This window comes from Chamaea fasciata, unplaced genomic scaffold (genome assembly GCF_029207755.1).
Source record: "Chamaea fasciata isolate MVZ Bird 193981 ecotype frontalis unplaced genomic scaffold, bChaFas1.0.hap1 SCAF_25, whole genome shotgun sequence".
Lineage (NCBI taxonomy): Eukaryota > Metazoa > Chordata > Aves > Passeriformes > Sylviidae > Chamaea > Chamaea fasciata.
Window position 1 is genome coordinate 5,431,599 of NW_027094110.1, and position 253,869 is coordinate 5,685,467.

General features: G+C 50.8%; 4 protein-coding genes and 1 non-coding gene across 5 annotated transcripts; all 5 read left to right on the forward strand.

Annotated features, from left to right (window-relative positions):
* Nucleotides 1-13,580: 13,580 nt before the first annotated feature.
* Nucleotides 13,581-160,893, forward strand: LGR6 (leucine rich repeat containing G protein-coupled receptor 6). Its single transcript, XM_066203761.1, has 18 exons — nt 13,581-13,912; nt 68,013-68,084; nt 78,951-79,022; nt 89,462-89,533; nt 111,287-111,502; nt 120,201-120,272; nt 134,147-134,215; nt 135,628-135,699; nt 136,865-136,936; nt 137,972-138,040; nt 138,974-139,045; nt 142,175-142,240; nt 144,615-144,686; nt 146,177-146,248; nt 147,264-147,389; nt 151,046-151,206; nt 156,758-156,838; nt 158,383-160,893. The coding sequence occupies exons 1-18, from the start codon at nt 13,581-13,583 to the stop codon at nt 159,618-159,620; spliced, it is 3,006 nt and encodes a 1,001-aa protein (XP_066059858.1). The 3' UTR covers nt 159,621-160,893.
* On the forward strand, nt 150,682-150,785 carry LOC136301293 (U6 spliceosomal RNA). Its single transcript, XR_010723834.1, has one exon. It is a non-coding gene; the product is annotated as a U6 spliceosomal RNA (small nuclear RNA).
* Nucleotides 160,894-183,101: 22,208 nt separating the features above from the next.
* On the forward strand, nt 183,102-207,490 carry KLHL12 (kelch like family member 12). Its single transcript, XM_066203987.1, has 12 exons — nt 183,102-183,185; nt 183,425-183,622; nt 190,401-190,554; nt 191,325-191,542; nt 194,579-194,728; nt 196,798-196,912; nt 199,411-199,517; nt 200,413-200,608; nt 201,308-201,466; nt 202,679-202,777; nt 205,417-205,603; nt 205,918-207,490. Exons 1-12 carry the CDS (start codon nt 183,102-183,104, stop codon nt 206,042-206,044), a joined length of 1,794 nt encoding a protein of 597 aa, XP_066060084.1. The 3' UTR covers nt 206,045-207,490.
* Nucleotides 207,491-211,953: 4,463 nt separating this feature from the next.
* On the forward strand, nt 211,954-215,105 carry RABIF (RAB interacting factor). Its single transcript, XM_066203971.1, has 2 exons — nt 211,954-212,148; nt 212,215-215,105. Exons 1-2 carry the CDS (start codon nt 211,963-211,965, stop codon nt 212,458-212,460), a joined length of 432 nt encoding a protein of 143 aa, XP_066060068.1. The 5' UTR covers nt 211,954-211,962; the 3' UTR covers nt 212,461-215,105.
* A 14,455-nt stretch (nt 215,106-229,560) lies between these two features.
* On the forward strand, nt 229,561-240,070 carry LOC136301117 (tubulin alpha-1C chain-like). Its single transcript, XM_066203976.1, has 5 exons — nt 229,561-229,632; nt 234,355-234,577; nt 237,261-237,409; nt 238,755-239,435; nt 239,679-240,070. Exons 1-5 carry the CDS (start codon nt 229,630-229,632, stop codon nt 239,970-239,972), a joined length of 1,350 nt encoding a protein of 449 aa, XP_066060073.1. The 5' UTR covers nt 229,561-229,629; the 3' UTR covers nt 239,973-240,070.
* The last annotated feature ends 13,799 nt before the right edge of the window (nt 240,071-253,869 follow it).

Genomic DNA, 253,869 nt, shown 5'->3' on the forward strand with positions numbered 1-253,869 from the left:
GTCCAGAGAACTCGGAATGACATGACCGAGGCGAGACTGAAGGTGAGCTGGCCAGGCTCAGAGAACCCTGCGGCAAGAAGATGCCAACGGGATGACTAATCCCAAGAAATGCAGAGATGGATGCCCAAGAATCCTACGGTCAGAATCCTCCACCTGTCTTTGAATTCTTAAAAGACCTGACCCGCAGTAATGGATCACTGCGATGCACAGCTGGTGATACAGCTCAGAACAAGACCTGAAAAGGCATCAGACTGAATGCTTGTGAAGAGAGATGGATTCCCATGTGTGTCCAAGGACAAGGTTCAACGGCATCAGCACCTAGCCAAGGAATAGGGAGATGTTAAGAACGATGCCTGGCATTTCCAACAGGCCCCTCAAAGGGCTAAGGCAAAAGACACACCACACGAGACACCCAAAAGACACAGAGTGCACCACAGACGAGTGACACGATGTGCCCTGGGACTGCTCTGCCCTGTGCACCACAGCGCTGTGAGATCTTTCCTTTCTGTGGCCTCAAGGGTCACATCTTGGACATCCCCATCTCCAAATCTGACGGAAAAACCTCTCCCGGTGACCCCTGACCCCACACTCCACTTTCATCCCCTCTGAGGCTCCGAGCCCTTCACTTATCCTTGGGATGTTCAGGCATGAGGTGAATCCACATTGTGTGCCAAAGAAGGCCAGCTCTGCCTCTGGGAATTCCTTGCTGTCACCGGGCTGCTGTCTCTTAGTCAGGTACCATAGAGAAAACCAAATGCTGATGTACAATCTCAGCAGATCTGTTGGCCGGTCAGTGAGGGGGTCTCCCTGTAATACCAGTGGACCACCTAAAACACACAAACAATAACGGAGGCTTACAGCTGCACCAGAAACACCACTACCCTGACCACACAAATATGTGAATACTAGAAAAGAAAAGACAAAAAATAATGCAGCAAAAAAAGCCAACTCTTATTACTATAAATCCAACTACCAAATATAATAAAAATAATCCCCATGCCCAATCCCCTCAAAAAACCTTCAAAATATATACCCAGAACCCCCTCAATCCTAAAACTAAAAGATCCATTCAACTATAAACAGCATCTCCCAAATTTTCCATAATTATAGAACATATACTAAAACCAAACAAGTTAATAAATCCCTATAATACAATAAACAATAATTGAATTATAAATATTAGAAAACCCTAATAAATTAGCTACATCACACTACCCCAAACCCATCAAAACAAATACTACACACTCACCATAATAAGAACCACCACCAAATAAATAAAAACCTCCTTTACATCTCACACTACAGCCAATTACACCATTGTAAACCTTAGAAAACATACCCTCGAAAAACACTGTATCTCACCAAAAACAATTCAACAAAACTCAGTTCAAAAATACTCTGACCAACATGTAAACTACAAAACCTAACACGAAATAAAGAAACCATATCCCTCACCATACACCATCGACAAACAAAATAAAGCTACACAATAAATCATTAAAAATAAATCACTAAACAGAAAAAACTAGCCCTACCCAACCTGAATCCCTACATATCATACACAAAACCCCAATAACACGTATCAGAAGTCTAGCAAAAAAAGCTACTTAAATTAATCCTACCTCAAATACAAACAACCCCCCCAACAAAATTATCCTCACTCAAAAACCAAATTACATGTAACATCAAAAATCAAACAAAACACTACACACCACCCAAGAGCATAATACTTAATAAAAACCACACAGAAATACCACAAGTCATTAAAAGTCTAGGTGGAAAGAAGTTTTCTCCAGTTTGAACACTGACAACCACAGAAGAAGAGTTTCTTCACTGAATTTGAACTCCTTTTGTCTCCATAACTCCTTTTATTTCCTGGGAGCACCACAGAGAAATTAGTAAGACAAAGCTGCAAAGAAAAAAAAAATCTCCCCTACAAACCCATGCTGGCTTACCTGCTCCTGCTGTCCGGCACAAAGAAACCCCCCACACCCACGTGCTCCTGCAGGCACTGTAAGAAGCTTTCCCACCACCGCAGAAACCACGCTGAGCTCCTCACGGCCCGATGCCAAAGTGAACTCGGGCTCCTCTATTAAACCGCCCCCGGCTAGAACCGGCCCCTCATTATCCTTTACAGCTCACACTTGTGGCGGCTCTGCTGCCCTCCTCATCCTGACGGTCACACCTGGGGCTGCTCTGTCTCCTCACCATCCTGTGACAGCTCTCACCTGCAGCTGCTGCCAGTCCGAGTGTCGGGGCACGGGAAGAGGGGACTTGTGCTCATCCCCGGAGAATTCGTTGTCCGCACCTGACGCGCTGGGGCACCGGGCTTTCCTTGCTAGGGATAACGACCCCTCTTCTCCTGCACGTGCCCAAGGCTGAAACTGGGATTCTACCTCCTAAATTCCGTATGTGTGAGGGTCATAATCCCCAAGGAAATCCCCCTGCAATCGTTACCCTCCATTTACAATTTTTCCTTTGGAATCGTTGCTAACTTATCTTTCTGTGGAAGTGTTTCAAGCATTCATTGAGAGTTCAGGAGCCTGGTTGGCTTGTTTATGACTTAGCTGACAATCCCAGGCTAAATCCAAACACCCAGAGATACAGGGAAATATGGAGACAGTTTATAAATACTGCCCTCCCCTGACGCTGAATTCTTCATCGCACATCCCCGCAGCAGATTTACTCCATCCTTTCTTCCCAGCAGCACCTCTCCAGCAAAAATCTCACTTCTCACACCTGTTTCTTCCCTGTGGGAGCCCTGGGTGTCCCCTAGGTGTCCCAGGGGTTGCCCTGGCTGTCCCTGGTGGCGCCCTGGTTGTCCCCCAGCTGTCCCTGGCTGTCCCCTAAATGTCACTGGGGTGCCCTGGCTGTCCCCTTGGTGTCTCTGGCTGTCCCCTAGGTGTCCCTGTGGGTGCCCTGGCTGTCCCTGGGGGTGCCCTGGCTGTCCCCAAGGTGTCCCTGGGGGCGCCCTGGCTGTCCCCTGGGTGTCCCTGCGGGTGCCCTGGCTCTCCCCTCAGTGTCCCAGGGGGTGCCCTGGCTGTCCCCTAGGTGTCATTGGGGGTGCCCTGGCTGTCCCCTAGGTGGCCCTGGGGGTGCCCTAGGTGTCCCTGGGGGTGCCCTGGCTGTCGCCTACGTGTCCCTGGGGGTGCCCTGGCTGTCCCCTCGGTGTCCCAGGGAGTGCCCTGGCTCTTCCCTAAGTGTCCCTGGGGGTGCTAGGTGTCCTTGGGCACCCACTGGGATAGCCAGGGCACCCCCAGAGACACCTAGGGGAAAGCCGGGGCACACCCAGGGACTCCGAGGGGACAGCTACGGCACCCCAAGTGACAGGGCACCCCCAGGGACGCCTAGGGGACAGCCAGGGCACCCCCAGGGACACCAGCGGGACAGCCAGGGCACCCCCAGGGACACGTAGGGGACACCCACGGCACCCCCAGGGACACGTAGGAGACAGTGAGGACACCCCCAGGGACACCTAGGGGACACCCAGGGAAACGTAGGGCACAGTCAGGATATCCCCAGGGACAGCCAGGGCACCCCCAGGGACAGCCAGGGCACCCCCAGGCACAGCCAGGGGACAGCCAGGGCACCCCCAGGGACACCAAGGGGACAGCCAGGGCACCCCCAGGGACTGCCAGGACACCCCCAGGGACACCTAGGGGACAACCAGGGCACCCCCAGGGACACCTAGGGGACACCCAGGGAAACGTAAGGGACAGTCAGGATACCCCCAGGGACAGCCAGGGCACCCCCAGGGACATGTAGGGGACAGTCAGAACACCCCAGGGACAGCCAGGGCACCCCCAGAGACATGTAGGGGACAGCCAGGGCACCCCCAGGGACATCCAGGGGACTCCCAAGGACACCGAGGGGACAGCCAGGGCACCCCCAGGGACAGTCAGGGCACACCCTGGGACACCGAGGGGACAGCCAGGGCACCCCCACGGACACCAAGGGGACAGCCAGGGCCCCCCCAGGGAGAGCCAGGGCACCCCCAGGGACACCTAGGGGACAGCCAGGGCCCCCCCAGGGAGAGCCAGGGCACCCCCAGGGACACCTAGGGGACAGCCAGGGCCCCCCCAGGGACTGCCAGGGCACCCCCAGGGACACCGAGGGGACAGCCAGGGCACCCCCAGGACCCCTAGGGGACAACCAGGGCACCCCCAGGGACACCTAGGGGACGGCCAGGGCACCCCCAAGGACACCTAGGGAACAACCAGGGCACCTCCAGGGACAGCCAGGGCACCCCAGGGAGACGTAGGGGACAGTCAGGACACCCACAGGGACACCTATGGGACAGCCAGGGCACCCCCAGGGACACATAGGGGACAGTGAGGACACCCCCAGGGATAGCCAGGGCACCCCTAAGGACACCTTGGGGACAGCCAGGGCACCCCCAGGGACACGTAGGGGACAGTGAGGACACCCCAAGGGACAGCCTGGGCACCCCCAAGGACTCCTGGGGGACAGCCAGGGCACCCCCAGAGGATGGTTAATCTCCAAACTCTGTCTAGAGCTGGGGTTTAGCATCAGGCTCTTGTTCAAGGTGTGCAGTCTACACTGAACACTGACAAGCCTTTGCACCTGTATATCCCTACACAAGACAAAATACCTGATGCTCATTGTCTCAGAGGTTTTCAAGGTCTGTGGATTGCCCTACCTGCCAAGCAGGACCAGTCACAGTGACAGTGACCATGCCGTGGGCTAGCAGGAGCCTTGTGAGGGGCACAGAAGAAGGCTGACCAGGGGTTTTGCTCTCTGGGGCCTGGCAGCCTGGCAGTGTGTGGGACTTGTGCTGCTGGTTGTCCCCCTGCATGGGTGGGCAATGTCCCTCTTGGCTTTGCATCACCCCTCAGCAGCCCAGGGTTCTGCAGGGACAAGTCCTTCCTTGCTCCCAGGTGCATCTACCAGGGGGTCCCCACAGCCCAGCCAGGACTTCCTCCTCCAAAATGGGCAACTGCTAGGGATAAGGAGGGGCAGGAACCCCTCAGCATCTCTGTGCTGTTTTCCCACAATCAGAACTACCCTGTGGTGCTCAGAGTCATCACAGCTTGAGCTTTGCTCAAAGCCATGTTCTGTATGGAGGGGCTCTGGGTCTGGCTCACAGCTGATGGCAGAGGAGAGAGGCCTCAGAATGGGACAGAATTGCTTTCATGGAGAAGAGCAGAACGTCCTCCACATGGGACAACCTCATGGCCACAGCCCGGGCCACACTGATGCCTGTGACCAAGCTAGGGGTGGGGTGAGTTCTGCTGGCACCTGCCCCACACCAGCTCTCATCCTGGAGCTCAGCACAGCACATGACTGTCCATCCTCCTCAATGGATGGGCAGGGCACCAGGAACCTCCCACAGTCCCTTGGGAAAGTGCCCCTGGATCTCCTGTGTGACTGTGCACAGAGAAGCAGTCCCAGGACAAGGCCCAGGGCTGATGCCCTGTCACCCACAGCTGGTGGCACAGAGCTGCCCGGGGCACTGGCCCTGAGACAAAAGGAAGTTAAAGCCATGGTGGAAGGAAGTTAAAACCATGGTAGGGGAGGCCTGGTGCTGTCTGCAGAGCTTCCATGAGTCCAGGAGAGAGGGATCCCTCAACCCTCTGGCTAACACAGCAGCACGGTGTTCCCTGCAGCCAAGGTGAACCTGCTGACATCTGCAGCTAAAGCACAGCTTCCCCAGCAGCTATGGTGGGTGCTTCTCATCTCCAGGACAGGCAGAGGACAGGGATTTGTCACACAAACTGGCCAACAGGTTTTGCCCAGTGAGTATGCCCTGGCTGTGACAGCCACACTGTCTGTGACAGAGCCCTCTGCTCTGTGCTTCATGTCCTGCCTGACAGGAGGCCAAGCTGGTGACGATGATGAATTTATGACCTCCCACCCACTGCTGCAGCGGAATCTGGAGCCACAGATGCTTACAGAGGGTGTTGTGGGAGCTGCGGTTTGGATGAATAATTTTCCAGCCCTGCAGCTCAAGAGCCACGAAAGCCAGAGGGGGAGAGAAAGACAACAGAACACTAAAACAAAACAAGCCTCTGGCTTGGGCTGCCCAGTGAGTTCTGGGCCATGCCATGTTGTTCTTCATGTTTATCCTGTTCCAGATGAGCAGCATCCAGTCACTGCCCTCTTCCATCAGCCCTGGTGCAGAGGTCAAAACATGGGAGATGAGCAAGAGTTTGCCTGTTTGGACCCCTCCTTTCTACTCCCTGCTCCCCTTTCCATGGCTGCCACAGCAGGGGCAGACTGGGTTGCTATTGCCAAGTGACAGGAGACAGGGACCCCTCAGAGCTGGGGATGCACAGCCATGGGAGCCTGATGGTGGCTGCTGGAGCACCACAGCTCCTTGATCCCACAGTTTCTCCAGCACTGAACCTCTATCCCAGGTTCTTACCTGGTCCGTGCTCTCCACAGGGCACAGAGTCCAGCTGTTCCACATCTTTGCACAGCACAGTAATGGGCCCCTGCTCCCACCACAAGGAGTCCATTTCACCCAGCTGGACACCTCCATGAAATCAGGTGCTGGCACCAGTCATGGCATGGAATGCTCACAGCCCACCGTGTCCTCCACCTGAGCTGTACCAGACTAGGAGCAGCAGGACTGCAGCCAGATGCCCCCAGGATCTCCAGTAACCTCCATCATCAGCTTCTAATGTTGGCCACCTCCTGGTGAGCAGAAGTTCTGGGGCCAGCACAGATTGAGGGTAGGTCTGAAGTGGAAGGGGAATCCACAGAATTCACAGGGTTGGAAGCGACCTCTGGAGATCACTCAGTCTGACCCTTCTGCCAAGGCAGGATCACCTGGAGCAGTGACACAGGGATGCGTCCAGGTGGGTTTTGAATGTCTCCAAAGGGAGAATCTACAACCTCCCTGGGAAACTGTTCCAGTGCTCTGCCACCCTAAATGTGAACAAGTTCCTCCTCGTGTTGAGGTGGAATTTCTTGTGTTTTAGTTTATTCCTCCAGGGACAGGTGAGTAGTACTGAAGCTGAGGGTCCCTCCTCAACACCCTTCTTGCACGTGCAAGGCTTGCCATGGCTGTGGCTCCCTGACCCAGGTGAGGTGCAGGTGCTCCAAAAGAAGGCAAAGGTCTTCCAGCATGTAGGACACTGCACCAGGGCTCTGGTCCACCTAACAGGTCTCCTACCTGGCTCTGCACCTCTGTCCCTCTTCTATGCAGGGCATGGAGCCACAGGTCTGCCCCTTTTTGCAACCAGTGCCTCCCAGAGCAAGGGGATTGTGGAGTCCCTGCAGCCCCTCGATATAATACCCAGGGTCTGGCCTTGGCAGGACAGACCATAGTTCCCTGCCCAGCCTGGGAGAGGGGACTTCCCAATGGTGCTCTGCACACGATGGTTTACCCAGTTTCCCCCCTCCCTAATGCCCCTGGCCCTTGGTTTCTCCTTTCCTCTGCATCTCTGTTGGCTGTGGGACGCGGTGACCGGCCCTGTCTTCCCTGTGGGACACTGACCTTACCTGTCCCTTGCTCCACCCCAATACCTCAAGGTCTTTGGCTGCTGAACCTCATACTCAGGCCTGAGACCTGCACATGCTCAGCCCTTCTGGCTCTGGGTTTCCCTTCGGCTCCTGGTAATAAACCTGGCTGGAGCTGATCTAGTGCCAAGGCCTTCTGCCTCTCCTGGCTGAGCCGGCCATGAGGCGTGTGTGGGTGTGTGAGCTGACTGCTTTGCCTGAGTTTCCCCAAGTGGCCTTTCCACCCAAGAGGCTTATTGGGGTCTAGGCTCCAGCTCCACTCCCAAAGAGTACACTGCAACAGGGGTTAAATTGCATCTGAAGATTGTGCTGCTCTGTGCCCTGGGCATCAGGCTGGAACCATCCTTTCTCCATGTGACTTCACAGGCACTGTCAGGAGCATGGGCACCTGTCCCTCTCCTTCCCCTGCTGGAGCCACAGGCTGGGCACTGGGACCTTCTGATTGTTTGCAAGTGTTTGCTGTTTCATTTTGGAAAGCCTCTGGGAGTCCTTGCTGGGCCCAGACTCACGCAAAACCTGACAGTGCCACTCCAGCCTTTGGATGGCCCTGATGGTAGTGGGGTCACCAGGAACATTCCTCTGGCCTTTGCCTCTGCCCCTGACCTTGGATGTCTACACAGGGAATGGCTGGGCTCACAGACACATCTGAACTACCAGACTCCTGGATCCTGCTCCATCTCTGCTGGTTTGGATCACAACCTGCTCCACCTAGAACCTAAAGCATCAGCTACAAGAGGAGCCAGGTGGCTCAATTTGGAAAGATAGGTGTCTGCCAGGGAAAGCCAGAGCCTCCCTTGGAATGGAGAATGTAAACCCCCTCCCTCCTGAATTACTATAATTTTGAAATTAAGGGGCTTTCTGACAAAGATATGGGAATAGGAATAACAGAACTTTACTAGGAATATTAAAAATACAAAATGTAGTAGTACGAAAAAGCAAACAAACAAAAAAGAAAAACACTGACAGAGTCAGAATACAACCTGTTGGTCAGGGTGTTGGGAGCAGTCCAATCAAGTCCTCCTGCAGTGACAGATGTGGTTCTGTTGGAGCAGAGATGATCCTGTCGAAGGGTCCAGTGGTGCTGAGATGGGTCAGTTCTTCCTCTGGGAATCCAGCGCAAACAGGCTGCCCTGGTGTTCTGGATCTCAGGTTTTACCCAGGCAGGAATGCTGGGCTCCTCCCCCTGGGTGGAGCATCTCCCAATGGAATGATGTAATTTTATCAGCCATGCAGTGAGCCTCGATGGCCCATTAACAGCAGATATGCCCCTGAGGGAGGATGGGTCTTGGAGGAGATAAAGAAAAACACCTCCCCAGCTGGTTTTAACAGATTGCAATAGAATACACACTGCTGGTTACATCCTGCACTGCAACCCATGACACCAGGGATGGCAAGTCTGAGCCTTACTCACAAGAGAGACCGTGTCCCAGGAGTGAGTGTCCCCTCACAGAGATGTCAGATGAGGTGGATGAGTGAATGCCACAGCACATATGGCCCAGTCCTGGTGACGGTTATTTTTTCTCTGGTATCCCTGTGCCCTGTGATCCTGTCTAAGGCTCTCTGCATCCTCTCCTGTCCCTGCAAGCCCTTCTGGAGGGAGGGACTGGCAGCTGTCCTCCCCAGTGTGTGGCACAGCGTCAATCCCTCCTGGAACCTTGACAGGGAAACAGAGCCAGCACCATCCAGGCCTGCAGGATGGACTGGCTGTCCTTGAAGATCAGCAGTCAAACTGGGATCCTACTGGCTTGGTCCAGAACCCTATAAAATCTGGAAGGAAATAAAAAAAAGGCAAAAGCAGTTGCCCCATGGGAGCAGGGCAGGAGGGACCTTTGTGGTTTGTTCCGGGGGCCCCACGTCAGGCCCCTGCTGAGGACAGGCACTAACAGCCTCCAGCTCCTTGGCTCAGCTGGCATCGCCAGTTTCCCAGCTCAGGAAGGACCTCAGCTGGATGCCCAGGGCATTGGACCCACCTTTGGAGGAGCAACATCACCTCCCTCCACTCTGCAGGGAGAGCACTGCTGAGTGACAAAGCCAAGGCCCAGCAAAGTTGTTCCATCAGGGCCCACAGAGACCTTGTGACTCTGCAGGAGGGGACATCAGTGCTTGTCATCAGCGTGTTGCTGCAGCCCTGCCCCAGCTGGAGCTCCACAGCAATTCTGGCAGCCTTTGAATGCCACCAGCCCCAGAAAATCCTGCCAGGCACAATCCTCGGGCCACAGGCTGTTTGGAATCTCACTTCTGGCCCACAGAGAGGATCTGGCCAGTGCTGGTACACGAAGTCCTGGATCTCCTCAGGTGCAAGGCTGCAATCCAGGGTCAGACCTGCTTGGAGCATGTACTGGTGTGAGGAATGCAGCCCACTCCCACCACCCCTGGCCCCTCTGTGCCCCTGGCCAGCTGAGGCCATGGCTTTGCTTGCAGCTCACAAGAACTGGACCTTGTTCTCCACTTAGGCTATGTTCTAATTTTCCCCAAGGGGTGTTTTTTTGGGGATTTTTTGGGGTTTTTTTTTTGTTTGGTTTGGTTTGGTTTTTTGGGGTTTGTGGGGGTTTTTTGTGGGGGTTTTTTTGGGTTTTTTGGGGTTTTTTTTCAATTCTTGCTTTTAAGCAAGATGTAGGAAGACCTATTAGTGTGGAGGCAACAGAAGAAGCATCACCTGAGATGTCACCTGCCACTGAGAGGTGGCAGGTGACAAAAAAATAAAATTTATTTTAAAATATTTTAAAATTTTGCATGGATTAATCCATTAACAGGTTCACAATAACTACCCCGGAATTCCAGCGGTACTATTCAGCACTATTCAGCATTTTAAATTTTTTGCTATTTTTTTACAAGTTAACAATAAAAATGATGGTGTGTTAGTACTGTACCGAAGAGTATACTTTCAATCTTTTCTAAAATCAAATTGCAGCCGAATTGTAAGGCCTCGGGCTTGTGGCTGTTAAAGATGTATTGGTTCTCTGTAGGTGTTTTAGCAGTGCCTGGCTGTCTTTCATCAAAGTTTCCACACCTCTTGTGCTGTCTCAGTGTATTGTAGGCATTCCTCAGGCAAGTAGAGAGAAGACTATGGGAAAGCAAAACAGAAGCATCTTCACCCACACCATAAGATAATTCAGTAATTTGGGAAATGCTGCTAACTTGGAGAAGTTATCAGGAATCACACTCAGCCAAATCCCCCAGTGTTTGGCCCCGACAGTCTCAGCTCCATCCTTTAAAAGCAGAAGGAGGCTGCGGGAGCCCTGCAGGGAGCAGGGTGGCTGCGGAGCCGCGCTCCCCTCGCAGACCGCAGCCTGCCGCTAGAGGACAACACACAAACGCGGCTGAGCTGCCGGAGCATCCGCCGCCCTGCGCAGCGCCGCGCTGGACCCGGAGCTCCGGTGCCCGCAGCAATGGCACGGCTCACACTGCTCCCCCCGAGCTGCAGGTTCAGCCAGAGAGGGCTGAAAATGACACTCCCACCCCTGAGGGACTTAGTCAGAAATTCCAGGTTTACCACGGGGGCATCAAAGCTCTCTGATCCGAGCAACTTGGTGTCCAGACTCTTAGTTTTGCCAGGAGCCGGGTGACACGCTGGAGTATGTGACACTTTGATTGTTGGCAGCTGTTATACGTTCTCAATGAAATAAGACATGGATATGAACCACCACAGCCAGCCTGCGATAAAAAGCAAACAGAGAAGTCAAAGTGAGGCACATGGAGAAAAGCTCTCCAATGTCAGGACATGCTGATCCAAAAAAGTGTGAAAATTGCAGTCAGTACCTTCCTGAGGAAATACCCCCACGTCTGCTGAATGAGTTTTGAATAGGAACCTCTTCAGTGTGATTTTTTTTTTTTTTTGCAAGAATTGTATTGATACTGCAATCAGCCAGAGCCCTGTGTTCCTGAGGACCATTTGCTGAGCGAGGAATTGCCAAGAGGTGCTGATGTTGTTGGCATTGGCTGCTGAGGCTGAGGGAGAGGAACAGGAACCACAGATAAGAGCTGCTGCTGCAGCCAGGAGTGACAGGCCTGTCACTTTCCCCAGACTGACTTCAAATTCCTGGCTGCTGTCAGAGCATGTCCAGCCATTCCAGGCCCTGCTAACATCCCATGTCAGAGCTGGAGGGAAGCGTGCTGGGGAACCCCAGGGACTCACCCCTCTGAGGACGGCTCCCTGTCTCCCCACCAAGCAGTGTTTTACATTTAGAGCTGTCAAAAGACATTGAAAATGTTTAATTATTGACATCCCCAGCACTGGTCATGATGGAAGCGGCTTAATTCCAATTAAACCAGTTCCTGCTCCCAGACTGAAATCCTCTCACTCCTCTGCCCTCAGTGATTATGTTTCCAAAGACTGCAGCAATCACAGGGAGTCCTGAAACCGTGGGATCTGAATGCACTTTGAAAGGGCAGTAGTTTCAGACCCAGCATCACCCCAGCCAGGAGCCCTCAGCCAGAGTCTGTGCATCAGCCCCAAACCCTGAACTCCATCCTGAGCACCTTTTTGGGGACAAGATGCCTGCTCTGACTCACAGGTGTCAATGCACCCCAGCCCCAGTGAGCTGGAGCTGTTTAAGTCTCCCAGAACCAGAACTGGTTCTGGTTCACCTTCCTGACTCCAGGTAACACTTCCACCTCTTTTATCCTGTGGTAATGGGGATATCAATCAGGAAACTCTTATGCCAGAAGGAAAGGCCCATTCAGAGGAAGCAGGGCTGTGAAAGCATCTCTCAGACTGTGCCTTGGCCACGTGGCACATTGCCATAGCATGGTCACAGGGGGAGGGGTGACTTTTTGGGTGGACTTTGCAGCCACCCAAACCCGGGCACTTCTTTCTCTGCCTCATTCACTTCTTCCATTCATGGGTGTGAGGGAGGCAGAGGGAGGAACAAACCAGGAGTCCAAATCCACCCAAAGCCCCACGGAGAGCTGTCTGTCTCCAGTGTGAGACCATGTTCAGCTGCTGTCCTTGTTGCAGAGAAGATTCTTGGCTCTATACAGAGACTCAGTGTGGTTCAAGCTGTGGGGCCAGGCTCACCCCTATCCCTCAAAGCACTGCCATGGGATCACAGCAGTCACCCCATCTGAGGGCATCAGTGACACTGAGCAGCCAGTGGCTGTCATGAGAGAGGACACAGAGCTGTCCATTGCAGCCTTCTCCTTTCACAGGTCCAGCACCCTTTGCTAAGCAGGTGTTTCTGCTGCCCCAGAAGTCGGTAGCTGCTTGATACAGAATCCTGTTGTGATGCACATCCCACATGTTCCAGGACACTCTGAGGCCCTGGGCTAGGCAGTGTCCCCTGCTAAGCCAGACCATGACACAGTTCCAGTTGACAAGGATTCAAGCCCCCACTCAATGGACAATTCCTCTACTTTGGCACTCTACCCAGGGTTAGAAAGAGCTCTTGAAGCAACTCAGCCCCTGCTCCTGGCATCAGGGCTGGGCAGCTCCTCAAACAGAGCTTGCACATGCTCTTGATCTGGGCAAAACTAACAGGAGCACCATGTCCCACCATGGAGCCTGGCACTGCTGCTCCACCTCCCCCAGCCCCTGCCTGGTGCAAGGAGAGAGCAACAGGGCTGCTGGAGAGTGAGGGCTGGAGCTCAGGACGGACAGACAGCCAGCCTTGGGCATGGTCGCTCCCAGCAAAGGGCTTGTCCTGAGCTCCTCAGTCCCTTCTCCCCAGCTGCACCCTGACTTTCCAGTCCCAGCTGAGTTTAGCAGCCAGCACAGACACAGAGTCCTTTATCTGGGGTTATATTTCAGCGTCCCGAAGTCTGGAGCCCTTGAAGTGCCGGCTGGGTACTCCTGCCTCACTACTTGTACTCCTCTGCCCTGCTGGAGCCAACTCTGCCTTCCCCTGCCCTGCTATCTCACAGAAACACGGTTACAAAATAAGCCTGGGTCCTGGAGCTATGAACAGGTCTTTATTTGTTGAGGTTTCTTTCGGCTTTTTTTTTTTTTCCCCTTTCTTCCCTTTGAATGAAATTCCTGCCAGCTCTAAGAGAGAGAGAGAGAGAGAGAGAGGGAAAAAGCAGAAAGCTTAACTCCTCCCATTGGAGTGTCTCACGCCCCTGCCCAGCCCTTGAAACCCAATAACCAAGATCATTCAGCAATGCCTCCCCTTGCCAGGCTGCATCCTCACCACAGTGGGACCTGCCGGAGCTCCCGTGCCCGCTGCGTGCCCGGCGCCGGGACCGCTCCGCCGCGCCCCGCCGAGCCCCGCAGCCGGCCGGCGGCCAGGGCCAGGATGGGCACGCTCCTCTTCTGGGCCATCCTCCTGGCGTCCTGTGCCCGCTGCCGGGCGCTGCCCGTGGAGCCGGGTGCTGCGCCCTCCTGCCCGCCCCAGTGCCACTGCGAACAGGATGGCATCATGCTCTCGGTGGATTGCTCCGAGCTGGGGCTTTCGGAGGTCCCTGCCAACCTGAGCCCTCTCACCGCTTACCTGTAAGTACAGCCCTTGCTGCTTCTTTTGCGACGCTCTCCCCGGACCCCTTCAACAGCCGCAGCTTTCCTCCGGCTTGGAAGTTAGTGCCACATATTCCCGAAATTAAATTTCCTGTGGAAATTAGAAACCAAGCAAAACAACAACAACAACAAAAAGGCAGCTCTTCGGGCAGGACCTGCCAAGCTCCCCTCCTCCCGCGCCCCTCTGCAAGCGCTGTTTATACTGCGATGTTGTGCTCTGCTCCGTGATTGCAGCGGACCGGGGGAACTGACTTGCTGGGTCGATTTTGATTGTCTGAGCACATAATGGAGTATTTTTACACAGCAATTAGCGCAAACTGCTCTGGGATCCTTCTGTCAAGCATTTCAATAGCTGCAATAACACAGAGCTTTGCCACCAGCAGTGTCCGAGCTGTCTTTTTAAAATGAGTATTAAAGCCTTGTAAGAGGTCTGGGGGGCTGGTAAGTGTTGTGATTATTTATGTACTAATTTTATTTAAAAATTCTTTATTATCTGCCATACCCCTTCTGATGTTAATACCACATAGAGTTCATTGACAGACACTGCTGTGCTCATTTCTAGCCCCAGAGGTGGTCTCAGTGCCATCACACTGGTGATGACTGAGGATCCTGATAAACGGCTGTGGAAAAATCCCAGGGTTTAACCAGGAGAGGAAACATCCCTCTCAGGGAGAAAAGTTATCCCTGAGGAAGATGCTTCCTGGGTTTATAAGCAGCGCTGCAGCCACGAGCCGCAGCAGTTTGGCAGCCAGGCTGGGAAGGACTGTGGCATTCCCAGCTCGGAATGCCAGGGCACTGCCAAGGGAAGCCGTGTGTACTGGCAGCCTCAGACAGTGCTGGGGATGTTCGTGCTGTGCTCGCTGCTGAGAGGGGCTCGTGTCTGGGGGTGGCATACACAGACCACGGTGTTGGTTTTCCCACGTCCCTGGATTGTGCTGAGACGCAGGTGCTCAGCTGTCGGAGCAAAGCAGCCAGAGGGTGCCCCAGGAAGGGCTTTGCACAGCCAGGGGGAAGCTGCCACAGCTGGACGAGGGCTCCTCTGCTCCTCCCGCTCGCTTGAGCAGCACAGTCTTGTGGCAGCCACTGGATGGCCAGAGCTGCACTGGGTTAGGTGGGAGAGAAATGAGACAGGAAAGGACGATGCTCACTGGAGACCATGAAAGATGAGAGAAATGTGTAATGCAGGCTGTATTTCCTCTGGGAGATGGAACCACTTGGTACGCGAGGTGTGACTGCACAGAACTGTTCCTGGGGCCTGGTTTGGAGCCTGCTGCCCACGAGTGAAAAGTCACAGGACCATGTGGGAGAATGCAGAACACTGCAGCACTGAGGCTTCTTTGGGGACAGGGGGCAGCCCCCTCAGGCACCCGCTTCACCCTGAGGTATCACAGGATGGGGCACCCGTGGCTGCCACTCTGCAGAGAGGACTCTGCAGGTCAACCCCACGGAACTGTCCCCTGGGCTGGGAGCTGCAGAGCTGCCCGCATGAACCCAGGGACATTTCGGTGTTCCCGGAGCTCAGTGCAGCGTTTACTCTGGCCACGTTGGTTGGAGCAGGGCCGCAGAGCCCTGGGACACGGATCCCTGTGCAAGGACCCCAGTGGATGCTTGCCGGTGCTCCCGGCCCGGTGCGGGTGCGGCAGGTGACTGATACGGCTGCAGGCAGAGCCCTGGATTTCACCGGGACTGGATCCTCGGGCCAGCCCTGGGGCACCCAGCATTTCGGGATGGCGCTGGTGCGGTCCCTTGGCTGCGGCTCCGCTCCCCGTGTTTGTGCCAGCCCGCATCTCCCGTGTCTGTGCCGTCCCCGTTCCCTGTGTCGGTACCAGCCCCTGATGCCCCGTGTCTGCACCGTCCCCGCTCTCCCGTGGGCTCACACGGTGGCTCCAGTGACAGTGGCTCCCTTTGCACGGGCAGAGCCCTCCTCCCCAGCCCGGCTGGAGGGACCCTCGGGCTGCACCGTGCCTGGGGCGGGCCCGGGGGGTGTTGGAGGGGGCCTCAGTTTTCTTCCCTCCCTCTTTGGGGAAAACCAACCCGTTCGGTGCTTCTCCATTAAACCCGGCCAGTGAGAGGACCAAACAGATGCGACGGAGGTAGAAAAGTCAGGACGAACTGGGGATGACTGGAGGAGGACTGGAGAGTTGGGTTTTCTCCTTGCTCTTGTCAATGCTGTTAGCAAGTTATGTGTGGTTACCTTCCCCGGCACAAGTGTGCAGCCAGGGCTGGTTTGTCAAAGCAAACCAGCATAAATTTTGTAGGAAGTATGGATATTGGAGTGAGATTTAAGATCTTGAGATTTAAGATGGGAATACAGGCGTAAACTCCACATTAAAATATGTAAAGAAATGCTGGATCGCTTTGGAGAGCTCCAAGGGCTGAAGAGGGAGCCCTGGAATGGCAGCAGGAGCATGGAGCTGGAGGGCAGCAGCTTGCAAAACTTTCCAGCTTCTTTGCTCCGTGCCCTGTCTTCTCAACAAGTCACTGGCACTGTGGAGAGCAGGACTTCCTCCAGAGCAAAATAAAGGATCCTCGTAATCACCCTTGATTAGACACTGCCTGACCACTAATGAGCTGGTGTCCATGCCCCATCCTGAGGGCGCTGCGCCTCCACAGTGCCTGTCTCCCTGCAGGAATCCTGTCCTTGCTCACCCCTGCACCTCTCTGAACTTGACCCTGATCCCACCCTTCCAAAGCCAAGTGTTTTCAGTGGAGACATCGCTGCTGGAATTGCAGCTGTGCATAAGGAGACGGGAGAGATTTCCCGTTTAGCTGAGGTGCCAGTGCCAGTCCTGTGTCACATCTCTGTCCCTCCGTGTGTGTCAGAGAGTTGATCTGGGGCTGCAGCAGAGGTGGCTGGAGCTACTGGAGCTCCCTGGAAAGGACAGCAGCAAGCTGGGGGTCAAGGGAGTGGAGCTGCATAGGGGAAGATTCCTCTGCAGCAGAGAGGGGCTGTGCAGAGGGGTTCAGAGGAGGATGGGAAAATGGGAGAAGCTTCTTGGTGCTTAAAATATAATCTTAGCTGTGATCCCTGGCACCATTGCACACCCTGCAAGTGACCTGGTGGAGTAGCCCCACCTCAGACTCCCCAGGGCAAATGTTGCATCTCATGGGCTGGTGTAGTTCAGTCCCCAGCTGTCCCCGTGGCTGTCACCAGGAGGATGCCCACGGTTGGGTGCAGGTGCTCAGTGCAGCCCCTGCCCTAGGATAGCATCCTGAGCCCCCCAGCCCCATGGATCGGGCTACCAGCCCCTGCAAGGGGTCTAGGTGGCAGTGCTGAGGCTGAAGTAATGCTCTCAATTTGCCAAGGCTGCTCCTCTCACACCAAAAAGAAAATGACACCGTGTTTCTTGTGCCTGCCAGGTCCCTCCCAGGGACATGCTGGCTTGTCCAACTGTCACTTGCAGGAAAGAAATGGCAAGTCTGTCTCAGCAGAGGACACCTTGGGATGGAAAAGCAACAGCAGTAGTTCCAGGGCTAGAGCAGACATCAGCTGGCCAGGGAGCACACACACCCACACCCTGCACAGGTCTGGAGGGATGTGACACACCTTGCAGTGCCTTACCCCCAGCCTGGAATACAGGGACATGGGGAGGCACTGGAAGGATTGCCCAGATATCCTAGGCTGGAAGACACTTCTGGAGGTCTCTCATCCACATTCAAACAGGTCCATCATGTGAGGCTGGTCAGGATCTTGTCCAGCAGGTAAACCTACTGGATAATCTTAGGAGTGTCTCCAAGATTCCCTCACCTTTTTCCCAGTTTTTTACTATCCCGTTTTTCCTAATATCAAATTGCAAATTCCTATGGTTCATCTTGTGCCTATTACCTCTCATCCTTCCACTGCACAACTCCTAAGACGTTGGCTGCAGCTTCTCTACACCCTTCCAGTCAATAGTCAAAGAGAGCAGTAACACTCCTCCATTCCTCCTTTTTTTGGTGAAGACTGATCAAACCTACTGGTGTGAGCAGTGTGTGGGACACGGGCAGAGTGGGGGCACGGCTCTGTGGGAGATGGGGAATGGAGATACTGCAGGGGAAGAGATGAAGATGAAGGACACAAACCTGGAGGGCGCCAGACTCCAGTAGCTCCATGGCTCAAAGCTCAGCTGGAGGAGCCATCCCCCCCTTCCGAAGGGTCTCAGGTCACCCCAGCTTCACAGAGGGGTCAGGCAGTTCTGCTACTCTGTGCCCCATCCCCAGGAGCCCCAGTGCCTGCTGTGTTCCTGTCCCAGGCCCCTGCACACCTCGCTGTGGAGCCAGGCACAGCCTGCAGTGCTGTTCTCTGTCCTGGGAAACAGCAGAGACCTGGGGCAGGACGCAGCTGAGGAGGCTCTCAGGCTGTTGCTGTCCCAGCAGGAGCTGGGGAGAGAGAAAAGCAGCAGGTCCTGGCTGCTCCCAGATACCAGCAAGTATCTCGTGAGGCTTCCCAGACTGAAAGCTTCTCATTCCCCACACTGTTTCCTTTGAGGAGAATGGGAGCAGGAGCCTTCAGGGCTGTTCTCACCTTGCAGAGACATTTTGAGACACTGCCTGGAATTTAGCACCCCACTGGGAGTCTGGGGCCCTGTATCACCCACTCCTCTCCTCTGAGTTGCCCTCTGGAGCCAGGTGCCACAAGACCCCTGACAGGGATGTGCAGGAGACAGGGATGCTTTGAAGCTGAGCAGACACTTCCCAGGTCACACAGTGCTGGATCCAGCATCAGGCAGAGTGAGGGAAAGATGCCTTTTCCTCAATGTTTGCATTTTCTAAAGATCCACAGAGCTGCAGGTAGGTGAGGCAGCAGGTTTGGAGGTTCAGTGCATAGCTGGTGCCTGGGGCAACACGAGCAGTAGTGCTGAAGGCAGCCCCCCTCAGCCCAAATCCCTTTCCCATGTGCAACCTCTGCCCCTTGCAGCACCCTCAATGTAAGGACAGACACCACAACCCTCTGAGATGGGGAGCACCCCAAGGGCTGCCACAGGAGCTGGGACACCAGTGGGGGGGACAGGATGTGTGGCTGCTCTCTAGAAGCCTGGGCAGACAGGACAGCTCTGGGTGTTGGGGCTGAAGGGGTGAAATTAGGGCTTCCAAGGAGCTGGGGGTTCCTGCAGGGGTGACAGGGACCCCTGTGTGCCTTTGGGACTCTCACACAGCCTAGGGAGAAAGAGGGAGCAGCCAAAACTGCAGAGAGCACAAATTCCCAATGCAAAGTGTAAATTAACTCTTTCCTGGGGCCTCCCAATGCTACCTCCTGCTCCAGGTGATTTTGCACAGACCAGTGGGTCACCATCCTGTGCCTGATGCTTGCCCGGTGTCAGGGCCCATCTACAGCTTCTTCTTCATGCCATGGTCACCACAGGAGCCCACCCAAACACACCACAAAGGTTCAGACTCACCCCCAGACCCTTCCACTTCTCAGGCCACGATAGAGTCCAGGACTACCAAATGCTATTACTCTCAGCTGGCCAGCAGACACGGGGCTGTTCTCTGCTTGGCCTTCTTTCCTGCTGGCAGACTAATGGGAAGTGCCGTTCCTGCCCTGTACAGTCCAAAGTCCACAGTCTCATCCTCAGGAATGCCCAGAATGCCTGGGAGAAGGGCAAGCAAAGCAGGAGCAACAGGAAATGTTTTTATAGGCTTGGGGTTGTGGATGAGGGAGATAAAGTTGGTGAGGGGCACTTGAAAAGCTGGGCTCCGCACATTGCAGTGGATTCACAGGTTTATATTCACCATTTATCGACTTTGAGCAACTTTGTTTCCCCCCACATCTAAAATATCAGGGCTAACAAGGGTTTCCCACTTTCAGGGATTTGGGCTCCCTCAAAGGGACTCTACAAAGTCCATCTGCTGACCCCACACAGGCACTTCATAGAGTCACAGGTGATCTCTGCATCCTTAGTGAATCCTTGCCAGCAGGATCTCAAAGATTTTAAGAGCAGGCCACCTGGATTCCAGTCCAATTGCCCAGCACTGTGGGTTCGTTATCTTCTTTTTTCTCCTGTTGTTAGAGGTGGGATTAAAGCTTGGGAGACACAGTTTTCATGTTCAGGCTCGGATGTTTATTAATTCCTATCTATAGCACAGTCTCACAAGTTGTGAGTTCTATGTAACAAGGTGAAAAATGGCTGTCTCTAACTCTTTCCGAGGTCTTTTAAGCACAAATTGTCCAATTATGAGATGACACTTAAATTATTTTTACTTTTAACCCAATAACCAACCACCTGTGGTCCACAATGCAGATTTTTTCACCCAATTACAAAATACCACCCAAACCCATGAAGAAGAAGGTGAAAGAAGAAGGGCTTTGCCTACACCCTGAATCCTCCATCTTGCTTTATATATATTACTATATACTAAAATCTTAAACTGTAAGTTTTCTACCCTGTGATACTACACACCTCCATTCAAACTACACACCCACAATTCCAGTGCTATCACTCAGGTCTGGAACCCTGTTCCACAGCCTCAGGTCAAATGTAGTGTTTGCTTGAGGGTCAGTGTGTGTCAGAAGAGAAAACCCAAAATTCTCAGCTTCCAGGATTCCAACACAGCACCTCAGTTGCAATCTCAGGGTCTCCCGTGGGTGACAGTGGCTTTTTGCTGGCATGTTGCTGTGAAGGCTCCAGGGGGGAGCATCTCCCAGCACTCCTGCATGACAACACTTTGGGATACCCAAATGGGCTGGTCCAAACCAAGACCTGCCCGAGCCCCAGATTTCAGGGAGAGCTGTTGGCATTGAATCCAAGGCTCTGGCTGGTGTTTCCCTCTGGAGCAGGCAGATGAGCACTAAGCAGAAACAGTAATTCCTGTCCTGTGCTCCCCAGCCTGCAAGGAGGAGAAAACCAAACGGAGAAAATCTGGGATCAGCACAGCTTGCGAGAGAAACTGAACAGCAACAAGGAAACAGCTCAGCTCCGGAGCAAGTATTTCCAAATGGCCTTTTGTGTCCTCTGGGGAAGGTGGAACTCCTAGCCCAGCAAGAGCTGAAATGCCCTGGTCCCTTGGCCCACAGCAGTGTTCAGTGCCTTCATCCCTGCACTGAGGATGATGAGGATGATTCTGCAGATGCTTCACGGTTGTGTGTCTGGAATCGAGGCTCAGGGCAGAGCAGTGAAAAGACTCCACAGCAAGCAGACAAAATAGTGGTGAGGGAGCCCAGAGCAGGGGGTGGAGGGAGCAAGGGGTGGGTGGGAGTGCTCAGAGCAAAGCCAGAATTGCAGGACCATTAATCATAGAGCCACAGAATAGTTTGGGTTGGAAGGGACCTTAAAGATCATCTCATTCCACCTTCCACTACCCCAGGTTGCTCCAAACCCTGTGCAACCTGACCCCAAACACCTCCAGGGATCCAGGGGCAGCCACAGCTTCTCTGGGTACCCTGTGCCAGGGCCTCACCACCCTCACAGGGGAGCATTTCTTATGAACATACAATCTAAATCTGCCCTCTGTCTGTGAGAAGCCATTCTCCCTTATCCTCTCACTATCTGCCCATGTAAAAAGTTGCTCTCCCTCTTTTCTTTAAGCCTCTTTAGGCACTAGAAGAGGTTCTAAGGTCTACCCAGGCCTTCTCTTCTCCAGGCTGAGCCTCAGACCTCTCAGCCTGCCTTAATAGTGAAGTCAGTCCTAGAGCTGCCTGAAGAGCATGTTTGGTAGGATGGTCTTCCAAGCAATATCTCATTTAATTGAAAAAGAAAAGCTTAATGAAAATGGACAGTGTTCATGGGACTGCATAGAAATGTAGTAACAAGTTCAATTAGGAGAGATTATTTCAATGTTTTCACTTCATGATGTCCTTCTAAAAAAAATTTCCATTTACATATTTTCACCTGCTGGTGTTACATTTGCCCATAAGCCAATTAATATTCACAATGCAGGACTTCAGGGTTATCAAAGCAAAGCATTTTGCTGTTTTTAAAACACAGTTTATTAAATCTTTTTGTTCTATATTAAATACTGGCATGCTGGCTCTTTGTTCTATGTTCAAGGGAAAGGAAGTTCAGAAGTCTCTGAATTTCTAGTGTTTCGTGGCATCTCTTCCCATTTCCTCCTGCTGCTTCAGCTCCCTTTTCTGCCATAGGCTCTGCTCCCTTTCTGCTCTTGATGTCATGGGGTAGAAGCGCTTTGGGTCCAGCATTGTTCACTTTACTTGGCTGCTGTTTTCCCGGTGTGGGTACTGTTGGGATTTGTGGGATGCTGCGCTCTCTGGAGTGAACGGAGGGTTCCATCCCTCAAGCCCTTCCAGCCACAAGAGGCAGTGCTGCAGGTGACAATGCAGAGAGCTGTGCCTGCAGCGCCAGCACGGCGAAGACCTCCCCAGGATCTCAGTTCAAAAGGAGAGCGGCATCTCTTGCGGGGCTGGTGTGCTCACATCTGGCTGTGAGCAGATGTCTGATCCTTGGTGGGGCGCTTTCGGAGTGCCACAGAACCGTGGGATCTTCTGAGCTGGAAGGGAAGGGAACCCACGAGAATCGTTGAATTCGACTCCTGCACGAGGGGAGGTGCAGCGCGGGAGATGCAGGATCTGCCCCATCCCAAAGCCACCAGCCGGTGCCCAGGTCACTCTGCAGGAGAGGCAGCAGCCAAACCTTTGCTGCACTTGCTGCACTGCTGGCAGCAAGCTCTGCGCTCCCTGGCAGGACCGGAGCAGGTGTGCGGCCGGAGAGCGCACAGGGAAGGCAGCATGGGGCGGATAAAGCCAATGTGCACGGAGCTGCGGCTGTGCCTGGGCTGGACAGCCGTGTGCGACTGCCAGCACGCCTCCTTCCTCCCTCCTCCTCCGCCCTGCAAGCCGCTCCCAGGACACCCGGCTGGGACTGGGGGAGCGCGGTCGCTCCGCTCGGGCTTTGAGGGATGCCCCGCTGCCGTCCCCGCCGCCGAGGAGCGGGCGCTGCTCCCTCCCGGAGCCGGCCCGGGGGGATGGAGCGAGCTGCTACTGGTCGGCCACATGCCCCGGGCTCCAGCCGGCCCAGCCCCATCCCGCTTTTCCTCTCCTCTACCCCCGAGAGCCGCGGCGGAGCCCGGCTCTCTGCAGCGTCCTTCCACCGCCAAGGCTCGCTCCCCCCTCTGCTCCCTGCCCGCCCCCCAGGCTAAGCAATATGCCACAGCCTCCCCTCTCTCCCGCCCTTTCTTGAAGAATAAACTCATAAATCTGCCCGGGGCAACGAAAACACTGAGCTCATGGCCCTTAGATGTGTGTGGGAGGAGCTCTCGCTGGCGATTAAAGGAGTTTAAGGTTTGCTTTGAAAAGCTCTTTGATTCTGGTAGGGGCTCCGGTGCCAAAAGGCAGCGATGGGGCTGCAAACGCCGCTCCCCCTCTGCACCTGCCTGGGTCAGGGAGCGCAGCGGGGTGGGGGAGGGAAGGGCGAGCGCAGCGCTTCCCAGCGCTCTGCAGTGGGACCTGAGGGACCCCTGTCACCCTGTCACCCTGTCACCTTATCACCTTGTCACCCTGGCACCCTGTCGCCCCTCTGGGGAGCACCCTCTCCCCACAGCAGGGCAGAGGCTGCTGCTGCCTGAAAGACCAGACACAGCCGGGATGCCAAACGCCTCCACGCCTGTGGAACACGAGCTCCGAGCGGCTGGGTCGGGTCTCAGGCTGGGTTCGGTCTCAGGCTGGGTCAGGTCTCAGGCTGGGTTCGGTCTCAGGCTGGGCTCGGTCTCAGGCTGGGTCAGGTCTCAGGCTGGGTCAGGTCTCAGGCTGGGTTGGGTCTCAGGCTGGGCTCGGTCTCAGGCTGGGTCGGGTCTCAGGCTGGGTCGGGTCTCAGGCTGGGTCAGGTCTCAGGCTGGGTCAGGTCTCAGGCTGGGCTTGGTCTCAGGCTGGGTCGGGTCTCAGGCTGGGTCAGGTCTCAGGCTGGGTTCGGTCTCAGGCTGGGCTCGGTCTCAGGCTGGGCTCGGTCTCAGGCTGGGTCAGGTCTCAGGCTGGGTTCGGTCTCAGGCTGGGTCGGGTCTCAGCCTGGGCTCGGTCTCAGGCTGGGTCAGGTCTCAGGCTGGGTCGGGTCTCAGGCTGGGCTCGGTCTCAGGCTGGGTCAGGTCTCAGGCTGGGTCGGGTCTCAGGCTGGGTACGGTCTCAGGCTGGGTCAGGTCTCAGGCTGGGTCGGGTCTCAGGCTGGGTTCGGTCTCAGGCTGGGTCAGGTCTCAGGCTGGGTTCGGCCTCAGGCTGGGTCAGGTCTCAGGCTGGGCTCGGTCTCAGGCTGGGCTCGGTCTCAGGCTGGGTCAGGTCTCAGGCTGGGTCGGGTCTCAGGCTGGGCTCGGTCTCAGGCTGGGTCAGGTCTCAGGCTGGGCTCGGTCTCAGGCTGGGTCAGGTCTCAGGCTGGGTTGGGTCTCAGGCTGGGTCGGGTCTCAGGCTGGGTTCGGTCTCAGGCTGGGTCAGGTCTCAGGCTGGGTTCGGCCTCAGGCTGGGTCAGGTCTCAGGCTGGGCTCGGTCTCAGGCTGGGCTCGGTCTCAGGCTGGGTCAGGTCTCAGGCTGGGTCGGGTCTCAGGCTGGGTCAGGTCTCAGGCTGGGTCAGGTCTCAGGCTGGGCTCGGTCTCAGGCTGGGTCAGGTCTCAGGCTGGGTTGGGTCTCAGGCTGGGTCAGGTCTCAGGCTGGGTCAGGTCTCAGGCTGGGTTCGGCCTCAGGCTGGGTCAGGTCTCAGGCTGGGCTCGGTCTCAGGCTGGGTCAGGTCTCAGGCTGGGTTGGGTCTCAGGCTGGGTCAGGTCTCAGGCTGGGTCAGGTCTCAGGCTGGGTCGGGTCTCAGGCTGGGTTCGGTCTCAGGCTGGGCTCGGTCTCAGGCTGGGCTCGGTCTCAGGCTGGGTCAGGTCTCAGGCTGGGCTCGGTCTCAGGCTGGGTCAGATCTCAGGCTGGGTTCGGCCTCAGGCTGGGTCAGGTCTCAGGCTGGGTTCGGCCTCAGGCTGGGTCAGGTCTCAGGCTGGGTTTGGTCTCAGGCTGGGTCAGGTCTCAGGCTGGGTTGGGTCTCAGGCTGGGCTCGGTCTCAGGCTGGGTCAGGTCTCAGGCACGGGGGTCCTGCCGGTGGGACAAGAACCAAAGGAAGAGGAGCGGAGGTCAAGACAGGGATCACCAAGCAGCGCTCTGGAAAGTAGTAGGAAGGAATAGGGCAGGACTGTCAGGGCTGCGAGGAGTCTGGGGTCTTGGAGAATGACTGGAGTTCAGTAGGAGCAGAAAAGATCAGGAATGGTCTTTGCGAGGAGCAGCAGGAGCAGGCACAAGCATCGTGCTGCAGCCCAGTGGAAACAGAGCCAGACTCCAGGCCGTGTGGGGGCAGGAGCTGTGCCAGAATGGACAGCAGGGCGAGGATTCAAGGGAGCTCAGGTGGTGCCTCCAGTCCTGCAGGGATGCATCAAGGACCCAAAAAGGGCTCATGTAAAACCATTCCCAGATGCAGCAGCCCAGGCTTTGCTGGCCGTGATGGAGGGCAGCTCCCAGTCTCCTCCCCTCCATGGATGGACAGGTCTCTCAAGATATCCACAGCACTGTCTCCCTTTGCCTTGTTTGCGGGCCTTCCTGTAGTTGTTTCAACTCCTTTGAAGGATTTGCAAATGAAAAGCAGTCCCCATGGGAGTGGAGCGAGTAGAACACACCTGTAAGGGCAGGACGAGCTCAAGGGACATTCTGTCTCTTCTTGTGAGCAGCCACAGGTCCCACTACAAAGAGAGCCCGGGAGACAGGATGGTTTCCAGTGCTGAACATCCCCGTGGGGCACCAATTAGGAACATTCCCTTCGTTCAAAGGGAAGGTGAAGCCCAAGCACCACGTGTCATCCCATCAGATGTGCCACGGTGGGAACCACAGGGGCGGATGGGGAGCAGAAATGTGGCCTCCTCTGCCAAGAATGGGGCATGCAGGCATGGGGGCCGCCCTACACAGGCTGGAAGGCTTTGTAATGTGCCACTGAGCCCTCAAGGCCACCAGCCCCTGGGACAGTCCTCCCCCACCCCCAGCCGGTGCCACCTCGGGGTGCTGGCAATGCCACGGGCAGGAAGCAATGGGTGCTGCTGGCAGTGTGACGTGTGGCCAGCATCGGGGACCTCAGGGACCTGCAGGATCAGAAGGCACAGATCACCTTTCCCAAGGATGTTATCTGATGTGGGGATGGCTCTGGGTATAAATGCATCTTGAAACTTCAAGAGAATTCACAACTGTGGGCATTTCTCAACCTCAGTAAAGCAAATGTTCATCTTTGCATGAAACCTGCAGGAAAGACATTTGCACCTTTAGATAGAAATCCATCTTCAGTCTGTCCCAGAGAACAAGAGAAAAAAATCTGGTTGCAGGAAACAATCTCTGCAGTTCTGCTTTACCCCTGGTTCTGCATCCCTGAAAGTGTCCCCAGCAGCCCCTCAGTGCCTGGGGGCTGAGAAAGGAAATGTCCATGTGAGCATTTCATCTTAGAGTCACAGAACCCCGGAATGGTTTGGGTTGGAAAGAACCTGAAAGCTCATCTTGTTCCACCCCCTGCCATGGGCATGGACACCTTCCACTATCCCAGGTTGCTCCAAACCCCATCCAGCCTGGCCTTGGGCACTTCCAGGGATCCCGGGGCAGCCACAGCTTCTCTGGGCAACCTGTGCCAGGGGCTTGCCACCCTCACAGGGAAGAATTTTTTCCCAATATCCCAGTATCTCTGGCAGTGCAACCATTCCCCTTTGTCCTGTTGCTCCAGGCCCTTGTCCAAAGTCCCTTTCCATCTCCTTTAGGCACTGAAAGGGGCTCTGAGGTCTCCCTGGAGCTTTCTCCAGGTGAACACCCCCAGGTCTCCCACCCTGGCTCCAGAGAAGAGGGGTTCCAGCCCTTTGACCAGCTTTGAGGCCTCCTCTGGGCTCGTTCCACTCCCCAGGCAGCACTGAGTCATCCTGGCTAAGGACACAAACCAGGACTTCTGTGCTGCTCAGCTCACTGCTCCCAAGGGAAGAATGAGATGCAGATCCATACAGCTGCACTCTCCGACTCTCTTCTCCCCGGGCACAGGGGCATGGCAGTGTTCAGATATTGTCCCAGATGGTGTCCCAAGGCTCTGTCCCAAAACTGGAAGGTCCCCTCATATACCAAAGGACAGACATGTACCTTTAGGGTCAGGTGTGCGGTATTGGCAGAGCCAAAGGCACCACAACCAGGACAGGACCTTGATTATAGCTGCAGGTGAGGTTTGTGTGCTGTGGCAATGCGTTCCATGAATTAATGAGGTCCTGTTGCACAGAGTGGTTTTACATGTGCCCTGGAAACACCTTGTGGGGCTTCCTAGAGCATGGAGCAGCCTTCCTCTACACACTGCCTGTCAGTTCTCTTCAGCTCAGGGCCAAGCAGCAGGTTCCTGTGCTGCAGGTTGTGTTTGCAGCTGCGTCCTGTGCAGGGAAGTGCCTGCCAGTTTAGGTATTGTTGTGCTTTCATGTGGTGTAAGACAGCAGAAGATTTATTAGTGACAAAAGCATGAATGCTGGAAGCTGTGATTTATTGAAGAAGGGGGAGAGGAAATGTGTTGCAGCCCATGCTGGTTAGTGTGGTGTGTCTGAGGTGAGCTCGCACACGCTGTGGAAACCACCCTGCTCCTCCACTGAGAGCTGGGCTCACCTGGAGAGACCCTGAGGGAACCAAGTCCTCTTCCAGGAGTGACCTGACACTGACCATCTCACAGATGCTCTGAGGAAAGGAATTCTCCTGGGTGAAGGGACACAAGGACTCAGACTTTTGGGAACAGACAGGCATCCCACAAGCTTTGGCTCCCTTGTGTGGTATGAGACACAAAGGAGACACAAAGGGAGTGCAGCACCAGGAACAGATTTCTAGCTCTGTCCCAGCCTTATGGTTGACCCCAAAGCCCTTTTCTTTTCCTGTGCCTCAGTTTCCCTACCTTTAAAGCACTACTAATAAACCCTTCCCAATGTGCTTTGAGATCAATTGATCAAACTGGTGCTCCGGAAGAGCTGGAGACTCTGCACTTTCCAGCCACATGTCTGGACCTCTCAAGCTAAAATACCTTTTAAAAGTTTATTAAAAAGTCCTTGAGCTTTCCATTTGTTCACCCACCACATGAAGAAAAGCACCACTGAACTCTCAGATTTAGTGCCTGCCTTTCATGTCCGCTGACCTCACCCCTTCTCGCTCAGGGAGCAGTCACAAGTCAGAGCAGCTACTGAAACACTCCTCACAGCCACAGGCAGCAGCTGCTCAAAGCTCGTGGGCAGCACTGCAGGACTCCACGGAAGAAGTGAAGCCAGCTGGGAAATGTCACCTTGGCCAGAGATGCTGAAAACTCCAATTCTGTTTTCTGTAGGAAGCTTCGTTACTTTCAGCATAATTCTTCCCGAATGGATGGGGGTAAATTAGAGCTAGTTCAGGTCTTTGCTAAACCTGAAAAGGCTCAGCTTAAACAAACAGGGATGCTCTCTTCAGGTTTCCCAGGCAATTAAAACTAAACCAAACCAAAACACAACATGTTTTCTCTGACTATGCCCAAAACATTTTGCTTTGACCCAAAATACAGTACTTTCTTTTTTGAGTTACCTGAAAAATCTTTAAATCCTTAAAAAAGAAAAAAAAAGTTTTACAATGAAAAATTCTACCATTCTCCCCCAGCCCCACTGGTTTTTTAGTGGAACATAATTGTCCTGTGAACTTACTTTTAACCAAAACACGGCGGGTTCTACCTTGCCTGGAAGTTGCAGTCATCCAGATGAGCTTGTGCTGTCACTTGCTTTTCCTTTCAACACCATTTCTGTCTTTTCACCTCCCACTGCACAGACACAAAGATCTCATGGGAGCATCACCTTCATCTGAGGGCTGTGCTGAGTTCCCAGGGAGACTAAAGAGGGGCTGGGAGGGGGAAGGAAAGAATCCATGAAGGCTCTTTTTAGCTTCAGAGAGCTCCTCTGGCTCTCCTGACTACCTCTGGCTATGGCCAAGGCACCTTTGAAACACCTTTGAAACATCTCCAGCATGTTGGGCATCATGACTGGGCTGGAGGGGAAATCCACATTCCCTTTGAAGTCTGGATACTTGAACAGTCTTAGAATTATAGGGCTGTAATGTACAGGAATGTGTGGGGCTGTAATTGTGACTTAGATCCTTGGATGAAAGGTGCTATGTACATACAAAAGGTATTATCATTATTGCTACTATTATTACTATTATTATTACTATTATTATTGCTATTATTATTATTATAGGCCTGCAATATGTGGATTGGAGATGAAAGTAGCACCAAAAGATCCTGAAATACAAGATGTGTCTTAAGGAAATCTCAGCTTGGAATTGAGTTTTGTCTACACAGGAAAAGCGGAGCCGACTGGCTCCGCTGCACTGACAGCTCTGGGGTTTGATGGAAGAACTGCATGCAGGCATGATTCCCAAATCCAAGTTTCTCTGGCCTTTGGAAAGGTGTTTCCTGTAGGAGCAATTCCAGAGCCGTTTTAGTATAAAAAGAGAAATCAGACATTTTCACCATTCTTTATGAGACACCCGGATTACTCAGCTGACATCACAAAATAAATCCCTGCTGTTTGAGCCATTCGGTGTCACATCGTGCTGCTGCCTGTCCCTGAGGGGCCTTGGGGCCTGGAGCACTCTGCTAATAAAAGGTTGATGATAAAGGTGAGGAGATGGGGTCCCGTTTGGAAATCCCAGTGCTGTTTATTGCCTGCATTGTGGGTACAGCCTCGAATGTGTTCCAGGGATGAGAACCAAAATGCGGCCAAGGATCCAGGGTTATATAGCAGATAAAAGGCATGTTTCTGACAGTCATGGTCCAATAGGAATGGGGGAAAAATGGTGCAGAGGGGTGGCCAGGAACCGGAGGGACTAATGGAGTCACAGGGGTGGAACACTGGCGCAAAAATAACTCAATGGGGTCCAAGGGAAGGAGGAACATTCTAGGAGCATTGCATATATGGTGAACGGGGGCTGAATGGGATGACATGAGCTTAACAAACCAACAGAACAACGAAACCTAAGAAATATTAACATGTGGCTGCAAAGGTCCATGGGAGGAAGATTTTTCTCACCCTAATCTCAAAGGGTATCTCAGGCCCCTGGGCTTCCATAATTTGGTGTGAGGAGTTTGGGAAGTGGTGTCCTAGCAGGACTCAGAGGCTGGAGTAGAACCTGGAGCAAAATCCTGGTGTCACTGGGCATGGAGAGAGCTCGTGTGTGCTGATCCTCCTGCACACCGGCAGAGACGGGCTCAGATCCGGCACCCTGCCCTCCTCAGTCTCCTTCCAGCACAATCACCTCTCTCCCAGAGCGGCCTGAATGCACCGCATGGAGAAATCCGGGATCAGCTTCGATCCCGACACGCTGCGGATCTGCCCAGCCTTCACCATCAGCCTCTCTCGTCGGTCCTGCCTTGTTCTGCACCCACGTCCCGTTACCGGGCACTGGACTGGGGCTGCCCGGGACCATCCCGTGGGGATTTTCTCCTGTGTCACAGGCTCTGCAGAGCATCAGGTTTCACTTTCTACCTGAACCGCAGAGCAACACCTGACCCACGCTGTGGAGGAGGGGGGGAATGACTCAGGTCCATCCACAGCGGTTTTGCCATTGCTGAACTCCCACGAGAGCGATCTGGCTGCTCGCAGGAGGGTTCAGCTCCCCAGCTCTCCCCAGCTCTTTCCCAGCTGTACTGATAAGCGGAGCTTTTCCCCGCGGAGTCGGGAGGGCTGGTGCCTCCCCACCCGTGGCGCAGGAGCTCCGGCAGCAGCGAGTGCTGGAGACGGGGAGAGCTCGTCAGCCCCGTGACAGCACAAGAAAGGCTGTTCCCGGTGCGTGGGGACCACCCACCGGAGGATATGACAAAGCAAGGGCTCTGGTGGCACCGTAGAGTCTGCCAGCGCTGATGGAAACGCGCTCGTTCCTCGGGGTAGCAGACAGCACAGAGAGGAACCAGCTCTCAGCATCTCTGAAACACAGCCTGTCCCTGCCGAGGAGCTGCCAGCGCTGCCGGGCCATCGCTGGGCTTGGCTGCACAGCACCTCAGCCCAAATCCCTGCAGGCATCTCTTTGTCCTTAGAAGGCAGCGAGCACGGTGAGGAAGGCAGCTGGGATTCATCTGCTACCTTGGGCTCCGAGTCCCAGCCAAGCAGCCAAGCCTCAAACAGTGCGGAGCTGCTCTCCTCCTCTGCTGTCGCAAACGCTCCGAGACTCTGTGTCTGTAAACCCTGTCCTGTTTTGGGAGGCAGAGCTGGGATGCTGTGATGCTGGCTGGCCACAGAGAGCCAGGCTGTTCTGGTTTAGGTGCTGGCAGGAGCAGCAGCTCCCCGGGGAAGGGTTCAGAAATGCCTGGATTGTCAGCGCTGGTCCCGCAAGGGAAGCCTGCCCGCGAGGGCTGCGTCACGGGGGAGGAATGGCAGGGTCCTGTCTGCCATGCGTGCCCAGAACCAGGATGCATCCTTTGGGTTGCATCCTCAGTTCCTTCTGGCTGGGTTTCACAGCTGCTGCTTTTGAAATGTCCTCTTGAGAAGGCCAGAAGTCCAAAAGGCATTTTTCAAAAGTTTTCAGCCATACTGTTTCTTTTTGGGAAGTCTTTGGTCTGAACACAGATAATTATCAGCCAAAAATTACTGAAAACCACCAGTAATTTTCGGTTCTGATAAAAATGCTGTTCTCCATTTTACAGTGTCAACAACTGTTTTTTGCTCCCAGTTTCCTGCAAGAGGAGTCAAATATCTCTAGGCAGCTATTCCCTGGGATCCCAGCAGTTTATCCATCTCTGTCACAGTGTAGTCCCTTCTCCCAGGACTGTTTCTGTTCCCTCCAAAGAGAAGCAGAATGCTGCTCTGGCCCAGGGTCTGAGCTGTGTGTGGATGGCAATAATGTTTATGGAACTGGCTGGCTTATGCTTCTCTCCACACTAAGGTTCAGCTCAGAGAGGAAGGGTAAGCCACAGCTCAGAATGGTGTTGGCAGATAAAGTCATGGCAGCAGAGATTCGGTGGGAAAATCAAGTAATAAAGCTCCAGAATCTCAAGATTTCCTGAGGCTGTAGGAGCAGGAAATCTTGCCTGATTGAGCAGATGGGGAGCAGAGTCTCTCCCTCAGTGTCCTGGGCTCTTCTCTGCAGGCAGCCCAAGATTAAGGACTGAACTGCATGCTGATGGGGTTGCCCCAGGAGGAAGGCAGGCTGGGATGGTTGAGCGGCTCCTCAAAGGTCATTGTGCTACAGTCCAAGAAAAAGAAGAGATGGTGTGGGTTGGCACTTCTCAGAAGAGGTGATCGACAAACAGGACACCACAGTTCTCACTCTGGCTGCAGTGTTGCCATCCAGGGAAAAGCACAAGACACTCGATGAGCTGCGTCAAACCCAAGGCCGACTGCCTTGGCACAGAGAGCTCCCCTGCAAGGCAGCTTGTGGTGCTGCTCCTGACCAGCAGCTCAGATCCCACCCAAAACTGCCTGGCCGCTCTCCCCAGGGGGAGCAGGGGGAGGATCAGAAGTGGAACAAGGAGAACTCCCATGGGTCAAGACAAAGACAGTTCAGGAGGTAGAGCAAATCTGGGTGGGCAAGAAGAACAAAACAAAGGAATCATGCACTGCTTCCCACGCCAGTCAGGTGTTTCCAGGGAAGGAAGGCTTTGTCACATCTCATGGTTCCTTGGGAAGACAAATGTCACAAGCACAAATGTGGCCCCTTGCTGCCCTTTCCCCCACAGCTTTCAGTACTGAGCCTGATGTCATAGGATGTGGGACATCCCTTTGATCAGCTCAGATCACAGCTGCCCAAGCTGTGTTCCATCCCCACTTCTCACATGTGCCCAGACTACTCCTGGTGGGGACAGAGAGGGGGAAAGCTGCTGTGTAACCCCTCCTCAGCAGCAGCCAGGACACTGGTGTTTTATCAGCACAGTCACAGACCCAAACTACAGCACCCCATGGGCTGCTACGAGGAAAATTCTCTCCATCCCAGCCACAACCAGTTCATATCTCCATCAGCTTGCCCAGCTCCAGCTGCTTGCACTTCTCTCCCTGGCAGGTTTTTGCAGGCTGATGTGGAGATCAAGGCTCTCTTCCCAGATCCTGTTATCACCATGTCAATTCATGGTCACAACAGATTAGAATCATGCTTTAGCTACACTGATTGTTGGCCTTGATCTTCCAGAGCATGGTTAGATGTCTGTTTCTGTTGTGGGCAGGATTCTGCTCAATCTTGATAAATCAATCCAATCCTGATAAATCAATCCAATTTATTCACTTTATATCTCGTTCTTTCTGTAATGAAAATCATTACAATTACGTGACATACTCCCAATTATGTGACCATATTTCTGACAACAGTTTGGGGGTAGAGAGGTTATATTGATGCCCTGTAGCTGCAGTCCCACAGTCTTTCCCAGAGTCCCACACTACTGGTTACACAACAGCACGAGCCTTCTGGGGCAAGGCCCAGCCATACCATGTTTTTTCCAGAGGTCCAAATAAAAATTAATATTTACTTATGACATTCTTCTGCTTGGCAGATGTGAGGGAGTTTTGGATCCGTGCAATTTTGTGTCTGAGGTCTGACTGGGTGACATCAGAAGTTTTCCATGGTTCCTTGGCCTGTCCTTGCTGTTCCTGATAGAGATTGAACTTTCACCAGACCCTCCAGGTTCATTACTGGACATAAAAGGGCTTTTTGTTACCCTGAGACATCTTGGCTGGGGGTGACCTATCCCACCTGCATGACTGCAGTTCCTCTTAGCATGAGGGAGTCCTAGAGGAGCTGGAGGAGCTTTGTTACCCTTTTGTTACCCATTATTTGTCTCAAAATTCTTATTTTCAAGTTCCACCTTGGCTAGCCCAGGTCTTGGATATGTCATATGTCAGACTTCCAGGGCTGGGACTGATGTTCTCCACGTTCTGTGAAACAGAGTTCCAGGTGCTTTCTGGTGAGATCTTGAGATCTCCGGAAGGGAGAGCACAAGCAGAGATGTTGGTGTACACCCAATGCACCATCAAGGTGAAGGGTTTGGAGCAGCAGTCTGGTGAGGAGTGGCTGAGGGATCTGGGGGGACTCTGAGGGATCTGGAGGAAAGGAGGCTCAGGGGGGACCTTCTGGCTCTGCACAAGTCCCTGACAGGAAGGGACAGCCAGGGGAAGTTGGGCTCTGCTCCCAGGGACCAGGGACAGGACAAGAGGAAACGGCCTCAGGCTGGGCCAGGGGAGGTTTAGGCTGAATATTAGGGAAAAAAAACCCTCCCTAAAAGGGTCAAGCCCTAGCACAAGATGTCCAGGACAGTGCTGGAGTCACCATCCCTAGAACTATTCAAAAGATGTGTGGTTGTGGCACCTGGGGACATGGTTTCGTGGTGGCCTTGGCAGTGCTGGGTTAATGGCTGGACTTGATCTTAGAGGCTTTTTCCAGCCTCAATGATTCCATGATTCTGTGATCAAGCAGACCTTGGAGGAGACCTGGTTTTGCCCTGGCACAGCAGTGAGATTTCTATGAGGCACTGGAGGTGCCCAGATCCCGAGCAGACACAGACTGCATATGTTCAGAGCAGCTGGGGGGATGCAGGATCAGACTGTGACAGTCATACCTGACAGGTCACATTGAGAGCCATGACTGCCTGCCCGAAACCCTTCCCCAGAGCTGTTAGAGCAGCCAGAGGCAAACACTGCCTGCTCAGGGAGGAGGGAGCAGGCAAGCCACCTGCCCGGCATCCTCCTCAAATGCAGATCCCAAGCTGCTGGGAAAGGAGCCTCTGTGGAGGCCGGGGCTGAGCCACAGAAGTCTCTGCCCTGTGGCCAGTGCAGCAGGAGCTCGTGGGGACAGAAGGTGCAGGGAACAGCAGAGTGTCCTCCTTCCTCATCTCAGCCTGTTGGGTGGTATCTGCAGAGGTGGAGGAGGTGTGGGCCTGGCATTTCACCTTCTCTTGGCCAGATGCTACTGGGACTTCCCCACCTGGCATTCAGCAGATGTGAACAGAGCTGTTTGCCCTGTGGATTTTGGACTGGTGAGGCTGGAGAATGTGTAACCTTCATCAGCCAGGAGCCTGCCATGGTCTTTGATGGCTTTCTGTGTGCCAGGAAAGCTGTTTCACTGTTCGCATTCCTTAAATGGTGCCCACCAGATGTTCCCTGAGAACACCTGTGGGCTGTTTCCCACATGTGGATCCTGTCAGCTCCAGGCGCTCAGATATTGTCATTTTGGAATATTGCTGGCTTTTGCCGTTGCTTATGCTGGTGAAACTTGTCTGGACAGGACAGATGATCTTTTGGTGCATGGGCAGAGGGAATGCCAATGAATCACCCACAGGGCATCTGATTTCCAGACGTGGCCCACATGCTTCACTGCCTTTCTCCAGGAGACCAGGCCACAGGTTCTGGGCTCATTGCACCATCAATCTGTGTCGAAGGGAGGGAGCAGAACTGGCACCCAGGGCTTTCCACCAGAGCAGCACCCACTGCCAGCCAGCAAAGGTTCCCACATTCTGCAGCTGCCATGGAGCTGGGAGCAAAAGGGACCGGTGGGATGTCCTCTCTCATTCATGAGGAACATCTGGGTCAGCTCCTGGAACTGTGGGCGGAATGAACAGCAGGAGCAGCTGATGCTGCAGTAGGGAGGGTCCTTGGCAGCTCTTTCCACCTCAGAGCCCCTGCAGGTCACCTCTTGCTGGCAGTGTGTGGTGACAGTGTCCCTCAGGCACTATGAAGATGGCCAGGACCCTGGGGACCCAGAGCATGTGGCATCAGGCGCATTGGGACACAGCCCCAGCAGGGAGGTCCCGTTCCCCTCTCTGGGCCAGAGCACGGGTTAGGCACGGGCTGCCTCACCCCAGAGCCCTGCCTCCCACCCTGCTCTGCCCCCCTTGCTGTCCCACACAGTTTGTCCCACCTGCTGCTCACGCCACCAGCACCAGAAGGAGCTGGGTAAAACCAGAGCTGAGCTCTCAGGCATTGGTCCAGCCCATGGCAGCCAGAGGTGGGGAGTTTGCACAAGTTCTGCTCTTGATTTCCCAATCCAGGAGAGCACCAGGGAATATTGGGCCTGCCCACAGATCTTAGCCATTGCCAGGGTAACCCCCTGCAGTTTAAAAACTCCTTCTAATTAGTGAACCTCCCCATTACAAGTCACAATGGAGCAATTCATTATTAGTGATGTGTGCAGGCTCCGCATTCCTCTGGCTCTGCTGCTTCTGCAAGAATGTGGGGACTGATCTAAATAGATAACCTATCTCATCTGCGTTGTCTTTGGTGATTTAATAGTTCTGCTCTCTCAGTCTTTGGCAATTAACTGCTTCTTAATCCTCCACATCCACCAGCTTCCAGGTAATGCAGCCAAGTGGATTTGCACTGAATCATTTCTATCAAAAAATAGGAATTAGAAACACTCTGCTTGAGGGTCCCTTCACTGTTGACACCACAGCAACCAGCAGGGATGTCAAAACATGACCTTCCAAACTTTCTCCAAGTGTGAGCACTCAAACTGAGTCCTGCTGTCAAAAGCTTCTGCTTCCCCCTGGAATTCTCATTACTTGGTGCTGCCTGTGAATTTCCTCTGTTTGAATGAATTGTCTTTTGCACCTGTGAGGGAGCAGGTTCCCGGGAGGGTGGGGCGGAGGGGAGCACTGTCCCAGCGCCAGTGCTGGCAGACAGGGATGGGTAGCTCTGGGTGGGCTGGTGGATGCACAGCCCCGTGGGGCTGCAGAAGTTTTCCAGAAGGAATGTAGAACATCCTCTGATCGTAGCAGAGAGCTGTGTCCCAGGAATAACTTTTTTTTTTTTCTCTATGTGGAGGGTACTGTGCCTAGGACAGAGCAAGGTGACTGATGAGCAGTGTTAAAGGGAGTTCTGTTCTCATGCCATTTGCACTCCTCCCAGCAGGAAATTGCCTGTCTAGCTTCTCCTCAGGTGAGGGAGGTGCAAGCACTCCAGCATGGACACTTGGGGCCTGTCAGCCACAAGGTCTGTGGTCCTTTGGCAGCCTGAGATTGATTGGGTGGATCTGCTTTAGCCCCGTGTTCCCACCTCACAGCCCATCTCATCCAGAATTATCCTGGAGGCAACACAGTGAGTCACGGCCATGATTTCCTCAGTGAGCTGTGATTGTGTCAGGGCTATTCCTCAGGTGGGTTTTTATCTTTGGGGCAGGTTTGCTTCTGTTGCACTCCCTGTGCCCACAGCGCCTGGCTGCCTGGGGGATGCACGGGCTGGTGGCCACCCCTGATTTTATTCAGTCTGTCAGTGTGCAGGAGCTCGTGGCCCTCTCAAGGGCCTGCCCTCAGAAAGGCATGGCCAAGGACTGGCTTTGCTACAGACTGCTCGTGTAGGCAGCTGGCTCTTCATATTCATCCTTTCCAAGCGTTTTAGATGTCTCTAGTCTGCTTTCCGGACAAGAACCTGGAAAGGGAAAAAAGCCTTCAAGAACCCATCTGACACTCACATGCTGTGCTGTGGGTCTCCATTGGAGCAACTACTGAAACCAGAACAAAATAGAAACAGAGATGTTTTTCCAGACAGAAAGAAGGTCTGTGGGATAGGAAAATGCTGGATTAGAGCTCAAAGCAGGAATCACTCAGAGATGCAGAGGCAGAGCTTTGAGGAGCTGTTGGCAGCTGAGTGTAGGAAGCTTTTGGGATTATTTATTGGCCCATTATTTATCATGTAGGTACGGCATTGTTGGGGAGGGGACTTCCTGGACATGGAGCCTCTGTAGAAATTCCACCTACCACAGTGTGTCCTGGATTCCCCAGTGTCTGACGGATGGCAAATTTTCATGAGATTTTCAGTGGCTTTCCAGGAGTTCTCCAACGTGCATAACTCTCAAAGCAAAGAAATGCTGCCCTGTGAGTTCCCTCATCATCAGTATTTTTTGGGATTTGACACTCTGGAGGGTCACCAACGTAGATGAGAGGGAGGGGAGTGCTTTTTCAAACGTGTCTTCATGGGGATTCATGAAACAGAGGAAGAATTCAAAGCAGCAAAGATATAATTTATTGGGTGGATCTGGGCAGAAAATGTGAAAGGTTCCCCACAAAAACAACAGTTACATTTTTAGATGAGAGTGAAGTTTGTAGGTGTTTCGTCTAGACTGTCTCTTCTTTTGATGAAGTTGGAGACTCCCAACAATGAAAATCTGGCTGGGCTTTAAAGACTTCCTTTGATATTTTCAGAAGGGACTGTAAACCCTTCTGAAGACAGAAGGGTACAGAAGGCACAGTCTGGCCTAGGTGAGAAATCTGGCCTTTTGTAATTTAGAGTGAGAGAGAGTGAAATAATTGATAGACCTCAACCTGTCAGTCCCGACAATTGTACAGAGAAATGAAAGGACGAATGCTACGGGAAGCGGGATAAAATACACCCAGTCAATCAAACAGTACAAGCCAAGCCATCATCCCAGAGTTTAGTTCATTTTCTGTATTTACACATTACCTTAAAGTGGATACATAGCAGTGAATAACTCTTTTATTCCCAATACAATAAGAAGTTCTTTCCAAAGCATGGATTAAATCTGAGGCTTGCAGTGAGAAATCCCAGTAGGCAGCAAGTTTACAAGTTAAGAAAAGCTGAGCTGCTCCTTAATAGTAGGTGGATAGGTACACAGTAGAAGGTGTATTGTCTTAATTAAGCTGATTAATAAGGCAAAAAAAAAAAAGCCATTGTGATTCCCTGGAGGTAGGAAATGTAAGCTTACATCAAAACATAAGCTAAAGAGAGCTGGTGTGATTACAGATGCAGAGGCATCTCCAGTTCCTCAGCCTTGATCTATTTGCAGGTTTGGCCTATAAAATGCACTCGTGGCTGTCCCCAGGCGTGTTAGGCTGGTCAAAAAGGATATGGGGAGAGGCTTCTAATCTCTGAACAACCTCTTGTGTCAGAAATGGGGCTTGCTCATACCTTGAACCAAGCATTCCATGGCGGGCTCACAGCTCTCTCCCAGCCAGGGTAAGGAGGCTGATGTGTCCATAGTCATAGAATCTCCTGAGTTGGGAAAGACCCACAGGGATCATCCAGCCCAGCCCCTGCCCTGCACAGACACCCCAACAGCCCCACCCTGTGCATCCCTGAGAGCGTTGTCCAAACACTCCTGGAGCTCTGGCAGCCTTGGGGCTGTGCCCATTCCCTGGGGAGACTGGGCAGTGCCCAGCACCCTCTGGGGGAAAAACCTTTATCTAATATCCAACCTAAACCCCCCGACACAGCTCCAGCCCTTCCCTGGGTCCTGTCCCTGCTCACAGGGGAGCAGAGATGGAGCAGCCCCTCTGCTGCCCTTTGGGAGGGAACTGCAGACTGAGATGAGCTCTCTCCTCAGTCTCCTCCAGCTAAACAAGCTGAGTGACCCCAGCTGCTCTTCCTGTGACCCCTACAGGCCCTTCACCATCCCAGTGTCCCTCCTTTAGATGCTGTCTAACAGATTTAGATTTCTTTCATATTGTGGTGCTTGAAACTGCCCCCAGCACTTGAGCTGAGGCTGCCCCAGCGCAGAGCAGAGCAGGACAATTCCCTCCCTGGCAATGCTGGGCCTGGTGGCCCCCAGGACCTCATCTGTGAAGGTTCTGGCTTCTTTTTTTCCTTGCCAGGGTAGGGATTAATACATGAGAAACGTAGGTTTTGAGTTCAGACTTGGATGTTTATTATTTCTTATCTATTTACAGACACGCGAGCTGTGAGCTCTAACTAGCAAGTTAGAGAAATGAGGTAAAATGGAGCACTTCTAACTCTTTCCAAGGTTATTTAAGTGATAATTACCCAATAATGAGGTGACACCTATATTATTTATATTTCTGACCCAATAATGACCACCTAAGGCCCACAATATGGACCTTTTTCACCCAGTTACAGAAAACCACCTAAACCCATGAAGAAGAAGGAAGAAGAAGGTGAAGAAGAAGGACTTAGACGATGCCCAAAATCCTCCATCTTGACTCATATGTATTACTATATACTAAAACCCCAAAATCCAAGTTTTCAGAATTCCAACACGCATCGGCCCTTCTGGTTCCAGGGCACTGCTGACTCATTCAGCTTGCTATGGGCAGGACTTCCTCCCCGTGGGGCTGCTCTCCAGCCTCTCATTCCCAGTATGCTCACTTCCAAAGTGCTCCATCCTTGGGGCAGAATCCAGCACTTGCCCTGGTTAAACTTCATTCTTCAGCCTGGAGAAGGAAGGCTTTTGGGGGTGGCATAAATGGGGCCTTCCAGTACCTTAAGGGAGCCTGCAAGGATGATGGGAAAAGACTGTTTATGAGGGTCTGGAGTGACAGGATGAGGGGAAACTGCTCCAAACTGACAGAGATTAGGTTTAGATATGAGGAAGAAATTCTTCTCTGTGAGGGTGATGAGGCCCTGGCACAGGTTGCCCAGAGCAGCTGTGGCTGCCCCATCCATGGGAGTGTCCAAGGCCAGGTTGGAAGGGGCTTGGAGCAGCCTGGACTAGTGGAAGGTGTCCCTGCCCATGGCAGGAAGGTGGAATGAGATGAGGTTTAAAGACCCTTCCAAAACAAACCATTCTATGATTCTGTGAGTGTTCTGCTCTCTCATTTGTTGAGGTCTCTCTGCAGGCCCTCTGTGTCCTCCCAATTTAATGTGACCAACAAACTTACTTATTATACCTTCAGTTGTTGCATGTGAGTCCTTTATGAAGACACTGAAGGGTGTCTTGTATGGGTGCCTACCTGGCTTTGGCTGGAAACTGTGAGCCATGAGTCAGCAAAATCTTCTTTAGGGTGGCTAAACCGTTTACTCTGACAAACTCCAGGTGGTTTTAAATCTGACGTCCAGGACTGCAGACCAGAGCTGGTTTTAATCCAAGTCCACTTTCTGCATCTTTCCAACAGGCCAAAGGCAAGATGGTGAACAGAAAGAGGATAATCAGGAGACAGAGTGGGTTAATAGTGGCTGAGTTTTGTGATCATGGTGCTTTATGCCTCTAAGCATTCCCACCCTGGCTGGGCAGGAGTGGCTCTGCTGCAGGAGCTCATCAATTGCAGCTAATTCTCTTGAATTCAGCTACTGTCATCACTAAAAATATTTTGTGTAGGGAGGAAGCTGTGGTTGAAAGGTCTTTACCTGACTATAACTGCTCCTCCAGCACAGTGAGAAAGAGCTGCTTTCACAATGACCTGATGGGAAGGGTCTGTGGGCATTATGAATGGGACAATTATAAAAACCTGTTCAAAATTATCCCATATTTCCTCAGCAACCAGGGCGTGATTTATCTCCGCCTAAAATGCACATCTAAAACAGGCAGTATGAATCACACAGTAAAAGGACTGGTTTCTCCTCATGCCACTAGAAAGGAAATCCAAAGTCTAGCTCAGATGTAGGCATGTACATCGTAGGCTTCTAAACTGACGTCGTGAGATTCAAACGTCCCCCTCTTTAATAACTCCAGAAATGGGAAGATTATTTGGTGAAGTCTTTAATTAATTGGTGATAAAAGCAAATGAAGCTAAGAGAGCACCAAAACCTAGTAACTGTCTTTGGCGTGGCCACGTCTGTGATTTCTCAGAGCTCATTTCCATTGCCTCTGGGGAGCTGCAGCAGCCCAGGAATTCAATGGAAGACTTTTCAGAACCTTACGTCTCTAATTTGGCTTATGACTTTGTGACAACTCAAATACTCTGGGACTGATTTTACAAGCTGCTCAGGTTGGTTCATGTCCTGTGAAAAGAATAATGTTGTTTTCCAAGAACATTATTGTAAAGGAATCTAGTAAAGCTCTAAAAAGCATAATTAAAAATTTTCCAATGTAACTGCAGCATTACATAGGCCAAAGGGCATCACCAAATACTCAAGTTTCTGGTCCAAAAGATAATTTTTGTTTTATCTTCTGAGGATTCACTTGCCAAACTTCAGATGTCTCTGAGTTGCAGTTTTGTAAAGACATACCCTACAATCTAATTTCCAAGATCAAGAGTAATGCTCTCTTTTCTCATCACTCTTACCTGGTTTCCCAAACCTTGATGTGCAATGGAAATAAGCCGTCCTTCTTGCACAGAAAGAGAGCGTGGCGCTGCTGAGGGACACACAGCCCCTCTGGCTTTCAGGGCTGTTCTCCAGGTGCTTTCATGCTGCTCTGACAATGGATAAAGGAAGCCAAATCCGGCTCCCAGGGCAGTGTGGTCACCTGCCCAGAGGTGGGAGGAGCAGCGTTGTGTCTCCACAGCCAAGTCTTGTGTTGGCACAACCAGGACTTGTCTGACTCACACAGGCTGGGGCAATGCCAGAGACCTTCCTCCCAAGGTCCTGGCTGGGATGACATCACTTCTGATGGAGGCAAACATCAAACATGAATGTTATCCCCTTACTCCAGATGGCTATAGGAATTTTTGGATAGTGCAAATGGAGTCAGTACCCTGTACCCCTTCACACAATTGGGAAATGGGGAAAATGAGCCATAAAACTCATAATAAATAATTTCTTTTCTATGTAATTGCAGCCACTAATAATATTTCTAACACAGAAGACGCAGGCAATCCAACAGACCAAAAGGTGGCAGGAATGGGAAGAGCTGCTCAAACTCAAGGGAATCGCCATAAAATAAAATAATTTTCTTTGTTGTTCCCTGAGAACAGGCTGTGGGTGCTTCCCTCAAAGTCATTCTTAATGTGGACAAATCTGAAAACAAATGGGCAGGATGAATAACAAAAAATATCAGGTGGTACTCGCATGGCTCCTAAAGGCATCCACATTTGAGACTATTGACCTACATTGTGCTTAGCTCACTGCTGAAGCCAGTTCTGCTGCCAGAAAAACGCAAGGGGACAAATGCAACACCAGCTTTCAAAAAGTCTTCAGGGGCAACTCAAGCAATCACAGACCCTTGAGTCCATAAGTACGTGAGTGAAAGTAGAAGTAAGGAACAGGATTAGTAGACCAAATTATAAAGGGTAAATGTGGTAGGATATAAAAAAGAGGAGGATCTGAGGAAAGGAAACCATTCATTGAAGGTGCCAACAGGCATCTGGTCCAACAGAAATTAGTGATTGAATTTAGAGAGTCTCCAAAATGAGCCCACATCAAACTCTCGTAAAGAGATTCAGTTGGTGTGGGCTGATAACTGATAAAGAGAAAGGAAATTGAAAGAGAGTCTCTGGGCATTTTGAGAGCAGAAGGCAGGAGGAACCAAGAACTGGGAGAGCAACACAGAAATCTGTGCTTCTGCCAGATGCCGGAGCTCTGCCAGGAGAACAGATGAGGGAGAAATCAGTTTTGAGAAACCTAGAGACAAACAGGCACCTGTGTGCACAAGCAGTGGGCTGCAGAGGTGTTATGGCCAGCTGAGGAACAGCTCCTGGAGGCAGTGCAGGCAGATTGAGAAATGTGTCAGCTTGGCCCTCAGGGGGATCAAAAAGGCAGGTGTTGAGGGATGGGAGGAAGCCACACCAGACCCAGTCTATAGAAGTCCAGTCCATAGTCTTTGAAACTATGTGATAGGTCTGCTGAAGTCAAAAGGAATGACCAGAGGTGGTGCCTGGCCTGATTTTGATCCACATATGTCATAGGCTCAGGGTCCAGAGCTCACAAAGGAGATGGCAAAAGAAAGAGAATATGTGATTCTACATCATCCCCATGAATCAGTTCCTTGCTCTGGTCTCAAATCCCTGCTTCCCTTGCTGACTCCAGCAGGTCCTGCTTTACTGCCCCAGCCAGTTTCACATGCTTTTGACTCAGGAGCTTAGGAAAATGTTCATTTTGCCAGACCTTTCCTCCCTTTGCTGCTCAGAGAAAGTTCCCACGCTGTGAAGCACTTTTGTTGAAAAATTCAACTTCAGAACTTTTCAAGCCTGTTGTGGGTGCACAGTTCTCTCACTATGTGTGAACTGACAGTGGAATGATTATAAAAGTGAATATAACTGAAATACAGAATTGGTATAAATGAAATGACAAAAGCATGGGTTACAGATCCCATCATGGTAATGATACAGACTAATTCTGGTAACTTATACTACCACTTCTCTGACTCTTCTGCCTTTCCAAAATATCATTAACTTTACAGGAATCATATCTTCTGCTTACTTCCTCCTGCTCCATCCTGGGTCAGATAGATCCAGGTCCTTCTGAAGGATCTCTGTCTAGGTTGGTGTATTGGTTTTGCATGGCCTGGTTTTTGGTAGCAGGGGGGCCACAGAGGTGCCTTCTGTGAGAAGCTGCTGGAAGCCTCCACCATGTCTGGCAAAGCCAATCCCTGATGGCTCTGAAGATGGACATGCCAAAGCTGGGCCAATTAGAGAGGTTGGTAACGCCTCTGTGACGACAGATTTGGGGAGAAAGATAAACAAAAAGGCTGATTGTGCAGTTTTAACTTCAGCCAGAAAAGAGCCAAGTGAGCACATGCGAGAAGAAAACCCTGCAGACACCAAGGGCAGTGGAGAAGGAGGGGCAGGAGCTGCTCCAGGCGCCAGAGCTGAGATTCCTCTGCAGGCTGTGGTGATGACCACGGCGAGGCAGCTGTGCCCCTGCAGCCCACGGGGATCCACAGGGGATGCAGAGATCCACCCACAGCCCATTGGCATCCATGGGGATGCAGAGATCCACACACAGCCCCTGCAGGAGCCCGCACAGGAGTGGGTGGATGCCTGGAGGAGGCTGTGATCTGGTGGGAGACCTGTGGAGAGTCAGGCCCTGCTCCCAGGCTGGAGCAGCCTGTCCTTGGAGGACTGACCCTGTGGAAGAGTGTCCCATGCTGAAGCAGTTTGGGGAGGATTGTTGCATGTGGGATGCTGCAGCAGTTCCCAGGGAGCTGTTGCTCATGAGGTGGACTCACACTGGAGAAGTTCATGGAGGACTGTCTCCCCTGGGATGGACCCCAGGGTGCAGCAGGGGGGTGACTCCTCTCCCTGAGCAGCAGGAGAAGCTATGGGGCATGAACTGACCATAACACCCACTCCCTGTCTCCCTGCGCTGCTGGGGTAGGAGGTAGAGCTGGGAAGGAAGAGGGGTGGGAGGAAAGTGTTTCTAAAGGGCCTATTTCCTTCTCATTATCCTGCTCTGATTTGGTTTGCAATAAATTAATTTCATATCTCTAATTAGAGCCTGTTTTGCCCATGAGAGCTTTTGATGGGTGACCTCTCCTGGTCCTTATCTCAACCCATGAACCCTTCATTAAATTTTCTCTCCCCATCCAGCTGCAAAGGGGAGTGAGTGAGCAGCTTTGGTGGGTGCCTGGCATCCATCCAGGGTCAGCCCATGACAGCTGGGTTTTATGTGCTCAGTATATTTGGTGCTGGGGTGCTCAAAATTTGAGCATTTATGTCGACAGGTACTGCTGGTGCTACTTCTTTATGAAATCCAGACTGTAGTGAGGTGCCTACAGGGAAGCTGAACTCTTCTGAAAATCTGGCTCCAAAACAAGCAGATCCTGGCACTGTTTCTCCAGACAAGTTCTGTGCAGGAGCTGTTCAATGGGAGAGGGAAGTTTCAGGCTTAGGGGTTTTTTAAGTGGCAAAATGAACTTTTGTCCTCAAATTGAATATTTCCTCGTTGCCAGAACGTCTCAAGTTTCCATTGGGAAAGTTGAATCATGAAGAATTGACTGGCCTCCAATGCCCAGTCAAAACACCTGACTGGGTCAAACAAAACCATGTTTGACTTCACAAAGACACTGAACTGTATAATGGGAGGCACCTGCTTGGACCTGTATCTTAGATAATCCTGCTAACGGGTTTCCTAATTGGACCCCCAGAGTGTCTGTGATTTGACAAAGACATTACTGCTGGAGAACTGTTCTCTATGTAGAAAACAGAAAGCAAATATTGTATTTCAAGCTTTGCTGTTTTTCTAAAAAATACACTGGGAACATTTCGGTCAGCCTTGATCAGATTGGCTGGCCTTTCACCAGGGCCTTTCTGATTCTTGGCTGGTGGTCTTTGTAAATGGAGATGGACAAACTGTAGGAAACAGGAAAAAAGTCCTAGAACAATATCCTAGAACAATATATTCCAATTGTTCTCACAAGCTGAAAAGCAGGAGCATTTGTCCTCAGTTGAAGACAGTGTTTTGTCTGAACTGATTTCAAGCAGTTCAATCTATTTAACTATGCCAGTTTGCATGAAGAATAATGTATTCCAAGGGTCTTTGTAATAACAGAGCATTTTAGTATTTTCAGAGTTTTGCAGCCTTTGCTTCTACAAATTAGAAAACCTGATGCTGACTTGCCAAGTCTTGAATGGTCATTCTCCAAGCACATTTGCAAAGACAATATCAGTCAAAAACCTCAAAAACCTTTTCTCTGTCTCTGCATTGCTCCATTGCTTTGCTCCATCTTCTACTGGCTGCCAGCACAGCTCAGGGGGAAACAATGACTGCCCAGCACAGCCAGTGGCCAAAATATTCTCTGGTGAACACTGGTGTGGACATGTGGAGGTCCTGAACAGGGACTCTTCATTGGAAATTGTAGTGATAGGACAAGGAGCAATGGGTTCTAGCTGAAAATGGGGAGAAGAAAGAACCAAAGAAATTCTGCCCAGGGTGGTGAGACCCTGCCACAGGGTGCTCAGAGAAGCTGTGGCTGCCCCTGGATCTCTGGAAGTGTCCAAGGCCAGGTTGGACAGAGCTTGGAACAGCCTGGGATAGTGGAAGGTATCCCTGCCCATGGCAGGGGGTGGAATGGGATGGATTTAAGGTTGCTTGCAACCCAAACCATTCTGTGATTCTCATTCTAGGACAGAGTCAGTCTGGGTAACTCGACACAAATTTTCCTTGTCTTAAGATACCTGTCCAGATCTTTACACAGATCTCCTCAGCAGCAAGCCAAGGGTGACATTTTCATTTTGCTCCTCCTTTGACTTTTTTTTTGTCTATACCTAAAGCTGACTGTGCAACCCAACAGCAACAGCAGCTGTCTCTGGTGACCAGTGATGGATATCCAGGAGGGTTGTGGTCTGGGCAATGGCACATTTGAAGGGCCCTGTATGAGTGGGCATGGACAGAGCTGTAAGCTCAGCAACAAATGTGGGAAAAGCTGCACAAATTTTGTTTAGTGAGCGTGGTAGAAAAGAAAATGAAGGTTTTGTGGGGAGGGATGCAGTCTGTGAGCTGCCCAGCAGATGTTCCTCTCCAACCATGGAGAGAAGGGCAGCCAGCTGTGCACATGGGGGACACGGGGACAGTTTTGAAGAGGGAGACAAGGAGTTCTGAGACCCATTGGCTGGAGGCAGAGCAGAAATTGGGAACAGGACAGTGTGGGCTAAGAGCAGAAGCAGCGTGGGTGATGGTGCAGTGCCAGCTGTGGGGATGTGGGGCTGTCCTGTGAGCTGCTCTGTGCCTCTGCCCCATGGAGCCTCTCCCCTCAGAGTGCCCAGAGGGAACATTGCTCCCTGTGTGACGGAACTGGGCTGGGCTTCTCTGCCAGGAGGATTTACAGCCTGCGGCAGGAAGGCAGCAGCAGTATCAGTAGCGCACAGTAGAAAACACAAATGGAATGGAAGGATGGTCTGGCGTGGCTGGGCCTTGCACCCTGCAGGCAAATCCTCAGAGTCTTCCTCCAGCTGTGCCAGGACTCCAGTCCCAACCCCTGCAGCACCAGGGGCTGCTGCTTCCAGAGAAAAGGCAGTTTCTGCTGAAACTCCTGCACTGACTGCCCTGGCCAGAGGCCAGAGAACTTGTGGTCAGAGTGGAGAGTCTTCCCAGGTGATGTAAATGTGCTGGAGGTCATTGGACAGCACACAGTGACGTGCTCTCACTGTTTTACTACTTGCAGGAGTTTGCAATCCAGTTTTCAGGTCTTGGCAAGAGGTAAAGCTGTTTTTCCTTGTGTTTCAGGGATCTCAAGGGCCTAAACAAGGAAAAGGACTATTTGAGTGTCCCATGAAGAGACAGTGGCACAGCTGGAATCAGGGAGGTCACTCACTTGCAAGCTCCCCCCAGCACAGCTGCCTGTGAAGCACACGCTGTCACATGTGTCACAGGAGGTGTGGGCACACCCTGCCCACGGCAGGACATGGTCACTGGGCTCCTCATGCATCATCCCCAAGAGCTGCCTGAGTCCCAGCTGTGCTGCAGGCAGGGTAGAGGGGCTGTTTTAAGGGCCCTTCATTTAACAGGAAAAGCAGAGTGCAGATCCTGAGCACCAAGCACAGACTGTTTCATTTCTGTTGGCACCAGGGAGCTCCTTAGCTTTGGGACACACTGCTCAAAGCATGGCTGAGGGAGGGCAGGCTGCAGAAAGAGCAGGCAAGCTGTGCTGCATGTCACCCACTGGCCAAGCGGCCTCTGTGTGCTCTGGGGGTACCACAGGAGCAGCCCTGAGTGCTCACTTCCTATCTCCCCCTCTCACCAGGTGTTAGGGACAGGGATTGCCTCCTGGAAGCCAAATATCCACATCCCAGGTCACCTTTTGGAAGATGGCTTGGCAAGGAACTGGGCAGGTGTTGATCAGGGAGCAGAGAAGACAACACACACACGACTGGTGGTGATGTCAAACCTTCAAACATCATCTCCTGGAACCACGTGAAATGAGTGTCTTTTCTTTGAAAAAGACATTTCCTGGTCCTCTAAAGGTTCAAAATTCAAAGAAGGGAAACAATAGAAACCAAGTATTCTTCACTGTTAACCCTTTTCAGCAAGCAAGCTGGCAATACCAGAGTCATGAAGGCCTGGTTTTGTTGGGATGAAAATTAAATTACAGGAGTGGGGTGCTTGATGTAATCTATTTATTGACCAAGAACTCACGCTGGGGCCTGTTCCCCCGTTCGCTGCAGAACAAACACCAGCAGCCTTGCTCTGAAATCCCACACCTGCTCCTCCATGCCCAAAAAACCTGGGGCCATGTCCTGTCTTCTGTCACCAGGCAGTGTCTCCCAGGCCAAGCTCCGCCACTTGCAGCCTGACTCCAGGACTTGATTCTTCAAATCCTGCACCTCCACAGCTTTCAGTCTGAGGTTCCCCCGTGGGACTGGGCAGCAACCATCAGAATGGTGCTTCTTACAGTTAAAAGGGGCTTGACTTTTGGAGACTGGATGTGTTTGGAACCGAAACTGCAGCCATTGCTGGAAGGGGGTGGGAGTACACTGAGATGGCTGCCTTGAAAAGCTGATGTCTCTTTAAGATAAATTAATGTATGCATCATTCTGCACGCATATGGGGCATTTGAAGGCTGGAGATGGACATCTCTGGTGTCAAAAGCAAGACTGGAATTCCTTGCAGTATTGTGACAGGAATGCACTGATGCAGGTGGATATGGCAAGGAGGTAGGAATGCACTATCTGATGGAGCACAGAAAACTGGAGCACTGCCTGGAGTCCAAGTATTTTTGAGATATTAAGTTAGTAGACCTATTCCAGGTCTGAACAGGCAGACCTGCACCAGAATACTCACTCCTGTAGTCTCAGGGTCATTCAGTGCTCATAAAAACGTGTGTCTTGTGGTTTTCCTTTTCATTTCCAAACAGAAATCCACTTAAAAATGGTATCGGGTCACCAGGACCTCGGCAGCTGTGAGCAAAAGTTGTCACTCCCTGCAGCAGGCCAGGCTCCAGAGCCATTTTAAAGCCTTGTGCCTACTCCCAGCCCCAAGCTGTGAGCACAGCAGCTGTGTTTCCTCGCATCTGCCTTCCATGTGCTGGGCACCATTCCCTGTGCTCCAGTTGGAGTTTGGAGGTATCTGTAGCAGCCGGTGCAGAGTAACAGTGCTCATGATGTTCTTCATTCCTTCTTCCATGCTTTACTGTTTCTGTTTGAGATACGAATGAGGGTGTTGACCTTGTAAAAGTGCTTTGCAGCAGCATTCATCCATGGCTGGGGCCTGCACCTCCAGTCTTTTGTGCCTTTTCCCTTGGTTCCAGGACACCCATCAGATGTGTCCCACGGTGGCACAGCTCAGTTTCCAGGGGCAGGGGTTGGACTACAAGCAGTGACCAGAGCCAGCTGCAGCTCCCCCGGTTTCTGCTGACAGTGACAGTCCATGTCCCTGCCATCCTCTGGGCATGACAGTAGAAGCTCAGTCACTGCTCAGGGGTCAGGATGCTTGGAGTGCCTGACTCTGCTGCCAGAACCCCACCTCCAGCTCAGACTTCTCATGACAAGCAGTGAGAAGTTGTAGAGACACTCCTGGTGCTGTGAGCAGTGCCAGATGGGGCTGCCACCTCTTCTGCACAGCTCAGGAGGGACAGGGACCTGTTGGAGCAAGTCCCAAGGAGGTCACCAAGTTGATTAGGGAGAGGGAGCACAGCTCCTACAAGAAAAGGCAAAGGGAATTGGGATTGTTCAACCTGGAGAAGAGAAGCTCCAGGGTCCCAACTGCAGCCTTCCAGTGCCTGAACAGAGCTGAGAAGGAAGATGGAGAGAGACTGTTTAAAAGGGCCTGGAGTGACAGGACAAGAAGAAATGGATTCACACTGACAAAGAGTAGGTTCAGATTGAACATTAGGAAAAAATTCTGCCCTGTGAGGGTGGTGAGACCCTGGAACAGGGTGTTCAGAGAAGCTGTGGCTGCCCCTGGATCCCTGGAAGTGCCCCAGGCCAGGCTAGATGGAGCTCTGAGCAACCTGGGATAGTGGAAGGTGTCCCTGCCCATGGCAGGCAGGTGGAACAAGATGAGGTTTAAGGTCCTTCCCAACCCAAATCTCACCAAACTGGGATTCTGGGAGTCTGTGATTCTGGGACACTGACAGATGAAGAGGCTGTGGCACGCTCCCAGCCCCACTTCACAAAAACATCCATGAAAAGCAGCTTGATCCAGCCCTGCCAACTGCCAGGAGCAGTGTGGGGACCACTCCAAAGGCCCTTCAGGACACTGACCTTTGGTTTGTGGCTGTAAGAAACAGCTCAGCATGATGTGTGGGCACAGCTGGCTCACAAGTGGTCACCTGAGCAGCCTGCTAAGGAGACATCAGCCATCATCCATCCCTCACCAGAACAGCCTGGGTTCAAACGTCACCTTGGGACTGTGATTTCAGGTGGTTTCAGTTTCCCCTCACAATGTTCAGCAGTTGGGTGGGTCACGGTAGCTGTGTCAGCTCTAAGCACAGTGTAGAAGACTTTGTTGTTCTCTGTGCCTAGGTCTGCTGGGGCACTGAAGTGCTTCTGATCCCAAAACTGAGTCCAAAACATGGGGAAGAAATAATGCAATCACTGTTTTCCCCCAGAAACATTTTGCACAATTGAACTACATGAGATAAAAACAGCAAACTGGAGTTGGATGAGAGTGCTGGACCAGCCTAGAGTGATGTTATTCTAGTGATGTCCCATTGTCATCCAGAGTTGCCTCCTTCTACCCTAAAGAACCCCAGAGACCTGAAGCAAATCAAGCCATTGCTCTAGAGATGGTTTATACATGATCAGGCTGCCAGCAACTGCTCCAACCATGATAAGGTGTCTGCCCATATCCCAGGGTGTGTGGCCACATCCTGAGTGGGAAGGCAGTCAAACCCCAAAGTATTCCCTGGATTACCCACGCAAAGGCCTCAGTCTGTGTGTCCAAGGTCAGCTCCACTCAAACAGGGCAGAGGAGTCATCTGGAGCTGAGCATGCAGCCAGAGCCTTGCTGTGCCTCCACACTGCAGGATCCAACTCCTGTCTGCTGCCCCTTCCTCTGCTGCCTTCAGGTGAACCCCCTCCCGGCCTAGGCTGTACAGAAAGAACCTGCCAGCATCATTGGGTATTAATCTGTGTCCTGGAGAAAGCAGAGAGAAAGGTGACACAATGCTGCACTGGGGCTACGGAGGACAAGAGGTGGCCACTGCAGCTAATGCCTGTCCAAGCACTGAGCAGAGGAGAGTGCAGCAATGCTGGGAGACAAACGAGAAAAGCACCTGTGGTGTCCTGTACGTGCCTCATAGTCCTGTGTGCAGCCTCCACCTCCTGCACACAGCGAGGCTCTCCAGGGCACAGCACAGGGGACGTGCCCTGTCAAACATGCACCAGGCATGTGCCCTTCATCCCTGTCCAGAAGCTGCTCCTCTCCTGCACTCGGGCATCAAACACTTGGTACAGATCTGTGGTCAGCAGAACATGTCTGCTGGTGTAGCAGGGGCAGGAAGGGGTGGTCGTCAGGCACCACCCAGATGTCCAAGGATACAGCAAGCCTGATGTCTGCTCCTCACGTGGTTGTCCTCAGTCTCTCATGGTCTGCACAACTCTGGACTCATTCTGTTTCTCATCAGAAGTTTGCCTAAAGGAAATTCTTGGCTTGCATTAGGGCTTCTATCTCCTACTCCCAGTAATCTTGTCTGGCAAGACTGGCGTATGGAGTGTGGCCATAACTTGGCTTGAGAGAGAGGACTGCAGATGGAGGGACTCAGACTGTGGACGAGTCCAGCTCCATCAGTTCACAGGTGCAGCTCCTGGTTCTCCCAGACTGCAGAAAATGCCTCAGAATGCAGACACTGCTGCAGCTGCTTCTCCTCACTCCACAGATCCACGGCAGAGTACAGCAGGCACACCATGTCTGCCCAATGAAACATGGACTGGACGGATTTTTAATTCCCCCAGAACCTTGGTCTTTCCTGGGAAGAACCATGCCTTGAACTTTCCAAAGGAAAGCAAGCAAGCTTGGTTCCAGCAAGCCTCAAGGCTGGAGAGTGCACCTCCACTGACATCCTACCAAGCTGTAACCAAGCAGGGAATGTACAGGACCATCAGCTCTGATGGCCATAACAAAGAGGTGTGCTCTGCAAAAGTCTGGATCTTGTTAGCACAAAATGCTTTCTTCTTTCCATTTTCTTCTGATGCAGATCAGTGCCTGGCAGTGCAGTGGAGAACCACAGAGGGAACCGGAGGATGCCCACGATAATCCACCAGCCCTCAGGGGCTGTTTGCCACCTAGCTGCCGGAGGACTAGGCAGCTTGGCTCAGGGAAGACAGCTTTAGGGTGCATGGACAGGGTTTGGACAATGCTGTGGGCAGCAGTCCCCTTCCAGTCCAGCAGAACCCCTTCTCTGAAAACCCTGAGGGATCCCCAGTCCTCCCCAGCACATCCCTGACCAGCATCTAGCCTGAATGACACCTGCACCAACAGGCTGGGAGCCTCTACAAACCAGACACCCCAGCATCACAGCAGCCTCTTGGAGATCTCTTCCCCACCCAGCTCTCCTTGGCCCTTTCCCTGCTTTATTCTCCTGCATTTTAATACATTGGATGTTACACAAACCCACTGATTGTTCTCCCTTTTGTGCCGGGGCAGACAGACAGGCTCCCCAGACAATAGACAGGCTTCACCGTGACTGCGAAGGAGAGGTAGAAGATTTACTGCCATGAGGTAATTTGCTGGAGGAATTTGAACTTTCTTTGCTTCCGGAACTGCCTCCATTGTCCTGCCCTGTCAGCAAAGCAGAGACAGGGAAGGTCCCGAGCACAGGGTGCTTGCAACAGGCAAGGTTTGCCTTTTGAGAACCAGCTCCATTCACAGATGGCAGCCAGAACCTGAATCCTTGGGCTGGGAAGGTTTTCTGCCCCTGGGTGCAGCTTACCCCACCTGCTTTGACGCTTCTTTTGCCAGATTTCCCAACCATGACTGGTTGGTGACCCCCCTCTCCCTTATTCAGAACATAAAAATGTTCCAACCCTATTTCATTTACCTCATCAGTAAGAATTAAACTTCTCCCTGATGCCTTTGATAGTGCATTAGGACATGACAGGCAGCATCACACGCCAGATCACACAAGTGTGTGGGTGCATGGTGAAAGTTAGTGCAAGAGGTGAGGTCTTGTGGGCTGTGTGGGGTGAGGAGCGATCTGTTTTCAGCTAGGAAAAACACTTTTGCAACTTGCAACTGCCCGTGTGGTGCTTTTGAAATCCCTTCCTTTTGTGGTGTGGGTGCAGCAGGCACAGACCAGGAAATGCTACACCAGCAGCGCCAACACTTCATCATCCTTTCAGGTGCAAAAGGCCACTTTGTTGGGATCCAAAACTTCAGGCTGCCACATTGCTTAGGTTGACTGCTCCAGACACGTGCTATGTCTTTACTGAATGGCTGGTTTAACCCAATATGGGTTGCAGCTGCACAGCTTTACACAGCTCTGTCACAGCCTCTCCTGATTGTGTTGGCTCACTGAGATTTTCCAGTCCTGGAGGCTGTGGGCCTGGACACAGGTCACTGCCTAGGTGAGCTGGTGAGAACACGAACAGGAAGCTTCAGGATGATGCATTAGGGGGCCTTTAGCACAGCTCTGCACAGACATTGCCAACAGGTTATCAGGTGGAGACAGCCGGGCAGACAATCTGGGCAAAGGGTGGGAGCGTCAGGTGGGGATTTGCTGGGGACAGCTCAGACTATGCACCCCCAAAGTTCTGGTGCCTGGGTGATGGGGGAAGGCAAACAGATGAAATCTGTGTCCAGACTCATGCCATGGCCTCTGATACCCCTTCCAGATATCAGCTGGGGATGCCCAGTGATATCTCTCCATATAACACCAGTTTGGTGGTTTTCTACCCCAGGACCAGCAGGAAAGCCAGTGCTGCTCAGTTTCTGTGAAGCTCTAGATGCAGGACTTCAATGAGTCTTAAATAGCTCTTAAAAGAGCTATTATAAATTTTATTTAAGCTTCTGAATTGTGTTGAATTCTGGTTTTTATTTTTCCTTTTCCCGACTCCATCTCCATATGCAAGCTCACCCATTGGAATTCAGGCAAGGACTCCCCAGAGCCTGTTCTCCATCCCTGGGGCTTGTCCATCCCCACACCTCTGGCAGCAAAGCTTTGCCCAGTGGAGCCCAAAGTAGGCATCCAGGCTCCAGAGTGAAGTGGCCAAGCCAGCTGCCCCCAGGCTGTGAGCACAGGGCTGGGCTGCACCAGCCTCTCCATGCCCCCCCTGGCCTGCTGAGTGACCAGCACTGGCTCCAGGAGCATTAGCCTTGGCCACGGCCTCCAACGAGCTGACACTGCAGGGCTGATGCAAAACCCATCCTGGACACCCTTCCCATGGACATGTTGTCTGTCCTTCTGCCACAGTGCTGGGAAAACGTGGCCTCAACTGTGGCCTTTCAATTCTCAGTCCTCATGCCAGTGTGGCAGCATGGAGGGCTGGAGAGCAGGGAGAGGGCTGGGGCAGGCCAGGAGCCCAACTCTTCCTGGCCCCCAGGTCCAGATACTTGTGTGCAGGATGTTGAAGGTGCTCTGCCCTCTGATCAATGTGCCATGCCTCTGACAGCACCCAGCACCACCCAGCTCCCAGGAAACAGAAGAGGGCAGTTTTGTGCTCTTCTTTCCCAACTGACATAGTTAATAGTTGGCCATGCCACAAAGTGGAACGGTTTGAACTACTTTGGGGACAGGTTGAATACAATTGAAAACCAAACTTCTGTTCCATACAAGCACCTGCCAAGCCCCACTCTAAATATAAATCATCTGTTGTGCTAGACCATCCCAAGGCAGTCCTGCTCCAGAGTGAATTATTGCCTTCTGTTCCTGCTTGAGTGCATTAAATGTATTCAGCTCCGTAATACACAATTGTTCCTTCTCTGCCTTGTTTTGGCACAGAGAGCACCACCTCCAAGACAAGTGAGTGAAAGGCAAGCCCTGGACATTGCCTTGCTGCTCAGCAGGCGTTAGGTTCTGACAGGTTTTCTCCTCTCCAGGCAGCCATTCTGCAGATGTGGTGTTGCTGCTCTTGGCAATTTTCAGAGCCTTACTTGAATGTCTTTGAAAATCCCAGCCTGCACAGGTAGTCCTTTGTCTAAACAGCTGCCTCTCACAGTCGTGGCTAAAGTGGTGGCACAAACCAGACTGAAAAAGCAAAGTGCAAACCTTAAGAGAGGTCCTGCTGTCCCATCATTGCAATGGGCTGCTCCTCTCAGGGCAAAGCAGGGATTAGAACCATGGGACCATAGAATTACAGACTGATTTGGGTTGGAAGGGACCTTAAAGAACATCTGATTCCAACTCCCCTGCTGAGGGAGGGGACAGGGTTAGAGTTCCACCAGACCAGGCTGCTCAGAGCTGCATCCAGCCTGATCCATCCTGTATCCTTGTGATACACCTCCCTGCTGGTGGAGAGCACGACCTGAATCCAGGGCACCTGAATCCATGATAAGGTGCACAAGCACAAGGTTCTTACTCCCCCACAACTCTTCCCCACCTCTCCTGTGTCTCTCAGCTGTTCTGCTCAGAGGAGGACCCTGCTGACCTGGCTGCTGGGCTCCAAAGCACACGAAAGACAAGAGACACAACTGGGAGGTGTCTCTGCCAGCTCTGGGCAGGACACAACCATCCCTCTTTGCCCAAACTTTTGGCCAAGTCTTTTGGGACTGGAGGCAGTTTCCCACCCAGGGGCATTAAGGACTGTCTGGGATAGCCTGTGGTGTCCCAGACATCCCTGTGGATGCAGTGCAGGACCTCCAGCTCCTGTGCCTGAACACAGCTCAGAGTTGAGCCCAGGGTTCCCTCAGGGCCTTTCCTGCAGGGGCAATTCCTGGAGCCCACAGGGCCCCACGATGGAAACTTGCTTGTGAGCAGCAAAAGGATCCCCCTACAATGTCCAGGGAAACCCGGCTTCTCTCTGAGCAAGCTTCCTAGAGCAAAAAAATGGTCTTCATCAAATGCAAAAGTTTCCAGGCATCAGATGTGGTAGAATTTTTTGAATGAAAACATATTGGAGATGTTTGAGTCTGAAGTGAAGGATTTTGTTTCAATCGGGGTTTCATTTTACTTTTGATTTTTCCAAATTCAGCCTCAGGTTAGTTTGTGCAGGTGCTGCCTGTCATTAAATACTGCATTGTCATGGCTTGGCTTTTAGTGAATGAAATGTTTTGATGTGACCATAAAGCATTTCAATCAGCCATTCAGACATTTTCAAAATTTATCAGATTTGGTCCCCTTGAAGACATTTCCAAATTTTGCCTACTACCAAGTAATGACAGACACAAACTGCACTAAGATTCAGCAGTGCATCTACTCCCACCCTCCAGTTCATCTTTACTGCTTTGCTTGCCAGTCTCAGGACTTTGGGGCTTGTCCCCAGGGCCGTGGTGCAGATGTGGCGTTTTGCCATATGGTTCAGCTGATATGGTGGTATTTGGTCAAAAGTTGGATGTCGATTTCTTATTTTCTTTTCTTCGTGTTAGAGCCGGGATTAATACACAGGAGTCACAGTTTTTGTGTTCGGACTCAGTGTTTATTGTTTCTTATCTATGTTTCAGTCTCACAAGCCGTGAGTTCTGCTATACTCTAACTAACAAGGGTGCAAAATGGATGCCTCTGTATCTCTGCAAAGCCTTTTCAAGGACAAATTGTCCAACCGTGAACTAAAACCTAAATTATTTATACTTTTAACCCAATAACCAAAACCCAAAGGTCTGCAATGCAGGCCTTTTTCACCCAATTAGAAAAAACCACCCAAAACCAAGAAGAAGAAGGTGAAGAAGAAGGACTAAGACAATACCCAAAATCCTCCATCTTGCTTCATATATTACTATATACTAAAATCTTAAATCTAAGTTTTTCACCCTGTGAGATCATGCAATACTGTTCAAACTACACACCCACAACCCCAGAGCTATCAATTTCAGAAGCCTGCTCCACGGTCACGTAGTGCTTTCTTGAGGGTCAGTGCCTTTTAGAACAGAAAGCCTGAAATCCTCAGCTTCCAGAATTCCAACAGTTGGACTCAATGATCTTGGAGGACCTCGATGACTCTATGATTCTACATGTGATTTGGTGTTGCCCCACTGAAATGTGGCTTCCAAGGGGAGAGGCAGCCAGGCCCAGTGGTTTCCCAGTAGTGCCTTGTCCCAGTTCTTCCCCACCTCAGCAGCTTTTGCCCCCACTCCTGTAGCACTTCCCCACAGTGTCTATACAGCCTGTCAGAGCCTTCCTCTGATTTCCCACCAGCCAGAGAATTACAGGAACAGCTGTGTGGTGCCAGACCCTCTATGTGATAGAACTTTGTTGGATTATGCTTTTTATTGACTTAGAGGTGGGCTAAGTGAGAGACATTTTAAAAACTTCTATTTTATTTTTAGTTTTATGTGAAGGGTGAGACAATATAGATATTATAATTTACACTATTATAATCAGAAGTTAACTACTTTTTATTAAAATACATTATAAGTGTTTCCTGGCCTATCAACTTTTGCCACACAATGCTGTAAATGCCCTAAAGCCAATCACCTAAAATTACCCCTCGTGGGTCCTACTACAATGCATCTTTCATAGTTCTATTTCTCTGAAGGATCTAGTCTTATTTACAAAGCCATCCTTCAAAACTTATTTTTAGTGCCATTTCTCTCTCAACAGTGTCTATCCTATTCTATAACATTTCTAAATCAACATTTCTTATCTCAAAGTTTACATATAGACACATACTATATAAACCTTCTGTCAAACTTTAAAAATTCTTTACAAATCCATTTCCCACCTTACCCAGTGTGTGGACCTGCCCTTCTGGCCAGTTCCAGGCTATGGAGTTCCTGCCCACCAGCCACGGGGTGAGCCATCAGCTCTCTGTGGTCTGGGGGTCAGTGGAGCAGGGCTGGAGACCACAGGCACCAGGGATCCCTGCACAGCCCTGGGTGGGTCAGAGCTGGCAGGACAGGGGGGATGTGTGCAGTGAAAAGAAACTGGACAGAGGTGGCTGCTCTGGGCCAGATGTGCAAGGAGCTCTTGCACAAATTGAAGGTGGGCACCACGGAAGGAGTGCACGAGGGCTTTGAGCTCTCCAGTAGAGGTGGAACTGCCTAATTCAAATACTGCCTTTCCTCAGACTTCCAACTGATACTTTTCCAAAATATGTGGGGCCAAATCTACTTTGTGAAGACCTCATGCAATCAAAGAAGGGATGTGTGTGACAGAGTTACAGGAGCCCCCAGTCTGCAGCTGGAAGCATGTCCGTGGCAGTTATGTGCAACTCACACCATCTCCCCCTCAGCCTGCTCCTGGGAGGAGAACCAGAGCTCTCAGCAGATTCTCTGAACTGGGTATCAAGCTGGTGCTCTGAAAGCCAGGCCCAGCCAAATACACACTCAGGAAGCACTTGGGTCACACAAGATGTCCAGCACAGCCAGCCTGTCACCCTCAGGTGTTTGCTCACGGAAATTCACCAAGAGCCCCTGGGAGCCCCAAGGGGACAACTTTCAATAACCTCTGCTTCTGTGTTGCCCTCAGCCTGTCTGGACCCGCTGGTTGGTCCTGGGAATCAGTGATTCAGGCACCCTCGAGCCAGGAGTAGCACTGAACAATCACCCGCAATAGTCACAGAGAGACTCATTCTATGTTAACTTGACTTATATCTTTGGTTTGTGTCTGTACAGAGACACTATAAAATTCCTCACCAGCAATTTGTACATAAGAAGTGCACCCTCCTGCTGCACCAAAGCAGCATCATGCTCTCTGGTACACCCCTCCTCACTCATCTCCTGCAAGCAGAGGAGTCCTGCTATCTACACATATACACTGGCCCAGATCCTCACACCCTGTGATCTGTCTGCTTCATCGGTGTCACTTCAACAAGCCTTGTTCTCCAGGTGGATCAATTACTCTCCCAGGAATATTTCCATGGAAATTCATTGCTGTCCCCACCATGTGGGCTCCAAGAGTAGTTTGACCATCACGCAGGGGGCACAAGCTGGGCTGTAAATCCCTTTACTCTGCACATCGGTGTGAGCTGCCCACAGAGGTCTGGGAGGTGCTGGCAGGACACGGAGCAGGCAGGGCAGGCTGTAGTGGATAAGCTGCTTTCTGAGGTGCTGTGGGTACCAGCACAGCTCCAGTCTGCTGAGAGGAGCCTCTGCCAGGGAGTTTCTGGCTGCCTAGAACAGCCCTGTGGCTTACAACCATCCTTGACCTGCTGTTTACTGCTCATTACCTTGTTCAAAAGGCTTCGGCTGGGCAGCAAAGAGGAAGACGCTCCTGGGTTCACCTTTCCCTGGTGGCTATTCTGGGTTAAGAGAATAATTCCTCCCTCAGGAGGGATTTTGTCCCCAAAAAGCCTGGCAAGTGGGGACCTGAAACACAGCAGAGATCTGGAGGAGGACAGGGAACAACCCCACACTCTGGGCACAAGGGGATGTGAAGTTCTTTTCAGGGATCAGTGGAGATCTTTTAGCTGCCAAAAGTCAGGATGTTCCTGGGCTGTTGCTGGATGTTGCTTCCATGGTGGGAAGAAGGGATGTGTACTTGCAATCTCATTTAAAAAGGTGTTCCTTGCTCTCATTAATGCCCAAATATTTCTTTTTAGTTTAGAGGTTCCTTTAGATTTGATGTGCTCACACTAATGAAAGTGTTAAGGTTGACCCAGCTCCTCCACTTGCCATCTCTGAATCTTATTAAGTTAGGCTGACATGTAAAAAAGAGTTTTAAAGAGGCTGAGAAGTCCTGCTTTGACATTTTCTGGACAGAAAGTATTTTTCTTTTCAAACGACTGCTTGTTTAGAATGTCCTTTCTGGAATGATTTTTTTAATGTCAACACTGAAGGGTGGAGGAGGAAAACAACGTGGGTTTTATTATTTTGATCAACCCAAACCAATTCCTTCTGGACTTCTCTTTCATGAGAATCACCAAAAACGTGAACTTGCAGAATGGTACCAGGAAAGAAAAAGTGTGATTCTTGCCCAACATCCAACTCAAAGCAGGCTGCTGCACTGGCTGCTGTCTGGAAGGTGAAAGAGGGAATGGCACAGGAGACTCTGTCAGCCTCCCCCTCAGTTTGGTGTGTGGGATTCCCCATCTCCAGCTCTGTGTGATGGGCACAGAAACCACCACAGGACTCATACACCTGCAGGCCAGGAGAAGTCAGTGCCTGTGATGCTCCTCAGAGCTGTATCCAGCCAGAGAAGCCATCTGCTCCCTGCCTCCTCACAGCACAAGTGCTTTCCCCTGGGACTGTCATGTTCCTCCAGAGCCAGGACAACTACAGACAGGAGATAGAGCCCAGGAAAAAAAAACTTCCATGAGTTCAAGGAGCATTTGGACAACACTCTCAGGCTCATGGTGAGATTGTTGGGGCTGTCCTGTGCAGGGCCAGCAGCTGACTCAATCTTTGTGGGGCCCTTCCCAGGGATATTTTATGATTCTGTGATTCTATGACACACTACGCAAAATTCACAATTTTGCCTGTTTGGAAAGAGTGCCCTTTTGTTCTGATCCAAGTTTCATGCCTGCCCCCTGGCACAGGGGCTGCTGTTCCTCAGCCCTATTTCCTCCCTCTGGCTGCAGCCTGTTCTGCCAAGTGCCCTGACCTTCTACCTGCCCTGGGCTTGCACCCCACACCTTCCTGTCTCCTCTGCCCTTCCCCTGGCAGCCCCTGTGGGCCCCAGGGTGGGATGGGATCCCCTGACAGCCCTGACCTGGCAGAGGGTTTCTAGAAGTGATTTCTTGTGGCTCTCACATGAGCCATTCCAGGGGCAGAAAAGCATCAGTGCCCTGCTCAGCCCCGTCCTGCTCCCACACTGGAGGGCCCCTGACACGGGGAGAAGTCAGGGCAGCTAAAGGACAAGGTGCAGGAGCAGTAGCCAGAGTGTCATCAGAGTTTTGCCTGCCAAGGGTCACTGCTCTCACTGCACAGACCCAGGTTCTAGAGACCTTCTGGTGCAGGAATGGGCTTAATCTCACCCTGGCAAACTGGCCTCGGCTGAGACTTTACTATTGAAATATTGTGGAGATCTGGGGTAGGGCCTGCCCATGGGGGATGATCTAAGATGACTGATCTATTTTCAAACGTGGAGAGGTGGGAGTAGAAACACATTCTGCTCTTGCTCATTGCAGTGATATGGGATTGAAGCAGTGCTGGTGCCTCCAGATATGCTGTGATGCAAATAAGCTCTCACTGCTTTGATCTCTTTATCTTTCCTTTCTCCTTCTCTTTATGGAGACTACCTTTAGTGTAGTTTTCAACCTGCAGGCTTTTAGGAAGAATTTCAGCTGGTTCTGTGGCTCCAGGTACCATTCTGTCCTCAGCCCAGCTTTGCCCCAGGCAATTCAGGCGTTTTGTGGTGACCTTGGAGATTTCAAGATAAAGAGGAAAAGAGATAGTGAGAACCTTTGTGAATCACTCTAGTACAATCTGAAGTATTTCTGAAACCATCATTTATTGCCTTTGGGCTCCTTTTCTGGCGGTGTAACTGTGCGTTTTTACTGGATGCTAATGAGAGTGGCCAGGAGAGAGGCACAAACAGTGCTCAGCACCCAGAGGTTTCAGGGTGTTTCATGCCTTACAGGAACAGGCCTAGTGCCGGGCCCTTCCAGGATAAGGATGGGAATTTTGGTCGGCTTTGTTCAGTTCCCCTAGAAATCAGACTGCTGGACTGGGAGGCCTTGATGCTGTAATTGTGCAACTAATTCATCAAAAGGATACCAGGTCATCAGCTTCTCCTCAAAATCACAAGAATTTCTGCTCACCTGCCTGAGTGTAAGGAAGGAGTTTCGTATGGTCCAGGAAGGCACGTGTTCAGCACCAGAAGTGAGAGGAGCTAGGTTGGGCCTGGGCTGGGAAGAGAGCACATTAATATCCTGAGCATCTTGAAAAATACGGACATATTCATATAGCAGAGCAATTTAGAAGCTGATAAGAGTCACCAGTCAGGATTCTCAGCAGCTTCCTGTAGGCTCAAACCAGGATCTCAGTCAGATTTGTCCTTTGGAGTGCTTTTGCCTCCTTACAAACAGGGAGCAAGGGGTCCGTTTCACAAAATACTGGAAGTCTGGTCCAGTGACTGGGGCCATGTCTGACATCATTTCCAGCTGTAGCCACACACGTTGGATTTCACTGAGGCACCAGGAATCCCCAGGAGTACCCACTGTGAGCTCCCTGAAGGTCCAGCAACAGCAACCTGGGCTTGCAGAAACCTTGCAGAATAAAATTCTTGAAGGCAGCTGCAAGAGCAGGAGGACACAGGCTTCTTGGTCTGCTGAGTGACAGAGGGATCCAAGGAGAGCACCTCAGGGGGTTGAAGCTGAGGACCAGACTTTCTGCCCCTTTGGAGTAGACAGAGGTGACTGGGGAATGTCTTCTCCCAGCCACAGGCAGGAGCTGCTCTTTCTGTAGGACATCTGTCCTGCGATGAGAAGGGAGCATCTCTCTGCCAGCTGTGTGCAATTTTCTACAGCCAGATGCACATCTGGCTCTGGGATCTTTCTAACTGGCCTCAGCCAAACCCTACCCCTTCAAACCCTCCTGGTCCTGTTGTGTTACTCTAGGGGGAATTCAACCTGTGTTGCTTTAGGTCTGTTGGCTTCTGCTTGCATTAATTCCCATTGCAGCACATCTCTGGGGAAACATTTTGCTTTGTGCCTGGGAAGACACACATCAGGAGCTTTGGGACCCATGGGTAGGGCTCATTTTCCCCCCCAGTTTTGTGGGCAGCTTTTAGATGCCTTGAGTTCGTGAGAGACGCATTAGTCCTGCTGTCCCTGGAGGAACATCCTGGGGATGTTGCTTAGGCCTGTCTCGGGCAAGAGCTGCAGGATGTCCTTTGAGCAGCCCCCTCACAGCAGCATAAAATCCTGCCCCTTTGGCCCAGAGCCTGCACAAAGCCCACACAGCCCTGCAGGTGCCTTCTCTGCCTTCTCCCAGTGGGGCTGCACAGTGACAGCCACGGCTCCGTGGCTCAGAGCACACCACCACAGCCTGCCCCAGCAGGGATGCCAAGGATAAAAACCTCTTTCATCTTTAAAGCTCATCTCATCCCTGAGCTAAAACTCTGTGGTCACCATCTCGCAGCGCGGGTGGAGAGCGGGCAGGCAGTCCCACCAGGGAACCCAGAGCAGTGTGTGTGTGTGTGTGTCACCTCGTTTTTTGGTAAGGAAGATCAGCTAATCAGTGAATAATCAAAGGTTGTTCATGAAAGAAGGTGACATCAAAGCAAATAATTTAAGGAACCCCTCGAGGGCCAGAGGAGTTGTAAGGTCTGAGGCTGAATCACATGAGCTCAGTTTCCATGAACTGTGTCTCAGTTTTCCTGCAGGTACAAGTTAGAAATGCTTACGATAAATGTTTAGAATTAGTTGGGGAAGGGGGGAAAGTTAAATCACACTAATTATAGCCATGATGGCTTTGGTGCAGTGCCATTTGAAAGCAGAGGTATTTTCTACACCTAATTCGAGAGGCATTAAAAGGAATTGCTTCTTAGGTAAGCAGGGTGATACGAGAGCAGAGTTTCAGTTTTGGGAGTAGTAGACTACTTCACTCTACTGGCAGCATTCCAGACCACAGCCATGAAGGATGATTTGACAGCAAAAGAATTCCTGCTTTTATTTGATATTGTGTAGAGAGGGCAGACAGGCCAGTCACCGGGGAAGGAGGAACAGGGGAGGGATGGCTTGTCCCAGAGCACCACTGCTGAGTGGTATCGTGGACTCAAAGGCAAGAATCTGGACAGTTCCTCTGCAGGTCCTACACTGCAAGCCTGGGTGAAGCTGCAGCACCCCATTTCTTCCTCTACCTTTCTAATTTCCTTTAGAGTTTAAGGGACTTTGGGATTTGAATCATATTCTTTGTGCACTTCTGTACTGCCTGCTCTGGTACAGACCTCACTTTTGGAATGGTTTCTCCAGAGGAAATGCCAACAGCCATACACAGACATGAGTGCCCCAGCACTTGTTTGGCCTCCCTGGATGCTCAGGCATTCAGAAGAGAGCCCTAGCTTGGAAAGTCAAAGTCACTGACACAGCTGAGAAAGGTCAGAGGAGCCCCCAACCCATTTAGTCCACGGATCCCTATTTCTTTTGCTAGATGTTGCAGAAAAAAATAATGCAACAAGGTTCAAACACCGTGGGTTCCTTTTAAATTAACTAAATGTGGCTGACTGAAGTAACCGCCCCCAAACACTGAAGAGATAAACAGCTTCTCTGATTGCTTTGACAGGAAGCATTTCCACCCTTGCATGTGCTGGGGATGTACATAACATAAGAAACCTTACTAAGAGGAAAAGCACGAGCTTGGGAAAACACAGCAACAAGTCAACAACATCTTTAAATGAGTAATAAGTCAAATATTTACTCCCACAACACTTCAGGCAAGAATCCTGTGCCTCAGCTTTCACACAAGCATGGACAGCCTGTGGAGAAACATCTCGTACTCTTGTGGCTAGAAAAATCACCGGGTCCAGGGCTGTGCTTGGGAAGTTTATTTCCAGCCCTTGGAGGAATTTGTTCTTTTCCTTCACACCATTTGTCCTTGCACATTCCATGCTGGCCAGGTTGGGTGCGATGTCCCCTGCTCTGGAGGAGCTGGTGGGGGTCCCTGCAGGATGTCACACTGGAGAGTTAATGGCAAAACTGAGTCCCTGGAGCCTTTGCCTTGCTGTTCATTAGCTGGCAAACCACTGCCAGGATTTGCACTTTTGGGGTGCCCTTTTTCAGGGTTGTCAGTGTAGATGTATGACGCTTGAGTCCTGCAGGACTGCAAACCACCAGAGTGTTCAAACAGCCAAAACATCAGTGACTTTTAAATAAAATTACTCAAAATATTCTTTTCTATGTAACAACGTTGAAAATACAGGCTGGGCTTTTCTGCACTACCCAAAGAGATGGTGGGAGAGAGCCCCTTGTCTCAGACCTGCCCGTGGCCAGGAGCCCCAGGGCTGCAGGAGGGTGGGAGGGAGGGGAGGGGGCTGTTAAAGAAAAGCCACAAGCTGTGGAGCTGTGAGGCTGCCAGAGTGATGGGATAATGGGATCTCTCCTCTGCCTTTTGGAAGATTTTTTTCAGAAACCAACGTATTTTGTTCCTTTTAGTAATGGATCAGGGCAGGAGGAAAGAAGTGTCCAAGGCCAGGCTGGATGGGGCTTGGAGAAACCTGGGCTAGTGGAAGGTGTCCCAGCCATGGCAGGGGGTGGAACGAGATGAGCTTTGAGGTCCCTTCCAACCCAAACCATTCAGTGTTTCTAAAAGATATTTGACCTCCCATCTCCTCAGCCACCTCAGCCCTGCTGCAGTCTGGGACTGGTGCTGGGCTCTGCACATCCCTGCAGCCACCACCCACCCAGGTGTCCAAACTGTCCCCATCACACCTGGGGAGCACCTGGGCACACAAAAGGCACTTCCATGGGTCTTGGAAAGTGGCTCCTGCAGCAAGCAAGGGGTATTCTCTACACTGCCAACAGAAGGCAACTTAAGGACTATGCCTCACAGTTTCAAGGAGAGCGTGGATGTTTCAGGTCCGTGTTTTCTTTCACAGTCTTTCATTTTACATTATTTTTCGTTTTTTTCACATTGTTCCACAGCATGTCAAAACATCAGACAGATTCATTACAACACAAACAGGAGACACTTTGATGTAGGAAAAAAAGATGTTTTAATGGGTGCTAAATAGCAACTGCCCTTGGGGGTTTAAAAATAAAAATAGAAGCAGCGCAAAATTATATTTTAACCCTTGTATCCCAGGATCACCAAAATCTAGAATGCAGCATTGCACACAGAACAGTGCAGGCAATAATTTTCTTTTTGCACTCATTCTGAAAACAAAATTTTGAATCCTCATAGATTTTTGGTGAGTTTTCTACTACTTCTTTGGAGAGGAGAAAGTTATAAAGAAAAAAGGAAACTTCTCCAGGAGTATTTTCAAAAGGGCTCACGGAAGCGTGTGGTTTTGTCACAGGACACCTCTCCAGAGAACACACAAAGACAGCTTCCAACCTTCCTGATGTGCCACCTGCCTCCACCAATGCCAAAGAGAGCTGGTTAGAACATGGTGGTTTGGGGTTTTTTGTGGAAAATTATCAAAATGTAGAAACCAATGCCCCCTCAGGCATTTTTTTTTTACTGAGGAATACAAAGGGATGGATCTCAGTAAATTTTTCAATGAATTCATTTTTCAGCGAAGCAATTTCCTATCCAGAGCCCAAAGCCAGTTGAGATGCTCCAGATCATTTGATATGTGACCTATAGGATCTCAGATGCTCTGAGCAGATGGAACAACTCAGAGAGGTCCCTCTTGTGTTGTTGGGTTCTCCTGAGCATCTTTTCTCCTTCATGCTTCTGTCCTTGTCCCTGGCACCAGCCTCCTTCCAGTGCCAAGACATTCCCAGTGACACTGGGAGGACAGGGAATGTCCTTCCTTAGGCTCACAGGTCTGTGAGGTTTGCAGAAGGAAAGAGCAAATAAATTGCCTTTGTTTTGTTGTTGTTTGTCCTCATTTTCCCATCACACCCATCAGTCTCTGCTGTTCGGTCCAAGCTCCCAGGAGCTGAGCTGTGCCTTGTCTGTGCAGTGACAAAGAGCAGCCCCTTCTGCCTCACACAGAACTCTCCAGCACCCCAGATGACACTGCCCAGGGTTGCTTTGCTCAGTGGGGGCTATGCCCCGTCTATTCCCATTGGTTTTAACCACACCAGCTTTTAATTCCGCCTCATCTCACCTCTTAGCTTTAAAGGTCAATGCTGCCTTGCTCACCTGGACACAGCCTGGTCTAGGCCGGGGTAAGCAGCATGGGTTTCTCCATGTGCAGCTGCACAAGAGGGCAGGGTTACCGCTATCAGGTGTCAGACCCCAAGAAAAGCCTTGGAGCCTGGAAACATCCTTGTTTTTTCCAAACACCGGCTTGTGGATTGAATCGCTTGGGACAGACTCAGCTACTCCCGTGCCCTGGGATGAGGAGAGCTCTGCACGGGCAGCTCACGGTGACTCTGTAAAGTGCAAAGGGCTTCCGACTCACCCTGAACCCTCTGGGTACCAGCACAGCCTCCTCCAGAGGCTCTATTGGAGCCTGGGCAGAGGAGATGAGCCTCTAGCTGGAGATGGCAGAGTGGGACAAGCACAATCAGCCAGGTTCCTTCCACCTGCTAACCTCAGTTTGTCAGCCACAGGGCCAACCTCTGCCCCTCAGTGTGGTTCTCTTGTTTGTACAGCATAGAGAAAGCCAGTCCAGTGGGATGTACCCCTTCTCTCATGGGCTGCTGTCTCCTCAAAAGCAGATGTCTGTCCACACACTGGAAAAGCTCCCTGTGGGGGCTGGCGTGACCATGGTGACAGAGAGATCTCTTGGGCCCAAGGGCAAACTGTCCTATTCCAGTGTCACGGGGCTTCCTGTTCACTCTCCAAAAACTGTGAGACAGCAATACTGCTTGTGCAGTTGGGAAATGCCCTAACTCGCTCCATAACTTGGAGAATCCCAGGCAGACCACCCTGAAGGAGCCAGCTCTCTCTGGCCACTCCATCCCTCAGCGGGCAGAGCCTGGGCTGTGATCAGACATCAATGCTGAAATGCTGTTTGCAGAGACTTCTCACCCTCTCACTTAGCAGAGAGGGGACACAGAGCCTGGCACTGAGGTTTATTCCATGCAAACCACTGCATGACTGATCAGAAACCTCTGTCTTTCCTTCCTGCCAGAGACCTGAGCATGAACAACATCAGCCAGCTGCAGCCCGGCGCGCTCCGACACCTGCGCTTCCTGGAGGAGCTGTGAGTACGGGGCAGGGGATGGTCGGGGTGCTGCGGGGACGCTTCAGAGGGTCCTGTAGCGCTGCCCACAGCCTCCAGGGCTGTTCCTGCAGCTGCAGGCAGAGAGGGAAGCAGACTGCGTGCTGGGACAGGGTTTATTTGCTGCTCCAGCTTAGGGCTTTCACTGAGATCGTCACCTCCAGGCTGAGGTGATGCGTGTGCCAAAAGCCAAAATAAAAGAGGACCTAATCTCCCATTCAAAAATCAACACCGTACCCTGGAGCAGAGCCAGCAAACAGAGAGTTTCATTCACCCTTCAGCAGACAGGGTCCCCCTCACAGCCTCCTGCAACCCAGAGACACATTAACCCCGGGTGCTTCGGATGGAACCCACCCTGGAAAACTGAAGTCCAAAAAGTTTTCCCCAGAGGCTGAGGTGTCCCACCACGCACCAGTGGGCACTCAGGTCTAAGCAGACACACTCAGACACAGCAGCAATCTCAGTCCTGGGGATCAGCATGTGGCTGTGTGTCAGTGAAGGAGTGGCCCCACTTCTGAAAATGTGAAGATTAACCAGCAGCACAAGAAACCACTGGAATCCTTTGTGAGCCCCAAAAACGGGAGCCCAGGGGGCAGAATGTTGAGGTTGACCATTTCTGCATGAGTAAATTGCACCTGTATGGTCTTACTCCACTTGACCATGAGAAATACCTCCAGGTGTTATTCTCATGCTGTTGGCACTTTCAACACAACATTTCTGTTGGAAAACACAATTTCTTCAAAACACTGTTATTGCGTTCATGAAATACTAATATTAATGCTGCATTTGATGTGTGTTGTAAACTTACTGTGTGTATAACAGTTACTGCAACTTAATCTGCCTAAATGAAACACTTTCACTTCTCTGAATCAGATCTTGCTGCCGCCACGAGGCACAACACTGGCATTTCATAAACGGTATTTTCCAAAATGTCACAATTACAGACATCACCCTAACACCCTGCGAGGGTGCTGAGGCCTTGGCACAGGCTCCCCAGAGCAGCTGTGGCTGCCCCATCCCCGAAAGTGTCCAAGGCCAGGCTGGACAGGGCTTGGAGAAACCTGGGATAGTGGAAGGTGTCCCTGCCCATGGCAAGGGGTGGAATGAGCTGAGCTTTAAGGTCCCTCCAAATCCAAATCATTGCAGGATTCTGTGATTTTACATTATAGGATTTTTTTATCTCAAATGATCTTGTAACTGATCATCATCTGTCTGTATTTTGAATTCATTAGAGTTGTAAAGACCCCAGCCACCCAAGCCTCCCTCCCCAGCAGCAATGGACAGGCTGACATGGAGGAGTTTTTGATCCTGTTTTGGCTTTTTGATCTGTTTTTTGGTTTTTTTATCTGTTTGGAGCCAGAGCTGCCCACAGAAAGTGGGCTCTTCACCACTTTGCTCCCATCTTGAAGCCCCTCTCTTTTCATTTTATCAACATCCATGTTCGAGTGTGGACACCCAGCACCTTCACTGGGGGTGCTGAGGCTTTTCACACACACAGACCAGACTCTGCCGGGTACAATTAGCAGTTGTCTTGCTGCAAGCAACCATGTCTGGATTACATCATGTACAAACAGAGCAGTCTCAACCAGCAACGAATAAATATTCATAGGTTCCAAAAGAGCCAGCTTCCCACAGCCAAAAATAATTATGAATGAAACAGGCAAAGGGGAAAAACTTAAAGAGGAAAATCTGAAAAAAAATAATTGGAAGTTGCTCGATAAGATTTTGCTGGAGGTTCAGTGTGTCACGAGTCCCCCTTTGGAAAGGCCTAAAATCACAGTTAGGGGAAGAAATGCAAATTGCAGCATCATATATCTATGCATAGCAAAGTGCCTGCTTGAATTTGATAGCAGTAAGATAGTAATCCTATTTGTGGAAATCAAGTAGTTTATATGAAATCAAGCAAGGAAAGATTTTATATATTATGTCAAATTAAAAATTATTCTTTCAGCAAGAACAACAGCTAGACAGGGACAGTTTGTACAGCATTCATAGGGCTGTCATTGACCAATAATGCAACTTGCCTGGCATTTTCCCTGCTCTTTTCATTTGTATCTTCACCAAATTTTCATCCCATAACATTACATCAGCACCATGACATTCAGGCTGGGATCACCCTCTGTGCCAGGACACGCATAAGAGTCAAGCAAACAAACCCTGCTTGTTTAGACATCCTCAAGGGAAGTTTGTTCAGGTTTCACAGCTCAGATCTCGGCTGATTTCATCTACCTGGGACACATTCCCAGTGTCTGCCAGGGTGACACGAGACCGAGCCCTTTGTCTTCATCCCCATGGCAGAGCTGCCCATGCTGGGACATGCCAAGTGAGTGAAGTGCAGAAACCCCTGCTGAGCAGTGAGGGACAGCCCAGGTATCCCAAATCCAGGTATCCCAGTGTTATGTCTCCTGGGGAGGAGGAAGACCTGCCTGCCTGCCCTCCTGCCTGTCCCCCTGCAGGCGGGGAAGTACTGACAATGAACAGGACTCTGCTGCAGCTCATCCTTGCTGCAAGGGCCTGTCTTCAGTTAGATGGAAAGCCTTGGGCAGGTTCCCCACCCCCAGGGATTTTGGGTGGCATTATGGCCACAGCCTGCCTTCTACACAGAGTCACAAAGTCACAGAATAGTCTGAGTTGGAAGGGACCCACAAAGATCATCAAGTCCAACTCCCAGCCCTGGACAGCACCATCCCCAAGAGTCACACCTTGGTCCCAACCACGTTGTCCAAATGCTTTTTGAGCTCTGTCAGACTTGGGGCCATGGCCAATTCCATCCCCTGACACAATATCAGGCCAATCCCTTGGGTCCTGTCAGTGATCACAGATCAGTGCCTGCCACTCATCTCCCTCTCCAGGGGCTGAACAGAACAAGTGCCCTCAGCTGCTCCTCACACAGCTTCCCCTCAAGGCCCTTCACCATCTTCACTACCCTCCTTTGGATGCTCCCTAATAGTTTAATATCTACAGTCTTACATTCCCTATTACACGCTGGATAAACCAGGTGAGTAACAGGCTGGAGCAATCGAAGGCAAAATTTACAAAATTCAGTTCAAGGTGAACCAAAATGGATGTTCTGGGGCTTGGGTCAACCCCCAAAATTTCTTTTAACCTGAGAGAGAAAATAATTTCATCTTCAGGTTACTTCTTAACATTTAGTCTTTTACCCTGGATAAACCCCTAAAAGAAAATGGTATTTCAAATTATATTTGCTTAATTGCCAAAGATGCCTTAGGTGCTTGAGCCTTATGAAAAAAATCAGAGGTTCCTCAGCAAAAAAATTGCCAATTTAAACACAGATTTTCAAATCTCCTTTTCAAGAGTCTATGAAATTATCTAATGTTCAGAAACATCCCAAGAACTCTTGAGACCCCTTGTCCTTGATCCATATCCCTTATCTTCTTCAACAGTCAGAGAAAGCCCAGGTTCCTCTGGCTCCTCCTCACAGTTCTCCCCTCCTGCTCTCACCCATGATTCTCTGATTCAATCTTCTCTCTCATTAGATTTACCCCAGCAGCCCAGGGTCCCGTAGAGGAGAGCTGGTGTTTCACACCTTTCGCGATTCCTCCGCTTTCTGTTCCTCTACTTTAGCGTCACCCCAGGCTCCTCACCAAAATGAAGTTTCACAGAAGTCAGAGATCAGCTGGACTCATGGCTGAGCTTGTGCATGGAGCTGGGATTCAGCCGAGGAAAAGGAATAATGAGAAAGGGGAAGACAGCTGCAAAAATGGGTGGATGAAGCACATTTGTCCCATGGGCAACAAGGGCAAATGTGCCTGGTTCCACTGCTGTGGAGCCCTGCAAATCCAGGTTGCTGGGCCCACTTGAGCCCTGAGTAGATCAATCACACAAATCAATCAAACACACACCCACACGGGGTGGAGGCCTGTGAGGAAAATGCAGGGTGGCACCTGAGGGTCCTGAGGACAGCTGAGCAATCACCCAAGGCACCCATGACCCCCAGCCGGGTTGTGCCCCACAGGGCATTTCTGCACTGGACACCCAACGTGTCCCCAGGGGATCAGAGGGGATGCTGTGGTTAGGGCACACATGAGGGTGCAGGGACTGCTCCAGCTCACTCCCTGTGTGGTCTGGGTAAAGTTATTTTCGCTGCCGGTGCCTCATCTGTCCAGCAAGAACAGGCCCTCAGGTGTGCCCTGCTGGCCATTTGTTTTTACTGAGAGCTGCTCAGGAAGGTGCTGTGAGTGCAATTATTTCTCCTGCTCGGGGGATGCCCAGAGAGCAGATTCTCCAGGTGCAGCTGTCTTCAAAGAGGCAATGGCCGAGGGTCCCTCAGTGGCCGTGCCCCCTCTAGCCCCCCCAGCCTCCATCTCCAGACTCAGGAGAGGCTGTGTGAGCAGGCACAGCCCCAGCCCAGGCACTCACCAGACTTTCTCTCCAACGAAAACCTGCAGAAACAGAGGTGTTCAGAGCTGGGCCTCACACAGGCAGGGAGCAGCCCAGAGTTTCGTATGTCTCCTCTTTGTTTCTTTCCTTTTTTTCCTTCTTCTTTTCTTTCTCTCTTTTTGGCAGCAGGAAGATTGTTTAAAGTTGCTAATAAATTCCAGTTAATGAAGCCTGAAAAGCCAGAGCTGGGAGCCAAGAGAAACAAGAGCAATCAGTACAGAAGGAATAGAAAGAGATCTTGAAAGCCAGCCTGGGAATAATAACATGTTGAAATGTGTTCGCCGGCAAGGGCTTTGTTACCGTGCTTTGAATCCAAGTACGAGTGCTCGGTGCCAAGAAGAGAAACTGCAGCCAAAGGCAGGTGTTCATTGCCATTCACCTCCTGCTTCGGGGCACAGCGGCAAGATCAGACCCCTTCCCAGCCACTGGCTCTTTCACCTGCCTCTTCTCGGGCCCCGAGGGCAGAGGGACTCACCGTCACGGGGAGTGCCGTGGGGGCAGCGCAGCCGGCTCAGCACCGCGTGCTCAGCACCCGCTCTGGCCTCCTCTGCCAGGCTGGGGGACCAAGGAACAGCACAAAAGCACAATGAAATAAAATGCAGGCACGTGTGCTGGCAATGTGAATGCAGCAGCCCTTTTCTCCTTCCTTGCACCTGCGAGGGAACCCCCTTCTCACTCCTCTCCCCATGTGGGTCCAGAGGCCTGTGGTGTCATCTCAGCTTACGGGGCACCAGCGCTGTTCTGGGGTGCCCTTGGCTGCTGTTAGAGCACCCTGCCCCCATCATCAGCCCCCAGGTATCTGGAACATCCACTCTGGGAGGGTTGTCCAGCACAGGGTCTCACTCCAAGGCAATGTCACTCTTGCAGTGGTGCTGGCAGTGGGGCAAGCTTCCTTCGGGAGCCACAGCTCTTCCCTGGAAGGGGGGCTGGCATTTCTGGGCAATGCCCATGGGTGCTGGCACTGTGGCGAGAAGCTGTTTCTGGAGCAGAGTAGTAACGTCTGAAGTAGGGGATCCCTGAGACAGCAGCTTTGGTGGGTTTCCATGACACATCAGGCAGGAGAGGCTTCTTATGGAGACATAAACGTTTGTGGGGCCATGACCTTGCTTTGCCATGCTGAGATTTGGGGGTAGAATCACTGACTACTCCCTTGGTAGTCACCTTGCCTGGCACAGCCCTGCATTTCCAGGTGGCCGTAGCTAAAGAGCTGCAGCTCTGAATTCTTGGCCTCTGTGGTTCCCCCAGGGTTCTGCACAGCTCTCGTGCAGAGAAGGCACCAGGGTACAACTCGCTGGCAACAAGGAGACCAGCTCTGCTTCACCCAGGACTTTCTGTCCCCCTGACTGGCACCAGTCCTTGGCAGAGGATGATGCTGCTCATCAGTTCAGTGGGTGAGCAAAAGCTCAGAGAGAGTTAAAGGATAATTGCTCTGATGAAGCCTTCCAAAGGTCATCCCTGTGCACAGTGTGAGGACTGTCCTTAGCACTGGCTAAGGTGCAGCTGGGGACAGGAGAGAAGGGCTTCTAAGGGACTGTCTATCATGAACACTGACCAATGAGGCCAAGATATTGCAGCTGCCCAAATCGAATTCGAAATGTTTTGAAAATTTAGAGATTTCCATTCTATTTCCACTCCATTTAGACCAGGGGGAATGTTCAGCAACTGAAAAATCCTTGCTAGTTGCGATAGCTAGTCCCAGTTTTCCTGAAAACTGCTTTCCATGTGACTAACTCTGTTCTGGGGTACCCCAAATGGGCCACCAAAAGTAGAGTCAAAAGTCAAAACTGCTCTGAAGGTTTGGAGGGAAGAAACTGAACACCTTTGCAGTTTATGATACAGAGAGATGGAGTGAAGGGGTTCAGTGTCCTGTTCATGAAGGAGCTGTGTCTTACTAGTAATACTTGGCAAGTGAATCCAAACTGGCTTGCATTTGAACATTTGTGTGGGTTGAAAACTGGCTTGAGGACCATAAACAAAAGAACAAATGCGATCAATCTACCGAGTTGGAACAGGCATTCGAGGGGGGTACAGCAAGCAGAGCTAGAAACAGGCACAGTCTTCTCCTCAGGGATGCAGTGAGACAGCAAAGACCACATTAGAGGCATCTTCGGGAGATACCAGCCTAGGACCAGCTGCAGATTCCTGTGTGAGAAGGAAGAGTCCAGGCCTGGCCCTTTTCTCAAATGTACCATGTTTTCACTTGTTGACTTAATTGGCTTCATTCCTGCTTTGCACCAGCACAAGAACAAACTCAGGCATGACAGGAGGCCTGTGGTCCCCTGTGTGCCCCAGGGAAGGCCCAGGCTTGGCGTGATGACACTGTTTAGGCGGGAGCATGGAGTGTCTGGGCACACTGCCTCGAGAGTGTGAGTGCTTGAGAAACCAACCCGAGCAGGAGATCAAAGGGGCGGCCGACACGCTCAATAAAAGTTTGGCAAGGGGAGAATTTCACTGGGATATGGACACACATGTTTGTCCTGTCCTGCCAATGGGCAACGTTCCTGCCTCCTAATGTGAGTGATAAGAGCATCACCAAGCTGCCTGAGCACCTGACATGAGCGATCTTGCCCAGCACAGCCTTCGGGCATGCCATGGAAGTTGTAGCATGACCAAGAAGCCCAAGATACAGGAGGGTTGAGCCTGTGGTAACTGAACAGCAGCAACCATATGGTGGTAAACCATGAGTTTGTTCCAACTTGGAGTGTATTGGGAATGCAGATCAAAGCCTGGAGGAATGTTCCCAGAAATCACGGGAGTGGTGGAAGGGGGGGAGGGGGCAGAATCTCAAATCCACCATGAGCTTTCTGAAGCAAGCCAGCCATATCCAGCTGCCACCCTCCCCTTCTCCTTGCTCCTTCTCTCCTTCTTCTCTCAGTCACTTTAAATCCAGAGCTTTCTTTTTCTCCCAATCCTGTGTCACGGTGTAAACTTCAGGGCAGCAGGACATACCACTGAATCAAGTCTCTCCTAAAAAGAGCCCTGGGCAGGCGTAGAGCTGAGCTCATGTGCTGTGGACCACAAATTCAGCCCTGCAAGAATAGCTCCTTGTCCCTGTGCTCAGGGCAAAGGCAGTGCCTCCCTGTCCTTCTTGGTGGGGTTATTCACTCAAGTGTCCTCCACAGAAGGAGTAAATTAAGAGCTGTCTCAGGGGATGTCACACTGGCAGCATCACTTCAAATGTTATTGTTCCATTTTAAATGGAAAGGAAGGAACCATTTCACTGCATTTCCTGTGGCATCTGAATTCTGCAGATATATTCAATGGGTGCCTGTTTGCCAAGCAGGGGAATTTCTGGAGAGTTTGAGTGAGAGGCACAGAGGGAACCAAGCACTTGGAAGACTACCAAGTGGCCATGGACAGAGGAAGGGTCACACACAGGAAGACTTTTATGTCTCGGGTCTCTTACATGAACTGGCACTGGAGTTAATGGTATGAAAGCAAAGGACAGTCAGGAAGATGCTCCAAGAACTGGAGCCCCTCTGGTCTGAAGCCAGGCTGAGAGAGCTGGGAGTGTCCACCTGGAGAAGAGAAGGCTCCAGGGAGACCTCAGAGCCCCTGCCAGTGCCTAAAAGAGCTCCAAGAGAGGTGGGGTGGGACTTTGGACAAGGGCCTGGAGGGTCAGGACAAGGAGGAATGGCTTCCCTCTGCCAGAAGGCAGGGTGAGATGAGATATTGGGAAGGAATTGTTCCCTGGGAGGGTGGTGAGGCCCTGGCACAAGTTGTCCAGAGCAGCTGTGGCTGCCCCATCCCTAGAAGTGTCCAAGGCCAGGCTGGACAGCGCTTGGAGCAACCTGGTTTGGTGGAAGGTGTCTCTGCCCATGGCAGGGGCTGGAACTGGATGAGCTTTATGGTCCCTTCCAATTTAAACTGTTCTGTGGTTCTATGACACGTTTCCAGTGGTCACCCTTCCTGCTTGACAGGGCACCCCAAAAGGCTCACCCAATCCTGTGCTGCTCTTGGACAGGTGGGACAGCCGTGCTCCTTCTCCTGAAACACCAGGCTACACTCCCAGCATCCTGCAGCACCTGTCCTGGGAGGTCTAGCAAACCTGCAAACCCCACACCTCCAGGCCCTCTATGCATGTCCCAGTCACTCACCCCTCTAGGAAAGTGAAAACTCAGCCTGTGTGCACAAACACAGACATGTCCCACCTCCCAGACCCTGCATACAAGTGAGCAGAGCCCATCCTGGACCCCAGTGACACCATCAATTGCCTTGGGAGGTGAGTTCAGAGAAGTGGTTGTGGTTGGTGCCTCCTTTTGTGCCTGCTCCTGGCTTGGCACGGCTCTCTAACTCAGGGGAGAGGAGCTGGGCTGCCTCGGTGGCAGGGAGGAGGTAAAGGTATGGAGAGAAGAGCCAGAGGCCAGAGGTGAGCCAGGGACAAGGCAGAGTCTCAGTGCAAAACGGCCAAGGACAGAAACATTTGCAGCAACACTGAGGCGTGGGGCCTTATCTGGGGCTGGGGGTCGCTTTGGACCTCTAAATTCACCTGAGACAGGACCCGGTGAAACCAGGGCATCTACCACAGAGTTATTTTTCCCCTTATGTTCTGCGGTACCCACAGTGCTGAGGTGCCACAAGCTGGCTCTGCTGTGTCCCACCAGCATCTGGGGCTCCCCGCCACTGTTCTGAGGCCAGCAGCCCCAGCTTGGGCTCCATTTCAGCTTCACATTCCTCTCCTGCTAATCCTGGAGGTTCCAGATCCATGTAGGGACCTGGCAAACACTCAAACACACCCAGGAAAGTGAACAGAGAGGCACGGAGCTGCCAGAAAAGGAGCCGAGAGGCACATTTAGCCCGGAGTAGGTGTGAGCTGCCAGCAGTGGAGGCTGGGGCAGCCCGGAGCTCCGGGGAGGTGAGGACAGACAGCCAGGCAGGACGGATGCAGGGAGCAGGCTGAGGATGCCGTGCAGGAACACCTCCCCTCCAGGCAAGCACTCCAGCCTCCCGGACAACACTCCCTCCCATGTGGAAATCGGCAATCAAAAGGAGCAATTACCCCAAATCACAGCCCCCAAGTGACAAATAGCCCAGCCTGCCAGGCAGATCATGTGCTGCAGGAGGCAGGTTACAACCTGCTCATACACATTAAAGAGACGACCCTGCGCTGTTTGTGCTGTCAGAGGCCTAATTATGGGAGCAATTTTCTCCAGATTCCCGAGGGGAGAGACGGAGAGGGAGAGCAGCCGGGCACCCACACACGCCTGCCCTGCCACAGGTGAGCGTGGCTGCCTGGAACACCTCGCTCCCCTCGGTGACCTCTGCAGAGCCCTGGCTCCCAGGCACTCTGCTTCCAGCCAGGATTGCATTGCTTAGCCTCCACACCTGTGTCTTTCCAGGACAAAATGCCTTAAAAACCCCCCAGTCTTTGTCAAAGTTTAATGAATACCTTTGCCAGATGTATGCCCAACCTCTTGGACCTGGTTTGGACTTTCTGTGAGAGTGAAGATGAGCCTCGTCACAAATGATGTTGATGTTCACTGTCTCTGGTTTTGGAGATGCAATATTCCACTTCAAGTCAACTTGTCTAAGTTTCTTGCCCAAATTTCGTTGCAATTTAGGGTATTAATCAGGTTGTTGAACCTGTCTTTATGATTTCTGGCTGATGGATGCTGGGACTTCATCCATGTTTGTCCTCGTGTGTGAAACAGGAGGAGAAAGGTCACCTCTTCTCTAGGTCAAGCCTAGATTCAGGAGTCCTGGACTTTACTCCTGGCTCCACCACATGCCCTCACCATAGTCCTGATGATAGAAGTGATGCAGTTTCTAATGTCAGTGAAAAATGCAAATACCTTTTAATTCCCCAGCCTGCTCTGGGCCTCGTTAAAATTTGAGTTCTAAGATCAGGTGATGCTGTACAATGGCAAATCCCGCGTGTTTCCTTCGATAAATTCTTCCAGTAAGTTCTGAGTGCTCTCCCCTGCTCTTTCCTCTGTGTCCCAGATATGTTCCATTTTTCATTGTGATGCTGCTCTTTGCCTTGTCTTCCTCTCCCATCCCTTCACCCTCATTCATCAGCCAGGATTTAGGGACAGTCCTCCCAGGGCCATACATGAGCAGAAAGAGCTCTCCCCTGCTCTGCTCTCTCTGCCAAGGCCTGGCACAGAGCAGGGTCTGTAGGCTGGTACAGCACTGCCTGTGCTGTAATTTCCGTGGGCTGGAGACCTCTGTGTCTATCCAGGAAATGGCTTTAAGTCATGAGCTGTCTCTGGATGCTGAAAATGCTGGATTCAGGTCTGGCAGGAGTTGTGATTTTCTTTGCCTGTTCCTCAGGCTGGGTGAGGGGATGATGTGGAGAGGCTGCCCAAGCTCAGGATTGTGGCTCAGCTTGCAGGTGCTGCAGCCTCCTCTGGAGGGGACAGTGGCAGAATGGATGGGTTGTTAAGCCTCTGCAGACAAGGGACTGTCATCACAAGGATGTTGACACATCTCTTCTTTTCACTGCAGACGCCTCTCTGGAAACCAGATCTCCAGGATCCCAGGGGAAGCTTTCTCTGGCCTCTACAGCCTGAAGATTCTGTAAGTAACTTGCTGCTCTCTGCAGAGCAATCCCTGTCCCTGCCTCTCCCCAGCCCCTGGCACTGGCCATGAGCAGGGACTCGCAGCCATCTCGAGGGGATGCAAATCTACAGGGAGGTGTGTGGTCAGATGTTAAACACACCCTGTACGGACTGGGGAGCTGTGTCTCACCCCACAGACCGTGAGCAGGTCCCCCCAGGGCACTGTGTGACAAGGTGCCCCAGAAGAATCTGCAGAGGTTCACATTTTGCATAGAACTCACCAAACCCCCCCTAAAGTGGTGTCCCCCAGATGTGGAGTCCAGATCCCAAACTGGCCCCCATCTGCGCTGCTGCTGTGTCGGGGCTGGGTTAGAGCAACTCGCAGGTTCTGCATTCTGGCAGGTGCTGGGGAAAGGGCCTCCGCTCTGTTCAACTCATTGTCCTCCCCACAAAGCTCTTCACGGCCCAGGAGGCCTCTGCAAGGCTCTGGAGTGACCTGGACAGGCCCGGATCCTTGGGCAGTCTGACCTCAGGGACCCCAGGCTGTCCCAGGGGCGGTGGAGGCAGCTGGAGCAGGAGCACTGCAGCCATCAGGCCGTGCCTGGGATCTGCTAACCCTGTGTAATAAAGGCACTGCAGGCAGGACACCCACCCCTGCTGGCCAGAGGGGAAGGTCTAAGAGACAAAAGCTCCTCTGGAAACTTTGGAAGCCACACTCAGCTGAGCTGGCTCTCCTACACTCACACCTCCCTGTGGGCCACGGTGTCTCGCCGCTCATGGAGTCAGTCACTCTGCTTTTTGTATCCATGTGACAGTCCTCAGGGTCTGTGCAGGATGTTCAGGTGGGAGTCCCTTTCTCCCTAAGGAACCATCTTAAAAATCTTCTGCAATAAACATTTCATCCCCAAGGGGATGTTTTGAACTCAGCCACAATGTGAAATTGTTGTAGCTGGTCCAGTTTATGCAGGGAGAGCAGGTATGAACCTGCTCCCAGGATTAGAGAGTATAAGGCTGTTTACTACGTCTTCTGAAGATGTAAAGTATGAATCCTGCCCTAAATCTCAGGGCTTAGAGATTTATCCATCCCCAGCATTAGGCAACAAATCAAAGGAACTGAGGAAAAACCGCAGCTCTCCCACCCAATTTCAACAAGAGGAGCCTTCTACTCCGGGGACGCGGGAGCTTTTAAAGGTGCTTTTGATCAATTCTGTTTGTGTCAGGCCCGGGTAAGGACTAATGCAGCATTCCCAGAGCGATGCCTCCCTCCCAGAGCCTGCAGCTCAGCAGGAAGGGGAGGGTGTGCTCTGCCCTCCTATCCCGGGGCACAGGCTCCCTGACACGGCCACAGGCAGCACCAGCAGGGAAACGCTCACCAGTGACCCCAGAGCAAGGAGAGGCTTGAAGGATCAGGGCATTTCCATCTGGGAAATGGCTGCACCGGGAAACTTGCTCCAGGCTGTCTTGTGAGAGCTGGAGTTGGTGTCCTCATGCTGCAGGACGAGCTGCTTTGCTCTCAGCCAGGCTGTGCCTGGTGACACAGGGTGGCATGTGGGCTGCCATGTCCCCCTGGCTCCAGCCCTGCCTGAAACTAAACCATGTGCCTGCTTAGAGACATGGTTGAATGGTGGAGCTGGCAGTGTCAGATTAATGATGGGACTCAATGATCTCAGGGGGCTTGTCCAATCTTAATGATCCTGTTGTTCTCTGGCACTTGCCCTGACCCCAAACCTTTCCCATGGGGGTGTGTGGAGCAGTATCCCAGCCATAAAGTCAGGGGAGGAGGGTGGATGCTCACACTGACTGGTCCATCCAGGCCCTGCCATGAACCTCTTACTTAACAAAGTTCCTGCTTCCTAAAAGCAAGGGTGAGCCCATGTCACTGGGAGCATTTCACTTTCCAAAGACTCTGATGGTTTTCCTGGCCTGTCTGCAGTGGTGCTGCCATGTGCTCTCACTACAGGACATGCTCTGATTACTTTCTGCAGTGTTTCTGTGGGCTCCACTGGAGTGAGGGGGAATGCAGTGGCAGATCCCTGCACCCTCCAGGAAAAGCAGTCATTGACCCCCACCTATTCCTCTGTCACTGTAAGAGTGAGGACAGCAGTGAGGGACATGATGGAGATAGACTGGTCTCTGGGAATTGCTGGAACAGGTCTAGAGATGCTGCCAGAACAGATCTTAGGAGCACTGAGCTTAATCACATTGGAAGGGCTCTTGCCAAGGGTGGGGACTCTCACTCATTTCTCGACTGAGAAAAGACTGAGGAAAACCACAAGGTACTGAAGAAGGCAGGTGAAGGCCACTGTGCGTTTTCTTCAGGTTGTGATTAAGGTCCCCCAGATCACTGCAGCAGTGACCTGGTTGGGGCTGGTGGCTCTGCAACAGCTCAGCAGGATTTGCTCCATCTCTCCAGGAATCAGAGGGAACAAGTGTATTCCCTCAGAGTCTGGTTGTGGCCAGGGGTGGAGAGCAGAGCCTGGAGAGAGAAAATGGGGTTGGATCACCCTGCTCCTGGGAGCGACCAAAACCCCTCAACCTCTTCCCAAGCCACATCTCAGTTCCCTCTTCCCTTTGCTGCCCTTCTCTGTACCCCATCGAAGCCTGCTGAGGGTCAGAACCCACTGCTGAGCTGGCTCTACTAAGATCTCCCTGTATCCTGGAACTCTGAGACTGCAATGTAAATTTCAGCCTAAACGACTGGGAGGAATTTGGGGCTGCTGGGAAAGTGCAGTGATTTCTAGGATGGACACTGTGGGTACTAGAGAGAGAAGGGTGTAACCAGCTGTACATTGGTGCAAACTGGTGGGCCTTGTGCAGGACACAGAAGCGTACCAGGGAACTGGGGAGCACCAGACTGGCCCCAGTCATGTCCATGTCCTGTGGGCTGCTGTGCAACTGTACTGGGAGGGGACAGCATTCCATGGCACTTGAGGTACTGGGATGGAAAACCTCATCCAGGTGGGCAACTGTCCCACAAGGCTCAGCACAGCCTCTGGGGCTCCTGGTCCTGCATGTGGATTTGTTTCTTCAGCCAAGGTGTGCTGGGGAGATAAAACCCTGGCTCCTGCAACCCAGTGAGAAGGATCAGGGCTCTGGTGATGAACAATGAGTCAACTGAGGTCACTTAACCTGTGGGAGAGGGGAATGAGGATGGACACAAACCTTCAAGGACAGGCTGCTGCTGCAATAAATAAGGAAATACATGTTCTCCGTAGAAGAAGACAAGGAATAGTAGGTTTTGGGGTAGGTAGCAACAGGGATATCGAGGATGTTGTGTTTATAGATATGGATGCTGTGTCACAGGTCGGGTGAGGTTTGACAGGTGACAGGCGTGGCTGTAGTTGGGAATGGCTGCCCCAAACATGACCAGCTGAAACCTGGGGGGATCCAGGAGCTGACTTACAGCAAGGTCAAAGATCTTACCTCTGGTGACAGGGGTGTCCCCTGTGGAGACAGGCTGATATCTGGGGATGGAAACAATTTTCCTAGTTAAATTTTAGTGTGCTAGAGCCCTGGGGCTAATTGCAATCATGTGCAGGTCCACAAGTAAACTCTCACATGCTTCTTGGGCTGTCAGGGGGCCTGGTGCTTTCCCAGTCTTTCCAGAGAATTAGTTTATGTTTTAAAAAGAATGGGAAACACCCTGGGAATTCCTCCACAAACCCGCCTGTGCAGATGGTCCTCTCCCTGCCCTCGGAGTGAATCCCAGAGGTACTGGAACCTGGACCAGATTCTTGGCTCTGCCTCCTCTGGCTGCTTCACTGCACAAAAACCACCTGGAAAGGGGCCATGAAGATAGGCCTGTGCAGAAACCATGCAGGGGTACACCCAGGGAAGCAGGTGTGTGGAGACTTGGAAGAGAGCAGGGGAAGAGCCAAGCTGCCCCACGACAGCAAAGCATCACGCCACAAATATGCTGGGATATGCTTCATGCATGGAGCCTGGAGCCAGCCAAGGGCAGGGTGAGAGGTGGCCTCCTCAGCCCCCCTCAGACAAGGGTGAGGATAACAGGGTGGATGCTCAGCAGCAGTAGCTGGTGCTCAGAGGTATTCTCCCCTGGCAGGTCCATCCCTTTGCAGAGACTTTCGGAGTGCATCTCTCCCAGGGGGCTGCTCTGCAGCACGGTGCACCCACATCCTCCCCACGGGTGCTGATGCTCCTCACTGCAAGCTTCATTGCCAGGATCATTGGAAGCCACTTCACAGGCAGTTTTGACCCCTCTGCAAGCTCCTTCCCTTGCAAAATTAACTCCTTGGTCCATGTTCTCCCAGCCTTGGAGCTTCCAGGGTGGCAGAATATGCTGCTTAATTAGAGTATGTGGAAAACTGGAAAATTTTCCATCCTTCCAGACCTCCTTATGAACTGCCTGGATGCCTCTCACAAATGTCTTGGCTGGAGCTCAATCAGCCAGAAAGCTTCCATCCCAGCTGGCCATGGGGCTGACTTGTGCTGCCACAGCTTCCCAGACATCCCACCCTTGCCCAGGAATCCTTCACCAAACGCTGCCCTGCACAGCCAGGATTTCCCCTGCTCTGACTCCTGGCTGAACGTGCTGCAGCAACAGCAGTGCCTACTAGCCAAGACGGAATCCCACACAAAACTCCACAGGGAAAGGCTCCAAGTGCAACCACAACCTCACCCAAAAGATGGCTGGGTGCATCCTCTTGGCTGCAGACCCCAAACCCGCAGCAGGCCCACCCTGCCACTCCATTCCTCAGCAAGCCCCAACCAGCCTGTGGGAGTGTGCAGACCCCGTGCTGCTCAACCTGCCTGCACAGCCTGGGGTGTGAGCACTGCCCAACACTGTCCAGCTCTGCCCTGCTCTGCCCAACACTGTCCAGCTCTGCCCTGCTCTGCCCAGCACTGCCCAGCACTGCCCAGCACTGCCCAGCTCTGCCCAGCACAGGCACGTTGGCTCAGCACTGCCTGAACCCTCTCCCAGCCCACACTGCCCCAGCGCTGCCCGTGGCTCATCTCCATCAACAGGTGGGCTGGACAGGGCCTGACAAGGGTGGCCTTGTTCAGCACATGCCACATCCCCTGGACGGGCCCTACCCAATGGCCACCTCACCTCACCTCCTCTCCTCCTCCTGAACAGTGACCACAGAACCTCCTGTGGCCCAGGACAGGTGCTGACTCGCCTGGTGTGTGAACACACATCAGAAAACATCACCAGGGAAGTCACATTGCCCCAAGGTGGCAGGTTTGGAAGTGGCCTGGGACACTTCAGAAATGCCTAGACAGACCCTACCTCTTGGGCAGCCCTGAGCCTGTGCAGAACAGAAATGGCTTTGAGACAAAGGGAATGGTGTGGCACATCCAGGAGACGCTCCCATTGGGAGGGAAGGGGAACATGCAGAGGTTGGAATGTCTTTAATCCCCGTGCATGAGCTCCAGGCATAGTTGCCTCCAGCAATAACAGCCCTTTGACTGTGCTGGCTGAGTCACTTCAGCCTCCCAGGATGGGGACATTTTATCATGCACAGGCCTGTACCTCTGAGGGCTGTGTGTCTGCTGAGACTCTCTTGTGCAAGGATCCTGGTGTGATGGGACCCGATCCCAACATTTTTCTGGTCGTTCAGGCGTGGTCCCTGCCAACAAACAATCCTCCTGCTTGTGAAAATGAAACCCGACCTCTGTGGGGCTGTGATTTGTTCTGGTTCCAGTCAGACTGCTGTGGGTAGCAGGTGGTGTGTCCATGTCTGCCAGGGTGTGCAGGCTCTGGTATCACCTGAGCAGTGCCAAGCAAGGTGACAGTGCTCCATCCACACCCAGGTTTGAGTCCCTGCTGGTCTGAACAGTCTTTGCTTGTCATGTTCACCAGTGTCCTCAGCCTGTCCACAAGTTGGCTCATCAACCAGCAAGGTCATAGAATCACAAAATGGTTTGGATTGAACTAAGCTTAAGGACCATACTATTCCACCCCCTGCCATGGGCAGGGACACCTTCCACTCTCCCAGGCTGCTCCAAGCCCCAAGCCTGGCCTGGGACACTTCCAGGGATGGGGCAGCCACAGCTGCTCTGGGCGCCCTGTGCCAGGGCCTCCCCACCCTGAATAAATCCTAAGAAAATTAGACTCAGCAACTGAGAAATCACATCAACTAGTGCAGGATTGCTCCATGGGCACAAGAATTTGAGCTCTGACTAAGGTTGTCTCCAAGCTGCTGTGATGCAGCACCTTGCTGTAGGAAAGCCAGTGAAATCCAGGGATTTTGTTTGAAGGCAGGAACTGATGGAGAGGCAGGAATAGTCAGATGCTGGCAGACAAAGGCTGAGGCCAGGGTGATCTGGCATCTCAGGGTCACTGTGATCTTGTGGACTGAGGTCCAGCTTCACAGACCATGTGTGCCTCAGTCAGTCACCCTGCAGCAGACTCGGGACCCGTGCAGATCCCTGCACCACCATCCCTGCTCACCCCCTGGACAGCAGCTTCCTGCCCTGGGGAGAGCCTGAATGTAGGGAGTGACAGTGCCTGCCCCAGGCTTTTAGGACCATCAGGAGATGACAGATGACTGGTTTGCAGGGTTGTTCCCTCTTTTCAATGCTGTTGACAGAAATCGTGCAGTGACCTCTTGAAGCAGAATGTATTGGCCATCCCTGGAGATGGCCTGAAGCCCAGGCCTCCTGCTGGGGGTGCTCTCCCCAATGAGTCTTCCCCCTTCTCCTACAAGAGCAGCATCCCAAAGGGCAAAATGCCACAGCTTAGACAGAGAGGGACCCAGTAGCCCTGCCCCAGCTTTTCAGATGCCCTGCTGTCCTCCGAACCTTTTTGCCATGCTCCTGTTATAGCACGGCCCAGGCAGCCCAGTATGGAGCAGCCCCAGGAACCAGGTGCCACAGAGAGGAGGTGTGATCCTGCAGGTGTCCAGGGGTTTCCCTGGCATCATCCCCTAGGTGTTGGTACAATTATCTGAGCTCTTCCCAAAATCGTGTTGTATGTTGTTCGTGAAAAAGAAGTAAAATGCAAGGGTGGTTTAACGTGATGTGCAAGGATGGACTGCGGTGAGTAGGGCCTGATGGGGGTTGTCCTTGATACAGACTGTAAGAGAAGCCATCCTGGGACATCCAGGGATAAATGCAGCATCTCTTCTCCTGCTAAAACCTGAGCTCCCTGTAAGAAAAGCTGGAGCTTTCCTGAGCTTGAGGCTGAATGAAGAACTTCTTGTTTAACACCAGGGTGGCCCTGTCCCTAGAATATTATCAGACTCTGTTTGGAGTTGGTTTTTTGGCTTCTCTGAGTCATGCTCTAATGATGAGGTATTGGATTCATTATGTGCAATGTGAAGAAGCACTGGTTCTTGTCCCAGTCCCAGCATCTGAAAACTTCTCTAGCTGCCCTGCTGCTGTGAAAAACAGCATTGTCCACCACTCCAGTGGTTTTTGAGGTCTCTGAAGCATCTTCCTTAAATATTGTTTGTCTGCCCCAAAATGGCTTCATTTTGGAACCAGTCCATGCTGATGGTGGTCTGGAAAGTCTCTCAGTCTGTTTTACTGGAGAAGGGACTTGTAATAAATGGTAGGCAGCAGCATCCAGCAGAAGTGTGACAATGGGCTTTGCTTTAGTACTGACTTCAGATACTTCCAATGATCAACACAAAACACCAGGCTCAGATTTCAGAGAGCCACTGAGAATCAATGTTTGTCCCACCAAAACCCTGAAAGCACTTTCTGAAGGCCCACTGTGTATCTCTCTGTGTTCAGCTCTGCATCTTCTTGATTTTTAACAGACATGAATTATGATTTCGTTTCACTGGGCTGCACAGGGTTTTATCTCCCCAGCACACCTTGGCTGAGGAAACAAATCCACATGCAGGACCAGGAGCCCCAGAGGCTGTGCTGGGCCTTGTGGGACAGTTGCCCACCTGGATGAGGTTTTCCATCCCAGTGGGCTGCAGAGAACACCCACGGGATCCATCCCTGGGGCTTTGCCGCCCCTTGCACAGCATGGAAGGAGAAGCAGAGTGCAGGATTATGAACCTGCAGGGCACAATCACACCAGGCAGACGTCCTGTGTGGGTGACGCTCATGTCAGAGGAGTGCCAGCAGCCTCTCAGCGTGTCCTCCATGGCAAGGGGCTCTGGGTGCAGCAGCGAGGCAGCTCCTGGTGCTCGGTGCTCCCCGCACTTGAGCCGTGAGCACGGCCAGCAGGAGGGGAGAAGATCCCCCAGGGAGGGGGAGAGGGCAGTGAGAGTGGCAGGGTGGTGTGGGTGGGTACAAGAGAGGAGCTGAGGGGGCAGGCAGCTGTGCTTGTCAGAGTGCCAGAGGCTCGGAGAGCCCCCTGTGAGCCCCGGGCCCCCTGTGCCGCCAAGGAGCAGCCGTGCACAGGAGCTGCAGGAGGAGGACATGGGCAGGGGGGCCACATCAATCCCACTCTTCTGCTACCCCTGCAATTTCTATTGTGGGCTCCCCTCAGGTGAGGCTTTGGCATTTCCTCATCCTTGTGCCTGTTGCCATCTGGCTGCTCTGCTGCTGCCCCGTGTCCTGCAGGGCAGGTCCCAGGTGGGAGAGTGTGGCCTGGCCAAAGCTTGCCCAGCACCAGGAGGAACAGAAGCATCACAGCTGGTGTCCTGCTCCTCACACCCCCTATAGTCACCCCCAGGGTCTCTATTCTCTCCCAGGAACACTTCTGTCCTGCCCTGGGCTCGCCTGTGTTTCCCACTCTCCCAGGCACAGCTGTAAGCCTATGCCCAGCTGTATTTGTGCAGTCTTTTATCCCTGTTCATCTGTGGAGCCTGTCCCCCAGTTTCCCTGTAGAATTCTGCATTTCCCAACTGCTCTTCCACACCAACCTCCCCCTGCACCCCTCCTCATATATGCAAGTAGTTGGTGGATATGCTAAGTGAGATGCTGTTGATCCTTAATCACGTTCTTCATTTGGAAGGGAACCATTTATTAATTGTGGAGTCTCTTCTGCCTTTTTGTACCAAATACATCTTCTGTCCAGCACTGAATGTCAGATTTTAACATTTTACTAAAGGAAAGCTGAAGTCATGGTCGCTGGTGTCTATTCTTTCTTCTCCGTTCTTATGGTCTTTTACCCTGTATAGAAAAAAAATTTGGCGCATCTCATTTTTCTCTAGCTACTACTGACAGCTCCTCGTTTCCTTGCTCTTTCTTCTATGCTCGTACAAATAATTTGCTGATAAGTCCCCATTTTCTTCCAGAAGTTGAAGAGGTTTGTGCTCTATAGCTTTCCTTTTTTAAAGGTTATCTCTTTCCAACTTTCCTTTCATGTCAGACCTCTGAATCCTTGGCAGTAAGGCTGCAGTCACTGTAATGGGGAGGTTTCTTGACTACATCCACGCTCTTTGGGCTGCCCCTCACCACTAAGGCCATGCCCTGCTCCTTTGACACTGGCAGTAAATTATGATAGCACCCTAAGCACCATTTCCTTTTTCTTGCCATCTCCAATCACTCTTGGAAGGTTTTGTAAGGAGTAACCTCAGATATGTAAAACTTGCCTTTTTTAGGCACTTCCCCTGGCCCGGCTACCTTGCTGGGATGTGTCTGTTATCCAGGGGAGCACGTGTCAGTGGTGTCCCAGTTCTGCAAGGAATAAGTAGGTTCAGGACAGAGGCATGTCCAGAGCCAAAAACAACCTTTGCAGGGATGCTGAGATGATGGCACCAGTGAACTCAGATGTGTGATGCTCCAGTAGGTCAGTGAGAGAGGATTGTGTCTCTCCAGTCTGAAACACCCCTTGGAGTGTGGTTGTCACTCTGCCTCCACCCCTAGAGCTGTTCAGACACCCACCCCTGGGTGCACTGTCACTTTGCCTCCTCCATTCCCATCACCAGTGTAGGTATCTCCATGCCCATGGCCCTTTTCCATTGCCCTACACTCACTTCCATCTCTGAGGGGTCCCCCTGGCTCCTGCCTGTTCAGCCTCAGGCACCTGCTCTCTCTGGAGTCTCTGATTTGGTTTTCTCCACAGCAGTTCCAGTTCCTGCTGCAGGGCTGGGAGGTCCCTGAGCACACAGCTGTGAGCAGCTCCTCGCCCTCTGTGCCTGCAGCTGCCCACGATGGGACAGGAAAGCTGCCCACGGGCTGCTCTCCATCCCCTCTGGAGGGAACCACTGGCACACACAGGCAAAGGATGGCTGACTCCAGGATAAATGTGGGACGGCCTGGCTCAGAGCACTGGGGTCAGCCTGGGGTAACAGATGCACATCTGCAGGGCAGAGGCGCCTTTGTGGTGACATCCTCCCCATGGAACCTCACTGCAGCACCACTCACCCCTTGGCCCTTCTGCTGCACATCCTGGGCCAGACTGGGCTGCAGCTCACCTGCCTTAAGCTTGCTTAAGAGCCCTGGCTGGCCAACATGGTGCTTTCCAACCACTCCAGCTTTCCAGCAAGAGCCCAGAACAACTTCAGAAACAAGCAGCAACATCCTCCATTTCGTGTCAGGCTGTTGCTGTTGGGATTTTAACAAAGTTTTCTTTTTTTCTAATTATAGGATGTTGCAGAACAATCAGCTGAGCCGCATCCCTGCAGAGGCACTGAGAGATCTTCCAAATCTCCAATCTCTGTAAGTCATTAAAAATCAATGCTGCGAGCTCCACAGTCCCTTGGGGACCCCAGGCTTCCCAGTATTTGAGTCATTAGTTCCTTTGTCAAGGATGTTCTGTTCCTTCTTCCTTTTCTTTTCCAATTTATGCAAAGATTACTGTCACTTAGAGTGGAAGGGAGGGGAGGGCAGTTTTCAAGGAAGAAACACTGTCTTGGAAGAGGATGTTGAAATTACAGCTCCCCATGTGTGCATTGTGATGAAAAGGCCACCAGAGCCAATGCATATTTCAAGGAACATTGGAAAATATCCACCCGAAGAGTCTCTGTCCTCTGCACTGTGGACCAGAGTGGGGAAGGGACCTGCCAGGGAGCACAGAGGACACTCTGGGCTGTCAAAGTGTAAGTTGGGCTGTTTTACCCCAATGGAGGATAACTGTGTCAGGGTAGAACTGCTTTAAAGATTTTTAGCAATTCAGCCCTGGGAAGAAGCTGGGCTGTGATTGTGCTTTTTCTTTAAAGGAGCTATACCCACAGCAGGTTTGTGCTCCTGTGTTCCCTAAAAATCACACAGCGTTGGAACTTTGCTGTTTTGCTGAGAATGGGCACAGTTGAGACCAGACCCTGGGAGTGCCAGTGAAATTAGGGAAGGAGTGTTTGGTGCAGGGAGCACAGCAGAAGCTTGTCAGAGCATTCTATCTTGGGCTGAACCACTGAAAATCTGACTTTATCCCTTAATCCTTAACTTCAGTCCTAGTCTTACACAGCCCTTTTACACAGAAATGTTAGCTGGGAGCAGTTTCTGGAAGTCTCCTGCTTGGAGCAGGACTATCCCAAGTACTCAGGGGGGCAGTTGCAGCTTTGCCTGTCCAAGCACAGAGATTCCCCTCTCACTGGTAGCCTGGGGCTGTTCTTCCTGGGGAAGAAGCTTTTTGTCAAGTTCAACCTACAACTCCTGGGAGGCAAATTGTGTCCATTACTCTTTGTTTGATCACCTGGAACCACCCTGAAGGGCTTGGCTCCATCATCTTTGGTTGTGGGTCCCTGGCAGTTCTTCTCCCAGCCCCTTCTCTGCTGAGTGAAACCAGCCCTGTTCCTTCCCCCTCTACTCATGGGACAAATGCCCTGGGACCCTGATTCAGCCACTAGTCCTCCACTGGACCTGTCTCTTTCCTCTTCATCCTCCTTACACTGGGCATCCCAAAACTGGGCCCAGTTCTCCATGTGTGGCCCTCCCAGTACCCAGTAGGAGTTTCTGTAAATATTAATTTAAATATTAATTTGCAATGAGGGTGTTGGCTGTGCAGGGTACGAATGTTCTTTCTGCCAGAAGGGACTTGAAACATTTGTTGTTGAAACATCATTGGCACATGGTTCTGGTTATTATTAAATTGTGTTGACATCACCACCAGTGCCAGAGTCAAGACCCCCGACGCCAGGGATTTTGAGATGAGTGGTTCTCCAAGTGACTTCTCTTTCAAGGGAAGCATGACACGGAAGGTCACTGCCCCAGGAACACCCCTTCCCCCCTCAGCCTGTCTTTCCTGTGCCTTGCAGGTGTGTGACAGCCAGTGCCACCAGAGCCCACGGCTGCAGAGAGCCAGCCTTTGTCTCTGAAGGTTCAGCTGCCTGAGCAGCCACCCCTGCAGCTCGGGCCTCCAGTCCTGGGGCATTCCCCACTGATGGGCAGTGACCTGGGCTAGTGCTGGGAGGTCTGGGAGGTCCACATGCTCCATCCCCTCAGCCCACAGCCCCTGCCAAAATACCACAGGGCACCTGAGAAATGCAAAACACCCCAAGAAGATCCTTGCAGAACGTTGGGGGTCGTTTAAGGGGCAGGGTGGGAGGATGGCCTGTGTGAATTAGCACAGAGGTGTCTGCTCCTAGTGCACTTTGGGGCCACCTCATCCAGGGTGGTTTTCCCAGTGTCTCCAAAGTTTGGTCAGGGGTAGCTAGGGCCACCTGGGATCCAGTACTCTTCCTGCAGAAACTGAACAGTAAAAGCAAATTTTAGGAAAAAATAAGCTGCTTTAGACAACCTGAGGGAGACTAGGCTTGGACTAGAATCAGAGGGCTGAGTGTCTGGGCAGGTCTGGCTCAGACATGCCTAATGCCTGTCACAGCAGGACTGCTTTCAAGAGCCCACAGTGACCAGAGGCTGCTGTAGCCAGCCGTGTCCTGTTTGCCCCCAGAACATTCTGTCCAAGCTGGTCGGTTCCCACCCAGGGTCCGAGGTGACTGAGCAGGGACCTCCTGCCTTTCCCGAGCAGCCTTGTTCCTGTGAAGCAACATGCCTGGGCTGCTGTTGCCCTCTCAGAGCTTCCCTCAGCCCCTCACCCCTGCAGTGCAGCCAAGTCTTTCTCCCCAGCAGGGAACAAGCACCCATAGCTGGTCCCTCTGGGCTCCTTCGCTCCTCTCCTCAACATCCATTTTTAAGATACCTGACCTCATTTCCCTGTAACAGAGCCACATCCTCTGTGCTTTCCCCAGCTCCTCCTCTGAGGCTCAGCATCCTTTCCCAGCCCCTCATTGTTTCTGAATCCTGTCCCAGACACAAACTGAGCACAGAAGAGACTGAGAAGTGACCTCCCACTCTTGCATCTATCTTTAAAAAAACCCCAAACTGTTAGGCCTGACAAGACTGAGTTCAGCATGGGAAAGGTGCCAACACCGTCTGACCTCCAGGATTGCTCCATCCAATGCTCCCAACTGCCCCAGCCAGGCCCACAGCATATTCACCAGCCACCAGGGACAGTGGGAGCAAGCAAGGTCAAAGGAAAACTCCTGCTGAGAAAATAAACTTTGCATGGGATGGAGGAGTCTAAAGTGCCCCTCCAGCCAAATGAGCCTCAAGACACGTTCTCATGGTCACAGAGTGCCCAGGGCTTCTTTAGAATCAGAGCATAGAATCAGAGAACCATTACTGTTGGAAAAAAACCTCTGAGGTCACTGAGTCCACCCTGTGCCCCATCCCCACCTTGTCAGCCCAGAGCACTGAGTGTTGCTTCCAGTCTTTCCTTGGACACCTCCAGGGATGGGGACTCCACCACCTCTCTGAGAAGCCCCTTCCAGTGCCTAACAACCCTCTCAGTGAAGGAATTCTTCCTGATGTCCAACGTGAACCTCCTCTGGCACAGCCTGAGGCCATTTCCTCTTGTCCTGTCAGATTTACACGGATGACTGATTAACATCCTTTTTGGGAGGCCCATTTGCGAACTGGCAGAGCATGTAAAAAAATAAAGAGATGTGTTTTGGGAACAGCACAATCCCCTGTAGCAGATCTGTTGGGACCTTAAAGCTCATCTCATTCCACCCCCTGCCATAAGCACCTTCCACTATCCCAGGGTGCTCCAAGCCCCATCCAACCTGGCCTTGAACACTTCCAGGGACAGGGCTTCCACAGCTTCTCTGGGCAACCTGTGCCGGTAAGATGAGGAGCTCCAGGAGAAGATTTCTGTAGCAAGCAGCAAAACATGAGTAACTTCTGTAGGTCTGACATCAGAGAACTCACCTCGTCCATCCCGTTCTGTCTGTGCTTACAAGAGTTCAGGGTAAAGCTGTAGGAGACCAGTCACATCCCCAGCTGTCACTTTTCCATGTGTGCCCCTGAGGGTGGCCCAACCCTTCAGCTAGTCGGGGGGCAGTCTCTTCTGGAAGCAAAAGTTTCAGAAGTGTTCCATGCAATGAAGAGATGGTTAAAGGAAGGGCAAAGAGTGCTTCTGAGAAGGATCCTGAGCACAGATCACCCACAGGCTGCAGTGAAAACTGCCCTCAGCATGGAGAGGACAGGAGGGAGCTGTTCTCCGGGGTGGGTATTCCACAGGATGGTTATTCTCCAAGGGGACAGACACAAGTCAGCTCTGCCTCGCATTAGGACCATACCAAACTCTTTTTCTGTCTCCAGCCTGACTTCTTGAAAGTGTGGAGGGCGTGTGCAGGCAAAGATGATTTGCACGTTCATGTAATCACACCATCTTGACCCCTACAGCACACCCCTGAGTGCCACATCCAGACACCTCCTGAACACCTCCAGAGACAATGACTCCACCATGTCCCTGGGCAACTTATCCCAATGTCTGACCACTCTTTCAATGAAAAAAAAAAAAAATTCTAATGTCTAATCTGGATCTCCCCCGGAGCAGCTTAGGGCCATTTCCTCTTGTTCTATCACTTGAGACATGGAAAAGAGCCTGACCCCCAGCTCACCATAACCTGCTTTCAGGCACCTCTAGAGAGCAACTTTCTCCTCTTCCCACAGAAACTGCACAGCAGAGACCCTTGGGCTGGGTGAAGTCCCAAGAACCATGTCTGGGGTTCTGACACAGCCCAGCATGGCTGCAAGGCACCAGCCCCAGGTGGATGGGAACATTTCTGAGCAGACACAGGGAGCTACAAGGTGGTACCACTGCTGTGCCTCACACTGGAGCAAGCATGACCTGGAAAGCATCCTGGGTCCCCCCTGTGGGAGCAGCCAGATCTTTCAGAGTCATGCAGTTCTCCTTCTAGCTCATGTTCAGAGATGCTCTCCACCCAACAAGAGTGGCACAGCATGGACAGCACCGTGTCTGAAGGGGAATACAGGGCTGAAATGCTCTGCTTGGTTTCTACTGGTGCTGCCATGGCTTCTCCAGATGTGGCTACTCCCCTCAGACCAAGGGACTCCATGCAGATGTGCATTACAGTGATTTTTTTTCCCCTCTTTTTCAAATATCTGAGTAATTTTCCAAAGGTTATGAAACTCCTGTGTATCCATTGCCAAAAATTCACCAGCTTGGAACACCTACAGGTCACCCACAGCAATTTTCAAGAATTCCCAGTCAGGCCATCTGAGCCCCAGTGTATTTGTGCTGCTCTGAGACTCCTTTTTTCCACTCAGAAGGGGAAGTGCCTTTATGGCACATCATTACAGTCCAGGAGTTACCAGACTTGTATGGCACTTGGTGAAATATTAACTCTCTGTTTCCATGTTGGCAACACATGCTAAGCAAGCAGGAGAGCTGGGAAGGGGCTGAAAATGGGAGCCAACAGGACTGGGGTGGAACCAGTACCAGACAGAAGGGGATTGTGTGCTGGTTATTTTCTTGCTCTTTCACGTGTTTACATTTGGTGTCCATGTTTGTCGTTCTGGGATTCAGGCAGGATTTGAAGGGAAAGTGTGTATCCCTTAGGGATAAACTGACCCAGGAGAGGAAAGGCAGGCTTCTCAATGCACAAGTCTTTTCTCGGGATTATAACAGAAGCAGCAAAACCAAGGAGAGACTGAGAACAATTGTTTTCAGTCCTATCAGAAAAGCTTGCCAATCAGTTCAAGAGATGAGGTGACCAGACAAATGGGACAGAAAAAGATGTTCTAGCCAGTGTGGGACAGAGAGAGGCTGGCATTCAGTGCCTGCACAGCACAAAGCTAGATTTGAAATGTAGCAAAAACTGTGTCAGTGAACTCCAGTTGTCTCCAAACGCGGCAGCTGTCTTGGCTTCTGGGCATTTAGAGAGGATGAGACAGGACACATCACCCAATTTTGGTGGCACTTGGAATTGAACTGCAGGGTCCCTTTGCAGCACTGCTGGGGTCCAGGCTTGGCTCCCGGGCAGGAGGCAGATCCAGACCTGGGCTGAGGTCCCTCTGCTTGCTGGCTGAGAGTGCTGGACAGTGCAGGAGCAGGCACTCCTCGGGCTCTGCACGATGCATGCACTGAGATGAGGAACCAGCTGCAAGTCTGCAGGGAGTTTGGGAGCCCCTGACAGCAGGAGATCAGCTTTACATACGTGCTCGAGGAGAGGGGAGGCCAGGCAGGAAGAAACTACAATAAATGCTGTCACTCAGAGAGCAGAAGGAAAGCCATTCTTCCTATTTATCAGGTGCTGATGCATATTGAAGTAGGAGTGCCCTGTGGAGAATGGTCAGAGTCAGGGGCACAGTCAGAGCTTGAATTCTCCACTCCGGAGTGCCTTGACCCCTGGAAAGCCTGGGGCCCTCTTGCATTGCACATGTACCCCCCAAGCCTTTCACCCTCTGGCTTTGTGGCAGCCTGAGCACAGGGCTCCCGCTTGCTCTCTGTGCCAAGAGCAGGAACTCTCTGTCCCTGGGTCCTGCTCACATCTGTCTCTAAAAGCCCAGGTAAAAAAGGTGTCACAAAGACCACATTTACACTGCTCTGCTTCTGTGGGCCTGCCCCTCTTCTTGCCTTCTGATGAGGACCTGTCTTCAGCTAAGGAGCTTTCTCAAAGCTGCCAACCCATGAACTTCAGGTCTACAGAATTTTTCATGGCAGGTGTGGTGTCCCCCACAAAAGACATGCTGTGGAACCAGCACTGGGAGAAGATAAATTTTAACTACTCTAGATGAGGCACACTGGCTCCCCGGGAGCCCGAGTTACTGAAGATCCTTCACTGGACAGACAGCAAGCCAGAAAAAAAATGGTTCAGGCAAGTTTCAGTGAGATGGGAGGGTCAGAGTGTTCCCCTTTGGATTCTTTGTCTTGGATATTCCCAGTGCCCTGTGTGATCCCCCCATATCTTTCCTAACCAAGGAAGATGCACTCCTGAGTTTTGGCAAATAACATCTCAAACACAATAAGAGGGCTTCCTGCTGCAAACTCTCACAGAAGTGCTGTGAGTACCAGCCACCCAGGAGGAGATTTCCATCCATCCAACATAACTCCGTGCCAAAGGGGCATTTGTAGGTCCAGGATGCCCATTGCCCATCACACCATTTGCTGACCCGGGTTGGATCACTGGGTGTCACCAAACATTAGTCACCGGAGACCAGCTGTGCTCTGCACCATCCCTGCTCAAAGGGTTTGGCTGTCCTCAGCCAGAGGTGTCTATGGTTCACTCTGCCCATGGATGTCAGCCAGCTTGAGGGGGCAAGTGTCAAACCCACCCAGATAGCCCCATCCACATCAGACACTCCTGGGCTTACAAAAACCCCTCACCAGGTGCTCCAAAGCTGCAGCCGTGCCCAGACCAGAACCAGACCTGCCCTGCTCCCTGTCAGCTACAGGATGTGGAGACATCACTGTCTGGAGCCCCAGCTGTCAGGAAGGAGACCTTGGCAGGTTTCTCTAGACGAATACAAAAAGGAATTTGGATTTCAAAAGAAAAGTTCAGGCTCTAGAGACTGAGCCTCTTACCAAGTACAAGGGAGCTGCTTCCCAGCAGGCTTGATTTATCTGGGAGGCATGTTGGGAAGCCCGGTGGGGAGGATTAGAAAGAACACGCACACCTGATGGCAATGCTCTGAGCCCTGCAAGGGGTGCCAAGGCCTTACGTAATGCTGGGATCCAGTTGTGATCCCCTGGCACGGGGTCTGGCTGCCAGTGGTTTATAGGTGCAGTAACAACATACCATGTGCATTCTGGAAGAGTCGTGTGTCAGTCTAATTAACGACTTTGTGGTTTGTGAGCACTTACCTAAAGCAGATGGGCACTGTGTCTGTTCCTCTGCCAGGCAGAAAGAGTCCAAAGTATTTCAAAGTGAGCAGGTGCTATAAATTATAATTACCAAGCTTGTCGAGGTAGAGAAAGCAGAGAGAAACGAAACCTGGTGGATTAAGAGATCAAGATAAACTCCTGGGTTTTCTTTTTCAAAATGCCTATGAAAAGCTTTTTTGGGGAGTTTCTTGCAGATCAGCATTTTGGGAAGGTGCTTAGCATGTGTCTGGCTCTTCAGGGTGAGTGCTGTCTATATCAGCCTGGTGGGGGAAGGGAGATTTAGTGCCAGGCAGAAGAGTTAAAGCCTCAAGATCCTGCACCATGAGATCGAGCTCCCCTTGCCCCCTTTCCACACTGCACTCTGGGTTTTCTCTCGTGTTCCTGGCAAGATGCTCCATTCTGCTGGCAAACACTTGGGTTCACGCCTTGTGGGTCATTCCCTAGCTCTGTATCCCACAAGGATTGACTCTCTGGCTGTTGGGCTTGATGGCATCCAGGAAAACAACCTGTGACTGTGTCTCCATCCATCTTCTGTCTCTTGGCAACTCCTCTTGTGTGCACAAAAGTAATTGCTTCCCTCTGTGCCAGCATGTGTCAATCCCCTACAGCCAACCAGGCTCTGCTACCTTGTGGCTAATGCCCCCAGTGCAGAGGTAGCCACTGTCAGTAGCACTATGCAACAGCCCGACAGGCACCATTCCCAGCCATCCTGCCCTTGCTCTCACTTTAGTTCCCCTTTGTCCACCACAGTCTTGCATCCCTCTGGAATATCTGCAGAATTCTCCTGCCACTCTGCGGTTGGAACCCTGGTCACTGAGAATTTTAGACTTTCTGTGCTGACAGGCACTGACCCTCAAGAAAACACTGCATTTCACCTGAGGCTGTGGAAGAGACTCCCAAAATTGAATGATAGCACTGGGATTATGGGTGTGGAGTTTGAATGGAAGTGTGTAATATCACGTGGTGGAAAACTTAGAGTTTAAGGTTTTAGAATGTAGTAATATGTATAAAGCAAGATTGAAGTTTTAGGGTGGAGGCTGAGTCCTTCTTTTTCACCTTCTCCTTCGTGGGTCTGGGTGATATTTTGTAATTGGATAGAAAAGTCCACATTGTGGGCCCCGGGTGGTTGGTTATTGGGTTAAAAGTAAAAATAATTTAGGTGTCATTTCTTAATTGGACAGTTTATCCTTAAAAGGCCTTGTAGAGAGAGAGAGAGATAGGGGCCATTTTCAGTTTGTTAGCTAGAAGTGCTGTAGAACTCATGGTCTGTGAGACTATAATATAGATAAGAATTAATAAACATCTGAGTCCAAACAAAAGAAACTGTCTGGCGCATTTAATCCCAGCTCTGGCAGAAAAAGAAGATAAAAGTGACACTCTGCCACAAACCTGCTGTTCCCAGCTGAAATCAGCCATGGTGTCCCCGAGGAGCACTCTGGTCCCATCAGCACCATCCCCACCAACGGCACCTCCTCATTTCTGACCCTTGTATGACAGCAGTGCTGTCCTCTGTTCATCCGGCCTTCACATCCTGAGGGGATGCAAACTGGAGGAGAAACTGTGCCATAGATGTCGTTCTTTAAAGTACTGAAATCACTTTTCTGTTTGCTAAAGGTGTAATTTCCCATTATTTGCTGATTTCACTCCAGCTGTACTTGACCCATAATCAATAAGTGCTAAATCAGCCTGACATGTAACTCCCTGTGTACAGGTTAATTGTACCTCTAACTAAAACAATCCACTTCCTCCATCCCATTAGTTTGCCACCATTTGGACTCCTGTGGAAATGCAATAAAGGCTGCCTCATCCCCTGCCCCTTAAGGCAGGTAATTATTTTCATACATATGGCCAGAGATTAAAATGCAAAAAATGACTTATAGCAATTTGAGAACATGTGGACTTTGATGTAGACAGAGGAGGAAGGCTCTTCCCACCAGATCAGATTCTCACAAGCATATAAATTCTTATGACAGAAGGAAGAAAAAAATTCCTTTGGAATCAACATGGCCTGAAGAGCTCAGTCAGTTCATTCCTCATTTCACTTCTTTGATCTGTTTGAGATTTGACAGTTTGCTGTTCACAGCAATATTCTTCTCTCTAAATCACATGCGATGCTGTGAGGTTTGGGGAAGGTGTTGTTTCCATTGGCTGTTTAGAGGATAAAAGCTATCAAAAAACAGGTACCAATAAAGTCAGTACAACAGACAGTGCCTTACAGTCTGTTGGCATAGGAGCTGCCTTGTGGCAAGACCACCTCAGCTGTGATTTACTGGCTACAGAGTCTTTCTGGAGCACAAGGAAAGGGAGGTCAGGCAAGAGCAGTGAGGCAGCTCTGATGGAGTATATGGAGATGGACTGAAACAAAGTGGCTGCAAATGCTTCCCTGGTGATTGCTGCTGCTGAGCACACAGGACCTTGGATTTCCCCTCTATGGACATGTCTGCAGCAGGAAGAATTCCTGCAGCAGGAAAAGGAGCCCAGGATGGGTATCACAGTGTCAGCAGCATGCTGTCCTTCCACTTGAGAGGACACAGGCTGCTCAGAACCTTCCTGTCCCATCTCTGAAATCCCCTTTTGCCTGAGGCCCCTCCTCCCAGCAGCCAGCTCTGGACGGCAGCACAGCCGAGTCAGTGGAGTTTTGTCCCCACTCCTGTTTACAGAAGTCTTATCTCCATTTTGGCACTTGAGGCTCTAACAGTATTTCTGCAAAGGAGATCATCTGGGAGGGTCCAAGAGCAGACATTCACCACATTCAAGTGAACACTGCAGGCAGATGTGCCACACATCTGGACGCACTGAAGTTAATTTTCAGGCACTGATGTAGCCATGGTGTGGTGAGTCTTTGCTGAAGTTTGGCTGCTGCTAGTGTTCCTTGTAGGTGTATGGGAGCAGGAGCCTCTCTGGCTGCACTGCCATGATCCTTCCTCCCAGGTACAGCTTGCACGGTCTGGGAGTCACCTGAAAATGGCACAGTGGATCCTTGGCTTGTGCAGCTGAACCAGTGCACAGACAGGGAAGAGATGATACAATTTTGATTCAGGTGGGCTGATGTCCCTGAAAGGCACTGTCTTCTCCTGAGGCCAGTTCTCATCATTTGGTTCATCAATGATAAGGCAAATTCAGAGGAATTACTGCTTTTTGGCACAGATTTCTAACAGATAAGATTCTTCTGGTTCTGTGTACCATGGGCTAACCTGCCTGCCCTAGCTCTTCCCTCCACCCAGTCTGAGCTGCCACTGGAGATCTGTGTTTGTCACCAGGACTAGCAACAATAGCTTGGCAAGATCAGACCAGGTTTCAGGAGAAAAAGGTGCATTAGAATACAAATGCAGTTCAGCATTCAGATTTTGGACTCGTTCCTCTGTTTATATGGGCCTGATCCAAATCCCAGGTCTGGGTTTAAGAGTTTCCCTGACTGGGACACAAAGTGCATGGCTGGACATTATTTCCTATTCCAGCAGCTTTCCTTGCCATTCAGCCCATGTGCCCATGCTGTTTAGAGGGTGCTCCCCAGTACCTCTGAAAACCATTTTCACTGCAATGAAGAGCAACAATGTATTTTCAAAAGCCATTGGTAAATCCACTTGGCAGAACATGCCCCACTATCTTTTACTGGGGCAAAGCCTGTGTCTTGGTCACTGTGTTCTTGCTAGGAGCCAAGCAGCAGCTTCCCTGCAGCCCACAGGTAACAGCAGGGGGATCAGCCACCGTGGGGTTTGGCACAGCTACAAAAAAGCCTGAGCTGGGTTTGTAGTTGGGATGCTGAGTACCTGGGACCAGGGCCTGGTGTCTTTGTGCCTCTGCTGTGCCTGGGGTGCTGGATCCTTCCCTCACGGTGGAGGACCCCAAAACACTGCCAAGAAGGAAATCAAATTGTTCTGAGTCACCACCGTGGCCTCACTGCACAACCTTCCTTCACTCTGGGTAAGTTTCTGCTGTGCCCACGTCTCCCTCAGGCAGACCAGGTGGATTTGTCTCCTCTGACCGTGGCTGTCTAGATATTACCTCACCCCAGCAGCAGTGGAAAACGCTCAGCATCTGCAGAGGGTGAATCATCTCTCTTATCTCTGAGCCCACTCTGGGGGATGAATCACTCTCTGGAGGAATCTGGTTTTCCCTTCTGGCTACAGAAAGACCCTATATCTGGTTTCAAGTAATAAGAATAAGACTGGGTGAGATGTGGTCTTCCTACACTTGGAAGGAAAAAGAAAAATGTCCCTGTCCCCACCCCTCACTTTTATCCAGCAAAATCAGCCCCCCAAGCTGACACACCCCAAGAGAGCAGGGGTACCAAAGCAGAGCTGAGCATCTCTGCTCCCCACAGCCCCCTGCACATGACCCAGCACACATTTGTGCAGCCCTCAGGGAAATCTATCAGAGGAGATCGTCTTGCCCAAAAATACAGATGAAAGCAGCAATTTACCCTCTAACCAGGGAAGAATTTCTCTACACTCCAGAGCTGGAGGGATTTGAATTTGCAACCACTGTTCTGGGAGCAAGTCAGAAAGGAAGCATGGCTAGTGTCTACATCACAGACACGGATTTCTTCCTGTCAGAAGGAGGAATGCAGCTGGTCAGATTAGAGTCTTTTCTGCTTAGCAGTACAAAACCATGAAATCCATTGTGGTTGTCCCAATACAATGGTCTCAATTGCATTTTTGAGAGAAAGATTTAATGACCACACACAAGGAGCAATTCACTTTAGCAATGCCACAACAAATCCTTGCTGCATTTGTTTTTCATTCATTACTTGCTGTTTTTCAGCAATGAGTTGCTGTGAAGTTTATGTAAAGGCAGTGCCCATGTATCTCATGCTTGTAAGTGTCAATGCTGTGAAGGATCCCAGGATTCATCTCCCAGGAAGACAAGAGTGTTGTGTGGTTTACCAGGCCAATGGCTAAAAGTTTAGCAAACTCCAGTAAAGAACTGGAAAATAATACAGAAGAATAGGTGTCTGCATGAATTGGTATCTCTTCCAAGGACGGTGTATGTAGATACAAGATAGAGAAACTGCCCCAACAGCATCACATGCCTCACGTGCTCACAATGTGTAAAAAGCAGCAGCTTCCTCTCTTTTGAAATCCTTTCCTGGAATGTGCAGAGGGTAGGTCATTCAGGTCCCAATGACCTAGACTTGTGCCAGCATGTCCAAGATGTCAACTTCTCTCTCGAGCCTTCACTTTCTGATTTTCCCATTCGTTGAGCTGGTGGTTGGCAACACTTGGAAGGAGGTGATGGTAAGGGCTCCCTTGCCACGCCCCAGCACCTCCAGAATTCCCACCTGTGGTGCCAACGAAGAGGTTACAGCAGAGGGAGGTGTTTGGAGCTGTGTTTATCCAGCAGCCTAGCAGTGGCTATACCTGCCTGGCTATGCCCACAAGGTACTGCAGTCACCTCCAAACCTCTCTGTACTGACTGCAGCAATCCAGCAGGGCCACTGATGGTCACATATCTCCCCAGATTATTTCCACCTTTCTCTGCTCACACTGCAGTGACTGCAGAACCTGCCTTTCAATAAGCAGAGGTCCCTCAGAAGAGACTCTTGACAAACACTGAAACTTGACTCTGCCTTCACACCCCTCTCAAACACACTTGATACCTTAAGTTTTAGCTTTCATATTTTCCAGATTCTGTACTGCATTGGTATATAACTCTGAACTTCATATAAAGTGCTAGCAGGTTCTCTTCACGGTGTAATTAGACAAAACAATCCTTTTCCAGCCCCAGAACCAAGGACACCTTTGCAGCTTCAGGCCCAAAAAGTAAAAACAGCAGCAAACTGAGGAGAGCAAACTGGGAGGATGGGACTTCATAACCTGAAGCTGTAATTGGACAATTAACCCCAGTATGTAAATGGACCAAAACTTATAAAAGTGTAAAAACGTGTGACCAGCCATCCATCTTGGGTCCATCTCGGGTCAAGCCTTGGCCAGGTTCTTGTACTGCCCAAGGTGCATCCTTTGAAGGCCTTTTAACAAATACCTTTATTCCTTTAACACTGTCCAGCCTCTGCTCTAGGTAGCCTCCCAAGGCATCACACTGTCACTCCCCATGTCAGGCTGTATGAGCTTTCAGGAAGAGGCACGTGCTCCCTTGGCTGCCCTCAGTGTGTGTCCTGGGCACGTTGTGAGCACTGAAGAAACAATAGTCACAGCTCACATCCACACTCTTGCCTCATAAAGTCTTGAAGTTCCAATGCGTTTCCATTAACCTTTGTCATGGCATAACCCATGTAATGCCAGGAACCTTAACTCACTCACTTAGCCACGTGAGCCCCCAGGGCAGGCTGCGTGTCCCTGGTGATGACTCAGTAGAAATGACAGACAGCAGTTGCTTCATACAATAGACATGTCAGTGCCAAGGGAAGGTGGGTCCCAGGTGTTCAAGCATTGGTGTGTAAGCTGACTCCTGATGAACCACAGAGGAGCTTCAGGAGAACTGGAGATAGGGAGATGAGCAAGGAATGGACATATTTAAACTGGCAACATCTATCATAGAATCATGGAATCCCGGAATGGTTTATGTATAAAGAAACTTTAAGGCTCAACTTGTTCCACCCATGCCATGGGCAGAGACACCTTCCACTGTCCCAGGCTGCTCCAAGCCCTGTCCAACCTGGCCTTGGACACTTCCAGGGATCCAGGGGCAGCCACAGCTTCTCTGGGCACCCTGTGCCAGGGCCTCCCCACCCTCACAGCCAATGATTCCTTCCCAGTATCCCATCTAACCCTGCCCTCTGGCAATGGGAAGACATTCCCCTCTTGTCCTGTCACTCCATGCTTGTCCCCAGTCCCTCTCCAGCTCTCCTGGAGCTCCTTTAGGCACTGGCAGGGGCTCTGAGCTCTCCCTGGAGCCTTCTCCTCTCCAGGCTGAACACCCCCAGCTCTCCCAGCCTGGCTCCAGAGCAGAGAGGCTCCAGCCCTTGGAGCAGCTCCATGGGCTCCTTTGGACCCACACAAACAGGCCCCGTGTGTTTTTTGCTGCAGGCCCCAGAGCTGGACCCTGCACTCCAGTGTGCCTAGATCTGTTCAGAGCCCCTGTCCCCAGAGCACAGCATGTCCTGTTCCTTCTGCCACAAGGGCTGCTCACCTTTTTCTTTTCCAGCTGCTTCATCCTTCACACACACCATGTTTCCCAGCAAATACGCAGGCCCCGCTGCTTGGTGAGCCTTTGAGCCGCTCTGCTCGGCCTCCTGCTGCTTCCTGCACCTTCTCCTTTTCCCTGAGCCTGGCGCCATGGCCAAGGGGGCAATGCCAGGGCCCAGGGAGAGGCTGGTCGGGGAGCTGGCTCAGCTGCCCAGCTTTCGGCAGTTTCTATAGCTGCACAGAGATTTTGGCAATCCTTCTTGTACCGTTCTGACCTGAGGGGTTTTGGAGGTGTTTGCAACTGGGGATAACAAAGCCCTCTTGTCTACACCAAAGGCACTTTGTGTGGAGTCTGGGTATTGCCCTGATTTCATTTCCTGAGCATCCCTGGTGGAGAGCTTCCCACAGAAACATGCCCCATTGAGTCAGGAGTGAAGACTCATTGCAGTCCAAACAGAGCCCTGCAAACTTTCTCACCGGGTCCTGTTCCACAGCCAACTGCAAACATGTTTGTGTCTTGAACCTCCATTCACTGCCTGGGATGGTTTTCACAAGTTTCCAGCTGGAAGTGGAGCCAGGCAGCACTTGTGAGTCCTGCTTGAGGGCTGGGAGCCTTTCTGTGGCACGGCAGGGATCCCAGGTGTAGGAGCTGGCCTGCAAGGCAATAATGTGTCATTCACAGAATCATAGAATGCTTTGGGTTGAAAGTGACCTTTAAAGGTCATCCAGTCCAATCCCCTGCAATGAGCAGGGACATCCTTAAGTACTCCAGGCTGCTCAGAGCCCCATCCAACCCTGAATGTTTCCAGGGAAGGGACATCTACCACTTGTCTGAGCAGCCTGTGTTAGTGCTTCACCATCTTACTGTAAAAAATTTCTTCTTTATATCTAGTCTGAATCTCCCCTCTCCATCACCCCTTGTCCTATTCCTACAGACTCTACTACAAACTCTGTCCCCACCCTTCTGAAGGGCCCCCTTTAGGCACAAGAAGGAGCTCTGAGGTTTCCCCAGAGCCTTCTCTTCCCCAGGCCGAGCAGCCCCAGCTCCCTCAGGCTGTTTCCAGAGCCCTCAGCATGACCACTCCAACAGCTCCATTCTCCCACCAAATCTACGTTATGGCAGCAAAGGCATAACAGGCAGGCAGAGGTTGAACCCAGTTTTCCCCTTTCCAGGTGAGTCCTGCAGTCCTTTGTCCTATGCCAGCTGGTATCAGCTGACAGAAGAACTCTGCTCCTCCCCTGGGTTCTTTGGGCAGGCTCAGGGACCCAGACCCTCCTGCCTGTGTGTGTCAGCAAGCGCTGAGCAGGGCGCAGAGAGCAGCACGTGTGGGGCTGGCTTGCAGGGCAGTGTGGCAGTGGGGGACGGAGTGGCTTCGAGCAGGGTGACCCCGGAGCCGTCCTCCCTCGCCGTGCCCTCAGCTCTTTGCACAGCAATTCCCCGGGAGCTCACTGACTCAGTGTGGGAGCTTTGCCTGAGAAAGAAGCTGAGGTGTTGGCCCCAGTCATTAGTAAGTTATCGGAGAAGTTGAGCTGCAGTGACATCATCTCCTTCTTATGTTACTACAAGGAACTTAGATCCTGTTATGGGAGAGGAGGTAACTCAATCGAGCCTTTCAAGATAAACTCAGACAGGAAGAGAGACACGATTGCCTGAAGGCACCAATTAGACATTTCTGGTGAGCTCAGCTCTGTTCAGCTGACACACATGAACACTGGGGCCAGGGAGACAGCAGCTCCTCTCCTGTGGCTCAGGGGTGTGGTGGGAGGGGTGGGCAAAGCAGCGCGTCCTCTCTGTGCCGCTGGCTCAGCCCTCACACCTTCAGTGGCCACAGCTCTCCCTGCAGAATGCCCTTTCTCTATGTCCTGTGTTCTGCTGAGGACAGAGAACCACAGAGGAGCTCCCCGCTCTGGAGAGAGAGCAGACCAGCCCTGCCCCACTCAGTGCTGCGTATGATCTTCAGTGGCAAGTCTCCTCCACCTTTATCAGTGGGGGTCAAAAAAGTATTGTGAGGATGGGCTGCAGTTTGAGGTCCCGGTGCCCTGCGGCGATTGGGCTGTAGGGAACAACCCAGCCTGTGCTGCAGGCCAGTTACTGTGCATGAGTGGCCGAAGACATGCAGGCAGACAGCTCTCACTGGCTCTGATGTGTGTGAGGAAGGAAAAAACAGCAGCAAAAATTGGGATCTCTCCTGACAACATGGTATTGAGCATTTCTGTTGGTTTCCAGGCTGCAGCTCCCCCTGTAAATGCTTCACAGCCAGAAGGAAATGGTAGGATATGGGTAAATTTGCTCCTGCCAATTATAGGCTGAGATTTGCACCACATCCTTTGGGGAACAGAGAGACTGGTTCTGGTCATCCCCTGGTTATTCTGGTTATTCTGCCAGTTATGTTACCAACAGCTCAGAAACACACTTGTACATCCTCTGAAACACTCTGGAAACATTTATTGGGAAAAGACAGTTCTTAGAAACTGCTGGGTCTATGACACAGAAAATACAAGATCTCAGATCATAGCTGAGGATTAACACAAACCTCACGACACACTCACTGCACTGAGGACTGCACAGAGCCCACCCCTGTCCAGACCTCCCCAGTGGCTGCACTGGTGGCATTGGCTTGTCTCCTGCTCATCGGAAAGGAGGAATTTCCCACTCTTGATTTTTTGGCCTCAGAAAAGGACTTCCCTGTGCCTGGTTCTTTCTAGTATTGTTCCTGATCCCACCATCCTCTCTGGACTGCTCCTGGCAAGAAGGCAGTTGATTTCTCCTGAAGCATTTCTCAAACACAGACAACATTCAAAGCGATGAAGGGGCTCTTCCAAGGCATGTTAGGCCCTTAGCCCTGGATCTCCCTATGAAGCCAGCCTGAAAATGTCCTGCCCAAGGAAACACTTCCTTTTCCCATCCCACCCAGGTTCTTCTGCCTCCCCAGAGCTGTCACTCCACAGCAGCAGGAAAGGAAGCAACTGGCAAGCTCAGGAGCACTCACATTTGGTGCTGACCTGCTCCTCTCACCATGGCTCTGCAGAGATGTGAACATCTGCTCAGGGAAAAGATGCCTCAGACCAGTGGACTTTGGATGTTCTTCCAGGCAGCTCCCTCTCTCACTACCCCTGTAGTCCCTAAAAGGGGAAATGGAGTAAAGTCTGAGGTGACTGCAGGAACTTTTAGGACTTTTGAGTCATTGTCATGTTGAAGTCATATAAACACCCTGTAACTCTCAGCAGCAGATGCAGCTCTAAAGCCAGAAGCCGGGACTTTCAGCAGTGGCTGGTTTTCATAAGCTGTTGTACTTGAATGTCCCACTTAAAATCACCTCCTTCTGCATGCAACAGACAGGCCAACGCTCTGCAGAGCCTTGCTTGAGCCTGTGAAGTCACTTGGAAATCTTGTCCATGCTGACATCTGGAGTCACTGTGTGTGATCCTCTCTCCAGACCCACAGCCCTGCTGGACAGCAGGCGTGGCATGAGTTCCTCTCCAAAGCCACCCAGCAGCTCCATGGAAGAGGCGTCTTCCTCTGCAAGCAAGCAAAGGGTTAAAGCTTGCAAGGAAAACCAACTGAGTGATTTGGTGAAATAAAGATTAAAACATCTCCGAGAAAGGTGAGGAGCCAGCCCTGGCCTGTGCTGTCTCATTTACCCACTAATCGGCCCAATTACCTCAGGTATAAATCATAACACAAAACACTTAAGGAGCCAGAGTCACACACTGAAGAAAGGAGAGAACTGTTGGGTTGGTTTTTGTTTAGTATAATTGATATAATTACTAACAACTCTGTGCCAAGAACTTCAGCTTTTCTGCTTCCAGAAGAGAGTAGAGAGCTGTCTGAAAGCCATAGCAATTAGCAATCCCCACATGCACGGCTTTTATTAGAAAGAATGCACATCTATTCCAGAAAGAGCCAGCAGCTCCCTGAGGAGCAATTAACCATCCCTTGGTGCCAGGAACGCAGCTGTCACTGAGCCCATGTTCCCTGTCCCCTCATCAGTGCTGCAAAGGCACATAAGGAGTCCTGCCCATCATGCTGCACGTGAAATGCCTTCACCTGGGCACTTCCTTGTTCCTAATGTTAACTTACCTGGCCCCAGATAGGCGCATCTTGCTGTGCTGTGGTCCAAGCAGGCTGCTGATTCTGAGTCTTCTCAGGTCCAGCTCATTGGAACCAGCAGAATGTCTCCCTTTTGCTCCACTGAGGATTCTGAGCTCTGATCTCCACACTCTGGAGCAGACTGACAGTAATTACATGGCTGGAGCTTCCCAACACCTCCCCAGAATGTAACCCATCCCCAGAGGGTGTCTCATGGGCGGTTGCCACACATTCACACCTTGCCAGGTTGCCTCCAGGCAGCCCCTGCAGAGATGAGGAGGAGGAGGAGGGTTGGGGTTCATCTGAGTCCTGCAGAGGGGGCCTCTCACTGGCAGCAAGGTGTGGAGGTACAGAGGTGTGGACACACGAGGCTGCAGCACAGCCAGAAGCCATCCAGGAATGTTAACCAACTCCTTGGATGGATCCAAGTTCCTGCCCCTGTACTCAGGGACCCACAAAGACAGGCTAGTGCCCAAGTACCTCAAAAACCTCCACCCGTGCTTCACTTCTCATACCCATGGACATCCCTAGGGATAAAAGGGCCTTTCCTGAGCTGCTGAACAGCCAGAGAGCAAATCCAGCAGCATTAATGGTTTCCCAAACTGCTGGGGCACCATCACACTGAAACCTTGTGGGTCACATCTGGGGCTTCAGCCAGGAGTTCATGAGCAAGGTGGGAAGTGAAGCTGGACAGCCACGGGCTCCACCTCACTCCCTTGTCCCTGTCCCTGTCCCAGCTCAGTCTGGTGTACCAGCCCTCAGCTCTGCTTTAGCATCTCCATTTCTGAAAGCTGAGTTTGGCTTTGAGAAATTACAGCTATTCGCGTGGGTATTTTCATTGTCTGTTCTTTAATTAATTAAACTTGAAACTGAGCATTCACTTTGAAACAATTTTCAGTAAACTTATAGGGATTTGGATGAAAGAATATTGCTGGGAAAAGTAAACAATGCTGCTTTTTTTTATTTTATTTTAACAGTTAATGATGTCAAAACCTAACAGATTTCTCATGCTGAGCAAGGAATGGAAAAAAAATAAGCAAAGATTAACATTTTGTGCAGAAGTTTTCATTTTGCTCAAAAAGTTCTTCTCAGTCCCAAAACATTTTGACAAAATTTTCAAATAGAATCCTTAGCCTTACTCTGAGCTGCTGCAGGGTTTGCTTTTCTGATGTTTATTCTTTGGAGTTGTTGTCTCAAGAAGATGAATGATGTTATTCTCTGATTTCTTTGTAGTTTGGGGGGCAGCAAGTAAATTGGGGCAGAACTTGCAATGCCCACTCTCTCAACAGGAAAAATCGAAATCCATTGTCTTGTGTCAGCCCTATGAACAAAGACACAAAACCTGTGGGAATAGAGCTTTGGGTGTGATGTGCTTTTGTGTTCCTCTCAACTGAACAGCCTTGCACCAGAAAATGTCCCTTTGCAGCAATGCAAGAGTATTGAAATTTGGGAAAAATAGAATCACAGAATCAATCACAGAACCCCAGAATGGTTTGGACTGGAAGGGACCTCAAAGCCCACCTCATTCCACCTCTTCCCTGGTCAGGGACACCTTCCACTATCCCAGGTTGCTCCAAGCCCCATCCAACCTGGCTTTTGACATTTCCAGGGATGGGGCAGCCACAGCTGCTCCGGGCACCCTGCACCAGGGCCTCAGCACGCTCTGAGGTTAACACATTAATGTGGCAAAATGGGAGTAATGGAACAGGGATTTAACCCACCCTGGGTTATCATTCCTGTCTAAGGTGATGCTGTACCAGAGCTTGTACTCTGCATTTAGAGGACATTTCTCTGAAGGAGATCTCAGGAAGATTTGACTGTACTTCTAAACCAGGTACAAACCTCCAGATTTGTCCATCGAGGTCAGGCCAGCCAAGGCAGGAAATGCTTCTTTCTGTGATGTAGGGAAGGTCTGTTTCCCAGGATTATCTGAGAAGTTCACCCAGGAAATACCTCCCACGTGCCCTAGCAGAGAGAGGACTTGCACCCAGCCTCTTCCCTGCTCCCACTCGTGATGGGGCATTTGGTCTCCTCCTCCTGCAGTTCATTGCAGTGTTCGGTGAATTAAGAAACGTCAGTACTCTTTGAAGAAGGGTTGTGCCTGGGGGTCAGCAGTGTCTGGGGGTTTGCTCCAGTGTTCAACTTTCAGCAAAAATATTACTTTATATAGTCAAGAATACTAATTTCTTTTCCACATTCCTTTCTGGAGGGTCATTGATTTGAGGGCTGGGCCATGACAGCTCTGTTAACTTCCTTCTCTCACGCTTTGATAAGAGACAAAGTGCTTCCTCTTTGCAATTTGAATTCAGAGATCTCTGCCTTAGATAGCTTGGAAAAATAAAATAAACTCTGTTGGCTGTGGATGGAAATGAAAATTTTGTATAATTGGTTCCTGGTATTTCGTCCAAATCTGAAGTATTTTCCTCTCATAATTTAGTTTCAAAATCTACAGATAACACATTGTATCCTGCTCACCATCATTGCAATAAAAGGTCTTTAGAGAGATGATTCCCAAATCTAAGTTTCAAACCTTTTTTCATAATAACATTATTAGTTTTTGGCGTGTCATTCTATTTTGAAACAAAAACAAGTGTTTGAAATTAAAGTTTCTCACCGAATTAAACCTCAAATTCAACCGCCTTAAGCTCTCCATGATGATTAAAAAGAAGCAATTGGCAGACAGAGTGGGAGGAAAGCCCAAAGGTGTGATACAGGAGCAGGGGCTCAGTTCCTGCCCCGGGGTCTGACTCCTGCCCAGGTACCCCTGTGATCAGACACAGGACCCCAGGCAGGGCCGGGACACATTTCCCATTTCCAGACAGATCCTTTCCTTGTGGAATGGGCCGTGGCTGCTGGTCTGGCTGTCCTGCAGCCCAGCCCGGGCTGGGATTGCTCGGGCAGATCCATGGCAAGCCCAGCCTGGGAGATGCGGCTTTGGAGGCTCCGAGTTCAGGGGGTGGCTTGGGGAACCAAATGACCATCGAGGAGGGATTGCGGGACATCTCCCAGCACAGGCGGGGCCTCACCGATCCCTTCCTGTGTTAATGATTATTTACAGCCCAGTCCAATCTCCCTGGCCATCAATCCATCCCGCCTCGGCATCGCTCCCTTTGCGTAACGCCGCGGGCAGCTCTCACTGATCCCCACCCTGTTTCTCTCCCACCCAGACGCCTGGACGCAAACCTCATCTCCGAGGTGCCCGACAGGAGCTTTGAGGGGCTGCTCTCCCTGCGTCACCTGTGGCTGGACGACAACGCCCTGACGGAGATCCCGGTGCGAGCTCTGAACCACCTGCCGGCGCTCCAAGCCATGACCCTGGCCCTCAACCAGATCTGGCACATCCCCGATTTCGCCTTCCAGAACCTCAGCAGCCTCGTGGTGCTGTAAGCCTTCTCCACTTCTTACTCCCTGCGCTGGGACAAGGTGCTGCCCACGGGCTGCTCCTCCTGCGGGAATCCCTGCTGGTCACTCCCCAGGGGCACGGGTTTGGTTCAGAGAGTCAGGGAATCCCCCTCATTTGATAGGAAATGCTAAAAATGCCTCTTTTGATTTTTGTCATATTTTCCCCACTTTTCAGTGAAGAGCTACAAAGCTCCCTGATGTAATTCAGAAATGTTTTTTATTTAAAAAAAAAATCCGTAACTGGAAACAAAAACCAGATTGTTTTCCTTGAAGACTCAAGCAACAAAAACCTTCTCATTTCTTTTCCTCCCTCCAATCCCTGTGTTAAAACTGCAGGAATTTCTAGCAACATGAAAAAAATAATTACATTGCAGCAATTTGTAGTCAGGTCAAAAAAGTAATATTTTCACTGCTCGGAAAACATACCAGCTTGCACCCTCTCCTCCCCCTTCACCCCCTTTTATTACCAAATATGATTTTAAACCAAAGGTCTAATGCCAACACCTTGTCCAAGCCCATGCCTGCTTCCGTGCGTGGCTGTGGTACATCTGCAGGTCAGATGTTTGCTGTCCAATTTTCGTTGTAAGCATTTCACGGCTGTGGGGAGCAGCGCTGCTCCAGCATGGAAACACTCCATGGGCAGCGAGACACCAAACCACCCACAAGCTGCCATCAGAAAGGGAACTGATCCCTCTGGCAGCTGCTCAGGAGAGGCATCCTTTCTATCAACAGAGGCTTGCGGATTATCTTCCCTTTAAAAGGAACTTCACATCTGCAAATTAAATACTGATTACTCCTTTGGTGTTGATTAGCAAGTTCGAGTATGATTGCCAGCTGCTTTAGAGCTCCGCCATCCCCATGAAATGCCACCTCCAGTGTGGTAATTTGTACTGATACCAGGGTGTTAAGTAACCTCAGCATGTAGTGCCTTAGTGAAAGTTTAGCAATTATTTCTCTTTCAAAATTTAAAGTGTTTACTGAGACCGTCCAGCATAGAAAGTGCTTGGACAAAGCACAGCTCAGAGTTTTATTAAGCATCAAGTTCATCTGTTTAGACAAAGCATAAAGGCTTATTTAGGAGAAAAGCAAAAAGCGACTTGAGAAAAATCAAAAAAGTAGTTTTCACCCACAATAGTGCTCATTCTGCAAGACAACCCCTGGCCACCATAATGCAACCACTTCAGTCAGCTTTAATAGCTCACTCAGCGGGTGAGCTGACATTTGGGGTTTCATTTCAGCCTCCAAAGCATGCTGCTTTCATTCTGGCTCATCCCATAGTGTGGGCAAGAAGCAACTCCTTAATTAAGCAGGCAAGCTTGAGAAATAAAAGTCATTGACCATTAGGTCACAAGGGAGAGAATAATGTCCCACCACATACAATTGGAAGGGAACACATGTGTGATCCTGCCAGGCTCTGTGGAACACGATGCTACATTTTTGTGGGATCACAAGTGTTTGGCAGAACTGGCCCCATAAATCTCTCCCATGCTTCCATGCAAGCCCTTGTCAACACATCACCAGTGGAAAGTCACCCAGTGTCCCTCCTGTGTCCCAGCCGGGGGAATGTCCTGCTCCCGACTCACCCACCAAGCTAACAAGCAAATTCTCCCAAAAGATAGCCAAGCTGGAGAGAAAACATTCCCTGCCAGGGTGCAGATGATGTGTGTGCCTTCCTCTGCAAATGTCTGGGTTTGCAGGTAGATGGAGGATCTGGCTGCTGCTATAAACATTGGGAGAATGTTTATAGGACGTTAAAATGAGCCCCGGGGGAAGAAAGCCAAGGGCAGATGTGGCTGAGCACAGGGGAATCCCTCCTGTGCAGCCTGGTCAGTACTCAGGGATGAGACTGACCACGGCTGACCATGACTGACCATGACTGACCATGGCTGACCACAGCTGACCATGACTGACCACAGCTGACCATGGCTAACCATGGCTGAGGGCAGGAGCCTCCCAGGTGCAGAGCTCTGCTGTTTCTCCTCCACACACACACCTTGGGCCCTGGGCAGAACAATTTCACCATCCTGCACTGCCACAGGCACTGACATCAGAGTATCCCAGCCTCAATCTGGAATACTTCAAAGGCTTGGTGTCTGCTAATAAATTACACCTTTGTTGAGGAATTCCCTGATCTTATTCCCATCTATTGCTGCTGCAGGCTTCAAACTAGGGCTGCAGGCTGTTCAGTGAGCAGAGCCTTGTGTACATCACTCATCATGAAATCCATGAATCTCCACAATTGGCACCATCCTTTCCCAGCTTTAATAACAAGGGCTCCGTGTGCTGGCGTGCTGGCACTGTGCTTTGATGGCAGAAAAGAGGTGGATATTTGATAGTTCATGGCAATAGGTGGTTACCTTCTAGTCTGATCTATTCAGGACCAAATAATCCTGAATACTTTTCAGCTGATGGTTTGTATGAAGCAAAGGTTGTTTTACAAAAATCATCATCTTTCTTGAGCACAAGAGATTTTTCATTCAACATCTGAAACCCTCATGCTGCTGTGCTGACAGCCCAATAAAGTGCATGACAGCAGTTCTCAGTAGCATCCCTCATTTCCTCAGTCAGCTGAATTCAGCAAGAAGTCTTAAGGCAGGAATCACAGCACCTCTTTCAGTCCCTCTCGCCAGAGAGGTCCTCAAGTGAAATCTTACAATGCCAAGAAATCCCCCACGCTGCAGATGTGTCCTTGCTGCTGCATCTCTGCAGTGGGCTGCACTTCCCTTCTTTCCTGATGTCACCTAAGGAGCTCTCAGCAAAGATGCTGGGATGTGTGGGGGACACAGAGTTGGAGTGAACTTTCCAAAACAGGCCAAGCAGTGGAGGGCTTTGCCCTGTAATGAGGGACCTGGATAAAGAAAATCTTCAAATAGTTTTACTTTCATCACATAGCAGAGAACCCCTTAAGTTAGAGCAAACGAGGTCAAAACCCAGATCCTTCCTTGTTTGGGACCACAGGGAGCCTTGGCTCCTGGAAACCTCCAGGAAACCTCCAGGAAACCTCCTTCAGGAGTCAATTAGCCCTGTAATGGGAGCAAAAGAGAAGCTCCACTCCTCTAACCTGGCCCTCACTCTTGCCTACCTGGTCGAAAAAATGGACTCTGGGAAAAGTTGTTCTTGTGCCATTGCCAGTTAGCTTTGATTAACACCCTCTAATTCTTGTGCTCTGTGTCCATCTCCTCTGAGCCATTGCTGTCTTTGTTACTGTCTGTTGTACCCTTCCCTCAGCTCAGATCTTCCAGTCCCCATTCAGTTACCTGGTTTGCAACATGGAATGCCAGGATGGTTTGGGTGGGAAGGGACCTCAAAGCTCATCCAGTTCCACCCCCTGCCATGGCCAGGGACACCTTCCACTGTCCCAGGTTGCTCCAAGCCTCATCCAACCTGGCCTTGGACACTTCCAAGGATCCAGGGGCAGTCACAGCTTCTTTGGGCCCCCTGTGCCTGGGCCTCCCCACCCACACAGGGAATAATTTCTTTCCAACATCTGATCTAAATCTACCCTCTCTCAGTTTGAAAAAAAATCTACCCTCTTTTCCCCTTGTCCTGTTACTGCCTGTCTGTAAAATCGGAAGTTAGTTCTCATATCACACTTATTTTTTCCTTCACACCTTCGGATGGAGAGACCAAATCTGTACACTGCATCAAAGACAAAAATTAATTCTGGTTTATATCATGGTACAATGCTGTTCTGTGCCCATTTGCCCTCTTCTAGCTATCCCTGTCATTTCATTTGCTTTTTTTTCATAGCTACTAAACACCAAGATCTCTTTCTTGGAGATATATAAAAGCCTGATAGTGTGTATGCTCATATAAGACTGGTTCTCCCCTCTGATGCACTTGACATTCACACAACCAGAATATCAGCTGGTAATTTATTTTCAAGGTTACTCAGCAGCACCTTCCAGCTGAGTCTTTAGTAGAACTTCTCTTTCTTAATTTTTTTGTCATTAAAGGACACGATGAAGCTTTCTCTCTAACAGAATGATGTAGTGACTAGAACAGAAAGATTTTTTGCAGAACTCCTGGGTTCCCATTCCCATCTTGTCCTTGTCCTGGTGTAACTCTGGCTGAGACTTTCAGAAGGGACCACTGCTTTTCAGTGTCCTCCTTGCCGAGGAGGCAAGGATCAACACATCCCTGCTTTCCAGGGAAGCTGATCACCAGTCATTCCAGCTGACATCTGTGGGACTTGGAGCTTCCCAGCACCACAAAACCCAGTCTGGTGCAGGATGAGCCTCTGAATCCCTGCCCTCACCTGTGCAAGGGCATTACCAGTGCCTCTCTGAGAAGCTGTTGGGAACCTCGGTGCTGGCAGGGAGTGCCAGGCATGTGCAATTCATTATCACTAGGAACAATATTGCCTGGAACATCTGGGTCCCATTCACGAGCCTTTTAATTGGCAAAAGTGCCTTTTCTCTCAGAGGACCAAGCTCGCTGCCTTGGCAAAAGTGGATTTCCTTCTCCAGCAGTTGAGGAAGAAGAAAACTGTGCTCCAATGTACCCTGAGAATGTCACTTCTGATTGAGCTTTATTCTTCACCAGACAAGTCTCATGCTGGTCCTTCACTAATGGAAACAATCCATGGAATTTGCACCATTTATGATTTGGATTTCTCTACTTATCCATGGCCAAGTTGAGAAAAAAGACAATTTTGCCACAATAAAGATGGAAGCTCATCATGGCAATGGCTGGTCAGGGGTGAATTCATATGATGTCAGATTTGAGCTTGGTTCAAATCATCTAATGCAAGTAATTGATGGAAAATGTTTGCATTTGTCCTTTTTGAGAAGAAAAAATGAAGTAATTAAAAATGAAAGCAATGGCAAATCCACCACTTCTCTTTGTAGTCTGTTCCAGTGGTTAATCATCCTTAGTGTTAAAAAAAAAAATGCTCATATTTCCCATTTGAATTTTCTTTGGCTTTCACTTCAGACATTTGTTCTTATTATTCTTTCCTCCACTAAATCACAGAATCATTTCAATACCCAGTCTCTAACCAGGAAGAATCCTATACATTACACTGCACTCATCCCCTTGATCTTATTTAATAAACTAAACAGGTTGAGTTCTCCAAGTCTCCATCCTATTTTTTTTCCAGCCCTTGGATCATTTTTATTACTCTTCTCTGCACCCATTTCAGTTCATCTACATCCAGTTACCAGTGTGGGTACCAGCACCACATTTGTCCTGCCAGATCTGCCTCCACCAGTGTTCATGGCAGATGTTGACACAATTTCCCTTTCCTTGCCCATATAGACAAGCACCTTCATTTTTAAATGAATAATTAAAGCAGTATTTAGGCACTAGCTCAACCTGCTTCCTTTCTGTGTAAGACAAATGTGCAGTCCCCCTTGGAGGTGGTATTGCCAGAGTTGAAGCTGGACTGCCCCTGGACTGTCTCTCAGACTGTTCCCCAGGACCTTTTAATTCACTGAAAAACTAAATCGAAAAGGAAGTCAAATGAAAACTTAACAAATTTGATGAAGGGTGCTGCATGAATGATGGGGGAAATCACATTTATTCCTAATTTCCAATAAGAAATTGTTGGCAAGGAGAGAAAATCTTTCTAGAATCTGTTGCACGTTTCTTATTGTGGGTCAGAATGACTCTTGTAGGGTTTGATTTTTTGTTTTCTGCTTTGTTTCTAAATTCTCACCACCTGAGGCCCCAGCCAGGCTGCAGCCTCTCTCCCTAGCCTGCATAGGATCCTGCAGCCACTGCCGTTTGTGTTGGTTTCAGCAAGACACAGCAAGGGCTCAGCTGGCAGCAGAGGAGCTCCCTTGTCCCACGGCAGGTGGGAGCCCTAGTGCTGCTGCAGGAGCTCCTGGCCAGTCCCACCCTGCCAGGGTTCAGTGTGACCATTGCTGTCGCTGTTTCCTGGTGAGAACAGCCCGCAGGCCAGCCCACAAACCAGCAGTGACTCCTCATCCTGGGCCCAGCTTCTTCCATGGGTGATTGCCTAAACCCATCCTCACCCCACGGCCTGCCAAGGAAGAGACCCAGCCTAAAGCCCATTGCCCTGACCAAGGAGACTGGTGTGTTCTAGCTCCAACAGCAAAGGCTTAAAGACTTCTCATGTTTTTGCATCGTAGGGGTTGTTTACAGCCCAGAATCAAGCACCTTGAGCTGCCATCAAACCAGCTGAGCTGTAATTTTCAGGGCAGAATATAACGTTGTGTGGGCTGAGCTCAAATTGACAAGCACTGGAGATGTTGCAATTCCACTTGTTAAAATTTGTTTACCAGGGGAGAAAAAAAAAAGGCAGGATGGAAGACAGGAACATCTTTTCAAGTGTTTACCTTTCCAGCTCTCTTGTTTCTATTATTGCCATGTGGTTGGGTAACTCTAGAGTTCAGTTTGGACAGCAATTTTTTTTTATAACTCCCTTTTTTGGTCGTTCATAATTTTCTCACCAACAAAGAACTTCCTTCGGGTGATTTTCATTACTCTGCCTCCAAACAAAGCACTCTAGAGCCAAATATAAATGCAGCAGGTGATTGCTTTTCTCTGCTGTCTCCTTGCCTGACTGCAGTGATAGCAGCTGGTCAGCATGTCCCAGCTTGGACAAGGCCTGACAAAGCCCCGGGGAGCTCACACCTTCCCTGGCATTCAGCATTCCCTTGTCCCCACACTGTCCCCTCACAGCAGACAGGGGTTTGGGCCATGGGATTCTTGTGATACTTCTTCATGTGATCCCACAGGAACTCCAGACCTCAACCCTCTCTCGGCCAAATGCAGGATCCAGTGCCAAAGGAGCTCAAAGTGGTTGGCACCACGACTTTGACGAGAAGGCAGCATGACCAGAAGCAGTTAACATTTGATGGGGGAAACCATCTGGGCACAAATTTCTTTTCTTGTGACAAAGAGAAATTTCTCCCATAACATTCTCATTTTGATCTCAGGCTTCTTTTCTTCTCTAAAAGTCGCAATCCAAGTTTTCTTGCAGGCCACATCCTTTTCTTTTTTCCCATTTGCTCAAAGGAGCAAACATATTTTATCAGATATCTTTCCCTTCCCTTCCCCTTCCTCTGAAATGTTTGTATGTTCTCATCCCCATGACAAACATCCGTCTCAGGCTGGTTTCTGTTTTGCAGGCCCCTACCAAACTGCCCTAGAGCCTGGCTCTTCCTCCACTCCCAGCTTCCTCCTGTTTTACCCTAGAATATTTGGCAGTGGGAGCTGCCTGTGCTCAGCCAAACAGCTCACACTTGAATCCAGGTGGAGTGAGAGATTTTTTCAAGCTGAGACACATTTAGATCAAGCAGCAAATAATGAAAATATCATTGATCCACCTGCCAGGATGGAGCCTCCCCCAGGCTCTTGGAAGGAGGCAGCAGCATTGGACAAAGGCTGGTGCATCCCTTGCTAGTGCTATCATGGGCATGGGACAAAAGGACCCCCAAGGGGAGTGGTATGGCAGCAATTCACCACATGTGAACTTGGGAACATTAAAAGAGAATCTGAACTGATGGGGAAACCTGCCCTGAGAGAGCTGCCCCTCCTTGGTGGGCATTTATCACACAGACCATAGCAGTGCAAGCAGGGGCATCAGTAAAGGAATTAAGTGCAGCTGGTAGAAGTGCAGACTGGGCAGCAGTGGGTGGTCTTCTTCTGGTTTTCAACAGACCTTTCTCAGACTGCACACAAGAACTCTCTCCATGGACTCGGAGGTGCCTTTGAGTGGGATTTCAGAGGGAGATGCACAATGAGCCACAAGCTCACAGCTGTAAAGGAAGTGGCATGGAAGCACTGAGATGTGCACACACACATGAGAGTCTCTGATAATCCAAGACGAGGAATCCAGGGTTTAAGGCCTTGGGTTTACTAAAAGACTGAGACAGGGGAGTGAGGAAACACAGAACCCAGAACTCCAGAAACTCATCACATACAGAGCTTCCAAGGCAAAATTACCCCAGGTGGCTTTGCAGGGGCCCCCAGTATATGGTTCCCCAGTGCCAACATTAATGCTGGGAGCTCCTAAGCCTGTAAGCACTAGATGTTCATGGCATGTAGCAGCAAGATGAAGGTAACAGGAAAAAAACTGTTCCTATGGTGCAGAGAATGTGCATCAGCCTGTGGCATGGCCCCAGCACTTCAGCCAAGCACTCTGAAGCACTGAGCTGAAGACAAGTCTCATTGCAATCAAATTGGAGCTGATCCAGGAACTGGCAGTGTTTATGGTTTTTGGGGGTTTTTTTGGGATTTTTTTTTTAATGTAAAGATAATAAACTGTGACTAACAGGATGATTTTGCATTCAAAGTCTTCTTGCTGCTACTAAGGCTCCAATGAGTCCAAATATGACTGTGTCCTTAGACAGCACGCCGTGCCCATGAACAGCTGGTGAAGCCACACAGTGGGCTGAGCCCAGGGTAAGGTGAGCTCTAGGGTGTTTCTTGAAGCTTCTTGCTTAAGCATGTTCATCCACAGCCACCTGGCAGCTGTGAAGGTGGAGATCTCAGGGAAACTCCTACATTAGCCTGGAATTCCTGAGAGGGACAGGAGCTCTGTAGCTCTCTGCAAGCACTACTGCACCCAACACATCTCATGGGGTAAGAGAGGGAACCCCATAAGTGCCCCTGGCATCCCAGCCCAGGCTGTGCTCAGCTTACAGGATGTTCAGACCAAAGGGAAAGGTCAGCTTGCATCCCCACTGACCATCTCTGTTTTGCCCACAGGCACCTGCACAACAACCGGATCCAAAGCCTGGGAGCCAACGGTTTTGATGGGCTGCACAGCCTGGAAACCCTGTGAGTGCCCTGTTTCATTCTGTCCTAAAGACGTGGGGTGTGATCATCCCCCAGCACAGCATGCAGGAAAGGGGGTCAGCCCCACACGTGTCACTGGTCACTGTGCACTGAGGGCAGCAGCAGGGGGAGATGCGCAGGGCAGGATGCTTACTGGGGAGTGAGAGCCTGGGCTTTCCTCCCGTGGCTGTGCTGCTGCTGCAGGGGGAGCTGTGCAGGTGGGCAGTGTGGATGGCAAGGGGTTCCGAGGCCCTGGACACCATTTTAGTCCAGGTGCAATCCCAAGAGCTTGGATGCCTTCCCTACTCAGGGAGTGTCTCCTTCCTCAGCACATGGGCGTGGTCCTAAAGCCTCCCCAACACCTGACCACCAAAGCGAGGGGCTGGCTTGAGTGTGGGGCCTGTAAAGTCATCAGGGGTCTGTGGGGTATCTCTGAGATGATCTCAGGTCTGCTGGCACCACCCACAGCCAGCTGACTTCATTGTGCACCATGTGCTTGGCACGGCTGGGAAACAACCCATCAGAAGACTGCAGGCAGGATGGGAAGCAGGAATGAACTCACCTCCAGGACACATCTTCAGGAAGGTAGACTGAGATCAGATCTGGAAGAAATTGTTGGCTGTTACAGTGATGAAGCCCTGCCAGACGTTGCCCAGAGAAGCCGTGGCTGCCCCATCTCTGGAAATGTCCAAGGCCAGGTTGGACAGGGCTTGGAGAAACCTGGGCTAGTGGAAGGTGTCCCTGCCGTGGCAGGGGGTGGGACAAGATGGGCTTTGAGGCCTCTTCCAAGCCAAACCATTCTGTGATTCTGTGGTTAGCAGCAGGGGGCTCACCCTGAGCTCAGGGAATTTCATCCCACAGCCTGGCCACACATTCCCTGTGCTGTGACAGCTGCATGAATGGCCTGTGCCTCGTATGCTGTGCATTGGCCCAGGAGGAAACATAAACAAGCAAACAAATAAATTGAGGCTCTGAAAGACTGGAAGAGGTGCTTGATGCCTTCAATTGTGCAGAAACATGTCCCTGCATACAGGCTTGGGGTCAGAGTCTGGCCCTCTCTTCCTGCCAAGAGAACCAGGGGGTCCAGGTCATGGCAGAAGGAGATGCTGCTTCCCAGTATTCAAGTGCCACTCAAGGAGACAGGGCCCCTCTGTGCCCAGCATGGTGCCAACAGCAGCTGTGGGGCAAGAGTGGCAGGAGCAGGCAAACCCTTGGTCCCCAGACACACTCCTCAGGGCAGGACCATGACACACATTGTCTCTTCCTTGCAGACTGGCAGATCCCGGGGCCACCCAGAAGGGCTCAGCTGGGGAGAGGTTGAACTGTGCCAGGGGTGGGAGGCTGATGGATAGTCTCCTCTGCTGACCCACGGGTCCCAGCTTGGCTTTCGCCCCAGTCATTTCTGGTGGTCACAGGCAAATATGTGAGGGCAGAGCTGTGGCACCCAGGCAGCACAAAGGCAGGGAGCTGCAGGAGGAAGCAGAGAACTTGCTCATGAGGAAAACCTTGTTTGGGCTACAGCCGTAGCAGACACGCAGCAACAACCCAGCCAGATCTGGGCAACCCTCCTCTGCAGCCAGGGTGGTTAGAGATGCTGCTGCCCATCCCAAACAGGATGGAGCTGCAGAGGAAAAGATGGGCCCTTGTTTCCCGTGAGAAAAACTAAAGGGTTTCCTAGCCCTGGGAGGTAATTCTGTTTCCACAACCATTTGGGCTGAATGCTCATTTTCCCTCTCCCACTCTGCTCCTGCTCTCCCACTTTCTTTGCCTTTTGCTGCTCATCCAAGGTGCCACCCAGCACTTGGGGAGCTCCATGTCCCCTCCTCTTGCTCCCAGTGCCCGCAGGGACAGGACTGTGCAGCAATGTGGGGACTCTGGAGCACTGCAGCTCTGCAAGTGCTGTCTCTGCTGATGCTGATGAGGCAGCTCTGGGAGGATCCAGCCTCCAAGGGTGGTCCTGTTGAAGCAGGGCTGTGTCCAGGCCCTGCAGGATGGACTGGTGTGAGGGTCCCACAGCCCCACCCTGCACAGCTCCTGCAGCAAGGACAGTGCTGTGGCAGAGAGCTCCAGAGTCTCCACACTCCCCTCCACATCTGATTGCTCTGAAGGAGCATCCTCGAGAGCAAGGAGAGGCCTTCTACTCCTCTTGGCCTGGGCATCCAATTCTCTCCTTCGGGCCAGCAAGCATTCTAACTCAGTGATCCCTGAGGAATACGTGTTCCACAAGTGGAGCCACCCCTCATATTAATCCTTAGCACCCACCCCAAGCTCTGGGGCAAAAATCTGCCAAGCTTTTGGTTGCACCATCTCAGCCAAGCTGCTAGACCTGCATCTACCTACCACCTCCCAGCTCCTGTGCGTGTGGAGACGATTACAGTCTCCACATTTACCCTTTAACTCAAATTATGATTGCATTCTGTTGACAGCACTTAGCACATTTTCTTGGCTTGTGGAGGCCAAACCATGCTCTCAGTTACCCGTGGGTGTTACCTCCTGGAAGGTAGCAGCATGGTAAAGGTTGGTGAAGACAGAAATTTCTCCAGGGTTCCTAAAATGAGTATTTGTGGCCAGATGCTGATTATAAACCAGGCAAAATAGTTGAAGAACTGTAAAATTTGAGAGGAAAACATTGTTTCAGGTTTTTCAGAAGAGCCTGGGAAGTTTTAGTGCAAAAACCTCTGTCTCCCTAAGGGAAATATTTCTTCTCATATTCGGCTAGACAGGAAAACTTCTATTTTTATTAAATGCCAAAACCCTAAGAGAAGCAGCAGGCACTGCCCTGTGCAGGTCTCAGCAATGTGTGAGCTGCATAAGTACAGCCACACTTCTCACCTGCCCCAAGTCCTAGCAGTTCTGCAAAAACAGATCCCAGTGGAGGAGCATCCTTGTTCTTGGAGTGGGCTTGGCCCTGATATTTCAGGAGGGCAGCAAATCTGGAAAGAGGTGAAGCCAGATGAAAAACTTCACATTTCCCTTGCATTGATCTGCAGCTTCTATGCACAAGTCAGCTCTGCCAAGTGCACAGAAAGAGCAGCTCTGTGTTCTCCCCACTGATGGGGGGACAGGCAGATGTGAGACCCACCAGGTTTCAACGAGTCAAACACCAGCGTGAAACTGGAGAAAGCAGCTCCAAGAAAATTTTCTCTGTCAGGGCGAGATCTGACTGCTCCCCAGCCACCCTCCCAGCCTGTCTTCCTGGGAAGGAAAGCTGGCAGGTAGGCTGGAAGCAAGTCAGAGCAGCCTGGGCCAGATTCCCAAAGGGGTTTCGAAACACCCCTGTAAACCAGTGAGATTCCCTCTCCAGTTCCCATCAACCTGAGAGATGACACAGAACAATCCACCAGAGCTGTGGGAAGAAGCCCCAAACTGAGCCATGAAACCAGGGATTAGATAGAGTGGGAGAAGCTTGGCATTTTTTAGCCCTTTCCCAAAGACATGGAGTAAATAAGAGTGTAAATATCCTGATGTCACACCTTCTTCCTGCAGCCCCTTCGAGTAATGGCCTCGATCCTCTACACAAGGTGTAAGGTCAGGGAATGCCCATAGGAAATGCAGGGAGGAGGCAGCACTGCCCTGGTGGGCATGGAGACCATAAATACCAAGGGAAGGACATCCATCACCCATTGGCATGGCCAGAGGGGAAGGCCTGAGGCCAAGGTGAACGTTTGGGCCATGGCAAATGGCCTGGCACAAGGTGAGGGTATCCTGAGAGGGTGAGGAATGGGGAGGTGAAATGAAAAAGAGTCAAGAGAAGCAGCATCTTTTTCAAGAAGTAGGTGCAAGGCATGCCAGGAGCTGACTACAGACACACTGCTCTTTGCATTGCTTCCCTGTTCCAGATTTGCCTTGTCAGTCCTGCCCTGTGGTGAATTGTCCATTGGGATGTTGAACACCTGCTGTAAAACACCTGGCAGCATAGCCTGCTTCTGCCATTTGGATGGGAAGATCTTGACTTCTACATTTCCTGATTATCTCAGACTTAATTTCTCAGTCTTTAACAAAGCAGCAAGAAGGGCAAGGAGTTTAGACACCTTCTACTGGGAGGTGTCCCTGCCCATGGCAGGGCATGAAATTAGATGATCTTTAAGGTCCCTTCTGACCCAAACCATCCCGTGATTCTGTGATGAGATTGTTGTGTATCATAAGCCTGGTGAGTAGGAGTGCTTATGGAAAAGCTGATGGAAGGAGGAGTTGAGCGGCAGCCAGGAACATCACTGCAGTGGCAGAGGCTGATTCTTGGGAGCACTCAGACCTTGTGCTCAGGACAGGGGGCAGAGTGCTGGGGAGAGCATGGCTGTGGTTTCAGAGCAACAGCAAGGGGAAAGCGCCATCCAAACACCTGCCTGGAGCTAACACAGGGGCCAGGTTCCCCACTGCTGTGTGAGGAAAGGATTTCTCATGAGGGGATCCCTGTGACATCAGTTTCCACAGGGAGGCTGGTCTCATGCCCAGGTTTCCTCCTTACCACCCTCACTTGGAAATCTGAGCAGTGTCCTAAGGTCCCTGAACTTTGCTGTCAGTCTGAACACGGTCTAAAGGCTGATGAACAATTGCCTCACATCTCACGGTGCCCGATTCAGCCTTTTTAGGTAGATTGTCATAACACTGAACTTATCCCTCTGTGTCCCTGAAATATGAATATTTCATGGATCACAGCTGAAGGGAATGAGTGAAGCCCCCCCACATGACCAAGCTCCAGGTCATTGCTGTGTGCAGAGGGGTGGAAGGGGAAGATGATCTGAACCTGTGCAGCTGTAGGTGTTTGAGTGTGTGTGTGCGCCTCAGAGATAGCCATGGGGAGGGCATGGAATAATGGCAGCTGAATCCCAGAGCTGGCCCCAAGTTCTCTCTCCAAACACCAGCACACACAGACCATCATTTAGCATTCCCACCTTCCCTGCTGTTAGGCAGATGTCCCTCGGTGTCCCCATGGCAGAGCAGAGCAGACCCAGGAGAGCAAGTGCAGAGTGCAGCTGAAAGGGGACAGAGGCTCCTCATGGATCTTCTCAAACCTCCCACCAAAGTAGTTATGGAAGTGACTCATCAAAATTGCCCCTGGGATGGGATCTCTGCTTTGAAGAAAAGGGGAAAGCATTTTTTCTCCCAACAGTGTTCTGTCCAAGCAGGGAGCGGTGTGGTGGCCCTGCGGGCTGGCTGTCACACACACACACGGCAGGAGTCCCTGGGGCCACTGCTACAAGGCAGGTGGGCAGCAGCAGTGACTCTGGCAGGTCTGTGCTCTCGGGTGAGGCTCAGGTGGGCTGCCAGTGCCAAGCAGCACCCTGGCAAGGGATGTGCAGGGCCCCCCACCACAAAAGCCACCCCATATTCCCCAACACCTGCTCAGAGCCGTGTCTGGAGCTGCTGAGGCAAAGGGAAAAATGAAAAAGTCAGAGCTGTGGCCCTGCCAGTGGGCCCTGCGATGGAGCAAGGGCCAAGGGCAGGGGCCGGGGCTCTTCCTGCCTTGGCACACTCCCACAGACAGACCCTGGTGCTGGCAGAGAGCAGAAGCGTGTCCTGGCAGTGTCCTGCCTCCCCAACCCCCTGCGGGGCCAAGGTGGGGCACAGGCAGGGCTGGGAAATGAATGGCTGCTCCCCAGGACCGGCTCAAAATGCAGGAGGCCTCCAGGCTGCAGCCAAAATAGCAACAGTCTGCCCCAGGAGTGCTGCTCCTCTGGGAAATCTCCAGCCTGTCTCTGGCACGGACGTGTTCAGAGAGGCCAAGCAGCCCTCGCCCATCCCCTCCACCTGAGATGACCCCGCTGTTTCCTATCTCCCTGGATTCTCCCTCCCCATCCACATCCCTGCCAGCTCCTCCACCCATCATACAAAGGAGATAAATCACTTGGAAAGAGCAAATCTCCATTCATTTAAAAACCTTTTAATTTATTTTTAAAAACTAGCACTAATAAATTAGAAACGTCTCCCAGAACGGCTGGATCCAGAACCCTCTGGCTCCAGGCATTTTATCTGCCTAACCTTGCCTCACAGGAAATGCCCTTACCACAGCACCCGGCCCATTACCCGGGTAATTAGTCGAGTCTGTAAATGCAGAGCAGAGCTGGAACCTACTAATGTCTCTGGAGAGCTGGATTTTCTATGGGCGAAAAAAAAAAATAATGAAAGAAAATTAATATAAAGTGCACCTTGGGCAATGAAGGCAGGAAGAAGGAAATGGGAAATATCTGCAGTACAGCTCATACAAGGGTTTTTAACACTTTAAGGGCCAGGCAGGCTTTGCTGATCTCCCAGAAAGCTCTCTGCCAAGTGCTGCCTTGCTCCTCAAGTGGATTTCCCTCCATCAGCATGTTTGATTTGAAGCCTTTTGTGCAGTCCCTTGATGTTAATCCCAAATCTGCGCAATTCCCAAAGCAGCTGATGGATCTGACCCCTCAAGGACACCCTGTTTGCTGCACTGTGCTGCTCTGGTCCTTCCTCAGCATCCTGATGCTCCAGCCCTGCAGTGTCAGCATGGGTCCCCAGGCAGCTCAGCAGAGCTTGGCTGTGTGACCCCAATCTGCCCTGTCAGAGGATGGAAGGGACTTCAGGAGAGGCTCAGGTACTCAGACTGAGGTGACAGAGAAAGGAAGGGGACTTGTGGCTTTCTGGAAAGGGCCACAGCTCGGGGCCCTGGTTGCATCGGTCCCTGTGGCTGGTCCAAGGACAAAGCTATAAAGTTCACTCTCTGCTCTGGTCATTGTGTAAATGGAAAGTGACTTTTCAAACCAGAGAAAGTCACCTGTAAAACTGACCTGGTGAACACACCCAGCACTGACTAGGTGTCTCCTTGGGGCCTGCTCCCAATTAGCTGCAGCTTCTCCCCCTAAGGCAGGAGCCTGGACTCCCAGGACTGTGCCCTTCCTGAGGCAGCTCAGCTGAACCAGTTGGTACCTTGTAACTGGGCTGAGCTTTGGCAGAACACAAGCCCAGACAGACAGGATATTTTGCAGGTTTATTTAAAAAAAAAAAAAAAAAAAAAAAAAAGAGAGAGAAAGTGAAGGCAGTTCAGGTGAAAAGGTAGCTCTGGAGGCACTGCACTTTTCCATGGCTCCACTGTAAGGCTCATCCCCATCAAAGGATTCTGCCTGTTCTCCCTTTGCCCACCAAATCCTCACACCCCCTCTTGCACCTGGCCAGGTCTCCAGCCTGACTCCCCCTGCCACTGATCTTGCAACGAGCAACAGCATTGGGGCTCCCCAGGCTCCAACTTCTGAGTCTGCAGGCAGGCTGTGACCCATCAGAGGTCCTCAGCTCCTCTGGTTCTTTGGGTTTCCTTTTGCCCAAAGCCTTTCCCTGTTCCCAGAGCCCTTCCTGGGGCAGCTGTCCATGCCTCTTCCTCCAGAGGTGTGTGAGTGTGAAGTGGTGCAAAGGAGGAGCAGCCCTTGCAGGCAGCAGAACAGCAGCAGAGGCAGCTGGGGGCATGTTTTCACCTTGGATGTGCTGATGCACAGAAGCTCTGCCTCCACCCCATGCTCCATCCTGCCAGCAGCAGAGCTCCAGGGGCTGATCACCAGCCATTTGTGCACCTTGAGGAGCAGGTAGAAATCCCCAGTTTCTTTCCTGCAGTTGGGGAATGCTCTGCTGCAGACAAGGCTTCCCTGAGCTTTGCCTTCCTCTCCAGGCTGGCAAAGAGCAGCCTCCTCTGTGCCTGCCTCCTGAGCCACCAGCTTGTGGATGTTTCTGTGTGTCCCAGCACCGAGGTCCCTGGCCTTTGTGTCTGAGTGTGCATGGCAGAGTGTTAAATACATCAAAAGTTCATCCATCACCTCTGTCAGTGAGAGAGCAGACGGGAGTCCTGGTTGGAACAGCCACACACTGGACACTGCTGGGATTTCCAGTGGAGATCAGAGATGCACTGGGAGGGATTGGTGGCTGCAGGGGTACAAGGCACAACCCACAGACAGTCCCCCTGCCTCAGCAATGGACCATCAGTGCCACAGAGACCCTGTAAAATGCTGCAGCACCATATCAGTGAGAGGCTGAGACGTTTCCAGGCCAGGCTGTCAGAATGAATCCTTGTTCAAAGACTGCTGCTTGCTCCTGGCAGGAATCATGTAGCCCCAAGTACAAGACAACCTTCCCACAGTGGGCAGCCCAAATCTGCTCCTTTGGGATACACATGCACTCCCTCAAGTTCCATCATAGCCTGGCTTCTCCTTGTAACTTGCAAAAAAAAGGGGGTTTCTAGGACATGATTAATTGCCCAATGAAAACACTGACCCCGGCAGATGAATCCCATGGGAGGTCTTGCCTCTCTGCAGTGCATGTGAACATCCCCCTCTTGCATGTCTTCCTTTAGGGGATGGGCACATTCCCTGGAGCCAGACAAGTGCTCTGGGTCCTTCCACATCCCCCTTCCCTCCTCTCACTTCTCATAGGCCCTGGCAGCCTCTCATCCCCCAGGCCAAGATGGGCACAGGCACACACTCACTGCCTGCCACTACCAGGAGAGTGGAGTTTGGGCTGATGCTACCCAACAGAAAGTGTTGCAAGCATTCAAAAAACCACTTAGGGTGCTTAGGGACATGGTTTAGTGTGGGGTCAGTTATGGTTGGACTTGATGATCTTGGCTTTTCTAACCTTAGTGAGTCTGTGATCCCATAAAATATGGCACCTGATTGTGCAGTTATTTTTCATACTTGAACTCATCTGGCAGCTCAGCCATAAGCCATGAGTGGATGTATGGAGTCTGGGTAAGGCTGTCTGGCCAGTGCTGGGCAAGAGGTCAAACTACGTGGTCACCATGGCCCCCTTGGGCTTCCAGACTACCAATTAAATCATTTCCAGTGCTTGATTTGCCCACAGCAACCAGCACAACTAGCAGAGGCAGTAATTACATTTACTGGCAGCTTGATGAGGTGCCAGCACAGGACAGGTGGAAATGCAGGTCCTCAGAGGAGGCTGCACAAAGTCCCCTCCAGGCACCGTGGCAACATCTACAGCTCCACTGGGACTGAAATAGTCAGCAAAGGTCCCATCTACGACTTCTAATCTCACTTCATCTTCAGGTTTATTAGCTGCAAATTTGTGGTGTTTTGTGGCTTATGGAAGAATTTATAGTACTATATAATTTTTTTTTTTGGCTTCCTGTGTGGAACCACTAATAGTCCCTAACAGGCAGAAAATTGACCTGAAACTCTTTTCCCTCCTTCTCTCCTTTTGGCATGACTGAAGATATTAATAGTTACAGGCTGCTTGCTGTCAGCTTCAAATCACCCTGGCAGTTAAAGCCCAAAATAACTGGGCCTTTGATGTCAACTTACTTTTATTTCTAAATAAACAACAGGGTTGGTTACCATCTTCCAAATATGAAGCTATAGGCTCCCTCTAGCAATAAAAACAATGGAAAGCCAGCCAGTTAACTGTATCTTGGGCAGACTGGGTGACCTTTCAGAGGCTTTCATTTCAAGTAGAACAACAGACAATGCTCCTCTTGCCATCCCACTGCCATGCTAGAGCTTGTAACTTTGAGCCCAGCTGAGGAATTATTCATAGTCATTGCTCTTGCACATCAGTTCTGAACCTCTTGCCTGAATAATTTTGCTTTCAAAAGCCCTTGATAATGCTCATTATTTTTAATTTTTTTGTTGTTGTTGTGTGGCTTCCCTATTGTTCAGCATAGCCACGACCATGGTGTGTTGCCATCCTTCCACTAAGTAAGGCTGCCACTGATCTGCTTTGTGCCACAAAGGACAGCACTCCAGAGCCAGGACACCCCACACAAAGCCTTGGGTCAGGCCCCAGAACTGGGGCTGCACTGCCAGGTCCAGCTCCCTTGGGCCAAGAGGCCTCCTTGGCCACCCCAGCCCGTGGGAGCAGTGAAGTGGCTTTTCGCAGCTTTCCCTGCATCATCCCAAAGCTGGAAGCAATGGGAAAGTGTCAGAGTGTGGAGCTAGGGAAGCAAAGTACCCAAGTGCCTCAGACAAGGCAGAGAGAGAAGGGGACCCTTCAAGCTGCTTGCTACAGCACCTCTATTTCCTACATCCACCAGCTCCTGGAAAGGGTTTGTGATTGATGGGCAGTTCACTGACATGCTCAGGAGAGGAAATTTTGTTGCCACTGGAATCAAAAAACAAAATCATCCCTGACCCGCTGAGCCGTGAGTCCTTCCGACCTGCCTTGACCCTATGCTGGAGGAGAAGCTCCAGAGAGCCACCAGCAGGCACACGGCCTGGCCCAAATTCCCCATGGGACAGCAGGCAGAGAGGAGGTGTCTGGAACAGATGGAGCCTGACAGCACCTGTGGAAAGACCTGAGGACTGAATTTCACTAAATGAGCAGAAACTTCCCCACTGACAGGAACACCGTGGTGGAGGTTGAATGCTGGGTCATTGCTTGGACCGGAGCCCTACTCCAGTTCTGTGAAAGAAGCAGAAGGGACAGGGAATCTTTTTTCACATCATGGTTTGGGTCTGGGCTTTGGGAAGAGTGGCCCCACTGCAGGGAAGAGATGACACCTGAGGACCATCCTGAGTGCTGGTTTCTTCCAGCCCCTTCCAGCCAGCTGAACCCCACGGACTGGGCTGAGCTGCACTGGAGACAAGTCAGGGCAGTGGGAGCAGCACGAGATCCAGAGCAGCCACCTGCGGGCAGCACTCAGGGACCTGCTCCCCAGAGCAGCTGGGTTCTTTTCCAGGAGGGAGGCTCACTTCCCCAAAACCCAGGGAGCACGGGCAGGAGCGAGCACGGGCACACTGTCTCTCTGAGCAGAACGGGGTCTCTGGCTCCGGGATGGAGCAGCATGACTACACCTGGTGGCATTTCCACTTTCCAACAAGCCCCGTGTCTGCCAGCATTCCAAGATGGGCTTTTACCCAGCAGGAGCTGCTGCTGAACACAATGAATGCTCTTTGTATCTGTCAAGTGCAGAGGGGAGGGAGGCCCCAGGATGCTGCCAGGGCTGGGAACGGTGTGTGTTCGCTCAGGAAGAACTGGTCCTGTACATACTTGCACACATGCGGAGGTACAAACAGAACCTTCATCTGCTGATGAAAGACCAGCTTGCCTGGAAGAGGTGCAGGCTGGAAAGGAAATACATTTTTAAAGACAGGAGCAAATATTACAGCACAATGAATTATTCCTTGTAAATAATACTGGTTGCAAATCTGAGATCCCTTGTTCTGATAGTGAATCAGAGGTGAGCCAAGCCTCCTCTCTGTTGGGCAATATTTTCCATCTGTCAGCAGCTCACAGAAACAGCCCTGTGCCATCACAGAAAGCCTCCACAGTGGCAGTGACACTGCAGTGATGGGCTGAATGTCACCCGGGGCTGGGGCTCACAGTGCCTCTTCTCCAAGGAACGTTCCTTGGCATCACACAGGCTCATCCCAGCCCCAGTTTGTGATGCAGCAGAGGGAGGTGGCACAGGCAGACACCCAGCCTTGAATGACCTTTGTAGCTTCCTCCTCCTTGTGAAAACTCCCTTTAACTTCAGGGAGTCATTGCAGGGTGAAATTTTTAAAGGTATTATGCACCTTACGTGCATAATTTGGGGCTGTCAGTTGACTTAGGCTGCTAATGCCTCTGATTTCAACCACTGCAGTGATCTGGAGGCTAATCAGATTTGACTGATGCTTTGAAAATGCCCAGTGGGGTCCTGCCTGCACTTCCCATTGCTTGTTCACTTGGGAAATCCACTCCTGTATCTTCCTGAGCAGCAGAGAAGGGATGTGTCATGAACAGTCATGCCTCTGGTAACCAAGCCTGCACAGTGAGAGCTCTCAGCCAGGCCCTGATGGAACCTGGCAGGTGCCATCTACAGACCCTGGCCAAGAGCATTCAAGCAACTGATAGGGAGCTACAAGCAGAGAGTGAGGCTATGAGCAATCATGTGTTGGGCTATTTATCCTTAACAGATCAATTTGGGCTCAAGCAGAAAAGACTGAGGAAAACCACTGATCTGCTTGGAGCCAGGTGAGAACAGAGTGTGTCAGAGCAATTTCAGAGAGGACACATCATTCCTGTTCCACTCCTGGGCCCTGGGACAGGCACAGCAGCTTCAGGTGTGCTGGGACCCTGCCACCACTGCAGGGTGGGCAGCGGGCAGGCAGAGCTCACGGTCTCACTGCCAGCCCCATGCTCCTTCCCTGCTGATTGCCAGCACGGCCAACTGTTAGACAATATGAACCCTCTCTGCGTCCTACAGGAGAAGGATTCATTTGCTGAAATCCCTACACATAGTACCAGCATCCAGATCCCTGTATAACTGGAGGAGGGAAAAGTGTCCCCAGTGTCAGGGGACAAGCCCTGCCAAACCAGGACCTGCCACAGCACCTGGGCTTCTCAGGGAATCCAGCAACAAGGTCTGGTGTGGAACTTGTCAGAGCTACACGAGACAAAATCCACCCACGACAACCTCATTCCATATTTTTCTCTTGGGTTTGTGCCCTATCTTGTAATTCCGTGGTAAGCATTCCCCAAGCCATAAATCATATAAGCTGGAAGTCCTGGAAGGATGGATTTGGAGAGACTCTCTGGGTTGATTCCCCATGTAAACACCTTCAAGGCAAAGCTGAGGTGGAGCCATGGAGTCGTTCCCAAGCAGGGGCACTGGTAGTGAGAGAAGATGTAAGAAACAATGGGGCCAAGAGAGATCATAACATAAAGACCATGCCTGGGCCCAGAGGATGAGAATTACTGGGTAACTCGGCAGCAGCCCATTGCTGTGTAAATGCTCAGTTATTTCTGTTCCATAAACCACAACCCAGGTTACATGGTAATTACTTTGAGGTTCATTAAGTGTAATTATACAGTAATCTCCAGGAGCCAGTAATCATGTTCCAAAGTATCTACCACTTACAACGTGGTGAGTGTCATGCAGGTAGGAAGCAGTCTCATGGTTTTCAGGCTTCAGTGACTTACAAAGTGGGGTGGCCAGGACAGGGTCAAATGTTACTGTGACAGCTGAAATTGCCTTCCAAGGAGAAAATTGGGCAGAGAAGTGCTGCACACCCAAAGCCCAGCCAGTCTCCATGGGCATCCTCCAGCCAACAGCAGGGTTGGTGCCTTTGAAGGGCTGCTCCTCCCAGGTTGCCAGCAGTGCCCCAAAGGTCAAATAAATCCTTTTCCAGAGACTAAGACCATCCTCAGAGAACAAACATATCTCTTGAGATTTCATTCAGACTCAGCCGCCTCTTTTAGTTGCCAGTTCAGGGTGGGTAAATTCTACACTTGTTATTACACTCAACGTAGCATATTTTATTTATTTTACTACACAGCAGATTAGATTAATGTTCAACGGTGTCAGTACCTCTTGCACATCACTTCCCGCTTTGGCTCATAGATTCCAATGTGGGGTTGACTTGACCATTAGAAGAAGACCTAAGTCTTCCCACAGACTCCTCTTCCCACTGTTCCCAGACACAGCATGGCCCAGTGTAAGGGAGACCCAATATCCCCAGGGCAAACACTGAGGGAATGGTCCCCTGATCGCCTCTGCACCACAGGGCAAGGGAGCCCAGAGAGGCCCTTCATGGGCCCCACACAACTGATGCTGTTTGTGTTTCTTGTCCTACAAAGAATCCCATTTTGACCTGGAAAGGCAAGAAAAATTACCCAGAGCCGAAGCCCCGGGGCTGAGCTCCTGGGAGAAGGGGCCAGGACCCTCAGGAGAGGGGGAGCAGCAGCAGTGCCCAGTGCTGGCCACGGGCAGCAGCCATGGCTTGGGCTGGCTCTCACCTGATAGTGCTCCTAGCAGGGAATTTTCCTGCTGCAGGAACGTGTGAAATTGTGTTTCCAGGCAGTGGCTGGATCAGCATGGTAGGAAAAGCCTGTCTCCCATGTTAACAACCAAGTTGCCGTGGCTTCAAAGCACAGATAAACATGGTTGAGTTCCTACAGAAATGTTAATGAATGTTTTTCCCTTCTCTGTCTTTCAGGGATCTGAACTACAACGAGCTGCTGGAATTCCCCGGGGCTATCAGGACACTGGGACGACTGCAGGAGCTGTGAGATTTTCCATTTATTCCTTTTCAAAACCACTGCCTGTGGGAGAGTGACCTATAAAGCATCGCGTGTGCTCTGACTTGAGGAAAGCACTCAATCCAAGCCTTTCTTTTACTTCCCAGCCCTATCCACTGCATCAAAGCAGTTTTTATCCCCTCGTTTTCCATCAGCCCTGACCCACCTCCCTGACCAGCCTCCACACCAGGGAGGGGAGTGGGAGTCTCTGCCAGCCTCACTCTCCTCTGGCATCTCAGGGGCTCAAATTCCACCTGTTCTCTGGCTGCTTCTGATGTCCATTCCCCAGCTTGGGACCACAACCTGGACTTACCCTTGTTACTGTGAGGCCATAGTTTCTGCAGGCCCTGTGCCAGCTCCTCTAATGTGAAGAAAGTGTTTTATCTCCCTTAGGATAAATTTATAATAGGGAATTACCAAAGTTTGTGACCCCTTAAGTGGATAGCCCTCCTTCCTCTAACTGGTCAGCCTGGGAGACACTAAAAATAAGAAACCAGCCCACTTATCACCCACAAAGGTAGAAGTCCCAGGGTGGGGTGAGTTGATGTGGATCCACAGTTCCTGTGGCACACTACTGCCAGGCTCCAGTGGCACAAAAGCAGCTGCTCTCATGTTTCTGGGAGCCTTGAAGTAAAAATCTGACACTACCTTTTTCTATACTGGAACAATTCTCAGGAAATTTCTTTGTTCAGCCCAGATATCATCATCATTCTCACCTTCAAAATGAGAATAAGATCCTTAATCTCCTTTGAGATGGCTTTTGAAATGCCTGTCACTAAAGAAGAGGCAAATTCCAAACAGTCATAAATTAATCACCTGTGCAGACTCCTCTGGGCTAAACAACTTAGGCATCACCCAGAGCTTGTCTTCCTGGACACAGGAACCTGTGGCTGCCTTTGCTGTACAGGAGGTCACACTGTGGCCACAGAGCTCTCTTCTGCTGCAAAAGTTTGCTGATAGAAATTTTCTCAAGCTTAACCAAAAATATCCCAGCTAGAGCTACAAATCCTTTAAAGTCATGTGGGCCAATAATTCCTGGTGCATTCTGGTTGGCAGCTGTGGAGCTGTAACAGAAACCATCCATAAAAAATGTCATTCTTGGAGGATAGAAAATTTTGTATTTGGCTTGTTTCTGTTTCCTGACCTGTAAAGTGCAAAACCTTAAGTCTTGTACCCTGGGTGGGGTTGGTGGAGTCATATATGGAGCACCCACAGAGCAAATGCAGCAGATTTTGTCCTGCCAAACCACAGACCTTGTTCACCTGCTGGTATGATGCTGCATCTGGGAAGGAGCCTACATCTCCTATTTGATGTATATTTGGAAGGCTCTCTGGCTTTAAAAGCATTGAGGAAAGAAGGTTAATTTAATTAATATCAAGATATTTGTTTCTCCCAACAGCGGTTTTCATAACAACAACATCAAAGCTATTCCAGAGAACGCATTCGTTGGGAATCCCCTCCTCCAAACAATGTAAGAAAATTAAATAATGTTTCCTATATCTTTATATTGCCCAGAAAGGGGCATTTCCTGATGTCTTTAGTTGGGATTTCTGACAGTGAACAAATGACAACAATCTGATATTTGCTATCCATGTGCCAAAGCAGGCTGAAATTGCTTCTTCTCAGCTCCTCCTTGGAACTGCTGTGGGTTCTCCTTTCCCTGCAGCTGAGTTTGCTGCACTACAGGCTGGTAGCAAGCAAGGAACAAAATACAGGTGGTCTGCATGGAAACTGCCTAAGTCCTGGCTGACATATGCTGATGTTTATTCCTTGTGTTCAGAAAAGCTGCTGGCCAGCTCCAGCAGCAGCTACACGTGTCAGGGAGCTGGGATTCCAGATCCCTGTGTGTCTGCCCCAGACCTGGGGACACAAAGCTCTGCAGATAAACACACCCAGCTGTCAGGTTATTTCTGCTCTGACCCAGGCACAATTAGTGATTTTTGGATACTTCTCTGAACCACACAGATACTGAAAATCGTGGCAAGTGACAAAAGCTGTGCTTGTCTGAACTGGACTTAAATTATAGAAATACCAATATCTGGAAAGCCATGGTGACACTGGGTGAAACCATCCACTGCTTCAGCCAGAAGAACCAGCCTCATCCCCATCACCCTTGGGCAGCATCCACAGGGTGATGATGGGGGCCCATACACCCAGAATGTTCATCTCCCCATGGCATCTGCCCATCTAAAGTCTTTCCCAGTTAGTGGAGGGGAAGTGCTTCTTGCAGGAACTGGCTCAACTCCTCCTGTATCTCACTGGGTCCTAGAAGAGCTCACTTCTCTCCACTGACTGTGGCAAGTGGGAAAGGTGCTGGTGCTGTGTGTGAGATCACAGGAGGTGTCTTCCAGTGCAAGGTGTTTCTCAGTAAGACTGAAGAAAGGCTTTACACCTTTCTAACACAACTGGTGCAGCAGGACCCCAAAGGGGCCCGTTCAGAGCAGCAGGAGACCTCAGTTGTACCAATGTCCAGCCAAAACAGGCCAGTGGGAGAGCCTGTGGTTGTCTGGGAACAAAAGTTCCTCACAGCACAGCAGCACCTCCTGCATGGCTGGTAGTTCTGAGGCTTTTGACCTATAACAGCATCTTTTCTTCATGTGCAGCAGACTCTGACCTGTTCCTCTTTCCCATTGCAGCCATTTTTATGACAATCCCATCCAGTTTGTTGGACAGTCTGCTTTCCAGTACTTGCCAAAGCTTCACACTCTGTAAGTTCACCAAGCACACCCCCATGGAGGTAACATCCAAGCCCCAAACCCTGTGTACTGGGCACCTTTGTGGCCACCTCCCTCCCTTTTTCAAGAATACCTGTGCCAAGAGAGGACCATGAAGCCTCTCTCTTGTTCAACCCCAAAGGCTACTCCAAGGAGTAGGCACTGCAGATGTTTTCTTCTGAGGAAGGATAATTCTGACAAGGGCATTTTGGAGGCAGCCACTAATTCCTCCTCCCCACACAGCTGACAGGCACTGAGGCCTTCCAGGGTCTCCACAGCTGTGCCAGGAGCAGCAAAGACCTCACACACAAGTGCCACAGCTTTTGCTGCTGTTGTGTAATTGCCCAAACAGAAGGACCCTGAAGGCATCTGCCTTCCTCCACAAGATGGAGAAGTGGAGGAACACGTCCCAGCACCATGGCACAAATCATGTCACTGGGCAGGCAGCAGTGGCAGTGTTTCCTTCATATGTTTGGCCCTAGGCCTGCTCCAGGGCCCCCAGCACAGGCTGGGCATCACCTGGACCACAACAGCTGCCTCACGCTGGCTTTTCAGCCAACCTGTTGCGGCACAGAACTAAAAATACTGAGGCATGAGGCAACCTCATAAATCTCTATTTATAAGCCTCACCCAGGCACATAAATCATTCAAATAACCCTGCATTCTTTAGATCCCAATGCATAGACCCAGGGAGGATTGGGTGGGATGCCCTGCTTACATTCCCCATGGTAATTGTTCGGGGGTTTTTTAATTTAATTTGGGTAGAGATCATGCCAAGAATGTCAGTGGCTGGGAGAGGCTTTGAGCTTGCCAAGTCTCCATGCATAGAAGTGCCCAGCTCCATCTCGCTGTATCCGCACAGCGTGAGGCGTCTGCTCCAGACGCAGGGACACGCTGGCTCTGGGCCTTGATCACATCTGGGTGTCAGGAAACAGATTTGGCACCAAGGCTGATGGGTCTGAACCCTCGGGCAGTTGCACTTGCCTCCAGATCCTCTGCCCACCTCACTTCACCCTCGTTTCTCTGCAGGTCGCTCAATGGAGCAACGGACATCAGGGAATTCCCAGACCTTAAAGGCACCACCAGCCTAGAAGTTTTGTGAGTGGCACCTCTCTCCCTTTTACCCTGCTAGCTGTGCTCTTCCTCCTCCAAGGCGGTCCAGGCTGTTTCAGTGAGGACAACTTTCCCAGTGCTGTGCAGTATTCAGCTCTGCCTCTCCCTGGTCACTCACCCTTCTGCTTCGTTTCACCCCTGTGGCTCCTGAACGCAGCTTTCTTCCCTGTGAGTGGCTCTCTTGGTACTCTTGAGTGTGCTCCAGTCTTTTTTCGTTCGTTTGGTTTTTTCTTCCTTCCCTCCCGCATCTGTGAAGGAGTGAACCTCTGAGTGCAGAGCTTCTGCTGCGCCCCGGTGTCTCTGCCCTTAGGGGAGCCAGCACCATGGTGCAGCTCGGGAAAATCTGACCTGGGGCTCAGGCTGATCAGGCTGGGGCTCCTGCAGCCACTCTGGTCCCCTCCTCGCCCCCCCAGGCCCTTGGAGGACACACTGCCTCTGGGCACACACAGCTCTCCTCTCTCAGACACCAGTCCCCATGCTGAGCCCAAACTGGGAGCAGCCCCTGGCCATGCCATGCTCGGGGACACAGCGACACACCATCCATCCCTCATACACAGGCTCCTGAGGCAGTCCTGGCTCCAGGTCTGTCCAGCCTGGACAATAGGATCAGGGATGGCAGAGCATGCTACAGAGGTTACTGCCACCTGTCCCCAACAAGTCCAAGGACAGCTGTCTGTGAATTCAGTACTCAGCAGGGGCCCAGAACTCTTTATAGGCACATTCACTTTAGCCAGGTCCAGCAGCAGTGCTTGTTTCCAAAACTGCTGGGCAGTTTTTCATCCTCTCCAGGTATTTTATTGTCCTACTTATATTGTCTCTCCTGCCACTATCTGGGACTGGCAGCTGGGCTTCTGGGTCACAGAGTCTGGGTGCTGGCTGTCAGCAACATCATTTCTTCTCTCTCCTCCATCCCTCTAGGACCTTGACCCGGGCAGGCATCCATTTCCTCCCCAGAAGGATGTGTCAGCAGCTGCCCAGCCTCCGAGTCCTGTGAGTAACCTGTGTCTCTGTCCTGCCTGGTCCTTAAGAAATGCCCTCAGGAACAGAGCTTTCCTTTTGTCCAGCTCAGGGAAAGGGCCAGCTGTGGAAGACCATCCTGTGGTTCTTGTTCCCATCATCTTTTCCATGCAGAAATCACCACCTTCTTATTCACTACTTTGAGCTCTTGCTTGTTCTTCAACTTGCTGCTTCATCCCAGCATGATGCTCTGGTCACAGGGCTGTAGTCAGGCACATCCTCCTTGCTCTGCATCAGTAGGAACTGTCCCCACCCCATGCAAGGAGAGTAGAGAGGGTACAAAAGGAGATGGGTGAGAATGGCCACAGCATTTCACAGCTCCCAGACCCCAGCTATGTTCAAGAAGCTCTTAGCCCAAAAGCAAGGGGGAAATCACCTTCACCCTCTGCCCCGCCCTTGGCTTATTGCAGTTGGAATTCCAGCAAGAGCCATCATCTGGAGGAAGGATCCTGTTCACATCCTAGGAGGGATCAGGTCTGACCTGATGGAGACCTTTGAGGCCACAAGGCTACATTTCCTCGTGTGGGGCAGCACAGCCAGATCAGGATTTTGCTCGGTTTCTACGTTTCTTTGGCTCTGCCTGCTTAGCCAGGCACTGAACGATGCTGGTGGGGCCATGCTTTCTCCTTTAGCTTGGTACATCAACATCTCAGAAAGGTTTTGCATCATCTCAGGAATTATACCCGTGGTTCCTGAGATCCCCAACTATGTTTGCAGTCAAAGACATCCTCAGGAAATGAGTCATGAGCCAGATTTATACAAGTTTGCAGCCTTAGGGCAACAGCAGGCTTGCCTCTCATCAGTCTTTATACAAGCAAGCTGAAAAAGAAAACAAGTTTGTTCCAGGAAAGCAACAGGAGTGAATTCTTGATCACGGAAATTGGAAACAAGAGTAAAACATAAAAATAAAATAAGACAATTTGTAACTTAGGAGATTACAGGCTTTTGGTTCCAGATGTCCCTGTAGGGAAGATCTCTCATCTTTAGACATCTGGACCAATTCAATGGATGACTTGCTATGAAAGTGCAGCCTTTGGATTGGCCCAGGCTGTTGGGTCCCAAACCTCTGTTTATGTTTGTAAGTTATCAGACTGCAAACCCTCACAGCAGAGCCTGTTCTTTGTGCCTGCCCCCCGCCATGTGGTAGAGTTTTATTGGGACTCACCACCTTGTTCCTTGCTCCTTGCTCCTCTTCCTTAATGAACTTTCCTGACATTAATTACATTGCTGTTAGGGTTTGGAGAGAGAGTGTGGTGGGCCAAGGTTTGTGCATGTTTATATCTCTCTTGCCTTTGAAATGCCTTGGTCCCCTGTCCCCACAGACCCAGTGGTTGTTCTCTGCCTGTCTCTTGGCAGCCAGAGGAGCTATGACTGTGACACATCTAACCATAGATGACACAATTCAAGCTGCATTTCTGGCCTCACACCACGGGTGTAGATTCTCTGCAAGGATCCTGCACAGGGACTGTAGAGCCACTGCAGGGGCAGAGGGTCATGGCCATCCTGGGATGCCACCCATGCTGAACCCAGTACACACAGGCAGGGCAGCCTTTGGCATCAACATTGCATCATCCTGCTGCTTTCATCCAGAGCTCCTGCTCGGGGCACAGATTTCATGTAATCATAGTACATCCTGAGGTGGAAGGGACCCACAAGGATTGAGTCCAGCTCCTGGCTCTGCACAGAACACCCCAACAATCCCACCCTGTGCCTGAGAGAGCTTTCCAAATGCTCCTTGAGCTCTGGAAGATTTGTCTTTCTTCTCAAGCAGAAATAGGTGAAACTGCCCTGAGCAGAGCTGAAGTCCCTTGGTGCCATCAGCACCTTCACCCTGGTATGTGCCCAACAGAGCACGAGTGACTGAGGTTGCTGTTTGTAGATTCTGGGCTGCACCTGGTTACTCTCACTCTGGAGGAATCAGAAACAACTCCTGGGGCTGGTTCTCCCCCATCACTGTTAGCTAAGCTACAGCCCTGTCAAGCCCAACGGATTGACACAGAGACCAGGGAAAAGTGACTGATGCTAAGGCTCTTTCTCCAACCAGGGTGGCAGCCTCCAGACCCAGGCACAAACCTTTTGCTTGCTTTTCCCTCCCTCCTCCTCTCCACCATGGAAAACTGGTAGTGAGTGGGTTAGCAAAAAAAAAAAAAAAAAAAAAAAAAAATTGAAATATTTTAGGAGCAATCTATTGGCAGAAAGATGGAAACCAAGTTTGGAAAGTCGGCAGAGAACCCACATACAAAACTTCACCCTGGGGCAAATTTCCCTTGAACAACCACAAATCCAGTCTCTGCTGGTGGGGAAAAGAGCTGGGTTTAAACATTGCTCCTTACCCAGCCTGTTTCAGCTTCAATAAATCCTCATTAAGCTGTGCCAGGGTGGGTTTTCCTCTGACTATCAAGTCACTCTACTCTAGATGCTGACATGACACTGGGCCATGAACCAGTGGGAAAAGGAGTTTGCTGCAAACTGCTTTCGAGTGACAGCACTTGAAAGAACAAGGACAAGAGGTTTTCAAAGTCTGTAATGTCCTGAACCAAATCCCTGCCAATGCCACAAGCCCTTCCCTAACCTGGGAGAAAGCCAGGAAAGGCTAAATGGGGAGCAGGCAATGGGCAGTGGGGTTGCTGTGCCAGAAGGGAGGAGAGAAGCCAACTGGTCAGAACCTCCCCAGGCTCTGCAGGCACATCTGCAGCTTCCGTGAGCTCTGGCAGAAATATCTCTGTGCCTGTGTCCACAGAAAGCAGGGCTGTGCATGGCAGAAGTGGCACAGGAGGATTTCACAGCTGGCTTGAGGCTGGGGAGGACAATCCCACCCCAGCTGTATGAGCAGCTCCATCAGCCCACAGGCTGTGCTGCGGGGAGCTGGGCTGGGGGTGGGCGAGTGGGTAAATCACGGGGCAACCCTCGCCTTGCACAGGGACACCCAGAGCCATCATCAGGTGCAGAGTGGAGAACCCGCTCACTGGGGTTACCAAAAGTGGAGCTGTGCAGAATGAAGTGAGGCCACCTCACTCTCCAGCAGTACCTGCCTTCCAAGGGAGGGCTCAGGGGCTCTGGCTTTTGCTGTCCCAACATTCCTGTCCCGTCCTTTCCCTGCAGGGAGCTGTCACACAACCAAATCGAAGAGCTGCCCAGCTTCCATCGGTGCCAGCAGCTGGAGGAGCTGTGAGTATGGAGATGTCCTTATCTGTGCTATGCTCTGGCGAAAAAGGGCTGCTTTGAGAAGAGGGGCAGTCCCCACACACAGAACTCCCTAAGCACTGGGAAAGTTGGGCATTATAACTCACTGTTTGGAGTGCAAATGGACCAGAACTCCACTCTTTGTCCCTGTGCACATACAGAACAAAAATACATTCCCTGTGCACAGGAGCTTAGTTCAGTCAGGTCCTTTCAGAAGTGCCAGACACTTCAAACAGAAGTAGGATGTGACAGCACTGAATGCACTTCATTTACTCCAGTCTCACCATGAGCTAATCAAGAATGGGATTTATGTCCACCATAAATGTCTTCTGCTTCAAGGAGGAGCCCCATGCCATGGGCACAAAGCAGCTCTTATCCTCCCTGCCCAGGACCAGCCCCTCCTGAGAGAAGGGGGATTCTTTCCTCAGGTGTAGCTCTTGAACTGGGTCCTCTCCAGGTCCCAGGAGGCACTGCTGTTGCTCTGAGACAAAGTTATTCACATCCAGCTCAAAATGTCTGGAGACCTGGCCCCACACTTCAAATAGAACACAAATTCTTGGCCTATTTGAGAGAAACTCTAAAAAAAATTAAGATAGACTCCATGATTTTTTTACGGAATTCTGCTGCCTGGAAGAACAGATGAATGGGAGCAGCATCCCCATTTAAAAAACCCACAGGAGAGGTTGTCCCTGCTATCTGTAGCACCCCAGCCTGGACAGTCAGACCAGCTCATCCAGCCTTAGCAAACTGGACATTAGAACACTGTGAAATTACATGGAAACGAGAGTACACAGCCCCTGCTGCTATTTATGGCAGCTGTGAGAGTACCCCCAGGAAACCATTTGGAGAAAATAGAAAGTACACCAAAAAAAAATGTTCAGAATTTCAAACCTGTAGTTTCACACATTCTACTTAAGTTCCTTCTTACAAAATTTTATAATATGCCAAATTCAGACTTAACATTAATATAAAATCACATTAAATCCCAGTTTCTGGTTACTGCTGTCAAATAGATTATGCCTATGTACCTTAATTTTTTTTTAAGGGACCAAAATGAGTATTTGGTCCCTTAACGCCAAAGTTACTGTCCTCTAAGCCCCACCCCCACCAAGCATCAGCATTCCTGATGGTTTGAAACAAGTCTGGTGATGCCTGGTGGTACAACCTGGCACTCAAACAGCTCAGGTGTGCCCTCGCTCTGCTGTAGCTGCCGGTGTGCAGACCTTTACCTGCAGCACAGGTGATCCCTCACAGCTCACCAGCCCTAAATTATTTTTCTCAACCTTGCTCCAATACCCCTTCTGCCCAAACTCCACCTCTTCCTATCAGTGAGACCCCCAAATTTGTGGCCAGATCTTCCAGTGGCCCCCACGTGAAATCTTGGCTGGAGGTAGGAGCAGTGCCAGCCTGGTTATGTGGGGCACCAAGGGAGCAGCTCAAGTGCCCACCTTTGGAACAGGAGCATGTGGCCAAATACCAGCTGAGACATTACAGCCTGCACATGAGGGTCCTTGTGTGAGAGGAGTCAAGATCATTTCTGAGTCTAAGGGCAGGCTAACAACCTGAAAAATGCCCAGGGAGCTGCTGTAGGTGGAGCACCAGGCAGTGGCTGTCTCCTCTTGCAGAAAGTCACAGAAGGGGAGACACTGCTTCTGCAGGTCTGGGAATTCATGATGGGCATTCTGCAGGAATCTTAATAAGTATTCACCAGTTTCACACTAGGGAAAACAAAACAAAACAAGGTGCAGGGTTGGAGCAGGATGTCTCTTGAGGATATGGGGAATGTGGAGGTCAGGCAGCAGAGTCTGTGTGAACTCTCACCCCGCTCTTTCCCCTTCTCCAGGGGATGAAGGAGCTGGAAAGGAGATGTGGAGGGCTGAGGCACTTCATGTGCAGATGGGGACAGTGGGTTCTACAGGACATCATGATTTTTCTTCATGAAACTCTGAGACCACATGGTCCTTGCTGAAGGGTCACACAGAGCTGGTTGCTGGTCACTGGCTCCAAGCTTTCAGCTTTTTCCTCTGAAAAAAGCAGTTTGGAGCTTTAGGGCAGAGCAGTGTGGGAAACCAGTGGGGATTTGGGGTTAACAGGGCACTTTTGGCCACTGCAGATCTACAGTTCTTTACTGAATCATGATGGCATCAGAAGCATAGGCTGGCTGAGCCCTGAACCTGCCTGTAGGAGAAAATGGCTTTGACAGGTTTTGCTGCACATCCTGTTTAACTCTTGAAATAAGAGTAGGTCTCGCAAGCACAGCAACTTCCACTGTGACAGTCTGCTGCACTGGGACAAAGATCTCCATAACGCAGGAACGCTGCCTTCAGCTCTCTTCTCAGACCAGTTTCTGTCTTTCCAGGGGTCTCCAGCACAACAAGATCCACGAGATTAGGGCAGACACCTTTGTGCAGCTGATGGCCCTGCGCTCCATGCAAGTATTGTCTGCCAGGGGAGCAGCTGGCTCATGCCGGGGAGGGGGGACCGTGACCCCAGATGGGCTGTGGGGAGTTGCCAGCCTGCCTCTGTCTCTGCTGGGAGAATTTTCTGCTGAGTGCCTCTTCCATTCCACCTTAGAAAAGAAGAGGGCACAAACCATCCTTTTGGCTTCCTCTGCGCCTGCAGACCCCCTCCTTACCTGCCCCCTCACGCCCACCCCCCACACGCTCCCACCACGTGCTGCAGCTCTGCCAAGGCAGAGCCCCCATCACAGACAGGCCTGAATGCCAGCAGGAGCTCAGGGCAGGGATTTACCCCGGTGCACCTGAGCTCCAGCAGCCCCTGTCCTGCACAGGCTGCTCCTGGGCCACGCACTCCTGCAACACCCGTGCCGAGCATCCTGTTTGGTTTGAAAGCTCCTCCCCACAACTCAAAAGCTCCTGTCCCAGGTACCAAGTGCACCCAAACATGCACTTCCCACACACACAGAGTGACCTCCTAAGTGCTTGGCACCTTGGAGAGCTGGCAAGGCCCTGAAGGGCATGACTGGCTCTGTGACATCTGGGGAGAGCCCTGACAGTCTTTGTTGGCTGTTCTGTTAGGAAGTGAACTAAATCACACCAAATCTTTTCCCATGGTGCAGCAATGTGAGTGCCGTGGAATAGCCCAGCATTCCTGGAATCCTGTGAGTGTCACACCACAGTTACAACTGCCCGGGAACACTGAGGTGTGGCAGGTGACACTGCAGACACTCAGGGAAACATGAGCATGCTGCCCCAGCCCAGTCACACACACAAAGCTGAGCAAGCTCTGGCATGACCTTTGGGTATGCTTTGGTCCCTGTGGAAAGGATTCATCCCACCCAAGGCCACACACATCTGAGCAGGTATCTTAGCTCCCTTAGAGCTGGAGAGATGAAGGTTGTCCTGTAGTCAGCCTTAGGGCAAGAAATGTGTCCCAGTTTGCTGGTTTCCTCTACGCTGGTGACAGGGGGAATGGAGCCCTCTCAGCTGGATGGAGGCAGAGCTTATTGAGGGAACTCAGTGAATCCAAAACACCTCTACATGGCAGGAGACATTCTAAAATCACCTTCCCTAGACCCCTGGCCTCATCTGCCCTGGCTGCACCCAGCACTGTGACTGCACTGGGGATGCTCTGGCACTAGGGTATGACCTGTTTGGCATGTTGGCGAAAAATTCCCAAATTTACAGAAATTAAGCCAGAAAAGAACCTTTTCCATTGATCCTTTCCCATTGGTCTCAGCAGAGGAGCTCCTGCAAGGCAAGCTCTCGTGCCCTCTGTCAGAAAGCATGCATATACAGACCCAGACTTGTCTGTGGGAAGCTGCAATGGGACAGAAATTGCTGCTGGTCAAGGGGCTACAGATCCCACATGTGCTCCCACCAGGGCCCTTGGCCAGGCCAGTGTCAGCAGCTTCACTGCCATACTCTGCTCTCTTCTTACTGCTGTGTCCTTGTCTTGCAGAGACCTGAGTTGGAATTACATCCAGTTTATTCACCCAGAAGCCTTTGTGACCCTGCACTCTCTCACCAAGCTGTAAGTTGCAGGGATATTTCTTCCATAGTGGACCATGGATAGGAGGTATCTGAGGACCTCAGACTGACTCCCTGGGCTACCAGGACACCTGGGATTTAGATGCTGGAAGACTGATGTGTTGAGGTGCACATCTCAGCACTGATGTGGACAGAACAAATCCCAAGGTTTCCTATTACTACTATTAATAAAGGGATGATGAAGTGCAAGGAGGGGCCATCTTCAAGACACTCTCACCCTGAAAGCTTAAACCTCCATTTCCTGATGCTTTCGTAGCCACCTTAGATGCCTTTAAGGAAAATCAGCATGATGATTTGTTTCTGCAAGAGTCACTCAGTCCATCTGTGCTGGCTCTGGAGGGTCCCCACTTCTCAGGCCCCTCTCTAAGACTCTTGGGTATTTTATGGGCTGAAATCTGCAGTCATTTCTGACCTAAAGTGGAGGAAGAGATGTGTGGGGCATGTGTGTGCACAGCTGTTGTATTTTTCTGGGGAATGGCTTTTTCCCCCCAAGACCCCTAATGCCTGTAACCATACGGTTTGACCTTTCCTTCCTTTCTTGACCTAACTGGCTGAGTGCCAGCCGTCCTCCCTGAGTGAGACTAGATAAGACCCCTGTACTTCCTTGTTCTTCCTCTTGCCCCCTGGAACCCTCTGAGAATAAACGCCTTGGAATAATCCTAGAGTAAGAGCCTCTTTTAGAACCTTTTGTCCTGTCCCTCTGAGATATCCCTCCAAAGCCTCTCAAGAGCTAGTCCCAGGGGAGGGCTGTGGGGGGATATTTTCACACAGCGAGGGAGATACCACCCAGAGCCTTCAGCATGGCCACTGACCCCAGTCCCTCCTTCTCCTAGGGACTGCAGTGTTTATCTCCAGAGGCTCCTGGCCCCAGTGCAGCACCCAGCCCCATTTCAGCATCTCATCAAGGGAGCAACTGAGGCAGTGCCCTCTGCTTGGCTGAGATACCACTGGCAGCAGAGCCCTGACCGTGGTGTCCCTCTCTGCTTTCCTCTCACCAGGGACCTGACTGACAACCAGCTGGTCACGCTGCCCCTGGATGGTTTGGCTGGACTGACCCACCTGAAGCTCCAAGGCAACCCAGCTCTCTCTGAGCCCTTCACCAAGGAGAGCTTCCCCAAAATGAGGTACTTGGATTGATGGCTCTTCAACCTCTGGTGTTCAGCACAGCCTGTATTTGCTTACAGCACTCAGCCTCCTGCTCTCCTTGCCCGTCTCATGTTTTCTCCACGCTTTCAGGCCCATGAGTAGAGGAAGATCCATCTGCTGCTGACACATCTCATCTTGAATATGTTCCACAGGAGAGCAGTGATGCGCTCCCAGGCCACCACCCCCACCCCCAACACACACACACAAGTGGAAAGCATGGAGCAGGCCCAGCTCAGGGCTCCTCTCAGTGGAAAACATTCCCAGAAGCAGTCCCACCTAATGACATCCAGGTTTTCTTCCATAAACTCTGCTTGTGTGGCCATGTCTTGTCTGTTATGGATTAATGAGGAGCCTGAAGGGGTCAAACTGATCAAGAAGAGGCTGCAAAAGGCTCAGAGCAGAGTGCTGTGCTGCAGGCTCAGATTTTCCTGGCCCTCCTTGGCTCCTGGGTCTCAGTGTGGCACCTGCCCTTGGGCTTAGATACCCACAGTCCAAAGAACACAAATTCCTCTCAGATGAAGTCATCTCTTGCTTGGGTGTCCCAGGGAGTTCCCTTCAAGCCAAGAATGCATGAGCTGATGCTTCCACTCATCCAGGATGGGTTCCCAAAGCTGGAGCTTCTGCAGTTTACACACAGGGCTGGGGTCACTGCACCAACATGTGGCTGAAGAAAAGTGTGGAGCTCTCCCTTCAGGCTGCCTCAGCAGCGGTGCCTGCAGGGCTCTCTCTTCTGACTTTTTTAACTTATTGCTAGGATCTGCTGCATAACTGGTTTCCAAATGGCAGGGGACTCCAGAAGCTTTTGGAGAGTTTTCTACACCCAAGATCATAGAACAATAGAATGGTATGGGTGGGAAAGAAACATCAAAGCTCATCCAGTTCCACCTGCTTGCCATGGGCAGGGACACCTTCCACTAGCCCAGGTTACTCCAAGCTCTGTTCAGCCTGGCCTTGAACACTTCCACGGATGGGGCAGCCACAGCTGCTCTGGGCACCCTGTGCCAGGGCCTCACTACACTCACAGGGAAGAATTCCCTCCCAATATCCCATCAAACTTTGCCCTTTCCAGAAACAAATGAGGATTCCTTGTCCCGTCCCTCCAGACCCTTGTCCAAAGTTCCTCTCCAGCTTTCTTCACAGAACCACAGAATCAGAGAATCATTACTGTTGGAAAAGACCTCTGAGACCATCAAGTCCAACCTGTGCCCCATCTCCACCGTATGCCCCAGACCAGAGCACTGAGTGCCACATCCAGTGGTTCCCTGAACATCTCAGGGGATGGGGATGCCACCATCCCCTGGCAGCCCCTTCTAATGTCTAACAAACCCCTCCTTGAAGGAATTCCTCCTGATTCCAACATGAGTTTCCCCTGGTGTAGTTTGAGGCCATTTCCTCTCTCCCTGCCGCTTGTTCCCTGGGAGAAGAGACCAACCCCCACCTTGTGACAATCATCAGTTGTAGGGAATGAGAAGGTCCCTGCTGATGGGGGGAGCTTCCTTTTCTCCAGGCTGAGCCCCCTCAGCCACGTTCTGTATGATTTACTCTCCAGATCCTTCCCCTGCTCAATTTCCTTTTTCTGGACTGACTCCAGCCCCTCAGTGTCTTCCTTGAAGTGAGGGGTCCAGAACGGGACACAGGACCCAAGCTGAACCCTCACAAGTGCCAAGATCCTCTAGGCCCTGCAAGGGGCTCTAAGGTCCCCCTGGAGCCTTCTTTTCTCCAGGTGAACACCTCCAGCTCTCCCAGCCTGGCTCAGAGCAGAGGGGCTCCAGCCCTCGGAGCAGCTCCATGGTCTCCTCCAGACCTGCCCCAACGAGCAGACCCCTGTGCAGAGTGGGTCAAGTTCAGCACTTCCAGGGTGTTTCTCCTCTAAATTAGTCTCATTGGCATCCCTTGAGCTGGTCTGGATTTGTACCAGAGAAACTGAGCCTGCGGCAGCGCTTCAGTGAACCACTGCCAATGGGCAATGGCCCCATTAACATTCCCTAAATTTTGGGGTACTGCCATTAAGTAGCCTAACTCTTGGGGCATATGTCTGGAGGAGTCATCGGGGAGCAGTTCTTAGCCTTGCTGGGAGATCTGTACCTCCCTACCACCTTTCAATAATACGATCTAATTTGGAACCTTTAACAGGAAACGAGCTTGTATACAGAGTTTCCAGACCCTCCCGGAGCTCAGCCAGAAATGTTTGGGAACATAAAACAAAAGCATATTTTTAGAATATAGAGTTTTACCATATTTACTGATCTTGTCAGAGGACCTTAATTGTCTGGAAAACCTGGGGTTCCTTTGCCTTCATCAGCAGTCTCCCTGACTTCCAGCAAAGCCAAAAATGCAGCTGCTGACAGACAGCCAGTATTGCATCCAGATGATGCTCAGCTGCTGTTGAATTAACCTTGTAATACATGCTATAATTAGCAACTAACAATTCAACTTTCAAGTAGAAATCAGACATATTTAAATAACTTCCTTCACTTGGGAAACCTGAGAATTCCGTGCCTGAGCTGGGACTCCTGGAACTGGAGCTTGAAGGTGCCCTCAACAAGCAAGGGAAGCCTCAAGGGGAAGCTTCTCTCCTTGAAGGAAAAAAAGGATGCCTGGGAAAACATGGTCTTGGGGTAAATACCTAAGACTGTACATTGCATATTGGAGAGAGGGGGTAGTTTATTCTCAGGAGAACAGCAGAAAGGTTTTTAGGAGTGTGGTGGTTTAGGAATGGCATTCTTCAATTTAGCAATCCTGCTAAAACCATGCACCACTCACTTCTCCCCAAATGGAGGCACAAAAGGCCAAGTTCATGGGTTGAGATAAGAACAATTTACTGGAAATAGCAATGAGATAAGACACAAACAGTAACAGCAACAATATTAATGACAAAATGTATAAGAAAAGAAAGTTATTTACATGGAAAGCCCCCAACAACAAATGAATACCAGATGGCTCCCCCGTCACATTTTGTCCTTTTCCCCCAGCAACGATTAAGATGGTACAGAATAACCTCTGGGTCCTGGCCATGCTCCTTCACACCTACTGCAAAAATTAACCCTGTTCTGGCTGGAACCAGGACAAGGGACTATCTGGGAACTTTGGAGCAGTTTCCAAACCTGGTTTGTGACAATACTCTATTGACAGACAGTGTCTTAAGCACCAGAAATGGATCAGTTCAGAGACACCATGGGCTGCCCTGGGTCCGCACCCTGTCCTACATGGAGTCCTTCACCAAAGCAAAGTGCCTCTCCACTGTAACCACCACCATACAGACCAGCTTTTGTCATGTCAGCAGCACAGGTACCAAAACTGGAATGATACAGAGAACATCAGCATGGGTTCTGCACAGGGACATCACAGAAATTTGTGGAGTGTTCCATTTCTGTTTGACTCTGAGGTTAGCTCAGCTGGTTAAAGTACAGTGCTAATAGCATCAACATTGTGGGTGTGATCCCTGTAGGGGCCATTCACTTCAGAGCTGGGCATGATGATCCTTGTGGGTCGCTTCCAACTCAGAATATTTTGTGGCTCTGTATAGATGAACTTCATCTTTGAGCAACTGAAGGAACTAAGCAAAAAGTGCAAAGCAATGGCGAGTCAGGTCGTGGAGGGGACACACCTTAAAGTTCTGCTTTCCTCTGTGCAGAGTCCTGGAGGTGCCATACGCCTACCAGTGCTGTGCCTACGGGAGCTGCAGCAGCTTCTTCAGGGTGTCCAGCCAGTGGAAGGCAGAAGACATGAGCCCTGAAGAGGAGGATCCCCACAAGAGGACCTTGGAATTGTTCCCAGGTCACGCTGATAACCACTGTGAGTAAACAGGGTTGAATGGTGATTGGTCCCTGGTCAGGACGGTGAGCTCGGGTGCAATCCTGCATTTGCAGGAGTGGTGCCACTGTCAGAGGTGACACCTGCCTCAAGGAGGGCAGGCTGGGCCTTCTTCAGCACAGGTGGCCCATTGCTTGGAACAGGCTCCATTTGGTGAGCCCGCATGGAAGAAAGAGTAGATCTGGCACAGCCAAACCTTCACACTGTAACCAAAGGACCTGGCAGCCCTCCACAACATGGACATGTCTGTCAGTTTGGCCTTGCTGGCCATGGAGGGAGACTGCTGAAGGCACTGCCGGGTGGCTGAGGCTACCTGGGACAACTGAGCTTGGTCATTAGACTTCTGGGCAATGTAGAGCCTTTGGCAGGACCTCAGTCTTCGTTCTTACATTATCTAGAGGAAGGACCCTGGGATTAATCTGAATAAGAAAATGAACTCAAAGACCTGGAACATCCTGCTGACAGGAGGTACAGAGACCTCTGTGTATGCTACTTTTGTGCACACCCCTGGTGTCACAGTGAAGGTCAGGGTTAGGTGTGACAATAGGACATGTCTGGGGAACACAACACAGGGACTGGCCAAGGCAGGGAAGAAGGAGCTCCATGGTGGAACAGCACTTTCTGTCCAAGAGTCAGTTTATTCTGTGCTCCAAAGTGCAGCACTGCATAGACAGCATGAGGCCAGTTGCAGAAGGCCAGCAGACAGTTCAAGGCATCCCTGCACTCCCAGCCCCACAGCACAGTAGCAGCTCCAGCACAAGGCTGGTGTGATCCCCCTGCAAGAGAATCTCAGAATAGCATAAAGAAAAGCATGAAACCCTTTGCTTCCTCTGTAAGTGCTGGAGAGTGCAAACAGCATTTCAGGACACAGCCTGGACGCTGCTTCTATTTATGTATTTGTGTAAATACAGTGCACTTCCGAGGTCTGAGACATCCTGTAGGCAAATCCACATGGAAGGCGGAGAGAAGCCTCTGCCCCTGGAGAGCCCCTGTCTCACCTGCTGTCAGGAGCACTGAGCATGCAGCCACAGCCAGGGGCTCTGCTGTGTCCTCCCACACCCTGAGCAGGCAGGACTGGATCTGGAGGCAGATTGACACTTTGTCAATCTGACCAACACACTTAATGACACAGCCAGCAAGTGACCCACAAGCCCTGCGCTCCTGCTCCTGTGCTGATCCTTCACAGCCTAAGAATAAGTCTTAGACATGCAGAGTCCAGCCAGAGGGTAGCAAATGGGATTCCTACTGGAATGATGTGGCTCCAGGAAGCACGGTAGACTTGGTGGTAACACTGGCCAGACAGTACAGAGGAGTCACGTTACAGTCGTTGCTGCAGGATTTTATTCTGAGCCAGGTCACTTTTTCCATCATTAATGCAGCCCATACTGCAGCAGTCCTAGTGCAGAGAGTTGTGGGGTTTGCCCAGCAAATTACAGCATTTGTGGAAAGATCTAGTTTGTGACATGGGGCCACAGACCTGCTTTTGCTCGGTACCAAAGTCTTTGATGTCCCAAAGGATGCTCTCGCCTGGCCCTGTGAGCAAACCAAAACCCACCACAGGGTCTCAGGCCTCCAGGCCAGTCTCAGCCTCACGGATGATGTGTTCATGAGGTGCTGGCACCAAGGGGAATGCTGACTGGTCCTAAGACATGCCAAATTAGACTACTTGCAGCTCATAAAGGCTCCCATTTTCAGCTGTTAGAGCATTAGATCTGTTTTAAAATATCAAAGCACAGAGGCACAAATGTGAAATGCACAGGAACATCATTCTTTACAATGTGCAGCTTTTGCAAGTGACTCTCCAGACCTCCAGCAACAGGGTCTGCTCTTGATGATAAGGGGTTTGTGATATTGCTGTTTTACTTAATTAATCATTGCTTTATTTCTGTCCCCTGTGCTTCCTTTTTGATGGCCACTGGTGGTATTTAGCTGGGTTATATGAACCTTGTAACACTTTCTCATTAAAGAAGAAAAAAAGCTCCCAAACATTCCTTTCATGCAAGAGGGAAAGTGGTTGCTGCGGAGAAAATACCTCAGGGCTGTGTTGCAGCAGGGTCCAGCCAGGCCTGTGAGGGACCTCGGATTGTGCGGGAGAACTTGTGAGAGGGACAGGGAACACTTCCAGACAGCTCTGTCCTCCCAGCCTTGTGCATTGCTTCCAGACCTTCCCAAACAAGTCCACAGAACCTCAGGCTTGGTAGTGAAAGGCAGCTTTGTCCTAGGCAGCCATGTAGGGACAAGAAATGCCCGGCCCTGCCCTGCCTGGCTGTGGCTCCTACAGCCTCTCCTGCTGCCATATCCAGCACCCATCCTGCAGCTGAGCCCAGCATCCAAGGGACCACCTGACTCCAGACACAGAGCACGCATGGTGCCATGGACCCCAGGGCCAGATCAGCTCTTCCCCATCTTTCCAGGGCCCTGGGTGCCTGGGAACCACACCCACCACCCAAGTTTGTCCATTTGTAGCTGAGCAACAGCCACCTGAGGCCCAAAGCAGTGTGGTCAGTGCATGTCTCATCATTCTGTCACCTTGTCAAAATGGATATTTAAGGTCTCACTTCCAGGACTTTCTCTGTTTGGGGTATCATAGAATCCTAGAATGGTTTGGGTTTGGGAAGTACCTTGAAGCTCTTCTCATTGCCCCCCTGTCATGGGCAGGGACACCTTCCACTGTCCCAGGTTGCTTCAAGCCCCATCCAGCCTCGCCTTGAACACTTCCAGGAATGGGGCAGCCATAGCTTTTCTCCAGCTCTCTTGGAGCCCTTTTAGACACTGGAAGGGTCTCTAAATCCTGGGGCTTTGTCTCCTCCAGGCTGGGCAATCCCAATTGTCTCAGCCTCTTTGGATTACATCTGGCAGTGTTTAGCAGACACCCCCTGCCCCAAGTCTGTCCCCTGTGGCTGAGCAGGAACCCAAAGATGGCTTGGGGGCCTGTCACCAGGGCAGCCCCCAGCAGTCCCCAGCACCTCCCGACAGTGGCTTCAGAAGAGAACAGGAAAAGTGCCCTGGGGCACTTCCATCACCATCCCAGCACCTCTCTTTGGGAACTCTGGTTTGAGGATAGAAAGGGATGTATTCACTTACAAGCATGTGTTTGCAATGATGGAACAAAGCAATGGGAAGTGAGAAGGGAGCACACGTGTATGGTTATCCTGGGCAGTGGGACACTGCCTACCCCAGCCCAGCACCTCCAGCAGCTTGTAAAGTTATTAACGAACTTCTGTAACCACCTGGCAAACCCTGCCAGGCCCTTAGAGATACTTCTGTCATTCAAGAAAGCTACTCAAGACCCAAAACAGGACCTGCCCCGACCTCTTGCAGCCTCCCCTGCCCTAACGCTGAGGAGAGGGCAGGTCCCTGCAAACCCCGGGGACTGCCCTGGTGAGACAGGACTGAGGGAATGAGCAGACAGCACCAAGGGGAAAAAGCATCCAGCACAGTGTTTCTGTTCTATCCCTTCCCCAGCAATTCTGCTCCTGTTCCTCCCACTTGACTTTTGGTACAGGCAGCTCCTTTCTCATGGAAAGGGCACTACTGGCAAAGTGGGTTTTTCCCGTAAGAGCTCAGAAAGTGGAAGCACCTCAGCAAAATTCAAATAAATAACAGCTTCTTCAAAATCAATGCAGCCCACCTTGCAAGGATACAACAGCCATTTTCCTTTCTCCACAGTTCCCAGGCTGGAGAGGGGATGGTTTCTAGCAGAGAGAGGTACATTTTTCACTTTGAATCCCACTGTGCTGACTAAGGATTGCTTTGTAATTCCCAGCAGGCTCAGTAGTCCAGGCAAAACAAAAGATGATCCTTCACTTCATGAAAATGTTTAACCTGGGTTTAAAACTAGGCTTTGAGAAGAAAATGGATGGCACAGGTTACACTTTCCCAAGGGCTGGGTCTCAGCAGAGCACAGAAAGAGCAAGTCTGTGTCTGTTTTATTCGGATATCGTGACTGCACATCACAGCCTCCGCACTGTGGCTGGAAAAGACACTGGAGATTTATAAGACTATAAAATACAAAGATGAAATATTTTTCCATCCCACTGTGAGTGTTTCCTTGCCAGGCTCCAAAGCAGCAGTAATATTTCAATTCTTACACAGACAGATTTTTAAAATGACCTTTTTTTCCAAAGCTCCCTGAAGCTGAGAAAGCCATGAAGCTTGTCAGGAGGCACTAAAGATAGCACGTTATTTGTCATCATCCTTTAATCAAATAATCCCAGTCACATTTTCAAACACAGGCAGGGAGCATGGCTCATGAGAGGCGCCACTTCTAAACAGATTAGACACGTAAATCCCCTCAGATCAGCCTTATCTTCAGCACTGTGGAAATCTGCCTTCCTGGGCAGTGTCTAAGCTGCCAGGTGCACACCTGGGCTCCAGCACCAGTCCATTCATCCAAGAGAGAGTTCATCCCACAGCCACAGATCCAGCTCTCTGGCTACCAGGCTGTAGCAAGAACAAAACCACATCCTTTCCCTTTCCTCCTGCTGGCAGAAAACCCTCCCAAGGTCTCCACTGGGAGCTGAAGGCTGTGCTGGTGCCACGGGTGGGAACGGGGCAGCAGGACAGCAGCTGTTCTCACTGTGTCCCAGTGCTGTCAGCCAGCAGGGCTTTGGGAACAGGAAAAAGGAACAAAGCAGAAAAGCACATTGTGAATTAGACTGAGAGGATGCCATTCACCCTGGTGACGACCTACACCGAAAACACAGCTGAGGGCTTGGCCCCATGCTCTTCCAGCAGCTTCTTCTTCAGCCAGGGAGTTTCTGCCTGACCCTCAGCAAGCCCCAGCCTGGCTCAGGGTGCAGCTGCCAGCATGACAGAGATGCTGGTGCAGGGCTGGGCCCTGCACCCTAGCTGCACAAACTCCACGGATGCAGAATCTGCAGCCACAGGCAACCAATCTGCCCTCAGCAAACCCTGGGAACATCCACGATTAAAACCAGGGCACCACAGTCCCAAGAATTTACAGGACATAAAATAAAGCAATAAATGTTGTGTTCCCTTGTCTCTTTAATGCTGAACTATTTGGTGGTGGTGGCTGCTGACGAAAAATTTGCACTGCAAGAAGAGGCTGATGGCTCTCTCTGAACAAAGCCCCAAAATCCCTGTTGATGAACAGACATTGGACAAGGCCTGCCCAGAAAGCTCCCATGGAGAAGATGCATTTGAAGGCTTTGTGTTCTGTAACCACACAGGCTGGAGTATTTTTTTACTTTTAATAAAGAGTGCTGGGAGGAGGGAACCGCAGTCACTCAGCTCTGGGATCTGGGACTCTTACACTTCAAATGTTGGGAGTAACCTAAAAACAGAGGGGCTGGCTACACTGCAACCCACCAACATTTACAAGATCTTCTCCTTCTACAGCAGTGACTGCAGGGGACAAACTGTACACCAGCAGCTACTTTGAACTTGCAGGCTAGGAACTGGCTGGGAAGGTCTGTGTGGAGGACAGGCAGCAGGAAAAGCTGCTGGCCCAGTGAGCTCTGATGGTTCTGCTTGTTCTTATCTGAACCATTTCTTGTTCTTTCCTCCCCAGATGACCTAGATGCAGATGATCTTCAGTTGGACCTTGAGGAATCGAAGCTGCATCCCACTATTCAGTGCACACCAAGCCCCGGTGAGCAGCCAGGGAAACCCTTTGAACAGAGTTGGGATCCTTTGAGCTTCTCTAAATCCCCAGGATCCCCCACGACCTTTCAGATCAGAAGCCTGATGGGTTTGGCTTAGGCCCAATGGGGGACAGGTGAGGAGTTTCCTTCTCCCCGCTGGATGTAGCTGCCCTCCTAGGAGGGGAGGCCCAGGTCAGGATAAGCCTGGTCAGGAACCCCAGGTATCACCAGCTCCTCCATCCACCGACCTGCTGCCCTGAGATGTGGCTCTCCTGTTCCCTTGCATGACTTACACTTGGCTTTGTCTCAGCCAGCCTGGAATATTGCAAAGCAGGGCCTTGTCCTTGATGTCCTGATCATACCTATGGCACTGCAAAATGCAGGGATACCTTTCTGTTTCCTGAGGAAGGGAGAGTAGGGAGGCACTGGACTGCACATGCTGGTTGGGGCTCGAGGAAGTTGCCTTCTGATTTTGTCCCTGTTCATAGCTCAGTGGGGTCCTACACAAGCACACCTGGAGGCTGGAGAGGTCTGGTTCCAGCCAGCCTGCTGTGGGACACAGGCAGGGACAGAGTTTTTACCAGTTGTTCCACTGAGTTTGTTGCAAAAGGAACAAAAAGATTTCAGCTGAGCGCATGTCCTGCTGCCTGGCACTCTGAGCTTCAGCTCCTTTGAGATTAAAATGATTTCTCCATTTCCTCCAATTTTGTTTGCTCTCCACCTCAAAATTCCACCACCCTGGTTTTGTTTTTGCTGAGTCACTCACTGAAACATCCCAATTCCTTCCAGAGGCAATTTTATGCCCATGCCCACTCTCTCTTTCCCCACTTTCTTCTTTTTTCTTTGGCAAAGAGCTTCCAGACCAGCCCTCTTTTTACCCCTCCATGACCTTCCCTTACTCTCCCATCCATCCACTTCTTTCTTTCTCCTGATATCCTTCCATGTTCTGCCTGCCCAGACCCCTCTGTCCCCTCCCTGCCACACCAGCGCCTTCCCTCTCTCCCTCATGCCTGGACACTTCACCTCATGGTGCTCATCCCCTCTGTGCAGAGGCCATTCATGCAGAAACAGAGACCTCTTAGCCAAGGTCTTGAGTGTACAGAGAGAGGTTGGCAGTGCCAGAGCACGATGCAGCATCCTGGCAGATCTCCACACCACCAGCTCCCAGGGGGAGCATGAGAAGGAACAAGTAATGGCAGAGGGACCCAAATGCCAGGCCAACACCAGGACTGTTGGTCGTCTTTACATTTTAGGAGCACTGACCAGTTTGTTGTTTCTTACATTTCATTTTGACCTCTCCCTGCACCTTTTTTCTGCCCTAGATGAGATCTGAGAGGATGCCAGAGGCACTCCAGTGTGCGGACAGGAGCACAGGGGAGAGCCAAGAGGCAGCTGTAGAAGAGGGTGGACAATGTCATATTTTCCCTGCCAGCCCTCAGCACTCACAGGGCGGGTGGGGCAATGAGGGGGCTGGGACTGGGCCACCACTCTGAGCAGCACCGCTGAAGAGAAGCAGTGTCTGCCGGGTGTAACTTTGGGCTTTGTCTTCCAGGTCCCTTCAAGCCCTGTGATCACCTGTTTGAGAGCTGGATCATCCGCCTGGGAGTCTGGGTCATCGTTCTGGTCTCAGTGCTCTGCAATGGGCTGGTCATCCTGGCTGTCTTTGCTTCCCCCAGCTACCTCTCCCCAGTGAAGTTCCTCGTGGGCTCCATCGCTGGGGCCAACATGCTGACGGGCATCTCCTGCAGCATGCTGGCCCTCGTGGACACCCTCACCTACGGCCACTTTGCCCGATACGGCGCCAGATGGGAGACGGGCGCGGGCTGCAGGGTGACAGGGTTCCTGTCCGTGCTGGCCTCCCAGGCTGCCATCTTCCTGCTGACCCTGGCTGCTGTGCAGTGCAGCCTCTCAGCCTCCTGCGTGCGGGGCTACGGAAAATCCCCATCCCTGGGCAAGGTCAAGGCTGCTGCCTGCTGCTGCCTGTTGCTGTCCTCTGTGGCTGCTGTTCTGCCTCTCTTCTCCATTGGGGAATACGGAGCATCCCCTCTCTGCCTCCCATACCCCATCCCAGAGGGGAAACCCACCACCCTGGGCTTCACTGTGGCCTTGGTGATGACAAACATGCTCTGCTTCCTGACTATCACCGGCACCTACATCCGACTCTACTGCAACCTGCTGAAGGGGGAGTTCAGCGCTGTCTGGGACTGCGCCATGGTCAAGCATGTGGCCTGGCTGATCTTCACCAACTGCCTCCTCTACTGCCCAGTGGCCTTCCTCACCTTCTCCTCTACCCTCAATCTCTTCATTATCACCCCAGAGGTCATCAAATCCGTGTTCCTTGTGGTTCTGCCCCTGCCCGCCTGCCTCAACCCCTTGCTCTACCTACTCTTCAACCCCCACTTCAGAGATGACTTCCGCCTGCTGAGGCAGAAAGGGCAGGACAAGGGCAGCCTCCCCCAGTCCTGCAGGGCTGATGACATGGAGAAAAGCTCCTATGACTCCACCCAGGCTCTGGTGAACTTCTCCGACATCGACCACATGTGTGACACACCTGATTCCCTGGGAGTGCACCCCATCCTTGACAGCTATAGCTTCCCCTCCATGACGCTCATCCCCTGCCAGCAAAGGGTGGGCCCCAGGGGGAAGGAGAGGGGCTGCTCTGAGCATTGTCCCTGCCTCACTGACAGTGAGGCGCTGATAACTTCAGAGAGCCGAGATCTGTCTGGCAGCAGCCTCCGGATAACCTTCTTCCCCTCCCCACCCATGCCACCCTACACATCTCACTTATAAACCTCCTCGGAGCAGCCGTGGGAATGGCCCCACAGCACACGCCGAGGGCCAACACCAGTGCCGAGGGGCCAGCAAGGTGACACAAACTGCTCCCTGAAAAGCACCAGTACAACCTGTCTATCCTCATCCCCATCGTACCTGCCTGGGCAACAGGCACCACTCTGCCAGCTGCCACTGGCCTAGAAGGGCTCTGACAGAGCTCCAGACACTCAGGGCTGGCCATGGGAGGAGACAATCCCTGTGTGAGTCTCACTTCTGCTAGGAACTGCATGGGAGTGAGCCCCACTGGCTCAGGAAGTGGGTCAGGGAAACCCTCCTCCTGCTCACCCTGCAGCATCACCAGCCAGGAAGAGCCTGCAGTGAAGCCAAGTTTGGCTTCTCAAGGCAGAGGCCTCCTGGCCAAAGCCACCACTCTGTGGCAATCCCTGGAAATGGCCAACTGTGATGATGTGGCCACCCACAGGAACCCCAGGCCTTGTCCTCTAGGGCTCTCTGCAGGTCCCACACACCCCTGGAAATGGGCTGGTGCCTGTCTTATGCCACCAAAAGCAGCGTATCCATGTGTACACCTGAGTTTTGGACCACCTCTACTTTGGGAATCCCCTCTCATTCACTGTTCGTTCACTCAACTTCATGGGTTGGACACAACTCTCACTTCCAGCCAAGACCAGGAGCCGGGGATGCTCAGTCTTTCAATCTGACCCACAGTGTCTCAGAAGGGGTCTCTGAAACCCACAGCAGCCAAACCCAAACAATTCCCAGAAAAACCCATGTGCTCTGCCTGAGGTCACCCCACAGCACCAAGCCAAGGCACCCAAGGGCACACTGGGCCCCCTCTACCTTTGCCACTACCCCCCTTCAAACAGCACAGCACACCTGGGGCACTCCTGTCTGTAGTCACCTGGCTCCTGGTCAGACATGCTGAAAATGGGGCCTGGCTGCTGCCTCATTGTCCCAAACCTCACTCCTGGAAGAGGCTCTTGGTTCTGGGTTTATGTCCCACACACAGTGTAGCCATTTTGGAGACTGCATGTGCCTTCTCCTATTTTAAGGCAGCTGGTGTAGAAGGAGAAAACAGAAATCAGCATTGTGGGATGGTGGCATCAGGAGGACAGAGGCTACTGGGAACAGCCTCAAATCCCCTCCCTGCAGCTCAGGGATCTCCCAAATCCATTGACTCCATCACAAACCCTCCCAGTGCCACCCAGTGCAGCAGGGAGCCCTGCGCTCAGAGCTCAGGCCTGGGCAAAGCTTTGGTTCTGCTGATGTTACTGCAGCTCTTTGTCACTCATTTTCATGAGATAATAAATGAGCCCCATTGCTGACCAGTGGCTGGTTTCTGTCCTCTTTCATGTGAGGAGCACCTTGGTGATTCTCTTGGCAGCTGCTGTGCCTTGGGTGTTGTCTGCATTGCCCAAGTGAGAGCTGGGAAATTGTGTTGTGTCCACGTGAGCTGACACCATCCTCCCCACCCTGTTCTCAGGAGGGAAGAGCCAAATCACCCACCTTTATGCAGTAGAATTGTAGCACCACCTGCCTTTCCAGGTCCCATGGACCCGACTCCTGTGATCTGCTGCTCAGGGGTTTGAGTTTGTGAACCAGACAACGTCTGCGGCATAAAGTGTAAGGACATCATGTAACAGGGTCTCCCATGCAAAGCCAGACTCACCAGCCAGAACCTGGCTCTGCTTCCCTCCTCTGCACTTGAGGCCTATGGTCTTATCTCAGAATGAAAAATTTGAGAGCTAGCAAGAAATCAGAAGGAGATCCAAGGATTAGAGAAGAGGGTGGGACCCCCAAATTTAGTGACAAAATCCAAAGCTCTGCTACAATCTTCAGGTGGGAACTGTGGAAAGCATGGTCTGTTGTAAGACTTGAATCCTGATCCAGACTTCTGATACCCTACACACACTCAAAATCCGTGTGTGCCATGCCATTTTCTTCCATGTCCTTAGGGCTGCTCAAGTGCACAGGACTGGAAAAAACTCATCCTAGGTCAATTTCCAGAAACAAAATACTCCTTTGGAAGTGGGATCAACCTCCTGGAGCTAGTCCAGAGGAGGGCTACAAAGTTGATTATAGAGATGAAGCATGGGGAAAGGTTGAGAGAATTAAGATTGTCCAGCTTGGAGAAAAGAAGGTCCAGGGTGAAGTAACTGGGGTCTTCCAGTACCTGAAGGGAGCCTGCAAGAAAGATGGAGAGAGACTGTTTACAAGGGCCTGGAATCACAGGACAAAGGGGAATGGCTTCAAACTGACAGGGAGTACTTTTGATTAGATATTGGGGAAGAAATTCGTGGCTGTAAGGGTGGTGAGGCCCTGGCACAGGTTTCCCAGAGAAGCTGTGGCTGCCCCATCCCTGGAAGTGTCCAAGGCCAGGTTGGACAGATCTTGGAGCACCCTGGGATAGTGGAAAGTGACCCATGGTAGGAATGGGGCTGGATGAGCACCCAGGGAATTCTATGGGATTCAGGGAATCCCACTGTCCCACCCAGGACAATTCTATGACCTCCAGCATAAACTCAAATTCCCCCAGCACATGTCCTTACTCCATAAGGAAATCTCTAACTGGAAGGCACCCTAAAATAAACCCCACTGTCACAGACACAATGAGCATCGTTACAAGTCACAGACTAACTGCAACACTCTCTTGCCTGAAATCCCCTGCCCTGCACTGCTGCTGGGAGTATCTTCAAGGAGTCACTGAGGTACCTAAACGCACACAGGGCAGAAGCTGTCCCCAAGAGAGGGTCACGTGAGTTCTCCAAGGGCACTGGGCCATCAGGGGACAGCCCTTCATCATGACGGTAGCAGGACAAGAGCAACACAATGCTGCATGGCCAGTATAGCAAGAATGGAGTCCCCAGCAGGTACACAGGGTTCCCAAACTGTCAGATGCTGTGCACTGCTCTTGTACATGTCAGGCTCCACTGTGGGGTGGAGGCAACAGATTCCTTTTCGGATTACACAAGTTACAGCCCTCATCCAAAGGGTCTCTATACAGTTTCAGCCTGAGTGTCAGGTGGTGGCCACTGGGGGGTAGAGCACTGGCAAACAGTTAGACACCCCTGATGGCACTGAACACAGAGGAACAGGGAGTCTGAGCCCAAGGGTGGCAGGAGTCTGGCACAGTCAGCTTTCCAGGGCTCATGCTCACCACCTCGGGAGCTGGCTAAAGAGGAGGGAGAGCATCTGAGAGAGCCCAGCCCAGGAAGAGCCTGAGATAACAACAGGGTTGATCACGGATAATGACACGTGAAAGCACTGCCCTTCCCAAGAACAATTTCCCCAGGAAGTTGTGGAAAAGTCCACGATGGATCTGCATAAAAGCCCTCTTGGTTTGTGTGGGCTCCTTGATCAATGGGGGACTTCCCACACCCTCTTCTCCCAGATGAAGCAATGGCCAGCAGCCCTGCAGGTCCTGTCTGTGCCAGAGCCCAGACCAGGCCAGCCAAACTGAGACCCACAGCATCTCACTCCATCTCTCAGGGCCTCCACAGCAGACGCTGTCCATGGATGTGCTGACCATTACTTCCAGCTCACCCAGAATCCCTACTGCACCCTGTCTCCTGCCTCACTGATGTCTCCAGGCACATGCCTGGAGGGTGTCCCCAGTGAGCCACGGACAGGTTGCAGGGCACCTCTGGGGGAGGAGGGACTGAGAGAGCACCAGATCACCCCAAAGGGCGCTGAGCCCCAAAGCAAACATGCTGTAAAGCACAGGAGCTTTTCCTCACTGTTCAGTGGGGAACCTTTTCCCATCAAGGGTCCCTTGGCTCCATCCAGGGAAGCTCAGTTGCCTCTGAAAGCCACTGCACATCTCCTGGCAACTCAAGAATTGTCAGCCTCAGAGAGAACAAAGCTACTTGGAGCACTGCACACAGCACCAGCCAGGATCAAGATCCTCTTATCCAGCTCCCACAGGGCACGGAGCCCTTCCACACATTCTTGCTGCACAGGCCAGTCAGGGGAAGCTGGTTGTGGAGCAGAGATCTGCTGCCTCTGCTCTCCAGGCCACAACAGCCCCTCAGAGCCCATCTGCAGCAATCACAGCCTGAAGCCCTCTCTGACCTGTGTTCCTTGCAGGGCTGCTAAGGGGAAAGGAGGGAGCATAAACACAGAGCACGTTCTGTACTGACCAAAGAGGTGCCTGAGAAACAGTGAAAGTTTATGGACCTGCAGCCATGCGGGAAACAACCAGCACCTTTCTATTGCTGCTGCAGGCCATAAATCCAGAGTATGAGCTCTCTGGAAAATGCTCATTGAAGTGCCTTTCACCACATCTCTAACAGTGTACACATATTTCCACCCTACCAAGCACTAAGTTCAACAATTATTTTTAAAAAAAATAAAAAGTAAAAGCAATTCTACACCACTCCATCTCCCTTCTTAGCAGCTGGTTTGGCCCCTACTGGTACTACTCTGCACACCTTTGGGCAGCTCAGCCCTCAGCCAGCTGGTGGTACCTGGGGGTGACCCTGCTGCTTCCTCAGGCAGCACATCCAGCCTGGATTAACCAGTCCCATGCACAAGCAGGAGTCATCTAAGACTGTGTCACCCACTTCTGGTCACCAACACAGGTATGAAATGACCTCAGCAAGACCAGAACAGAGGGAAGGTCTTGCTCCCCATCCTCTACCAGCATGACCTCATGAAGCTGCTCTTTTGCCTCCTCTCTGCTCCAGTCAGGTAAGACCCCACCTGCAGCTGCCTCCACTTCTTGGGCCACCAACACAAGATAGATGTGGACCTGTGGGAACAAGTTCAGAGGAGGCCACTACATTGATCACAGGGCTGGAGCCCCTCTGCTCTGAAGCCAGACTGGAGGAGCTGGGTGTGTTCAGCCTGGAGAAGAGGAGGCTCCAGGGAGACCTCAGGGCCTAAAGGGGCTCCAAGAGAACTGAAGAGGGACCTTTGACAAGGATCTGGAGTAGTAGGACAAGGGGGGAATGGGTTCCTCCTAGAAGGCAGAGTTAGATGGGATATCAGGAAGGAGCTCTTGGCTGTGAAGGTGGTAACATCCTGGCACAGGGTGGCCAGAGAAGCTGTGGCTGCCCCTGGATCCCTGGAAATGTTTCAGGCCAGGCTAGATAGGGCTTGGAGCAACCTGGGATAGTGAAAGGTGTCCCTGCCCATGGCAGGGGGTGGAACGAGTTAAGATTTAAGGTCCCATCTGACCCAAATCATTTAGATTTAATGATTTTAAGTGGAGCTGGGCTGTCCCGATGTGATAAGGCCACAGTTCTGAGCTGATGGGGACACCCTGGAGCAGCCCGAGTGCGCAGGAGAGCACCGAGGTTGTGGGATAGGTTGAAAGAGAGGAGGTTGAGGCCATCGTGGGCTGATTTTGGCTGAGGAGCTGTATTGGAGGCAGAGGCCCGGGGTGGCAGGCTGACAGGCACAGCTGCTCTGGAAGCCATTGTCAGGGCCGGGCACCTTTGAGGTTTGCCCTGCACGTCAGCAAGGCACTGCCAGGACACCCTGAAGGGCAGGCAAGGCATGTTTGAGGAGGATTTTGGCCCTGAGGGACCCGGAAGCATTGTCTAGCAGGACAATGTGGAGACAGTTTGTAGGCACGCTCAGATGTCAGTTTTCCCCTCGTCCAGCCCTCCTGGCTGGAGATGTGCAGCTCCTCTGAAACAAAGCCAGCGGAGCAAGCACCCTACGGTATTGTTTCTTCAATCTCATTGTTTTTTCCACCAACACTGTGATTTCTGTAAGACTGGGCCATGATTGGGAATGCTTAGGATGGCAGCACGGCCGTGGCCACGGGAATGCAAGTGATGAGGAACAAACTGTGCATGGGATGGCGATGTCTGGTACCGGCCTCCTTGGAGGCCAAAGGAAAACAGACATTTTGGAGAATGCAAGCCCATCTTTAAGACTGCGATGGACCACACATCAGGTCTGGCAGGTGACCTCAGCAGTTCCAGGTCATACCTGAGCTACCAAGGGGTTAACACCTTGTGCCTGCTCTCCAGTGACACAAAACCACATTCACTTTTTCAGGTAATCTTTTCCATAACTGTCCCTAGACTCCTGTTCACACAATGTTTGCTGGTTTGAACTCCTAGAAGCAAAACTGAGGCACTTCATCTCAGCTTTTCATCAGTGAATATTTTGTTAGCTGTAATTCCTGCCGAGATCTTTTCCCTGCCATTCAGACCAAACTTTTCTCCATATGGACACCGTGCTCCCAGCCCTGAATCCCCACACACCTCTTCCTTCCGTCACAGACCCAGGAAAGGGCTGCTGGTTGGTGTAGTCCAGAGCAGGAGCATCACACGGACCAAATATATCAGCCTTGTTCTCCAAGAGAAAGACACAGTGATCTTCAATCTGCGCTGCCCATGGTGGAGGCTTCCCTCGTATCTGCTCCATTCCATGGTCTCTATCAGAGTTTCAAGGTGGAACAGTCAAAGACGGGCAGACTGGCACAGGGAAAAGTGAGATCTGATGGATGTTCTCACAGAGGGCTCAGCTGCAAAGACACGGGGGTGGACCCCAAAGAGAGCTGCAAGCCAGGGAAGAGCAAGGACGCTTCGTGGCATCCTTTGCTGGGTAAAAGCCACATTGCCTTCATGCAGCCAAGAGCTGGCTCTCCTCAGAGCCTTCAGGTATGAGCACAGTAAGTGGGGACCCAGGGCTAAAGGCACACACCCATCTGAATTCTGCCTTGCTTCAGCTGGATGTTTCCCATAGGTACAGGAGGTACAGGCACCACTTTGAAAGGTGACAGGCAGGAACACGGTGCAGAGGAGGGAGAATTAGAAGGGGCTGAAGAGTTAACAGTCTGCTCTGATTACTCTGGCCAGTACACTCTCCTGTTCTGGGAAGTATTCTGTTGGGAAGCAGAAGTATTCTTGGAAATATTCTGCTCAGAGATTTTTTAAACCTTGAATGAAAGAAAAGTGTGTGCAAACTCTCGCCATCTATGATCCCACGTATAGAGCAAACTCCAGACCTTGCGTCTTCTCTTTGGATGTACTGAGGATGAGACTGTACATACAACTGTCTAGTGGACACTTGGGAAGAGTCACAGGAAATCTGAGTTCCCAGTGTGAAAAGCCAACCTGGAAAATAGTAAAAAGCTCCAGCTTCCTGAATGCCTCAAAACTGGAGTAACTTCCCTGCAACTGTGAGGAAGAAGAATCCCACTCAAATACTGGTCAGTCACAAACTAAGTCAAACACCTCGACCTCTTCTGTGGCTGCACCCACAAGACAATACAGGGCTGCAAGAATTAAGGTTTGTCTGGGGCAGGGTAATGGGTAATGGTCACAACGGTCACAATTCCTGTCCTAAAGTGCTCCCAGGGCACAGGTGCCAGCAGCACACACTTGCCGAAGGATGCAGAGAGATGTTTTCTGAAGCACTTTGGTATTTACTTATGAATGGAAACAAATGCCCGGGATCATCTGACTGTTTGTAAAGCCTCAGTGTGCAGTGAGGGATGGGGGGAGCTGGAGAATGCTGCGGCTGGCTCTTCTCTTTCACAGATATTCCCTGCAATATGCCCCTTTCGCAGTGCCACAAGGCATCAAGCAGCAGTCCTCTCTCAGGAGTGAGGTTCCTTTGGTCCCCCAAGACCATAGGTGTGTGTAAAAGCACCGACAACAACCCAGAAACAGTGAGGACACTCTGCTCTTTGGATATTGGCTGCAGGTGGGTGCAGCAGGAGCTGCATATTCAGGACATGGGTCACATCCATCTCCCCCATGCCAGAGTCACAAAGCTCTTGAGATGCTCTTGTATTGCCAGCCTTTCAATGGGAGTCAGGTGTAAGGAGGGTTCCCACCTCACCTGGTCTGATGATGCAGAGGGTCCTGCATTACCCACCTGTGGCAGGTATTGTTCGGAAGTGGCAGGTCATGTCCCATTCTCTCCAGAAGTGAGGAGCAGCAGTTCAGGTGCTCCCTTGAGTAACCTGAACGGAAGAGCAGAACACCAAACTCTTGACTGGCAAGAGCCAAGGCTGTCTGCTGTACTGAATTGAAGCTTGGGGAACATTTATATTCTGCCTTCTCTCAGCTTCCAGTACTTCTTCACAAGTACTTCCAAGTCATCATCTCCTCTCCCTCCTTATACTCCATATAACCTTATTCTGTCTGCTCGAAGGCTACCTGTCATTTGTCTTTTAAATTTTAATAATATTAAACTGATTAACTACCAGACTTTTTAATGTCAGTGATCCTAGTGGGAAGAAATTATTTGGCATAGTCTGCTTTTAAAAATAAAGCATGTAAGTAATTATTGTCCCTTATTCTTAAGAATAATCCACAGAATTCCAAATCTGCATTAAGAATAATCACAAAATCATAGAATTGGAATCACTGAAGCTGGAAGATGACCTAGTCCAACCTGCCCACTGAAGCAGGGTCAGCTATTGTCCACAACAGTCAGGTTTTCAATAACTCCATTGATGGGGAGACTCAACAATCCTCTGAACAATCTCTCTTTGTGTTTGTCCGCCCTCACAGTTAAAAAGCGGGGACTGATATTCAGATGGAATTTTCTGAGCTTCACATTGTGCCCATCACCTCTTGTCCTGTCACTGGGTAACACTGAGAAGAGTCTGACTCATCTTCTTCAATCTTCTCAACAGGTTTTCAGACACATTGACAAGATCTTCCTCAGCTTTCTGTCCACCAGGTAAAACATCCCAGCTCTCTGATGCCTTTTCACATCAGAGATGCCTTACGGCCCTTCACTGGACTCTCCCCAGGAAGTTCATGCCTTTCTTGTACTGAGGAGTAAATGATCTTAAGGGCATATTTGATTTCAGGCACGTGTATGCACACACACACACAAACACACCTCCAGTGACTTCAATAAGTGCATATTATTCATTTATTTCTATGTAAAAACACCTCAACTGACCCCAAAGTTCTGTAGCTGCCATCCTAAACTGCCTTGTGCATCATCCTAATTGCTCCCGGCTGCAGGGTGTGGAGCTGGGCTTATTCCCACTCAGGCCAGAGGAGTAAACAAGGCTTCCCAGCATGGAATGAAGGGATTAGGGATTTCTCAACAGTATCGAACACCGTCTGTTAGACAGAGAACACAGAACTGAATCAGCATGGCAATCTCATCTCTCTTGGCTTTTCAGAGCTGTGGTTCTCACCTCCCAGACTGATCCAAAATGTTGGACTTTTTCTTCATCCACAGCATCTCTGTCCATGACTGGTATCACAGCACTGTGACGTTTCACAATCCAGTTATGGAACTCTCATTAATAATTATGCATTAAAATGTAAAGGAATAATACTGGTGGAACATCAGTGTTAGGGAACCAAAAGAAGTAGGACTAGAACAGCTTATTGTCAATGCCACCCTCCTGTCCTGACTCACCTGTCAGCATTTTGCCCATAACCTTCATCCCCTTTTTTCCCCTTGATACCAAAAAGAGCCACAGATGCTCTTACCTTAAACATTCAAAGTCAGACCAACTATCTACAGAGGAGCAGGTGACAAGGGAGGAACACACAAAGCCTCAATTTACAGATGAAAGATGCCAGTTCTGCCACGAGAACACTAAAAGGAATCAAGTGTATGGCAAGAAATATCCTTCAAGGCACTTCTGGGACTTACCAGTAACCAGTGAGGTCATTTGCTCAACATGTTGAAATAATCTGCTTTGAATTTAAAGCTTTGTTGTTGGAGGCACAGTGTGATGATGGCAGGGTGAAAGCTAGGACCCACCAGTGCTCCTCATGGGTATAGTGCAGTGAATGCCACCTACACTGAACCACTGACAGTACTGTACCATTAATTATAATGTTTGAACTCCAGAGAAGGAAAGCAGGCATGCTGTAGCCAGGCCTATTGGTGCCCAAAACATGGAGAGTAATGGGACATCTTTTCACCATTAAAAAATCAAACCTGCTCTTTCATTACTCAGTGTGGTTTCCATCACCCAAAAATAAGAGTGGAATGCTGGGCTACAAAAGCACTCCAAGAGTGCAAAGGGACTATTCATTCATTTATGACATCATCAGCACAGGGACTGTGACCATCAGGACAATCAGAATCCATTTTTTATTTATTCCTTTTCAAAGTGTTCTGGAATAAAATGTAAAATAAAGAGCAGAACCCACCAGGGGCCATGGGAGATGCTGTCATCACAGTACTGGCTTTGAAGGTAGTGACACATCAACAACAACAACCTAAACCAGAGGAGACTGGCCAACCACTCACATAATAGAAATATTATAAGATCTACTTCTTTACACCAATATGGTGATTTTCCCGAAGTGTAAATCAAATTGACAGCAAAGCCATCCTCAAACTAATCTCACATTTTCCCCTGCTCCTGATAACAGCATTTTCTTTGCTTGGGGAGTTTTGATTCTTTGTGATACTGTGTCCCTTCCATATCCAGCAATCTGGGATAGCCTCAGAGACAAAGAAATCTTCCAAGGTGTGCAACATGACCCATGGTCCTGATTCTCCCTTTGTCCATCACACTCCTAGCCTCATGTCCAGGATTCCACACCACATTGCAGAGGCACAGGAAGGAAGCAGAGGGACATGCACAGTTGATCTCATCCAAGCACAGTAATTGACCCCAAACATTGGGGAATAATAATTATAACAACAACAATAATTTTAACACTTACAACTGAAGTATACATTTTAGAAGTTGTAAGAGACAGCAAAGGGCCAGGAACTTGGTGAGTAGAGGCAAAAACTCTACTCACCAAGAGTAACACATCATTCTACATCCATGCTTACACCACTGTGCAATTATTAGTGGGAAGAGCTGATACTGAAGTGCTGCCAGTCCAGGAAAAAAATCCAGCAGCCATACCACACCACCTAGGAAAAGTTTGAGGTTAATTCTCAACACCAACAACAACAACAGCCACTGTCATTATGGATGCTTTCCTGAACCAGGCAAAGAGAATAGGATGGAACCAGATGAGTTGTTTTGGTGGCAATGACAACTTTTCCCAAAATCAGCTGTTCAGGAAACTACAGCCTTCAGCAAAAGCAACTTCAGCTAAAGCAACTCTAACACTGAAGGAATAAGCAGATGGTAAATCGACTTCAAGTTTGCCATTGTGGTTCAAGGGGTGCCCAGAAGAAATTCTGGCTCCTACACAGCTGGGCTCTTCCTCCCCTTTGCTGTACCACCCCATGGAGCCAGTCAACAAACAGAAAAACAATTACACCAAAAATTCTGCAGTTGTTTTACTCCAAGCCCTCAGGGGGAAAAAGCCTTTTATGCTTTTAATTTTCTGTTTTTCTCTTGCAATTTTGTCAATTGAGCTAATCAATTAAAATAACAGGATTATTTTCCTTGCCTAACCCCTCTACCCACCTCTCCTTTTCCTTCTCCCACTCTCACATTTAGACCTTTATTTTCTCCCTTCCTCCCTTTTTTTTTTTCCCCAACTCCTAGTTTGGAAAATCCCACAGCTGGAGTGTCACATTTCCTTTTGTCACCACATTGGAGACATTTGAGGAAGACAGTGAGGGCAATGTCACAATGGACACAGTTACATTAGGGGCAAAGCAGGTTCCAGTTCTTTCCTGAGCCTGGCTGACCTCCCCCTTCCAAGGCCTTGCCTCCTCCGTTCATACCCCTCTCTTTGTCTTTACTACATCACTTCTTCCACTTGCATCTCAGTCTTGTTTCTGATATCCATTCCACATACACCCCTCATCACCCCACACAGAATAAAATCACTTAGAACAGAAATAAAACTGCCCTGCACATTTGAAGGTGTCTGGTGTGAGTTGAGTGAGCAAAGCTTTGAAGAGTCCAATTCTCTCTTTTGACAAGTGCTGGGCCCTTCACTTCAAGAAAGACATTGAGGTGCTGGATCGCCAGGAGAGGTTTGGGTTGGACATCAGGGGGGATTTCTTTCCTGAAAGATTTGTTAAGCACTGGAGGGGGCTACCCAGGGAGGTTTGGAGTCCCTGTCCCTGGAGGTGTCCAAAGAACACATAGATGTGGCACTCAGTGCTCTGGGCTGGGTGACAAGGTGTGGACTGGGCACAGGTTGCACTCAATGACCGTGAAGTCTTTTCCAACATTAATGATTCTGGGATTCTGCGAATAAGGAACATCCCAGAGCCCCAGAGGCTTGCAGGGAACAAGGGGTTTGACCTGACTGTGAGGCCTGTCCTGCCAGAGCCTTTCCAAGACATGGAGCCTTACTGGAGCAGGCTGAAGAGATCTGTGCCCTAAGAACAGCCAGGCTGGAGCTCTGTGCTCTGCAGAGAGCACAAGCAGGGATGGGGACGCAGTGACAAGGCTGCACCTTGGCCAATGTGAAAGGAATGGCAATTCCCTGCCATTGCAGACAGAGCATCAGGAGGACAGACACATTCTCAAAGCCCTTTTTCCTCCTACCTAGCAGTGTTTAATGACTGATGTTAACAAAGTCTTGGGGAGCTTACAGTGAAGTGAATTTATCAATCAAGTGAAAAAAAGGAAAAAAATCAACACATAAAGTCCTTCATCCCTACATCCCAGAGGGTCTGTGTTCCAAACACTGTGCCCAGGGATCCAACCCTCACCTCTAAATGCCTCCCAAAATGCTCAAAACAATGGCAGAAATTGCAGCTGTCTCACTATGTGCACACCATGGGGTAAGATGCAGTTCACCTTCCAGAAACAAGCCCTTCCAAGCTGAAAGTGCCTTTTTTTATATGACCTTTTTAGTCCAGAGAAAGTTTCTGAAAAGGAAAAAAAAAACCAAAAAAACCAACAGAACTTACCAGAAGATAGAGCTCAGTCAGACACAAGGAACAAAGAGCGTTAGCTAAAGGCTGCTGAAGTGGGTGAGATTCATCTTACCAGCCTTAGTGAGTTCAGGCCATTCAGTGCAGGATGAATAGTTTCCAGATCTGAAAGGGAAGGAAGAAAAGAAATCAGACCTTGGCTAACTCAGGGCACCCAGGCACAAACACTGTTCCCAACAAGTTGGGGGCAATGACTCTCTGTCCCCTCCAAAGTGGTTCTGCCCCTCCCCAGCCAGAAAACACTCAAACTGCCCTCCGGCCCACGGCTGTTCAGTGCTGTGCCCCAGACTGTCATCCCAGCAGAAATGCCTCCTGGTGCCCCAGCTCTGCAGTGGGTGTGACTGCAGAACATACTGCATGGCCTTCCCAGATTACGCTGCCACCTCATATGGATCATTGGGAATTTCAGGGCCACAGTGATGTCCATGAGTGCAGGGGACTTGCCAGGTGATAACAGCCTCCTGCAGCTTTTCTCACGCCCTTGGATCAGACAGGAGAGGCTCAGACCTGCAGACCAACCTCACAAGCAAGACAGCCATCAAGGACAGGCATGTTCAACCTTCTGGCAAAGCTCTGTGGGGGCTCTGGGTGCACACCTCCATGGGATGGACCTTGAGAAGTTACAATCAAGAGAAAAAAAAAAGAAAAGAAAAGGAACTTCATTACATTTCTGACAATCCATAGTATTGGGGAACTTTATTTTCTGGTGAGTTCATTTCTGCTGTTCAGTGTGATCTCTTGTTTACCAGAACTTCAGGGACAGGAGGTATTGCTTATAGAAGAATTATGACTTTTACTGCCTATAGCCCCATAAAACTTTAAAGCATGTGATAGCAGCAATCTTTCCTGCATAAAAGGCCTCCTATCCATTTCCCACCCCAACAACCCCATCACTCAAAGCACAGTAACAGGTCCATTGCAATGCTACAGGCAAAAGAAAAAAACCTTTATGGCTTTCTTATTGAAACCTGTACAAGGTGGGCATTACCATTTTAGTCTAGATGAAGCAGGTCCAGAATCCAATAGCAACAGAGAAGTCTTTACAGAAAAGTTTTGCAGATATCAAGATTCTCGAAGCATCAGCTTTTTCAACAGTGTATAGGCAGAGAATAATTTGCCTTTTCAGTTTTATTTCACTTCCATCCAGATCTTTTTGTTAATGAACAAATAAAATGTGAGCTGACCTAGTTCCATATTCCCTGGACCTTGTTATCTGACACTAAAACAGTCTGGTTTAGAAATAACACTGTAAAGCATTCAGGGTTGCAAAACAGAGCTAAAGGAAGTTTCACCTGGCTCTGGTGAACTACACAGGGATTTTGGAGCACTATCCCTGTGCAAAGAAAGCCTGTAAGTAAAACATATTAGTAAAAACAACAGTACCAGACAGAAAATCTCTTAATGGCAATTTTTGATTTTGAAATAATTTAGACTATCCCAAATGTACTATAACAGCAACCAGCCTGTCCAAAGGATCTTGGAGAGCTTCTGCACAGAGAAAAATTAAATATGAAAAAAACTAACATAATATAATACAATATTCAAAACCTATATACAAAATAAATGCTGGAACATTTATGGTCCTCAGTAGGATGCTAAGATTAAATTCAAATCCAGTCCTTCATCCAGAGAGATTAAAGAAATCTAAAAAAATTTTGGTCAGACTAGCCCTCTGGAACACTCCAGTCTAATCCTTTCCCCATAACTGGATTAACCCCAAGGCCAGAACCTGCTCAGCACCTTCTCCTGGTAAGTTCTGAGCCCATCAAGGAGAAACATTCTCCCAGCTTCCCTGGCCTTCTACCATGCTGGCTTGGCTGCCTGCAGACCAGCCTGGACCTTTCTGCTGTCTGGGGAGTTCATCCTTGAAGACTGAGCAGTTTTTCTGAGAGGCTCTCTGAGGGTAAATTAATCCCTAAATATGCCAAAGTCTGATTTCCTGGTGTCAGAACTGTTATTCTGCTGCTTGCCTTCCTAACTTCTCTCAAACCCACCAAGCTGTGAGTCTGGTAGCCAAAGCTGCCATCAACCATCATATCCCCAACCAGCTCTTCCTTACTCCTAACTCACAGACCCACCACCTCCCCTAGCTGGGCTGCCCAGCACTTCCATCAGAAATGAAATCGCCATTAGACCTGATGGTGAGGCTCTTTCAGCTTTTTCTCTGCATCTTCCAACCTGTGAAATCCCTGCCTGAAACCTCAAAAAATCATGAGTCTTCTGCATTAATTGCACTCAGGCCCTCATCAGGCTGGCTAACGCCAACACCAGAAGAATGAAACTCAGTTGCAGGGGAAGGGGGGCAAAAAAGCTCCTCTGAACTACAGGATCTAATTTTCCTTTATTTTAAAGTAATTATATAATTGTTTTCTGTGTGTCCTCCCATCTGGGCAGGATGCACCAGACACATCCTAGGCGTGTGGGAAAAGCTGGGGATGTTCCTGTGCATTACCCCCACTCTGGTCCTCTTGTTTCAGCCTTTTAAGTACACTCTCACCCTTCTCTATTACTTGTCCCATAGGATCACTTGGACTCCTAAGTGTGGCACTCCAACCCCCCCTACCAGCAAGGGGCACGGAAGGGAAATAGTACAGGTCATACATGTCACAGTGTTGTAGGAAAGAGACACAGACTGAAGGTTGGTTGTGAAATGGAAGGTCTCAACTGGGATGAAAACCCATTCCAGCAAGCTGAAGGCAAGAGGCAGAGACACAGTGGGTCCCACAGTTACTTCCTCACAAGCCATCAGGGACGTGCTCCCCCTTGGGTGCCCAATCACAAGAGGTGAGTAGATTGCTCCAAAGTACAACACATAGCCATTGGGAGCAAAGTCAGGTAAAACAGGATATAAAACAGAAACAGGGGTTCAGTGTGTGGAAGAAGGTGAAAAGAGACTGGTCCTAGTGGCAGCAGCTCCAGTGCCTGCTATGGTGGGCACTGCAGGGAGTGGCACAGCCCCACACCAAGCCCTAAGAACAGGAACAATTCCCAGATCCCACAGCCACCAATACCACTTGGTGCTGCTGGGAGATCACCCCTCCCTTGTGGTGTGCACCCCTTCCAGTGCTGGGATGTCTGGGAATTCAGCCTCAGAGGGCGGGATCACAGGTGGGCTATACCTGCTCCCACGTCCAAACAAGGACCCTGCCTTGGACACTGCAATCCAGATGGACAAAGTGCTGAGCAACCTGTACACCACATGGCTGTCACAGTACAGCTGGACTGTAGCTGGACAAGATAAATCTGGCCCTAACAAATCCAATTCGGCTAACCTGGCTCGTCCTAGAAAAGAAGTAGAACAATGTGAACAATGTTAGGACAGATTTGAACTCAAACAGGGAGCCTCAGCCAACCCTGTTCAAGCCTAGATGCAGAAACACCACTGGCCAGAGATCTGGGAGGAGATCCCAGCCAGTCAGCTGTCTAGACCTGGGAGATTCAAACCCCCTATAAAAAGAGTAATAAACTCTTGGCTGTTTGTTGAAGATGCTCAGTGAGTTTCTGTTGTTTCTGTCTCCAACCAACGACCCCTAATGTAATACACGGCAATACTCACGTTTCAGCCCAGAAACCCCTCCATGTCCTGGGCTGCATCAAAAGAGGTGTGGGCAGCAAATGAGGGGATTCTGCCTCTCTGCTCCACTCAGGTGAGACCCCACCTGCAGAGCTGTTTCCAGCTCTGAGGGCCTCAGCACAGGAAGGACATGGAGCTCCTGGAGAGCATCCAGAGGAGGCCATGGAGATGCCCCAAGGACTGGAGCTCCTCTGCTCTGAAGACAGGCAGAGAGAGCCAGGCATATTCAGCCTGGAGAGGAGAAGGCTCTTCTTAGAGCCCCTTCCAGTACCTTAAGGAAATTTAAGAGAGCTGGAGAGGGACTTGGGACAAGGATCTGGAGTAGTAGGACAAGAGGGAATGGCTTCCCACTGCCAGAGAGCAGGGATAGATGGGATAGTGGGAAGAAATTCTTCCCTGTAAGGGTGATGAGGCTCTGGCACAGGTTGCCCAGAGAAGTTGTGGCTGCCCCATCCCTGAAAGTGTCTAAGGGACAGGGCTTGGAACAAACTCATGTAGTGGAAGGTGTTCCTGCCCATGGCAGGGGCTGGAACAAGAAGAGCTTTAAGGTCTGTCCCAACTCAAAGCATTCTGTGGTTCTCTAACACTCAAATATTGCCCTGGCAAGCTTAGAGGGACCCTTATCTCCTGCTTGGGGGATGTCAGAAGAAATCCCAGGGGTCTTTCCAGCCACATTCAGTTTCTGGAGCTCTCCCAGCACAGACGCCGGCAGGAGCCGTTCCCGGGTAGGCTCAGAGCTCCCCTGCCCTCGCGTGGTGTGCAGGCACTGCTGCAGCTCCGCCAGACATAAACACACACAGACACAGACAGACACGGACAGACACGGACAGACACACACACAGACACACACACAGACATACAGACACAGACAGACACGGACAGACACACATAGACACGCAAAGACAGACACACAGACACAGGCACAGACAGACACAGACAGGCACAGACAGGCACAGACAGGCACACACACATAGATACAAACACACACACACAGACACACACACACACACAGACACAGCCCCACGGATCCCCACTCCCAGGGCAAGGGGCTGTGCTGTTCACACACAGGCTCACAGACCATGCCTGACAGGTCCCACCCATATGACAGATGCACCCAAACCCCCCAACAGACACGTACCATTTGAAGCTGAGTTTATCACAGGAGGTTTTTAAAGTGCTTCTCAGACCACCCTTGTGAGAATTCTCTTACAGCATTCCTGAAGATGTCCCCCAATTCCAGAGTCTTGACATCCCAAAGTCATTTTAAATTGACTCAAAGCTCTCACCTAAAAGACAGAACAATTCGAAAAATTATCTGAAGTCCCAGCCCAGGAACCAAACATTCTGTGAATCCTCTAAAAGCTGGAAAAAATTCTGAACTACAGACACAGCACACCAGAAACCACAGCCAAAGGCAGTTATGAAAATACATAGATCTAAGGTCCCAGCAAAGAAATTTATCAAAAGTCTCAGAGATCCCATTGAAGGGACATTTAGAAAATGCCCTCAGGACATCACTGATGAAACAATTGTGAAAATCATCAAGGCAATTGTAAAGCAGCCCTAGAGTCAAAACCATATGGATTTACTGGGAACATCTTGGTGATTCTAAAATTGCCCCAATAACATCCCATAGAAGCCATTTTGGAAGTGATCTGTAATGTCAAAGCATAGCAATAAACACCTCATTAAAGAGACCATAAAAAAAAAAAAACCCAACCAAAAAATCCCACAAAGCATCCAGTATTAAAAATCTTTTGTGTGATATTTGGAAGTATTCTCGTGGGGGCCTTTTGAAGGGATTTGTACAATGATCCCTCCATTTTTTATGGTTATATTTACAATGGCTCCTCTGTGGGAATTTGGGCTTACTCTTGATAGCTCCTTGGCAGTATTTTTGGTCTCCTCAGTGTGTTTTCACAATAGCTCCATGATGGAGGTGGGGTATTTTTACAAGAGGCATTTCTTAGATTTTTTGGAGACAGTTTACATAATGGTTATGTAATGGTGTCTTTGGGAAGGATCAAAGATATGATTTAAAGGTCTGAGTGATGTTGTATTTGTGTTTTTCCTGCTAAGTCACATTAACTGACCCACTACAAGCCATGAAGACCAAAGTGGAGATAACCACAGTCACTCTGACCTCAGGGAAAGGTAGAACAGCCATACTGTGGACAGCTGAAGATGACACTACCCTGCAGTTCATGGGAGGAGCAAACTGAATCTGCCACGAATATTTCCATCCCCAACTGCAACAGTTCCAAACAGATCACCTGAGATCACCAGCCCAGTCTGGTTCTCTCTTTCACCACTCTCCTGACAGTGAGCATGAGTTTCTCACACAGGGATGCAGCTGACTTGCTCCACAGTGCAGCCAGAATGAAAACCACCATGTAAGAAGTGAGGGATCAAAGAGTCTGGCTTCTTCCACGATCACAGCCACAACAGTCTTGCCCATCCCAAACTGGTAAACCACTGCTGAAGAAGAATCTGGAGCTCCCTGCTGCTGCTCAGACTTCAAGGAGAGCCTGGGTGCACACTGGCCTGTTTCTCCAGGAATATCAGTTTCACTGATATCAGAAATCACCTCTTCCTTCTTTTCAGCTGAAGAACATCCATTGTGTAGCTGGACTGGAAGAGAATAAAAATATTTCTTAACCCAGGGCTTGCAACAGGAGCTGAAATGCAGTAACTGAATTTTTCTCCTGGAAACTGCAGCGCAGGAATTGAGAACAGAATCAGGCTCCTCGGACAAGCAGCTCTGTGCAGGAGCTGAAGCCAAAGACAGCTGGCAGTAGCCTTTGAATGTCTCCGGCTGGTAAAGGATTATCCTCCAGAGGATGAATGTTCTCGAGAGGATATTCCCAAATCCGGTGGTGGCTTTTGTTAGTTTTCACATAGAAACTTACAGTCAACCTAGTTCCAACATTTCAGCCTCTGTCTTCCCCAAACCATCCTTCTCCCATAGCACCACAATTTTGCATGCCCTGCAAGCACTGAGAATGTGCCTAGAGTGGGACCAAAGGAATGAAAGTCCTGGAAAAAAGGAAACTTCTAATAACAGAAACTTCAACAGAAAACATTTTGTCTGTGAAGGAACAATAAAACATATCAGTCTTGTGTCTAGAAGTACATGAGCCTCCAAAAAACTTCCTAAAACTGAAGTTTTCAAATAATTTTTTTTTCATCAATTGGAATTGTTTGTAATAGTCCTGCCTGTATTCAGGCTAAAGCTCTCCCTGCGATCTCATGGGCACATCTGGTTTGCGTCTCCAGAGTTCTTGCACACCCCCACTCCCTGAACACCACAGTGCAGTGCCTGAGTCACAAGGCTCTGTGAGTTCCTGAAGGTGTGAAGGCCAACAGGGCCTGGCTTTGTCCTGTCTAGCTTGGATGCACCCTCAGTACTTCCAAAATCCATCTATCTGTTTCCTGAAATCCTTGTTCCTCCCTATGGCAGACTTAAACTCATCCAAGGCATATCGACCATTTTCCCAAGTGCACAGCTGTGGAAGAACAACCTTTCCCAGGTTACTCTGCTGAGCAATGACAGCTCTGAGGAGCCAATGGTATCCCTGTGAGCTACAGACAAGGGAGCAAGGGAGGGATTCCAACCATGATCCACAAAAACAGTAAATGCTAAGCATCTCAAACTGAGGATCTGGGCTCTGCACCGCTGTTCCCAAGTAAAAGGGTCTAACTTGTCATTCTAAGAGAAAGAGTGAGTACATCTGGGAGCAGGAGGGCTGGAGCACAGCCAGAGCAGCTCCACTTCCTGGGGATCTCATCTCAGTATTCTTAACCTACAGGACCTGCAGGCACAGACTGTGTATTCACTCAGATTTGCAGAAAACCAGGTTTGCTTGGCAGTGTTGACAGCAGGTTCCCCAGCCTGGCATGTGCAGGAGACACTGAGCCAGGACACACTGCAGCCTTAGAGAGCCAAGCCAGCACAACTGCTGGGACCTGTGTCCCTGATGTCCCAGCACAGGACTGGCAGAACACCTGAGTCACCAGGAATGCCATGTTTGGGTCAGGCCATTCTGCAGGAAGTCCTGGGGGCACAAGAGCTGGCCTGACCAGCTCTGCTGCAGGTGGGATTCAGTACCATCCCCCCCAAGTCAGGGAACACAGATCTCAAAAGCCATTCCACCACATCCCAACTGCCTCTCCAAATAAGCACAGCACAGGTGGCTCCTCTGCTCACAGGGCTGGTCCTGTTCCAGTGGCAGGAGGTCTCTAAGTCCAAGCCAGTCTGAAGGAGAAACCCAAAAGGAAGCTACAGATAAAGTTCTCCCAAATTTCTCCCTCGCACCATACCAGCTGGGACCTTTTCACACAATCCCAGAGGACGCTCCAAGGACCAGACAAATCCTACCAAGACAAGCCAAGGAACTTGACTATGAGGACCTTAACCCAGACCCAAAGCTTAAGTCAGAGGCCTGGAGAGCTGGTCCCACCCCACTCAGAGCAGAGCCAACACCAGCATCACATCAGGTCCCTCAAGGCCTTGTCCAGGTACATGCAAGTGTCTGGAGCATGGTGTGTTTGTACAGAGTGCTCTAGACAGCACCACCACTGGGGGACTGAAATGCATTCCCACACATGGGATGACATGTTCATTTTTAAAGCCCCTGATTTACTTATTTGCTTATTCTGAAATATTAGCTCATTCTGAATATTTGCTTATTCTGAAAGAACATTGCTGCAGTGAATTTATTTGGACATTATTTCTGAGCCCTATGTTGCACCTTGCTCTTGTTTACATAAATTTGATAGTTTTCATTTCTCCATTTTAATTCCTTTTTCCTATTTAAAAAAATACTTATTTAAAAGAAGAAAACATACATGAAGAACATTAATGTAGAGAGCAACACAATATATGTCACCATTCAAATAAGAACATGTGCCTAATTCACAGAGACCATAAAGAAAAAAGAGTACATTGTAAACACACAGTAAATTGTGTTGTGCTTTTCATCCTTTGAGATATTAAGTTTAATTTCAATATGCAATTTTTGCTGTGGCTGCCTTAATTTTCCTCAGGTTTTTTTTTTCTTGAAAAAAATCATAGAATTATAGATATAACACCTGAGGTGGAAAGGACCCACAAGGATCATCAAGTTCAATTCCTGGCCCTGCACAGACACCCCAACAATCCCACCCTGAGCATCTCTCAGAGCGTTGTCCAAACACCCCTGGAGCTCTGGCAGCCTCGGGGCCGTGCCCATTCCCTGGGGAGCCTGGGCAGTGCCCAGCACCCTCTGGGGGAAGAACCTTTCCCTGATATCCAACCTAACCCTCCCCTGGCACAGCTCAGCCCTTCCCTCAGGTCCTGTCACTGTCACAGAGAGCAGAGATCAGAGCTGCCCCTCCAGAGGAGCTGCAGCCCCCAGGGGGGTCTGACCTCAGGCTCCAGGGTGAACAAACCAAGTGCCCTCAGCCACTCCTCGTGTGGCCCCTCCAGACCCTTCCCTATTTCTGTGTCCCTCCTTTGGACACTCTCCAATAGCTTCAGATCCTTCGTATATTGAGGTGCCCAAAGCTGCCCTCCAGACCTGAGGTGAGGCTGCACCCCTGCAGGTGGTGAGGGAGCCACCACTTGTTCCAAATAATTTGATACTCCCGGGGATTACATCTGTAGCCTTGGAAAATCAGCACCAGGTGGATACAGAGGCTGACTGCTGGGAAATGAGGAGCACAGAGAGCACTAAGCAGGCATATGCTGCCTCTCTCCTCCGTCCTTCCAGGCTGTATCTCTCATGCACTGAGTCGGCTTTGACACTCTGGTCACACATCCCGCCTGACTTTAAGCTCCCAGAGGACCAGATGATGATGCAGTCTGACAAACATACTGGCACCTGCCTCCAGCACAATAATTTCTGCTTCACTTGGATCTACAAAACAAGTTAAAAATCCCCCGTGGCAGAGCATCTGCCAGCTCTGAAGGCAGTGGTAAACTGCCCTCCTCACCGAATAATGAATTCTCATCTCCAGCAGCTAGATCTTGCCAATCATTTGCTTCTTTAGCATGGCTGAGGTCAAACAAATCCTCCAAACTCTCATTCCATGTACAGCCCCCAAACAGACTGACCTACGTTCTTAGAGGAGGAAGCTTATGAATTAATGATCAGCTTCCAGGCCAGGGTAATATCTCGACCTCGATGTACAGATTCCTTAAGTCATACTCTGTTCTACGTTTAGCTGCGAATTTATCTCCGGTTGCTGACAATGACTGTATACCTGACTGTATGTATGGATTCAGGTTTTAAAATTCATACCAAGGCAGGATGGAAAGCAAGCTCGAGGGCAGGGGGGAGCGGAGGCGGCTCAGGGCTGTCAGCTGGAGGCGATCTGCCGGAGATGTTGAGTTGTGTGTGTGGGAAGAACTCAAAAATAGTATTCATTTAAAAATCCTGGGATTCTAAAGCAGGCTCCTGGTGCCTGGCTCATAGCTTGGCTCCTGCAGCCCTGGCAGAGCCAGTTCCAGGGGTTCACCCCGCAGGAGCCACACCAGAGGAAAGGAGGCAGCACACGGCCCATGCCCGACGCCCTGTGAGGGCTCTGCTTCCAGAGCCCTGCAGCAGGGAACCGAGAATCATGGAATCACAGGATCATTAAGATCTCTAAAAGCATTGAGTCCAACCATTCCCCCAGCACCGATATGTTCACCATGAAACCATGGCCCCAGGTGCCACATACAGACATATTTTGAACACTTTCAGGAGTGGTGATTCCACCATTCCACCATTCTATGCCCGCTGCCCTAGGCAGCCTGCGCCAGGGCCTGACCACTCCTTCACGGAAGAAATTTTCCCCGATCTCCAACCTGAACCTACCCTGGCCCGACTTGAGGCCGTTTCTTCTTGTCCTGTTCCTGTTCCTCAGGAGCAGCCCCCGACCCCCGCTGGCTGTCCCCTCCTGTCCGGGAGTTTTACAGAGCCACAAGGTTCCCCCTGAGGCTCCTTTCCTCCAGGCCGAGCCCCTCTCCCAGCTCCCTCAGCCTCTCCCGGTGCTCCAGCCCCTCCCCGGGCCCTCACGGTCCGTCCCGCGGGTCGCGCGGGGGCCGCTGGGGGGCGCTGTGGGGCCCGCCCCGGGCTCGTTGCTCGGCAACCACCCGGCACTCAGGGGCGGGGCGCTCTACGCGCGGCGCGATGACGCCATCAGAGCGCGCGGCGCGGGGAGAGGGAAGGGCGGGGGGAGGCGAGGTGTGCGGGCCGGGACCTCTCCCCGCGGCGGTGAGTGCGGCCGGGCCGGGCAGCTCCGGGCTGGGCGGGGCCGGGCGGGGCGGGGCCGGGCCGGCGACCCCGGGCCGCCCCGGGCGGGTGTCGCCGGGGCGGCCGCGCCGCGGGGTCGCGGTGGGCGGGGGCGCCGGGCGGGGCGGGCGCTGAGGGCGGGCGGGCGGGGCGGCGCGGCGGCAGCGCCCCCTGTCGGCGGCGGGCGCCGTGCCATGTGGCCGTGCTGGCTGTGCCCGCAGGTGCCGCGCGCCATGGCCCCCCCCAAGGACATCATGACCAACTCCCACGCCAAGTCCATCCTCAACGCCATGAACGCCCTGCGTAAGAGCAACACGCTCTGCGACGTCACCCTCCGCGTGGAGCACAAGGACTTCCCGGCCCACCGCATCGTCCTGGCCGCCTGCAGCGACTACTTCTGCGCCATGTTCACCAGCGAGGTCGGTGCTGCCGCCGGCCCTGGGTGCTCCCGTGGGTGGAGGAGGCAGGGCTACCCAGTACTTGGGCTGTTCACTGTTGAGCTGCTCAGCAGCTGGGCCAGGATCCCCCTGTGGGGGCCCAGGATCCCCTTGTGGTGATCCTGAAGTCCACTGAATACTCCGTGGTTCCTCAGAATGCCCCCACTGTGGTTCTTGATCCCTTCATGGTGGCTCTGGGTGCCTCAGGACCCCCTATGGTGGCCCTGGATTTCCCCAGGGTGGCTCTGGATTTCTCTATGGGCTCTAGGTCCCACCTTGGTGGCCCTGGGTCTCTGTGAATCCCCCCATGCTGGCCCTGGAGCCCCCTGGATTCTATCTTGGTGGCCCTGGAGCTCCTCGAGGTGATTTATGTCTTCTTACGGTGGCCCCAGAGCCCTTTATTGTGACTGGTGGGGAGTTAAGAGGTTGTGGCAGGGACTCTGGCCTTGATTCGTGGTCTGCTGTGACCACCCTGTGCCCAGCGAGCTGCCAGGCTGAGCTGCCAAGCTGGAGAGTTCTGATACATTTACTTATTTTTCTAGTGGTGATTTGTGGTTTCTGTGGTTCTGGGCATCTTTCCTGCCCTGGTGCTGAGCGTGGGAGCCGTGCTGGGGAGTCTGGGCAACCCTTTCTGTGCAAGGGAGGGTGTTTGATGTGTGCTCTGGGCTCCCCTTGGCACTGGCTGAGAGCTGGGCTGTGCCGGTGCCCTGCCATGGGGGTGTCACTGGGGCTGGGGTGGCTCTGAGCCCCACGTGCTGCACTCAGCACATCTCACCTGTGAGCACCTTGGCTCTCAGCCTTTCCTGTGGGACCTGCACTACCTGTGCAGTTTCCCTGAGTCACTGACAGGCACTGCTTCAGCTCGAACTGGCACTCACTGTTAAACGTCAGATGCTTTGCCTGGCTTTGTCTTTATAAGTTTGAGTCAAGCTTTGCAGGTTTTTCTTATGGAAGATGCTTTCCTTATCCTACCACCTTCCCTGCTAGCAGGAAGAAATATTATTAAGTAGCTCACAGGTCCTAAAGCCCTCCCTGCTAGCCCAAGAGTCATTGCAGCAGAGAATGATTTTTTTCTTTGTTTTACCCAGGCATGGAGGCTGTGGCAGAGCTCTCTGTGTGCCCACTGCTGTCAGTGTGCTGTCAGGGCAGCAGGTGTCTCAGTTTTCACAGTCCTGTGCAAAGAAACCAAAATGATGCGTCTGTGGCCTGACCACAGACCAGTACCGTTTTTTGTCCATATCTTCATGAAATTTGTCAATTCATCAGGTTTGTGGTCTCCCTCTGTATAAAGGAGATGTAATTAAATGAAGAAAACACACAAAGCAAATTCAATCCCTGGAGGCTGAAGTTCTCTGTTCTCCAGTAGCTCTAGGTGCTCAGTACTACAGCAGAGTATCTCTGCTTCTCTGGGTTTGTCTGCACGTTCCTGTCAGTGCTTTTGATTTCTGGACTTTGTCTGGGCAGTGTTCAGGGATCCAATCACTCCTGTGCTCCAGAACATTCTTTGTGGCTGCTAACAAAGGCTGGGGCTTGGTGTCTTTTGGGTCTGAGCTGAGATGTCTCTCTTTGCATCGTTACAGTCATGTTAACTGTAACATCATAGTGACCTTCATTCAGACATGTAAATCTTTCTCAGAAATTAAATTCTTCCTGGGAAAATTCCCGTGCTCAGTGGGCAGAATTGCTTGCTCTCTTGTGCTCCCACAATGCCTCTGCTTTAAGGGCTCTTTTTTCTTTGCTTAGTTTGTGTTTCTTCCAAATTTGCTTCTTTGTTATGGAAACCCTAAAGTGACCAACCTGCTAAGGGGCACACAATTACGGAGTGTTTGTGGGAGAGCTTCCTTCCAGGAAGGGGCAGCTTGGTAAACCTCAGAGTGGACATGTTTCCTGTGTGTGTCAGCGACAAGTGTGGCGGGGCCTGTGATGGGACCGTGCTTGGACACTCTCCAGGCAGTTGTGGGTGCAGTGTTTGGCCAGGCTGGGACTGCAGGGAGCTCAGAGTGTGTGTGGTGGTTCCTGTCCCTGAGGAACCAGGGCTTCCTCAGCGCTCCAGCTCCTGCCTCCTGCAGGTCTGGGGTCTGCCTGGCTGCTCTGATGTGCCAGGCTGGGCTGCACGAGGCTTTGTTCAGAGTTGATCTTGGGGTTATGCCATGGCATTCCTGGTCTTTTATCCTGGAGTTATGCCACAGTATGCCTGGTGTCACATCGGTGCATGGCCGGTACAACACTGAGACTGTCAGCAGATACTGTTGTCATAAAGAACTGACTTTGCTTCTCTGTGTCTCAAGTTTCCTTTCTTCTCTCACTTCTGACTTGTAATATTTTAAAAAGTTCTCAGTCTAGCTTCGTATTAATTTCTTCCTGTTTTCTGTTCCCGTTTTACAGAATGAGGAGAAGCCACTGATCACCTGATGAACCCCAGGCTTTTTACAACACTTTCCTTTGCCCCTGTGCTGAGCAGTGTGGGAGAACTGAAACACCATCAGTTTTACCTGCAGGGTTGTTCCTTGTAGTGAAAACTGCAGAGCAGTTTTATCTCACCTGGATCTTGGTTGTGCACTGGTATTTGTCTTTGGCCAAGTTAACAAAATTTGGGATAATCTTTTAAGAGCTGATCACTGGCTCCACCTCAGAAAGAAACTATTCTGTCTTCTCTTGGAGGCTGTGTTCTAGAAATTGAAGGGTTCTTTCCCCCCAAAACAGAGAAATATTATTCTGAAAGAAAGCAACTGATATTTCCAGATTCTCACATGGTCAACTTGCCTGTGCTGTGATTGCTCTCCGGGGTACAGTCAGCCCACAGCAGCACTGTCATGCCAGCATTTCTCTTCCCTTGTGAGAAGAAATTGGGGTTTATTCCAGTGTACTTTTATGTATCTGCATTAGTAAAGGCACAAACAAGAAGTAGCCTTGGGTAAGAAAGGAGTTGCAAAATTTCAGACCCATTCTCCTGCATGATTGTCGTGGTTTAGCCCCAGGCAGCAGCCAAGCCCCTCAGAGCCCTGTGCTTGCTCCCCCACCAGCAGGATCAGTGAGAGAGTCAGAAGGATAAAAACTAGAAAATTTGTGGGTTGAGATAAAGACAGTTTAATATGGAAAGCAAAAGCCACACGTGCAAACAAAGCAAAACCAGGAATTCACTCCCTGTTTCCCGTGGGCAGGCAGGTGTTCAGCCATCCCACGGGGAGCAGGGTTCCATGACACCTAACAGTGACTTGGGAAGACAAACACCATCACTCCAAACATGCCTCCCCCTCCTTCCTTCTGGCCCCACTTGATATACTGAGCATGATGTGACGTGGTCTGAAACAGACCTGTGATCACTTTGGGTCATCTGTCCCAGCCGTGTCCCCTCCCAGCTTCCATGCACCCCCAGCCCCCTCGGCAGCCTGGCAGGATGGAAGGCAGAAAAGCCTTGGCTCTGTGTGACCACTGCTCAGCAATAACAAAAACATCTCCATTATCCTCCCTGCATTCAGCAAAAATCCAAAGTACAGCCCCACGCCAGGCACTGGGAAGGAAATTAACTCTACCCCAGCCAAACCCAGCACAATGGTTTATGGATGGAATGGAAGAAGCAACACTGTGTTTCACAAAAGAGCTGTAGCCTGCAGCCCCCTGCCTTAAGGCTTTAAGCCACTCGGGCGTCTTGACGTAAAACTCCTGAGGCCTCAAAGTGACTCTCCTTAGTTGTTCTCCTGAATGCTGCAGTTGATTTTGGGATCTGTACTGCTGCACACTTCCTTTGATGTTAGAAATGTGCTCGTATGAGGGGGTATCAATCCCTGGCTACTTTACTTCCTTAAGGGAGCGTGAGCAGAGCTCTGATATTAACGAAGTGGGAAATGAACCTGAAGTTCTGACGGCAGGGATGCAGAGATGTGTCTGGTCCTGCTGAACAACCTTGAAAGTAAACAGTGAGCACCTTGGAGAGGAAAGCTGCCTGGCCTGTGTGTTGGTTAGCATTATAATGACCAACATTTTGCATTCTGAGTCCAAGTGTGTGGCGTGGATGAATGAGGGACGGTGTGTGGCCCGGCAGCCCAGCACTGAGCACTGCAGGCAGTTCTCTAATGCTGCATACACAGGCTGGAGCTCAACTCAGGGTTCTCATGAGTCTGAAAGTCTGAGAGAATTGCTTGTTGAGTCTGGAGAAGGCTCTGGGGTGGCTTTCCAGTACCTGAAGGGAACCAACAAGAAAGATGGAGGGAGACTGTTTTCACTGGGGTTACAGGAGAAATGGGAATGGCTTCAAACTGATAGAGAGGGTCCAGCCAAGACCACTCCATGATTCTGTGTTCAAAATCAAGTTGTCTCCACACTGAGATCTGTCTTTAAGTTACGGTGTTAGGATCCCGATTCTGCATCACACACACTAGGTGAAGTTACATTAAATACTTCCTTCCTTCAAGGCATACTGAGCAAAATAACAACCAAGGAGTAGAGTGTAGCGGAAATACAAGGAAAGCACTCATCTGTATGGTATTCCTGTTGTCCTCATGGTTTGTGTTGTGGTCAGCAATATAAAGAGAGTTTGTGCATGGCTGATTGATTGTGGGTCAGGGAGCTTCTTTATCAGCTCCAGGCTGATGTGTGAAGAGCCGATGCTTACAGCTATCAGGAGGTCAATAGAGGTTTGTAACATCTTTGATCCTAAATATGTATGGTCTATGTCTCTGTTTGCTTATTGGAATCATCTGAACATCTTGCTCAGTTCTGAACTTGGGTGGTATCTGTGTCCTTTTGTGGTACAAACAGCTTAGTCTTGTTTTGGGAATGTTTTGTTTTGCCCAAGGCAGGGAACTGGTTTTAGCTTCTGGATGCAATGCCTGGCCTGTCACGCAGCAGGTCAGACAAGGTAATTTGCTGTTCCTTCCTGACTTGGGAATCCATGAAGTTTGTTCACTGAGTCAACAGATTCAAAAAGCGTCTTCCCTCAAGTTCCTTTGAGGGTCACCATTACGTCCTGGACTTCTCTACTGCAAGTGTATCTGCATCATAGAAAGGCCTCAGTCCCAGCAGACATCTCTGCTGTGTCATGGAGTGCCTCTGCAGGAGTAGCTTCCACTGCTCTTATTTTCTGTATTGTGTATCACCTCCTTTTTCCCCAGCTGTGGCAGATTTGAAGCTCAGTGGTGGTGCTTTGGCCATGCTTTCTGCTCCCTGAGTCTCTATCCAAGTGGCTGTACCAACTTTGGGCTCATTCTTGGCAAGAGAAGCCGTGGGCTTTCGTCTGCATTGTGCTTGCACTGGTGCTGACTGCTCCAGAAGTCAGGGGCTGGTTTTGCAGCGTGCCACAGAAAGATCATTATCTCTTGAGGTGCAGCCATGCTGCTGAGCTGGCAGCAGTGTGCAGGGTGTGATCAGTGAGCCCACCAGCCAGTCCATTGGTCAGGAATCATCGGGTGCTCTGCCAGCAGCTCTGTGCTGGAGGCACTGAACCACAAAACTGATGCTTTGTGAAATATAATCTGTTTTGTGCAAATTTGATGGATTCACAGAATTTGCTGTTCCCAAAGACTGACCGTTGAGAGGATAATGTTCCTTGGAAAAAATAATTGTTCCAAAATTAATCATAGAGGTGATAAAATAGTCAGGGGACAAAGTCTGGATTGTATAAATGCCATCACTGCACAAACTGTAATTTTACTTAATTTCATTTTAGGAATGAAGTTCACCATAAGCTTGAAGAATGAATCAGGAAACAGACGAGTTGAGAAAGCTTTTTCTTTGGCTTGGTTTTAGAGTGGAGTGGTGAAGATGTCCAGGTGTTGGAAAGGGAAATTACTCATCAGCACACTAATTGACTTGTTCAGGTTTAGGGCTGGACATGCCCAGGGGGGAGTTAGCAAAGCTGAGGCAGAAGGATGTCCCAATGATAGCGGGCACAGAGATGCCAAATTTCTGGACCACTGAGACACTTGGCAAAACTCCCAAAATAAGGAAGAAATTGATAAAGCCAGCTCAGCAGCTGTGCTGAACTTGGCTCTGAATGGGTAGAAGGGAAGTCCGGCAGGGGCATGTCATGACAGCCACCCACTCCAGAAGTCCCCTGACCTAGAGGAAGAGAAAGACTGAGCATGGGACTAATGAGCATAAGAAGCAAGGAAATCGTTAACCAATAGAAGATAGGAGGCTAATCAGTAAGAGAACTAGGTAGCTTTTAGCCAATGAACATTAATGCATTTGTTTGCCAAAATGTATAAATAGTAAAGAGTTTTGCCAGTCGTACTGGCTTTGGGGATTGGCCCCCAGCCCTCCTTTTCTGTGCTGAGCTGAAATGAATTGAATACCTGAACTCTGGGTGTGAATTGGCCTCTTTCACACTAGGTGAAAGAACCTGGTTTGGGCCAACAGTTAGGTGGGGACTCCATGTAAACTGCAGCGTGTCACACACATCCAGCTCAGGGAGGAATTCCCTTGGAGTAAAGCTTGGAGTACTGCATGGAGGAGAAGAGTTTAGTTGTCTTGCACAGGTGACACATGTGATCTCTGCTGACTCAGATCTCAGCTCACAGGTTTTGCTGTGCATTGTGAATGTCCTTTTGATCCATAAAGAATTTTGTCTCGTACTCATTCTGTAAGTGAATTCTGTAGGGAAATTCCCTCCTTCCCCATATCCTTTCAGTGAGCACCAGAATAGAAAGGACAAATCTCTGTTGAAACCTCTGACAGATCGTATTTTCATACTTGCTGAGTGTTGTGGGCTTTCTGATCACATTAATGAAGAATAAAGCTGTGTCTCCCTTTTAATTTACAGCTCTCAGAGAAAGATAAACCCTGTGTGGATATCCAGGGCCTGACAGCCTCCACCATGGAAATCCTGCTGGACTTTGTATATACCGAAACTGTGCATGTGACAGTAGAAAACGTCCAAGAATTGCTGCCAGCAGCATGTCTGCTTCAGCTAAAAGGTAATTAAAGGATTAGCACAAATTGCTGCATTTTGGAGGTTTGGTTTGCTTGACCCTCTGTGCATGGAAGAGAGCTTGGGGGAGGAATAATATTTATAAGTAGTTATGTCAAACTTCTCTTTTCTTGTGCGCTGTGGTCTCATTGGTACAGATTTGGGTGCAAAACAAAATGGTAAAACAGGTTCCATTCTTTGAGCTACTGTACTTCTGCAGGAGTATTCCCAAGAGGAATTGAGAGCTGTACAGCACATAAATGTTACAGCTCAGCTGCATTATTATAATCGGCAATCCTAGATGTTATTGGACCTGCCATCACAGTATGTCTGGGTCAGTAACAGTCTGGTGGTTGTCATTGCGCAGGCACCTATGGAGCTATCCTGGACAATTATCCCAAATCCCAGGCAACTTACCCAAAAGTTATCATAGGCATAGAAATCTGGTGCCACTAGCAGACACATTAGTGGTTGATAATCCGTGAAGCTGAGTACAACTCACATTGGAGTCTTCCTAGTATCAGACTGGTGTAATTTTTTCATGGAATAGAACAGCCAGAGATCAGTGCAGCCCAAACACATGGTCTGGCTGCTCCAAGTGTATTCACAGTCTCCAAAGCAATACATACGTGTGTGTGTGTGTTTCTGTAGTACTTTTACTTGTTATTTGAATTGGATTTTCATGATTGCTTAGAACTTTATTTTTTGAAGCCCTTGCCAAAGCAGTGGATTGATAGTAAGCATGCAGTGCTCATTCACCCCTCCAATTTTCCGTAGGTGTGAAACAAGCTTGCTGTGAGTTTCTAGAAAGCCAGCTGGATCCATCAAATTGTTTGGGCATTCGGGATTTTGCTGAGACACACAATTGTGTGGATCTAATGCAAGCTGCAGAGGTCTTCAGCCAGAAACATTTTCCAGAGGTGGTTCAGCATGAAGAGTTTATCCTCTTAAATCAAGAAGAGGTTGAAAAGCTCATCAAGTGTGATGAAATTCAGGTAAAACCTGAAAAGTACCATTACTGTGCAAAGCATTGAAATAAAACATTGAAACCAGTCAGTAATTAGTCCATACTCCTGGGGTGGACTCCCCACACAGTTCTTGAATTTGAAATATAATTTTCAAGAGGCGTCTATTTTTATTTTTGCTAGTTTGTAATTTTATCAATACCATGTAGCGTCTCTGTAAGAATTTGTTGTCAGACAAGTGTTTCTTGCAAGTCCATCACAGTGAGTTAGTTCCCTTTGCAGAGTTATTGCCCTTTCGTTCCCTCCTTTCCCTGGAGAAGGTAAGTTGTCTCAATGCCTACATTTCAGAAATAGTCCCAAGCTTTAACTTCTATTTGCCTGCTGATCAGCAGCACAAGGAATCCTGGGATGGTGCAGGGTGGTCTGACTCTCTAGAGGGTTGCAGGGAGATTTAGTTCCCTGGAGGTGAGCTTCTGGAGGATGTGCCATGTGACTGGAACACATCAAATACGTTTTTCCAACTTTTCTGTGAATAAGTTGAACATTCCCTGGTAATGAGGAGAGAGCTTGATTATTTATTGAGGTGGGTTTTGTCGAGACCTGATGTTCACTGCAGTTGGAAAGCTTGAAGCAATCACTGCTCAGAGTTCAGGGGAACAGGAATGCTTGGAAGCAAACCAATGTATGGGATGTCTTTGGTGGGATTCCTGAAAAGCCGGTACAGGGGTAGCCAGAGGAGAATTGTTGATGTATTCCTTGAAAGTGGTCTTCAGCCGTGCCAACATCCCCTTGTTAATGAGGCTGCTTGAGAAAGAGCATGTGAGACAGTGGTGAAGGACTCAGCTCCAGTTGGGATCCACAGTGGAGAAGGCTGAGTGTGTTTGATGTTTGACAAGCCGCAGTTTTGTGCTGTGAGGGGCTGAGCTCCTGTGGGTTGTGATGATACTGAGAGCAGCTTCTGGGCTGGGAACAGAAAATGAGGAACTTCAGAATGACCGGCCAAGCTTCTTGGATGATCTGCTAGGGAAAAGTAACATTCCCTGTGGATTGGAAGGGCTGGTTCAGACCTTGCAGCAGGCAGTGTGTTGGGCATGCACTGTTTTACCGCAGGAGTATGTGGCAAGAGTATGTGGCAAGGGAGGGGATTCTCTTCCTCTTCTCTGTCCTTGTGAGACCTCACCTGGAGTGCTGTGTCCAGGTCTGTGGTTCTCAGCGCAAGAAACACGTGGACCTGTTAGAGAGGGTCCAGAGGAGGCCACAGAGATGCTCTGAGGGCTGGAGCCCCTCTGCTCTGGAGCCAGGCTGGGAGAACTGGGGGTGTTCAGCCTGGAGAAGAGACAGCTGCAGGGAGACCTTATAAAGGGGCTTGTAAAAAAGAGGAAGAGTGACTTTTTACGTGGACAGAGAGTGATAGGACAAGGGGTAACAGTTTTAAAGAGGAGAGATTTAGATTTGATGTTGGGAAGAAATTCTTTCCTGTGAGGCTGCTGAGGCCTTGGCACAGGTTGTTTGGAGAAGCTGTGGCTGCCCCATCCCTGGAAGTGTCCAAGGCCAGGCTGGACAGGGCTTGGAGCAACCTGGTCTGGTGGAAGATGTCCCTGCCCATGGCAGGGGGTGGCATGGGATGGGCTTTAAAGTCCCTTCTAACCCAAGCCAGTCTGGAGCAGATCTCTCTCCTGCTGTGTCCCACAGAGGTGCTGTGTGGAATCAAGAGTGTGGTAAGGGAACACCTTCAGAAAAATCTCTGGGCTGCTCAAGAAGTGCAATGACAGGTCCTTACTGTGATCCTGCCTTGTGTTACTCATCATTTATCAGAAAACATAAACGATTTAATGAACAGTAAAACTGTTAAATATATCTGAGGACATTCAGTTCAGGAGGGAATAAATCAACACAAGATTATTGCATTTAAAGAGGAGGTGGGGAAATTGGAAACAATACAGTAGTCTGCTCTCCTTTTGTGAGCTCTAATTGTCCTTTCCCTGTAATTGCAAAAGAAAGAGGCCATTCCAAATTACACTGTAACAAATATAAAACAATGGCATAGAAGAATGCCTTACATAATTAACCTCTGTGTCTCCCTGATTCAAAACATTCTGCCTGACAGCTTCAAACTGGACTTCAAAGGGGACCGGTCATAGGCTGGTGGGAAGGCTCAGTCCTTTCATCACAAGCTCTTCTTTCATCTTCATATTTAGTCTCTGATAACTGACTTTGTGATAATAAATTCGTGTCTGATTTCCTTTTACATTGGATGATCTGATAGATGTGCAAAAAGAAAACAAAGTCTAAGTAATATATAATTGAGATTTTCACAATTATTTTGCTTCTGATAATCATAGGTGTCCGAAGCACCTGTAGGTTCTCTTAACAGTATCATATCTGGATGGTTTAGTCAGTGTAATCTCCAGAAGCGGTGTAAGCACCAGCATGTGCCAGTCCTAAATAGAGACAGAAAAAAACTAGTGATAAAATAAAATAAACAGTAGAAATAAACAGTAACATTCATGCCCTGGGACTCTCCACTCTGAAATCCTTAGCAGTTTTTAAAAGGTGGGTTGAAATAAAAAGATACCTTAAGTGTTCCTGCTCTGGCTGGAGTGTCCGAGGGGCAGTGCATAGGCACAGGGCTGATGAGGCCTAAGCCAGGCACTTCACTGTGCCAAGGAAACCTGATTCTAATCATGTTTTTGATAGCACTTCGAATTTTACAGTATCACAGCTCCTGCTCCAGAGAATTGGGGGAGCTGTCCTGTGAGTTCCCACTGGTCAGTGGATGGAGCTCTCAGCTCCGGGCTCTGCTCTGCGCCATAGCGCTCATTGCTCTGGGACTTGGACTGCCCATTGTTGATCTCAGCTGCAGGGGAAAAAGCAAACGCGGGTTTAAGGAAAACAAAGTGAGGGAATTCGCCGTGCTTATGGGGATTTATTTCCCTAAGGGACCCGTAGCTGAGGTGTCCTGCTCCCTTGCTGTGAAGCAGTGCAACAGCCTGGATGTTGTGTGCTCCGTGGCAGTAGCTCCAATGTTATGCTGCCACGTGATCAGGCTGTGCCTCCTGTTTGCAGGTGGACTCTGAGGAGCCAGTGTTCGAGGCGGTGATAAACTGGGTGAAGCACTCGAAGAAGGAGCGAGAGGCGTCGCTGCCGGAGCTGCTGCAGTACGTGCGGATGCCGCTGCTCACGCCCCGCTACATCACCGATGTCATCGACACCGAGGTACCAGCAGTCACTGCCTGCTCCTGCCTGGCCTCTGCCGGCCCACACGACGTACTCAGAACTCTTTCTCTGCTGCTGCTGTTTGATGGTGACACTGTGGGGCTGTCCCTGCTCAGCCGCAGTGCCACTGTCACACTGAGCAGTGTTTGCTGTGCCAGCAGTCACAGCATCGCGCACTGCAGCCGCAGGGTGCCCTCTCCAGAGCCATTAGTCAGCTGTCTCTGCAGATATTCACACCACCTTTCTGTTGTCATCTGTTGCAGTCTCCAACAAGTACTTTCTGCCTTCGTTCCTAAGTGCTGGCAGGTCCCCTTCCCCAGGCTGAAGATTGCTAGCATTGATCTCATGGCTCCTCAGAAGGTGCCTGAGGTGCAGATGGCCAGCAAGTTCCTCTGAGTGAGAAAGACAGCAGCTGTGTCCAGGACCAACACACAGCCAAGAGCCGTGGCTAACGCTGCTGCTTTGTGTTCTGGGATGCTGCAGAGGCAGCCCAAAATGGGGATGATGCAAAGAGACAATTAAGCTTTCCAGTGCAAAATTAATTCCAGACAGGAAGTGATGCTGACTTCAGGCAAGATTTCAAAGGGAGGTCCAGGGAAGGTCAAACCAGCCTTCAGGTTAGATGGTGATAGGATGTACTCAAGGGTTACTATCCCTTGTCACCTGACAGTTGCTGAGTGGTGAATGACAGACATTTTTCTACATCAGGAAAAGGCTGGTTTAGCAACAGTCATCTCGGATGTGATAGATCATGGATGTTATTAGATCAGGACAACTTAATGGGCCGTTGTGTTAGGTTATGCCAGAGCTAACGGGTGTTCAGTCAGATTGTCATGGCCCACTTCAAACTGAAATTGAAGCTAATGGAAAATGGACTGGTACCGAAACAAACAGATCAGTTGCAAATCCAGCCTGAGACAGAGGCTAGTGTACAGCCCTCAGCTCTCAGAGTGAACGTTCAGTGTGACCTGTCCAGTCTGGCAGTGCCACACACTGGTGGCACATCCTCAGCTTGGGGCAATGTGGAGAGTGGAGCATTGGCCCCATGTGGCTGCCACACACCTGTAGAGGTAAATCTGAATTTACTGAAGCACCATGTACACCCAACAGCCAAGGGAAAATAAGTGCTGAGCTGACGGGAGGTTGGTCCAGGCTATGGAAGGGAATTACACAGCATTGTGCAGGGAGATGAGGCTTTCCTTGGGTGCCCCTCACTCTTCAACAAGACCTCAGTGCCCCTGTTGCCTCTTCACAACTCCATGTGCTTTGTGCACTGGGACAAAAAGAATACCATTTGATAACTAACAGAGGCATTTGCAGATGAAAACCCTGAATGTTAAAAGCCATTTCAAAACAGCATTGGAATAGGATAAGCAACACTTCAAGCACATGAGATGAAATAAGCAATTGTTTTGTGGGAATTCTTGATCAAAGAGACAGCAGTTCCCTGCCTGCTGCATCACCAGGCTGTGAGAGGGGGAAGTAAGCACCAAAATTCAGGTGTATCTCAGCTTAAAACTCTGTACAGACGGGGCAGCTGCACCCTGCAGGAGCTGAGGATACATCCCTACCTCCAGCACTACAGAAAACAACAGAAGTATTTTCCTACTTGAGTTCCAGGTGCGGGGAGAAAAAAGGATGTTACCAAGTGATCAGGGCAGTAAATCAGCTGAACAGTTTCGTTGTGCTGTGCTCCCTGTCTCTTCTCCAATGGCAGGTGCAGGACAAGTTATGTGGGGCAGATCAAGTGTGATTTCACTGCCAGTGCCCGTTCCTAGTCATACTTCTGCTGGCTTAGATGGAGCAGAAGTGGCTTTTCCTTGGTGTTCCAATGCAACCATTTCCCTTAAGGAGCCTTCAGTGCCAGACTGTGAGGATGGAGCCATATCTTCTCAGCTGCAGTCTGGTCTTCAGTTGCCTTTACATCTCCCTGCATGCAGTGTCTGCACCAGGACCCGCACACGAGTCCTTTTCATGCTGCCTGAGCTGATGAGAGTTGGCTTTAGGACAGTTCTTCTGAGGTTTCTTAAAATACATTGCACGTACCAGTGACTAATGTTTCTCCCCAGCCTTTCATACGCTGCAGCCTGCAGTGCAGAGACCTTGTAGACGAAGCCAAGAAATTCCACCTTCGGCCTGAGCTCCGGAGCCAGATGCAAGGACCCAGGACACGAGCACGTCTGGGTGAGCAGCAGGGGAAGGGACCCTGAGAGGGGCCAGGGCACTGCCAGGTCTTGTGCCAGACACCTTGTCTAGTGCCTTGTAATGGTGTTCGTGCTGTTCACAGCAGTAAGTTGTCATCCCATGGTACCCAGTGAGACAGAGAGGGGACTGGAGCAAAGGACAGAGGGGCCTCTTTTACAGAGCACGATTGCTTAGTGCCAGTGTGGGGAGTAGCTGATTGCCTTTAATCGTAGGCCCCTGCTGTGGCCTTAAAAGCAGTTTCCTGAGTTGCTGATGCTTGCAGATATGTTTGTCCCAGCATGCAGCTGTGCAGGAACTGTGGGAAGAGTTTCTTCCTGTCTGAAGAGGCAGGTATCAGAGTCCAAAATAGAGCTGTGAGGTGAGTGACAGCTGCCTTACAGTGACAGCAAGTTTCCACAGCGAATTGAACAGGGGAAGGTGCAAGGAGGGAGATGGAGATGTCCCTCTTCCCCTTCAGAGGTGCTTTTTTTTTGTTTTTTTCTCCCTAGCCTTGTTAAGGCAAATAAATGATGATATCTTCCTTTATTTCAGTAACTCCTACCAAGCATGGTCACTGAATTGTTTGGAAAATGCTTGTCTTAGGGCTGTGAGCACTCAAGAGCAACATAAATGTAGGAATGACCTGCAGAAGAAGGAAAAGTATTTTACTGGCTTCTTCTGTCAGACTCTGTGCCGTGTTTGTGTCCTGGTGCACTCCCAGGGCACTGCCATCAATGCCAGCATGGACCACTCTTCCTGCAAGGAATCCTCCCTGTGTGTTCTCCAGTGCTGCTGCAGGTGTGGTGGAGAGAGACCCCAAAATCCCTTTGTGGCCTCTTTTAGGGGACAGAAAGCAGTTTAACACAAAAGGAGGAGGGCAGATTAGGCTTTTCAGAGACACAGTAGTCAGACTTTCTGGCCTGAAGGGAGTATTGATATGCTGTTCCTGCCTAGTCCAGGCCTCAGCACATTTTGTGGGAATTCCTATGCCAGTGTCAAAGACCTGGACTCAACTCAGCCTGTCACTCGCATCAGCCTTCCAGTATCTGAAGGAACCTGCAAGGAAGCCAGAAAGGGACTCTTCATCAGAAACCGCAGCAATGGAACAATGGGGAATGGTTTCACTCTGAAAGGGGGAGGAATCTAGGGAATAAATTCTCCCCTGGGAGGGTGATGAGGCCCTGGCACAGGCTGCCCAGAGAAGCTGTGGCTGCCCCATCCCTGGAAGTGTCCAGGGCCAGGCTGGACAGGGCTGGGAGCAACCTGGGCTAGTGCAAACTGTCCCTGACCATGGCAGGGGGTGGAATGACATGAGCATAGAAGTCCTTTCTAACACAAACCAAAAACTGTTTTATTGTCTAATTGTACAGTCTAAAACTGCACATTGTTGCTGAGGTTCATCCTTTGGATTCAGCCATAGCTGTTTTAATTGATTCCATACCATCTGATATCAGCAATGTGTCACTTACAAACTGTGATCAAGGCTTGTATTAACTTTGCATGGGAGGAACTGAAGTGATTGCACTTTTAGCTGCCTTACTGAAAGGAGGCTTTCCAAGATATTGGAGATCTTCTGAATCCTTCCCAGTTATTTTTATATTATTCTTCATCTGAGATAGCAGTTTTTCTGCTTTGTGACAAAGTCTTATTAAATGTTCTTGCTTGCTGTTCAGTCCTTGTGCAATGAAAGGCTGGACGGTCCTAAATTCTAGTGATAAATTCCCTGTTCCAGAAAGGGCCCAGAGAGTCGAGGGGATGCTGAGTTGTTCTAAACCTGAGACAGAAGCCTGCTTCCAGGAGGTGATTAGAGGGGAAGTTACAACTCTCCAGGTCACAGCTGTTAATAACAGTCATGGAGGAAATAAGAAAAATTCAGAGAAAAGAAAGCAGAGGGAAGGCAAATTTGAAATAAAATACACAAGATTTAAGAGACAATTCCTTGGAAAATACTTAATTAGTTTTCCAAGCTTCAGACAGCCTGACTTGTTTGTCAGTTACATGGTGAACAAAGTCCCCTAAATCAGGTCTGGGTGTCACTTGTGACCAAGGGGAGACTTTGTGTTGTGAGGAGGCTGCAAGGAAGCAGCCATTCTCCTACAGATTCTATGGGATGGCGAGAGGATTGGGAAAAAAAGAGGAAAGGATACAAAAGGAGACATAAAGGAATGAACTTCAGCACCTGTCTGAGGCAGCTTGTTTTCTCAAAGTGCCTCTGATGTTTGATGTTAGGAGAAACAGCCCTCCAGCAGCCAGCTCCTAACACCTCAGTCAGTTGTGTGCCACATGCTCTGAAGAGTTTTCCTTTCTCTTCCTTTGCTGAGCACAGAGTGTGAGTGCCTGAGCCAGGTTAGGTCCCTTCTCCAGAGCCAAGACAAAAACAGGGATTATGGGGCAGCTTTGTGCCAGGGAAGGCTCAGAGTTTCTTCAGGTTGTTCCCCGGAGGTGACCCTTTGGTTGTCAAGGGATTGACTTGTCTTTGCTGTCCCTCTGTTCCTCAGGAGCTAATGAAGTGCTGCTCGTGATTGGCGGCTTCGGCAGCCAGCAGTCCCCCATTGATGTGGTGGAGAAATACGACCCCAAGACCCAGGAGTGGAGTTTCCTGCCGGTAAGGGACTGGTTCTGGCCACCACAGGGCTGACCAGGCTGTGGGCAAACACTGATCCTGCAGCACCAGCTGGATAACAGTCTCCTTGGGCTGTCCTGTGCAATCTACTGAGGATTTCTGACAGAAATTCTTTAGGGATTTACATGGCGAATGCTGAAACCACTTCAGCTTGCAGAGCGACTGAGGGAGAGGGGGTTGTTGTCATAGACCTGATCAGCTGAGCCTGCAGAGACCCACATCTTGGTTGTGGGAGTGAGAACTATCATGTTTCCTAGTGAAGGGGTGTTAAGCTTTAAGGTTAGTGATGATAATTGGAATGTCAATAGGAACAGTGTAATCAGTGCAGTCTTCAGGCTGCTGCGTGATCCCACTGCTTGCACTGTTTTGGAGCATAATGGGAAGAGAGAATTCCTGCAGTGAGGAGTATTTCTACCCAGTATTTCTTTATCTCTGTGAAATGGTGGAGAACTGCCTCTTCTTTAATATCACCAGTCAGGGCAGACTCAGTATCACCTGGTGTTCCAAAATTCTGATCTTTTTTTGGAGGCTAAAAGCTTCATCAAATCAGAGTCCCCACTTTTTCCCATTACCAGTGTCTGCAGGAGCCAGTGGGAGGCTAAAAAAATGTCCCAAATGCATCAAAGATTATGCAGCAGTACAGGATAAATGACATTTAGTGCAAAATATTTGCGTGCAGAGAGACATGGTCCTAAGACGAGAGCATGGCAGGGGGAGGCAGGCGCAGTCGCTCAGGCTGTGTCCTTTAATTCCATAGTGCTCTGGGGCAGTGGGCCGTTTCCCAACGGAGCAGCGCAAGAGGGTGGAAGAGCAGTGGTTGATTTCTATGCCCGGTGTTGTTCCTGTCTTTGACCTTGGTGTTGCTTTGCTGTCCCAGAGCATCACGCGCAAGCGGCGATACGTGGCCACGGTGTCCCTCCACGACCGCATCTACGTCATCGGGGGCTACGACGGGCGCTCCCGGCTCAGCTCCGTGGAGTGCCTGGATTACACGTCAGACGAGGATGGCATCTGGTACTCCGTGGCTCCCATGAACGTGCGCCGAGGGCTGGCGGGAGCCACAACCCTTGGGGGTACGTCCTGGTGGCTGCCAGGGCAGAGCAGCCTGTTCAGCTCTGGCCTGAGATGCCCTGAGCTGGTTTGGGAAGAGTGGGCTGCCTCTGGGGGAGGAGGGGAGCCTGAGATTCTGCCTTCTCATCACCGGGATGCAGAAATGGAAAACTTGCCCACATATCCTGAGAGGAGCTCTGCCTCTGCTGCATTCCTGCAGCACATATCCATGAACTGGGGGAAAGGGGCTCCGTGTGAGATTATGGAGTGGGAAGCTCTGAGGGTGGTGACAGTGTTGGGCAACACTGAGCACAGGACACCGAGTACAGCTGTGACTTCCAGCACTGGAGTGACTGGAACATCTGCAGGGAAGGAGTAAGGACTTTGGGGAGGTACTGGCATGAGGCTCGCCACAGGCAGGTTTTGGGTTTGAGCATGGCCGTGTTTCAGTGGTTCTGCAGCATGAAAAAAAATAGCTGGATTCTGTGTGTTCTCTTTCATCCATCAGCAAGAAGCAGATTTAAAGGCCAGGTGGGACGTGTGTGTGTTCGTTGGGCCTATGAGCCAGGCTGAGGAGCCTGGCTTCATCTCGGCTCCCAGTGTGCCACAGTCTGTTTTCTGTGCATGGTGTGCAGTCCATGCTGTAGCTTTGCCCCGTGTGTGAGGGCCCTGGTGCTCCATGCGCATGGCTGACTGGCTGGGTCCCACCTCTGTCACTGCAGACATGATCTACGTTTCGGGTGGGTTCGATGGGAGCCGCCGTCACACCAGTATGGAGCGCTACGACCCCAACATCGACCAGTGGAGCATGCTGGGGGACATGCAGACAGCACGGGAGGGAGCGGGGCTCGTGGTCGCCAATGGAGTGATCTACTGCCTGGGTAGGTACCCTCAGCACCTCTGGGAGCTGTGCCAAGCCCATCTTTAACCCAAGGGACCATTCAAGCGCTGCCTGAGCAGCACCAACCTGCCACGTCCATGTTAGAAGAGGTCTAACCTCACTGGGCACTCAGAGCTGAGTCAGTGAGTGCTTCCTGACCTCACTGTTCCCATCACAGTGGCTTGGACTGCAGCTGCCTCATACTGCAGAGAATGCTGCACGCTGCAAATTACACTGCATTTGAGGGATGGCAGGAGCGTGGAGGATAAGCAGTGCCAGCTGAGGCTTTGTGTGACCTGGGCAGTGTCTAAATGTCCAAAGATTAAGCAGGTAGCCATGGGACAGGGCGTACATCTGCAGCACACAAAGTAATGGTGGCTGTAGTGCTCCAGAAATGTATCCTGAGCCGTCTGTTCTCCAGCTTCTTCCTGTAGCACTCACTTTAGTTTCAGAGCACCACGCCAGCTGTGAATACAGTGAGATTGCCAGAGGACAAAGCTCTCTGAAGCTTGTTCTGTGGGGCACCTTCTGGGCCTCAGAAAAGGCAGTCCCTGCATTGCACCTACATCTGGTGCAGTCCTGTTCCTGGGAAGTCACAGATCTTAGGCCCTGGTTTCATAGAACCACCAAATGGTTTGGGTTGGAAGGGACTTAGTCTCATTCCACCCCCTGCCACGGGCAGGGACACCTTTCACTAGACCAAGTTGCTCCAAGCCCAGCCCAACCTGGCCTTGGATATATCCATAAACCAGCCACATTCATTCCTCTTCCTCATGCTGTCCCCCAGGGTGGATGGCAGCACACTGCTCCTTTGCTGGGACTGCACTGAGATTTTAGCATCGGCTTGTGAAACAGCTCTTGAGAGATCCCAGCCTACACTTTTCAGCCTCATGCAGCTGCAGCACAGACCTGAGCACAGACCTGGGAGCTGCACATGTGCAATCTGCAGGGCTGCACTAGCAGTGGCCTCAGTGTGCACATGGGGCTGGCCTGGGTTGCTGGTTTGGGGAGGTGATGCTCTCCCACATGGCCCGGTGCAGTGTGGAGGCAGAGCTGGCTCTGGGCTGGCTGCAGGATCCTCTGCCACCAGGGTGGGCTGTGCTGATGGCAGTGCCACACTGTGCTCGGGGCCCACCAGGCATGGTACTGCTCTCTGCACAGAAAGCGTTCTCCCCAGGTCAGCCCCATGGTTTGCTCCTGTGTTTTGTTTCAGGAGGCTACGATGGGCTGAACATCCTGAATTCTGTCGAGAGGTATGACCCCCACACTGGACACTGGACAAATGTCACTCCGATGGCCACTAAGCGCTCAGGTAAGAGCCCACAGTGCCTTGAGGTCAGTGTGTCTCCTGCTGCCCTGAGGGAGCAGTCACTGCTCGTGTGTTTTGCTGCCCTGAAGGATGCTCTGGCCCCAGTGGGTGGGTTGGCTTTGAGAAAGGATGATTTTACTGGCTTGAATTCCCAAGAGAAATACTGATTTTCACATGCCTCCATTCCATACTGAGGTGTGTACAAAGGGATGTAGCAGCAGGGTTGTAGGTTACATGGAGGGAGATGAAATGCTGTGTGACTTCCACAACTAGGAACAGTGCCTGGCATGGAGAAGAGCTCACAAACTGACCACAGTATGGGTCAGTGCTTGGCAGCTGCACAGGCCATGGTGAAGGCAGGTGTGTGTTGCCAGGCTGCTCCTTCGCCTGAGCCCTGCTCCGGGGCAGCACTGCCACAGCAGTGTCACCCAGCAGTGGGGTTACACAGATGGTGCAGTCACACAGTAATTATTCCCCACCAATCTCTCTGCCTGGTGTTCTCTCCAAGCTTTAACTTGGCTGTTGTATCCAGGACAAAAATAGTTTAAATCCTACTTTTGGAGTATCCTTCTGTTTAAGCTTTCCTTTATTTCTCAGAGCAGTTGTTGTGGGGCTCCTGTAGCTCCTGTGTGCCCAGGTGTGTTGACTCCTGCTCTGGCTGTGTGCCTCCGGCCTCCTGCCCTGCCCTCCAGGCCGTGCTGATGGGCTGCCCTGGTCCTGCCTGTGTGTGCATGTGGAGGTTGCTCTGTGCCTCCGCACCTGTGTGGCTCCTAGTGCTTACAGTTACATGCTTAGACCCTCTTCCAAATCCCTTTTGAATTTCCTTTTTCTCTACTTCTTTCAATAACTGACCCTCACACCGGCTGGGCAGCACTGCTCCATGTGATCCCTGTGCAGTGCTCCTGGTTAAGGACAAGTACTGGGTACTCAATAAAACTGGGCACTGTTTCAAAAATATTTCAGCTTACTTGTGCCTGCAGTGGCATTCACCAAAACCCCAATCTTTAAATATATATTCTTGTGACAGGGATGTTCCTGTTAAGTGTTGGTTTATCTGCCAAGAATGGGTCTGATTTAGGAGTTGGGCACTTTCCACATCCAGGAAGGCCATGCAAATAAAACACGGGATAAAAGCTGTAGGTTTTTCTAGGTCAGAGGCACTGTGTGAGACTAATCCATGAATCTCTAGGAAGCTTGAGGGTCAGATGGCTTTCTGGTGGGTGTGCTTTGGGCACCAGAGAAGGCTGTCTTTGGACAAGACCAAAAGCAGAGTTCATGGGAAAGCTTTCTGTAACAGGCATTTGCCAGGTCTGTGCTCCTTGGAGCACCAAGATCACACATGGGTGTGCCCAAGTTTTTGTGCCACCACTCTGGTACTAACACCCCTAACTGCTCACACCTCGGGCACTTGCAGCCTTCATCCTGGTGTCAGTTAAGTCCGTCCTGGTGACCTTGGACCCTGTAGAACTTTTTTGCCCCCCAAAAATCCTCAAAGAATTATCCACATGCAGACCTTTGGATTCCAAGCCCAGGACTAAGAGTAAGGTTAGCTTTATTCACAGAGGTTATTTCCTCCTTGATTCTTTTCACCTCTTAGGACAGATTCAGGAGGGAGGCTACCTCTCAGAGACTTGGGCCATATTGCATTGCTGGAGCCGATTTCCCTGGTTAGGCCTTGGTTTGGTCCTTCAGCCAAAGCTCCTGGAGAGCCCACTGGGCCAGCCTGGCCATTCCCAGCTGTTCTGGTGCTCTCAGCAAGGACAGACAGGGAAAGCCAGGATGCATTTAGTGGAACAGAAAGTCTCTTATACCCTGTTGGTAAAGAAACAGATCCATGCCCTACAACTGCAGGGTAGCTGGCTCATTTCCTTCAGGATATTCATTAGTGCAAGAGTTCCATGTTGGTGGTGACAGCCTGACAGGGCTGACTGTGTTCCCAGCTGCAGGAGCCCCTGAGGCCACCGAGTGCATGGTAATGTCACAGTGTCCTCCAGTGCTGTACCTGAGGGGGCTGCCAGGGAGGAACCAAGGCTAGTGGGGTTTATTTGGTACTGTTTTCATAAATTCCCAGTTGGAGCAGCATATTATTGTCTGCTTTCACTGTGAGAACACCTGTTCAGGCAGCTGCTCCAGCCACCTCTGCCTCTGCAACAGTGTAGAAACCAGTTTTCATTTTGTCTTCCAGAGGAGTAATGTCAGGGAAATCCTTCCTCCAGCTTTGCATGGAGCAGTGTGCAGCTACTCTCCAGGCCACAGCCAGGAGCTGAGTGACACCAGGGAGTCAGAAACTCCAGAGGAACCTGTCTCTGTGCTGACAGTCCCAGCCAGCTGCCTGCCAGCAGAGCAGGCCTGGTGCTGCTCTGCTCACACACCTGTGGTCAGGTGTCAGCCCAGGTAAACCTCTTGTGCTGCTGTGCTGCCCAGGCCCCCCATGCCACACAGTCAACAGTGTTTACTGGAGTGAAATATTTTCATGTATCATATAGGGACAACAACAACAGAAGACACGGTTTATCAGCTCTTTTGGGGGACGTACAAGCATGAAAAATGTCCTGTGAGGAGGGAGGAACTGACCTGTTCAGCCTTGTGACAGTGAGCCCAGCGTCACTCGTGGGCGTGACTGTGCCACCTTCTCTCCGCAGGGGCTGGCGTGGCTCTGCTCAACGACCACATTTATGTGGTGGGTGGGTTCGATGGCACAGCACACCTCTCCTCAGTGGAGGCCTACAACATCCGCACCGACTCGTGGACCACGGTGACCAGCATGACCACGCCTCGCTGCTACGTGGGGGCCACGGTGCTGCGGGGCCGGCTCTACGCCATCGCCGGGTAAGCGCAGGGGCTCCTGCACCTCCGGGTGCTCAGGACGTGACCTGAGGGGACACAGCTGCCCTCCCTTGCCCGGGGCCTCTCCTCCAGGAGAGGACACATCCACGGGGTCACCACACCTGACCACAACCGGCAGCACAAAGGGCCCGGGCGGGCGGGAGAGCAGCAGCGGGCAGCAATGTCGGCCTGATGCAGTGGTTATAATTCGGGCTGCTCCTGCTGTATGCAGCTGTCCGGCCTCCCTGGAAGAGCTCTAAATGCCTCAGCCTCTTCCTTCAGCACCGTCCTTCATTTGTAACTTTCTGTCCTGGCAGGTACGATGGGAACTCGCTGCTGAGCAGCATCGAGTGCTACGACCCCATCATTGACAGCTGGGAAGTGGTCACCTCCCTGGGGATGCAGCGCTGCGACGCGGGAGTCTGCGTCCTTCGGGAGAAGTGATCAGGAGGGAGCTCACAAAGAAAAACGTGCTAAAAAGTCTCGGCTGGAGGAAGAGTCCCAAATGATTTGCAGTGACTGTTCTTGAGAGTTGTGGATGCTGTGGGAATAGGCACCAGAACAGCAGCTTTCTGTGCTGCTTGTGACTAGAGCATGTGCATAACTGTGTGATCTCAGCAGTCATTTGAAATCAGGGGCTCTGTGGGAAGCTGGAGGAGGGGGATGAATGGGGTCAGGAGAAGCTGCACTCTCTGCTGTTCCCGTGGCTCAGTCTGTGGGCAGAGCAGAGTTGCCCCAGCCTGGTCTCAGGCAGCCTGGTGACCCCTCCCAAGGACATGTACATACCCCTGGGTCACCTCTTCAGCCACCGCAGGACCCTGCGGGTCCTCGGGTCGCTCTCAGCCGTGTGGATGTGTGAGGGTGAGTCCAGCTGCTCTTATGTTCCAGCTTCAAATCATCGTGTACGTACTGAATGTTCCACTGTGCTCCCTGAGTGGGTGCAGAGCCAGGCTGGGTGATGTGTGTGAGGGGCCTGCACTGTCACCGTGTCTGCAGGCTCCTCGCAGGGCTGCACACAAAGGAGTCACAGGTCAAAGCTGTCAACTACTGTGACACAGAGCCTGAGGCCATGGGGGCAGAGGGCAGGGGAGGAGCTCGTTGCCTGCCACAGAAGCATCTACAGTGTTTGTGCTCTTGATCGGGTGCTCAGCAAGGTTCATCACATCGTGTTTCCTCAAAAAGCTTGACAGCTCCAGCTGCAAACGATGTGTGGCACTGGGAGCTTGGCCGTGCCTGTGCCCCGCCCTGTCAGGAGGTCACCTGAGCTGAGGCCGGGAGAGTAGGGACACAGTGGCTGCTGCCCACCGAGGTCCTGCTGGGTGAGTCACTGGGGTTTGTCCCCACACAGACCTGAGCCCAGCACAACCAAGGCAGCCTTTCACTCAAGTCCATTGTGTTGGTTTTCCTTTTATCAAGGATTTTTCTGCTTCCAGGGCTGTTCCGGAGTGCCATCCAGGATTCTGTTTCACCCTTTGTTCTCAGCTGTTTCTTCCCCTGTCTCAGAACTCCCCATCCCATGACACTTGCTATCCCTGGCCTGCCCCAGGAGCCCAGGTTAGGCTCCATGAGTGGCACACGGCAGCTCCTGGAACACTCCCTGCTCAGCATGTCCTGCCTCACTGCGTTCCTGGGAGCACGAGCTCCCCTCTGCCATCAGCTTGGCCCCACGGTGCCTGGGCTCCATGTAGTGCTGCTCGTTGAGCTTCCTGCTGACTCCTTGCTTGGGGACAGGGTGGGATCAGGGACATGGTAGCATGACCTAATTATGCACTTTCAGCCAATGCTCTGACCTTCTGCGTTCGTTTCTATCACACAAGTGTTCTGTGGTTTTGTTTCCTATGTTTATTTTTTAATGAAAGTATAAAGAATAAAATATTTCCTGAGCCAGTATGAGTTTAGCTTCTGTTTTCTACCTTCCAGACATATGTGTGACTATTACGTGAAGGGCTTGTGCAAACCCTCTGTTAGAGAGGCAGCTACCCTCAGTGTCTCTGCCCTGCAGCTTCAGCCCAGTAGTGAAAAACAGCTGCTCCAACTGTGAGATCTGTGGCACAGAGACCAGCCAGGCCTGGGGAATTCCCTAGTGAGGGAATTTCTTGTAAGGTCTGTTGGAGAAGAGCGTGGCAGCAGAGAGGAGGAGAAGACTGTGACTACAGTTGACAGCAATAATAAATCATCAGGGGCTGAAGATGAGCCCAGGGGGCCAAGAAGGCCAATGACACCTGGCTCGTAGCAGCCATGGTGTGACCAGCAGGACTGATGACCCTCTGTCTGTGCTGGGCACTGCTGAGATCACACCTCCAGTCCTGGGGCAGTCTTGGGACCCTCACAAGAAGAAAGACATTGAGGGGCTGGAGCATGTCCAGGGAAGAGAATGGAGCTGGAGAAGGGTCTGGAGCCCCAGGAGGGGCTGAGGGAGCTGGGAAAGGGGCTGAGCCTGGAGAAAAGGAGGCTCAGGGGGGACCTTGTGACTCTGCACAACTCCCTGACAGGAGGGGACAGCCAGGGGTGGGGTCAGGCTCTGCTCCCAGGGAACAGGACAGGAGGAAACAGCATCAGGTTGTGCCAGGGGAGGTTCAGGTTTGAGATTGGGAAAAATTTCTTCCCTGAAGGTGTGGTCAGGGCCTGGCACAGGCTGCCCAAGGCAGTGGTGGAGTCACCATCCCTGGAAATGCTCAAAAGCTGTGTGGATGTGGCCCCTGGGGCCATGGTTTAGTGGTGAACGTGGCAGTGCTGGGGGAGTGGTTGGTCTCTGATGTAAGAGGCCTTTTCCAAATTAAACAATTCCATGATTCTAATACTGTTACAGTAGAGCTGCAGCTCCTGTATCCACCATGGGCATGTGGGATGAATGGAGCCCAGCATAAACTCATCTGTCCATAATGCAAAACAGATTCTGTTGATTTCAGGGCAAACTGCAACATTCTGCCCCAGGAGCCTTTGATGCCTCCAAATCCTCCACCTCCTACTTGGTCCCGCCATAAACAGCTCAGCACTCACTCCAGATGTTCAGGAGCCTCTCCTGATGCCCGTCCCCCAAACTGCTCCATCATTCTTTAGCCAGCGAGAAGTGGGGAAGCAAAGAAGGGAACAAAGAAGGTCCCGCTTGGGGAGTGCAGCACTCACTGGTGCCATACATGGATCTGTCCTGCCTGTGCCCCCCTGACACCTGCAGGGACACAGGCAGTGCAGGGGGAGTTTCTAGGCTCCGACACTGACCCTGGAGCTGTCAGCAGCTCCTCTCCCTTCCCTGACAAGCCCTGCTCTCCTGCAAAGGGCTCAGGGGGATTCAGTTCCAAAAGCGACGTGTCCGGTGTCTTGTTGGGCAGCAAGTCAGCAGCTGGGCAGGTTGAAGCAGCGCCATCAGAATTGGGTCACAGCATGATGTGACCCCATGGGAGTGGCCAGCAGACCCATCCCTGCCTTTCCAGGCCAGGATGTACTGAAGGAGCTGGTGTTTCCAGGGAGGTAATGCACAATATAAATCTTCAAAATGCTCCGTGTTGGTGCTGGAGATGAGAAAATGTAAAGGCTCCTGCTGGAAGCAAAACAAAGGGACAAAATGTTCTGCTTGGTAGTAAGTTGGTATCAATTCTCCCTGGCCAGCAAGAGTGAAGCTTTGCTTCATGAATAATCCAGCAGAAAATGCAAAAAGGCAGAATTAAGAGTGAGTTTTCAACAGAGATAGCTCCCACCCAAGAATTAAGAATTAGCCAAAGATCCTATTAGTGGGTTTTTATTTACCTCTTGAATTGTCCACAAGGACTGGGACAGTGAGAGACACCACCCCAGCCACCAGCCCTGACCAACCAGCCCAGCCCAGCAGCAGCCTTGGGCCACAAGCTGGAGACATCAGTGCGGTGTTTGTGCCACTCAGGGTTTGTGGGCTGGGGACCTCGTCAAAAGTGCCCCGTGTGTGAAGGTAAGAGCGATGCAGCACTGACAGCTGTGCCTTTCCACCCGGCACCAGCCTCCCCAGGGCAGGCAGAGGGCTCACTTTCCTCCACCCCATGTGGCTGGGATCTCGTCCCTCACAGGCTGGGTTACCCCCAAAATGAGGATGTGCGCACGTGGTACAACCGGGCAAAGCCTTACAAATGTGTCACTTGGTGCCCTGCTGCAGTCAGATCAGGAGGGAAAGGCCTCCCCCACTGACCCTCCTGCAAAGCAGGAGGCTGGTCTGGGGCAGGAGTGACCCACGGGGAGGCTCTGAAGCTCTGGAGAGAGAAAAGTGACCCTGAAGTGGACTGTCCCTGCTCAGGTGCCTCTGGGGCAGCTGGAGTCAGCTCCCAGGAATGTTCTGGGGTGTTTTTCTCAAAGTGATGTTGACACCTACATGAGCAGGGAAGAACTCACAGAATCCAAGGATAACTGCACTTGGGAAGGGCAATCTGGTGGTCTGTAACCCTACCTGAAGGAGATCCAGTTTGGATCAGGTTCTGCCGAGTCCAGAGTATCTCCAGGCATGGGAGTTCTGTGACTTCCCTGAGCCCGTGGACAGGTGGCTCTGGCTGTGGGACAGGACTGAACCGCGTCACCTTCCCGTGGCTGGTTTGTGCCTGGCCCAGGGCAGTGGGTGCCCAAGGGCTGCTCAGGGGCACTGCTGAGCTCCACACCTCCTCACAACCTGCTCCCCTCTCGGGCCACGCTCTGGCTCCACACACACACCCAGACAGGGCTCAGGAGCTCAAACGCCCCCAGCTCTGCCCCTGCCCAAGGAACACCTGCACAGGTCACCGGAGAGTGGGGTGCTGTCTCCCAGCTACACTCACACCCCAGCTGATGTCAGCATTGCCCAGGGCTGGAGCCTGCGGTGAGCAGCCGGACTGCTGCTGAAATCCGATACCTTTATTTAGTACCTCGAATTTATTTAGTGCCTCGGTTCCCTTTTCTGGCCTCTCCTGAGGGTTCTTGGCAGCAGACAGTTAGGAGTGAGACAACAGGAGGATGAGGCATACTCACACCAAACCAGGACTCTTCTGGGATCTGGTCTACCCTCTAAAGAAGCAGTGGCTCAATTAAAAGGCCTTTTCCCATCTTTTCAACACTAGCAGAGAGGTGTTAGCAGCCCACAGCCAGAGTGGCTCAAAGGCGCTCAGTGAGGAGCAGCCGAGTCAGCCGGGCCCCAGGACCCTGTCCCCAGCACTGCTGCCCTGTGAGCCCTGGCACTGCCTCCTGCTTTGCCCGGGCTCTGCGGGCAGGGAGCGGGCTGATCTCGGCTCTCCTCTCCAGGAAAACACATTGCCGCCAGTGTCAGCCCCTTGCTCCGTTCAGGGCGCTCCATCCTCCCCATCAAGGGGGTTCTCTCTGTTCCAAGCAGCCGAGAGAGCTGCTGTGTTAGAGCAGCCGGGGCACTCCCAGCGCTGATGCAATCTCCACATGCAAAGATGTGCTGCAGCTTCACAGGATGCCAGCGTGGCCGGCTGGGAAGGGACCACAGTGGCTCATCTGGCCCCACGTCCCTCCACTATCCCAGAGCACAGGGCACAAGATTGCGTCCAGACGGTTCTGGAAAGTTTCCATTGATGGAGACTTTGAAGGGAGACAATTTCCCTTTGTCCAGCATCAACTGGCTTCCCTCTCCAACCATGAATTCAAGCATCTCCTGACTCCCATGCCTGGGAAGTGACTGTCCCTGATGGCCCCCTGGGCAGGCCCACGACAGACAGGCCGCCCTGCCCTCTCCTGCCGGTCCAGGATCACTGGGGGACCAGAAAATCCCACACTTGTTTGGGTGGGAAGGACCTTAAAATTCACCTCATCCCCCCTGCCCTGGGCAGGGACACCTTCCACCATCCCAGGGTGCTCCAAGCCCCGACCAGCCTGGCCTTGGCCACCTCCAGGGATGCCGGGGCAACCCATGCCACGGCAGGATTCCCAGGGCAGGACTCGCAGGGCAGGATTCCCGGGACAGGATTCTCAGGGCAGGATTCTCGGGACAGGATTCCCAGGTCAGCATTCCCAGGCAGCATTCCCGGGGCAGCATTCCCGGGTCAGCATTCCCAGGCAGCATTCCCGGGGCAGCATTCCCGGGTCAGCATTCCCAGGTCAGGATTCCCAGGCAGCATTCCCGGGGCAGCATTCCCAGGCAGCATTCCCGGGGCAGCATTCCCGGGGCAGCATTCCCAGGCAGCATTCCCAGGCAGCATTCCCGGGGCAGCATTCCCGAGTCAGCATTCCCAGGCAGCATTCCCAGGCAGCATTCCCGGGGCAGCATTCCCGGCCCGTGATTCCCGCCCGGATCTCGCGGACACTCCGGGCACGGGGAGCGGGGCGGGGCCACCACGGCGGGGGCGGGAACGTGCCGGTGACGTCACCGCTGCGCTCGGCCTGACGTCGCTCGGCCGGCCCCGCCCCCGGCCATGGCGGCGCCGTGCGCGGAGATGGAGCCGGCGGCGCCTCCGCCCTCCCCGCCCGCTCCTCCTGCGGCCGCCGCGGGCTCGGCCGGGCTCGTGTGCGCGCAGGGCCGCAACCTGCGGGCCGTGCTGTGCCAGCGCTGCGGCTCCCGGGTGCTGCTGCCCGGCGCCGCCACCTTCGCCCGCCGTGAGGTACCGGGGCGTTCGGGGGGGGGCGGGCGGTGCCGGCCGGGCGGTGACGGCCCCGTGTCTCCGCAGCTCCTCCTGCCCGCCATGAGGAAGAAGGCGGCGGCGGCGGCGGCGGCGGGAGGCGGCGGGGACGTGCTGCGGGAGCACTGGCTGGTGCGCGACATGTTCTCCTTCGAGAACGTGGGATTCACCCGCGACGTGGGCAACGTCAAGTTCCTGGTGTGCGCCGACTGCGAGGCGGGGCCCATCGGCTGGCACTGCCTCGACGACAAGGACAGCTTCTACGTGGCGCTGGAGCGCGTGGCCCACGAGTGACGCCGGCCCCGGGCTGCGAGCTGGGCCCTGCGGGCCGCCCGGCCCCGGTCAGCGCAGAGCCCGACTGTCGGCGGCCCGCCCGCTCCCCGCCGTGCCTGACCCCGGCCCGGCCCGCCCGGCCACCCCGTTCCCCGGATCCACAGGCTGACCGGCGTCAGGAATTGCAGACCTGGCACAGCCAGCTCCTCACCCGCGCCCACGGTGGAAGAGTGTTGGTGGTGGGGGGTCCCTGTACCCTGCAGGGACAGCTCACCCTGACATTTTTGCCATCTAGCCTGATCCGCCCCAGTCTGGCTGTTCTGTTCTACCGTTTCCCTGGTGGCTGCTGTCGCTCCAGGGGGATGAGGTGTCTCTCATGCTGGTGGCCCTGTGACACCGTCTAAATGGGGGCACTGGGACAGGGCTGCAGGAGGACAGGACTGCTGCACCGAGTGGTTGTGGCAGCTGAAACTGTCTGATCTGCGAGCAGAGCAGTTCCAGGGTTTAAGGCTGTATCTTCTGTCGGTTTTCAGAAGGAATGTTCGCTGCCCCCAGCTCTAACATTTATGTTCTCCAAAACCTCATCTCACCTGACATCTGTACTCTGTGAGAGTTGTGGCACCTGAAGTGAGTGTAAGGCATTCCAACTAACACGTGCAGTTCTATTAACTGAGTACTTGGGAGCAAAACACAGGTAGAGTGTGCAGACAGCATAGGCTGATAGAGCAGCAAACAAAGAAAATGTGCCAGACCATAGAGCTTTCAGGCAGCAAGAGTGAAGAGGTTCCGCCTGAAAAGGATCTGAATCATTGGACAGGCAGCGCTGAAGCATGTCAGAACATAGGTGTTAAACAGTGATGTCAGGAAGGAATTTCTCTTCTGTAAAACCTGGTGGTAAAAGTTATCTGGGATATTGTGACCAATTTTGGTTTCTGCCTTTTGAGAGCTGGTCACAAAGCCAATTAAAAATGGAAGGAGGCTGCAGCAGCTGTGGTTCTCACTGCATTTATCACTGCTGGTAATCGTGGCCCAGTTCATTCTCCATTGCTAATCCCTGTATGACAGAGCAGCTCTCCAGGGATGCTCTGGGGTCCCTGGAGCTGTGCCTCACTCTGGGACATATCCTTGTCCTCTAACCCAGCTGTGAAGGCATAGTTGTCACCGTGCTGGGGGGATGGACTTGTTTGTGCCACCAAACTCCAGGTGGGTGTAGGTGTGCTGCCCCAAGGAAGAAGAACCTTTTCCTTGGCCATCTAATCTAATGAAACATTTTTGCTGGCAGGGCTCTGTAAGGCAGGCACAGCCTCAGATGAGTCTCCCAGAAGAGGCATCCTGACAGCAGGAGGGGCAGAAACAAGTCCCTTGTTTCTGCAGTGCTTGAGCACCTGCACTTGTAAGATTTGGAGACTCTGCCTTAATGTGTGGCCTGTTGTGGGGCTGCTCTGTCAGGAACCTCTGCTGTGGGCAGTCAGGATTTATCAGGGGAGGGACAGAGGCAGAACTGTGGTCTGGGGCTGAGGGTCTCTCTGGAGCAGGAGGCAGATCCTGTGCTGTGTCCTTGCTAGCTGTGTCAGATGGACATTTGTCATGGAAACTGCTTCTTCCCTCCTGCCCTTGCTGCCTCTTAGCCCTGAGCCCAGGGACTGCGCAGGTTCATCAAGGAGATGTGCCTCAAAGGACAGGAGAGCTTCACTTGGGTTCTGCACAGGCATCACAGAATGGTGGGATTACATCACTGATTTCACACTTTCATTTGGACTGTTATCTCTTAGGATATGTGTTCTGACTTGTAATACCCCAGTTACAGCCCATGTTACTTAAATACACTGCGCTGCACAAGCTTCTCTTTGAAGGTGCCACTGTGCAGAACAGACTGTGGGAATCAGCTTGGCCAACGCTGAGTAAATGACCTCCAGAAAATGGTCCATATGGATTCCTGAGTAGTGGGTGGTGCTGGGATGGAGCTGGGGGTGGTGGCAGTTTTCCCAGTCAGCAAACGCCCCTGGAGAGGTGGGAGAGCTCGGGCCAAAGGCCTTCATGTTGCAGTGGCAGCAACTGAAATCCATCCCAGCACAGAGTGCTGTGAGCTCCTGCTCCTCTGGTGGGAGAGGGGAGATGAATCCTCCATGGATCCAGGTGTGCTTTCTGCTGACTCTTTAATATTGAATAGGATCACATAAACTCGAAATGCTAAGAGGAAATGAACACTCTGATGGGAATTTTTGGGAAGAAGCTTTTGTACCACGGGATCTTGGGGGTCATTCAGCCTCAGGTAGGGTCTTGAGTTCCTGCAGCTTGGAGAGGCCAGAAGAAACACCCCTGCAGTGCAGGTGGCACAGGCAGAGACCTGGGCCACGTGATGGGACAGCTGTGCAGTCCAGCTCTCAGTTAGCACCAGGGCTAATTCTTATTCCCAGAGGTGACTGAGAATTTCAGGGGGTGGGCAGGAAGTGGGGAAGAGGCAGCATCATTGTGGGATTTGAGCTCAGGCAGCTCCTCTGTGCTGTTAATGGGGCTTTGTAGGGAGGAGTGTCCCAGTCAGCAGATGTGGCCTGGGGGAAGAGCAGCTGCTGCTCCACTGGACACATCACCAGGTTTGGGATCTGCTGAAGCTGCACTGTTCCTGTGTCAATGAGAACCAATAAAAATTCACATACACTCACAAATATTTTCACTGCTTTTTATCCAGCATGTTGAAAAACTGTTTTCCAGTTGCCTGCAATAACTCCTAGAAAATAAGGGTAGACAACCCTCAGGCATGGGAAGCACTTACACAGGAAGGCTCACTTGCAGCCCATCCTTCTCTATCAACACCAAGACAGTGCAGAATCCCTTATTTCCATGTGTAGGTCACTTTAAATTAATTTGGAAATGGATTCTTCTATTTAATGTCCGCATAGATGTGACTCCTGGGACCATCTTGTGTTAAGATGTAGCAGTGCCTCGAGAGGGAACAGTAACAAACCTGCCTCCCTTGCTCCAGTCAATCCCTCCAGCCAGGTGCAGGGGGAAAGTAATAGCAATTTTGTCTGATTGCTTCCCGGTGTGGATTTAAGGCATGCCTGGTTTGTATAGGTCAGGTGTTTCTATGCTATAAATGTGCTTAGGATGGCTAAAAGCAGACCTTGCTTCACTCTGGCATTGGATTGGGTTCACAGCCCAGAGCCACTTCCTGTAGCTTCACCTCTCTGCTCCCATTCCCACCCAAACCTCCCACTTGAGCAGCTGCTGAGCCCTTTGCATGTTCAATTTGATAACTTAGGCTGAAGCTTCTTGGCTGCTGGGCTGACACATGGGAGTTTGGGTGCTGCAGCCTGTGATATGCTCCAGGGGCAGTGGCAGGATGAGGGCCTTCCCTCCTTTTTGGCAGCTGCAGGCTGTGAGATCAGCTGAGCTGTCGTGGGGAACTGCCACAAGTCATGCCTTGTATAGGGGTCACAGTCACACTCTTCCTCCCCTAAATGAATTATATTTCACTGAATCAGGTAAGTGGTGCATGGAGCAGAGGGCTGGGATTCAAGGCTCCCTCTTTCCCAAGCTCTGCAAGGCAGCAAAAGGCCTTGGTGCCTGGGCCTGCCAAGACCCAAGGTCTCTCCTTGATTCCTCACCTCTTACTGAGGGAATCTTCAGAAGAGCAGTGGTGACAATGTGGACTTTGAAGCAGTAGCTTGGAGAACTTTGCTGTTTGCTTCCCTGCTGTGTCCTAGGGCTCTGCCATCCAGAGATGGTCCTCACGGGGGAACCCAGCAGGGGTGAAAGTGAGATCACTGCAACACCTGCTCGGTGTGTCTGTGGGACCTGCTGCCTGCAGGTGTGGAGGGGAAGGGCTCAGCAGAGTTCAGAGAAGAGCTATGGTTGATGAAAGCATGGCCAGCTTGGCCATGGAGGTGGTCGTGGTGTTCCCTGTCCTGCACAGCTCACCTTGCTGCATTCCCTAAAGCTCTGCTGTGAGTAGGGACTGCCCTGTCAGCGCAGGAGGTTCTGCAGGGAGGTGGTTGGGGGAACAGGGATTTCTGAAATGTGTTACGAATTTCCCTGAAGGTTATTTTACATATCTTGCACTCCCTGGCAGGAACATAAGTAGGAGGAGAGGAAACAATTGAGATGAAATAGCTTCGGGGTCCTTGGACAACTAGTGCAGGGAAAGCATCCCTGCCTCCCACAGAGTCAGGTTAATACAGGCCAAACTCCAGAATCACAGAAACACTAAACTACCAAGTATTTTGCCAAAACCCCACCAAGTATTTTGAAGCTGCTTGGGGACACAAAAGGAAACCACAGCAGATGAGTGGAACTGGCCATAAAAATGCAGAGAGAACATGAGGACTTTTATCAAAGCCAGCTTTGTTCTCGTTCAACCAACACTTTCGTGCATTTCAGCATAAATACTTGAGTGCTGAGCTGTGAGGCAGCCAGGTCCCTCCGGTGCAGCTTTGGTATGAGCACAGCTGGGCCCCTCAGTGACAGTGAGGGGAGAGAAGGGGGAGATGGCAGCCTGGCAATCCAGGCGAGAGCTCCTGACCTGTGGGGCTGGATGGGGGAGAGAAGCCAGTTTTCACAGGAGTGTGCTTTGGAGTGAGTGCCCCAGCACCTGAAAATTACCCAATCATACACAAAGTGAAAATCGAGTGCTTGGCTCCCTTCGTGCAATCCCCGAGGAAGCGTGAGCAGGTTCCGGGGTTGCTGAGATAACACTTCAGCAGCTCTGGAAAAAGTGTTTCTTGCATCTTTCCTAAAACTGAATCGAGCACAGTCCACAGTCCATCCCAGTGGTTGCTGCAGCTTGTCTTTTGAAGTGCTGCACACCGAACTCTGGGACAGCTGCAGGGGTGGGAGCACCTGTGGGGCAGGATCTGTCCCTTGAGCATCCCAGGGCCATTTCCTGGGGGCCTAAGACGTGAACTAGTCACATACAGCTTCTGCCTGGAGAAAGGCAGTTGCCCTTCCCTCCTCAGCACGGTTCTCAGCCGTGTGGGGTGGGCTGGACGGGCCAGCCCCGGGCAGGTTTGGGAGCCCAGAAATGCACCTGGACCTGGCAGTGGGGCATGTGCTGCCCCAGCAGCCGTGCAGCCGCACAGGAGGTCGAAGCAGAGAGCCAGAGCCGTGTGCTTCCAGCAGCCCCGGCTGTGTGTGGCAGGACACGGTAGAGCTGCCGGCAGGGTCTGTCCTTCACAAGTCTTTCAGGATAATTTGTGTGCTGATGGGATCCGAGTGTCCCTGGGGTGAGAGGCTGCGCTGGGAGGATTCCCCCGTGGATGTGTTTGTCCCAGCCTCTCCTCGCTGGGGAAGCGGCAGGGAGTGTGTGTATGCTCAGCTGGGCTTTTGCTCCCCCTTTCATGTTCCTTGTCTTCCAGGAGGCTCTGAATTCCCCGGGGGAAGGCAGGCAGTTGCTGTAATCGCTGTGCGTGCAGAGGCAGAGCGCTCCCGTCTGCTTGCTGCCTGAAGTCCCCTGTGCCGTTGTTCCAATCCAGCTGGAAGAGATGCCCTGAGAGCAAGGGAAAATGAGCAAAGCCGTGTCAGCACAGGTATCCTTCCCCTCCTCAAGCAGCTGGCTCTGCACGCTGCCTGCAATGCTGTGAACAGCAGACTCTCTCCATGGCAAACATCCAGAACACAGCTCGTTGCAGAATCGCTGGTTAATTTGGAATATCTGGCACTGGAGCATGAGGACATGGCTTCAAGGACTTGTTGCCTCGTGCTTTCCTGTTCTCTTGAAGGACTTGATTCACTCTGCCAGGCCATGGCAGGTCCAAGGGGTTGGCACCAAAAAAGGCCAGGACTCAGCAAATAGAACCCAACTGCCGAAGAGAAAGGGTGCTTGGAGAAAGGAGCAGCTTCAGGCTCCGGAGGGAGGGATCTCCCTGGATAAGGAATACTGAAGTGTGAGGGCTGAGATGCATCAGCAGCAATCTGGGGACTCTGTGCCCTTCTCAGCTCAATCCCTGCTGCAGCCACAGGTGTCCCAGCCTGGCTGTGCTGCCAGTGCTCCACAGGCCCTCATGATGCCAGCATTGCTCAGGGGGATCTGGTTCCATCCCCTTCCTCAAGGCCCCTGCTGGGATATGGGGATTGCTGTTGGAAACCCAGTATGCTGGCACCAAAAGGGAATGTCTTGGGTGTAGCTGGATGGTACCCAAGACACAGCTCCTGATTTTGGGGGAGGTGATGCTACAGTGCCCAGTGCTGCACATACTCAGGGCAGCACAACATAACGTGCAGTTCACTGGGACCCTCTAGCTCACCCCTTGGCACCCCCTCCCCGCCTTCACAGACAGTTGTGCTGCTGATCCAGCACAATGTGATGTGAAATTGGTCTTGACACAGAGGTCAGTGAAAAGAGGCTGTTGCCATGTGCAGCTGCACCACAAGGCCAGGCAGTGCAGAACTGCCTGCACTGGTTGTGCAGTGCACCTGCAAAGCACCTCTGCTTGTCCATGCATCCCTCTGCAGGTCACTGGACCACCTGGAGCTCTCCAGCCAGGTCAGTGCCTACAGTGCTTCAGCTCCTCAGGGCTAATGGGGACATGAATGCTCAGCTCTGTCCTGGTGCCCTGCTCTCATCCATCAGTGTCACCGTGAATTCCCAGAGGGTCTCAAATCTGAGACAGTGCACTGAGGAGTTTCTGTTCCCACCTGCTTTACTGGTCAGCAATCCACAGGATTCTCAGTGCAGCCACTCTGTGTGCACTTTGAGTAGCAAGAACCAGCTCAGATCTGTGACACTTCCCCCAGCCTCTGCTGCCTGACCATCACAGATGGATGCGGCCCTGCCAGGGGAGTCTGGACTGTGGATGTGTCCTGGTTTAACCCCAGCTGGCAGCTAAACACCAGCACAGCCCCTCATTTCTCCCCCACACTGTGATGGCGGGAGAAGTGGAGGGTGAAAATCAAAAAACTGGTGTGTTGACATGAAGACAGTTAAATAATGAAAAAGATTTTTTTTTTTTAATGTAAGGGGGAAAAAAAAAAAAAAAAGAGAAGGAAATAGAAACCAAGAAAAACAAGTGATATGAGAAAGCAGTTGTTCATCACCAACTGCCCTAAGCCTGGCCAGACCCCCACCATCCCCCCACCTTCTGTTTCAGGGCTGAGCATGGCATCAACACGGTCTGGGATATCTCTCTTGTCAGTGAGGGACAGCTGTCCTCGCTGTGTCCTCCCAGATCCTTGTGCACCCCTGCCACAACACTGCTGGGTCAGAGTGAGGGGCAGAACAGCTCCTGACTCAGCAGGAGCTAAATCATCCCTGTGGGATCAGTGCTGTTTTCAGCACAGATCCCAAAGAGCACCACAAGGTGCTGTGGAGAGCTGTGACTCTGCCCCAGCCCAAACCCGTACAGGATGTGAACTGTTTGCCGCACTCACTCACTGCCCCACCTCTGACAGGTTCCATCATCAGGACCACGCAACAGTCGGTACAGATGGGAACGCCCAAATTCTGGGAATAGGAATGAGTTAGTACCTGGTGCTGCTGCCTGAGCAGCAGGGAGGGGAAGCTGCACAGCAAGAGAGATCTGGCTTAATGAGTGATTTTGGTTGCCCACACAAAAAGAATCACAAAATGTTTTGGGTTGGAAAGGTCCTTAAAGCTCATCTTGTTTTCACCCCCGTCATGGGCAGGGACATTTTGCACTATCCCAGGCTGCTCCAAGCCCCATCCAACCTGGCCTTGGACACTTCCAGGCATGGGCAGCCACAGCTTCTCTGAGCATCCTGTTCCAGGGCCTCACCATCTTCACAGGGAGGAATTTCTCCCCAGTATCCCACCAATCCCTGCCCTCTGGCAGGGAAGCCATTCCCCCTTGTCCTGTCCCTCCAGGGCCTTGTCCAAAGTCCCTCTCCAGCTCTCCTGGAGCCCCTTTAGGCACTGGAAGGGTCTCTAAGGTCTCCCTGGAGCCTTCTCTTCTCCAGGTGAACACCTCCCGAAAAAAGCCAATTAATTGCCCTAAAAGAGAGACCAATTCCTCTAGCAGGGCAAGACAAGATACATTTTCAGCATCTAACCCAAAAGTTAGTGAGGAGAAGACAAGATTTGCAGGCTAGGGACAGTTTACTGCCAGATAACAAACTAAACCTGTTTCAGGTACCAAAGCCTGGCATCATTTGAGACAGGGGCACTCTCCAGCACAGACACAGCACCCAATACAGGGAGGCCACAGACCAGTTGTTCAGGAGGGCTTTGAATTCTAAATGAAAAACAACTGTACTTGCTAGAGAAGCTGTTTCATCTTTGGCAAATGGCAGGTGGAGGTTTGGTATCACAGAGCAGTAGGGAAAGGCAGGAAAGCAGCACTGAAAGAGTCTGGGCTGAAGCAATATTTGAAGTGAGCAGCCTCTGCAATGTGGGCTTGCAGAGAACAAAAAAATAGGGCAGGTAGTGAAGTCCATGCTTGCAGGAGTAGGATTAAAACAGTTGGATGAACAAATAATCTAAGATTTAAAAGCAGAGAATGTATTTAAGGTCATTAAACCAGGCTCTTATTTAAGGATTACCTCCAAGAAGCCAGGCTAATAGCACGGTGAGGTTACAAAGTCAAGTGATCAAGGGAGACAATGCTGATACCAAACTTGCTTATGAAATGTTAATCTGTGTGCAGACGCTGCTGCAAGTGCTGCAACAGTCACAGAAGGAACCTCACAAAACAAAAACAGAGCCCAGCCCTTTGGGGTTCCACTCTGGCAACTCGGGCACATCCTGCCACTTAATTGGACACTCCCTGCGGGGGCAGGATCAGGTATAAACAGGGTTTAATCACTTAATTAGAGATACGCCTACTGCACACGTTCAGGGTCCTGGAGGCCTTCCCTTGAACAAACCACTCTGGCTGTGCCTTCTGCACTTGTAATTCCTGTATTTAAGGATTCCCAGCACATCTGGATCAGGACTGTTTAGAACAGGAATTAATTCAGCGCTGTCTAGTTGAATAGCTTTCAGCTCTAAATGAAAGTGATATCTTGGCACCCAGCAAACATTCCCAAAACCCTCATGGAGAATCCATGTCCTCCCATCAAGGTTTAGCCTGAGGTCAGAGGATTAAGAATTCTCCCCAAATTATTGCTCTGTTTGTTGCAATGGAGCAGTTGAGATAAAATGTGCAGGTCTGTGTGATGAGATAGAAGGCTGTTGTGGTTTAGAAATTATATTTCCCAATTCAGTGTCTCCACCAAGACTCCCTGTAACCTGATGCCTCTCACTGCCACCCTTCCCCTCCACCGTCCTGCTCTGGGGATGGGATTGAGAACTGGAGGCACAGAAAGTGTAAATCATGTGTTGAGATAAGAACAATTTACTGGAAACAGCAATGAGATAAGAAAACGACCAGTAATAGCAACAATATTAATAACAAAAGATATAAGGCATTCTTTATTTACATAGAAAACTACAATACCCAACAGCTCTTGCCGACCACACCACGCCTTCCCCCACCGAAGGGGAATGTCATTCTCCCCCAGGAAGGGAGAGTCAGTCCCTCACTTCCATCTCCACCCTGGTGGTGAAGTGCATGGTATGAAAAAACAACCTGGACCCACCCACACGGCTCCAGGCTCTGCCCCTCATGGCTGCTATGAAAAAAAATCCACCCTGTCCCGGCTGAAACCAGGACAAATGTGCGGATCTGTGTGAGGAGACGAACATCCCGCTCTGCAGTCAAAGCCCAGCGATGTGCTCTGGGCTGTTGCTACTCGCTGGTGCATCCCGGGTATCCGGGAAGAGCACCTCCACCTGCACATCCCTCTCCTTCCCAGGGCCCTGCCCACACCACCCTGAGGCACACCAGGGCTTGCCTCCTTTTCTGGGCAGAGCTTCTGGATCTTCGTTTTGCCCAGGAGACAGAAATGGGCTGAACACCCCGTCCTGCTCCAGGGTGATCCTCTGTTCCTTGGATAGGGGCGGGGAGAGGGCTACAAGCAGAGCTGCAGTGGTTTTTGATTTTAACCCAGTCTAGCGAAGAGAGTGTTCCATTCTGGGTGTCTTCCATTATTTCCATGATGCATTTAGATTACATCAATACATTCCAGCAGCGAAGGACAGGGTGCTGGCTGCTCCTGCAGTTGCAGACTAGTGACAATATAGCCCATGGCAGCCAGACCTGAATGGCCAGATGAGCCTGTCTGGATAGAACGTGATCACAGCTGGGGCTAAACCAACAAAAATCTCAGCACACAGCACAAAAAGTACTGGTTTTCCTCATTCTTGCTAGCTCAGCTTTATGCAACAGTTTTCTTTACCTGCCATACCCTTCCCCAGGCTACAAGAAAAAAAAAAAAAAAAAACAACCAAAAAACCAAAAAACAGAACAGCGTCCCTGCTTCTCTTCCCCTTCCACCTCTCCAGAAGACTAATGACAGTTCTGATGTCAGGGCTGTCCCTCCGCAGCCTCTGCAGAGCTGACAGTGCATTTTGCAACTGCCAAAGGTCAGGGCTTTGCACTGGGAGCCTCTGCAAAAGTCCACAGCCCTAGGCTGGGTGTCAGAGCTGTCAGCTGGAGAAGAAGGGTTAGGTCAGATCTGAAAAACCAAAGTGAACTGCACTCAGTGCCCCAAAGGAAGATCAAAGCAAAACCAAAATACGTGATGGTTCCTGTCAAGAGAAGATGGAAGTAAATCCTTGACAACATGAAAATCCACCTGTTCCTGTAGCAATACAGGACCCCAGATCCAAAAGGAGACTCTGTTACCTTCCTGGCCACTGGTGAGGCATTGACCTACCTGTGGAAAATGGAGCAGGAGCAAACAGACATGGAAAAACCCATCCCCAGATCATAGGTTGGGATAGAAAGTTCAGAAAATCCAGGCTGGTAAGTTCAGGAATCCTCTATTACAGGGATCACTGAAACTGGAGAGGAACATCCCAGGGTAGTAGTGATGTTGCGCAACCTCTTCAGCATTTCCCAAGGTATTTGCTGTGGGTCACCACGAGTGAGCTCACTGGTGAAAGGCTGAGCCAGGGTGACTCTTCTTGTGTAATATGTTCTGTGCTCAGTGATTTCCTCATGTGTACAGTCACCTCAGGATTAAAACACAGAGATCTAAACCCAACCTCTCACCATCTGCCACAGCAGCAAAGGGGCCAGGAGACATCACCAATGCAAAGGGGAACCCAAACCAACACAACCGCACCAACTCTGAGCCCAGCACTATGTGCTGCCACAGCAGCATGTGCTGAGTGTCCCTGGGATCTGTCCCTGGGATCAGCACGGACCTGGCCCCCTGTTGCCACAACCCTGCCTTGTGCACAGGTCAGGGGATCAGTCCCTGTTTGGGAGGCACCTCCCACCTCTCCCTCAGGAGAGCCCTGAGTTGCCAAATAAATCCCATCCCCTTGTGCTGGGAAGGGAGGGAAGGGACTGTGTTTGTGAATGTTCAACCATGTCACACCATCCCTCCCTCTGACACCCCGCCCTGGCCCTGACCCCAGCCATGGGAGTTTCTGGTTCTGTTCCATCTGACCTGACCAAGAGGAAACTGGGTGCTCATTTTGGGAAAAGGGATGAGGAAAGAATGGAAGTAAAGGATGGAGTGCTGTCTGTACCTGTCTGTGGCTAAGGAAGAGTTTTGATGGCAAACAACCCCGGGAGCTATGGGCAGGTGGCTATAAAGGTGTCAGCTGGCATAGCCCTGTCCTGCTGCCGTGGGACAGGGGATCCATCCCCACTCACCTGGGTTATGCAGTTCTTACAAGAAAGTGAAATCCATGTTAAAGAACTGGCTGCTGGAGTGTGCTCCTTCCTGCTGCTGGAGCGTGACACATCCCTTCACCAGCTCCCAGCTGATGTCCAGGACCAGCTCCAGGTCCTGCCATCTAAAATTTAAAATAATTAATAAAATCAAACATATTAGAGACAGAAAGGGTCTTTCAGAGCCAGAGAATAAAACCTGTCACTGAGGAGCAGAGCCCCCACGCTGCTGAGTTACCCCCTGATCCAGCCTGAGATGGGCTAGTGTAAGGCTGGTGGCCATGAGATACAGCTTAAACCAGAGCTGGAAAACTCCCAAATTCACTGCCAGTCCCCCTTCCCTGTCTGCCATGTTCCTGTGTAGGAATTGTCCAGACAGGCATCTGGGCTGGGTTCTTTGGCCTCCACAAAGGAGTGGGAGGGAAGTGTCGCTCCCCGCTGATACAGTCGGAGGGGCCCTACACTTCTGGAAGGAACCAGATCTAAAAGCAGAGTGAGTACACAGGACTGAGGATGGATGTGTGAAACAGAATGGATTTACACTTGGAGAGGAGGAGGTGAAGCTGAGCTCTGAAACAATGGAGCCGTGGCGAAGCATTGTCCCCTGAGCGCTGCAATTCGATGGCTTCACTCTCACCACACAGGTGCCCTCAGCAATCCTCACACCCAGGTGGGTGTCCTGTGAGCTGGGGATGAGGAGCTGGTACCTCAGTCATTACCTGGCAGAAATGCAGGCAGCAAGCAGCCCTTGTCCATGTGAGTGCTGGGAAATCCTAGGTCATCCCAGGTACTTGGAGTAGCAGGCACGGGGTTAAGGCTGTCACGTTTTTGGGAATTCAGTGATAGAAGTGAATATGCACACATTATTTATCCAATTCTTCTGAGAAAGAACAGAAAGCAAGAGCTGCAGAGATGTACATTCAAAGAAGTTTCATCCAAGCTGCTGGAGAAGCCCCAGGCCCACAGTGCAGCCACAGAGACTGTATCACAGATACACAGCTAGTCCAGAATTTTTGTAAGGTATCATATTCACTGAACACATGGGTTGCAGCCAAAGTCTGTGCCTGGGGCCACGATAGCATTACCAGGCACAGGGAGATCCTGGGGAAAGCAATAAACTTCTGCTGCTGACAAAACTGGTATCCAGCAGGAACAAAAATCTATTCAAGAAACCCCTGATAGCCCCTTGGACTTGACATGACTGTTCAAATTAAATCAAAAGCATTTCAGGCCCCAAGGAATGGTTTTTGGATGTGCAGCAACACCAGCTTCTGTATGAGAGGAATGATAGACTTGTCTTTACACACAAGCAGTGGGTCTGCTGGTAGATAAAACCAGCACTGAGGGATAAAAGAAACAATGGGAAGGATTCCACTGATTGATGAATGGAAAAGGAGATATTTGCCTTTACAGACAAACTGTAGGTTTGCTGAAAACTGAAATTGGGTATTGAAAGATGAAAGAAACAATGGGGAAAACCCATAAATTCAATAAGAATTAAAAATTAAAGGGGGGGTTATACATTAAAGGGGAATCTTAGGTATTAGGCACTCTGGGAAGTCTGTAACTCTCAAGTACCTCAGCCAATGTGGAAAGAGAGAGGGAAATGTGGCCGGGAAATTGGGATAAATAGGAGGCTCCGTCCAGCAAAACTGGAGAGACCCCAGGAGAAATGCCCCATGGCCTCTCCCTTTATTGGAATAAAGTCAAAGGACTCCTCTGTCTTCTTTTTGGACATAAACCTCTGTTATTTGTGGATTAATTTTCCTAACATGTAGGACTGGGGGACTTCTTGCTAGTGCAGCAGCTCTGGGAGGGCACACTGAGGGAAACTGAGGCACACTCAGCTCCAAGTGCCAAACGTGGTATCATTGCCTTGGTGTCCTTTGGGTAGAATCGTTTAGGTTGGCAAAGACCTCAAAGATCATCAAATCCCACTTTGTCAACCAGCCCAGACCACTGAGTCCACGTCCAGTCCTTTCTTGGACCCTTCCAGGGATGGGGACTCCAAACCTCCCTGGGAAGCCCCTTCCAGTGTTTAATCACCCTTCTAGAGAGGAAAATTCTTCCTGATGTCCAACCTGAACCTGCCCTTGATGCCACATGAGACACCCAACAAAGCCTGGAGAGTGGGGCTGAGGCAATGCCAGCATTGGTTGCAGGTGCCCAAGTCAGAGCAGTTACTGAATAGAGGAATTAAGCATGTCAAAACCTCAGCTGAAGCTGGACCAGGGCGCCCTTTAACACCACAGCCCAGCCTAATCTGTGATTTGGTCAGCTAAGCTGAAAAGAATGCTCACTGCACTCAGAGCAATACCATCTGAATTTTCTGCTTTGGCAAGGGGTCTGACCCATCTCATGTTGTGGTGTTGCAACGTTTTTAACAGAGGATAAAATCCCCCGAGTGTGTGACTCTGTACCACTGGCAGTCCAGGCTCTGCCCCACTGCTCACCTGCACTGGCAGAGTTGAAGGACAGCTGGAGCAGTGTAAGTGTTATTTCAGGTGAGCACATTTGAAAAGCATAAATCATATCTTTAAAGTCTTATAACTAGTTTAAAAAATAATGACAAAAAAAAAAATCAGCGTGGGCACTTATTTTCCATACATTGTATAGTTTAGGTTAAGCTTTGCTCATAAGTTGAAGATTTCCATAGTACTTTGGAACAACAGAACCAAATGTATTGCTTTGAATGTGCAGATGAAATTCTCACAGATGTACTTGGTGTCTAAAATGGGAGGGTTTGAGAAGGGAAAAAAGAGAACACTGAAATATTTGTAATACAATAGCAACATGTGGAAGAATTAAATCTAATTTGACCCATTTTCTCTTTTAACCTTATAGAAAAGTATTCCCAAATCTGGTTCGCAAAGGTCCCACTAGCCACATAGTGCTGGTATTTTGTTTCCAACTGAGAAAAGCACAACAGATGATTTAAAAAACAACCAAAAAAAAAAAAAAGGCAAAAAAACTCCCAAACAACAAAGACAAAAACCAAAAAAACCCCCCCACCTTTTAAATCGAGGATTTTTCTAAAAAAACCCCAAACAAACAAAGAAAAAAAACAACAACAAAAAAAACCAAACAGAAATGAAAATACTGTAACCATTTTTCTCTTTCATCTTCCAATAGTTCACAACTACTGCAGGTGGGATCCCTCCTATCTGATCATCAACATCTACAGCGGCAAAGGTTTTCAGGGGCAGAGAATGACAGGATTAGGCAATTAGACAGGGGATGGTTTTAAACTAAAAAAGGAGAGATTTAGACTAGGTGTTGGGAAGAAATTCTGCCCTGTGAGGGTGGAGAGGCCCTGGCACAGGGAGCCCAGTGAAGCTGTGCTTGCCCCATCCCTGGAAGTGTCCAAGGCTGGGTTGGACAGGGCTTAGAGCAGCCTGGAATTGTGGAAGGTGTCTCTGCCAACGACAGGGGGTGGAATGAGGTGAGTCTTAAGGTCCCTTCCAACCCAAGCCATTCCATGGTTTTGTCATTTCAGTTGTTCCTGTCTCAGACAACCAGGACTATCCTGGTCTTCTCTACCAAACAGCTTCACTAAGGAGATGGTCACAGCTAAAGGCACTTTGCAGCCAAGATCATGCCTCAGTGAAGTTAGGCCAAGGAATTAGGATAAAACAAATGAGAGAAAAGAACAGGAAGAGAAGTTCTTTCAAGTGTCTTGGAGCACAGGTTGGGGATTATTAGAAGTTTAATATTGACTGGACTCTTCAAATATATACCAGCTTGAAGGCACTAAGCAAAGAGTTTGGGCTTGCTGAGGATCAAAACATGAGAGAGAAGACTTATCTTTTAAAAAAACATTGCACATCTGTATATTTTCTCTTGGTGTCCATCACCCAGCTCACAGGTACTCATTTGTGTGATCATTCCCCACTCTGGTGTGGGGATGGCAAAATTCCCTAAACATGGTTTAGTGCTTTCTTATAGCCCACCTGTTTTTCAGTCACACATTACACTTGGCATCATTCTTTGGAAAAACAATTCCATCGATGTTATTTGTGGGGTTTTCCCCTTCTTCCACCTCTGACTTCCTCTCTTGATCCTCTGATCCTTGCTTTCTGGAGTGCTTTTGCCCCTTTTTTCTTTCAGGGTCCACCCACACAGGTTTCATTCCACGCCTTGGCCTCAAATGATCCCAATGGGGTTGATAACAGCAGGAGCAGCATCTTCAGCAGGTATCAGCTCCCTGCCCTGGGGATCAGTCGGAGTGAGGGGGCTCATCCCTTCCCTCCATGTACAGATCCAGCCTGGCACAATTCCACCGCACTCCTGTTAAAAGTACAACCTTTCTCCAGGCTGCCTGCAGGGCTGGAGATCTACACAGGAAGAGAAAAATAACCTACTTTGTTATTGTTCAAAATTGTTTCACGTCCCTCTCCTGCTGCACAAACTCAGCTCAGTGCAGAAAGAAGGAATTTCCTGAAACCAGCGCTGGTGCTGAGCCCCTGAAGGATGGATGGAACTCCAGGAATCAAACATCAGACCCGCACACACAGCAGCTGCTTTTACCCCAGGAGTGAGTTTGGCAGTGCCAGGAATATTTCTGTTTATATAACCCTTAAGATATACTACAGGTGTTTTATGCTTCCCACTTAATACCCAACTTAACTGGGGCGTTCAAACACCACATCCACCGATTCCAGTAGAATCTACGTGGCTCTCCGGATTTGGCCCTTTAGCTTTGAGTCCTTTCCATTTTGTGGCTCCTCATCCCGGTAGCGGCACCTGGCACAGGCGCTGCTGTCCCCGGTGACTGCAGCCTCCGGGACAGGGATGTGTCCAGACCTCCCTCCTTCAGCCCAGAGACAGCACCCAGAGCCCGCCTGGAGGACTGGGGCCTCCGGGTGCCCACCAGGCAGATGTGGGGCTCTCAGGCCGTCTCCCAGCAGTTCCCGGGGTGCCCATGCCCTTGGTCCCAGCTTTGCCCGAGTATTTCACTGATGGCTTTTCCCGGGGTCAGTGCGCGTAGCCGGGACAGGGAGAGCCCTCACGCAGGACACCCGTGTGTGGGAGGCCACCACGGGACCCCATCCTTCAGGGCTGCGTCCCAGGGCCGCTGGCTCTAGGCTCCGCAGGCTGAGCTCGGAGCCCTTGCCCAACACCCGGGGGGTGGACAGTACTGAGCCCCCTCCGCTTCAGCCACCGGCTCCGGACAGCGCGATCCCCGGGCGGGGCGCAGCCATCCCCGGGCGGGGCGCAGCCATCCCAGCCCGAAGCAGAGCCTGAGGAGGGAGGCGCCGGCTGTCGTTGGCGGGAAGACTAAACCCCGCCCCCTCCCCGCCCCTTGTTACGAATCAGCCAATAGTTGGCGCAGGGTAGTGACAGACGTTTCTGTTACCCAATGGCGCACAGCCGAGCGCACGCGATGCCAATGAGCACAGCGCAGGGAGCCGAGCGCCCCGCCCCCATGTTATATAAGGTGAGCCCGGGGAGGGCGGCCGCTGTTACGGTGCTGCCCAGACACGTTGCGCGTCTGTCCCGGCGCTCCCGAGCCATGGTGAGTGGGGCGCGGGCTCGGTGGGGCAGGGCTAGCCTGGCGCCGCTCCGCGCGCTGCAGCGGGAAGTTGGGGGACGGCATGGGCGGCGGGACGGCCTCGCCGGGCCGTGGTGGGCTGTGGGTCTCGCTGCCCCGAGCCGCGTCTCGTCCCGCGCCCTGTCGCTCCCGCCATTTCGTCCCAAAATGGTGGCGGCCTCGCCGAGAACATGGCTGCCTGTGGGACCCTCAGGCGCGGGCGGCTCTGGGGCTGCAGGTCCGCCACGGGCACCGTCAGCCCCCGGGGCCGCCCGTCCCTGCGGGCCCCGGGGCGTCCTGCCCGCGGAGCGCGGGGGAGCGGCCGCCTTCCCTCTGCCCGTAACCCTGGGGCACTTGGCGCGGCGTGCGCGACCCGCAGCGCCGGGCAGGAGGCTGCCCCCCGCCCTGGGTGTTGCCGAGGGGCCGCTCCCCCGCTCCTGCCCCGGGGCTGTCCGTGCTGCGAGCGCCGCGGTTGAGCTGAGGGGGGAGAGTTGCCCAAGGACTTTATGAGGCTGCCTGGCGAGAGTGACCTGGTAAATTGAGTCACCTTGAAGGGTAATCTGAAAGGCGTGACGGGGCTAGGATGTTCCACAGGACAGGGTTCAGGTCAGCTGGGCAGCACAGCTGGAGTCTGGGATGGGCATGTGGGGGTGTTGTCTTCCTACATCTCTGAACAGAGATTGTCAGAAGGTTACATGGATTTACAAATGTAGCAAGACTGCTGCTGTAGGCTGGTGAGTGTGTGGGAAATACTTGTTGAGCTAAAAATGATTTTAGGTTAGAGTATTGGTGGGATGTGGAGGGCTGTTCATTGTCACGGTTTTCAAATAAAGTCAAATCAAGAGTATGAACACAGCCCCTGGTCTATGCAAGGGATACAGGTTCCCTGGAGTCCCATCCCAGGGAAACAATGTTCCTCCATACGGTGTGCTGATGAGTTTGGTCTGAGCTGGCACAGCCATTCTCAGGAAGGTTGGCTTTCCATCAGCCTCTCGCAGGTGCAGCTGGACCTTGAGCACCGTGCTGGGGAGTGCAGAGGACATAGAGCCTGATCCAGCAGGCCCATGGAGGAGCTGGGGGTCTGCAGCCAGCAGTGAGTGCAGCAACTGCTGGAAGGGCAGTGACAGGACAGGCTAGTGCCCTTCAGCTGGAGCACATCCTGTAGGGAAACAAGACAGGCTGGGCTGGAGAAATTCTGCCTGAAACTGTGTGCTTGCAAATAATGTATATACATGTGGGGAAAGCGTTTAGTGTTAATTAGTAAATAAGAGGATTCTGTAGTGGCTTGGATGCAGCATTTACCAGCGCTGTGTGTATACATTTAGTCCTTATTCTGAAGCTCTCATCAGTGATGTGTGAAGGCCCTGAGATAAAATGTGTGACAGTTCTGTTGCCTGTCATTCCAGCTTGGAGCTGATGCTTTTGGAATAAAATCTGAGCCTCATTCTTTAGTATTCTTGGTACTGTGAAAAGGCCATGCAGTGCAAAACGGGCAGAGAATCTGTTAGTGTCTGACAAAGACTTGTGTTTCATTGAATTGCCACATACTGCTTAAAAGTCCTTAGTAGAATTGTAGGAGAGCAGTTGAAAGAACTCTCAAAGCAGGACTCACAGTAGCACCAGGACAGGCTTTGTGACTGACCTTGTCTAGCCAGGTTTTGAAAACCTCCAAGGATGGAGATCCCCTCCCACTTCTCGAGCGACCTGTTCCAGGGCCACACCATTTCACTGGGGAGGCTTTTCTTAACACAGACCTGAGCCTTGCAGCAACTTCTGAGAACGTGACCTGGAGCCACCTGCAGAGCAGAGGGAAGCCTTCTCCTGTGCTGGCCACGTATCCTTTTGTTCCCTGGCACAGGGTTTGCCCTACTGAGGACATGAGAGCCCTGTGGGACATTCAGGCTGGCTTCTGTGGGAACCTCCAGGATCTCTGCAGCAGGGCTGCCTCTCATTTACTGTTTGTACTGGTGTACAGGGAGTCACTGCCCAACGTGTTGAACTTTGTATTTTGTCCAAGTAAACATGCCATGGTTTAATGTGGCACCTGTAGCACATGGTCAGTGCCTGTGTTGCCAAGCTGTACATTCAGAGTTGGAAGGGAGCCACAGGAGCCATTGAGTCCAGCTCCTGGCCCTGCACAGGACACCCCCAAGAATCCCACTCTTTGCCTGAGAGTGTTGAGTTCTGTCAGCCCTGGGGTTGTGACCACTGCCATGGGGATCCTGTTCCATTGTCTGATCACTCTCTGGAGGAAGGATGCTTTCCTCATACCCATGCAGGCCTCCCCTGACACAGCTTCCCTTGGGTCCTGTCACTGGTCACCATAGAGCCCTCTGCCTCAGCTCATGAGGAAGCTCTAGATCATGGTCCAATCTCCCCTCTTCTGGCTGAACAAGTCAATGGCTTCAGCTGCTCCACACACCCTTCTTCTTTACACCCTCCATCTCTGTTGTGTAGTCCTTACACACCCTTTCAGTGACCTTTTCCAGCTGCTTAGGGGTTTCTCTAGTAAGGCTTGGGTCACTGGTATGGAGAACCTCAGTCAGGTGAGGATCCAGGCTGATGTGGTGGTCTGTGTTGTTCTCCTATCCCTGCAGAAACGTTCCAGGCTGTCCTGCTCTCCTAAAAGGATGCTTCCTGAGCCATTGCCGTGGTCTGGTCTCTGTGGCACTGCAGCCAGTTTTCCTGTCACCTCTTCCATGCTGTGCAGGTTGGCTGTGTGTTCTCTGCCGTGACAGCACTGGACAAGCTCAGTGCTTCAGCCTGGAGAGTGATGGTGTCATGGCTTTGGAGAGAAGTGTGGCAGCAGCTCTGAGTAAGGCTGCTTGCAGAGAGGATGTGTGCTGGACATTAGAATATACAGCTTGGATGGATGGGAGCTTAAAAACAGTTCAGCTGTACAGTGCTGTGCTTGAGAACGGGTGGTTTTGGTGGGGTTTTTTTGGTTGTTTTTTTTGTTTGTTTGTTTGTTTTTTTAAAAAAAACGAATTTTAATTTCATGGGGCTCCCCATGAGTTTGAAAGGATTGTGCTCCTGCCTTTCTGCATTGACTATGGATGTGGACTAGGCACTTCCAGATCATGGAATCACAGAATGGTTTGTGTTGGAAGGGACCTTAAAGACTGTCCAGTTTCATCTCTTCCACTAGACGGGGTTGTTTCAAGCCCCATCCAGCCTGGTCTTGGACACTTGCAGGCGCAAGGCAGCCACAGCTTCTCTGGGCAGCCTGTGCCAGGGCCTCAGCACCCTCACAGGGAAGAATTTCATCCTAGCATCTAATCTAACCCTATCCTCCTTCATTTTAAGGCTGTTTCCATTTGTCGAAAGTCCCTCTCCAGCTCTCTTGGAGCCCCTTTTAGCACTGGAGGGGTCTCTAAGGTCTTCCCATAGCCTTCTCCAGGTGAACAACCTCAGCACTCCCAGCCTGGCTCCAGAGCAGAGGGCTCCAGGCCTCCTCTGGACTCATTCCAGCAGTTCCACATCCTTCCTGTGCTGGGAGCCCAGGGCTGGAGGCAGCTGTGCAGGTGGGGTCTCACCTGAGCAGGGCACAGGGGCAGAATCTCCCCCCGCCCTGCTGCCCATGCTGCCCAGCCCAGTCCAGCACGTGGGGGGTTCTGGGCTGCCGGAACACGTGGCCGGGGCACGCTGAGCTTCTCATCCACCAACACCCCCATGTCCTTGTCCCCAGGGCTGCTCTCAGTCCATTCTCTGCCTGGCCTGTACTTGTGCCTGAAAGTACTCCTGCTTATCCTGGAATTCCAGGGGACCGAATTGTCCCATCCAGTCATAGGGTCTGAACATAATTTTGGACAACAGTCACATTAAACTGATGTCTACATAGGCTTTTCTAAAACGTGCTTTACTGACATTCAAAACTAGATGTTGGATATAAAATGCCACAGATGGACCAGGGGTTTGGAGATGTTTCTGTTATGGTTTGGCCTTTACTATTTAAAGTTCTGTGCTGCATTATTAAAGAAACTGGGTTTATGCTCTGGACATCAAAGGGAACTTGGGAATCCATAAATGGGTAGGAACAGATAATTTTGCTGCCATGAACTATTTTCTACATGGCTTTCATGAGGTAGTTTTCTCTGGTGTTGAGTTCAGTACCTTGTGTACAGCAGCGTGGTTTGAGGCCTGATGGGTCTGTATTTATGGAGGGATGTGAAGGCGTTTTTCAGGCAAAGCCTTTCCTACTGAATGGCAAAGTTTCCTCAGGGGATCAGGAGAATATTTTTTTGGTTTTGTATACATTAAATGAAGTGCTTCCGGATCCTGGGAGGATTTTGCTGCCTCTGGTAGCTGTGCTCCTGGAGCTGGGGTCTAAGCGATGCTGTTCTGGACACTTAGGCCGGTGAGGGGTGTGATCATCAGCTTTTCTAAATATTCAGTTTGCTATGATGAGAGAAATTGGCTGAAGAACTTCGAAGAGTTGATCAGACTCTTCCTGTGTGATTGAAGAATAACAAAGAGGAATGAGCTTGTAAAAATGGTAATGTCCAAAAGGATTTATCTAGGTGGAGCTGATGATGTCTCAAAGGGGCTTTTGTGTTCTGTTGTGTTTTGTGCCAAGTGCCCCCAACACCAAGATAATGAGGCCAATGTTGTAATGGCTTTGCGGGCTGGCAGTCCCCCGGCTGCGCTGAATGTTTGCTAAACAAGGGCCGTGCTGTTTGTGCTGAGCGATGCGTTTCTGTCCCGCAGCGCGAGTGCATCTCTGTCCACGTGGGGCAGGCGGGCGTGCAGATCGGCAATGCCTGCTGGGAGCTCTACTGCCTGGAGCACGGCATCCAGCCCGACGGCAACATGCCCAGCGACAAGAGCGTGGGCGGCGGGGACGACTCCTTCAACACCTTCTTCAGCGAGACCAGCGCGGGGAAGCACGTCCCGCGCGCCGTCTTCGTGGACCTTGAACCTGCGGTCATAGGTAACAGTGACCTGTGCCAGGCACTGTAGAGCACTGCCATGGGTTTTGGTTAAGGGATCCATTCCTCCAGTCCTCAAAAATGCTTTGGGGCTTTAAATTTTTAGTGCATAAAGCTTGCCTGCACCTTCCTAGTGGTGGAAAATACTTGGCTTTATGTCCATTGAGACGGGCGGATGTGCACTGTGGTGCTGTCAAGAACTTCAGCATTACCTTCTGCCAGGCTGTGGAGTTAAATGGGTCCCATGAACACGCTTTGTGCTTTTGCTATGCAAGGAGCAGTTACAGCCCCTTGGAACAGTATGGCATAGAATGTGTGCTGCAGTCAGTAGAACCTCTTTAAGAGACACAGTATGTATCATTAGGAAGATTCCTTATTGTACACAGGAATGATTCCTGTGGTTTCCCAAAGCAATCTGTGTAAGCTGAACAGTGCTTGCAGAAATGAGTCCCCGTAGCTGGCCTAAATTCAGGGACTTCTGAAAGTGTGCTTCAACTTCCTGCTGCCTTATCTTTGAGAAACAATCTAGTCCTGAAAATGAGTTCTGTTCCAAGCTCTGGCAACACTGGCTCTTAGTGTTCAGATGTGATCCCATGCATCAGCCACTGACCAGTCCTCCATCCTGGGGCAGTAGATGCACTGTCAGCTCAATGTGAGCTGCTGGTTTCACAAGACCTTCATCCATTGTGTCAGGAGTCCTGGATTTCCTCTCACCAGTGTGCCAGAAGTAATTCTTCTGGAGCTGTTTTTTGGCTGTCTTGCCTCAAGTAGTGATTTAGGGCTCTTATAGCAGAGGTCTGTTGCCTGTGCTTATGCAGTTGCTGTGTTTTATCTTTCTGCAATACACAGTTGGGTAAATGTGTGAATGTGCTCAGGTTACTCCTCTGTACCCAAACCATGGCTGAAGGAACCTCTCAGGGGAGCAGAAGGCTGTGAGGCTGCTTAAGCGTGGGAGTGCTGGGCTGTAACTTTGAAATGAGCCCAGACACCCTTGGCCTAATATTCCCAGGAGCTGTTTCAGGTCTGGCTTTGTGCTTTTCTGAGCCCTGTGGCTGTTGTCTCCTCTGCTGCTGGCCAGGTGGTGGCTCTGAGCAACCAGGAACGGCTGAGAAATGAGATGAAGGAGAACAGGTGGCAAAACAGGGCAGAGGAGCTGGTGAGTCTTGGAACAAATGCCAGAAAGCAGTGAGTGTTCCAGTGCTTGTTGGTGATGCAGGTGTAGTGTGGGTAGATGAGCAAGATTGGTAATACTCAAAGTTAGGGCTTTTTGTTAAAGGTTGCATCATGTGCCTGTCTGGGAGTTAGCTGCCCTTTGTTATTCCTCCTTGGCTAATGTGAAAATTACTGCCCCAGTTTCCTGGGCAGGGCTCATGAGTCTCCCCATTCATGCTGCAAGTCCCTATACACTGAATTTATGAAAAACCCATCTTTGTGCATGCAGCAGCTGTGCAGCTGGGGATTGTGTGCACAGGGATTCCTGTCCTTCCAGATCAGTGCTGCTCTTGCAGAAAGCAGCAGGATGGTGCTATGCATCACCTCTGTGAATGTGGTGGTAAAATACCATCAAACTTTCCACCACAAAATAGGGCAGGGACGTCTGGGAATTGAACAAGTGTCTTTAACAGTCTACCCCAGCTAGTATGTCTGGGGCAAGCTGTTGTAGCTGTCCCCTCACCTAAGTCCTTTGTTCCAGGCACACTTTTGTAGTCCAGTGACTGATCCTCTGAACTCTACAAGTTTTGTGACTTCCCGAGGACCGTCCTGGCTCACGCTACCCCTGTCTGCATAGGATAAAGAACCATTTTGTTTTGGTTCTGTATTTTTCCCTTATTAGCCATATTTGTCCCTTTGTAATGTGGAGTGGTATTATAGGAAGTCTTAGACACGTGGATATTTGAGATGGTAAACTTTTCCAAATTGTTTTTATTTTGATGCAGTCTTAGAAATACTTTAGAATATTGGATGGCATACTGCAGTGGGAGCTGTTCAACTCAAGAGTGGCTTGAGCTAAACCAGAGACAAAACTCTGCTGAATGTCTTTGTACCTTTCTGGTAGGACAGAGCTTTAGCCTGCTGGGTGTAAGTGCATGTTTCTGGGAACTAGTGGCTCTAAATCAGTCTCCAAATGTGCATCTGCACAGTGGATTTAACACAGCTGTGTGTGCTGCAGCTTACAGCTCAGGGTTTAGATAATTGCAGAACTGTCCAAAGCATCTCCTGTTCCTTTTGAACCCTTCTCTACCTTTGGCAGAAAGTACAGTCAAGAGAAAGGGACATGCAAGCAGTGTTGGCTCTGCCTGCCATGCAGAAGCTCCTGGAGGGATTGGAAAGTGAAGGGGAAAAATGGGATTTCAACTGCTGAGATGCAAAATGTGCCTTAAGTTGTCTAAAACTGGAAGAATGGTCCTGCTGCTATAGTCCAGTTTTAAATTGCTCTAACAGGTCAAAATTCTAAACTTTGGTGTAAAATAGGACAGTTTCCTAAGCAGTAACTTAGTTTTTCTTAGTTATTCATCATTTAGGCTGTAGGAGGTCACCTACTGATACGTAGTTGTTTTTTATCTCTAAAGGTTTAAGTACATTATTCTGGATATCATCAGAAGTTTGAAAACAATGGTCTATATGGAAAATTAACTTTAAAATATTTATATATTATATAATAATATACATCTTGTCTCTCCCCAGATGAAGTTAGGAATGGGACATACAGGCAGCTCTTTCATCCTGAGCAACTGATATCTGGTAAAGAAGATGCTGCAAATAACTATGCTCGAGGTCACTACACAGTTGGGAAAGAGATCATTGATCTAGTTCTAGAGCGTATCAGGAAGCTGGTAAGACTCCTCTTTACTGAAGGCTCTGAAACATCTGTTTTACAGGGTTTGGAAATGAAGTTATCAAGTACATAGCCCTCTAAACTGTGCTTGAATTTCTTTGTGGTATGAGAATCTATGGGCTTAGTCTGCATTTGGTTTTATTCTTAGCCAGCTGAGAATGGCTGGATTATTCCTCTTAGATATGGCTTTCAAGTGGCCTAAAATGCTGATGAGGCACCTTCATATATAGTTTCATGTTCAGAAAGCCAGAACCAAAAATTATGATTTGTCTAGCTCCTGCTGGAGAAGGATTGGTTTCTGGCTGTGGCTCTTTCTCAAGGAAGTTTAAATAAGTGCGTGCTTCTGTGGTTTAGACTACTGTTTGCATTTCCTGCTATTATGATTTCTGGATTAATTTTATGGTAATAACAGTAGAAAAATACTAGATCTCAGTAAACTGGGATATTTTCAACCTTCCCAGTACTTTAGTCAAGTGGCAAACTTATGGAGGTTGCAGTTTAGGAGGTTCGGGTTCCATATTTAGTAAGCATGTCCATTGCCCAATCTGTGTTACAAAGGTAGGAATTCTCACTGCACAAAACCCAGGTGCTTTGATATGGAATGTTATGTGAGTCTTAGTGTAAAGTTCACCTTTTGCAGATCACAACTGGGATTATTCTCAACACTTGACTGCCACAGTCTCTAGTTAAAGCAATGATAAGTTTGCAGCAGGCTGTACTTTGACCTGAAAAACAGTCATAATTTCTTTGTACAAGCTGTTGGCAGTCCCTGTTAATCCTGGGAGCTGAGCATCATGTGGCACCTCTTGGTGAGGACAGGGCTGTCTAGTTTTGTCTTCTGAGTAGAGTGAATGGGACTGGCACTGTAATAGCCTGTGACACCTCTCTTCCCTGAGCAGAGATACACACTTGGCACTCATGCAGCATTAGAACAGTAGCCCTGGGATGGGGGATTGCTCTGTTTTTGTGCAGATAGAGAATACCAAGTAACCGTTGGGGATAGATGCATATTGAATATTATGAATTTTATCTATCTATTGATAGATAGATACACTTTGTATATTCCTGCTTTTCTTGCTTGTTAATGCCCTCAGCTGAGAATTGGGGGTAGAAGGAGTTTTAAGCTAGCAATTTGGTGGTCACCATCCAGTATGTAGGGGGTTTAAACCAGCTGTGAGAGTATTGTTTTTCATGGGGCACCTCCTTGACTCTTGGTGGATAAATTCCATATTTTTGAAGCTTGAACAGTTGGTATGTGTCAGAATTCAGAGCTGTCTTTCTTGAGCTTGATTGGGGATTCTTAATGCACACAATGTCTTGAACACCTGTATTTTCTCTTTCAGTCAGATCAGTGCACTGGCTTGCAGGGCTTCCTGATTTTCCACAGCTTTGGGGGAGGGACTGGATCTGGTTTCACCTCTCTGCTGATGGAGCGCCTCTCGGTTGACTATGGGAAAAAATCCAAGCTGGAATTCGCCATCTACCCTGCCCCTCAGGTCTCGACAGCTGTTGTAGAGCCCTACAACTCCATCCTGACCACCCACACTACACTGGAGCACTCTGACTGTGCCTTCATGGTTGACAATGAGGCCATTTATGACATTTGCCGTAGGAACCTGGACATTGAACGCCCAACCTACACCAACCTCAATCGCCTTATCGGTCAGATAGTGTCTTCCATTACTGCTTCCCTTAGGTTCGACGGTGCCTTAAACGTGGATCTTACAGAATTCCAGACTAACCTGGTGCCTTACCCTCGTATCCACTTCCCGCTGGTGACGTACTCCCCAATTATCTCGGCGGAGAAGGCCTACCACGAGCAGCTCTCCGTGTCCGAGATCACCAACGCCTGCTTCGAGCCCTCCAACCAGATGGTGAAGTGCGACCCGCGGCATGGCAAGTACATGGCGTGCTGCATGCTGTACCGCGGGGACGTGGTGCCCAAGGACGTCAACGCCGCCATCGCCGCCATCAAGACCAAGCGCACCATCCAGTTTGTGGACTGGTGTCCTACTGGATTTAAGGCAAGTCTCAGTTCTGGCATGATTTCTTAGACTTCTCATTCACTGTCCTGGGTGTATGGAGTGTATTTGCTCTGAGCTCTTCTGTAGGTACCTGGTTTATATTCTGAGATGTGGAGATTTAGGTTCTCATGCAGTGCTGTTTTGTGAGTGACAAATTTTAATCAACTCCTGTTGTCTGATTTTGATAATTGTCATTGTCAAAGACCACAAAGAAACTCATGGTCTCTTCCGCATCTCCTCTAGGTTGGCATCAATTACCAGCCCCCCACGGTGGTTCCTGGGGGTGACCTGGCCAAAGTCCAGCGGGCAGTCTGCATGCTGAGCAATACCACAGCCATTGCTGAGGCCTGGGCTCGCCTGGACCACAAGTTTGACCTGATGTATGCCAAACGTGCCTTTGTTCACTGGTATGTTGGAGAAGGGATGGAGGAGGGGGAGTTCTCGGAGGCTCGGGAAGATTTGGCTGCACTTGAGAAAGATTATGAAGAAGTGGGCACAGACTCGATGGATGGAGAAGATGAAGGTGAAGAATATTAAATCCAACAGTGAATTGCAAGTCTTTGCCATTTTTACTGCCTCTTTAGTAGCAATGTAAATTTTGTGAACTGATTGGAATAAACTTCTTTAATCAAGAACTTTGGTAGTGTCCGAACACTATGTACAGTCATTAACTGCATGCAGTCAGCAGTGCAAGAGGTGGAATTCCTTTCTGAAGAAGGCAGCTGAATAAAATAAACATGCTCTAGTTCAGTCAGTTTTTGTCCTTAAGGCATTGCTCCTTGAAGAGCTATTAGTGCCTAGTACATAAGACTAGAATGATCTGGAGATTTTTCTGGAAGGTGTTAGGTATATTTTTTCCAAGACTTTAGAGCTGGTGTCACAAGAGGCAAAAGGAACTGTGTTACCCATAAAAGATGCAACACCTTCAAAACTGAAGGCTGTTTGGGTTAGTTGTCTCCTATTCTTAGACTTAGTGAGGGCCAGTAACTTTGAGGTGCAGTAACCTGGATGGGGAGGAGATGCCCAGGAAGGGCGTGCCATAGCATGATGAGCCTGCCATTGTAGCCAGAACCTGAGCAGTGATTGCCCTTGTGTTACTGTGCCTCTAGAGTCAGGCTTTGCCCGACGCTGTCTGGAGAAAAATCTCTGGGTTAGCTGGCCACAGTTAAACACCTTTGTTTTCCCTAAAACTAAGTCTTTTGCACGCCTAATTATTCCATAGGTTCTGATATGGATACTGCCATCCTTCTGTGTAAGCTGATGGAACAGGAGAGGATTTGGGTAATCAAGTTTATCTTCAGGTGTGAACAGCCTCTGCCTGAAACCTTTTGCATGGACTGAGTGGGGGCCTGGGCACATAGTGAACCACAAACCAAATAACTTCACTGTTGTAGAGCTGAATGGCTGAAGAATCTCCCCCACAGCAGTGCCAAAGGTGAAATAGTTAAATCCTAAGATGATGATTGAATAATGAATGTGATTACAGGATACCAGTCTGACTCCAAGATGAGATTTGGGCCGGAGAATTTTTCCCATCTGATTTCAAACTTATTCATATTCCTTCTGATTTGATAGCAGAGCGTGATTCAGGCCAAGCCTTGAAATCTGTTAGTTGCAGATGTGCACACCTGCTTGGCAGGAGTCTCAGCTGGAGTATGTGTGATTCCTGAACTCCCTTCTGCTTGGAAGCTTCAGTGCTCAGGTAATGCTGCAGTATGTGACATCCCCTCACAAAGTGGGGCCCTTTTCCTGGTCCCATTTGACTGGACTTGTTCTAGGTGGGGGTGTCACCTATAATTTAGAGTAACAGGCTGCTGCTGTTGAGGGAAGGTCCTAGAACAACCTGGTCTGTGAGAGCTGACCAGGAGTTGCTTTGCCTCCTCTTGTCCTGGATCACTCTGTGTTTTTTCAGCCACTGTGTTGAGTCAATCTGATTTGAAATTCTTGGAGCTGGAAGTTACCAATTTTACAAAGGTGGGGAGAACAGTTTTAGTGCTTTATCACCTCAGTGGTTCTCTCAGACAGTCAGCCCTGCTGTTGTGCAGGATGTGTGGCAATCACACCTCCTACCATTCGGCACAGCTAAGCGTGGCCAGTGTTTCAGTGAGTTTCTCATTTGTTTTTCCTTGTGGTTTTATGTTCCAGGGTAGACATAACTGTGATGAATTTGAAGTCCTGTTGATTAACATATTTTCCTGCTTACTGGTTGATTAAGCAAATGTGTTTGGTGGGGCCCAGGGACAGACACATTCTTTCTGGTCAGAACAACTCCATGTCGGCAAGCATTGAGGTTTTAATGGGATGGCAGTGCCCAGAGAGAAATGTGCGCAGGGCTGTTTGATGCCATGCAGGTGTCAGGTTTTCACCCCAAAGATCCTGTATTGCCAGCAGATCATGGAGAGCGCTCTGTGCCACAAGTGCAGCAGCATGATTTCTTTTGGAAGTTAATTGTGTTGGAGTTGTGGGTTTCTAAACTGGCCTTTAGTGGGACTTTTTAGCAGTGATTTGGCTTTTCTGTGAGGAATTTGGCTTCACTGAAGCCTGGCTTACTCTCTCCTGCAAATAGTGTCTGGTTTTTACTGCATTGGTGGATTACTTGTATTGAGGCCACTTCCTCTGCGGTGGGAATTGGCTCATGGTGTGTCTGTTTTATCCAGGCGTGTACAGTGATGAGGCTGTGCAGGGCTCTCAGCAGCCATGTGAAATCCTTGTGCATATGGAATCCTGGGCTCTGAAAACCTGGGAATCTCATTCTAGGCATCAGATGAGAATCGTTATGCTCTTAATTTTTAAAAGTAACATGTAATGTTACTTAGAGAAGATGTAATCTGCAACACGATGGGTTGAAGGTTTCACAAGAGATACTGTCACCTGGTAGCCATGGGATTGATGCTGAAAACTCATACATTTTCAGCCTACATCATACTTGAAACTTCATCATATTAGTATTAAGAAACCCTGTTGCTTTAGCTAGTGGGCAGCTGCTCTCTGTGTAGGCATGTGCATGCTGAGCTAAGATAAGATAGGGTTTTTCTCAGATAGGAAGCCAAGATAATTACAGCAGGAAAATCCTGCTGAAACTGCTCTTGCTTCAGTGAGCTGCAGAAATCCTTAAACATGTTCTAATTACTGACTCTATGGTTGAATTAACAAATGTGTGGTTCATCTGCTTCCTGAAATGTAGATGGGATCTTGCACTGAATTAAAATTTGAGTGTAAGAGTGTGAACTTCTGAAACTTGCAGAGGTTGATGTTAGCTGTCACTTTAAGGAAATTTCTTGCTTTGCACTCTGAAAGCCTTTCTCTAATTCAATACTTGAAGTGTTGTTTTCTTTGATAAGAAATGCCCATACTTGAGCTTTGCACAGTCATGTGCCTGTTTGCACTGGCAGAAATGCAGGCATTATCTAGTGATAACTAAATATATCTTTACCTGTGTGGTGACACAGCTTTCTCCAGTATTGAGATTGGCAATTAATAACTCTCACCTGACAGAATAACTTGTGTGAGTCATGAGGTGGAGGAGGAGATGAGTTGGAGCCATGGCGGTCACTGTGAACTTTGTTGTAAATTCTGGTGCTATCTGTAAGATCTGTTCTAGAATGGTTCTGGTGCTGTTCCAGGAGAATGCAATGCAGCAGAATTTGATTTCCACCCACTCTGCTCTCTGAAAAAGCAATCCGAATCCCCTTTAATGTGCTAATATCTATATTATATGTAATTATGTACATTTCTAATTTCTGTAGTAAGCATGCCACAGTGTATATGTATGATAAAAATCCCATTTGGGCACCAGAGGTAATAAAAACCCACAGCCACACATGCCCCTACCTCCTTCCTACAGATAAACTGATCTCAAGTGATATCAGAAAAAACCTTTGTGCCTCAGATGCTTAAAATTCTGTCAAATGGGTAACGTTCACCCATTCATTCCTTCCATTACTTTATGCCCACTGTCAGGAGCATGTTTGTACAACTTTTGGTTGTTTTGCCCCAGGCCTTCAGCCTTGCTAGGCCTGCTGGCATCCTGCTCCACTCTGGCAAATCCCCCAAGAAAATCTGAGCTGGCATGGTTTCATACTGACTCTGCTTTGCAGTCCAGTCCCTGTGAACATTGTAACAGCAAAGAGCTGGAGAGCTGCACCAGTGCTGCTGCTGTGCTGCCCTGTGTCTGTTGCCTCTGGGCTCCAGTGCCTCTGTTCTGCCAGATAAACCTGTCTGCCTTTACACCAGGCCACGGTTTCCTGTGTGTAGGAGATACTGCACAGAAACAAAGCTGCAGTGGTCACTATTTATAGTGCAGAGCTATTTCAGTGCAGTGGGGTGGGTTTTTCATTGGCCTTGCTGAAATTTTGTAGCAACTGCAGATTCCAATTATTTTGCAGGTTTTTGTCAATCACAGAATGGTTTGGGTTGGAAGGGGCCTAAAAGCTCGTCTCTCACTCCACCCTCTGCCATGGGCAGGGACACCTTTCACTATCCCAGGTTGCTCCAAGCCCTGTCCAACCTGGCCTTGAACACTTCAGGGATGGGGCAGCCACAGTTGCTCTGGGCAGCCTGTGCCAGGGCCTCACCACCCTCACAGAAGTACCTTTGAAGTCACATTTCTTCTATGACTCATAAAAGTTTAGAAAGAAAAATGAGTCTGGTACTAAATGTGGAGTTGCTGTATCCTGGGTAGGAGCTGTGAGCTGCTATGGCTGGGAAAACACAGAGTCTTCTGTAATGAAAAAGATACTGAATTAGGTGACTCCTGATCTTGCCTGTTTTGTCATGTTTATAAGGAATTACTTCAAATAAAAAAGTATTTTCTTTTGAACTCCAGAAACAAGGACTTGGCTTTTAAGTAAATTCAGCAGTAAGGAGCTTAGGAACAATTTTCCATCATATTGCAGGACTCCCTGGAAGGGCTGTAGGAGTTCCTCTGTGTGTTGGGGAGGTGATAATGATTAATCCCTTTGCTCTATCTGGGTTTGAACTAGGAGGAGAACTAACAGTGTAACTTCCAGGCTGTGCAGAGACTTTGATCTACAGATTTCTCCTAAAAGTTGGGCAAGTAGATTAAAGATGTGGAGTCACAACTGGCTGTTAATGGGGAAAGGAATGAGAGCATGATGAACTGGGAAAAATTACATTGCTCTGAAGGTTTTTTAGGTGTTGGCTGACAAGATGCTGAGAATACCAGACTACTAAGTTAAAAAAAAAGGGGGGGAAGGGCAAGAGTCACATGAGGAATGGTGCTGTCTGTGGAGCTTTTCAGTGAATTGAGTCAGTTAAACCCTGGTCTCCATCTTTCTGATGCCATGTCCCCATTCCGTGGTGTTCTGCAGACCCTCCTTTGCATGGTCAGCTTCACGTGATATCAAACATGCTGAGTTTTAAGATATTTTTAGATCTTGAGATGCTACCATGTTTACTCGACCTTCCAGCCATCTTTCAGGAGCAGGTTTCCCACTTTTTCTGCAGCACTGTTTTGTTTTCCCTGGTCTGTGTCAGGAGCCTGGAGTACTTGGGCAGAAAATTTTAATTCTTATTTTCAAATGTTTGCTAGAAAACAATAGCTGTAAATACTAAGTTTGAAGATCCAGAAAACATTCCGGAATCATTTAGGGGAATTACTTTTAGAATTATTAGATGTTCAGAGAGACCTGGGAAGTCTTAAGCTAATTGCTCTTTATAAGAAAAAAAGGAGTTGGACCTGAGTCCCTTTAAAATGAGGCATTGCAGCCCACTGGATGTGCTCATCTTGGCTTTAAGAACTATTCCAGGCTTCTGTGTGACACGAGTAAGTGTATGAGTGGTCTCTCAATTTTGGTTCAATTTGTGCAGCCGTGATTTTGATACATCAGCTGGAAAGCAGAGGGAGCAACAAGGGTTTAAGCCTTTCTTTGGGAGTTGCAAAAGTGGGGAAGCAGTCCTGATCACAGGCAGCAATATCAAAATTCGCTTTATAAGATTGGGACTGGAGATCAGATGTTAAGGGAGAAGTGGAAAAAAATGTTCCAGATGACTTTGAGGCCCGTATCCATATGGATCCCATCAGGGCCTCAGAAAGGCTGCCCCTAACATGTTGCATTGGGCATTTCTGCTCCCCTCGGGAGGTGAGGGATGATGTTGAACTGCCATCACGCTGTGCTGAGGGCCTGTTTGTGGCTTCCTCCTAAGCTGCAGTTCTTTTATCTCTAAATAGTTCTGGATTGAAATGGTGAGATGCTATTGCTGGGCTCTATCTGCAGACCTGTCTGCTCCTTGCACACCAGTCAGCTCTGCTGCTGGGACACTGCATCCACCAGGTCAGGGACAGGGGTACTTGGGCAGTCTGTAATTAACTGTGCCTTTTGTTTGGTGGCTGAAATTGACTTTTCCAAGCACTGCATCTGTTAGAGCTACCTGCAGGCTGAGCTAAGTGTGCTGGGATCCTTTTGCAATATCAAGGGGATTAGGAGAAAGAAGGTAAAGGGCAGAAGTGGACTTTTCTGTCCGTTCTGAAGTTAGAAAACTGGCTTAATTCTAAGTGCATGTGATTGTCAAGTCCAGAGCTTGTGTTTGACTTCAGAAGGCTTAAATTGGGACAAATTCTTCTGTCGAAAATGCTTCAGATGTAATGAGACTTGGCTCAGAAGCAGCTGAGGGAGCTGGGAAAGCGGCTCAGCCTGGAGAAAAGGAGGCTCGGGGGGACTTTCTGGCTCTGAAAAACTCCCTGACAGGAGGGGGAGCCAGGATGGGGTCAGGCTCTGCTCTCAGTGGACAAGGCGCAGGACAAGAGGAAATGACCTCGAGTTGTACTGGGGAGATTTAGATTAAATATTAGGGAAAATGTCTTCCCAAAAGGATGGTCAAGCACTGGCACAGCTGCCCAGGGTAGTGGTGGAGTCACCATCCCTGGAAGTGTTCAAAAAATATGTGGATTTGGCATTTGGGGACATGGTTTAGTAGTAAACATGACAGTGATGGGGGGATAGGTGGATTTGGATTTTTTTTCTAGTCTCAATTCTTCTATGATTTTTCCCCTGCAGTTTTCATCTGTCTTTTCTCCAAGACAAGAACTCCTGGGGTTACTGGCTGTCAGTGTGCCAGTTCCTGTTTCAGTGGTGGCTGCTGTGAGGGACTTGTTGCAGAGCTTCAAATCAGGGAAGAATTCCAAGTAATGTTCTTCAAGAAGGCTGCAAAGACCTTCAGCATCTTTGTGTTGCTTTTCCTGTTGTTAGAGCTCTGTGGCTGGAACTGTCAAATGCATTTCATGCTCTTACCTCACCACCACTTGCAAAAGCTGCCCTTCACTTGTTCTGCTGAGGGTGAGGATCTCTGTGGCTTTTCAGTTATTTCCAAATCCTGTTGTGGAACCTGCCTTGGGTGGCTGCTGCTGATGTGCAGTGTTCTCAAGAGATTGTGATGTCCCACATTGAGCCTGGTGCTGTCATCCAGCGGTTCAGGAGTTGATTCTGTGCAATTCTGCACAAGCTGCCACAGCAGTGCCCTATGCTGAGTAACTTTTTTTTTTTTTTAAGATGTGTATATATTAAATATCTATCTAAATATATATACACATATATCTTAACTGCTGGCTATCACTGTCCCTGTTGTCTCACCCATGCAATCATGTTTTCACTCTTACACTGCCCTTGGCACTGAGCTTTGTGTTAAATTGGGGGGGAAAAAATCCCTGCAAGAAGAGCCCAATTTTCTTTTGCTCCCCTAAACTCGGTGTAGGACCATCTGGGTGCTGGAGCAGGGAACCGTGGGGTACCAGGGCTCAGCTACAACTGCTGTGGAACCACAGACCCCACTGTTCCCTGCTCAGTGGGACAGAATGGTTTTTGCCTTTTTTCTTCACAACTTCTGTGGCGTGTTTGTGTGTAAGCAGAGCCCATGCATGCATGGAAGTGTCCCAGTCACGTCTCAGTATGTTATAGAACAGTTTCTGCCGTTGTCCACAAGTGCTTTTGAGTCTGGTGTTAATGCCTTGCAGTGAACATATGGCACCCAGAGATGGAGGTTCCTGTTCCTTAACTTCCCTCATCATTCCAGCAAGTTACTGGCACTTCCAAGCAGAGTACTGCTGTTTCTTGTTTTACTTGTTGCTGTGTTTAGTGTTTATCTTCCTTTCTGTGTTTTCAAATTCTGTGCCTGTTTCTTTGCTTGTTCACTGCTGTGGCAGATCCTAGCAGAGTGTTTTGGCTTCAGCTTTGTCTATTAGAGCATATGTGCACTGGCTTCATTACTGTCACTGCCTGCAAGTACTTAATGTCTGGTAAGTGTCTGCATGTGTTGCATCTGCCTGGTGAGGCTGAAGGGGGACAGCTTGACCCCACACTGGTTTAGACTTCTCTTTGGACTGGTTGTATTAAACACTCATGCATGATCAGTGCAGGCACTTCTCTGAAGCACCTGTGTGCTCAAACACCCTTTTTTTTTTGCTAATTGTAGGTGCTGGCAGATCAAGAGTAATCCTTCCTGTTGTATTTGTGGTCACTAAAGGCTTTTCTTGTTTAATCTTGTACTTCCTTGTGAAAGATGCTCTAATGTCTGTTGGAAACTTTAAATTTTTTATATCATCTTCCTTAGATGTGTGTGGCTCCAGGTATGAAGACAGCCAAGATTCCTTTGTGAAACTCCCTCAGAGCTCTGCATTTGGAAGCCTAATTTTTTGACTGTAAAGCTCCTAAACTCTTTCCATTGCCAGGTTGTTAAATGCTACCCTTTCCCCTTTGAATGCCTGCTGGCTCCTCAGCTGCTTTTAAGCTCTGTGCCATCTCCCATATTGAGTGTCAGTCTGCCTTGATATGATTCATGTGGGTTCTTGCCACCTTTGGTTTGCTGACATTGTCACCTTTGTCATCATCACTGACTGAAATGTCTTCTCTGCCTTAATTCATGTAGCTCTTGCAGATTCTCCATTGTACTCAAGTGATTAGCAACTATTTCTGCACCTTTAAATCCCTTTTAGGAGCAGTTTTTCTATGGCTCTTTATCAGTGAATGAGTGGTTTAAACCCCAGCTTTTAACTTGGGTTTTAACAGACAACTCCTTGTCTGCTCAGCCTTGGACTGTAAATTTTTAGTGTATTTTAAGTGATCCACAGGTGCTTAGATGGCTTTGTGTGTACTTGCTGATTGAAACTTGGTGGGAGAATTTGAGTGTGTAAATCACTCTGGAATGCAGGTGCAGGTACCCAGGTACCAGGATCCCTGAATCCTCTGCTATTGCCCAGGCTAATGAAGTGTCCTTGCTGCTCTAATGTGTCTGAAAGCAATCCTGGAGCACATCTGGGTAACCGAGGGGGATTTCTGCTGTAGCAGAGGCAGGAAGCCTGACTAGGAACAAGATTTGCTAATTAAACATTTTCTGCAGGGCTAGCTTCTCCTTGCCTAGGCCCGGGAGTGTCAGGGCATCGTGGGAGGGGCAGGGGTTTATCTGAGGTGGCACACACAGTGCAGTTGCACACAGTGACAGAGGGCTGGCACAGGGCACACTCTGCTGAGTTGTGGGTGGGGGTTTCGTGCTGCTGCTGCTTACGCTGGCAGGAACCACAGCCGAGTTCAGGTCCTCCTGGGGGACCCGTCCTGATGGTACTTTGTTTCACTACAACCAAGGGGCTGGGGCCGAGAAGCTGCATTTTCACCTCTCAGTTAGTGGTTATTTTTTTTTTTCTAAGAAAAAAGATCGGCTCTGTGGTTTTATACCTTGTGGCCAGAAGTGTTTCCCAAGTTGCTCTGTTGTTGCCAGGGCTTCACTTTCTCAAGCATTGAGGCCTGGGGCTGAGCAAGTCACCCCATGCTCCCTTTACAGTTGGTGTAGAGCAGCAAGGGGGGGTTGGGTGAGGTTACTCTGACCTATTTTAGGCACCTGCCTTAAGATAATGAACTTCAAAGCCTCACCCTCGCTGCCTGTCAGTGCTACACTGGTGACAGGTCCCTTGTCAGCCTCCACACCGTGAGAATCCCACCTGCTGCATGTCCTGCCTGGAAGCAGGTTGTGTCCCGCACTGCTGTCACTTGCATGCTGAAGCACAGGAAGGTACAGCCCAAATTTCTTGTGTGAGTCAATGACTGCCCAGAGCAAGGTGAGGCGTGTGAAACAGCACCTCAGCTCTGCTCTTCCAGCGCTTCCAACAGCTGTGGTTTGCTTATCCTTGTTCTTAGGGTAGTCTGGGCAAGGATTTGGAGTAAGGCTTTACTCAGCTTTAATAGCAGCTAATGATAGGGTGAGGGACTTACAGAATTTTATTAATAAAATTAATGCTGAAGGCAGTTGTGCAACTGCAGGGGAGCTTCCACAACTTCCATATTGGCTCCACATGCTCACCAGCTGTTCCTACCTGGCTGTTGACAGTCCCCACTGTACCTGTGTGCAGCTGGGGGACTTCTGTCCTCGGCCACTCAGTTCCAGCCCACAGCTCAGGTTTCCTGCCTGCCCCCTCGGCCGGCCCCTCAGCAGGGTTTCCTGTACTGACATCTCCAGCCTGAGGAGTTAAGAGCTGCTGGGGCTCTTTGGCCCCCCCGGAGTGCAGAAGGGATCACAGGGAGCCAGTCTAGAGAGGGACAGGGACAGCTTCTGGAGGAAAGGCAGAGACATAGCAGGGCATCTCCAGATTAAAACCAGTGGTTCTGTTGTAGCAAAAGTTGCCAGCAAAGTACCTAATTCCCTATCTGAGTGCTGCTGCTGAGCCTTCCCCAGGGCACAGTGTGAGACAGGCGGTTGGGCCTGGCATCAGAGCAAGATTCAGTGCAGTGTCTGAGCTGGGAGCTATGCTATAAATGTCCAGAGACCGGTGTGTTCAGAATACTCCATAATTTTTGACCTGGATCCCAAGATCACAGTGCCTTGTCACTAATAGCCCTGTTTCTCAAGGATTGATGTGCATCACCATCTCTGGGTGCAGCTGGAAAATGTAAACCCCTTCTCTAGCCTTGATGATGACACTTGGACTGTGTTGCAGGTTTGTACAGGCTGTTGGTTTGCCCAGGAAAACTGGTTTGGTTTGATCTGTCAGAGATTCTGCTTACTAAATCTGTTTGTTCCCAGGAACCTATTTTCTTAAAGAGCGGAGAAGCTCAGCACATCTCTCCCAACCCTGTGTTCCTCTAAACACGTAGAGCTTTAATTAGGCCAGACTGTGCTGATGAAATGAGAGCTTTGGCTTCAGTGGAATTTTAACTCCCTGTGTGGTGCTGATGGTCCCTGCATATGGTAGTGCACCTCCTGGGCAGGATCCCCTCCAGCTTGGTTCTGGGTTATTCTGGAGTGGAGCTTGTGGAATGTTACCATTTTTCCCGGAGTACTGTTCACTGCAGAGCCTCTGTGAGCTGTTTGCTTGGCTGTTTCAGTGTCCCAAGAGCAGATGTCTTCTGTCTGCTCAGAAGTCCAGGGTATGGTGTTTCCTAAAGCTGCTCTTCTCAGTGTTCCTGTTGTGCCAAGCTGATGGCACCAGCGCCCGCTGGGTGCTGGAGCAAGTGGCTGCAGTGGAAGCTCTTGCTGCAACACAGAATTAAACCAAACAGACCCAGACTGGGATGGAAGGTGTTGGGTCAAGGGACTGGTAGCCAGCCTTTGTCTGAAGAGGAGAGCTCGTCTAGAGTGGCAAGGGCAGGTACACAGAAGGGGGAAAGATTAACCTGCTCTTTACTCTGCTCTCGTGAAACACCCACCAGCTGCAGAGTTGCGTCTACCTCTGGGGTCCCCAGCACAGGAAGGATGTGATGCTGCTGGAGTGAGTCCAGAGGAGGCCGTGAAGCTGATCAAAGGGATGGAGCACCTCTCCTGTGAAGAAAAGCTGAGGAAATTGGGATTGTTTAGCATGGGGAAGAGAAGCTTTGGGGTCACCTAATTATAGCCTTCCAGTACCTGAAGGGAGCCTACAGGAAAGATGAAGAAAAGACTATTTACAAGGGAATGGCTTCACACTGCCAGGGGGGCAGGATTAGATAGAATATTGGGAAGGAATTCCTCCCTGTGAGGGTGCTGAGGCCCTGGCCTAGAGCAGCTGTGGCTGCCCCGTCCCTGAAGTGTCCAAGGCCAGGTTGGACAGGGCTTGGAGCACCCTGAGAATAGTGGAAGGTGTCCAGCCAGTGGCAGAGTGTGGAACAAGATGAGCTTTAAGGTCCCTCCCAGCCCAAACCAGTCTGGGATTCTGTGATCTTCCTTGCAATGTCTGAGTTAGATATATAAATGCAGACAAGTCAATATGGGCTGTGTGAACAAGGTGCTCCAGGCAGGTGATGGATGGTGCAGGAGAATGAAGGGGAAGTTTGCATTAGTAGGAAAGTTCACAGTTTGGTGCCCATCCCAGAAAATACAAAAGATGTGCTCAGCATCCTTCCAGGCTGATGAGACTCCTGCAGTCAGATGGTGTGTGAGGAGAGTTGTTCTGCAGCAGCATGTAAAGGGACAATGGTTCTGCACAGATACTCTATTTGGAGCTCACAGCTGGGCGAGGATGAAGGAGGTGCCGAGAATAAATCCCTGATGTGAAGAATGCTTGGCTTCAGTTGGAAGCCTTGGCACTCCTCACCTTGGGCCAACCCCTTTAGATGGCCTTTGCACTACGTGTTGGAGTCCTGCTCCCTTATTTCTCTGTCCCTGCTTGGTCCCTGCCAGCCCTGCAGCTGCTCCTGGGTTAGCACGGAGCTGCAGCAAATGGGGGAATTCTGCTCAAAGGGCACAAATGGAAGAGGCTTGGAGAAAGCCCATCTAAATGAAAGGTGTTAATTAATGGCAGTGAACTGAGCCATGAAGAAGGGAATGTCTGCACTCTCATTCCAGCCGAGGGAAATCAGCTTTCCTTCCTGCAGCTTGTTCCTCTAACACTTGGGGAATTGGGTTTCTAAGCCAGACAGTGCTGTGCCACACTAATCCCCTGAACAGAACAAACACTGCAGATGTCACAGCAGAGGGAAAATACAGAGAAGGCAATGTGCAAACGTATGTATTTGTGGTGATGAAGTGTTTTTGTTAGCAGGTAGCACGGTTAGCAGGAAACACAAGTAAGATGCCTGATGGGGTACAGAAACCCTCTAGGGCTTCCTGCTTACCTTAAATCTCCATCTTATCCACCCCTGAGCCACTTTGCCCTCCCTTCAAGGCACCTGTTTTTTATCCCTGGGTCATCCCTTGATCTCCCTGCTCTGCTCGTTTTCAGATCTTTGTAGCAAGTGCTTTTTCTCTTCCATCAGAACTACCTAAGTAAAACACCTGTGTCTGGGTGTTTTTTCATCACGGCCCCATGGGAGGCCTTTAGATGTGACAGAAGTAGCAGAAATAGTCCTGCTGAATGTGGTCCTTCAGCTCTGATGAAAGGAGTCCTCAGGGAATCATTGCAGAAATGGATTTATTGGTGGAACACCATAATCCACTGTTGCCCAAACATCCCTGCCCCTCAGGGACACCCAGACCCAAAAGTTTCAAAGGTAGTGTTCTCCTCCCTGCCAGAGCACCTCAAGTTTGGGATGTGCTGCAGACCAGCTGTTGGAAGGTGATGAACCAGCTTAGTTTTCTCTCCAGGTGGTGGTTTTGGTGATTTGTACTGTGGAGTCTCTGGGTGTAAATGGAAGTACAGACAAACTCCCTGTCTAAACCTGATCTTGCTTTCCTACAAGGAAAGGGGTACAGTGACTTCTATCAGATGTAGGTCATAGGGAAGGGAAGGGCAGGAGCCTCCTGGAAATTGGAGATGCTCCTCATCAGTGCGTGACTCCGGGCCCACCCTGTCCCCTGCGAGCGTGGGACTGTCAGAGCTCAGCTCGGAGCGCTGGTGCCGGTGCTGTGCTGACTCAGAGCTCGGCCTGGCACCAGCGCTGGCCCAGCACAGCCCCTGAGCCCAGGATGGGATGGAGAGCAGCCTGTGCTGCCAGGCTGGCAGCTGGTGCCTTGTCCTGTGCCGTTAGCAGCCTTCCCTGAGCCATGGCCGACAGCCCCCGGGGTGTGGGTCCTGCTCCTCTGCATGCCCCCAGGGACAGCTCAGAGGGGAGGATCTCTCCCTTTGACATCGCCTGCACAAACGCTTTACAAAAACTGCGTCCGCTTTCTTTTTTGCTTCCAGTTTTAAGTGAGAAGAATAAGGTTTTGTCCTAAACTGGCCCAGAAGACTTAGTACAAATTTTTGATTCACTGTAATCGTGAGCAGCAGCGTGCTGTGCTGCCAGCTTCCTCCTCATCCTATCTCCCGGGGAAAAGGTGTTCCTCTGCGGTGGGAACAGCTGCATGACACGGAGCTGATTCCATGAGCATTCCTGTTGTGGCAGCGTGCGGTGTGGTAAACTGAGGGCCTGGTGCCCGAATCCCTGGCCGCCAGCCCTGGAACTCGGTATTATTTCTCTAGCCACGGCAGTTAACAGTGGACGCTCTTCTGAGTTTTAGTGGAAATTTGAGGCCAGTAAGTGAAGTTTCACAAAAAAATGACACCCTGAGCGTTGTGTGCGCGTCTCAAAAGTTGCAA

Coding starts and splice junctions, on each gene's coding strand:
- KLHL12 (XM_066203987.1), top strand. CDS start 183,102: ATGACGCCATCAGAGCGCGCGGCGCGGGGAGAGGGAAGGGCGGGGGGA. Junction 183,623..190,400: donor GCGCCATGTTCACCAGCGAG/GTCGGTGCTGCC, acceptor TTTAATTTACAG/CTCTCAGAGAAAGATAAACC. Junction 199,518..200,412: donor AGGAGTGGAGTTTCCTGCCG/GTAAGGGACTGG, acceptor TTGCTGTCCCAG/AGCATCACGCGCAAGCGGCG.
- LOC136301117 (XM_066203976.1), top strand. Junction 234,578..237,260: donor CCTTGAACCTGCGGTCATAG/GTAACAGTGACC, acceptor GTCTCTCCCCAG/ATGAAGTTAGGAATGGGACA. Junction 239,436..239,678: donor GGTGTCCTACTGGATTTAAG/GCAAGTCTCAGT, acceptor CATCTCCTCTAG/GTTGGCATCAATTACCAGCC.
- LGR6 (XM_066203761.1), top strand. CDS start 13,581: ATGCCTCCCCTTGCCAGGCTGCATCCTCACCACAGTGGGACCTGCCGG. Junction 111,503..120,200: donor CTCAGCAGCCTCGTGGTGCT/GTAAGCCTTCTC, acceptor TTTTGCCCACAG/GCACCTGCACAACAACCGGA. Junction 142,241..144,614: donor TGCCAGCAGCTGGAGGAGCT/GTGAGTATGGAG, acceptor CTGTCTTTCCAG/GGGTCTCCAGCACAACAAGA.
- RABIF (XM_066203971.1), top strand. CDS start 211,963: ATGGCGGCGCCGTGCGCGGAGATGGAGCCGGCGGCGCCTCCGCCCTCC. Junction 212,149..212,214: donor CCACCTTCGCCCGCCGTGAG/GTACCGGGGCGT, acceptor GTGTCTCCGCAG/CTCCTCCTGCCCGCCATGAG.